At 42.1% G+C, this 285177-nt stretch overlaps 6 protein-coding genes and 1 pseudogene across 13 annotated transcripts; 1 reads left to right on the forward strand and 6 right to left on the reverse strand.

Annotated features, from left to right (window-relative positions):
* Positions 1–5080: 5080 nt before the first annotated feature.
* Positions 5081–12247, reverse strand: MIS18A (MIS18 kinetochore protein A). Its single transcript, XM_066622116.1, has 5 exons — positions 12032–12247; positions 10365–10431; positions 9433–9555; positions 7845–7938; positions 5081–5849 (listed from the first exon to the last, which is right to left on the reverse strand). The coding sequence occupies exons 1-5, from the start codon at positions 12219–12221 to the stop codon at positions 5769–5771; spliced, it is 555 nt and encodes a 184-aa protein (XP_066478213.1). The 5' UTR covers positions 12222–12247; the 3' UTR covers positions 5081–5768.
* Positions 12248–19701: 7454 nt separating this feature from the next.
* Positions 19702–92215, reverse strand: URB1 (URB1 ribosome biogenesis homolog). Its single transcript, XM_066619827.1, has 39 exons — positions 92068–92215; positions 88710–88849; positions 87410–87561; positions 85580–85712; positions 84359–84455; positions 81600–81685; positions 79421–79546; positions 79057–79187; positions 75777–75972; positions 73251–73388; positions 72648–72821; positions 71153–71312; positions 70605–70727; positions 68540–68652; positions 67159–67272; positions 59879–59995; positions 57786–57924; positions 55783–55956; positions 54406–54602; positions 52634–52858; positions 50750–50929; positions 49398–50241; positions 47276–47477; positions 46313–46496; positions 43594–43652; positions 42012–42205; positions 40525–40635; positions 39716–39779; positions 38295–38466; positions 37161–37263; positions 32967–33127; positions 31875–31986; positions 29064–29170; positions 27814–27957; positions 24534–24643; positions 22766–22957; positions 21827–22068; positions 20342–20935; positions 19702–20029 (listed from the first exon to the last, which is right to left on the reverse strand). Exons 1-39 carry the CDS (start codon positions 92213–92215, stop codon positions 19812–19814), a joined length of 6876 nt encoding a protein of 2291 aa, XP_066475924.1. The 3' UTR covers positions 19702–19811.
* Positions 92216–104036: 11821 nt separating this feature from the next.
* EVA1C (eva-1 homolog C) lies at positions 104037–148650 on the forward strand. Of its 2 annotated transcripts, XM_066619082.1 has the most exons (8): positions 104037–104173; positions 128366–128562; positions 133010–133133; positions 137257–137409; positions 141588–141731; positions 145545–145616; positions 146235–146324; positions 148162–148650. In XM_066619082.1, the coding sequence occupies exons 1-8, from the start codon at positions 104047–104049 to the stop codon at positions 148575–148577; spliced, it is 1323 nt and encodes a 440-aa protein (XP_066475179.1). In that variant the 5' UTR covers positions 104037–104046; the 3' UTR covers positions 148578–148650. The 2 variants fall into 2 exon arrangements, with proteins under 2 accessions (XP_066475179.1, XP_066475180.1); XM_066619083.1 differs by lacking the exon at positions 145545–145616.
* On the reverse strand, positions 141282–141401 carry LOC136647223 (5S ribosomal RNA; annotated as a pseudogene).
* Positions 148651–155477: 6827 nt separating the features above from the next.
* CFAP298 (cilia and flagella associated protein 298) lies at positions 155478–168459 on the reverse strand. 2 transcript variants are annotated; one of them, XM_066619085.1, is made up of 8 exons: positions 168254–168459; positions 166196–166336; positions 165156–165323; positions 164225–164292; positions 160895–161053; positions 158764–158895; positions 157235–157330; positions 155478–157144 (listed from the first exon to the last, which is right to left on the reverse strand). In XM_066619085.1, the coding sequence occupies exons 2-8, from the start codon at positions 166332–166334 to the stop codon at positions 157034–157036; spliced, it is 873 nt and encodes a 290-aa protein (XP_066475182.1). In that variant the 5' UTR covers positions 166335–166336; positions 168254–168459; the 3' UTR covers positions 155478–157033. The 2 variants fall into 2 exon arrangements, with proteins under 2 accessions (XP_066475182.1, XP_066475181.1); XM_066619084.1 differs by lacking the exon at positions 168254–168459 and adding an exon at positions 167876–167904.
* A 1826-nt stretch (positions 168460–170285) lies between these two features.
* SYNJ1 (synaptojanin 1) lies at positions 170286–239441 on the reverse strand. Of its 5 annotated transcripts, none has more exons than XM_066619073.1 (30): positions 239386–239441; positions 235876–236021; positions 231487–231573; positions 229765–230032; positions 228720–228945; positions 223276–223359; positions 222522–222583; positions 221353–221449; positions 220040–220209; positions 218295–218376; positions 215648–215800; positions 212267–212432; positions 202983–203174; positions 202810–202894; positions 200621–200761; positions 198336–198528; positions 197206–197364; positions 195932–196088; positions 194747–194864; positions 194420–194635; positions 193792–193870; positions 192349–192508; positions 190823–191035; positions 188230–188367; positions 187817–187855; positions 185475–185519; positions 183589–183659; positions 182425–182533; positions 180133–180350; positions 170286–173162 (listed from the first exon to the last, which is right to left on the reverse strand). In XM_066619073.1, the coding sequence occupies exons 2-30, from the start codon at positions 235997–235999 to the stop codon at positions 172338–172340; spliced, it is 4677 nt and encodes a 1558-aa protein (XP_066475170.1). In that variant the 5' UTR covers positions 236000–236021; positions 239386–239441; the 3' UTR covers positions 170286–172337. The 5 variants fall into 5 exon arrangements, with proteins under 5 accessions (XP_066475170.1, XP_066475171.1, XP_066475172.1 ...); XM_066619074.1 differs by lacking the exon at positions 239386–239441 and adding an exon at positions 239150–239360; XM_066619075.1 differs by lacking the exon at positions 239386–239441 and adding an exon at positions 238781–238810.
* Positions 239442–243214: 3773 nt separating this feature from the next.
* PAXBP1 (PAX3 and PAX7 binding protein 1) lies at positions 243215–276640 on the reverse strand. 2 transcript variants are annotated; one of them, XM_066619080.1, is made up of 18 exons: positions 276052–276640; positions 272044–272172; positions 270139–270315; positions 268883–269104; positions 267327–267430; positions 265855–266075; positions 264611–264800; positions 258841–258964; positions 257398–257497; positions 256602–256717; positions 254751–254950; positions 253047–253191; positions 252822–252943; positions 251539–251615; positions 251311–251377; positions 246877–247023; positions 245274–245428; positions 243215–244391 (listed from the first exon to the last, which is right to left on the reverse strand). In XM_066619080.1, the coding sequence occupies exons 1-18, from the start codon at positions 276545–276547 to the stop codon at positions 244274–244276; spliced, it is 2910 nt and encodes a 969-aa protein (XP_066475177.1). In that variant the 5' UTR covers positions 276548–276640; the 3' UTR covers positions 243215–244273. The 2 variants fall into 2 exon arrangements, with proteins under 2 accessions (XP_066475177.1, XP_066475178.1); XM_066619081.1 differs by lacking the exons at positions 243215–244391; positions 245274–245428; positions 246877–247023 and adding an exon at positions 250330–250497.
* Positions 276641–285177: the final 8537 nt, after the last annotated feature.

Raw genomic sequence — 285177 nt, forward strand, 5'->3', positions numbered from 1 at the left:
TTTAGGTATAAAGAACTGGAATGTCAATGACAAGATTAAGCAGAAACTCTGACCCTTATTTCTCAGTTTCTAGTGTGCAAATTTTGGGGGGAGGTAGGGGAAGTCATGGAGCAGCAATTCCAGAATACGTGGTCTCACTTAGGGAACAAATTCAAGAAACCAGCTCACCTCTACATTTGCTATTTGTGCTAACTAGGCCTTCGTCTCAGAATATTACTGGACTTTGGATTGCATTTGGATTGTAAGAAAACAGTGTATTTAGCCATCCACACATAAGCCAGTATTTCATCATTAAGGAATTTAAAAAAAGGCTATGGAATGGCAACTCCTGCGACGCCGCTGGAACCAACCGTATTGGCTTCTGCCTTTCCATTGGACCATTTCAGTGACATGGAGAGGGGGGATTTGCTGCATGGGTAACAGCCTATCCTCCATACCTACTTTACCCAGGCTTCGCGCACTGGAGAGGACACTCTGTTCCAGAACCACCATTCAGAGCGTGACACCATAGTCTTCCGAGACTAAAGGATGCCAAAGCAATGGAATGAACCCAAGTCATGAAACATTGAACAACCTACAGAGGGAAGACCACTACTAATTGATTTCACTAAACTGAAAGGAAATTTCTCATAAAATATTTCAAGCTGAGATATGAATGGCTGTACTAAAGTCAAACAAACCAAAACCACCACCCTCACTGTTGTCAGTTTTGATATGCCTACAAGTTCTAAGAACTAATCCCCATTATTTATTTTTTAAAAAACCCAGTTAAAGTATATACATAATCTAAAACAAAAATGCAATACAGCATGAAAGCAAAAGAACAGTTAGAAGGCAGAATGCACCATCTTGTGGTCAGCCTGAGAAAAAATATAAAGAATGCTCAAAGATGCCTGTTGTTTTATGGGACACATCAGAGTACTTGTAAAGTAAAAGATTATCTATTTCTAGATCAATCATAATAAGGTCTTCCCTTCCTTCTCCCAAAACACCACCCAAGTGGCAAGTGCTCTTGTGAATTGCCAGGAGGCTCTTTCACTGTGTTCATTGTGAGTCTCAAAATCTGGCTTTCCAGTGTTACACAGCACAAGGTAGGGATGCCCGCAATGTTCTGCCTAAGGTGCAGACTGCACAACCATGCACTTGTAGCTGAGCTCCATGGAACTCAGCTACCTGGAAGTTGGTCATGATGTGGTGACATCATCTCTGAACATCCTGAGGTGCCTGGCGCTGCCATGAAGTCATGAAAAAGCTCTGCATAGTGTGTGTAATTCTTACAGGGAACACTGGATGCCCCCATCCAAGACTGACCTATAAACTTTAGAAAGCAGCATCAATCTCCAGGTGACACCTGAAAGCAATCCTGGAGATTTTAACAGGGCCTCCAGGAAATTCAAACATTACGTCTTGCCGTTAAACAAATATTCAGGAATAGTCTTAAAGTTAGTAAACCTATCACAAGGTGATGGCAAAAAGCCTCTCAAACTGGGATGAAATTAGTCATATGAATTAGCCTGCATTTGGAAAGTAATGCCATGTTCTGAGAAAAACAGTTGCTGGACAGCATCTCTGAAATTCAGCACATTAATTCATTTGCTTAAATTAGGGCTTAGTGTTTATAACATAGTGATGCACTAAAAAGGTTTTAATTGAACCTTAATCAGTTTTCAAAACATAACGACAACTGGTCAAAACTAAACAATTATTAAGCATATTGCAGTCATATTTACACTTATGCAAGAATAAATCTAAACTCAGTAGCGCTGTTTTCAAAGTTAACACCTGTAAGATTGGAGTTCAAACAAGAGGGCTTAGCAGCAAAACACTCAAAGATTTTTAAACTGCTTTCCGAATAAATGTTTTTCTCTTCTTGCCCTTCCTCAAATTAAACACAATGCTAACTGAAGTTAATACTGAAACATCAGGGCTTAGAGCCAAGCTTTTAGGGAGCCAAAGTAATGGATTGAATTGGACAGACACACACTGCCTGGTGGCTTGTAGGATTAGCGCTATAGTTAGCTGGCAAGGCTAACTTTTACATAGCTGTTCGTAATTATTATATAGTCAACAGTTAATAAGGACTTTGTATGGAAACTAATTCACCAGCATCATAGTAGACAACAATGGAGGGGGCACAGGGAAAACAAATACAATGAGGGCTGTGCATTCTGCCCTCTGACTTGAAGAATGATGGAGGATGGAACAAGATGTGCCTTGGTCTCTTAGTGTGTAAGGAGTTTGATTATGCTTTAGAACAGTGTTTCCCAAACTGTAGGTTGGGGCTTATCTTTGAGTTGTCAAGGGTTTTTGAAACATTAAAAAAAACTTTGTAAGGTTTTACCCAGTTTGCAGAAGAAAATTGTTAGCTGGAATGCTAACCTGTGGAATGAGGTACTCTTCATACCCCCCAATTAAAATGTCACATTTTCCTATTTTCTGTAGTAATTGGTGTGCCATAGCTCATGTGTGAAGCCAGCCTTTTTTCTGGGCTGGAAGTCCCTATGCACATCTTGCTCTCCAGTTTAGCTTTCTGGGTACCCTGCAATGACTGTAAAGGTTTGTAGGAACAATCCTTGAACTCCATTTCTGGGGATAGCCTAGCAAATGTTTACACATATATACTATATGTATGATCTCTTGCAACCTTGGGAGTACCTGATTACACAGGCCAACACACATTTTGCTTCCTTAAACACCAATTCCTGGCTACATTTGGGGTGCCGATTCCAAAAATGGCATCCGTTTTGCCCTATCACGTCTAGTTTTGGAGACACAGCATAGCCTTTTTAGTGAATGGTTCAAGCAGTTTCCTCATGATGATGAGAAAGCTGCTTGAACCATTGGCTCTACTATACCTCCAAAACTAGACGTGATAGGACAAAACAGATGCCATTTTTGGAATTGGCACCCCAAATTCATATCAAACCACCATAAAGTTTGGGGAAAACTTTTCTGACCCTTTATTATTAATAAATAAAATATTTTTCTCTATATATTTTTGTCTAGTGGGTCGTGATAGAAATGGGACCAAGTGCTAAAGTTTGAGAAGCACTGCTTTAGAAAGCAGGGATGGGTCCCCACCTGTGTAAGAAAAGATTTCCACTCTAGTATAGGATAGTAACTTGAGTTCTTATGAACCATCATGATTTTGTAATTTAAAGCAGAGTGATTAGGCACAGAAGTGTAAATATAAACCAAGCTCATGTTCTAGTTTCTTCTTGTAAGATGCAGGCCCAGCCAACGCTTTGCACATTACCTTTCTGTCTCCAGCTGGCAAAAGCCTAAATGCGACCATACATGGATAGTTAAAGTGCTATGCCATGGATCCAGCAGGCATACTATCCAATACTATCTTTTTTACGCCCTAGGCATGGACTCAGTGTGCATATGTGTGCGCGCGCACCTGCGCCCGTGTTTTGGTTGAGCCATGATTACATTCCTACAAAATTGAGGGTCAGAAAAGTTTTTCCCAAACTTTATGGTGGTTTGATATGAATTTGGGGTGCTGATTCCAAAAATGGCATCCGTTTTGCCGTATCATGTCTAGTTTTGGAGATATAGTATAGCCTCATTAGTGAATGGTTCAAGCAGCTTCCTCATGAAGAAGCCATGGTGTAGGCTTCCTCATGAGAAAGCTGCTTGAACCATTCACTAAAGAGGCTATACTGTTTCCCAAACTAGACATGATAGGGCAAAATGGATGCCATTTTTGGAATCAGCACCCCAAATATACCCAGGAATTAGTGTAAGGTTTAAGAAAGCAAAATGTGTGTTGGCCTGTGTTATTAGTAAATAGAGAGCAGTAAATTTGCAAGTTTTATACAAGTCCACATACATGAAAACAGAAGTGGACAATCTTAGTTGCCTTTATCCAAAGACAGCAACCTTATACAACTTAAGAGATAATCTGATCTCTATATTTGCTTGTAAATCATTCTCTATTGTTTCTCTCTGTCTTAACAAGCAAATGCAGAAAAATGTTGAAAAACTGCACACATGGTGCGATCTGACATTATAGGGTGTAAAATGGCACCTCATTCCATCTTCTACAAGTATGGTTGCATCCCATACTGGTTTTGCATTGCTTTTGCAAGCTACATTTTTCTCCCTATTTCTTCAAAGAATTATTCAGTTGACCTTTTGAGTATGAGGTGAAAACACTAAATAACACCACCTCTTGTGCGGACCAGTTGAACAGGTGCCTTCTCTCAAGTTGAGAGTGCACTGTCATATGCAATCAAGCCATTTAGTGGGCATGCTACAACCATGGCACATGGACTAAGCAGGTCTGAAGAGAAGGCTGAGGCAAGGATGCAGATAGTCTTAGGCAGAAGCAAGGACAGCAAAAGACAGTAGGAGGAAGTAAAGGGAGCACAAAGCCAGAAAGAAAGGTGAGGTTGGACCTAGCCAGCTATAATTGAAGGCCTGTAGGAGGGTCATTGCATGGATCAGGCGACACCACCACCACAATCTGTACAATCATCTGAAGAATTGATTGTGGTACAACAGTAGCAAACATACCAAAGAACTGAAGTGATAGCATGGTTGGTAGCTGATATTGGAAAACAACTATAGAAGGTTCTAGGAAATCCATTTCCTTCTGGCCATAAAAACAAATTGCAACTTTTCATCAACCAGATAAATAGAACTGTTTTTTGCCAATTTTATTTCACCTACTCAGAAATATATCCTACCAAAATAGCTGTGAAGGAAAAGGTAACATTTGCTTGTACGTCCAGCTGCACTACAGCTAAGAAACACGACTATATATATATGCATCTATTCTGAAAGCCTTTTACTGATGAATGGCGGCTGTTTTTAATTTTTAAAGGAACAGAAAATAAGGATGAAACAGCATGATGTGCCCCAATTAGATGTGAACAGAATGTGCTACAACATAATGAGAAATCTGTGATGACTAATGCCACCTAGGTTATTTGGAACATGAAAGGCATTCAAGTTTGGCAAACTGCATGAGGCTTCAAATTTAGAGGACAGGCGATTAAGAATAAGCACAAAGACCTGCAACAAACACACTTTTGCAGAACGATTTTTAATTCCAGTTCAGCTGCAGATTTCCTGTTTTAGTTTTTATTGAAACACTGAGTATTTTGAGTAACTGAGTATTCAGGCCCCTGTTTCAAAATGACAAGTGTAAGATACCAGAAAATGGTATCCTATTTTATAACCTATTTTGGTTATGGTCCTATTTTATAACCTGCAATCAATGACTTTATCAAATCGAGTTCATGTTCTACAGTTTCTTCTTGTAAGATGCGGCCCAGCCAACACTGTCTCTCCAGATGGCAAAAGCCTAAATAGCTGCTACCATAGATGGATGGTTCAAGGGTAGCCAACCTGCCGCGAGACTATCTTTTTCAGAAGAAAGAGGTTTGTCATAATCCTCACTAAGCTGCCAAAACTATCAGAAAGTATATAAGGAATCTAAAGGAGAATACTGCTGAAGCAAGAAGGCAAGAGATAATACTGATAAGATCATTGTATTTCAGTAATTTAGAGAACACAAGAATTAAACATGAACTATAAGAAAACATTTCTTTTTGTGAACAGTTTCCAAACAATCTCCTCCAACTTCTCAAAAAGCATTTCCCTTCTTCAGAAGTCTGCTTTTTCATTCTTCAAGAGACTGCAAAAGGCATGATGCTCTTAACTGAAAAAGACTTGCCATGATTCCATGAGTCCCCAGAAGTCAACAACAGGAAGCTCATATCTCAGTATTGAAATTAGTAGCATTTCTAATTTTTTTTTCAGCCAACATTGTGGAGAGATGCAAAACTTGATTCAACCACAGATAACCGTTGCTCCAGTGCTTTCAGTATTGTTTCTGCCTGTTAAGTATATTAAAAAGAAATCTCAATTTTTTAGTAATGTTAATTTCCAATAAAGGTCCCAATCCAAAGATCCACGAATACATTGCAAGGCTCTCTCTCTCTCTCTCTCTCTCTGTGTGTGTGTGTACAGATATATATCTGTCCTCCAAGAGTCCTCCTGCCACAACACCCTAGGTCAGGGGTGCTCAATAGGTAGATCGCGATCTACCGGTAGATCAGGAGGCAAAATGAGTACATCGCGGAGCCCTGTCTCTCCAAACTGTTAATATGTCAGTTTCGTCTAGTGACTAGACGAAACTGACATATTTAGCTGACACTAAACTGACACTGAAACTGACACTTTAGCTGCTCTTCAGGCATGCAGCAACAAAACTGATGAAACTGACAAGACTCTAGTCAGTTTCATCAGTTTCATGGCACTGCATGCTGGAAGAGCAGGAGCTAAAGTGGGCGGCGGCGGGAGGGGGAGCTGGGCTGCACTGGACTGAGGCGCTTCCTGGGGCTCTGTAGCGGAAGGGGAGAGGGGCGGGAGTTCGAGATGGAGTTGCTCTGATGGCGGTTGCCACGGGAGGCCCCGAGTGACCCTCCCCTTCCAGTCAGGTCCAGCCCAACCCAGCCCAGCCATGCCCGGTCCAGCCGCCCCTGTAGGAGCCCAGAGGTAAGTGCTGTGGCCACTGCCACTCTCGGTCGGGGCTGACAGGTGAGACGACCCCCCTGGCCCCCCCACCGCTGCAGGAGGAGGGCCGGTGGGAGCAGTGTCTCCCCCGCCTGCCGCCTGCACGCGCAGCCCCTCTCCATGGAAACGGAGCTAAAGTGGGCGGCGGCGGGAGGGGGAGCTGGGCTGCACTGGACTGAGGCGCTTCCTGGGGCTCCATAGCAGAAGGGGGAGGGGCGGGAGTTCGAGATGGAGTTGCTCTGATGGCGGTTGCTGCAGGAGGCCCCGAGTGACCCTCCCCTTCGCTTCCAGTCAGGTCCGGCCCAACCCAGCACAGCCATGCCCAGCCCAGCCGCCCCTGTAGGAGCCCAGGGTGTCGGTCGGGGCTGACAGGTGAGATGACCCCCCTGGCCCCCCCGCCGCTGCAGGAGGAGGGCGGGTGGGAGCAGTGTCTCCCCCGCCTGCCGCCTGCACACGCAGCCCCTCTCCATGGAAACGGGGAAGCCCCCCCACCCCTTCCGAGGAGGACCTGTGACGCCTCCCTCTCCCTGCTGGTCTCGGGGCACAGCCACAAAGAGTTTGGGAGGCAGGAAGTGGGGAGCTCCTCCCCCCCGTAGTGCAGCAAGGCTGGGCATGTGCTTCTTGGGGGGACCTGTGGCTGCCCCCAGTATGTGGGGTGGGGAGAGAGGAGAGGCCTCCCGTGTGCTTCCTGAAGCATCTGGTGGGCCACTGTGGGGCACAGGAAGCTGGACTTGGTGGGCCTCCTCTGACCTGGTCCAGCAGGGGCTCCATACATCAAAGGGGGTGTCTGTCAGATGCTTCCTTCCCCCCTGGTAGATCTCCGGGCCTTGCTGGGTTTCAAAGTAGCTCTCGAGCCAAAAAAGTGTGAGCACCCCTGCCCTAGGTGTTGATTATGCCTTTTGGATAATGTTTCTAATGGTCCTTCTGCTAACTTTTTATCCTCATGGACAGTACTGATGCCTTACAGGAGACTGACACTGTCAAAGGCTGGCAGCCGGAATTGTCTGAACACTACAGTATACTACAGTATATTCACACATTGCTTTCCAGCCAATGCTACCTAGAAAGCTCAGCACCTGTGTGCAAGGACTAAACATATTTGTTGATATACGGTCAGTTTCATAGGGTCCTTATTTTCTCACAAGTATAAATCAAAGAAGACTCTCTTTTCCATTGGTAGTTTTCTTCAGTGCTTTCTACTCACATCACTACCTTACTCCTTGGAAAACAAGACAAATTTAAGAATGAGTTCTACATAATCCTTCTAGTCTAATAGCAACGTATGAATACAAGATAAATAGAGCACCGCATCTTACCCTTCCTAATGACTCTTCTAAACTAGCTCTACTTTCAAGGGTGAGGGGTTCTTCATCAATTTCAGCTTTTTGTTCCGAGGACCCTAGGGTATAACTTAGACATTGTACAGTTATAAATAACATGGAAATCATACTCTACAGGAATGAAAACATAACTCAAATGTTTACTATGTTTACGTAAAATGTTTACGTAAAATGCCATTTACTAACAGCAGTCATAACCATAATGCCTTCTGCAACAAAGTAGTAAATCCAATAATTAAAATATACTGCTAAAATACTCATAGGAGTTGCTCTCCTACCAATCTGTTGCAAGTACTTAGCATCTCAAATAGAGTCTTCCAGCTTGCCAGAGTGGGAACCCTCCACCCAAAGAATGAAAGGCAATCCATAAACGGTGAACTTGGTGGTAGAATCAAAATAAATGTCTAATAAGAACTTTACAAGCACTGTACCTAAAATTAAAACTGAACAATTCATACAAAAATGCCACAACTCTTCAAACAGAAATAGTTAGTGTAGTGCGATACTTATGATTGCACTAACAGTTGCTCTGTTTCATCTTTTCACATTTGTATGAACGTATATAGTCATATAGAAACATCTGTACTCTGAGCAATGCATACTCAGTTACAGCTACACTGAATAAAAAAACCACCATCTGTTTTGCTAGTTGAAATCAAAGGCCTTCAGGCAAGATTAATAAGAGACTGATAATTTCTTGGTACACATTTAAGGAGAAGTTTGCATCACTGGTAAGGAAATATTGTAACTGGAGTACTGCCACTAAAATCTGAACTGTGTTTACATGTTGCTCTCCAGCCACTGCTACCTGGATTGCTTAGCAGCTCTGTGCAAGGAGGTGTGCTGTTTTGCTGGGCTTTTTTTTTTTTGGGGGGGGGGGGAAATTCTATGTGTGCATTTTTACTTCTAGGGAGCCACAGTCTTCTCATTTCCAGAGCGTGAAGGATGCCCCGCCCCCGCTTTCCATTGTTGCTGAGCATCAATTCTGCATTCTAATCAATACTGTGTGAATCCTAGATGGGCTACTGGATCTCCTGAACCAAACCTTATCTCATGGCAAGCATGGTCTGTGTTAGGTGCTCTTCATTTATGCCCTTTTGAATATCAGCAAAAATGAGGGCCAAGGCAGACATGGCATTTGTCCACCATGGAGGTATAACCATTAGAATGCAAAATGCTCTTAGGACAAGCAGCGGCACAAAGTATAGTGTTTATTGCTTACTCCTTTCTTTAAATTTCACAGTCTCCAATCAGTCCTTGTGCAAGAGAAGCAGCCACCCAGTCTGAGGCAGATCCGTTTTAAAAATAAGGCGTAACCTGTATCCACGGGAGTTTCGTTCCAGAACTCCCTGCAGTTACATGAAACCGCAGATAAGGGCAAACACTTCCCCCCCACCCTCCAGAGCTGAAGGGAGCTCTAATCCACTCACCTGTGGAGGGTCCTCTGAGCCCAGCACACAGACATCTGGGCTCCGAGAAGACTCCAGAGGCACGTGTGAAGGGGCTCCCCTGTATTCAAATCACCAAATTATGTTTCTCTGGCAAATCAACGTGTTTCTCTTACCTTTCAAGGGAGTCAACACTTAAACAAAATAAATCTCGTTTATAGTCAAGATGTCTTGGGGTGCATCTGTAGATGCTTCCAAGTGTCATGTTACATCCAGAGCAAAACAAGGTTTCAAGCATGCTGTAAAGCAAAACATAACTTACTTAGGACATGGTAACACATTTATGGTACATGTTTGAGAATAAAGATTTTGGATTAAAGATTTAGGTAGCACATTATATTAGCTCATAGAAAATGATTTAGCCACACTGTTCAAACAATCTTTAAATCTGTTTCCAGTCATTAATCTCTGCAATCCACTTTCTATAGTTTGCTGCTTTTTAAGCAACTGTTGTCCTTCTGCCCCATTTCAGTTTTAATTTCATTCTTTTTTTCTAGCTATAGGCTGAATCCGGTGTCCCAGGATAAATGCCAAAGAAAAGGAACTACTTCAGTGAGCTATTCACATTTGTGAAAACCTTATTACTCTAGCTACATTCAAACAATCCTGCAAACCAGGGGTGGCTAACCTTTCAAGTTTAGGGCTCCTGGGCCTTTCACAATTGTGTAGAAGAGGGAATTTCAGCAGATGCAGCTTGTCATCTCACAGTTAACAAGCTGCACCTGCTGAAATTCCCTCCTCTACACAATTGGTTAAAGGTTCAAGAGCCCTAAACTTGAAAAGTTGGCCACCCTTCTCCAAACCATAGTTTAGGACTGGAAACAAGCCCAATTTAACATCCATCTACCTCCTGTTGCAGGTGCAGCTTAATACAGTATACTGCTTCTTGGTTTAATCACCAAGAACATTAGTACATTGTATGACCAAAATGGCAAGCTGTGCAAGTGGAGTTGGCTCTCCACTGTAAGGCATGCCATGACCAATTCCTACCGTGAAGCACTGCTTTGGGACAGAGCTAACTTTTACTTTTAAAATGGAGATTGCGTACCAGCCATATTCACCTGCCCTGCTCGAAAGCTTTTGTTCTTTGTCAGTAGAGACGTTGATAGTAACACCTAAAATGAGAAAGATACAAATCAAGAACAGTGGAAAAACCATCTGAGCTTCTTGGAAATCTTAACGAAGTGACATTTAGAACTATTATAATAGTTTCAACAAAAAAATGCTATCAAGAGTCAACACAGAATGGGAAGAGGGGCAGACATTGTCTTCTGACCTGATCGGCATCCCCACTGAAATGAGGAGCCTGCATTATTACCTATGCATAACATTAACAGGGTCTTCCCTTCAAAAGGGTTGTCGCAAGAATTAATTTTGATGGGGATTACAAGTCCCTTTGCAAATTCTAAATACAGTTTATGGCATTAGTGCAGCAAACATCAGTCAATGAAAGCCTTAGTCTGCAATAATCTTCATGTAAGAAATCACTAATACATATCAAAGCAGGTGTTAGCACAGTACATGTTAGTTGTGAGGGAAAATACAGCATCATGGTCATCACTGCTGAACGGCCTTTTTGGGTGGTAGCTGTCAAATCCCAGGCTCTCGAATCAGCTACCATGTTCAAAACAACAGAACTGGGAGACTGGCCTTTTAAACACACTGCCAAGAGTTCTCTTTTCAAGATCCAGACAATTGTTATATTTATATGCCACTTTTCAACAAAACACGTTCACAAAGAGGTTTACACAGCAAAAGGAACCCAGTAACAGTTTTACAGAAGGCTCCCTTTTAAACCCATCAGTGTTATAAACTTATTGTTACTGTTGCACTGTTATAATTTCTTTTTACTTGAGACCACCTAAAAATATAAAAAGAGCCCCACTGGAGCAGGTGGAAGGCCTGTCCTGCTTCCTGTAGCTCACAGCTACACAGCTGTGTAGCTCACAGTCCCTGTTGTCTTGTGTGCTTGTCGGGGGCATCCTGATTTCAGAGATGGGCTACATCAGAATGCCAGGTGCAAGGGAGGACACCAGGATGCAGGTCTCTTGTTCTCTTGTGTGCTGCTTGAGGCATCTGGAGGGCCGCTGTGAGATACAGGAAGCTGGACTAGATGGGCCTTTGGCCTGATCCAGCGGGGCTCTTCTTATGTTCTTACAGCGGCCCACCAGATGCTTCAGGGGCACACGAGGCAAGAAGAGACCTGCATCCTGGTGTCCTCCGTTGCACCTGGCACTCTGAGGTAGCACATGTCTGAAATCAGGAGGCTCGTCGCGGCTTGTGATGGAGTTTTCCTCCAGAGATCTGCCCAACCCCCTTCAGAGGCGCCAGGGCAGAGGCCAGCACCATGTCCTATGGCAAGGAGTTCCACAGGTGCTGGAGAAAGGAATGCATCTTGTGCCTGTGCTGACTCCCAACACTGGGATGGCTCCACCGCCATGTGTTGTTGTGTCAGTGGCGTAGCTGGAGGGGGCGGGGGAGCAAAGTGGAGCCGTATGGCTCCAAAGGGAGGGGCCGCTTGCTCCCTGCCAGCCTGGGAGCTCCGCCCCCTCCAACTACGCCACCAGGTTGTGTCACATGCCTGCTGCCACTGCCAGGGACAGGCCCGCCTGCGCCACAGCCCCCCACAAGCGCTGGCTGAGCCAGCCGGGGGTGACAGAGGGGCCTTGAGCCTCGCTGCAGGCCCGGGGCTGCTGCTGGGGGGCGGAGGCTCACTCTTCAGCAGGATGCAGCTGGCGTCCTCGTCGTTGCTCTCCCAGCTGAGCGTGTCCCCCACCGGGCGCTTGCAGCCGGCGCACAGGAACACCATGGGCGGCTCCTGCTCCGGCTCCTGCTCCCCCCGCTGCAGGCTCTCGGGGGACGACGCCAGCGACAGCGCCGTCTCCTCCACCGGCAGCGCTGCCATCCTCCTTCAAGCTTCCCGCGCGGCGCCCGTGCCGGATATGGCGGCCGCCACACCAGGCCGCTCTAGGACGCCGCCTCGCTTTCCCTTGCCAAGCGAAGAGGACGGCGGTCTTTGTGCGCATGCGCCGCTTTGTCGTCAAGGGGTCCCCATCCAAGAGTTTTGAGTCTGCCCTGAATCGTGACTCCTCCTGACAGTCCCATCCTCTCCACAGCTCCCTGGGAGGAGGCCCCACTGACTCTAAGGGGACTTCCTCCTGAGTAGGCATGCATAGGGTGGGGCTGCCAGGCTGCAGTCCTCTCCACACTTCCCTGGGAGTAAGCCCCACTGACTCTAAGGGGACTGACTTCTGAGTAGTAGTACATAGGATTGGGCTTTAAGGATGCTGCTCCATGAAAGCCCTCTAAGTATCTATGAAAGAACAGCTGATAAATGTTGCAAGAAGAGACAGAGCTCAAGCCTATGCATCCCAGGAAAGTGTGGCTAGGACTGTAGCCACACATCTCTCTCTCCCCTTATCTGACCAGGATAAAGTGGAGATGCTGCAAGATGTTATGCGCCTTTCCCATTCATCCTCCTTCTCCTTGCTTAATTTCCCTTGCTTAAGTGTGGGTGGCAACACACTTCTCCCCCACCACTCACCCCTCCCATGCTATGTTACAGTCCTAGCCACACTTCATCATCATCATTGGCAACCTTCAGTCTCGAAAGACTATGGTATCGCGCTCTGAATGGTGGTTCTGGAACAGCGTCTAGTGTGGCTGAAAAGGCCAATCCGGGAGTGACAATCCCTTCCACAACAGGAGCAAGTGCAGTCTGTCCCTGGTCTGTCTCCCTGGCTATGGGCCTTCCTTCTTTGCCGCTTAGCCTCAGACTGTTGGCCAAGTGTCTCTTCAAACTGGGAAAGGCCATGCTGCACAGCCTGTCTCCAAGCGGGCCGCTCAGAGGCCAGGGTTTCCCACTTGTTGAGGTCCACTCCTAAGGCCTTCAGATCCCTCTTGCAGATGTCCTTGTATCACAGCTGTCCTTGTATCGCAGCAAGGAAAGGCGCTTTCCTTGCACGAGTTCTCCATAGAGGAGATCCTTTGGGATCCGGCCATCATCCATTCTCACGACATGACCGAGCCAACGCAGGCGTCTCTGTTTCAGCAGTGCATACATGCTAGGGATTTCAGCACGTTCCAGGACTGTGTTGTTTGGAACTTTGTCCTGCCAGGTGATGCCGAGGATGCATCGGAGGCAGCGCATGTGGAAAGCGTTCAGTTTCCTCTCCTGTTGTGAGCGAAGAGTCCATGACTCGCTGCAGTACAGAAGTGTACTCAGGACACAAGCTCTGTAGATCTGGATCTTAACCACACTTAACCTGGGAGTTAGTGTAGCCACACTTAACCTGGGAGTAAGCCCCATTGACTATAATGGAACTTACCTCAGATTAAACATGGGCTGTTAAAGCAGTGTTTCTCAACCAGTGGTCTGGATACCACCAGTGGTACACATGGGACCCCTGGACTTCCGCTGCCTGGCAGCAAGACCAGGAATGCAGCACAACAAACAGTGGTAGGAAGCTCAGCTCTGCAGGCAGAACTCCAAAGTATGCTTTTTTGTGTTCGATAAAGCCCTCCTGTCCACCCTGAGGCTCTTACTGGTGTGTGTTGCCTTAAATCTGGCCTCCCAACTCAGAAGTAATTGGCAATGATGTCATTGCCAGTTACTTCTGGCAGTACTTCAGATTGGTGGATCATGTAAAGTGATATGGCAAATATTGAGAAAGGTAAGTCCTTACGCTACTGCCCCAGTGTGTGCACTATACTGTCCAGTTTTGTTTCAAAACCTTGCAAAACCAATTTGATAGGAAATTTCAGGAATGCATCAGATGGAATATTCAACTTTTAACTCTCATTGTAAAGAGTATCGACTTTTGATATTTTTGCTGGCTACCTTTCTGCCAAGATTTTTCTGATAGCTTGGCACTATGCTCTCCCATTAAGGGTGGCCCCATCCATGAAACCAACTGAGGTGGTCACCTCAGACAGCAGTTGGTAAGGGGCACCCACATCTTTCCATCCATCCCAGGTCTCCAAACATTTTGGCCAGAGGGCTGCATCAAATACCTGGCACGGTGCTGAGGGCCGGGAAAAAATTTAAATATAAAATTTATATAAATTAGAGCTGGAACTTAGATGAGTGAATAAATGAATGAATGGGATCATTCATTCAAACTCTCTGGCCCTTAGAACACCCTCCAGATGCAACCAGAGCACAGTTCCAGTCATGTTCAGCCAAGTGGGCCAGAGGCTTTCAGGGGACAAGAGCCTGACTGCTGGCCAAACTGAGGCTGGCCGGTGGCCACATCTGGCCCCCAGGCCGGGGTTTGGAGACCCATGCCCTAGATTAGCGGTCTCTAAACTTTTTGGCCAAAGGGCCGCATCAAATATTTGGCACAGTGTCGAGGGCCAGAAAAAAAAATTAAATATAAAATTTAGAATAAATGAATGAATGGGCTAAAAAGGCCGGGATTTCTCCAAGCAGGGCCTAGGAGAGGGCGGTAAAGGGGGTAATTTGTACCCTGGCCCAGGGTCAGAAAGGGGATCCAGGAACCAAAGGAGGGGGCCCAGAAATTTCCTGGAATCTTACATTTTCCAATCTCACCCAGAATCACTGCCCATATGGGATGCTGGGGACATTACTGTGGGCACATGGTAATGACTACTGCCACAAGCCAGACACATGAGGCCCAGGAATGCATACAGTTCTTTACAGTGTCACATTTGGGAGGAAACCGACCTGCTACAGTAGTTCTTTCACTAGTGGATCTGCTTACCATGAAGGAGCTGGGCAACAGCTACTGCAAAAGTCAGTTTTGGTGTACACAGGACAGTTTCCATTCTAGTGTGAGCCTCAATACAATGATACTCATCTCCTGCAATGTTTTTCTATATTTCAAAGATTTTAGTATGTTTGGTTTTCTGTACTACTGTATCTCACTGCCAGCGCTGTGCAGGCAGGTAGACCTGAGTTCTGCATTGGGAAGGCTGGTACACCTACACTCCAAAGATTATGCTGGCTATTGCCACTTTCTCTCTGCCTGTTGCCCCCATTCTGCCCACCCCCATTGCCACCCCCCCACTCTGTTTCACTCCCATCCTCTTTGGCAAGGGGCCCAAAAGAAACTTTGTACCCCCTGATAAAATTCCTCTCAGAGGCCCTGTCTCCAAGCACCAACAAAGCCCAAGAAATAAAGCACACACTGAAATTGACCCCCATTCCATCACCCCACAAGTACAACTCTGGTTGTGTTTGGTCAGCTGGGCCAGAGGCTCTCAGGGAATCAGAGACTGGAAACGGGCCGATGGAGGCTCGCCACGGGCCGCATCTGCCCCCCAGGCCAGAGTTCAGAGACCCCTGCCCTAGACTGGAAGACAGGCAGAACAGGAGAAGAAGCATGTTTCTTATACTCTAGTTCAGGCTCCTCCAAAGCCTGGCCCAGGGGCCGGGTTCAGGAGAAGCCATGCACTCTGTGAGCGGAGCTTACTGTTCCAGCGTGCCGTGGCTCTCCATGTCACCCAGTCAAGACAACGGGATGCTCTGGGCAGTCACATCTGCCGGGAAATCCAGTCCACTTTGGAGACCACTGCTCTAATCCACCACTCTTCTATAAGCATCCACTTCTGCTCCATCCTCCTATTTTCAAACCAAATGTTGAAGAGACTGGCACACCACAAGTTAACAGGGTGGTAGCATTTGGTGCAGTGCTTTAGGTGCCTTGAGTTTTGCTGCTTCCCTTGTTCTGTTTACTTTGCTATATATTATGGCTAGCAAACAGTGACATACAGCTTGTTATGTAAGCAATGGCTGCTGACATTTAGGCTCAGCCCTGCCCAATTTTTAGCACTGATGCAGCCACCAACTAGAGGTAAAGGAACAAACTTTCCTGTACCTTGCGGAAGCCTCCTTGAATGCCTCAACTCCACAGGATAAAGCACATGCCTCGTAAGCATAGCTACATTAGCACTGGAAAGTTAGATAGGATTGGGCCCATTTCCACTTTGGCACCAGGAGGCTTAGTGTAATAATCTGACCCTCATTTCTGCTGAATGGTTCTGGTTTCTGGGCAGTCCTTGAGGATCTCTCATCAAATGAAAAATGATCTACATGGTTGTGTAATCTTTTTATGGAAACACCAAAGTGTACATAACACGATACGCTTATGTTAACAGTTCTGAGCTGCTTGAGAAGTACAATTGAAATGGCTAACATGACAAATTCATCTGATTATTTTTGGTCGTATGAATATTACATGGACTACATAGATCTCATTCCAGTTGATGCAAGAAAGCTAAAAGCAAACAGATGTAAGTATTGTCACTTTTCCATACTTGAAGTAATAAAAATCAACAAAAGAAAAATGCTTAAGTCTTTCAGATGTATTTTTATTACAGAATGTGCTAATCACAGACTATAGTCTCAGTCCAGGAAACTGTAAATGTAGTAGAAAGCCGTGCAATCCAGATCTTGCTTCTCCACCCATCCCCAGCTAAGACAGAACCCAGCATTCCAATTAATGATCTGCACTGAGAAATACTCTGCTTTCAACTTCCAGCAATGGGTACATGTGCCTCCGCCTCTACAGCAACCATGTGTGGTATCCACATGTGAAAACTGATTTATGCTTTCACAATCAGCTTCTTTAGATTGGATTATTGGATATTGTGTCACGATATAGCTAATGCAATAACAAATTCAGTATTTTTTTACTCTAAAAAAAGACTTTAAATCTTGTATTTGTTTTTGTTGTACGACTACTGAAATATCTGAATATATTTCAGATGTATAAATAATTGGCATCTTTTATGAAATGTTCAATTGAAACTAAGAATGTACACCACTTATTTTAAATGCATTTAAATATGATTCATTGGTATCCATCTCAACCCCTCTAGGTTTTTTATTTTTCAAGAGGTGGCATTAAAATCGGAGTAAATAGTTCTTTTTATGCAGAGGCTACAGATTTAGACCAACCACAGATTCAGAACACAATGAGATAATCTGCATTATAAAGTGCTATAAAATGCAGAAATCTTACATTAGAATTTTGGTAAAGTGAATCTCAGCCAAATCTCTATCAATTCAATTATTATAGCTCGATGTCCCATGGCCAAAATGGAAAAAAACAACCTTCCTTCAGTGGCTATAACGAATTTAGTGATAGATAAAAGCTTATACTTTCACATCAGTCACATCATATCAATACTGTTTTTTTCTTTCAACAGATTCAATTGTCATAGCCTTCTGGGTTGGTCTTTTTGCTTTTGTGGCATTTCTCTTCTTTATTTTGTTCAAAGTATCTTGGTCTGGTTCTACACCCATAAACCTACACCCATAAAGTAAGTACTGTAATATGTTTTATGTTCTGTAGATGAAGATTGTGTATCTGTAGAAGGGATTAAGTTTGTATGCAGAGCCTGGATGAATATCCCTAACCCTCTAGCAGTGATTGCTTTGGCCACATTGCTCCTAAAATTGAGAAATATTGTTTGCTGTTACATAAATTAAACTGTGGGTACTCTTAGCTCACCGTGCCTTGCCTTGTAAAGCCATTTCACCCATTTATTTGATTTATTTATAAGGTTTCTATACCGCTTTTCTGAAAACCCAAAGCAGTGTACAACAAACACATAGAGATAAAACATCAGAATATGTTTCAAATATTAAAATAGAAACCTTAAAAACCATGAAAACAATTTAAAAAGCAACAATAAAAGAGCACAATTTATGGAGGAGGTGTTCCCTGTACTCACAGTTTCAGTTAATCACAGGGAGTTCCTAAGTGGAACCCCTGCAGATACGAGGGCACTCCTGTACTTATCATCTTAGGCGATCTCTGAAGTTATCAGAAAATATTATTCAAACTAAATATAGCAACTTTATTTGTTCACAGGATTGGAGAACTCTATGTTTCCGTGGAATTATTCAGAAAAATATTCATCACCCCACATATGCAACTAGTCTTGCTGGACTCAGCCTTATGGATAACCAAGTGGAAGAAATAAAAATATGTTCAAATAGCAGGGTACCATGTAATAATCTCATAAATACAATTTCAGACTTAATTGCAATTGAACTATTAGCCAGGTTTATGATGAAGTCATACAGAGAAAATAAATTACTCTGATGCAGGACAAGAGCATGCCCTTAAGAATAGGGAGCCAATTATAAGAGGGGGGCTACCACAAGTATGATATGACAAAATGGGTAATTATTTTCAGGACTGAATTGAACAACCATTTTAAGAACATAAGTATGCAAGAGAAGACTTTAGTCTTGTGTCTTCTAGAGGAGGAGATTACTCAACAACTGTCAGCCCAATCCTGAGCTGCCTGGGGTGCCCAGGCTCAGTGGAACCAAGAAGGGCTGCCGCCGGATCCGGGCTACTGCAGGAGGTGCCTCGGGAGAAGGCGCCACTCAGGGGGGCTTCAGGGACTGGGGTGCACTCACCAGTCCCTGCAGCAGCATCCTGGGGCTACAAGGAGCCCTGCGTGAGCCTCTGCAGGGCTCCCCAGGTCAGCAGCAGTGAAAGTGAGTGATCATGCTCTGCCTCCGCAAAACTGGAAGTGGAGGGCGATCGCTCCACTTTCACTGCTGCTTTCACTGAGTGCACCCCCAGTCCCTGCATCCCTGTCAGAAGTGAAAGTGGAGTGATCACGCTCTGATTCCGGGACTGCAGGAGGTGCCTCGGGAGAAGGCGCCACTCAGGGGGGCTTCAGGGACTGGGGTGCACTCACCAGTCCCTGCAGCAGCATCCTGGGGCTACAAGGAGCCCTGCGTGAGCCTCTGCAGGGCTCCCCAGGTCAGCAGCAATGAAAGTGAGTGATCGTGCTCTGCCTCCGCAAAACTGGAAGTGGAGGGCGATCGCTCCACTTTCACTGCTGCTTTCACTGAGTGCACCCCCAGTCCCTGCATCCCTGTCAGAAGTGAAAGTGGAGTGATCACGCTCTGATTCCGGTTTAGTGGAGGCAGGGTATGATTGCCCCACTTTCACTTTGGAAGCCTCGGGGAGCCCTGTGGACAGCTGCACAGGGCTCCCTGCACCCCCGGGAGGCTGCAGGAAGCTGTGCTAAGTGCCGCCGAGCCCCTGCAGCCCCCTGAGCCTCCTCACTGTCCCACCCCTTAAGCGGGCAGAGGCCAGGGCCCTCATGCTGGGGTGTTGCGACGCTCCAGTCTGAAAACCTCTGTGTTAAACAGTTAGTTGATATTGTTAAAGAAAAACTGCTTAAGCAGTATTTACATTTTTTATAACATACCTATAAATTTTGTATAAAATTTACATGTATAAAAATACATATAAATGCATATATACATATTACATATCAGTATACAACACATAGACAATGTCCTAAAATCCTGTTTTTCTGAAACATTTATTGAAAAATATTTCTTCAGAATTCAGCATTTTAAAATTTACATAATAATTTTAAAGTTACTCTTGTACAAAATAAGGAACTAAAATTCCTTGGTAAAACTAGGCAAGTGTGTGCAGAATTTTACTTTATTTTAAAAATCAAGATGAGAAACTATGCCACTGGTGCTTGATGTTTAGAATTGTAAGTCAGAGTGGAGAATTAAAAATGAGTAAATGTCTCTGCACAGTGAAATCATAGCTTCTTCAGACTCCCATATTTTTTGGTAGTTACTGTTTTGTTTATCATCTGTTACTCCACACTTTAGTTTAACATGAGTTATAAACATCTCTGGTTGCTCTGCTCCCAGCCAAATGTCTCCAATATAAACAGAAGTGAGGAACATGGCTGCAGCTAGGGAAGGAAAGAAAAGTTTCAATCAATAGGGTTTTGTTATAAAAAGTTGATCAATATCCTTTGTTTACTCTGCACATTTTAAATGACATGGTTTCCAATACCTTTTCTAAAATGGAAAGTTTGATATTCTCAATTACTCACAATTAATATCAATAATATTAACGTCAATTAATATTAATTTTTAAGTCATTTATTATTAATTAATTTCAAAGTGTTAATGCTATATTATGGCAAAGGGCAAATTTCAAAAGTTTTATGGAAATGAATGAAAACCATATAGTTTCTCCTTTCCTGCTGAATATCAATTACCTTTCTTCATCACGTCTTCTTCATCCAGTGCAGAGAGACAAAACCTTTTCAGAATCCCACAAAAATAATTTTTGGTCAGATCCTGAGAATCCAGTAGATGAAGCATGATTGTATTCAGCAGGGAGAGTTCACTCAAGTCCAAGGTCTTCTCTTCACTGGCATGATTGATGCTGCTGTAAAGCTTAAATATATCACTTCTCAGTTTTCCATCTTTAAGAATCTCCTCTACCACAGTGGTGTTTGGCAAAACATTCTTTTTAAACCACTTGAAAGTCAAAAGTACATTTTGTACGCTAAAGGTGCTGTCAACAAGGGACTTCACTAACCACCTGAATACTAAGTAAGCCATCTTACACGTAAGCCCAGGATTGCCATATCCATTTTGCTTCTTTGGAAGCTTTGCTGACCTATCTGAAAAGAGAGGTTCCCAGTGGACAAGTATAGATCTCACAGCAGATCTGCATTCCTCTGAATCAAACAGTTTCAGCTCAAAGACTGTTTCTTCTCCCTCTGTTTTAATTTCATTCTTCTCCTGAATGAGTTGAGATGATGTTCGAAAGGGTACTTGTGGCTTGTTTTTTTCTTTAATATATTCTGCAAAGGTTGAAGGCAAACAAAAAAAATCACAAGAAATATTTTAATATAAAGAAAACAAAAAGGTGTTTTTCTGGGGATTGGGAATCAATTGTTCTCTTATGCTTATTAAAAAGATGGCAGTGAGGAGCAGAAGAATTGCTTGAAAGATGCTGTTACACAAATCTGCCTCCCAGTGGCTTGTTCTCACAACCTACAAAATACCTGGTGACAAATTCAACCAAATCCATATGAGCTAGTTCTAAGTTTTCTCTCCCTCTTGCAATGAAGGAGAATATGCTTTCTCCAGATGAGTTATTTATGAATACAGGTACCAACTTTGCTCTTTGTGTAATTTTTCTCAATATCTGTAAAAACTGAACAGTCAACAAAACAGGAATCACATATTTTCAAGGCTTGCAAGTGCTTTAATGTGCACCACCCAAGGAAGGTAATGGCAATATTAGTTGGAAAATAATTACAGCATGATCCACATAAGAATCTTTAAGTGTCATTTACTTCAACGTGAAAGGAAAGTTTTAAGTATATACGTAACATTTCCACTGAAATAAAGAAGTCCTATTTTTGGATCATGTGTAGTTTTGCTGTTCACAATGTATCAAAGAACAGATATAATGGGTTCATTACAATACTTAAAACATGACTGATTTGTGCTTTCTTTGCAACACGGATTCTTTAGGAATCTGGATCCTAGAAGCTGCCCACCACATATGTGCCTTATTATGTATTGGCAACCTTCAGTCTCGAAAGACTATGGTATCGCGCTCTGAAAGGTGGTTCTGGCACAGCGTCTAGTGTGGCTGAAAAGGCCAATCCGGGAGTGAATATGTGCCTTAATAAAGTTAGAAAGTAACAGATCTACTTTTAGCTAATTGTAAGTATAGAACTTACTAAGCAATTCTTTAGTTTGATACTGTTGAGCAATTGCTTGCAGGTCATCCTGAAGTTCCACGTCCTTGCCAATTATGCTCCACTTGTGCAAGAGTAGCAGGACATCTTTGTTTGAAAGGACATGCTCATTCACAGTGAATCTTCCCATCTCTCTGAAGGCCTCAATAACCAAAGCACGGTATTCAAATACAGAACTTAACGTGCTGAAAAACTGAATGAGCTTAGCAAAATCCAAGTTCGCTCTGTTTGGCAAGAATGAAGAGGAAAAAAAACACACACACACACACACACATTTTTAGTGCATAAAAACAAAGAAACTTTTGTTAGGAAGCAAATAATGGTAAATTTCATTCCTACCTAAGACAAAACAAAAAACCAATTGCAGCAAAAGACTACAGTAAAATAGTCTAACATGATAGACTATAAAATGTTTATTTATTGTATTTTCTAGGCCACCTTTTCCCCAGAGGGACCCAAAATATAGTCAAATTCTACATTGTAGAAGTAATGTTTCCTAAGAGAATGGTTTGTATGCTTGTAGGGCAGAAATAGCCACCTCTCAGGCTACAATCCTATGCCGTAAACCCCACTAAACATGTATGATACAGCCCAATCCTATGGGTGCATAACACTGTTGTAAAGAGTATTCCGGCGGTATTGGGCACTTTCTGGCTGTCGCAAAAGGCAATACACTGAGGCAAGAGGTTGACTCTTCACACCACCAGACAATGGATACCCACTAGCAAGAGACTCTCCAGATCTATCCAAGCCAAGCTAAGTTTTAAAGAGGGTTGTTTGCTGCCATGCACTATAAAAGGACAACTGGTTAATTTATCAAGGATTACAAGAATTCAAATGTTAAAACGTTTAATTGACTCTAATGCCAAATAGCAATACAACAACATAATGCTCTAAACAAACAGAATAGGAGCTACTAACCGAATGTGTTTAAGTAGTGCTATCAAAACATGGAGAAATTCATTTACAAGCTGAAGAGGAAGGAATTTCTGATTCTCTCGTAGCTCCTTCCTATGAAGAGTTCTGGGTGACTTTTGCTTATCCCCTAAATTCGTGATCCAGAGAGTGTGAAGTAAGGAGACTACATGATTTAGCACCTTGTTTTCTAGAAAGCTAGAAAATATAAACATTTTTCAGTGTAGAAAGTTACAACAGTACACCATTATATCATTTTAGATCCAATTCCTACTCATCTATCCCTTCCAGGAGAAGAAACTGCACTGCTAATCACTAACAAGAACATAGGTGATCCAGGGCCCAATCCTATCCAACTTTCCAGAGCGGATACCGCTATGCCAACACGGCATGCTGCAGTGGAAGAGCAGTCACGGGTCATTGCAGCTTCATTAGTGCTGGCAAGTTGAGTAGGATTGGACCTTGAATCTGTTAGGAATTGGTAAAGTTCTGCTGATGAACCTGTACAGATGCAGGAGTCCCAAAGTGTAACACTTGCTGTGTGTGACATCTTTGCATAGCATTCTTGAGTGATTTGGGAAACTGCAAGCCAGCAATAGTGCATGATTTAATTTAATCCATGCCAGTATATTGGCCTTTGTGCTTTAGGTTAAAAATTTCTGAGGTTACAAAAGGCATAGCACAGTGGCATCAATGCTGGACAATAGCCGTTACCGTGGTTACTTAATTTATTTTACAGCATTTTCTCAAAGAGGATAACATTCCTTGGAATCTCTTAATTAATTCTTAGACAATTTATGTCCAATGTGACCTTTATATAAGAAACCACTGACCCTTAAGGAAGTTCTTAAAAAGAAGAGGAGGAGGTTGGACTTTTATTTGTTCCCAGATACTACTTCTAACGAAACAGTGTCCAAGTCACTTCTCTGATAACTGTACACTGATATTCTATTTCATGAACAATTTTGAACACAACCTCACATCAATATGGGGCAGGGAACACAGAAAATGGCTATTTTGAGAGGGGACTGACTGGATGGCAGAAAGTGGCCCAGAAGTTAATTCTGGAAATAGGAAAAAATATCTGACCACCTGCCAGACAATAGTCCTAGCAGCATTTTCTGAGAGAGAAGGGAGAAGAGTACTGTGTGTGATAGAAAACTGATGAATTCCAAGATAAATGTAAGCTGAATGAGAAAATGTTAAAGAAATTCCATTAGCTGGTCAACCTTATATACTGGTCAATCTTATATACTGTTTAGTTTTCTGTCCTCTGAAATCAAAGTCCTCATATTTGGCTTTGATTCATAACCTGAGAGACTTTAACTTCATAAACTAGTTTCACAATATGTCTCTCTGTTTTAAGATTAACTTAACACACCTTGAGTTAAAACAAAAGATGGGGTGTAAGTGATTAAATAAAATATGTATGAATTTCTGCAGCTGCTTTATAAAGTCACACCACAGTTCTATTTAGCTCCGTATCATCTAACAGACTGATGGTGGCTCCCCAGGCTTTCTAAGCCCTACCCAGAGATGCCAGAGGCTGAACCTGCAAATTTTTGCATGAAAGGCATATGTTCTACCACTGAGCTACAGCCACTCCTGAAAGAAAATCATTTAGGGATTTAGACTATTTTAATTGCTTCCTATGATCTCTATAATTCAATGGAACATGCTATGCTAATTACTTTCGATTTCACATACACACTCACTTTAATTGTGCAAGAACACATTTTATTTAGCACAAAGTCATGAAGAGTCTTTTATGTACCTTTTTTCTAAAATAAATAGCACCCATGTTAAAAGGCTATGATCTCTTATTAGCTCATAGGCAGCTTTCGTGATGCAAGCAGCATTTTGTAGGGTTTCCAGAATCTGAAACTGAAACAGAACAAAACATACCATTACATAAGTCCCAAATTCTTATTATGTAGCTGTTTTCAGCCGTTTTCAGTCTTTAAAAGTAAAGGAACAGAAACATAATTATATGTAATTATCTGCAAACATAATTAGTCTGGTGGCACCTTAAAGACTAACAGATAGATGTCATAAGATGCTTTGTTCTTTCTGCTTCAACGGACTAACATGGCCACCATTCTGGAATTGGTAATCTAATTATCTGGTAAGTGTGGGAATAATTCAGCCACATGCATGCATCCTGGGAAATGCAGGATGGCAGATATGCCTACCCCCTGTACCATCACAACTCATAGATCATGGCAGTTTCAGCCATAACCAAGGATCTTAAATTTACTAGGCTGAGCATCAGGTAAGCGCAGTGGCTCCCTTGACCACCCATGGCTGTTGGCCATGACTCCCCTTCATGTTCCTGAGGGTTGAATTAAATGCAGATCTTAAAAATATATTATTAATACACAGCAATATACATGCTTTATAAATGATCAGCTGCTGATCACTGTTGGAGACAGCATGCTGGAGTAGGTAGATTTTGTTTGGTCCAGGAAGACTCATTTTTTTAAATTTGTAAGCATACCAATAGAATTGTTTTATCAAATGAACTTTGTGAACAACCAGTCTGACTAACATTACACACACCCACCCCTGTGGACCCCAATCCAACTAGTCATTTCTCCCATTCTCCTTGGATAGGATTGAACCCTTTATTAATTTAATGAAATTAAATTTTTCCAGCAGCTGGTGGGGAAAACAAAAATAGACCATGAAAATATATCAGAGCTGATAAGGGTTTGGTTAGGAAGCTGATTTGTCTCCTATACTAGGAGATGCACAGCCCAATCCTACGCATGCCTACTCAGAAGTAAGTCCCATTAGAGTCAATGGGGCTTACTCCCAGGAAAGTGTGGATAGGATTGGGCTGGCAATCACTTCATCAATGGCTGATAAGTATTCCCTTCAAATAGCAAGATTCATCACTTTAAAAATACAGCCTCTCCTCTTCAGTCAAACAACAAGATTAATAAACCACTTTAAAAACAGTACCCTTTTCCTGCTGGCCAAGTGTGTACTTCTCTCTCTCTCTCTCTCTCTCTCTCCCTCCCCCCCCCCCCCGCTTGCCAACTGCATGGAAACAACTTTAAGACCCCTGGTGACTGGTAAAATAGGAAGCGTTTTATTTGGAGAGGCAGAGGAAAGCAGGAACGTTTGCAGATTGAAAGGGGGGAATGGAAGAGGGAGGGGGTTGAAAAGAGAGATTTCACTTTGATGAGAAGTGATCCCAGGCTGGGAACTAGGAACCAACCAGACAAGGATCAAGGAGGGTTTCTTTCTGACAGTCAGCAAGGACAAGGACTGCAAAATGAGCATGCTTGGTACTTGCCAGATGGGGGTTGGAGTCGAAGAGCTTCGGAAACAACATGCAGCAAACACAGAAGGTGGCAGCATGGAGTGGAGGGAGAAGAGGGCAGTGACTCTCAGAAGGAGCAGCTGAGCAACTCCTGTTTCTTCTGCTTTAAAAAAAAAGCGCAGAAGACGGGCTCGTATTCTGCCCAGGGGTGTGACTGTATCGCTGTGAGAGGACATCCCGCGGCCTCCCCTTTGAGTTCCTGGCACCTCCCTAAGGAGCCGCGCCTCACAGTTTGAATAACACTGGGTAAGTGGATCAGGCAGAGGGTAGGAGACTGTAAGAGTGAAGTGACCCACTCTGGGTAGGACAACTAGCAGGTTCACATCTAGCTGCAGTCTGGAGGCAGGGATGTCGCACATCAGGCATGTGCTGTGCCCTAAGACTTTATTTTGGCAGTATTGCCTGTTCCTACTAGTACGCATGGATCCTTTCCATGCACATTCTGCAGGAGCTAAACCTTGTTTCCAAGAGAAGACAAGGCAAGGCAGAAACCAGAGTACATTTTATATGTGTTCATGTAAGCTACTGAATGGATTATTTAAAAAAAAATCATGACTAAGGTCCCATTTAAATTACAGGGCTTAAGATAGTCATGATTAACTCATTGATTTGATTCTGGGGGAAAAAACCAGAACACATGAAAATTGACTATATACCCATTTCTTAATGTTATATAATGGAAGTTTTTTTTGTTTGGGCCATAATTAAAATGGCCCAGATGTATAACTATTTTTCCACCAATATAGATCTTGGATTTCAAATGGTACATTACTGTCATTAAATTCAACATAAAATCTATGTCTGGGTTTAGAATTCTTCCTTGGATTATCTCTAAGAGAACTAAAATCTTACAGAATCCCAATATCCTACAATTATAATCTTGAGATCACAGCCACAGAGGGCTAGGCCCATACCTTTCAATTTACATGCTCTCCAACATAGCTCTGATCCTGCTCCTTGCACTGTTTAATTGTTCTCAGGTAAGATACCATCTAAGCAATGTGAAAACATTTTCCTTCAAAGATACCCAAGTAGTTCAGACCTCTGAGCCATAAAGCACTCAGAGTTTCCATGGGTGACTGGTGATCTAGAGCTTGTTTTAAGAACATCCTAGTCTCTTTGGAGCTAATGCTCCAACATCCTAGTCTCTTTGGAGCTAATGCTTGGAACAATTTAACAAAGCCCTTCGAGGTTTCACTCTTCCATTAGTACACAACCATTCTCTTAGAGAAAATCTAACTTGTAAATAATGGAAATAAAATTGTAGATGAATTCCACATAATTGATTAACTACATATCCATAAATGAGATTGCCACATCCAGCTATCCTCCCAATTTATCATACCATCAGATTTCACAAATAAATGATAAGGCAAGATTAACACCAGGTTCCATTCTGCAAACTTTCATGGAGGTTACAGAATACTTGGCAAGAGATTTAATTGGACTGTACCTTTCTCTACATATGACTGAATTAGAGAACGTATAAAGAAAAAGACAAGTTACCAAATATATCATCTGATGTAAATGAAAAGATTTTGGATGTCTGTATATGTTTCAGACTGCAATCCTATCCACACCTCCCTGGGTCCCTTTGGGGAGAAGGGCGGGATATAAATAAAGTTTATTTATTTATTATTATTACCTGGGAGTAAACACCATTGACTACAACAAAATTTACTTCTGAGTAGATATGGATAGAATTGGGCTCTTAATTATTTTTTACCTGGGTGGCTTCACAACACAGTGGATTGTGGAAGAAGGACAGAAGGACATGGAAAATCCTGTGATAATCATATAGCTCATAGCAATGTTTATCTCTGAGTCCTTCCCTGATAATTGCTAGAACCCATTCACGTTCCATTTTGTGCTGGAAAACAAAAGATGATGCACAATTTGCTATTAGTGCAAACAAAAGTGAAAAACAGTACATTATCACTCTTTTCCATCTTATTCTCCTCCAATACTTGTGGGGATGAAATGTCTCTGTTCAACAGATGTTTCAGAAGAACTAAACACAGATTGCAAACTGGAGCACAAAAAACCAGAATTCAATTATATTAGATATTGTATGACTTGTAAGAACATATTGATGATACCCACACTTTTAAATAAATGGATCTGACCTCATCCTGCTCTCCCAAATCAGGATTTTGAGCCACTGTGTCTATGGGATCCATATAGTCTACTCATAAGGATTCCATGGGTCTCCAGTGATTCTGCACAGCATATGATGGGGCTGCTCATATTCTGCATCAGGAAATTCATATTTGATTGCATAATGATATAAATCAATACCATGTCCACTGTCTTAATTATACATGTTCAATTTGCGTAATTTTTCTTTAGATAAGTGTGATTTGTAGAAGCTGAAATATATTTTGAAAACAACAGTGTAGCAGCAGAAGGAGAAGTTTAGTTAAGTAACAATGCCTGAGCAGAAGCTATGCTGGAAAAGCAGGCAGCTATGCTGGCCTCAGAATCTCTTGGTCCTCACCATGAGCTTGGAGTCTTTGCAGTGACATTTCTGAATTTTGCATTCAAGCCTGAAGACAATTAATTTGGGGCTTTAAATAACAGATGAAAAGCTGAGATTCTCAGAATCCAGTGACAGGTGCACAGAGAATGTGTACAGAACACCAGTCAAAGTTACAGTGGGCTCTCAGTATCCACAGAGGATCAATTCCTGGAACCCTCATGGATACAGATATTGGTAGATAATTGAATCCGCGAGGAGGGCCTCCAAGACCTTCTGGATGTGGCTGGAAGTGCCTTCTGGACACCCCTGGGAGGCCTTCTGAAGCACCTCCTTCATGTGACCAGAAGACACCTGGTCACGTCCAGAAGGTTCTTGAGGTCCTCCAGACACAGGGGTTGGTATCCATATTGAGTCAAATCTGCCAGCACCGAACTCACAGATAAGATGGGTCCATGATACTGGGGAATATCAGCTTATATAGTTTATGTTTCCCTTACCTCTAAATCAAAACTATAGAAAAGCTGGAAAAAACCAGGCACTTTCTTCAAATCCAAATACTGATGAGACAAAAGGAACTTGTTCAGCTTGCTGTACATGTGCTCCTCTGCAAAAAATGCAGAATGGTTATTGTAGCTTGGGAAAAATGAACTGTGTGAATTCATTACTCCCCAAATGAAGCACATTGAAGAAAAGAATTGATTTATTTTTTAAAAGACCCTACTTTACAAATGGCAATCTGAAACACTTATAATACAAACCACATGAATCATCTCCTGCTTTCATTCTTTTTGCTCAGATCTAATTTTCATTAACACAAAACCACTCATATGCAGTGCTCAAATTATATGGAGGCAGGTGGCCCCCCCTTACCTCTTATTATGGCCCTCTTAGATACTGTTTTTAGAAGGTCACTGCGGGGGAGGGGAAATTAGGCTAAAGTGGAGGGAGTCAGGAAACAGGGTCTGAGAATTTCATTAAGAGGTCCTGCATGTAGTCACCTATAATTTGACGCCTGACAGAGACGCCTGCATTGGCTCGGTCATGTCGTGAGAATGGATGATGGCCGGATCCCAAAGGATCTCCTCTATGGAGAACTCGTGCAAGGAAAGCGCCCTACAGGTAGACCACAGCTGCGATACAAGGACATGTATCACCAAAAGTGATTGTGAGGAGCTCCAGAAGGATCTCTCCAGACTGGCAGATTGGGCAGCAAAATGGCAGATGCACTTCAATGTCAGTAAGTGTAAAGTCATGCACATTGGGGCAAAAAATCAAAACTTTAGATATAGGCTGATGGGTTCTGAGCTGTCTGTGACAGATCAGGAGAGAGATCTTGGGGTGGTGGTGGACAGGTCGATGAAAGTGTCGACCCAATGTGCGGCGGCAGTGAAGAAGGCCAATTCTATGCTTGGGATCATTAGGAAGGGTATTGAGAACAAAACAGCTAATATTATAATGCCGTTGTACAAATCTATGGTAAGGCCACAACTGGAGTATTGTGTCCAGTTCTGGTCGCCGCATCTCAAAAAAGACATAGTGGAAATGGAAAAGGTGCAAAAGAGAGCGACTAAGATGATTACGGGGCTGGGGCACCTTCCTTATGAGGAAAGGCTACGGCGTTTGGGCCTCTTCAGCCTAGAAAAGAGACGCCTGAGGGGGGACATGACTGAGACATACAAAATTATGCAGGGGATGGACAGAGTGCATAGAGAGATGCTCTTTACACTCTCACATAACACCAGAACCAGGGGACATCCACTAAAATTGAGTGTTGGGAGAGTTAGAACAGACAAAAGAAAATATTTCTTTATTCAGCGTGTGGTTGGTCTGTGGAACTCCTTGCCACAGGATGTGGTGATGGCGTCTAGCCTGGACGCCTTTAAAAGGGGATTGGACAAGTTTCTGGAGGAAAAATCCATTACGGGGTACAAGCCATGATGTGTGTGCGCAACCTCCTGATTTTAGAAATGGGTTATGTCAGAATGCCAGATGCAAGGGAGGGCACCAGGATGAGGTCTCTTGTTATCTGGTGTGCTCCCTGGGGCATTTGGTGGGCCGCTGTGAGATACAGAAAGCTGGACTAGATGGGCCTATGGCCTGATCCAGTGGGGCTGTTTTTATGTTCTTATGTTCTATGTTCTTATCTGCAAGAGGGATCTGAAGGCCTTAGGAGTGGACCTCAACAGGTGGGAAACCCTAGCCTCTGAGCGGCCCGCTTGGAGGCAGGCTGTGCAGCATGGCCTTTCCCAGTTTGAAGAGACACTTGGCCAACAGACTGAGGCAAAGAGGCAAAGAAGGAAGTCCCATAGCCAGGGAGACAGACCAGGGACAGATTGCACTTGCTCCCGGTGTGGAAGGGATTGTCACTCCCGAATTGGCCTTTTCAGCCACACTAGACGCTGTTCCAGAACCACCATTCAGAGCGCGATACCATAGTCTTTCGAGACTGAAGGCTGCCAACATAATTTGAACTCCCTCTCCCCCTCCCTCCCACACAAAGAGGAGATGATCACATGAATTTATTTAAAAACATTTTCACTGAGTCAGTTGCACCACAGGGCAACTCCAGGTAGTTCACCAAACAGAGACTAAAACAGTACAATTAAACTGAGAAACAGAAGTATGAAGATGGCATTACAACAAAAAGCAAATAAACTGAAGGCCATGAATATTTCACACTAGAAAATATAATTTGTGTGTCTTAAAGCAATCCTTGCTCATTTCAAATCAGCCAGCCCAATCCTACCTAACTCCCCTATGCCAATGCAGCTGCACCAACAGGGCATGCGCTGCATCCCAAAGGGGAGTTCCAAGCTCTGGTGGTCTCCTCCGGTTAAGGGAACATTTATTCCCCTGCACAAGGGCAAGCCCTCACTCACTTACTGGTGAAGATCTGCTACATTGCTGGTGCAAGTCCAAGCAGATCTGGGAAGGTGGATTGAGCCCAGGAAAGGGATAGGATATTGGTGGCCACACTGCCGCCGATACCCCCTCATCCCAACCTCAATCTGCCCCTCCCCACCCCATCTCGTCCCTCCCTCCCCCTCCCCCAATCTGACCTTTCTGAGTCTGGGGGCGGTGCTCCTGAACTGCCACCACTTGCAGTACTAGTCCTAAAATGGCTGCCAGTGGCATGCTGTGTGCGCTACCAGAAGCTATTTTACAACAGTAGAACTGGGTTCCAGAGTTATGAATGCCTTTGAACACCAGCCTGATTCTGAATAAGAATGGGTGAATATCTCCCAGAAAGTTTAGAGGAAGACTAATTGTTGCCTTATGAAAGGAAGGAAGTCTAGGTTCTATAGTACCTGGCCTCAGCATTTGCTGAGCTACTCTTCCAATATAAAGCGTCAAAGGGAAAGTAAGCCTTAGATTTGGCTGTTTGATTCCATTTTGCACAACATCCATAAGGTAAAGTAACTGTAACAGAAGAGCAAAGAAAAGAAAAAAAATAGGAAACAGGTTATTGAATCTCATTAATAACTACTGGATTGTACTCTAAGATGCATCTTTACATAACACAACAGGACTTTCCTTATGGGAATGGGGGAGATATTTTAATTATAGTCTAGAAATAACTCAAATCCAACTGTAACCAAAGGCACATTCCAATATTACAAAATGGGAAAGGTTATTTGACAGAAGAAATTATTATTAATATTCAAGACTACATGAAAAATCTCAAGTTCTGTACTTGTATTAACACATTAGTGTTTAAAAATAAATACACACACTACAAGTTCAGAGAGACAAGGTAATCACATAGTGCCCTTCTATGGAACAAAAATTAGCAAGACAGTACCTGTATTCAGATGCAACAAACTTCAAATCCTAAAGAGCATACACAGAAGTCAGACAGTATTTTATGCTGTTCTGCACCAGTTGCACCAGTACATGCTAAAAATATTGTGCAAATAATGAACGTAAAATATTACGCCTGTCAGTGACATGTTGTGCAACATAGTGTGGAGTGCACTGTGCACATATGCAAAGGCTAGTCACAATTTTATTCTGATTTCTGTGCACAACCACCTTGTTCTATCATTTCCATGACAGAAGCCTCCTTATGCAACAGGGTAACTTAGCATACAATCCAGTATTGCTGGTTCAGGATCTAGTCTAAGTTTGTATACTTATCCAGTACAATCCTAACTTGTAATCTTGCTTTGGAACCATGCTGATGTGGACAAAACAGCAAAAATGGTTTGATCAAACCATAATGTTTTGACTGCAAGAGGAAGGGCCAGGAAGGACTGGATGAACATGAGGCTCAGTCCCAAACCTCCAAATCACATTTGAGTTCAGTAACCTGAGAAATGCTTTCACAATACATTTAGTTTTTGTAATGCAGTTATTTAAGCCAATGCAAACATTCAGCATTAAAGTCAACGAATTCTTACCTGCCTCTGTTCTCGGAATCGAGCACCTTCCAGGTGAGAGCGAAATAAGCCCAGGACGTAATATGCTGCTGATCGCATGTTACTATCGTAACTGCTAAGGGCAGCCACTGCCAGGCTGAAAGCATTCACTTCAACAAATTTATGACATGCTACCACACATTCTACAGAAAGAAAAAGTTAACATGCTATTAAAAAGAATGTCTCTTAAAATCTTTTAATAGGGAATTCTAATGATAATAACAGATAATAACAACAACAGATCTGCACAATAACATATAGTAACATCTAACTAAACAAATGCCCTATAGAAAACTATCCTCCTTATTGCATTCCTGCATGACAAAGCAGATTTCAAACTGAATCTTACTAGAGTGTCTCAGCATAAGTGAATGTCTTCCCTGACTTAAAATGACATGAGCCCTCATGCACCCATTTCCTAATGTGTGTTGCACTATTCCTTTGTACCCCTATATCCCTTCCCTTCATTTTCTTCAAATATCCCAGGGTGTATATTCAAAGTCATGTAACAAATTAATTACCCAGAACACACCTTCCCATGCAATATGTAGGGTAATACAGCTTGGTGAAAAAGGATTTGTCCTTCTTTTCAATCAATGCACATGTATTTCAACAGCAGCAGTTCTAATCCAAGTTAGCAATTGAGAGTATGGAATAGGCAGAGCTGTTCCACAATGATCTCTTCCTCTCCATATCATTCCTTCTTCCATACTAAAGGGAACATTCTGTTTGTAAACAAATAATATTTCTCTTTGTTTTATGGGCAAGGCCTGCACTTACTGAAGATTGATCTGGACATCTGAATACGGGTCATTGAAGGAAACATTTATAAGAGGACCTGACCTTGTAAAACAAAAATCACCAGCTGACGTGCAAAGTTATGTCTAATTTATGCTGGCCATACAGTTTGTGTACAGAACCTTGGAAAGATCAAGGGGAAATGGCTGCTGAGATAATGATTGGCTCTAGAAATTGCCAGAAGGGACTCTGCCCCCTTTTGTGCAATTTGGGGCTTTTACACCCAGTGAGAAGTAATTATAGAAAATTTGCTCACAGGTTACTGTTATAACACACGCAGGAAGTGAACACTGCACTTTAGGTGAACAAAGGCACTTTAGGTGAACAAAGTTTAGGTGAACAAAGTTCACTTTAGGTAAACACTTTAAGTGAACAAAGGCACTTTAGGCCACATGCTGAAATAGCTCAGCATGCTCAGGATGTTCCACAGAGCATGTTCAGAGTCACAGTAGTTGGACGGAAGTCAATATTCCATGTAGGCAGCAGGTTTTTGTTTTAAAAAAATCTTTGCAGGACAAAAAGAAATATTGAGGCATACAGTGAGTAAAAGCAAGCCTTAGCAATTTGACAAAATAGGGAGGCAGCAACATAGGCAAACTGAATGGATTTATAAGAGGAACTGAGGCAAGATCTGTACTTTAGATAGTGTTACTGAAAAAGGCAAAATCCCAAATAAGATAAACTTTCCATTCTGACTGGTGGACAGGCTTCAGTTGAAGGCTCTTGCATTCTAAGAAAGAAGTGCTTTTAAACTCACAGCTACTAGTGACCAGAGATTCTTTTTTCCTTTGCCACACAAACTGAGATATGACAGAGCAAAAAGGGGGGGCAGGAGAGGGGAAGAGATAGCAAGTTCAGGGATAAAGACAAAACAACTCTTGAAAACTCTATAGTAAAGCCAACATGATATACAGAGGTTAGTGTCAGATCAGAATCAGAAGACCTATGGTCAAATCTGCATTTGCTTTAGAGCTCAGTGAGTCACCACAGGCCAGTGACTCTCTCAGCCTAACCTACCTTACAGGGTTGTTAGAGAAGGAGACACATGTATGCTGCCCTGAACCCTTTGGAGGAAGAGTGGGATAAAAAAGCAATAATAAAATAAATGAAGGGGAGCAGCTCATGTTTCCCAGGAGTTGGACTTACACCTGGAAGATCCAGGTCCAAAACCCCATTCAGCCATTAAGCTTCCTGCGTGACTTTGGGCAAGTCACTATCACTATCTCTCAGCCTCACCTACCTCACAGGGCTGCTGTGAGGACAAAAGGAGAGGAGGGATTATGTACACCACCCTGAGCTCCTTGGAGGAAAGGTGGTATAAAAATGTGAAAGATAAATATTTCTCAGCAAAAGTCCACTAACATGTACCTACAATATACTGTACTAACAGGCAACATAATTTCCCCAGTTTTTCTGGTTTGATTGCCCAGCCTGCTGTGCAGTGTTCTTTAGTGCTGCTCATTGGACACATCCACAAGTACCTTCACAACCAATTCCACTAACTTCTGAGCCTCCATCTCTTCTGCATCCACGCAGCCATTCCAGAGGCAAACTATATGTTTCATAATTTTATTTCCCTCAAACATCCTGACTATCCCAAACTCCTGCAACCCAAAGACAGGAATATAACAAGGCAAGGGTAGAGAATACTAAGACACCCTGCTACAAAAAATAAAGGTTTTTTTTTTTGCCTACTTGTGAATTAGAAGTATGGGCTAGAAAAATGGAAAAGGAATCAAGGAGATGGGATCCAGCTATAGTTACTGCCAAACACACTACCGTGGCCAAGCCCTAGTACAGAATCACAACGCCAGGTTGCAGAATTTGGTGAATGCCTTGTGCCTAAATAGAGCTCATTAGATAAATTTTGTCACCTTCCTCAGAAATTATTATAACTACATTTTTATCCTGCCTACTTCTAGGAAGCCAAGACAGCAAACAAGATCCTTTTTCTCATGTTATCCTCACAGCACTGGTTACGTTGAGAGATAGTTACTGGCACAAGTTCACCTAGTGAGCATCAGTGAGAACTGAACTTTGTTCTTCCTGGTTCTAGTCTAACTACTTACACCCATACCAATTTGTCTGCTACCTTCAAACTCCCTATTTATAATCAGCGTATTCTCTTGGGTGCATAGTGAGGAAGCAATTGATTTCCTCCATGCAGTTCTGTAATTTTTCAAACAATTACCACTGAAAATACAAAAGGGCAACTATGAACTGCTAAAACCATTGTTACGTTATGCACCATTGTTATGATCTTTGCTCCATGAGGGCTACTTAATTCTGCTTTTCAAAGCAATTACATTATAAACTAGTCATCTGCTCTAAAAGATGTCATTCCTAGTCAGCAAACACAAACCAGATGCCACACTACAGCAGTTACCCAAAGAACAACATGAGGAGGCAGCTGAAAAACTAGCACATAATAAACAGATCACTAATCTCGAAGCATTTTATCAACTTGGCATTTTATAAATATACATATATTTTGTGTAGCGCAGCATATGCACATTAAAATCACAACTAGTTACAAACATGCACCTAATTATGTACTCACAAACTACAGGGGCAGCAGATACTGTATCCATGGATTCACTTATCTGCAGATCAGATCTGGGCCACCCCCACACACACACCCCTTTCACGCTCACCTCCGGAAAATACTCCGAGCCCGACAGTGAAAAAAAGTCATTTCCGGTTTCTCCATGAAAACAGATTTTTTTTAAAATGCCTTATAATGCTTCCCCAGGTCTCCCAATGCCTTATAAGGCATTAAAAACATCACTTCTGGTTTCACAGAGAAACCAGAAGTTACTTTTTTCACTGCTAAGCTCAGAGGACCCTTCGGAGGCAAAGGAAGCAGAGCTTCCCTCGGTTCCGGAGGATAAGGGGGGAGTTCTGCAGTTTCATTTAACCATGGGGGGTTCCAGAACGGAATCCGCATGGATACAGAGGCATGCCTGTATAAGAAAAATAATTTATTTTTTAGAGATAAAAAATTGCTCATATGTAACTGTGAAAAGTTGAAAACTTTTGTATACTCTCCTCTGACAAGTTATTCGGTGGTATGTTGGTGCTCCAAAGTAGCTGGTTTCTTAGCATTTTAGCTGCAATGCTTAAAGTCCAAGGATTCCACAATTCTGACTGTGAAAACAGGCTAGAAAGAGCAGCATTTGACTTCTCTCGGTTACCTGTTCCATGGAACAAGACACTATACTTTGACACAGGTTTAAGTAACTAGCTGCCCTAGGGATGTAAGAGGGCCCTAGCCAACATCCGCCTGAAATGATTGTGCCTGTGTAGATCTTCATCTACAGATTAACACTGAATGCTTTTCATTTTATTTCAACTATTTCAGACAACTATTTCCTATACCTGGTCTCAACAATTCACTGAAGAGCTGAAGGAGAAAACGTGGGTCATAGAGACTGTTAAGATCCATTTCCCTTTTGCCTTTGTTTAGCAGGATCTGTTCTTCCTAAAACAAAAATAACATAAAAACAAAAATAACATAAAAATGCACAATTAAATTTTAAACAGTATGTTCATTTTTGGTTGCTGTGACAATCTCCTCATACAAACATGCAGGCACTGCAAGCACTGTAAAACCGGATTATGACAGTGGTGGTTGCATTGATGCTTATGGCTTTTTGTGTCTTGAAACAGATAAATATGATTTCTAGAAACCCCTTTCCCTCCAAGGAACAGCTTAGAAATGTTTTCGAGATAGCCAGTGCAATGAGATACGGATCTTAGCACTAATCCTTAAATGTCAAATTACAACAAATTACGAATTCCAATTTTAAAGACTCACTGAATTCAGAGGGTTGGACTGTTGTAATTTTAAATTTAAAAAAAGCAATTGCGACCCACTTCTAGTTTCAAAATTGCAATGCAGAAGTAGGCTGTGATTGCTTCTTAGAAGTTCTGTGTGGTAGGAGCTCTGCAGAGGGGTTTGCAGGCTCCCCACACCCTCCGGAGGGCCGGTGGTACTCAGGGTAAGTTTAAAAATGTTTTGAGAGCCTGGGTGGTGTAGTGGTTTGGGAGGTGGACTTAGACCTGGGAGATCCAGGTTCAAATCTCCCCTCAGTCATGAAGCTTCCTGGTGACCTTGGGCCAGTCACTTTCTCTCAGCCTCACCTACCTCACAGGGTTGTTGTGAGGACAAAAGGAGGGGAGCAGCTGTGTACACCACTCTGAGCTCTTTGGAGGAAGGGTGGTATAAAAATGTGAAATATATATATAAATAAATATAAAAAGACCTTTTTTGGGGGGGGTTGATGGCACAATCATGAAAATTGTGATACTGCTGCCACCCCTCCCCACACTACAAGAGAGTTTGGGAACTGTTGGACTACTACAGGAAGAAAATTCTGAGAGATAATCAACGATAGGATATTAGCTGTCATGTCAAGTCTTAGAGACGCCACCTGTAAGAATGCAACTGAATGACAAGAAAAAAAAGGTTCTGTGCATAGCAAAATAACATCTGCATTTAGGTCAAGGCACCTGTGGGGGCAAAAGATGCTGGTGTTGGGGGAACTGGAGAATGGTTCTCATCATTAATTCTTGGTCTAGCAGACAGAGAATTTCTTCCATGCTTGGCTGCTGCCACAATGACTTTCCCAAGCTCTTGCATGTCTTGTGATGCTCCACAGCAGCTGGACCCCAAAGCAATATTCTGGAATTACATTAGGAGGAAGTGAATTGTCTTCCAATATTATAGATGAAGAGAAGATAGCAATTACAATAAACAATTTTATTTATAAATGGGATAATGATGTCAATTTTCTTTTCTTTCTTATTATCAAGAACCCAATACAAGAACTCCTGATAAGCTAGAAAGTGCTGTGGAAGAGAAACTAACAAAATTTAAAATGGAAGCTTAGATAATTTGCACTGACCACTGCAGCAGAATATCCTCTTTGCCTTCAGCTGGTAACCATGACTTGTGGAGACAACAGCAGGAAGATTTAGGCACAGATTAAGGATTAATCCCTTATACTACCTTCCATATCCCAGTTTATTCCTATGACACAAAGTACCACACTGAGGCTGCAATCCTAACCATACTTTCCTGAGAGTAAGCCCCATTGAACAAAATAGGACTTACTTCTGAGTAGACCTGGTTAGGATTGTGCCCTAAAGTGTTTTAATACTGTGCTAATGCAGAAGAAAAAGCTGCTATGCCTTGAGAGTAACTGCAATGCAGAATTCTTGTTAAGGATGTGAGAACAAATCCAAATTTGCTTTTATGTAACCTATACACAGCCTTCAAAAATCAAGACAGGGAATTATGAGAAGAATCAAGATACTGTTCTTTACTCTGCAGGTCACCAATAGCCAAAGGAATGCCTGTTCCTAGGCATAAGTTTACAGGTGGACCCACGTTATCTGCAAGGGTTCTGGTTCCTGGACCCCTCGTGGATACTGAATTCCACATTATACCAAATCATGCAGATTTTGGGGTCCACTGAGCTCTGAACTGGCGTTCACTTTTTGGCGTCCACTGAGATCTGCGTGCAGCCTCCTTGGGCCTCAGAATGGCCTCTGGAGGTCCTAGAAGGGCAATTACGGTTTTTACTTCTGTAAACCAGAACTGCCCTTCTAGGATCTCCGGAGGCCATTCTGGGGCCCATGGAGGCTGCATGCAGCCTCTATGGGCCTCAGAAGAGCCTCCAGAGGCTTCGGGTTGGGCTGAATGTGGCTCATCGATGGTCCAGGGGACCTGCATTGAGCCACATCCATGGATCAAAAATCCATGGATAAGAAGGCACAACCTGTAACTGAAAATCAAAACACAAAATGCCCTTTGCATAAAGGTTTACTGGATATAGAAAGTGATACCTACAGACCAAGAAGTCAGTGACACAGCTCAATACACACTGGTACAGAGTACACACTGTCAATATAAGCGGTGATCAGCTCACCTGAAATTTACAAGGCTTAGACCATTCTTTTCATACAGTCTAAGTAGCAGCAGTATCTTCTGGTCTAAAAAAGAAAAGGATAAGCAAGATGTACAGTGGAGATAACAATTCACAAATGGGACAAATCCACATAAGCTTGTGCATTTCTTTTGTAAATTTTAGTAACCACCAACACTACCTGAAAACAAAGTTACATACACAGAAAATCATATCACTTAATACAAAATTACAGTAGTTCAGAGCAATGTTCATTTCCAACTTTATTTCCATCCTACATTTTCACATCTTTAATTCCAGTGCTGAATGAATAAATCCCATTTCCTAGTTAGTTCTCTTTTTCTTTTCTGCACAAGACCCATGAATTTATTCATTTCTATTATATTTAAAATCTTTATCAGCCATTGTCTTATTGAAGGGCAGGGATCTTCCCACTTTTGAGCCCAGATTATATTTGCCACTATTAACAAGTTTATGACCAGTATTTTACTGACAGAAGTATAATTATATTCAGTGCCATTAAAGAGGATCAACATAATATCCCTAAGAAAACAACAATTTTTGGTGACCATTCCTGCTATATATTGATCCCCCCACTTCTTTTCTCCTTTCATTTTGCTTGGTCCCAGAACACTTCTGAGAACAAGAACAAAAAAGGGGTAGGAAGGATAGGTTTCATTTACACCCCTTAATACAAGGGATTCTTCTTTTAGTTCCATTTCTGGTCGTTTTTGGCCACTCCTGTTATTCATTCGAAATCTAGGCATGCTTTCAATGGAACAAAGATCTCTTTCAAGAGGGTATATGCTTACCTAAAGTGCTCAGTGTTGCACCATAGGCTCCAAGTAATATAGAAAAATGGGTACTTTCACAAACTGCAGGACAATATTTCACTAGCGTCAACAATACATCCACCAATGCCTCTGAAGCAAAACAAAACAAAACACTTTTTTACTTGCAAGTAACTGAGTTACTCTTGCAAAGCAATTTGCAAATATGAAAGTTGCACCACCTCTTTCATGCACCAGTGACATAAAACACAACCCACTAAAAAAGTTCTGTGTGACACCTACTGAGATGAACAGAGCAACACAACGAAATACACACTTTCCATTCGTCTACATAAAGGTATGCTTTATGAACTTCCCAGTGGATGGTGACCAATGAAAACAAAAAGTATATTGTGATGAACATTTTATAACAGTCCTTTTCTAGAGGGCTCCTTCCTGCCCTGGGGATATTTTCAAATCACAAAAACTTTGTTGTTCTAGTATGGCAAAAGCTTTGAGGAGAAAGCAAAAGGGCATTTTCTTCTTACATAAATCTACCTCAGTTCAATTGACTGGGCAAACTTCCCTTTCACCCTTCCTCCCCATCCAGAGCAACATGCAAAGTGACAGGCCCCACACTTGTGCCAACTGATGTTTCTGGGGGCTAATTAAGCAATTCTTTAGCAGGCATTTTTTTTCTGGCTTTCACAGAACTCCTTCTGGGAGAAGGAAGGTCTTAAAATATGTCACATAGCCCAGTACCACCCATTTTGCATTGCTTTGCCTATCTCCCCATCATTGATAAACATTCTGCCACAATCATGCTTGTTTAAAAGAAGGAAGAAAGCAGTTTCTCAGCATTTCATTAAACACTGTATTTAATACAATAACAGACTCCAGTAAGACTTCAGCTCAGCCAAATGTGTGGCTTATTTCCAGGCCTGCTTTAAATTCCAAGCAGAAATGGCTATATAAAATAGTGCAATACTTCATAAATATCCAGTCAAATAACCTCTCTTCCTTTCTTACCAACCTCATCAGGCATAAACTTTCAGCAATACAGGGGCCCGCCATATCCATGGATCCTATATCTGCGGATTCAGTTATCTGTGGATCGGGTCTGGCACCCACTGTGACCCCTCTGGAGGCGTCATCCTTGGCTTCTGCTGAGCTCAGAAGCCCCTCCAGAGGCGAGTGGTGGCCCCTTGGACCATGGGGGTGGGCATTCACCCATATCCATGGTTTCAGTTACCCATGGGGGGTTCTGTTCTAGAACCCCTGCAGATAAGGGGGCATGCCTGTACAAAACTGTTACAAATGTTTGAACTGAAAAAGTCATCCAGATGGGGGAAAAACTAATGCTAATAGAGGAGAATGAGTAATATTTTTTAAAAAATCACAAAACAACAGTGTTTCAGATATAACAGCTCTGAAAGTATGCAGGTGGGTTGACAAGTAAGAGGATAAAAACAACACTTGAAAGACACCTGGTTTATATATAGATATGAAAGGAAATAAAAGAGAGACACCTCTTGCATGAACATTCATGTTGTCGTCTTCTCTTGACCTCAGCATTGTTGACAAAAATAAAGAGTGCTGCGTGATCATCATATAAAGCACTGATAGCTTGACTAATCTCTGACTAACAGAGACTTCCTCCTGGTACAGCAAATTTATAGCTACATTCAGAGTTTTCAGGAAATCCAGGTCTTTATAACGATACCTTCAAAACATGAATTTAAAAAATGTTAAGGCAGAACCATGCACTTTCCAAAGTTAATTCTTTTCCATTACCTCTCAGATACTGTTTGGTTTATGAACTCTCTTGCTGTACTAGCTAATAAATTATTCTGATAATAATGCTCAGCATAGCAAATACTAACCAGACTAAATGAAGAGAGATATAAACTAAGGCAGCTTGATATGAAACGGGCAGCCCAAACGAAGGCGTGCTGGTACAGTGAAGCTGCATGGAAAATCACAGGTATTGAAACCCATGGTTTTTGGGACACCCCCCCCCCCGAACCCAACCAGAGCTGGGCTCCAGTTGGGCCTGGAGGGTTTCTGGATACAGAAATACCTGAAATGCCTCAGAATGCCTGAAAAAGCAAAAAAAAAATAAAATCCACTACTTGGGTTTTAACAGAGTGATGTTCTTCTTGTCTTACAAGCCATTCTGAGGCCCTCTGGGACTTCTCCAGCCTCAGAATGCCTTATAAGGCAATAAAATGTCCCTTCCGGTTTTAAGCTAAAACCGCAAGTGGCTTTTTAAATTTTTTTTTTGCTTTTTCAACATTCTGAGGCCTGCAGCAGCCTCCGTGAGCCTCAGAAAACCCTGTGCTCTGGACAGACTTGGAGGGGGCTGTTTGGCACCCACAGATAACTGCAATCCATGGATGCCAAGTCTGCGGATAACACAGGACCCCTGTATATGCAGAGCGCTTCATATGACCCCAAATGACACAAGCTTCTCAAACCATGTCTTTTTTAAAAAGAGGACATTATGCAGCCACCTTGTTGAAGCTAAGCACATTTAGGTTTGGTCAATGCCTGCATGGGAGACTATTTAGGAATCCCATCTTAAGCCCCATGTGGTGGAAGAAAGATGGGATATAACTGTAATAGAGAAACAAATGAATAAAAGTAACTCATACAAACATCCTAGTACCACAATCTAGAAATACCACAGCCTAAAACTAGAGTAGAAACCTGAAAATCATCATTCTAAAGGCCCAACCCTATCCAACTTTCCCATGCTGATGCAGCTGCAATGCAGCCGCAAGGTAAAGGAAGCAGAGTTTCCTTACCTTGAGAGGCCTCCATGACTGCCCACCACCACCACAGGATGCAGCATGTGCCTCATTGGCACAGCTACATTGGTGCTTTAAAGTTGGATAGAATTTGACCCTCAGTCATCCTCATCTTTGCACTTGCAATCTGTGTAACAATGACTGTAAATATATACTATATTCATCAGAGATGTTAACACTGTCACAAATATTACTGTTTCAGTATAAGAAGGGATTATTTAGATTAGAACACTGCAGAGTGGTGTCCTAATGAAACAGAATTTAAATCTTTTGCATCGTAACTGTAAGCATGTGTGCTTACCTGAGTCCCATTGTCACAAAACTGCGCCAGTCTTCTGGAACCACTTCAATTACAGAGTGCTAGATAGGTAGGAAACAGAAACACAATGATGTTATAGATATATGAGGTGGGGTGGGGAGAGAAACTATCGAGAACTTCAGTTAACCCCCAGTTTCATTCCCCATTTGGAATTTTTTTGGCACTGTCCTGTTCAAAGGCAAGGGACACAGAGCACACAAACTTTAGTAGAGTGAAATTTATGACAACTGATTTAGCAACCTAACTCCCAGAAAGGCAGGATATGCTATTCACAGTACTGCATTCATCCACTGATTTACATTTCAACTATAATCTGAAGCATATTTTATATTGAAACTAACAGGGCCCACTTACATGTAAAAGCATTTGGGGTTACAGTGCTCTTCTAAACAGAATACAATCAGCCTGATTCAGCAGGGAACATCTGTGTGCACAAGTTAGCTTCTGTGTATGTATTCCTTGCTGGATCAAGCTCTCATGCACAAGCTGTTGCAAGTACAGATCCCCTCACTGAATGTGCATCAGTCAATCCAACACAGCAGCACTGTGCAGTGAGAAAGAGAATGCAATCTCCCATCTGCCTGGCATTCCTATGGGCGAGCTACCTCAGTATAGAAGAAAACCTACTGACTAAGCCTGAAATATTCTTCTTCTCTTTTAAGAAAGAAAATCTTCTGTAACTTAGGATCCCTTTTGTTGCAACTAATTCTTATGTGGAAAGCAGTTCTGTAATGTGAGAAGTTGTAATGTGTGAATGGCATTCTAATAAACTATGAAGACAACAATGATAATTGATCACTGCTGGAAAGACAATGAAGTACTGGGAAATCTCTCTTCCCCAAAGCAGAAATGCCCAGATGGGGGAAAAGGGCAATTTATTTAGATAAGTGACTTTAAGGAACTACTGAGTGCATTCATATTCTCTGTCAGTCTCCACACTGAACCAAGGATACCATGGAACTGAAGAAAGGTACAAGATGGTGATTTTTTTTAGGAGGGAAAACTTCACTCATTCATGTACTAGCTGGGTTTAAGCACCCCCTAGTGAGCAAATTAGTGAAATCCACCGTAGTGCTTAATTCTTCACCATACGATTCAGCTATCCAAAGTAGGATAATTTCTTTATTGGGACCAGCCAAAAAGTGACAAATGATCAAATCACAAGCTTTTGAATTTTGTAGATCCTCCATTAAACTAGATCAGCCATTTTCAACCTTTTTCAGTTCACGGAACACTGATAAGGCACTAAAGTTGTCAAGGCACACTACTAGTTTTTAATTACATTATTATGTTACAATTAATTTAATTAATATAACTAAGGGCACAATCCTAACCAGGTCTACTCAGAAGTAAGTCCTATTTTGTTCAATGGGGCTTACTCTCAGGAAGGTGTGGTTAGGATTGCAGCCTTAGATCACTGACAATGATCACAACCTTGACCATGAAAGAAACATGACAATGAAAGAAATTCCCAAGAAGCTTGGAGAGCAAGGTGTATGCCATTTCTGGAAAGGTTTTGAAGCAGGTCTGTTCAAACTGTTATCAATTGATATGCTCTGATATGCCAGGATGTGTTGGCAAAGAGAGATGAGACTGAGCATACTGGATGGACAGTGAGGAGATGTGGCTGAAACAAGTGCAGGATTCACTGGGGTGGGAAGGAGGAAGAGAGAAAGAAAATGAATGGGAAGCAACTAGTTTTGAACTTTGGAAGGTGGGGATGAGGGAGGTGTTGGGAGTGGCAGTCAGAGGGGTTAACTGCAATTATGATGGGGGGATGTGTGTGCAGGAGGGGAGGACGTGAGTGTGTGGGGGGGAGAAAAACATCACTTGCCTGCTCATTTATTCAAGAAAGAGTGTGACCAACCAAGCCTCTGCACGTCTACTCAGAAGTAAACCCCATTATAGTCAATGGGGCTTACTCCTAAGTAAGTGTGGATAGGATTGTGGCCCAGCACCCTTCCTGCCAAAGCCTTGCCAGGGGAGGCAACACAGGGAGGGTCACTTTGGGGCATTGCAGACAAGGAAAAGGATCTCTCCAGGATCCTTGTCAGCCAGATGCTTCTGGCACCTACCTGCTTCCACCTTCAGGCTCGCTTTCACTCCCTCCTCACTCTCACCGCTCACCCTCACTCCCTCCACGTTCCCGCCCACCAGGAGCTCTTCCAGGTTTCTCTAGCTGCCTGGCTGGCTGCCCAATCAGTGCATGGGGCAGGCACCAGCAACAGCAGGAGAGTCCAAGCCCCTTTCAAACTGCCCCTTTTTCTCCTGCTGCCGCGCGAGGCTCTGAGCAGTTGCTTCTCCCACAAGAGCAGCAGTTGCTGCTGCTGCCTGACTCCTTGGTCCCACAGCACACCTGAGGCAGCCTCACAGCACACTAGTGTGCCACGGCACAGCGGTTGAAAACCGCTGAACTAGATGGAGGGCAAAAGGGGGGGAGCATTAACAGTAGTGGTATTATCAATTTCACAACTATCTGAAGTTTGTAAATCAAAAGATGGAGTTGAGAAGGTTTTTTTACAACTGCAATCAGACCCTGAAGGGTATCAGACTGTCCCAACACACACACACAGACACACACACACGCCTACACACACATGCCTACACACACACACGCCTACTTAGACAAACTGAACAAAAAAACCATATCTGTAGATTGTTGTACAATGGGGGAAGGTGAAGAAAGACAATCACTTCTCACCAGTAATTTCTGTAGCCTGGACAGCATTGCACTCTCAATTTCCGAATGGGTTTTTTGCTCTTTGCTATTGCTGTAAGTGACAATCAACCATTTTATACAAACAGCTAGAAGACGTCTCCTCCACAAGGGCAATTTCTCTTCAGAGCTCTCCAGGACTCTTGATACTGCATCGGCAATTGCCCACCTGCAAATTTGAAAACAGCAATAATGCTGCAAATGTGTGTTAATTTCAACCATCTCCCCTAAGCCTTTAACTATAAGCTGCTGGGAAAGAAAATGCTTAATAACATTTCCTTGAGCCAAAATGTCAGCCGTGCCAGAGATTATATAAAGCAGTGTCTTGATTATATAAAGCAGAAAGCACTAAGAATATTCCACCTACAGAACTTATATCCACTGTTAAGTCTAGTCAATGATTATGATTAATCATGCCAGTGAAGGCTGCAGAAGCTTTTTGGATCTATAATCAGGTAATTGGCACTAGAATCAAGAATACCCTAGACTAGAGCAGCAGTTCTCAAACTGTAGGTCCGTGGCCCACCATTTTTTACTATGTTTGGGGTAATAAATGTCCACAAGGTTTCCGATATTTCTCACATGCCAGAATGATTCCCTTTCCCAAGGAAACACAAAAAGCCTTTTTGACATGCAGCCTCGTCTTGGACAGTCTCTTTCCCTGCTTCATAACTAGCTGGAGCACCTAGAAGAAATCACATGGGAGCAAAATCTATTTGATATTTTCTAACTTTTTTTCCCCTTTCCTTTCCTTAAAAGGATGGAATATTTTATTCAGTGTCTGAGGAACTATTCTTTGAGAGTCAATATACTATAAATGTCTTAACAGAACACAAGTTTTGAAAAAAAAAATACTTTCATTTTCTTAATAGTGTATTGTAATTATGATAATGTTTAGAGGGCTGTCCCACTGGACAAACTGCAGACTTAGAAATTAGGTCGTCTTACTGTTCTTGACTTCCTTCTGCCTCAAGAGTTATTGGTAACTTTTCTGCAAGATTCATGAATGCCTCCGTTTCTGAAGGTGGCAGTAATTTAGAAAGAACTTGACACTCCTTGGTGAATGGCTGGGATGCACCTGTATCCAGAACTACTTTCAGCAGATCTGACCATAAAGCGTCTCTCAAGACAGAAACCACAGCTGAAGAGACTGCAGGAAAGAACAATACAGAACAATTAACAGAAGTGGTCTGACATGAGGAAATGGGCACTGGGAGCCATATTTACAGTTTTATGTAGACCAAAATCTTTCAAATAACTTATCACACACCCTCTTTATGCAAAAGTAAAATGAGGAGCCAAGACAGACAACACAGAACCTGATCAAATTCACATTCTGGGAAACAATAACACACAACATTCACACCAGTTTACTCCAAACACATCCTGGTTAAGAATTCCTTGTGTAATCTGCATCTCCACTGCCTTATTTCTAAATAAATATAGGCCAGCAGTTTTCAGACTCTCACAGAGAGTTTGCACTGCTGTAAGTTCTTGTGGGGACGGGGGGCAGTGACACGATCCCCAGGATTACGACGCTAATAGGGCTGCAGGGACTGGGATGTACTCACCAGTCCCTGCAGCAGCCTTCCTGGGGTGCGGAGAGCCCTGCGCAAGCGTCTGCAGGGCTCCTCAGCCTGCAGAAAGTGAAAGTGGAGCGATCACGCTCTGTCTCCACAAAACTGGAAGTGGCGTGCAATTGCTCCACTTTCACTTTCTAAAGGCTGGGGAGCCCTGCAGATACTTGTGCAGGGCTCCCTACAACCCCAGGATGCTGCTGCAGGGACTGGTGAGTGCATCGCAGTCCCTGTAGCCCTGTTAGCAAGGCAATCCTGAAGACTATGTTGCTGCCTCCTCCCTGCCCCCGCCCCTTAAGGGGGCAGAGCCCAGGGCCTTCAGGCTGGGGTATCGCAACGCCCCAGTTTGAAAACTACTGATACAGGCCAACCATAAACATAAAAGCATAGTTGGTACTATACACATTAATTCATTCTGCTCAGAAGTAAGCCTGAATGCGTTTAATGGAGCTTACTCCTAGTGGATCACAGTCATAACTTTTTGAGTGGGGGAGGAGATTACCCTGCAACCACTAGGAAATACTACCAAATTTGGCATCTGTTGGCTCTTTACCTGGTGCCTCACCTAAAATTAATCCAGTTTTGCTACTATAAAGATTCCCATGCTACTCTTTACTTCTGCCATCTGCCTAACCATGTGTTCTGTTTAGTTCTGGAGACAGATAAGACTAGCTACTATATTTTAAATTTTTAAAAGAATAGGTGACCAGCCATTTTCATTTCTTGGTACCTAGTCCCCAATGCAAACTGAAATTTTGCAGGTCTCACACCTTACAGAGGCTAATCTAATTAAGTCTCCTGCACTTTCATCTTAAAACTGTAATAAGCTGCAGACTTTGGACCTTTTCCATCATGCCCACATTTCCTTTCATCCTTCTTTTGTTTTGTTTGACAACCAGCCTGAAGCCAACCAACCACTTTGGTTTTTGGATTTTATACCACTATCTGTGATTTAATGCCTTATTCCACCAAGATGATAATTGTAGGTGTCACTAGGTATCTTGAATTATTACCATGAGTCATGTCAAGCAATTATCTAACAATGGAAAACAAGTGGGTAGATGATAAGCCTACTATGCACTTGTTAACTTTTAGGGCTGATTAATGCCAAAAATGTTTGTTGCACAATAATTTGCAATTATCATAAAACAGATTATACGACATGGCTTGCATGGCAGAGGTACTTTCCAGAATCTCAACAGGAGATAAAGGTTTTTCATTTGGTACTACCACTTCAAGTAGCTACAGGAAAACAACTAGAGAACAAATAGTGGTGCTACAGAGGAAACAGAGACAGGCAGGTCTCAGGAAGCAAGGAATCAACTAAAATTGGATAAACATTGGATAAAAATTGGATAAACATTGTATCCACCACAGTCACAACATCACTGTTTCAAATTAATTGCTCATACTCTTATGTATTGGCATAAAGTAGCTATAATGCGTACAGAACTGATCAAATGGAAATCGTTCAGTAAGTTGGCCATTTTTACCTTTTGATGGGTGTGTGAAGCCATGGTGGTCTCCACACTTCAAATAAGTATTGACAAGTGGCAGGAAAAGGTTCATGTTCTTCTTCAGGAGCTTGCCAGTACCCTGCTTCAGACACCAGAGTTCAAACTGCAGCAGGTGAGTTCGACAATATTGAATCAACAAAGCTACAATGGAAAGGGATGCTTCTGTTGCATGATGAAGGCAGAAAAGCTGCACATCAATTCCAACTGCTTGGGCAAAGACAGACTCTTTTTGTATGGCATGAATGAAGACCTTTTCAAGCTCCTCTGTGGCTGCTGTAGTTAAAAGCAGTCCCATCCCTCGAATGTGTTCTCTTGAAAGAAAAAGATCTCCATTCAGGGACCCTCTTTGGTTGCTCTCTGTGAGAAGCTGCACCAGCATCTTTCCATAAATGCTCAGGTATGCTTCTTTTCCAGATTTCTTAGTAGCCAGGCTTGCCTTAGGTAGCTGCAGCATAGCCAGTGTGACTTCTCTGAGCTGTTGCACATCCATGTACATGTACAGTTCTTGCAGAGCTTTGAGCTGAAGGGACCTCAGGGAATGTATCTTGCAGCCTTCTTTTCTCCTGGAGTATAGTTCTTCCAAGACGCTCTTGGTGACAGCTTCAAAATATCTGGAGAGTACATCTAGTTGGCTCCGGTCTTGCACCAGTGGGCAACACATCTTCAGAAGTTCAAGAATGCCAAGGCTAAGATGAGCAGAGAGCCGTTTCACTGTAACAGGACTTAAATTGTGATGAGGAAGAGAACACTGTTCCACAGCCAGGAACCAATTCTCCAACGTAGGGTGTTTGAAGATCAATGGAAACAAATTTTCCATTATCTGCCACAGAGATGGTAAAAATAAGACATCACCCAATGAAGAATGGTTTTTGAACCTATCATTATTTACTTTCAGCCACCATACATATTCACTACATCCCTTGAAGCTACAGATTATTTTAACACTGAATTCGTTTATCTGTGAAAACAAAAGACTGAGGATACAGAAGCATAGGTAATGACTACACTACGACTGACCTCTTTCCAATCTAGCTGTGATACAGAACAGATTGAACAGCTCACTGTTGAAAGCAACTTTGGATGAAAGAGACATCCATCTTTAATTGTGACCATCTTAAAAATCCAATCCAAAATAAATATGAGGGGGAAAATCACATTCTTATTGCAGTTCCTGTAAGGCATTTCATTTTACTTAGGATATATAATTTAAACAGAAAATTATCAAATATTGTTTGAGCCTGCAACAATTTATAAAATTCCACCCACCCAGGACCAGAACAACAACTAGGATAACATTTAAACACAGTACCAAAGATAAATGTTAATACCATGTTGTTTGCAGTCTCTGCTGCCACCAATGACTCCTCATCCATAAAAGGATCAGATTCAGTTTGGTCATTTTTCAGTTCTTGCTGACTGCGTAATTCTATGTCATCACCTTTGTGCAATAGGCTTTTCAGCAGGTCCATGAAGAGGGTGAGAAGAGAGGGACCAGAATTTTTGCTCAACTGTTGGAAAAATATACATATATTGAGATTAACAAAAGCCTGGAGAAAGAAATTGAGTAAAGACACTATAGCCCAACTCAAACAATCCAACAACATTTTGGACTGTGAACAAGCCAACGTGTCTACACACACTATCTTCCTCCATTTACCTACTTCCTTCAGACGCCCAATTGAATACAAAGTTTTCAACAGCCCAAGCCTATGCCTGTGTACTCAGAAATAATTTTTATTAAGTTCAATTAGACTTACTCCCAGGGAAGTGTATATAGAATTGTTTCTAAAAGTACAATCCTATGCATTTTTACTTGAAACTAAGCCCCATTTTGTTCAAGACTGCTTATCCCCAGGAAAGTGCATATAGGATTGCAGCATCAGTCACAGTTTCATGTGATATCTAAACAAGGAAATTGTGGTTTAAGTTATCCAAACAAACCAGAATATCAAACCCTAGTCTGTGGGATCATTAACTATAATGGATATATACAGCAAAGGTGTATGGCTCCATGTGTCATGTGTCTGGCTCCATGAATCATCCAGGAACATTGGTACAGGAGCAGCCAAACCTCTTAGCTGCACATCACAGTGGCAAACACATGTTAATAAATGATGCATTGACTGCCATTTTAGTTGTTTTGTTTCTGTCATTGTTTCATGCTTTTCTTGTCAGGAGCGAAGGTTAAAAATTGTTTCATTTTCTCTTAGTGTGATGCTGGTAAGGATTCAAACTACGAGGTTCCCTCCAAAACCATTCAAGTTGAAAAAGTGTGGGAAGGGAAATGTGGTTTGAAATTCCCTCCCAAATGGACAAACTAAAAGAGGGAGGTGCTAAGCAGAGCCTCTCAGATTGTACAAAGGCAAGCTCCCAGTCATTCAGCGTAGGGAGTTGGAGCTAAGAAAGCTAGCTAAAATCTCCGAGCTGTATCACTGCAGAACCACACTCTTGAACACTGAGAGAAAGACGGCTACTGAAACACCTTTTGTTAACGCACACAGTTTCATTTGACGAACTATGCTGTCTCTACTTCTATCCTGCCCTAAGTCTGAGCAGAGCACTGGTTAACAGACAGCAAACCAGACTCAAGTTGAGAACCCAGAAGGGAGCGCTCCTAATCTCTCAAGGCCTGGTAGAGAGTGAGGATCTGGCAAGCTAGACTGATGGTAATGGAAAACTACCAGACGGGTTGGCATCTAGAGATCCTGTGACAGGAATCCAGGAGAACACCATACCAATGATTCTACTTTACTCCAACTGTTTAACCCCAACAGTTTTAACTGGATTTAACTGTAAGATTGCATTGCTCGACACAGGGGTCTGAGGGGGGGCGTGGGGAGGGTGAGGAAGAGGCACAAGGGAGACACTTCGAGGGCAGCCAGGTGAGTGGAGAGCGGGAGGCGGGACCAGGATCCAGTACTTATGCCGGATCCTAACCCCATTCCTGGGCAGCCTTGGCTGCTCTGATTTGTGCTACCCCTTGAGGTGGTGCAGATTTGAGCAGCCCAGCTGGGGCTGCTGCCACTTTACCTGGAGTAAGAGGAAGCGATTTCCCTTGCCCCAGGTTCAGCTACTTTCAGCCCCAATCCTGCCTTGGATGCAAGGCATCACTGGCTTGCCTGCTCCAGAGCAGGTTAGAATTGGGCTGAAAGAATTATATCCAAGGACTTCAAAGTTGTTCAGAAAAGGATAAAGAAAACAACATTTCTTACACTGCTGAAATTCTCCACTGTGGTTTTTAGGTAAAGAAGGACTTGTTTTGAAGCTAACAAGAGCTGCTGAGACTGCAGCTGGGAAACAGCTTCACTCAGCTTCTCTTTAGCAGCTTCTTCCAACAGAAAGGAAACACCTTTCTCATACATATTCTTCAACAAGGAGGAAAATGAGGAATTCGGTGACCAGAATTCAACAGTACACTCATTTCGGTCATGCTGGAGCTGTTTGAAACACATTTCATGTAATGAGAAACAGAAAGAAAACATTATTAGAGATGCATACGGATAAACATCTTTTGATCTATGACTAAGTTATGGAACTAAGGGTGCAATCCTAACCCCTTATATCAGTGCCTTCCAGATGTCAGTGCTGGAAAGCACTGACATAAGTGGTTAGGATTGCGCCCTAATTCGGACTGAAAAGATAACACAGCATAAAATCAAATGGTTGCATTCCAACCTCAGAACCCACTGACTTCTCCTTCAATCTTTTAATTTGACCTGCTTTCATCAGTTTAAAAAAGGGATGCCTACACCTATGATTAAGTACTCCAAATAATTTCATTAAAACATTTTTACCACAAGCATGTGGCAGGATTCCAACAGTGCAGTAACAGTTTTTGTCATTTTATCATCCACCAACCCTTGCCAACAGATCAGATAAGATGCAAATGTCTGACAGTGGCCATAAGCTATTACGGAGTCTGTATGACAAGACTGTTGTAGCTGCTGTCATGAGGCAGAACAGATGCAATAATATTACACTTACTGCAGTGAACACTTCCTTGTAGGGTGGATTCCTTGTGGGGTGAATTGTGGGGTGCTCACAAATACATATTAATAAGCCATTTCTGCCCAATGTTGCATACACACAACAGGGACCAAATGTACACCTGTGAGCCAGGTTAAAAGCATATGTACCTCTCATTATTAGAGACTTTTAAACAGCTGTTGAAAATTATGCTGTTGAGAGTTTAAAAAATAAATACATACGTGATTAGCTGTATGGTACTGCACTGGAAAAAAGCATTGATAAAAATATCTTGTTGAACAATTTTACAGTATTGAAGAGTTTGGTTTAGAAAAGTTAACTAAGTTGCAAAAGGTGGCTTCCGCCTATCTGCTTTTTCCTACCACAAGTATAAAGTTCATGGACCTATCTTAGAACTGAGTCATTCTGAGCAGTCCCATCTGGCACTAAGGCTCTTCATATGACACAGTTCCAAGGAGCTGCCACTGCTTGGTGATCAAAACAACATGGGAGTTGTCCAATGTCACCAGAAGATGCAGGCAAGACAGAAAACCCAAAAACTATAACCAAACCAGTGTTTCTCAAACTGTGGGTTGGGACCCACTAGGTGGGTCACAAGCCAATTTCAGGTGGGTCTCCATTCATTTCAATATTTTATTTTTAATATATTAGACTTTCCCCAAAAGCAGTCACATACCATGCAGACATGGTATGTGACTGCATTTGGGGAAATGTTACTGACTTGCACTTTTAACAAGCTACTATGTATATTCTTTTAACAATGATAGTAAATGGGACTTACTCCTGGGTAAGTGCGGATAGGATTGTTAACAATTATCCTACTTCCGGTCCTGACTTCCGGTCATGACATCACTTCCAATGGGTCCTGACAGATTCTCATTCTAAAAAGTGGGTCCCAGTGCTAAATGTGTGAGAACCACTGCAGTACACAATACACTTCGGATATGTGTGACACCAGATTATAAAATTCAGCATCCAGTACTTTCTGCTCGCTTACCAACATTTCCTTAGCTTGCTGTGGTATCCAAAGACTGTAGTAATGATTGAACTGGCAGAATTGTGGATAGCTAGACATAGCTGAAGATTGCAATTCTTTATCATGGAGCTGAAACATCAGACAAAGAGCTAGCGGGTCTCTTTGGGAGTGCAGGAGGTCAGTGAAAACAGCAACTAGATACTCTACTATGCTTTCTCCTGTAATGTAACGTGAAAGTTATGACTTAACATGAAATAGTCAAAACTGAGTACAGTAAGCAACTCACTTAAAGTTGTTGACAGATTCTTGGAAAATGCAACTTTAAGCGAAATGACTTATAATGAAACCAATTATTCCCGTAGGCTGTTATATGTAAACAACAGTTAAGTTCCTACAGCATATTTTTGGTCACAAAAACATCACTGAACTTCTAAAGACCCCAAATATTTCTAATATTAAACATTGAAATAAATGTGAGTTTTCCAGGCCTGAGAAAACACATGCAGACACGGGAAGAACCTGCACACTCTGTACAAACAGTGTCCTCAGCTAGGAATAATTTTTTTCCCCTCAACAAGTTTAAAATGAAATGACTTATAATGGAACTACTTTAAGTAAAGACTTACTGTCCATAGAATATGTACATCACATTTCCTCACTAGGATGAGAATGGTTTTCTATCTGAATAAATTCCACTGCACTTCTGACAGGAACAGCAAGTCAGAAGTATGTAACTAAATTGAGTGAACAATTCCTGTTAGACCACATATTATGACTCTTGAAACACCCACAGTCCTGAGCAATTCCAGAACTAGTGAATGTTTTTTGCTTTATAACTATGAAGAGAAAGGAAGCTAACCCATAGCCTTATTGCACAGATCTACACTCTAGATATTTTCACACAGTTGCTGCACTGCTCCTAACTACACTGAATTATTACTCAAGCTTTCCGTGGAGGGAGGGTGGGTAGCAAAGGATCTGAGTAGGTTTATGAACATCATGATGCTAGGACATGCAAGTCCCCTGGGAACTTGATTACTCATCCTGTGTAGAAACCAAGTGATGGGCTGAAAAAAGTCCTGTGAGAAACTTACTTCTAGCTTCCTTTTTCCCCACAATTGGCCTTGTCAGACCTCTACATGACATTAATTTCAACATGCCAAATAGTGGCTAAAGCATAAGTACAAACTTCCTTGATGCTTAAAAAAAACCCCAAAGCTACTGATTAAAAACACGCATAGTTATTAAGAAGTTTGTAAACAAACCAAAGTCAATAGGAGTTCTGCACTAAAGCTGCTACAATAACAACAACAATCCATAAATAAAGTTCAAACAGGAACTCAGAAGGAAACTTTGCAGATACAATGAAGAATTCAAATAAATATAGGAAGACAGTACCTCTTGCATTTTCATCAGCCTCAAGTAGCAATTTATTTCTGACTTCTAAAGCAGCTGGGACTACAGCACTAAATGGAAAAGTGCTCACAATCATGTCTTCATTTAGAGCAGATCCAATTTCTTCATCTAAGCCTTCACTTCCTTCCATGAGGACATCAATCATATCCAGAGCATCTAGTATTAAAAGGGGGGGGGGGAAGCTTAGTTAATGATATGGCATTTCTAGATCTCAAATAAGAAGGGAACCCAAAGTAAAGATAGCGGAACAATTTCAAATATTAACACTGTAAAAAAACATCAAGGAAACATCAAGGAAAGAAACAGAAAGCGGTAGTTATACAGATGCATCCTTAACCATACATCTGAAGTGTGCAGAAGAATCCTGCAAAGTACTTAATATACAATGATAAGCTTTGTTTGCAGTGTTTTATACTAACAGGGCATGCAGTGTTTTATACTAACAAGCTGTGGGGAACACATCATTGGGTGCCCTTTGGCACACTGCCACATTACACTGCCATTGTTAACTGCCATTACACTGCCAGTGGTTTGGTGCAACGTCCAAAATGATAAAACCATAGTTAGAGCCCTTCCCTCTGCTTCCAGAGTTTGTTGCACCATAGATGGCTGTGAACTTTTGGACTCAGGACACAGAGTGTGAAGAGGACAGAAACAAATTCTCTAGAGATGCAGTTCTAAACCACAGTTTGCCCACAGTATGTTTGGAAGCTCAAACCATGAACTCAGTTTAATCTATGGCTGATAAGAACTTTCACTCTTTGTATAAAAGTTGCTTATTAAAGGGATTCACTGCCACCCACGCATTAATGAGACACTGAGAATGGAGGCCTAAGGGCTAAACAAGCTGCACCAGCACTGTTCACTGAAACAAGAATAGACAAGCATATAGTACATACCACTAAAATTACAGAGGTCAAATTATGTTAGAAACAAAGTATACATGGTAAAAATGCTAGAAGAACATCTCACAACCTGAAGACCAACTTGTGAAAAGCAAACAGCTGTGCCTCTGCACCCATAGAGGTTCTGTTCCCAGATAATCAAACCCATGGATAATCAAATCAGTGGGTCAGGGCATGCTAACCCTCTGCTGTGCTCCAGTCACGTTCACAGGGCCTTCTGAAGGCCTTCTGTGCATGGCCTTCCTGGCCATCAAAAGTTCAAAAATTGGCACTTCTGGAAGTCTTCCTGATCTCAGAAGGCCTCCTGAGGGTTGGGAAGGCCATGCACGGTCTCCCTGACCCTCAGGAGGGCCTCCAAACACGACTGGAACACAGCTTCAGTCACGTTGGGAGGATTACAGCTCAGGCAAATCTGCAGTTTTAGGACTCGAGGTGAGGTAAAACCACGGGTCCCAAATCTGCAGATATGCAGGCACGACCTGTATAAGACTTGACTAATTTCAGCAGGACCAGCAACTGTCCTGAAGGTAAACGGGGCAGCACTCTGGTTGTACACGAACAACAACAGAAGGAATGGCCCTCTGTGCTTCTTATTTTACAATGGAATGGAAACTTGACCCTGACCTTGCAGTTTGAAAGTACAAATCCAGTGAATGCTCTCAACAGTGAGACATTCACTTTCAGTGAATGCACACAGGAAAGCAGGATCGTCCTACTGGCCATGTACTTAACAGGGGTGCATCGTCCTACTGGCCATACTCTCCACTACTACTGCTAGTGTAAACAGGCTCTTCATGTGTACAGTTGTACACTCACAGGTTCTTCATGGGACTGGGAACTATGACTGATTCAGTAATAAAGTGCCAAAAATAAGCTAAAACTTGCTATTCCTCTCTATTCAGGGATGTTGTAAATTTTTGTCAGCCATCTGAGACAGGAACTTAATGGCTTTAACGTAACTTGTAAAATTTATAATTAGTGGCCTATTTTAAGAATTCCAACTCCAAAAAACTCCCAAGGACACCCTGTGCAGAACAGTTGCAGAAAGACTTCACAGGACACCAAAATTTAAAGGCATACCGTCAATATGTGAGATAGGAATGCTGACATTATCAGCGTCTTGCTTGAATAGGTTGACCTGGAGAATACTGGCTTCCTGGACAAGGTCTGCTGCCTTATCAGTGTACGGATAGGGGTTGGTCACCAATTTTACCAAAATCTGCAAAGGAAAATGGACATTCATCAAAAGGTTTTAAACAGCTGGCAGAAAATAACGTAATTGTAAGAATAAAGGCAGCATTAATATTCCCAGGAGAACTAAGCATTCACCCAGCATTTTGTTTGACTATGTATGCCATAGAAGTTTTCAGTGCTGAAAAGAAAAAGCAATTTTAAAAATGGAACATGCCTCTTCAGAATCACAGAATGTTCAGGTTGATCTAGTCTAACCTCCTGCTCCATGCAGACAACTGCTGCAGCAAACCTGACAGATACCCAACAAGAGAGAGTCCACCACTGCACAAGGCAGCACAAAATATCAAATGCTCTGGCTGTGCATGAGCATTCCCCCGAAATCACTTCCTTGGATTGTGACCAAAGGATGCAGACTTGTGCAGAGTTACATGCGCATGTTCCCCACTGATTCAAGCATGTGTAACTGTACAGAGCAGCAAACACAATACAAAAGCTACATGTGGAATTTCATAAGAGGAGTATAAGGATTTTAAAAAGAATTTTATCCAGACTGATACATTCTTCCCAGGATTGTTCTGACAACTGTCATCCAAGAGGCTGTGACCAATTTACCTATCTTATAATGCATGTATTTTTAAACCATAACCATATTTTAATACATGTAATTTGAAAAATATGCATCTTATGAAACAACCTGTAGAGCATCCCAAAACTTATACCATACCTCAGCTGTTTTCAAACTCTCAGGGAGTTTGAAAACTGTTGTAAGTCCTTGTGGGGGTGGGGAGGCAGCAGGGGCAGGGGGAAGGGGGCTTGGGAGCACTCACCAGAGCCTCCTGCAGCCTCCTGGAGGTGCAGGCAGCCCTGCACAACCTTCTGCAGGGCTCCCCAAAGCTGCTAAAGTGAAAGTGGAGCAATCACGCTCTCTTTCCTGTTTAGCGGAAGTGGAGCATGATTGCTCCACTTTCACTTCTAAAGCATCAGGGAACCCTACAGATGGTTGCGCAGGGCTCCCCACACCTGTGAGAGGCTGCAGGAGGCTCTGGTAAGTGCATCCAAGTCCCTGCAGCCCCCTGAGCAGTGCAATCTTGGGGATTGCGCAGCTGCCTCCTGCCTGTCTCCTGGCTGCCCCCGCCCTTTAAGAGGCAGAGGCCAGGGCCCACAGGTTAGGGCATCATGATGCACCAGTTTGAAAAGACCTGGCCTACCTAATAATATCTATGACTGAAAGCTGCACTATTTCATGTGCTGGCCCCAAAAGTATATAATATACAACACAACAGTTACTCTTCCATACCTCCTGCTTAAGTCATGAAGCACATGACTAAAATCAATGCTCATCTGCATGAAAATGTGTACAAATTTGAAATCTAATATTATTTGGGGAGAAGGAGCTTATTCCAATCAGACACCCTTTACACAAAAATGCTTTTGTTTACCTCACAAGGTTCATGATGAAGTCAACACCATTTTATATGAAAACATTTCCTCAGTCAGATTCTGCTAACATTTTTCCTACAACCAAGTTCCCGCCATCCCTTGGACCTCTTGGGAAGTCATCTTTCAGGAAAAGGCCATGATTTTCCTGCATGCTAAGCTTACTGCTTCCACCAGAAAAACTATATGTGCTGATAGTGCCATCAGAAGAATGAATGCAACCTTCACTGCATAAACGGCCTTTCTTTTCTATGCTTCTTGTTCATTCTGCTACATCAGACCAATATTTATAATAGTTTTAAATGATGGTAGAAAACAACATCCCTCTTTTGTTGTTGTTCCCATTATAATGAAAATCACTAAGAAAAGCCTTTTCCTATGTCTCATTTCCTTTGTGCCAGCTTCCCTGTATAACAGAAACAAATTCTCAGAATTCATTCATGATTCTTTGAAGCAGTTTTCTCTATAAACAACAAAAACAATAAGTTTCCACTAATGCTATCCTTGGCACCATTTGACTGACTAATCTGCAAATAGGCTACCTTTTCTAAAAACTGAATCACCACTTCCTTTTTGCCTTCAGCTGTGTTATCCAAATGTTCAATCCACAGATCAAGTTCCTTCCAGGTATATTCAAATATTCCACTGTCATGCAAAACCTGTCCAAAAAAAGGAGCAATCATCATCATGCAAAGTACAGCTATTTTTGTACAGCAGCCTTCATTTTGCTGCTTCATATGAAGAATGAACAGCAGCAGCAGATGACATGATAGTTCTTACCTTGAACTTTTAACTAAAAGCTTCCCTATTTAAGAACACACATTATTTTTAAATTTTAGAAGTTATGTAAAAGATTGATAAAAGGTACTTAAGAAATTTTCTTTTTTTCCCCTCATTATTTTTCTTTACTTGCACCAATTGAAAATGCTAATCATGCAGAAGAATTCTACCATGCACTAAAATAGTAAAGAACAAACTGAATCAAGAACACTGATATGAAAGCAATGTAATTCACCCCAATCCAGCCATTGGCCATGTGCAAGTTAAAACAAGAGCTGCAGTTTGATGGGGCCTCATAACTGCAGCTCCAACTGTTGCATGTGCAATCCTTTAGCATGTGAATGTGTGAGCAACCAATAGCCATAATCAACTAAATGATTAGGGCTATTCATTTTAGAATCATCATTGCAAAGTGGTGTTAAATTGATGACATTAGAGTTACTAATCCCTAGACTTTACTTTGATTTGTTCTTTCTACAGAATTGGCAGCCATCACTATTTAGATATATGCATTTAGAAGACAAATCAAAATAATAGGGTAGATTCCAAGCAACCCGAACATTTGCTACATTTGCTACATTTGTAACATTTGATACATAAATGACATGACCAGCTTTTGATAAGAAGGCACAGGCACAGCTCATTCATCACACCAAACTATAATTTGTGTAACTCAAAGTATATACTCAAATCATGCTTTGAACTCCCAATTGTACAGTGTGCAAGCCATGGTTCAGAGATATGTGATAAATTTCATTTTCTGTCCTCTTAGCTTCAAGGTTCATCCCCTCCCGCATATCCATAGCAGAAGGGAAGAATTTAACAAAATCTTCTATAGTGAAGCAGTGTATCCATTTAAACATTTGAACTTAAAAGTAAAATATTGCATTTTAAAGAAAAAAGTTCCCATTTTGAAGAAAAAGAGGAATGATCACCGCTAAAAAGGAAAATGCAAGACAAGCACTTTAGGAGCAATAAAAATAGAAAAATCACACCACACAGAAATTCATTTTAAAAAAAAATGCCCTGGTGCCCCGAATCACCACATGCAGAGTTACGGTGGCGTTACGGTGCCAGAGTTACGGTGGTGGTAGTCTGTATCTGTAATGTATCAAAGTACATGTTTCCTTGGTGATCATTTGAAAAACCTGGATCACGATTTTTAATTGGATAACTTTTCATTCAGGATAATTGTCCTTGAGTATGTGAGTAATTGTATTCTGTGCTGGTTGTTATGGCCCTTGGCTGAAAAGAAACTGGATGAGTCTTACTTCAAATATACATACAGTAGCAGCCTTCACTGAAAAAGGGCACAGAAAGGCAAATGTTTTTAAAGCTCCCTGTAATACCTCTATTGTGTTATGCAGAAGATAGAAGCTTTACAGCACCAGGGCAGCCTCAGCTGCATCCTACAGGGGACTTTCAGCCTCTACAGGCCTCCTGGAGTAAGGAAACATTTGCTTCCTTACCTTGGGGTAAGTCCCTCAGGGTCTGGTGAGCCAACTCTGACATGCGCTAGCTCAATAGATGACACAATTCCAGGTTGATCCATAAAGGAGGATCAGGCCCAGAAAGGGGATGATTCGGCAAGCACCACTGCTGCCGAACCCTCCACCCACCTTCCCGCCTGTCACTACCCTGTTCCAACACCTGTGTGGCCTTACCTGCTCTGGCGGGTCTTTGGCCATCTGCTGGCACATGGGAGGCTGCTGTAGCCTCCTCAGCAGTGGCCTGGCAACTCATGCCAGCGGAGTTTATGGTGACTGCTATAAATCAAATGCTGCTGGCACAACTCATGTTCAAATGTTGCTGACACAGCCTGGTTAGGATTGAGCTGCTAATCTATTTAATTAAAAGATTAGAGACATGGTTGATTAACAAACGAGGAGAAACTCTTACAAGGGTCCTGTTCATTCTTTGTCAGGACTGAGGTGTCTGAAACACTGTGTTGCAACCAGGAATCTCGAGTCCAAACCGAAAAAGAAAGTCTTTTCGAGACTTCCTGTTAAGGAGAGTCAATCGCCAATGTGAGTGAGTGAAGTTTGTCTATTATCGGAAACCTCCTACTCCACAGGGAGATGCTTTAGGGCAAAGGGTTTTAATTAAAATGGTTTTAATCCTCTCAGCTCTTGACATTCTCACCCCTTGCTTATAAAAACAATCATATCAATTATGGTTCAGCAATCTAACAGTGAAAAAAAACCAGTATTAAATATGGCCTTATTAGAAACAAACAATGAGTGGCAGCTTCTCTTAACAGCTTTGCTCACATTTCCAGAGCTAACCTCAAAAAGAAGTATGTTGATATTTAGTAATCTATAAATATTAAAATTCATTAAGAGTCAGTTGATTAAGCAATGAACCCTGCCTAACATTAAAACTACTGAACTTTTATGTTTACAAAAAGTCACATTGAGCTGATGAATCAGGTTTGATTTTGTAGTTTTTGTCTTCTTTCAGAGAAAACAATCTCAGAATTTTACAGAAAAGCAAAATTAGAATAGATATGAGAGCAGCTGAAGGTCTTCCTCAAAAGAGAAAATCTAGACTCCCTACAATCTAGAAATCCTACACAATTACCTACACAAGTACCTTCCATATGAATAATCTAATTCAGCGTTTCTCAAACTTTGAGGGAGCTTTACTGCCTCAGTGATTGCGGGGAATGGACTAGGACAGTGATGCAATCCCCAGGATCACATCGCTGGGGGGGGGGGGGACAAGTGCTTTCCACTTACTTGTACCTAGGTAGGGTGCTGGAAGCTGCAGGAGGTGCAGGGAATCCTGTGTAGCCCCCAAGGGCTCCCTAAGGCTTGGAATGTTCTGTAAAAGCGAGTGCAAAATACTTCTGTTTTGCTTTGTGCCTGCTTTTACAGAACATTCAAAGACTCATGGAGCCCTGCGGTGGGCTATGCAGGGCTCCCCACACCTCCTGTAGCCTCCAGCAGCCCTACCCAGTTACACGTAAGTAATGGAAAGTAAGTCACCTCCCCTTAGCAACGCGATCCTGGGAATCGCAATCACTGTCTCTTCCCTTCACCCACCACTTAAAGGGACGGGGGAAGCATTACATGAACTGGTGGGTCACAACCCACCAGTTTGAGAACCATTGATCTAATTAACTACAATGACCTGAAAGTTTCCAAATTGAACCTAGCTTTCACAGTTGTCAAAATATAGAATTTGCTGCTTACAAAATGTCTTACATATGCTGATCATCTGCCAACTGTGGGCAGGGCTGCATCATTTTGTTTTTTGCTCAAAACAAAACCAGTATAGTACAAACAAATAATGACAGTCACAAGGAGTAGGGCAATACTATAGTTATGACTCATTCCTAGTTTTCTACCTTCAACTCATTCCCATTTTAGACTTTAAAGAAACCCTACTGCATTACACTGTTACCCTATTGCGTTACACTGCTGAAACAGAGACACCTGCATTGACTCGGTCATGTCGTGAGAACAGATGATGGCCGGATCTCAAAGGATCTCCTCTATGGAGAACTTGTGCAGGGAAAGCGCCCTACAGGTAGACCACAGCTGCGATACAAGGACATCTGCAAGAGGGATCTGAAGGCCTTAGGAATGGACCTCAACAGGTGGGAAACCCTGGCCTCTGAGCGGCCCGCTTGGAGGCAGGCTGTAAGAAATGTAAGAAGGTGATAGGGGAGGCCAAGCGAGACTATGAGGAACGCATGGCCAGCAACATCAAGGGGAATAATAAAAGCTTCTTCAAATATGTTAGAAGCAGGAAACCCGCCAGAGAAGCGGTTGGCCCTTTGGATGGTGAGGGAGGGAAAGGGGAGATAAAAGGAGACTTAGAGATGGCAGAGAAATTAAATGAGTTCTTTGCATCTGTCTTCACGGCAGAAGACCTCGGGCAGATACCGCTGCCCGAACGGCCCCTCCTAACCGAGGAGTTAAGTCAGATAGAGGTTAAAAGAGAAGATGTTTCAGACCTCATTGATAAATTAAAGATCAATAAGTCACCGGGCCCTGATGGCATACACCCAAGGGTTATTAAGAAATTGAAGAATGAAGTTGCAGATCTCTTGACTAAGGTATGCAACCTGTCCCTCAAAACGGCCACGGTACCAGAAGATTGGAGGATAGCAAATGTCACGTCTATTTTTAAAAAGGGAAAGAGGGGGGACCCGGGAAACTATAGGCCGATCAGCCTAACATCCATACCGGGTAAGATGGTGGAATGCCTCATCAAAGATAGGATCTCAAAACACATAGACGAACAGGCCTTGCTGAGGGAGAGTCAGCATGGCTTCTGTAAGGGTAAGTCTTGCCTCACAAACCTTATAGAATTCTTTGAAAAGGTCAACAGGCATGTGGATGCGGGAGAACCCGTGGACATTATATATCTGGACTTTCAGAAGGCGTTTGACACGGTCCCTCACCAAAGGCTACTGAAAAAACTCCACAGTCAGGGAATTAGAGGACAGGTCCTCTCGTGGATTGAGAACTGGTTGGAGGCCAGGAAGCAGAGAGTGGGTGTCAATGGGCAATTTTCACAATGGAGAGAGGTGAAAAGCGGTGTGCCCCAAGGATCTGTCCTGGGACCGGTGCTTTTCAACCTCTTCATAAATGACCTGGAGACAGGGTTGAGCAGTGAAGTGGCTAAGTTTGCAGACGACACCAAACTTTTCCGAGTGGTAAAGACCAGAAGTGATTGTGAGGAGCTCCAGAAGGATCTCTCCAGACTGGCAGAATGGGCAGCAAAATGGCAGATGCGCTTCAATGTCAGTAAGTGTAAAGTCATGCACATTGGGGCAAAAAATCAAAACTTTAGATATAGGCTGATGGGTTCTGAGCTGTCTGTGTCAGATCAGGAGAGAGATCTTGGGGTGGTGGTGGACAGGTCGATGAAAGTGTAGACCCAATGTGCGGCGGCAGTGAAGAAGGCCAATTCTATGCTTGGGATCATTAGGAAGGGTATTGAGAACAAAACGGCTAATATTATAATGCCGTTGTACAAATCTATGGTAAGGCCACACCTGGAGTATTGTGTCCAGTTCTGGTCGCCGCATCTCAAAAAAGACATAGTGGAAATGGAAAAGGTGCAAAAGAGAGCGACTAAGATGATTACGGGGCTGGGGCACCTTCCTTATGAGGAAAGGCTACGGCGTTTGGGCCTCTTCAGCCTAGAAAAGAGACGCTTGAGGGGGGGCATGATTGAGACATACAAAATTATGCAGGGGATGGACAGAGTGGATAGGGAGATGCTCTTTACACTCTCACATAATACCAGAACCAGGGGACATCCACTAAAATTGAGTGTTGGGCGGGTTAGGACAGACAAAATAAAATATTTCTTTACTCAGCGCGTGGTCAGTCTGTGGAACTCCTTGCCACAGGATGTGGTGCTGGCGTCTAGCCTAGACGCCTTTAAAAGGGGATTGGACGAGTTTCTGGAGGAAAAATCCATTATGGGGTACAAGCCATGATTTGTATGCGCAACCTCCTGATTTTAAGAATGGGTTAAGTCAGAATGCCAGATGTAGGGGAGAGCACCAGGACGAGGTCTCTTGTTATCTGGTGTGCTCCCTGGGGCATTTGGTGGGCCGCTGTGAGATACAGGAAGCTGGACTAGATGGGCCTATGGCCTGATCCAGTGGGGCTGTTCTTATGTTCTTATGCTGTGCAGCATGGCCTCTTCCAGTTTGAAGAGACATATGGCCAACAGACTGAGGCAAAGAGGCAAAGAAGGAAGGTCCACAGCCAGGGAGACAGACCAGGGACAGACTGCACTTGCTCCCAGTGTGGAAGGGATTGTCACTCCCAAATCGGTCTTTTCAGTCACACTAGACGCTGTTCCAGAACCACCATTCAGAGCGCGATACCATAATCTTTCAAGACTGAAGGTTGCCAACTGATTGCATTACATTTGATGAAAAGCAGAACTTGGAAAGCCACATGTGGAACTGCAGGTCATTTACTTTTCACTATTTCAGAAATGGTAAAACAAGTACACTGGAGGTCAGTGCTGACACTAGGCTGTTGGGAACTCTGGGCTCTCCATGGCACCTCACTCATCCTTAACAGTGCACTGAATGCCCCCACTGCCCTCTAGTAATGAGCATCTAGAGGAGAACCTGGCTAATGAGAATCTCTGTGTGCAGGGGTGGTTCAGCCAGAACCCAACCTGCCCCACCTCCCTTTTACTCAAAGTTGCCCAGCAAGCCCTTAAATAGACTTTGTTGTCTATATACAGTCAAGATCCAGGTAACTGACCAACTTACCAACAAATGGTCCTAATCCTGTCACAAGGGCCATAGTTCCAGTTAGGCATCATCAGTCCAAACATCAAATATGTTTGGTAAAAACATTGACAAGATCACCTCCGATTTACACAAGCAAGAACAGCATGTCAGTATCCACTATGTCAGGGTTTTTCAGACTGGGGCGTCGCAATGCCCCAGCCTGTGGGCCCTGACCTTTTTCCCCTTAAGGGGCGGGAGCAGCCAGGAGGCAGGGAAGAGGCAGCGGCATGATCCCCAGGATTGGGCCGCTTAGGGGGATTGGGTACACTTATCAGAGCCTCCTGCAGCCTCCCGGGGTGCGAGGAGTCCTGTGTGGCTGTCCGCAGGGCTCCCCGAAGCTTCAAAAGTGAAAGTGGAGCAATCACTTTAGCGGAAGCAGAAGCTACTCTGATAAGTGTACCCAAGCCCCTGCAGCCCCCCTGAGCAGTGCAATCCTGGGGATTGCGCCGCTGCCTTCCCCCTGTCACTGCTGCCTCCCCCCCTGCCCCCGCAAGAACTTACTTTGGCTTTCAAACTCCCTGGGAGTTTGAAAACCACAGCACTATGTACAATCAAATGCATGATAATGCAGCAACCAAAGAAAGAATCAAACTGGCTGGACTCATTTCTTAGAAATGGAACAAGCAGGCTGTGAATGAAATATCCTTCATAACACAAGGAGGTGTGAAAACAGCCTTCATTCATATTGCTAACACTTAAGGCCAATCTGCCAACAGCTTTTCTGCAGGCACAGAAAATATTTTAAACTAAAATAACAAAAAAGCTCACCTTAACAATCAGTTTCTTTGTTGATGCTTTGAGTTGTGGATGGTTACTTGTTACAAACATTTTCATCAGTAAATAAAATACTGACCTTTCACCACAGACCTTCTCAGCTTCATCCTAAAAGAAAACATCTTATCCGTTACACTTGATAAAATCATTTGGGGCTGCTCTACAAACACTTTCAAAATCTTGTAACTGCCAATCCAATAGGCACAGAAGCCTGTGTTCAAAGGAGAAAAACAGCTTTCTAAATTATATCATTTTAGTACAATTCAAAGATATGTTGCTTTACAAAAGAATGACAGGACAGATCTCTGCCCCAAGGCAGAGATGAAAAATGAATCCAGAATTATAAATATGTAAATCTTTTCATGACCCTTATTGACTTTGAACAGACACCCAGTACTACTCTCAATTATTATTTTGATTTATATCCCACTCTATCCAATGGGCTTAAAGCAGCTTTCAGTATTTTTGCAATACCCTTGCTTTTATTTAAAACTTCCACAGTAGGAAAGCAGTCATCTTTTGTCTTAGAAAACTTTTAACTTCCAAATAATAAAGAGTGCTGTTTTCACAAACCCACTCAGGGGCAAATAATAATTATCCTACCTCCCAAGAAACAATGAATTTCAGTCTATATTCTTTTGTTGATTACACATTTCCCTAATATATATGCAAAAGAGAATCTTTGTGAAAAAGGAATAGCAGTGGACACAACAGGAATTTGTCCTAAGTTTGGCAGATGGCCAAAGTCAATTTTTCATCTCAGTGCCAACTTTCAGAAGACAAGATCACCCCTGACTGAAGCTAATCAGCAAGAGGCTCACTCTATTCTTTCCTTCCAAGAATTTTTCCTATAAGCAAAACTTAGGAGTAATGAGCAACCTCCTCATTACTTTAGTTACATTACATAAAATTACATTACATAATTTTAGAAGTGGGCTACCTCAGAATGCCAGATGCAAGGGAGGGCACCAGGATGCAGGTCTTTTTGTTTTGTGTGCCTATTGAGGCATTTTGTGGGCCACTGTGAGATACAGGAAGCTGGACTAGACAAGCATATGGCCTGACCCAGTGGGACTCTTCTTACTGTTCTTAAAACTGCTGGTTTACAGTTTTCTCCAGAGCTGCTTTATCCCATTTTAATGGCCAGAGACATCACATGTACTTATTATCCTTGACTTACAGCTACAGACTTAGATGTAGCATCACCTAGAGCATACTCAACGTTTTCGCTCCTAGAGGTAGGAATTACATTCTCTGTCTATGGAAAGTGAACCTGTTTGAAACTCAGAGGTGCGTGACTGTCTTAAAAATGAAGCAGATGATACCCACAGCTAGATGGCTAGTCTTAAAATATGGGTTAGACATAGGCTCGTACCTGTACTTTGAACCAGGAAAACTTATTTGCAGGCAACTCTAGAGCCACCTTGAGAATGTGATGTTGGAGCACAGGAGGAATCTCCTGTCGTAGTCCTTCCTCAGTAACAATACCTATGGTTTGAAAATAATTTTACTTCAGATTTCTTTTTAACGGTAATAGACATTTGATAAGTAGCATTGCCCAGAAATGGAAACAGAATACTGCCAACAGTTGACAAAGCAGAGAGTTTCAGAAAAGTTCACAAACATCAGCTAAGATTGGACTAGAACAGCAGTTCCCAAACTGGTGGGTCACGACTCAAGAGGGGAACCAAAAGCAGGGTATCCTCTCTTAAGGGGAGTGGCCCTGCAACAGCAGCAGCACCGCCTCCACAGCAATTGCACCACTGCAGTGAGACATTCCGGGGGGGGGGAACCAGTGCCGGCCTCCTGGGGGATGTGGGGAGCCCACAGATGCCTTTGAAGGGCTCCCCAAGCCACAGAATGCTTAAAAATAGCAATCACGACCCACTTCTGGGTCAATCACAAACCGGAAGTAGGTCATGATCACTATTTTTAGCCATTCTTCATGTTGGGAAGCCCTGCAGAAGTGTTCTTGGGCTCCCTGTATCCCCATCCCAGAGGCCAGTGCTGCCAGGGTTAAGCATAAAAATCACCTTTCATTCCCTGGTATGTGAACTTGTCAGGCTGGAGTTTGTTTTGCACTGGCAATGTTAAGACCCACTGAACTCCATAAGTCTATAATAGCACAAAGTTCAAGACTGCTGCAATAAGAGATCTTCAGCAAACTTCAACAAACCTTGCCCACAGCAATCTGAGGCCCAAATCACACATGTAGACATCCACATGGTAATGGCCATTTTTCATTGAATAAGTGCACATTTGGATGCAAAATTCACGTGGATTTTCTTACCCATGGGTTCTATGCCATGGAATATCTATAAATCTCTTTGCCATCTGTCACCCTTCTAATGTGGGAGTTCAGATTTTTGCAAGCAGGTTTTTGAACCTGTGGTTGTAAAACCCATATGGTTCTGGGTATCTGTGAATTTGGTAGGTGAGAGAGCATCCTAGACTGGCCACTGGTGGAGCCCTTCTTCACCACGGCTCTTCCACACCTTGTTCTCAGCTTTAAAGGGCAGGCATCTTTCCCCCTTGCTTGTGCAAGTAGGAGAGACCAGTAGTGAGCATGGGTTTTGCTTGATCTTTTGCTCTACCTGCTTAGGATCTGGGGTAGAAGAGAGAAGAAAGAGGAAGCCAACAGTGCTTTAATCCTCCTGATGGAAGGAGGCGCAATCTGTTTATATTACCCTTTTTACAGTATATTATGTATGCCTACTCAGAAGTCCCATTGTGTTCAATGGGACTTACTCCCAGGAAAGCATGTGTAGGATAGCAGTTCAGCCAGAGACAGCAAGGATGTGGCAACAGCACCATTCCTGCCCACCTTCTCTATTTGCTCTTAGTTGTCTCTCCCTCCCCCCAGTTCCAACCAGGAGAGAATGGCTCTCATCAGTGAGAAAGGGAAGGATGAAATTATTTCAATAATTTGTTTGTCTGAATGTGAACATGAACAGGTGTGGGGGGAGGATTAGAGGGTGCCTGTTTTGGGGCACAATCTATCCCTGCTTTCTTGGAAGCTCTTGGTGGTCGGCAGCTAGCTTGCTTCCATGTAAGCAGACCAGTCTTGTGTACACTGGCACAGAAAACAAACAGCATATGAATCCTGTTGTCACTTGGCAAGAGCTGGTTGCTTACAGCCTAAGGGACCAATTCTATCCAACTTTCCAGCACCAATGCAGCTGTGCCATCAAGGTGTGCACTGCATCCTGCAATGGAGGAGCAGCCAAGGAGGCCTCGTCAAGGTAAGAGAACATTTGTTTCCTTACCTTGGGGCTGCATTGCTGCTACATCAGTGCTGGAAAGTTGGATAGGATTGGGCTCTAAGATGCTACAATAAGAAAACACTGCTTATTACATTAGACAAGTGAACCATTTTTTAAAATACATATGATTTTCAATGTGCACCTTAACCATCTCACCAAAAGTACACTTTAAATTACCTTTGATTAGTTTGCTAAAATCAAAGTTGCTCTGTGCCACCAAGTGAGGAACAATTTGCTGATAAAGACATATAACATGCAGCAAGACAGCTTTCAAAAGAGTAGTCTCTGCATCATCTGAGCCTAAAGAAAAATAGCAAAGTTAGTAATAGGCTTTTAAAAAGCAAAGTAAAAAAATGCAACTTTACAAAATTATTATACTTTGTTTACTGCTTGCAGAAAAAGCAAGGTCCTGTGAAATAGTGGCCAGGACCAATGAAAACATGATTCTTCCTCTGAGAAAATGGAATCAATGCAAATGGTAAAAACCTTCCATTATGGTATGCAATCAGGACACGGCTTCCCAAAGTACGAAACCACAGGAGTCAGGGCCAAGATGAAGATGTCCCAATTGGGGATTAGGAGCATAACAGATTACATTTATATTTAGATGGATTCAAAATTATATCGATTAGAGACTATGAATATTCTGTCCTTAAACTAACAAAATAAAAATTATAATAAATATTTCTTTATTATTTTGAATAAAATGACCAACATCTTCTTACCATGATCTCCATTCATTTCTTTGACCTCAGTCATTCCTTCCACAAGGGAAGTGGCATCTTCCTTTTTTCCTTTTTGTCCATCTTGCTCCTTCTCTTGTTCCTTGTCACGTTTCAGCAGAGACTGCCAGACTGCTACTATGTTAGTCATATCTGGTAAAAACTAAATTTTTAAGACAAAGCTTCATCAGCTCATTAATGGTACTGCAATACCAAACAAAGTGCATATGTCCATCTATGCAATTGTCTATATGTCTATTTATGAAGTAGAAATACAAGTGAAAAGATGAAACATCAAGGCAGAAACCAAACCCATTTTCTGTTCACTGCTCAGACCTCTAGGTAACACTGCTCTTATTCTGTTCTTAAATTACTTCTTAAATTACAGTGGACACAAATTAATATGCAAAGTTATTAGTCATTAACTAGTACAAATATATGGACTACAAAGGAATATTTTTTTAAAAAGTCTCTGCTGCAGAAGTGCTACTTTAATGCCATATTCCTGTAACACACTTAGGGCACAATCCTAACCCCTTATGTCAGTGCTTTCCAGCACTAATCAGCTTCTGGCTGAGCCTCAAACTAATCAAAGGTAATTGCTACAAAATGCAGCTCTGAGGTAAGGGAACAAACACTCCCTTACTTTGAGGAGGCCTTCGTGAGTGACACCCAACTGCAGGATGCAGCACACATCCCATTGGCATCGCTATGCCAGTGCTGGAAAGTACTGACATAAGTGGTTAGGATTGCGCCCTTAGTGAGAGTCGGTCCCACTAAATTCAATGAAACTTACTTCTAAGCAGACATGCTTAGGACTAGGCTGTTAATTAATACTCTAAGCCAAACTGGGCATTGTGACACATTTCAAGGGAAATCGCAGGACCTGCATCGGCTGAGCCGCCTGGCAGTGTGAGTGTGACGCAACATGCTGGAGCACCATGCAAAGGTCTGGAGTGGCAGGCTGGGCTCTCTGTGAAGCTGCAGAAGGGCCCATCCACCCTCCCTGCTATTTTTGAGTTTTTTTGGGGGGAGTGACCCGGAAGTAAGTGTTGCTAACATTATCGCGTCAGCACATCATTGGCACTTCTGGGTCCAGAGCTTGACAAGGTCATTGTGGGCCAGGTGAGTTTGGGAACCACTGCTCTAAGCACCGTGACTTAAAAAAACCAACATCAGTCTTTTAAAAATTTCTCCACTTTTTAAAAACATTGGTATCCACCATCTTTCCACTTCAAATTTTTCAAGTAATCTCACAAAATAAAGAACTAGTTCCCCAACACTGCCTCACACAATACTATAAAAACCATGGGCAGTATCTAAAGTTGCTTGCTCTGAAGGAAGAGTGACTCCAGATGCTATGCTAATACAGCCAATAATATTAATCCAGTAAAGTTCTGAAGTTTACGTTCTTAATTTCTGGATACAGAACTGTTCTCAACATATTGTCTACTACAAAAATTTAAGTTCTACATAATTGAATTAAACTATTGTGTACCTTGCTAAGCACTTCCCTGTATTGCTGTACAAATTCCTGCATCATAAATGGAGTGTAGATTTCTGACTTCTCCCATTCCTTCTCATTCAGACAATACTCAATGTTTTTCAGTGCTCTTTTCAGTATAGCGGACATAAGTGATAAGATTGTATGCTTCACTGTTTTACTGGGTATCTAGAACGAGAGGAAAAAAACTTTTACTGTGGTTCCCCCCTCACATTCCAAGTTCAGACAATACACTTAAGTTTACTTATAAGAGCCTAAGCAAAAAAGATGACATATGAAGATAGGCATAAGAGCAGCAGAGTGGTCCAGCAGAACCAACGGATAGTGACAGGACACCCAGAAATTCCTTCAAATACCACAGAGGGAGAGGCAGAAACCAAACCCATTTTCCATTCACTGCTCAGACCTGTAGGTAACACTGCTCTTATTCTGTTCTTAAATTCCTTCAGCATGCACTAGTGTCTTTTTTGTTTATGCTATGAATTACTTTAACTATCAGTTGCTCCATAGGAAAAAAGTTTTAAAAACCACAATACAAGTAAGCTTACTTAGGGGAAAAAGGAGGAAAAGTTCATTAAGTTAATAAAAGGCTCTTACATTTAAACCTTGGGTGAACATTGCTTTATTGCACACAGCTGGGATGGTTGTCACCATTACCATTGAAAGCAATCTAGGTAGTGGAATGAACTCAGTTGTTTTGAAAGCATGGGAAACATCCGGCTGACTGTCATAGATCTGAAATGTAAAAACAAACAAATGTTTAAACAGTACTAACAAAGTCATGGAATTGGGAGCCAACTCATCCAGATCTACACAAAGAAGTTATTCTCTAACAGATTGTAATATATTAGAGCACTTAAATGTCCAATTTCACAGAAAACATGGGGTATTTGGGAGTTTACAGGCGAACAATAGATGTCATCCAGATTCATTAAAATAGAAATTAAAATTGGAGTAAAAATTGGAAGACCCAAAAAGTCATATTTAGTCTTAAAAGTGAACCAGAAGGACCACCCTACTCTTAAAAATGATTTAGAGATTACACCAGCTCAAGAGAGAACCAAGCTCCCATATTCTGCAGGCGGAGGTGATTTCCACCAGGAATAGGGCTCTCCTGGATAATCTAAGAACGGTGGTATGGTGAAAGACATGAAAACTTTATTCAGCTCCTCAGTAGGTAACCCTCAGACTGGTGGTAGCTTCAGGTTAGAGGTCCCAGAAGAGGGAATGTAAGGTACAGGTGATGGAGCAGTAAGGTCCTACCAAGAAAAACATTGCTAGAGTTGCTACTTGTCTTTTCAGGGTGTTTTGGTCATAGTTCTCTGTCTAGACCACTGGTTCTCAACCTGTAGTCTGTGAACCACAGATGGTCTGTGAGACCCTGAGCATTGGTCCACAAAGTCTCAGAAAAAAAAACAACCTTCAGTCACTTGCAGCATCTTGCCAAGCAAGCACACCCCTATGGACCACCAAAAAAGATGGAGAATGGATGGCCCGCAGCCGCAGGTAGCAACAAAAGCAGCAACTGGCAAATCTTCTCTATAAATAATAAATCTCTAATAAATTTTCCTCTAATTATTACAAATTGTATTTCATGTGTGCAGGGGGTGGGGGGGTTGCATATGGTCTACAATAGTTCCAATTCTTGCCTCAATGGTCCACGGGCTCCTAAAGGTTGGGAACCACTGGTCTAGACTCTGGACAACTAGTTCCCAAACTGTGAGCTATGGTTCCCCAGGGAGCCACAGAAACCAACCAGGGAGCAGCAGAGTCCTCCCAAAAAAATCCTCCACTTTATACAATGTACAAGATTGTAGTCAATGTACAAGCTGTGGTCAATGGCCCTGTAGGTCAAGAGAGCCACCAGTTGAAAAAGTTTGGGAACCACTGCTCTAGATCATCTTTTGAAGGCAGGATGGTTTTGATTGCAGTTTTACATTAACAATATGCTTTCTTCTGCACCAGCAAGAATGTGTCCACCAGGCAGGTTCCACAGACCATTGCACTAGCTTGGAATACCATGCTCCGCTGAACCAACTCGTTGCAATTAGTATGATCTCAGCCTGCTCTAACCTACTCTTCTGAAGTACTTTGGCCATAAGTGCTGTAGATGGAAAAGTAAATAGGAGACCTATCAACCATGGCACGGTGAGAGTTCAGTTTGCCTGACAGGGAGAGGAAGAAGAAGCTTGCAATTTGCTGGTGACACAAGTGACTGATCAAACTTGATGGAGGTGGTTTCAAAAACTTCTGGATGGAAACTCTACTTGGTTGACTTGAGAACCTGGCACAATGGAATGACTCACACTGTGGAGACAAGTAAACTCCAAAGCTGTCCTGCTGTTAAGGAAAGCAGATGGGATTTTGCCCCATTAAAGAAAAAGGGTGGCCCTGTTTCTAAGATATCAGTAGGGGACAATGGTGCATTCCATTCTGAACTCATTACCTTCTGAAAAGCCTGGGGTTAGGGAACTATGATCTGGCAAGACAAGAATTGGAAATACTTCTTATGCACCTGTGAGTTCAGCAAGAATAGAAGGTTTGTCAGGAGTACTGTGACTGGACAGCATGGTGACTCATACCTTAGAGCAGGGGTGGGCAAACTTTCAACTTTAGGGATCCTGGACCTTAAACAATTGTGTAAGCTGCACCTGCTGAAATTTCCTCTTCTATACAATTGTTAAAGGTCCAGGATCCCTAAAGTTGAAAGTTTGCCCATACCCTGCCTTAGAGGGAACACTGATCGGAAGCCCCTCTCTTATCTATCTGGAGTATCTTGAATGCTTTTTGAAACAGGTTTTCAAAATCTTGAGATTGAAAAAAAACACTTCACCACCATGCTGCGGATCCAATGATTGCATCTCCAAAGATATGCGAATCCATAACCCATAAACTATGTTAACCCATTGTTAACTTTTGTCCTGGGGCCAATAGCATTGTTGGGAGCAGTTTTTCTCAGGACCACAGCATGATGGGAAAAGGTTACACATCCTATCCTCACACATTGCAGTACTAATCCTGACCGGTGATCCGGTGATGGTTGCTAGGTAATTAAAGATAAAAGCCCAGAAATGTTGAAAAGGGTCATTTTCCCATACAGAAGTATGTTTCCCATAACCTTACCTTCCTCAGCAATTTGATATTGTCCAGCCAAGTTGATTTTAGCCTCGGAACAAAAGAATACTGGGACTCTTTGAAGTATCTGTTCAGTAAATCTGGACATACTTTGAAGATGTTGACCACAAGATCAGCAACCATCTCATCTTCTGCAGCAGTCTTTAAACTCAAGATAAAGCGCAAAAGCACCAAATTCCCTCCTCTAATAAAGAGAAATTTTGAAAGAATCATTGTTAATAATAATAATAATAATAATAATAATAATAATAATAATAATAATAATAATAATAATAAAAAAGGTATTTATATACCACCTTTCTTGGTCTTTACTCAAGACTTTATTCAGGGCGGTTTACATAGGCAGGCTATTTAAATCCCCGTAGGGATTTTTACAATTGAAAGAAGGTTCTATCTTTCAAGAACCACAACATTCAGATGTTTCTTTCTGACCTGGTTTCACATTCTGGCCTCCATCCTCCCACGCTCAGAGCAGATGGAATAACTCGGCTCAGCTTGTCAGCTGCTTCAAGGTTGCATGGTGCCGGTGGCCTCATTTGGTAATGTTATGGTAATGCCTGTTGGCTTACAATTATTAAAAAATAGCTAATGGTGACCAGTAGCCAAAAAGCTACCTCAATGGCTTGGGCAAGCCCACTGGGACTGGCTTTTTCCCCACTGAGACAAAGACACTCCCCTCCAAAACTGTATCACAAGATACTTTTCAAGTTTTTGTAAGCTTCAAGAAGAGCCTTGCCATACAACATGAGAGACTACTATTCAAGAAACATGAACAAACATAGCTCCCTTGAATAAACATAACATGGCTATAAGGTAAGCCCTGTGGGATCAGACTAAGGGTGCAATCCTAACCCCTTATGTCAGTGCTTTCCAGTGCTTTCCAGCACTGACATAGGGCAATGCAGCTCTGAGGTAAGGGAACAAACATTCCCTTACTTTGAGGAGATCTCCGTGAGTGACACCCAACTGCAGGATGCAGCACAAGTCCCATTGGCACCGCTATGCCAGTGCTGGAAAGCACCGACATAAGAGGTTAGGATTGTGCCCTAAAGGTCCATCTGCTCCAACATCCTGCTTCCTACAACAGCCAACCAGAGATCTCTGCAAAGTCCATAAGCAGGAGACAAAGGCAAAAGCCCTCACCTCCTATGACTCCTCAACAACTGGTATTCACAGTCATAACACCACGGAATTAAGCCGTACAGTTCTTTGAATCCAGACCAGTATTATAAATACTGTTCAGTTTGCTGTTGACAGAGAGAACCCAAAATGACTATTCTGATTGTGATTCAAGTTGTTGTATAGAAACAGCAGGACATCCCACCAATCAATTATGTCACAAAGTGGGTTTCTACACAAGTTATCATTCCTGAAATTTGCTGTCAAGTTCATAAACTGGCAATGTAATGGAATTTTAATCTGGGTTTAGATCGGGGGTGCCCAAACCCCGGCCCAGGGGCCACTTGCGGCCCTCGGGGGCTCCCAATCAGGCCCTCTGGGAGCCCCCAGCCTCCAATGAGCCTCTGGCCCTCCAGAAACTTGCTGAGGCCCATGCTGGCCCGATACAACTGTTCTCAGCATGAGGACGACCTCTCACCTAAGCTGTGGGACAAAGACTCCCTCCGCTACTTGCTGTTTCACATCTGCGATGCAGCAGTGGCAGAGAAGGAAAGGCTGGCCTTGCTTTGTGCAAGGCCTTTTATAGGCCTTGAGTTACTGCAAGACCTTCATTCATTCATATAAGTGCCATCTCTAATAAATTCAATTATTTAAATTTATTCAAATTTTAAATGTAAATTAATTATTTTTTTCCCTGGCCCCCAACACAGTGTCAGAGAGATGATGTGGCCTCCTGCCAAAATGTTTGGACACTCCTGGTTTAACTGAACAAAAGTTGACATAATGTGTATTTCTATTTCACTGCTGTTGCAAGAGACAGTTCTTGATGTTTATGAATTCTGCTGAGAATCTGACCCAGCAGAGGTAACAGACCACTCAGGTACTGCTAAAACTAGCCATGCTTAGAAAGACAGTCCCTCAACACCAAAGACTTTCAATAAAGTTTCCAATTGTACAACCACTACATTTAGGGTTAATCGTGCATTTTCACCTCTCTGGAACCCTCTTTTGCAGCTTTTCTCTGCAACCACAGACGACATACGGCTGAGAAGATTTGACTGCTAAACTGACTTCCCCATAGCATATGCAGGCCCACTGCCTGCATACATTAAAAAAAATCTATCAAAGAACAAAACATCACAGAAGCTTCACAAAACAGACTATCATATGATACCTACAGGTAGCATAGAGGAAAATTTGTAAATTCAGTCTATGGTTACAACAAAGTAGAGATTACTGGAGACTTGCAAAGCACACAAAAATAGCTTTGGCTTAATATGAAGACCACAGGTGTTTATTATGTTAAAAATGCATACCACACACCCCATACAATTCAGGACAGCTTGTCATACACTTTCAAAAACAAAAAGTGACACTGAACAAGCAAGGAGTCAAGAAAAACCACTAACACACTGCTCTAGACCAGGGGTACCCAAACCCCGGCCCTGGGACCACATGAAGCCCTCGAGGCCTCTCAATGCGACCGTCAGGGAGCCCCCAGTCTCCAATGAGATTCTGGCCTTCCAGAGATTTGTTGCAGCCCGCACTGGCCCGACACAACTGCTCTCAGTGTGAAGGCAACTGTTTGACCTCTTTGCGTGAGCTGTGGGATGAGGGCTTCCTCCACTGCTTGCTGTTTCATGTCTGTGATGCAGTAGTGGCAGCAAAGGAAAGGCCAGCCTTGCTTTGTGCAAGGCCTTTTATAGGCCTTGAGCTATTGCAAGACCTTCATTCATTCATATAAGTTCATGTTTAATATATTCATTTATGTAAACTTAAGTAAATTTATTCAAATTTTAAATGTAAATTAATTCTTTCTTTCCTCGGCCCCCTAAGCAGTGTCAGAGAGATGTTATGGCCCTCCTGCCAAAAACTTTGGACACCCCTGCTCTAGACTGAAATCCAAGGGAATGAAGGCAGGAAAGTGAAGATGGGAAGACAGTCAAACTGTCCACTGACAAACTCAGTGCAGAAAGGATTGGAATGGCGAGAGAGATGGACTATGGACAATCACAGATGGTGCCCCAACAGTCCAGCATTCACAGAAGACAAGACTGATAAAAATGCTTCAAATCAGCATCAAATGATTTAGTGATAAACCAAGTCAGAAAAAGAAAAATCAGATTTCAAGCAAAGGAAACACTTTTACCTGCCAGATGTGCCAAGACTTGGATCATAAAAGTTAATGCCATGTTTCAGAGAACAACAAAGGTCCATTAAAAAATTATGAACCAGTTCCCTTACTATGACTTTTCCTGCCTCTTCAGGATCCACAGCATCCTGTACAGAACAGAAAAAGCATAAAATTAAGGTTTATGTATTCCATACACTAGTAATATGGATCAGCATGTGAGATCCTGCACATTCCATCTACTAGGGAGGTAAAATAAGAACTTAAAAAGAGCCTTGCTATTTCAGGCCAATACAGACAGCTTTTTTTGAGTAATAACAGAGGAAAACACAGTTTTAGTCTGTTTGGAATCACAGAAAAAGAGTAGAGAGAACTGCTATACCTTGACATCTTCAGTGCTGACATCAGTGATCCCATTCCAACGGTAGAGTGAAGCAATATGGTTCAATACTTCTACAGTAAAAAACCGTACTTTCTGGGTCTTGGTGATATTTTTGTTGTGAACCACCTAGAATCAGTACAAAACAAAACTCCAATTTCAAGTGTAAAACATTTTTTAAAAATGGTGTGCATCTAACACAAGAGGGATCAGAAATTACTTTAGGGCTTCCTAAAGCAGTCAAGGCAAACCAACGCATCTCTAGGGATGTGATGGACCAGGTAACACATGGTCAAGGGACATAGAGACCACAGAGTCTGAATGTACTCAGCCAGCTAAATGTGGTTATTCAATTACAAGTTAAACTGGCTCCAGTAAAAAGTAACCAGATGTCTTTTAAAACAGGGCATCCAGAAATCAGGTACAGGCCTACCCCCGTATTCGTGGAGCCAGAATCCTCAGTTTCAACAGTTCCACGGATACCAAGGGACCACTTTCAAAACATTAGGAAAGTAAAGAAAAAAGACAAAAATAGCTTTGCCTACCACTGCGCAGCAAAACCACTGCATTTTGAGGTCTCCAGGCAGTCTTCTGAGCTGCCTGCAGCTTCTTCCTCGTTGCACGGAGGCTCCTGGTCATGCAGAGGCATCATGATACATCCTGAGGTGACCTTGGGCAAAGGGAGGAGCCTCCATGCAACCAAGAAGAAACTGCAGGCAGCAGAGAAGACTCCCTGGAGCTCTCAAAATGCAGTGGTTTCACTGTGCAGCAGTAGGCAAAGCTATTTTTGGCTTTTTTCTTTACTTTCTCAATGTTTTTAAAGTGTGACCCTGGTATCTGCGGATTTGTGGTATCTGTAGGGAGCGGGGGGGAGGTCCAGATTGGAACTCCCACTGATATGAAGGCACACCTGTATTTATGAAAAGAACATCACATGTATATTAACATTTCATTTAAACTGATTTAAGTTTCACATATAAACACTTGTAAATTACTACAGTTGCTTAAAAAAATGAATTAAATAAAAGTTCTAGCCCTAGCTATCCCAATGCTTATGTGTGTACTGAAAATGTCAACAAAAGTAAAAAACAAATCCATTATTTAATTTGTTTAAGGCTACTTATAAAGGATCTGAAGAAAAGATTTTCATAAAGTAAGGTCATACTTTTCATAAAGTAAGGTCATAAATATAGTGACACAACTGTAAGAGACTAGCATAGTCACTAGAATTTGACTTCCAATAACAGGGCATCATTATGCCATTAGTGCATCTCCCATACAATATTTCACAAAAAGTAAAACAGTTACGTCTTCACATCCCTCACAAAAACCAAATCATTCAGTTCAATAAAGTACAATGCTCAGATCAGAAACCCGTAGCTTTACTTGAAGGTAGTTTAGGCACTTCAAGACAAAACTTAGTACAGAACAGCAGAATAAACACAATCAGAGAACAAACCGTAACACAGAAAGCAAAATACAAAAATATGTCTGTCTGCAATCCAACATAACCCTTGTAATCATGGAAAATAAGGCATTCATTAACAAAATTCTTCCAAAATTAAAAATAGCTCATAGCTTTCATAAGAATCAACATCTGCTTTTATTGTGCTACACTGATTCTGATGTCTATTGTGCTGTTGTGCTACACTGATGTTAGCATACTAATAATACATATGTGCATTGGTAGGTCTGCTAATATCAATGGCAACACATCCATGCAATGCTTACATGATGCTATAAATTGAGATTCCAGTGGCATAGCAATAAATTGCCCCATTTTTTAAAAAAAGTCAAAAGCTTCAGAAAGTCTTAAGTTAAGCCACAAGCATTCACTTATTTCTACACTCAGAGACATCATAATCTACTGATCCTGATATCATTTCTATATCACCCACATTATGCAAAGGATATTTGTAAGCATATTTAAAGCTTCATAACTTGCTTTGAAACTTTGTTTTTGATTTGTTTGTTTTGTTGTCTAAAACTACATGAAGCATAATTCCAGCTCTTTGACAATTTAATAATCAAACAAAAAGCCCGTAACAGAAATGCTGACATGCCCTAAACTGCAGGGAAACTTTACAGCAACCTGTAACTAAAAAGTCTTTCAAAAACCACAGCAAAACTATTTTTAGCATTTAAAGACGATATTAAGGGCAAAACTGTTTTAAGAATATACCTTAGTTGACAATGTGGAAAGCAGGAGGCTAATAGTTGAAATTCTATCTTCCTTTAACCCAGTCCTAAAAATATCTGGAATGAAATCTACAAAAAAAAAAAAAAGTAAAGGCTTGCAACCACCATTTGAAGACAACAAGCATTTTAAAAATGAAATGAGTTTCCTAAAGTATTGTCACTGGTATGTAAGAGCTGTATTACTGAGTGAACCTAAAATGACTAGTTTCACAACAAGCAGTGAACACATACCACAGCATAGTAAAATTAAGCTTAAGAACTTATTTTATTATGAAATATAGTACCTACAATTGGGGTAAATAACTGGTAGCTCAGGGTCTCAACCTGGCAAAGAGCTCCACTTACGCACTCAACTATTTTCTTGAGCCAGCAAACAGGCAAAAGGCTCTTTAACCTTGTCTTCCCAAAATGAATAGCTCTTCCTCATTATATAACTCAAGTTGTCACTGAGAAAGAAGAAAAGGGTTCTTCAATCCCCATCTCCCTCCCCTTCTACTATGTAAACAGCCACAGGGGCTTTGGCAATGTTCCCTCCATTATGGATGTCAATTGTAGACTCCCCTGCATGAGACAAAACACAGACAGTGAGAGCAAACGCAACTCCATGCCACAGCCTCTGTTACTGTTCACAGTGAAGAGTTAAAGAATAGCCCTTTACCTTCTGCAAAAGTGAATCACAGAGAGGAAGCAATGCTGCCAGCTCTTCAGACCTTGCTCAACTAAAATATGATGCCCATTAAAACTTAGTTGTTGACCAGGGAGCCATAGCTAGAATTAACTGGTAGGCAGACACTGAAATCAATAGAACTTAAATGTGTATAACTTTGCACATCAATACAGTTTAACAGCACAACCATACACTTATCTACTCAGAAATTCATTGAGATTTACTGATGCTCCTTGGAACGTGTGTGCTTGTGTGTGTACAGCCCTAGAATCTAATCAAAATGCCAGAGACAAAAGGTAACGCTCCATCAACTTTTATAAGTGGAGACTAATGACCGGAACAGTACAGGCATGCCCCGGTATCTGGAACCCCCCTTACTGTTAATTAAAACTGCAGATAATTAGTGATGCCCCACACACACACCCCTGCAAGCCTTTCCTGGAGGCAAGGGGAGCTCTGCTTCCCTCACCTCCGGAGCGTCTTCTGAGCCCACAGCCTATGCCAGGCTCAGAACGACTGCGGTAGCAAAAAAAAGCTACTTCCAGTTTTTCGTGAAAACCAGAAGTGACTTTTTAATGTCAGTTTCCTCGGGCCTCCCTATGCCTCACAAGGCATTAAAAACATCACTTCCTGTTTTCACAAAAAACTGGAAGTAGCTTTTTTTGTTACGTACAGTCATTCTGAGCCCAGAGGCTCCCCTCACCTATGAAGGGGGTGTGCAGGGGGGAGACACGGGGACCGCAATTAACTGAAACCATGGATATGGGATCCACAGATACCAAGGACCCCTGTAGTTAGAAAAGAAAGGGAAAGAACCGTGTTATGATATCAAATAGGGATGCATTTATTTATTAAATACATTATTATCCCACTTTCCCCCACTTATGTGGGCACCCAAGGTAGCCAACAATAAGACATATTCTGAAACTTCTTAAAAGTTTTTTTTAATTTGCTTTTTATTGCTCTCACACTATGACTTTATGTGCACTGATGGTTTTGTTTTATGTATTTATTAATACATAAATAATAATAAAAATTATTTTAAAATATTTATTTTAAATAAAAATCATCCTCAAAACAGAAGTGGACATATAAAAACAGAGCAGTGAAAAAATGATAAAAATTGAGTCTTTAAATCCTAGTAAAGGCAGCAGTAAGACCAACAAACAGTAAAATATTCACACAATAAGCAGAAGCAAGACCAGAGTCTCATGTTTTATCTAAGTTAGAAAGGGGAAAAGAAAGAATTGGGGATAAGACAGAGGGACCCCAGTAGAAAAGCACCTCTTTACCCTTTCAACCTCCTTCCTTATTGCGCTCTCTTTTTCTCCTTTCTCCTCCTCACATGCTTTCTGTCCATTTTCCTTCTCACCACCACCACCTCTATCTCCACCAGGAACTAGGAAGATGACAGTATCTTCCAGAGGATTCTTTTCTTCTGAGCTACAGCAACTAACTTCTTCCTTTATTCCTGAGCTATCTGAAAGTCACTTCCTCCTCACAATCGCAGAAGAGAAGACAGTGGTAAGAAGGCAGCCATGGACCAATCCAATCATGGTGAGCTATAGATTCTTGGACTGGGCAGAGGGCAGAAAGCATTGCCTTGCCTCCAGAACTTTGCCTACCTTCTGGCACCCCACTGTTCTCCTCAGGACAACCAATGGGGAGAGAGAGAACTGGATTCGGCAACAATGCACCAAGTAAATACTGTCTCTGGGACCAGCCATGCCCAAGGTTTACTTTGGAGACAGAGAACAAAGCCTCCCTTCAACTTTGAAGTGATAGTAGCGTGAATACAAAATTGAGTAGATGAGAAATATTGGCCAGATCTGAAAGTTTTGGGGCTGTGCTGTGGAGATCTGCTCCAGTGGGATGACAGAAATGTGTAAAAGCAGCCCATGCCCAGTGCTGGCTGAGAAGCACAAATATCAATTCTGATCACTTACTATTTTTCCACAAAGGTATGTTTTATGAAATATTATACCATCTGTCCTTCTATTCAGGCTCCTGGATGGGCATCCACTTTGCTAATAGAAAAGTATTTAGGATGTCAAGTCACAACATTTGTAAAATACCTTTTAACTCCAGAGTGTGTACAACAATCGTGTTGTCACCAGCAATTAAAAAGGAGAGAGCATATTGGATGTAGGCCATACGGACATCAGGCTTGCCCTAAACAAAACATTACAGCACACTCAGCTTATAAGTTAAACATGAATGCCAATTAATTATAATAGCAAAATGCAGTACTAAATACAAACAATTTAAAGCACCTAACATTAACCCGTGAAACTATTATTATTAAAGGTTAGTTGGATCTCCAGATTCACAACTCGGCAATATCTTAGTAGTCAACACTCAGTTTTGGACACCAGCTTTACACTGAACACCAGCGAAAACCATCACTTTGCACTCACTGGGACTCAGTGGTATAGTGGGGGTGCAGAGGGCAGCAGTTTCACCGGATATCCAGCTTTAGGGGGGCTACAAGCTGAACTTGACTCTAGTGACCAAAATTGTGAAAATCTTGGTATATATTGGTATGACAACCAGATAAGGAGCTACTCCGTCCTCAATAGAATAATACCATCTTGTTATATATCATTGAAGAGGTAATTTAATGCTGAATGCAATGAAACAAACTATATTGGAATATCTGTATTATATCAAAAGTTAAGGCCAATTAACCAGAAAACACAACTGCCTTATGGAACAAAAAGTGGATTTTCTTAACTCAAAACCAACCTATGAGATTGATTATTCTGAGAGCCAATGCATAATAACATGTTATTATGTTATTGCAATGTTATCATGATACAGCATGAAACCAATAAGGTGTTGATATGAGTCAGCTCTCATTTCCATGTATCATGATACAGTAACCCATGCTAACTGGGTAAAGAGGCACTTTTTCAAGTGGTGCTCCTCTTATATTTAGCAAAGGGAGAATAACAATCCTTCTTCATCCCAGCAGTGTCTCAAACCAATCAGGGGCACACTTTTTATTTATTTACTTAATTAAATTTGATTTTGTCTGGGGGGGGCTACAAATCTTCTTTGACCCCAGGTAGTAGATAGATGCCTTAGCTACGCCACTGACTGGGGGTAGGCCGCAGAGAAAGTGGGTGGTGAGCTGCTGGGGGGAGGAGGTGGGTTCCTCCCAATTTTCACTTTTTAAAAAGCCCAGGTGTGATGTCACTTCTGGCTGTGACATCACTTCCGGGGCAACATTTTGAACTTGGCACCAGGTTACATGATCATTAGCTACGCCACTACTGGGACTTATTTCCTCTTACCTTATAATCTCTCTTCTTTACTAAACTAGGCAAGAATTTATTGTTGAAATCAAAGTGACTGTAGATATCCCTTGCAGCATCTGGTCCTTGAGTCACCATTGCCGATAGTAATGTGAGGCACAAACGTGACATTCTGTACAAATAGGAGAGATGAGGGCATTATTAATACATAGGCAAACAAACCGACAGAAAAAATGAAGTGAGGACTGACATCTTTGACACAAAACTTACAGCAGGCACATCCCATAATCAGTCCAAACATAAGCGACTGACCATTCAACACACAATCCATCCCCTTTGTGTAGAGAGGGTTGCATGAGTAAAGAATGATACTAAAAAGCAAACCTAAGTATAGCCGGGGGCAGAGAAGGAGAATGAAAGAAAATTTGGACTCTTTCTTTATAGAATTCTAATGACTACTTATTTGTGTGTGTTGGCATCCTTCAGTCTCGGAAGACTATGGTGTCACGCTCTGAATGGTAGTTCTGGAACAGAGTGTCCTCTCCAGTGCGCGAAGCCTGGGTAAAGTAGGTATGGAGGATAGGCTGTTACCCATGCAGCAAATCCCCCCTCTCCATGTCGCTGAAATGGTCCAATGGAAAGGCAGAGGCCAATACGGTTGTTTCCAGTGGCGTCGCAGGAGTTGCCAGAACATGACTGTGTTCAGCCATGAAATGCCTCAGGGACTCCGGCTCCGGATTTTGCCTCAAGGTTGACTCCTGAAGCCTTTTCCATAACTGGATGTAGACACAAGGCAGTGGAAGTTTGGGATCAGAGTTTTCCTTCTCTCAGATGAGCTGCCTTCCCAGGCTATCGAGTCCCATCTACCCAGTGGCTGTTTAGTCGCCTCTTACGACAAGTACAGCCAAACTGAGGGCCTATTCTTATCCCCAGCCCCCAGGGGGATAAGAAGAACCATGTTTCAGCCATGAGAACAGCTGTACGGGGGCCCGGCGATGGCGGCAAACCCGTAGTAGTTACTGGCCGCCATCTTGGCGTCTTCACAGACTACTTATTTACAAAGTGCATAATCTGCTTAACAATCAAAAAGAATCTTAACAGCAGAGGTATCTTACTTACAAGGAATTTAAGAGCTAGTGAAGAGCAGCCCAAGCCTACCTGCTTTAACTATAAACTTCCCTAATATCAATCTATCTATAATATAGGACAGCCATTTTCAACTACTGTGCTGTGGCACATGGTGTGCCATGGATGGTCGGCAGGTGTGCTGCAGGAGTTTGGGGAGGGTCATTTACTAGTAGGGCTATTGGGGGGGGGGGTTTGAGCCCTCTGCCAGGAGCATGGTGGGTTTGAGCCCTCTGCCAGGAACATGGTGTGCCTTGTCAATGGTCAAAATACTGATGATGTGCCTTGGCAATTCTGGCACCTTGTCAGTGTGCTATGAGGTGAAAAAGGTTGAAAATAGCTGATATAGGATAATGAGAATCTACCTGACAGGGTTATTGTAAAGATTGTTGCTATGGAATTATGTTGAACATTCTAAAAGTACTATATAAATTATTATTAAGCTTTTTCTAAAATTTGCTACCCATACTAAAAAAAAAAGTATTACTATTACTTATTGATAGCCAGTTAAAGCAAATGCCTAAATAAGCACTACTCCCAGGGGCAACAAACTATGCAAGATAAACAGGGTTCTGGTTAACAAGGAATGGGAGTGTTTGGGGGAACACATTGGCAGCAAACAGTGTGTACCATTCCAATGTCTGTTTGCAGGACCAAACAAGTCTGATGGAAACTTTGCTTCATTTGACTCATATTAATTCCAGTCAACACCAAGGTTGTGCTCTTAGTGCTCAGTGAACTTACCTGTGATTTTCAGAATACAGAGCAGCATAAATTAATTTCATATAGCTACTGATCAACTTCTTTACTATGTTCATCCCCACAACACGAAAATGGGACAGATCACTTGCTGTTCGCAGTAAAATATTTTCTAGAGCTTGAAAGATTAGCAATACCTACAAGATTAAAATATTTTATTATACTTTTTTTAAAAACAAATAGAATGAACAGCGAATGTTACTAAAGGAACTTGAGGAGCATTGGTCAAAGTATTACACTGCAACAAGAAAGGAATCTTGTAATTTAAAAATATACCGTAGATCAGGGGTCTCCAAACTTTTTGGCCAGAGGGCCGCATCAAATATCTGGCGTGGTGTGGAAGAACGGAAAAACAATTTAAATATAAAATTTAAATAAATAAATTAGAGATGGAACTTACATGAGTGAATAAATGAATGAATGGGCTCATTCATTCAACCTCTCTGGCCCTCAGAACACCCTCCAGACATAATCAGAGCACAGTTCTGGTCATATTCAGTTGAGTGGGAGCTTTGCTCCACTGGATCCAAAACCTCCATGTTGGGCTCCTTGCCCAACATGGAGGCTTTTATCTCACCGCCAACCTTTTTATTGGCAGTGAACTGAGTAGCCCCACTCCCTTTATCCTGGGGAAGGGGACATAAGTTCCCTTCTCTTGAGGTGCCGTCCGCAGCTGCCTTGGGCATGCACAATGCGGTGGCAACCATTTTCAGTGCTGCCGCAGCCTTGCAACCCAAGCAGCTCAGGACTGGGCTCTCACTCCCCCCCCCCTTTCAAAAATTCACATAAATGGCAGAGGTACAGAAAGGGGGCGCATTGCTCTTCACTAACAACACACAGACAATATGCACAGATCAAGAAAGTGCAGCAACCATATCATAAATGACAGCCATAGGTGAAATTGGTACAATTTATGAATTGCATCTTTCTAGCATATCCATAGCTGGAAAGATGCAACAAACGCATACTCTCGAAAGACAATTGGGCAAAAATGTGGATAAAAACTGTAGGAGGCCTATGGGTAACAAACATCCTATAGGATTAAATTAGCCAACTATTTCACAGTCTCATTGTGAGAAAAAAAAATAAGGCCTTCAAGTGCTTTAGACCAGTAGTGCTATGACAACACTAATCAATACATGCTATTTCAATATTCCCAAGGTTCCAGGTGAATTTTTGTTCTCTACCGCTGCTTTTTTATTGCAAAGTATGTTTATTAACCAAATAAATTGACAAAGTGCAGTTTTTTTTGTAGAATGACAAAAGTAATAACAAAAATATTTACCTCATTTTCAGGTCGTCTTTCACCATCCAGAAGTTTCAAGATTTCTGCACACTCAACTGAAACTTTTATGTAACCCTCTACAACATCATATTGTTCCTCTGACGGCAGCAATTTAGCTATGGATATGAAAGTTTCCAAAGCTGGAATTAAAACAAAAACAAAAACATTTATCCAAAGTATGCCTTTGGATGGTTGGCAAACCAATTTAAGCTATGGTTGGCTAACCAACTAGTTACCTTATTAAACAGGTTTTATTCAGTAACTGATAAATATTTCTATGCCCAAGCACCCTGGGTCTCCTCGGGAGCAGGGGTCTCCTTAAGAGCAAGGGAGTCAAATAAGTATGGCCAGGATCTATCCCCCATGCAAGGGGTCACCTGGGGAGTAGGGCAAGGGGTGACATGGCCAGAAGGGGTGGAGCCAGCTGCTAGGTTCATAAGGAGCTCAGTCACCGTGGGAAGAGGTCACTCCTTCCTGGGCTCTGGCTTTGGGAGGATGGCAAAGGGAAGCAACCCAGGTACTTGCCCTAGACTTTTATCTGACTTTGAAAGGGTTGGAAAGGCCCCTAGACAGGGTGATCCCTGGGGGAGAGCTGGCCCCAAAGAGGAAGACCCCAGAAACTGGGCATGCAAAGGATGTTCTGGGGAGTCTTCTGCCAGGCTCCTGACAACCCGAGGGAGGCCTGGGGAACCCAAGGGAAACGACAACCAGCTTCTTGGACCAGCGAGGCTTGCCATCAGCAGCAAACAGCCACATCACCAGCCAAGGCAACAGACCAGAACCAGGGTACAGAGACCCTGAAGTTCAGCCGCTACTCTGTCTGACACCTCTGCCCGACAACATCTCTCGGGGGGGGGGGCAGTAGTCCTCCAGTTCTGGACCCCTCAGCCGGAAGACGCTGCAAAGGGGAGGGAACCCAGCATATTCTGGCTTACAAAGACTGAGGCACTACTTGTGCTGAGGATTAATACCCGGAGTCTTGTGAAGCAACAAGATTCTGATGAGTGTGAAATCCATAACTAGAATAAACCATGTTCGTAGACCAATTTTACTGGCTCCTTGCCTCCTTACTTGTCGGGGTAAGTCAGCCGCCACCTATACTAGCTCCTCAGAAGTTTCACCCCTTGGCCCCACCCAGGTGATGGATGTGACAGTCCCATTTTATAAGCCACCCACTTTGTCTTAAGCTAAGCTGAGATTTGAGCCTGTATTCAAGTTCAACACTTGGCTACTGAATCCTGCACTGCTCTCATTAACACCATAACTATACAACCTCTGAGAAGTATAGCATGAACAGAACACAAACACAGATGGACAATCAAACGTCACAACACCAACAAAGAAGGAAGCATATGTGGATAGTGTATTAGAAATAACGCAGGCACATGACTTGCGTGTATACATCCTGTATATACAAACATCACCACCACTATTTGAATGAATTGTTCAAATACACCTGGAATAACTCACAGCCCAATCCTATCCACACTTTCTTGGGAGTAAGTCTGATGGGACTTACTTCTGAGTAGACATGCATAGGATTGGGCTATAAGGGCCCAATCCTATCCAACTTGCCAGCACTGATAAAGCCATGCCAATGTGATTGCACTGCATCCTGTGGTGGGAGAGCAGTCATGGATACCTACTTAAGTTAAGGGAATGTTTGTTCCTTTATTGTGAGGCTGCATTGGTGCTGGACAGTTGGTTAGGATTGGGCATCCATCCCAAACATGTCAGTTACCTACCTTGGGTCCTGGCTAATCTTAATAACTGTTTGGTCATCCCCAACCATGTGATTCTATTGCACTGCATAAGCAATAACTCCCCTTCATACTTTGCATTAACTAAACGAACAAGTAAATCAGTGTTTCTCAAACACTGGTATGGGTATCACCAGTGATATTTGAGGTGGTGTCTGGTGGTCCTCGAAGGACCACTGCCACCCAGCAGCAAGACCAAGAACAATGAACAGAATAGAACAGGGGTGTCCAAAGTTTTTGGCTGGAGGGCACATCATCTCTCTGACACTGTGTCGGGGGCTGGGGGAAAAAAAGAATTAATTTACATTTAAAATTTGAATAAATTTGCATAAGTTTACATAAATGAATATATTAAAGATGAACTTATATGAATGAATGAAGGTCTTGCAATAGCTCAAGGCCTATAAAAGGCCTTTCACAAAGCAAGGCTGACCTTTCCTTTGCTGCCTCTGCTGCATCACAGACATGAAACAGCAAGCAGTGGAGGGAGCCCTCATCCCACAGCTCACGCGAGAGGTCAAACAGTCACCTTCCCGCTGAGAGCAGTTGTGTCGGGCCAGTGCGGGCTCCAACGAATCTCTGGAAGGCCACAGGCTCATTGGAGACTGGGGGCTCCCTGAGGGCCGCATTTAGAAGCCTCGAGGGCTGCATGTGGCCCCAGGGCCGGGGTTTGGGCACCCCTGGAATAGAACAATGAATAGAACAATGAATACAATGAATAGAGGTAAGAGGCTCGGCTCAGCAGGCAGAGTTCCAAAGCATGCTCTTCCACACTCTAAAAAGCCTCCTGTCCACCCTGCGCCTCTTACTGGTATTTGCACATCGCATCTGGTGTCCAACCCATGGCAACAATGTCATCACCAATAACTTCTTCCAGGTGGTACTTCCAATAGGTGGACCATGTGAAGTGGTACAGTGGGGGGATAAATGTTGAGAAACACTACTGAAAATTATTATCGAATACATTACAACAGTCCGAATCTAGAATGACCACCCCAATCTGTAAAAGGATTCGTAAACATAGGTGCAGCATAGATCCTCTTTGGAGGTATGCTCTGATGGAGGAATAAGAGCCTCTTCTGGAACTGAGTACAACCAGTGGGTAAAGTTCATTGCAGGGTACCTTAAGTAAGGAGCAATATAAAGTGGGGGGGGGAGAGTAGATGACGCGCCACAAATCAGCAAAGCAGGTACACACACACACAAGCCATGTGCTCGAACTGTTTCAAAGCAGGGTTCCCAGACAATGTGCAACAAAATTGTTGGGCCAAACAGTATAGTGCCCGCAGAGGGGGTAGAAGAGCAGTCAGCCCAATTTTATGCATGTCTACTCAAAGTAAGTCCCATTAGATTCAATGGGGCTTACTCCCAGGTAAGTGTGGATAGGGCTGCAGTCTGACAGCCCACTCCTATGCATGTTCACTCAGAAGGAAGTCCCATTAGAGGCAGTGGGGCCTCCTCACAGGGAAGTGTGGATGAGATGGGCTGCGGCTACGATGCCGGGGTCAGCAAGCGGGAAGGGAAGGGAAGGGAGGCAGGCACGTGGAGGCGGCGCAGCAGCTGCATCCCGAGTGCGGCTGGCTCGCTGGCGCTCTCACCCTTCACGGCGGCGCCGGGGTCGCGGAGCCTGGCCTTGAACTGGGCGCCGGTGAGCTCCGCCGTCGCTTCCTGCGTGCCGCGGGCCCGCTTGGGCTGCGGCTGATCCTGCCGCTTGGCCGCAGCCGGGCCTTTGCGCTTGGCGCCCATGCCGGTCCCAGCAACGTGGGCCGGGCTGCCTCCACGCCCGGAAGCTGTGCGCTCGCCGCTCCCCCTGCGGAAACTGCCGCCGCCGCTCTGGGTTCCGAGGGGAGCCGCGGAGCCCCGCGTGAGCGCCGGGCTGGACTGCGGCGCCGACGCCCGGCCCAGCAGAAGCGCCTGGAGGCCACGGTCCTGTCCACACTTTCCTGGGAGGAAGCCCCATTGACTCTAGTGGAGCTTACTTCTGAGTAGACAGGCATAGAGTTGGGCCGTCAGGCTACGAGCCTATGCACACTTTCAGGCTTAGAGCACAACCCTATACATGTCTACTCAGAAGTTACTCCCATTGTATCCAATGAGGCTTTCTCCCAGGAAAGTGTGGATAGATTGAAGCCTTAGGCCACAGTCCTTTCCACACTTTCCTGGGAGTAAGCCCCATTGACTCTAAGGGGACTTACTTCTGAGTAGACATGCCTAGGATTGGGCTCTTAACTCCCAAGTATGTGTAAGTACAATTGTAGCCTGGCAGCCCAACCCTAGGCATGTCTACTCAGAAGTAAGTCCCATTAGAGTCAATGGGGCTTACTTCCAGGTAAGTGTGGAGAGGATTGTAGTCTGACAGCCCACGCCTAGGCATGTCTACTCAGAAGTAGTAAGTCCCATTAGTGTCATTGGGACTTACTCCTAGGAAAGTGTGGGTAGGATTGGGCTTTAAGATTGTGATCCAATGCACTCTTACCTGGAACCAGGGCCAACAGATTGGGTGTAGTGAAACTGCTGGAAATTACTGGGACCCAGCATTACAGAAGGGGGCACAGGACCTTAGTTCTGAGTAAACATGCATAAGCTTGCATTGTAAGACTACAATCCTATATGCTCACATCTGATAGTAAGTCCCATTGTACTTTCATTGGAACTTACTTCCAAATAAATGTATAGGATTGTATTATTTATAATATTTTTATCCTCACTTTCCCCCACTGGTGTGGGCTCTCAGGGTAACATATAATATAAAAACTGTAATAGAAGCTATCTGTAAAACAACTAATCAAGGAACTGCAGGCAATATTAAAAGCATACATAAATATAAAAGCAGAAAGAACATAACATCAGTAAAAACGGTAGCAATAAAAGCAGCAATAAGAACAAATACTATAAAACAGTACACAGCATTACCAGCAGCAACAGAATATAAGAAAAATTCATAACATGTCAGCAAAAATGTTAAGACACAGTGTTGTTTTTTAAAAAGCATTGTAAGATGTATTGAAATTAATGGGACTTAGGACCAAACTCTATACAACTTTCCAGTACCAATGCAGGAGCATTGCAGCCCAGACGCAAGGAAACAAATGTTCCCTTTCCTTGATGTGGCCCCTGTAATTGCTCCCCCACTGCAAGATGGAGTACATGTCCCATTGGCATGGCTGCATCAATGCTGGAAAGTTACATAGGTTTCGGCCCTTAAGCTCCTCGTGATTATTTTATGCAATCAGTAATACTGAGTCATGAGTGGCTTTCTTTTAGACCTTTGTACTCCATGTTGATTCATGACAACTAGAGGGCTGCTAACATTAGGGCGGGAATCTCATCCTTTGGTATAAACTGTTAATTACGTTAAAATGTTCTCTTAAAATTTATTCAGGATGAAAAGGTTACATTGTCATGCAATCATAATACCAAAAGAACTTCAAAGGGAAGCTTTTGAACTTCTTACCCCTAAAGGAACAGAATGTAAAATGTATCCTTGTAAATGAGAACAACCTAGGTCAGATTTCTCCTACACACAATAGTTGGTTATACCTATTTAAATTTATATTTAGTTCCTTGCAAAACACTTACAAAGCCAGGAATGTTTATATTCCCCCAAGTTGTCCTTATTAGGCATGATTTGGTACCTTGAATTTTGTCTTTGGTACCTTGAATTTTGTCTTTAGGATTAACATAGAAACTTCCTATATAGAAGGACACTTTTGCCCATGAGTCTTAAATTTGTTTGTGCTCCTGCCAAGTGAATATAAATGCTACATCAGCCAAAATTTGCACTCTTGGGTGCTGTCCCTTTACAATGAACAGGATGAACTTTTTTTTTTCTTATTAACAGCCCAATCCTGAGCTCCCTGGCACCTGCTGGAGCAGCAGCAGCAAAGTGGCTACTGCTATATCTAGTGGGCATCAGGAAGCAACTGGTTAAACCTACCTCCAGCAGCAGTGCTCCCTCCTCACTGGGTGCCGTAAAGGTGCTTTGTGGCATGTTTACAGCACCCAGCACTGGCCACGTTCAGGATTAAGCTCTAATTCCATCCTTTGTTATAAGTGACAGAACTTTCCTAGAACATGTCATTTTTTAGATCTGTTACTTTTTTAACTTCCTTTTAAAAACGCTGTTAGTGTATATCCCACAGTGAATTCCCACATTGTGCAAAGTCAGCACACCTATCCTACTCACCCTCCAATAGCAAGATAAAAAGGCTACTCTTCATCCAGTATAAGAAGGTAAGATACAATTTTGGGCTACTGGCACTGGATCAGAATTAGAGGCCACTGGTCATTGGTAGGTTGGGGCTTCCATTGTCACAAAAGATGCTCAGTTAGAGTGCCATCTGGTGTTCCGCTATTGGGAGCACTAACAGGAAGGCCTGCGCCTTCCTGCCCCCATCGCCATCTGTTCTCCCACTTACCAGAGGAGATAAGATGACTGGGGAGGCAGGAGGGGGTGGTGAGAGGGTAGATCAGGGGCAGGGGAGGGGGTATAGTGGGCAGGAGAGGGTGAGGAAGGGTGGGGATGGGAGGATTAGGGCCTGGGAGCAGGATGGTATCAGTGACACCAATGTCCTAATCCCCTTTCTGGGCCCAATCCTGTGACACTGGTCAACATGAACTTGCAACAGCAAAATAGCTGTTGCAGATCTGAGCAGACCACTCTGCACTGTGAAGGTTCACCTCCGGATAAAGAAACCATTGTTCCCTTACTTAGAGGAGAGCTCTACAGCTGTCCTCCCCACAATAGGATGCAGCTATTGCCATTTTGGCGCTATTGCATTAACAGGTGCATATTGCGTTGGGCGTTTTCATTCATATTATGCTAAAGATAAAGTACATAACACACATTGGTTTCATTAATACTTTTTATTAATGTAGTCAGCTCTGCTTGACCAAAACATCACTGTATATTAACCCAGGACAATCCATAAACACTTTTCAGTCCATTTGATTTTGATGGGAGACGTAAGAGCATGCTTAAGGCTGCAATCCTGTGCATGTATACTTGGGAGTAAGGCTCTTGAATTAAATGAGTTTTACATCTAAATAAATAGGCATAGGATTGAACTGCATATTTCTTTCACTGAAATCAATGGAACCTAAAACCTTGACCAGATCATGTCCTTAGAATGTGAGAGAATGGAGAACAATAATAATTTTCTCAAGAGAACTGGTGCAAATCTCCATAATCTCCATAAACTCATCTAAATTTTCAAAAGGCAGAAATATTCTTTGTTCTGATGTCTATAATATAAATAGATTGTCTTCATAAATAAATAAGGAAAGGCTTTTTAGCTGCATAGTGGAAATGGTAAATTAAGACATTCTGAATGGATCACTAAGCATATGCTGTTTTAGGAAACTATATCACATAAAGCCACAAAAACTGACCAGAATGCTAACATACACTGTGTCAGATTCATATTTCAATCAATGAGGAGGGCACTGGGAAACTATAAGAAAAATATTTGTTTTGGTATGACAAAGATTACAGTTAATTTTGAAATCTCAGTTAGTCCTACTGAAACCAAGAAAACATATTTTAGGGTTGATTTAATTCGACTTTAGAGCTAAGATGTTTGATATTTTTTCCAAGATTGCATGGAAACAAGTTCCTTCTTTATTAATTGGAAGTTATAACTGTAGGCAAGTATGTTTTTTTTTTCTTTTCAACCATGCAGAGTCTGCCTTAGTGCAAGCAGAACAGAATCATGTCAGCCCATTAGCTGAATTTTCAGTGAATATAAAAGATAAAAATTGGAGTTAACAAAGCTAGAATATATTTTAAAAATTTGTCTGCAGTTGAACTGCTGTTTTTATTCCCACTTCCATAGAAACTGTGTCAGAGTTTGCAAAAATGGGGTGCCTTGTTTTAAATAACCACCATATAGTGATTATTTTAAACTACTTGCTTTGTTTTGACTGGCCTGACATTCATTTCCATAGAAACAGAAACAGAAATGGCATCAGAGTTGTTAGAACAGTTTTTTTGTTAATTTACCCAGTGTCAAAGTGCAGGAAAATAAAGTGCTTTAAAATGTCCTTACTGGTGAGAAAAAGGTTTCCCCTCTGTGATTGGATTTGGACAAAGAGTGAAAAAAGGCTGAGTGACTTTTCAGAGTTGCAGGCATGTCAGTAATTTAAAAAAGGCAGGAACACCCACAAAACCCTGTGCTTTCTCATGGTGTACCCAGTTACAAATCTGGTAGTATTAATTTCATTTGGGTTTATTTCATTTGGGTTTATACAGAGCAAAATGTGACATGAGTTTTAAAGAATGTGCTTAAGAAACTAAAAAATACAACATAGAAAAAGCCTGATCTATCTTTGTTCTTCCCTTTAGTTTAGAGCAGGGGTGTCCAAAGTTTTTGGCAGGAGGGCCACATTGTCTCTCTGACACTGTGTTGGGGGCAGGGGGGGAATTAATTTACATTTAAAATCTGAATAAATTTCCATAAGTTTACATAAATGAATATATTAAAGATGAACTTATATGAATGAATGAAGGTTTTGCAATAGCTCAAGGCCTATAAAAAGCCTTGCATAAAGCAAGGCTGGCCTTTCCTTTGCTGCCTCTGCTGCATCACAATCATAAAACAGCAGTGGAGGAAGCCCTCATCCCACAGCTCACACAAGAGGTCAAACAGTCGCCCTCACGCTGAGAGCAGTTGTGTCGGGCCAGTGTAGGCTCCAACAAATCTCTGGAGGGCCAGAGGCTCATTGGAGACTGGAGGCTCCCTGAGGGCCGCATTGAGAGGCCTTAAGGGCCGCAAGTGGTCCCAGGGCCGGGGTTTGGGCACCCCTGGTTTAGAGCAAGGGTCTCCAAAGTTTTCAATACGAGGGCCACATAGTATACCAACATGCCTCCTTTTCTGTGGGGGTTCCATTCCAGAACTCCCCCATAGATAGCTGAAACCGCAGATATGGGTGAATGCCCGTCTGCACGGTTGGGGAAGGGTCAGCCCCCCTCTGCAGGTGAGAGAAGCTCCACTATCTAGCCTCCAGATGGGCTTCTGAGCTCAGAAGAGGCCGAGGACATCCATTCCTGGCCTCTATCAAGCTCAAACTGAGCTTTAGAGCTCAAAACATGTGACTTCTGTAGAAACTGGAATGCCTTAGAATGAGAATCTGTCAGGACCCACTGGAAGTGATGTCATGATCAGAAGTGACATCATCAAGCAGGAAAACCTGTAACTATCCTAGGCTGCAATTCTACCCACACTTACCCAGGAAGAAGTCCCATTTCCTGATATTGTTAAAAGAATATACACAGTAGCTTGTTAAAAGTACAGGTCTGTAACTTTTCTCCAAATGCAGTCAGGTACCCTGGTAGCATCAAGTCTAATATATTGAAAATAAAATATTGAAACGAATGGGGACCCACCTGAAATTGGCTCATGACCCACCTAGTGGGTCCCGACCCACAGTTTGAGAAACACTGCTCTAAATACCTCAATGTCTGTGCACAAGGCTCAAAACCTACTTCTCAAAGGCTTTGAAAAAAGCAAAGTGGAATTTCTCCTCACTGAGCAAGGTGGTAAAGCACAGGCTGATTACTGACTCCTCTTTTGGTACTGCTGCTGCTGGGGCTGGGCTTCCTGCTCTGGGGATGGCCAGCCCAATCCTGAGCTTTCCAACATCCACTGGAGCAATGGTGTCCACTGTATCTAGTGGGCACCAGGAAGCAGCCAGAGCTCTCCTCAGTGGAAGGACTTTTGTCCCCTTCCCCTAGAGAAAGCCCCAAGCCCTCCAATGGGGTTTCTCAAGTCTGCACCAGCTATTTTGCCAGCACAGACTTGAGAGACTCAGTGTTGGGTCGGAAGACCCAACACAGAGTTCAGGATACTGCATAGCAGGCACAGAGCCTTCTCTGTTGATCTTCTGTGGAAGCCTCTTCCTGGTGCAAGGCTCTGCAGTTACCCAGCTGTCAGCAGGTTGCTACAGACTGAACTGTTAGGGCTTCCCCACCACCATGTTGCCAGGCTGGGTAAAATTTTCTGACAGGCCAGATGTGGGCCTTTGGCAGTAGTTTGGAGATTCCTACTTTAGAGTTTGAACTGGATATTATATATATTGATAATACAGGGTTGCCCTCGTTATCCTCGGGGTTCTGTTCCAGGACCTCCCATGGATAAGGAAACCTGTGGATAATGAAATCTGTGGGTTTCAGGGGCCCTGTAATCCTCCAGAGGCGAGGTGAGCTGTGCTCTTGGAGGCCTTAGAAGGTCACTTCTGGTTTTTTGTAAACCTGGACCCTTAATAATAATAATAATAATAATAATAATAATAATAATAATAATAATATTTATATACCGTTTTTCAACAAAAAGTTCACAAAGCGGTTTACAGAAAAAAAATCAAATAACTAAATGGCTCCCTGTCCCAAAAGGGCTCACAATCTAAAAAGATTCAACAGCAGCAGTCAGCCACTAGAAAAGACACTGCTGGGGTGAGGTGGGCCAGTTACTCTCCCCCTGCTAAATAAAAGAGTAGCACCCACTTGAAAAAATGCCTCTTAATCAGTTAGCAGAGGTAAATTGAATATTGAAACTGTATATTGAAACTATTTTTATGGTCCTTCTCCTGGCCTGTTTTTTAAAGGGGAAATGGGGTGATGTGAAGAAATAAAACATCATGCCTACGTGCTGGTTTCTTGAGAGTAGCCTGATTTTCCTTAAAGACTGAAAATGAGAGATAATCCTCCTTTCATATCTGTCTGAATCAAGGCATATGTTTAGGAAAAATGAAAGTAAATTTTCAAAGCTGTATTTTAGCCCCTGCCAATAATAATGCCAGAAAGTTCAGAGAGTATATGAAGAGATTATGCTGAAAAACTGACAGTGTTGCACAAAAGTTATTTAGCAGGCAAACATTAGCGGACACTAAGCAAAAACAATTTTTGAAACCCATTCTTATGCAAATGAGTGCGCCAGCTCAGTGAGTTAGTGGTCACCATAACCTAAATTGACACACATTGTTGATAACCAGAATTGTACCAAAAAACACAACTGATCATACAAAATAAAAATGTACAATGGTATCATTATAAAGAGACATAAATTTTTACCAAATGAAATCCGCAAACCATTATAGGGTTTAATGAGAAAAAACTCTGCTATGCCCAAAATATAATCATATAATCTACTATTTAGTAGTCTAAATACTATTGTGACTATCAAGATTAGTTTTGCATTGTTTCAGTGCGGTATTAAGCAATGGCAGTGGTGTCACTAGGGTTTGCATCACCTGGTACTGGAGGCTAGAACATCACCCTCATAGTGGACTTCCTCCCATGCAGTGAGTGGGGCAATGCCCCCAGGCAGTGGGTGTGGTGACACATCATTCGTCCTGTTTCCCGCATCATCGCCCCACCCCCACATCATTAAAATAGCACCATTAAATTATAATATAATATAAACAGCCTAAATGTATGTACTTATGTACAGTATTTATTTCTGTAAAGATGAACATGAACAAATAACAAACAGGAACAAATAAGCGTAGCAGTGTTATACTTCCTGAACATCTTACTTTTCTTTAAAAATGAGGAGGAACAAATAAAAAATACACAAACAGTGCAACACTTGATGGACAGCTCCAGAGATGTCACTAGGGTTTAGTCATCCAGTGCAAGAGCTCATTGCATCACCCTCATAATGGATCTCCTTCCATACCAAACTATACAGAATAAATTACAATATCATACACACAGCTTACAAAGTAGCATCACTACACTTGGTGTAACCCTCATTCGCTTAATTTGTGTATGTATTTTAATATAAGTAGAAATCACCCAACAAATCCGTAACCAACAAAAAAACCAGTGGCTAACACATTGATACTCACACAACTGAATCAGAGTTCTAGTATGGGCTCTGATACATGGAAATGAGAGCTGACTCATACTAACACCTTATTGGTTACCTGCTGTGTCATATTAACCCTTCATTGGCTCTTGGAACAATCAGTCTCAATGGTCTGTTTTGGGTTTAAAAAATCCATTTTTTGTTACATAAGGCTGTTGTGTTTTCTGTTTCTGGTTTTTTGGCCATAATTTTTGATAGAATAGAGATATTTGAACACAGTTTGTTTCATTTAATTCTGTATGAAATTATGCATAATAATAATAATAATAATAATAAAACTATATTTTTATCCCACCCTTCTCCCTAACAGGACCCAGGGCGGCTAACAACATATTAAAAAACAGATTTTAAAAACATTAATACATAGCAGATAAAAAACATTTAAAAACACATTACAGAGGCCATAAAAACAGTAGTCAGATTAAAAGACAGAATAAAAGAGCAAGTCACCGAGGAATCAAGCCTGTAAAACTAAAAGATGTATAAAAATGTTAAGAAGGCCAGAAATCAGAAGGCTTGTTTAAACAACAGTGTTTTCAGGCCTCGCCGAAAACTCTCAAGAGAGGGAGCCATTCTCAAATCAAGGGGAAGGGAGTTCCATAATGTTGGTGCCACTACCGAGAAGGCCCTATTTCTTGCAGCCGCCCCCCAGACCTCCTTGGGTGGCGGCACTTGCAAAAAGGCCTTCTCTGATGACCTGAAAGGGCGAGCCGGATTGTACGGGAGTAGGCGGTCTCTAAGATATCCTGGCCCAGAGCAGTTTAGGGCTTTAAAGGTCAAAACCAGCACCTTGAGTTGGGCCCGGAAACAAATGGGCAGCCAATGTAGCCCCCGGAGAAGCAGACTGACAGAGTCAAACCGCCTGGCTCTGGTGACCACACGGGCGGCCGCATTCTGTACTAATTGTAGTTTCCGAACTGTCTTCAGGGGCAGCCCCACATAGAGCGCGTTACAGTAATCTAACCTTGATGTCACCGTGGCATGGATCACCGTGGCCAGGTCTGCACGATCCAAGTACGGTCGCAGCTGGCGCACCAGCCGAAGCTGAGCAAAGGCCCCCCTGGCCACAGCCGCCACCTGGGAATCCAGGAGCAGCTGCGAGTCCAGGAGGACCCCCAAGCTGCGAACCTGCTCCTTCAGAGGGAGTGCAACCCCATTCAGATAACCCCATTATCGACTAGGAAGTCGATAATCCAGCACCTGCATCGAGGATTTCCGAACCAGGAGAGCATCCATTATGCATCCATTGATATATGACGGTTTTATTAACAAATACCAATATTTTAACAATTTTGGCCAGTAGCGCTATCAGTTCCGCCCTGGAGTGCAACACCCGGTGCAACCCGCATCACCAGTACTACCCTAGTGATGCCACTGGCAATGGTATATTGTTCAATTATATCTCCAACAGCTTCGCCCCTCTACTCCACATGCTGTTCCACCATCATAATACATGATTGACAACCCATGGATTTATGGCCACTTCATATGATACAACACTGATCCATGGACAGCAGGAATTAACACCTTGTACAAACAATTTACATTACAGGTCATTACATATTACAGTCTATATACCTGTAACACATCAATTTCTATTCAGATGCCTTACCACTAGATATGCGCTAACATATGATGTAGCTTTTAGTTGGGGCTTGTTTGTTATAACACATCTTCATTTTAACCTATTTCCACCCAGCCCACAGGTGTACACATTTGATCCCTGTTGCGTATATGCAACATTGGGCATATAATGTGTATCATTTGCTTGTCTTAAATAGCTATAAAGTAAACTGCATGAATAGAATTTTCACTTCACAGTACTTATTAATGGGAAGTAGAGTTATCCAATGTAAACTTATGACACTGCAACTGACATTGTGAATTGGTTTTCATGGGACATCTAGGAAGTTCTAGTTTGTACAATTGGCTGCAGAGTTTCTGTGCTTCTGGTCCACATATGAGGGACTTTTCTCCAAGGTTCTAGGCCTGTGAGGACAAGAAGTCACCTACTGTTGGGCATTCCCATTGCTACCCTGGGCTTCCTGGTGCTTTAGGGAGAGGAGAACTCATCCATTTTGCCATTGAAAGGAGAAAGAAAATAGGAATACGTGTTTGGCAGGTACCAGATTAGGACTCCCACTGGATGGCAGCAAGAGCTAAGGATGAAGGGTGGGTGTCTTCTGTGAAGACTGCACTCTTTTCATCAAAATCAGGCTCTAGACGCCACCATCCTCCTGTGTAGGAGTTTGATGTGGTTCCATTCCTTCTTGGTTTACAGGTCCTAGATGGTGATGCTGGGGGAACCTGCTCAGCACCTGGGCTTTTACAGTGTGTGATGCTGCAGGCTTCTATTCTGTTCCCCATGCTTTTTAACATCTACATAAAACCGATAGGGGAGATCATCCAAGGATTTGGAGTGGGGTGTCATCAATATGCCAATGATACCCAGCTCTATCTCTCCCTGCCATCTCATTCCAGGGAGGCTGTGGAAGCCTTAGAACATTTCCCAGAGGTGGTTGGGGCCTGGATGAGGGGCAATAGGTTGAGATTGAATCCAGAAAAGACAGAGGTCCTCTGGGTCAGGAAATCCTCCATGCAGGTACTGAGTCATCTGCCCACTCTGATTGGAGTTGAATTCCCATGGCAGGAATGGGTGCGCAGTTTGGAAGTATTCCTGGACTCACAGCTCTCCCTGGAGAACCAGGTGGCAGCAGTGGCTAGGAGTGCGTTTGCTGAGCCTCAGCAAAGGAAGAGAATGATGCAGGATTTGTATGCCAGCAGGTGCCCCAATTTTTTTTTTTTTCCTGGAAAGGGCAGCTACAGTGTTGGGATAATGCCCAACCTAAACATCCACACGTTACTTCTCTCTCTCTCTCTCTCTCTCTCTCTCTCTCTGCATAATAGTAATCTCTAGATTGGAAAAACAAACAGAAAAGGTGTCCATCAACGTCACTGGTGAAGAGTTCTGCCAATATTTATTTTGCCACGCATGCTCTCTTGCCATCTGCGTAGAACAGGGGTGGGCAAACTTCCACCTTTAGGGATCCTGGCTGGACCTTTAACTGTGTAGGAGGGAGAAGTTCAGCAGGTGCAGCTTTTCCGTGCGAGATGACAAGCTGCCCCTGCTGAAGTTCCCTCTTCTGTGGAAAGTGTGCCTGCCCTCCCTGGCGTGGAAGAGAAGGGGTCCAGTGAAGGACCAGCAGCTCTTTCTCCACTCGCCCAGGGACGCGCTGCTCAAAGCAAGCCAGGTCAACGGCCAGTGTCAAAAGCACCCGCGTTCACACGTGCGCACCACTGGAGTCTGGGGGCAGACAAGTGGGAGCGGCACTCTAGTCGTCCCCGCAGCAGCGCTCTCGTCCTCAGGGTGGCCCTCGGGAAAAGGCGGCTGGAAGCGGCCGAGAGGCTGGCGAGGAGGTGCCCGGCCGGGGCAAGGCGCTTCTCCCTGCCCACCCCCTGCGCGCACACACGCTTCGCGGCCGGGCCAGCCACTGCCGGGACTTCCTCCGGGGGAAGCTGCGTGCAGGAGCCTTGGCGAGGCTGCCCCTTCCCAGCCCGGTCCCTCCCCTGCGCCGGCCGCAGCCCTCGCCTCCCCAGCCCTGCCAGTCCGCTCCGGGCCCGGCAAGGACGGGGACTCCCTCTCCCGCTGGGGGCTGGAGCCGTCATGTGACCGCGTTGGGCAGCCGGGACCCCCGCCTCCTCCTGCGCACCATGAGTGAACTGGAGGCTGGGCAGCATCCAAGCCGGCGCCAGGTAGAGCTCGGGCTGCTGCTCAACCTCCTCTTCTGCCTGATCCTGGTCTGGACCAAAGACATCGCTGCCCTGGCTGACTTCTCAGGTAAGGGACCCTCGGCCGTGCCCTCCCATCTCAGCAACCCAGGTAGGGTCCAAGCACCGGCAGGGGCAGCCCAGGGTAGGGCATTGCATGGGGGGGGGAGTAGCACTCTGGGCAGGGTCTGCCCTCAATACCTGGAGTGACATATGAACACAGTATAGACTGACACCTTTTCCTTAACTCCCTGATAAGGCAGGTAATTCAACAGGTGAAGCATGAAGTACAGTGATAGGAAATAAAAGGTTTTACCTCTTGATTTCCTACCCACTGTCAGCCCAATCCTATGCATGTCTACTCAGAACTAAGTCCCATTAGATTCAATGGGGCTTACTCCCAGGAAAGTGTGACTAGGATTGGGCTGTGTGTGTGTCTGTTAAGAACCCTCTAGAGCCCTGGCAGAAAATAAGTTAAGGGCCCAATCCTATCCAACTTTCCAACCAGTTTGCATTTTTAACATGTTCACTCACTCAAACCCCCCCCCCCGCGCGCATAAAACAGGACCTTACTTAGTGAACTGAGATCTTTGCTAGTGATCTTGTATCCAAAGCCAGATGAAAAGAACTGATTACACTGTGTAATATGAACTAGAAATCTATCTGAAATCTATTCCAGAAGCTGTTCAGTGCTACTGCTAAAATCTCAAGCATTAGTTTGGATTTTATACTGCTTAACTGGAAAAGAAAGCTTCTCTTAGCATATGCAGAATACTTTCCTATCACCACTAACAGAACAGAACTTTCTTTCCTGTAAGAAGTAAGTCCTGCTGTGTTCAGTGGGATTTACTCTAAGGGCACAGTGTATAAGAGTACAGTTTGAATAATCCCAACCAAGGTAACTGCAACTGGGATTAGAAGTAAACCTGAACTCAAGCCTCCTCTCACTGTGTCAAAGTAAATGCTGGTTGTACTGTACTCCATCAGTAAAGTGCACACCCTGAGCTCCGGGCCAATTTACTTTGTTGCTAAACTGGCGTGGTGTTGAAAAACCCCACATTGACATTGCTTCCTGATCATTTCGACAACTGAGTCTCTGTTAGCCCTTTTATTATCCTCATCTGCCATGCAGATACAGCCAAGGCACCAGCTTGGGCTCAGTTCAGGGTATGTGTGTCTCATGGGGTTTGGACACACTGAATGAATTCATTCTATCCTGAAAAAAGCCTTAGAATCCAGTGCTCCAACACATGGCTTGCAACACTTGTTTGTGTAGGGGTGTATGCTTGGAAAGCTTAAGCCCTCTCAAATGGGTGCAAGGAAATCTATACCTCACAGCAGTGCTACTGCTAGTAGGCATGGTTCCGAGTAATACTAGAATGAATGGCTTATAAAGATTAGCAGGACTGGTGTGTAATATTTATCGTGCATGCTTAAGAAAGGTTACATTCATTATTAAATGTAAAGCAGGACACAAAATTAGTAACATGCTCTAAATGTCTCAGGGCACTAGTCTAAAGTGTGGGATAGTTGGGATCTTTAAATGTGAATTATGTACCTTCCAGTATAGTTTAGCCACTCTGAGGTTGCAATTCTATACACTCTTACTGGGGAGTAAGCCCTATTGACTATTGTGGGACTTACTTCTGAGTAGACATGCATAGGATTGGGCTATTACAAGGTAGTCAAAACGCTTTTTAGAAAAAATCAATTTCAATAATACTTATATGTGGAGAATGAGGATTCTAACTTTTACAGTTTCATATATGAAACAAATGGAAAGTAGTTATTCTAAATTAACGAGAAAAAACTGATACCAGACTGATCAACTTTTACATGTGCTCCATGGCTAATGGGTTCTGAGCTGTCTGTGACAGATCAGGAGAGAGATCTTGGGGTGGTGGTGGACAAGTCGATGAAAGTGTCGACCCAATGTGCAGTGGCAGTGAAGAAGGCCAATTCTATGCTTGGGATCATTAGGAAAGGTATTGAGAACAAAACAGCTAATATTATAATGCCATTGTACAAATCTATGGTAAGGCCACATCTGCAGTATTGGTGTCCAGTTCTGGTCACCACATCTCAAAAAGGATATAGTGGAAATGGAAAAGGTGCAAAAGAGGGCAACTATGATGATTGCTGGGCTGGGGCACCTGCCTTATGAGGAAAGGCTGTGGCATTTGGGCCTCTTCAGCCTAGAAAAGAGACGCTTGAGGGGGACATGATTGAGACATACAAAATTATGCATGGGAAGGATAAAGTGGATAGAGAGATGCTCTTTACGATCTCACATAACACCAGAACCAGGGGACATTCACTAAAATTGAGTGTTGGGAGAGTTAGAACAGACAAAAGAAAATATTTCTTTACTCAGCGTGTGGTTGGTCTGTGGAACTTCCTACCACAGGATGTGGTGACGGCATCTGGCCTGGATGCCTTTAAAAGGGGATTGGACAAGTTTCTGGAGGAAAAATCCATTACGGGTTACAAGCCATGATGCGTATGTGCAACCTCCTGATTTTAGAAATGGGCTATGTCAGATGCAAGGGAGGGCACCAGGATGCAGGTCTCTTGTTATCAGGTGTGCTCCCTGGGGCATTTGGTAGGGCCGCTGTGAGATACAGGAAGCTGGACTAGATGGGCCTATGGCCTGATCCAGTGGGGCTGTTCTTATGGTAACAGCCCAGTCCTATGTGTGCCTACTTAGGAGAACCTACATTGGATTCTCCAATTTTACTTCCAGGAAAGAGTGCACAGGATTGCAGCCTTAATTTTTGGAATTTTTGGTAGCGTTGTTCTTAGCATATGATAAAGTTATTCTACTGAGTTGGTCCTTAAAAATCAGAGAATGCAGCACTTTACATTGTATTACCTGTGTTGGCAGGAAGGTGCTGGATCACACTACACACTAGATCAATCTTAATATTTCATCTGTTTAAACTTGTTTTAAGTTTGAGCAGTTTAAGTACTAAATCTTAACAGACAAATCAGGCATCTGGTGCTGTTTTTTAGAAATCACTGACAGAGATAAAAAGTTGCCTTCTGGAGAAACTCTTGGCATGGATTAAATGTTCCAGACTCTAACCTATGAGATGAAGACTGAGGGCAAACATGAGTCAATGGGAATTCACAGATTATTCTCACCCACACACAAGCAGGACACATAAAAGCAATGCATATTCACCCTGTAGCCTTGACAGGGAACACCACTGGCTTGACCTGAGATTGATAGACCTGACAAAATAGGTAACAAGAGCATGATTCTTCTTGTCACCCAGTAACATAAAACTATTTTTAAAAGAGAAAGATGGAAAGGAAGGGTTAAATGTTTTTGCTGCTATGAGACAAACTTCAAAGTACATCCTCTTTAAGTGTTCTCAGCTGCAAAGATGGGAAGATTATGTCACTCATGTGCCAATGAACATTACAGACAAGTCACTGGAAATTCTGGTGGACAAATGAGGTCACTTTTGAGATCTGAGGCCAGGCCACTCCCTTGCATCAGTGACAAACGTCTAGTAATGTTGGGGAAAGGATATGTAATAATCCAAAATTAAAACTATTTTTAAAACATTGCTTGTTGTGGATTACTTCTAGCAGAAAGAAGGGCGGCATTTATTTTGAAAATTTCCACCCTTCTTATAATTGGGCTTTATCATATGTTTAATTGTGGTTTAGAAAGAACCCAGAAGATTAATCGCTTGCCAAAGTATATTTAATAATATGCTTAGTATTCTGCTGCAAGATACAAGCTTGTGTTTGCCTGTCGGCATTCAAGCCTTGCAGTCCAAACTCAGAACATAACTTTAAAGGCTAATCAAAATGTACCTGACAGAAATTAATACATGATAAACAGTGCCAGCACATAAATATTAATGTGGTTACCATGAATACCTCATGACCTTTTAAATACTTAGCAGGTATGTGTAAATCAGATAGACACCGGGGTGATTTAGAAATATATTTGTGTGTGAGACTTTACTACCTCTGTGCGGAGGAAGTGAATAAAGCTCAGAGGTTCACCGTTCTTGGCTGGGTTTCATACAGCCCAATCCTATCCTTCCCCCCCTACTGGTGCAGCCACCCCAAAAATGGGCATGCTATATCCAGCAGGGTCTGTGTGTGGATTGGGAGGCTTCAGAGGGGAAAGGAGCCTCCTGCCTCACAATGGGTCTCCTTACAATTGCGCTAACAATTTTGCTAGCGCAAGTCCAAGAAGAGTTAGGGGGCAGAGGGACTACTGCTAGAGGAAATAGGATCAGGTGTGCACTGTCACCACTGGATCCACCACCTCCTGCAGCCTCCCCATCCCCTCTTCACCTCCCTGCCCTGCCCCGCCCCGCCCCACCCCACCCCACTTTCGCTCCCACCTCATTCCATCCCCATTCTGCTTTTCCTGCTTACTCCCTCCTTTCCCGCCATCTTCCTCAGCAGGTTATTGGTGCTCCACTGATGTATGCAGGAGTGCTCCAGCCTTCCCATCACCCCCCCCCACAGTATGCTACTTAGTATGCTGCTGGACGTTTTGTAGCCACTGCTGGCTGAACATGTGTTCCACTAGGGCTCAAAGCCTGTAGGATTGGGCTGTGAATCAATCATTAGTTTTAGTAGCCTTTCTTCCTTCCTACTTGATAGATACGGGGGGGGGGGAATTAATCCCTTTTGGACCCCTGCCCACAAGAGTCCATATATGACATGACTAATGTGGCTTTTGTTGAGCAGGGAGTGAGCTGGGAGGAGTGGATCTCTGTGGAAAAGGCACATGCCAATTCTATCCCAGTTTTTCAACCCACTGGCTCCCCTCCTCTCCTTGGACTCACACCTGGCTGTCTGGCACTCCCCCCCCCCCCCACAGCATGCACTCTGTCAGTGCAGTTTCATGGTGGAAGATGGTGGAGGATTGTGTTGTATGTCCCAGGTAAATGTTTATAAGATTGTAGCCTTAATATAACATGAACTATGTACTGTCTCTCAATCAGCTCTTGTGAAAAGTGGTGGCCTAGACATTATGCCCAAAGCAAATTTCTCAATTCTCCTGCTGAGCCACATGCATCTTTTGGGCTAAGGTTCTTTTCAGGTCCCAGGGCAGCACTTGATAACAATACCTGTTATGCAAGCATTCAGGGCAGATGTTGGAGACAGTGGAATTACGAGCTTCTAGATATAAGATAAGCTTCTAGATAATAAATCAGCTTCTAGATATAAGCTTTTCAGACTCTTCATGAATTTTCAGTCTCAAATGTTGACTCTAGTAATCAAGTCCAAAGGCTAGATCTGTATATCTGAACCATGGATCTTATATTTGTATATCTGAACCATTTCTTGACTCTTAATTCTAGGCGTGCCTAAAGATACCAGTAGCAGTGCCACATTTTGGAAGCATGATCGAACCAATTAAATGCTTTGAAGTCTTTTTGATTTCAGAGAGGTTAAGCATCTAGTTAATTGTCCCACTGAAATCCATGGGACTTAGAAGTACTGAACTGTGGGTATATGGTGTCATGAGGGGTTTCCACACCTGAGTATATCTAAGTAGCACCCTCTCACCTGTGCAGCAGAACAGTATAATTCACAACATTTCAGTGGAACCACAATCTTTAAAAGGATTCCCTCTGTTTCCCCCCCCCCCCTTCCTTCTGCATTGCGTTTAAGGCTGGACTTTAGATAAGTTCTACTTTATTCGTATATGATTGCAGGATGATGGAAATTTTTGACCACAGTACTGGCATATGCTCACAAACCTTGATACTTATGCTGGCAGACATTACAGGGTCATTCCTTTGGCATTGCAAGTAGATGCACTACAGTAAATATTCAGAAATGAATGCCAGTTTTTCCTATTTTCATTATTGTTCAAGATTTGAAGTGTCTAAAGTTGCAGTCCTAAGTACCCTTGCCTGAAAACAATTTCCACTTAGTTGGATTTAATTGAATTTCCCAATAAAGCAGTCCAGTGTTCCTGCTATGCTAAGTGGTCCCTACCCCAGGGTTACTAGTGATATGTAGCCCTTGATTTGCACTAGATTTCTGTTTTTCTTGAAGTTGATTAGTGTTTTGTGTCCACTGATGTAGGTGCAGTGTACTTCATTGAATTGATATGTTTTGCTGTTACTCATTTTGGAATTGAGATAAAGTAGGATATAATGTTTGTAAAATAACATACAGCACAATCCTATTCATATCTACTCAGAAGGAAGCTCCATTGAGTTCAATGGGACTTACTTCCAGGTAAGTGTGTATAGGATTGCAGCCATCGTCATGATCCTATGCTCAACAAGAAAGAGTCAATGCTACCGCAACAACGGTAGAAACAAACAATAACATAACAACCCTGGCAACTCCAACCACAACTGAAGATGTCTTCATATTGGTTATGCACAAGAGGCACTAATCAGCACACAGAGATAATAAGCATGCCATGTCATCACCCTGCACAGTACATATACATACCTTCCAGATGAAACACACAAGCACATTTCAAGGAACAAGAAACAGTGCCTGCTCCATTGGAGGCTACCTGTGGCTCCATAGTCACGTGTATCTCAGGGGGTTCAAAGCTTGCTGGGATGTTAGGATGCAAAGTCCCATTCTGGGGAAATGTGAATGTAGGGCCTTACACTCTGCCAGTTATAGGGAATTTAGGAGTGATCCTATAACATCCAGTGAGTGTAAGTCAGGGATAGGATCATTCTACATTCCAAGAAATGTATTTACATTTGGAGTGTTTGACGGTGATCTCAGGCTACTTATTTATAAGAACATAAGAAGAAGCCTGCTGGATCAGGCCAAGAACCCATCTAGTCCAGCTTCCTGTGTCTCACAGTGGCCCACCAGATGCCTCAGGAAACACTCAAGACAACAAGACACCTGTATTCTGTGGCCACACTCTTGCAACTTGCATCTTGTGGGGGCTGTGAGCCTCCAGGATCCTGCAGGAGGCCAGTGCTGTCCCCCCAGGTAAGTAAAAAATGCCCCCTGGAAGCAGCAGCACCACGATCCTTGTGGTACTGTTGCTGTCATGGAAGCAGGGTCACTCTCCTTAAGGGGGAATGTCCTGCTTCCAGTTCCCATGATGACCCACCAGTTATGACCCACCAGTTTGTGGAGCGCTGCCCTAAAGTACGTACACGTGGAACCTCGGTATCCAGTGATTTGGTATCCACTGATGTGACTTACCACTGATACTGAGGTCCACTTTAAATGCCTTGTAACAAGGAAAAAGAGTAGCTAAATTCAATTTCCTACTCCGCACTGTTAAATAATTATAATTTTATTCCATTAGATTCCATTATTCACCCCATCTAGTGGCTGAATGCGGCATAGTGTCTAAACCAATGCATTCTGGGATGACAATAGAGGAGCAAGAAACCTGGAAGTGGGTCTTCAAAGCTATTTTTCCACTGATTTGGAACCCACTGATTTTTTTAATCCATTGGAGGTTCCAGAACAGAAGCCCAGTGGATACCGAAGCATGACCTGTAGTCCTGCTGCGAGCCTTTCAACAAGAACAAAATTCACAATAAAAACTTTTCAGCCTACAACAACTTTTGACTTATATTCAAGAGATATTTGATTAGAACACCATTCAGATTTAAAATGAAATTCTTTAAGGAAATCCTAATAGAAATTTCAAAACCATATAATTATCAATTATGATCAACTATTATTTTATCAAAGAACCACAGATAGATTGTGATATCAAAGACAAAACTTCATGGATTTTGACATGAGAAATTTGTAATAAACTATGTTGTGACTGGATTGCTTGGGAAGATTGTCAGTTTCAAATTTCTGCCTGGCTCTGGTAAAAGTTGTAGGCCTTACTGCAAAACTCCACATATGTGGTCCTTAAGGAAGGTTGCAATCTGCCAATCCATAGTAAGGTAATAAAACTGATGCAGATTCCTTTGTAGGAAAATGATGCTCAAAACAACTGAAATTCAGAGAGGATGAATTTTCCTTGCAACAATTTCTGCAGGTCCTAAACAGGCATATAATCCTTAGAATGCAAGATTAAAAAATTAAATGCCATCCTTTGGCTTTTTACATGGAAAAAATGAATGCCCTATTCCTCATAAAGAATGACAAGCAATATTACAGCATAAATATCAGCATCTAAAGTTGCTGACCTGCATCAAACTTTCCCTTCCTTTTTCAGCAGCACAGGGTGGATTTTAATAAGATTGGCTGAGTTTGTGAAAGCAAATCATTTTAAAGAGGCAGGTCACACTTTTGGGCACATATAAACAAACAAGGGATTCAGCTTACAGCAGCGCATTACAGATGAGGATGTGACTCTCTTCTTGTTGTATATCAGCTCAAGAAAGGAAAGCTGAAGCTGAAGTGATACAATGAATAATAATAATATAATAATATATACAGTATTTATATACCGCCTTTCTTGGTCTTTATTCAAGACTTTATTCAAGGCGGTTTACATAGGCAGGCTTATTAAATCCACGCAGGGATTTTTACAAATTGAAAGAAGGTTCTCTCTTTCAAGAACCACCACATTCGAGCTGTTACACTCCGATCTGGTTTAACATTCTGGCCTCCATCCTCCCACGCTCCGAGCAGATGGAACAGCTCAGCTGCAGCTTGTCAGCTGCTTCAAGGTCGCACGGTGCCGGTGGCCTCGAACTGGCGACCTTGTGGATGTTAATCTTCAGGCAAATGGAGGCTCTACCCTCTAGACCAGACCTCCTGCCTCCTGCCTCTAGACCTACACCTCCTGTGTAATGAACCATTACACACAAAAAATATGGGGCAATGTGAGAAACCTAGAGAGCCAAGAAGTTATGAAACTGTTATGTGTAACAGAATCCCATAATGAGAGATTAATGGTGCACATGGAATTGGAAAGCAACTTGCTTAAGCCCTTCTCTGCACAGATCTTGAGCTTCATACGAGTATTAAGATTATCTAGTGGCATACTTTCCTGGGTCATTGATTTTTCCGCTCTGTGTGATTTTAGCATCAGTTCTGTATCTCAGCAGATGTTGTGCTGGACTCTCTCTCTCTCTCTCTCACCCACACAACCACACCACCATTCTGAAGCCTTCCTGTAATGGTTCTGTGCCTGCTGTGCCAGTCTGGATGAAACAATAGCACATTTACTCTTGATTTGTTTCCTTTGAAATATGAAGTTGGACTCCTTAGTCCTGAACTAAGAAGGTTCATCTGACAATGAAAATGGTTCATTTATTAAAGGCAGGACATCTTATTTTCAAAGATCTAGGAATAGGTGCCTTTTGTGCCATGCTTAGGAAAGATACATTTAACAAGAGAGTTTGATCTAGATTGTTGTTAGCATGATGATTCCAGTGGTTTTTTTTAACACCCTAAAGAGTGATGTGACACTTCTTACTGCCTCATTTTTAGCAGCAGAAAGCAGAACAATAAAGGATACCAATGCCTTTTTGTCTCTGAGGGTGTAATCCTTATCCTTAAACTCATCGTACATAAAAGTAAATCACATTGAAATCAATGTTGCCCGCTTAGAAATAAATTCATTTAGGATATAGCCTTAGTTATAGCCTTAGTGGCATGTGACTGTGGGGTCGTGGATATACCACAGCAGTTCCTGTGCTTCAAAATTTACTGCTACACCACTGGCTGCTATAGGTAGAGGTGTGATTTTTGGTGATAACAATATGGGCCATGAATTCCAAAATGCACTATACATCTCCCTTGAAAATTCCCTTCACATCTATTGCAATATCAGTTTGATAGCCTATTAACTATATTATATAGTTTTATTAAAAAAAATACAGCTAGAATGAAATGGCAGAAGTTTAAACATATGCATCATATTTAGTTATCTGTAGTGGTTCCCAAACATTTTTGCACCAGGGCCCACTTTTTAAAACAATATTCTGCAGGACCCACCCAGCTTAACAAGACTAAAAAAAAGTTTCACTTTACCAGTAGATCAAGCTTCTGTTTTTGTCTTTTTCCTGGGGGTGGGGGTGGCTGATGTGTTTGTTGAATTCCACATTCATTGGATGAGGACCATTCTGGTGGCCTTGCCTTCAGTAAGAGCCAAGGTCTGCTCATCTACTCTGCTTTTGCACATGTGGCTCAGTTTCACTTTCCATAGTGCTCAATACATTTTTCCTTGTCAGCTTGGAGAGGGAGGCTTCCTGCATTCATCAAATCAGGACCATTTTGGTGGTGTTGTGTTCTTCTCGGCCTACCCTTCGAAGTGGACTAAGGCACGACTTCCTGCTCATGAATAAACACACCCATGCAGCTCCGTTTCACTTTCTATGGGGTTCAATACATTTTCCTTGGGAGCTATCAGCTAGTCAGTTTCAAAACCCCACCAAAAATCAGGTCACGACCCAGTGGTGGGTTACAAGCCTCTTGTTAGAGAACCACTGTGCTTAATGAAATTCATTTACTCAACTGGCTAGACAAGTGTTTGCCAAACTGTGAGTCAGGACCCCAGTAGTGGGTCACAAGCTGATTTTTGGTGGGTTGTGAAAATTCTTTTTTCTTTTAAATCTTTGCAAATACCCTTGCCCAGTTTGTAGAAGAAAATCATTACCTGGAATGCTAACCTGTGGTATGAGGTAATCTTCATACCCCCAATTTAAAAAGTTATATTTTCCTATTTTCTCTAGTAATTGGCATGCTATAGATCACATGTGAACCCACTTTCAGCCTTTTATCTGGCCTGGAAATCCCTAATTGTACATCTTGCACTTCAGTTCTGTCTTCTGGGTTTCCTGGATGACTATAAAGAGTTGGGAACAGTCCTTGAACTCCATTTCTAAGGAGAATCTAGCAAATGTCTACACACACATACTATATGTAAGGTCACTAGCAGCCTTACATATATTAAGTAATAATTTATTATTTATTGATGATGATGAATAAATAAAATATTATTTCTTTCTAATTTTTTTTGTCTAGTGGGTCATGATAATCATTTTAAAAAGTAGTTCCCAATACTAAAAAGTTTGGGAAGCACTGGGCTCAATATAGGCATTATTTCTTTTCTGGTCATGTACACTTGAGCCCCATCAGGTACAATAAACCCCTCAACCCTGTTGCTTGGCCGATCTCATTAATTTCAGTGGTTCTTTGGGTGTACATTCATGTTGGAGCTGGAGTACATGTTACTCTGGTAACAGGACTGGATCCACAGATGAAATGCCTGTGACCAGTCTCTACTTCCCTGAGGATGCAGCGATCACATTATGAATCTCCAGGCGCCTGTCTGCAGTCATGAGGTGCTGTGTATTGCTTCTTTAAGAGAATGTCTAGAATTCCTCAGGATGGCCCTGAGCCACTATCCTTTCTCAGCATTTCTTTTTCCTTTGCCTACTTCTCTCTTGCAAAACCTCCCCATCCTTGCTCAGGCACTTCTTTTCTAGCATGTTTGCTTGCAACACTTTGTTCACTTCAGGAGTTGTGGGTTACTTAAAATTTTCCTCTGCCTCTTTCTATGACTTTTCCCTTTGCCTTGTCACCATCTTCAACTTTTCTCTGTGTGCAAACCTGGCCAAAACTGAGCCAGCACCTGAAGCAGCACTCAAAAGTTTCTACCACTTTTTAAAAAGAGTATTCTAACACCCTCTGTTTTCCAAACTCCCCCATATCACCAGGTCTGGTGACAGCGGCTTTGGGTCTTGTTGAAGAACCCCCCTCCCCAGCCCAGCAAGGGTCAACCAGCTAAAAATATGCAACACAGTTGGGTCCTGATCATTTGTACCAGCTTCTCTCCCCCATTGGCCCTACTTATCACTGCACCCTCTGCCTGCCTCTGTTCCCCCCAGTGCCTGCTTCTTCTCCAAAACATGGGAGAGTCCTCTTCTGTTCCCAGGATTTTTCCACATGGATTGTTTAGGTGTCTGGGTGGCAGAAGAGGCAGTAGCAGTAAGTTTTCATATAGAACCAGAAAATTTCACTCACCACTACCAGTGGCATAGAACACAACAGAGTGTTTAAACAGAAGTGCAGACATAAAGACTTTAAAATCAGAGGTCAAATGGGTAAACACAGGTTTATTATTAGGGAATCAGATCCCCTGATATTCAAAATGTAAAGGGAAAGAACAGGTTTCTAATGTTACCTAATCATTTTATCAAGACAGGAGTGCTATCATGCACCCAACCTGAGTGATTGCATTTGGTCTCATGAAGAGCTGATTAGCATTTAAATAAATGGATTCCAGGAGAGCAGGTTAGTGATTGCCTAGGCGAGGGACAGAATACACAGATCGGCTCCCAACAGGATTTAAACAAAGGAACGGTATCTATACAAGTACACCAGTCAAGACTGCCTTTTTAAACTTTGGCTCCTAAAGTGGGAAACACTTTTGCAATGGATTCAGGTAAGGTGAAGCTATCCAAACTTTTGCCAGTCTCACTAAATATAAATAAACTCACAGCCTAATCTCATGTGGTGATGCAGCAGCACCATTACAACCTTGGCTGCATCCCATGGGGGAGTTTTTGCTGCTAGAGAGCTCCTCAGGGTGAGGGGATATTTGTCCCCTTGTCCTAGGGTCAGCACCAGCAGTCACTATGAGACAACTTGGACCTATTGCTGTGCATGTCTGCATTGCTCAGTGCAGGTAGATCAGGCCCAGGAATTTGGTGTGTGCCTTAGCTGCCTGTCCTACGTCCCTCCCAGTCTCAATCCACCCACCCCATCTCCTCCCTGTTCCACCCCCAGCACAGATCTTATTTTGTGCCCTGGGTACCAGATGCCTTATCTATGTCATTGAGTAAAGTATCAGTGGTCAAGCTGTCATATTAAACGTGAAATAAAAAGAATGTACACATTAAAAAATAGACTGTAGTTTCAATCCAACAAGAGGGACGCTTAGGCAGCCTGCTCTGTTTTTCACTGCCAGTTCTTGCTGCAAAAAGTCACCATAATGCAGAAATCAAACGATGGCTTGTCTCTTTTGCAAAGGAAGAGGCTGTGGCTAATTCATCTACCAACGAAACACCACCAAATAACATTCTGGTACATATGCATTGATTCTTGGATCATGCCTACGTCTGGATAATTCTATGCTGGCCTAAGGCCCTTGACTCTGAACTAAGAGCTAAAACTTTTATTGGCTCTTCTGTCCAGGAAGAGATATTTGAGACCAGAGAATTCTGCTGATAGCAGCTGAAAGCTAGACTTTCAAAGCAAACATCTATCTTCTCATCACAAAGGGTTAAGATAATGCCAACTATTGGCCAAATGCCTGTATTTGAAAAGAAGCCTATTGTATAAGAGTGCTTTTTCCCCTGTGTGGCAATGCTGCCCCTCCTCTCACCATTGTGAGATGTGAAGTGCCAACCCACACGGCAAGAATTTGAGTAATGTTTACAATCCACAGTGAAAACAGAAAAAAAGATAAGAGTTAGCTTTGTGTTCTTGTTCTTGGCTGACTGGCTGGCTAAAGTTGTGGGACGGAGAGAATGGGGAATATCAGAAAATCGACCCAGTGCCAAAAAAAGTAATAAGACTAATCAAATAATATGAAAAGTGGTGCTGTGGTCAGAGATAGCTGTGTGTACTGTTGTTATGCAGAGTATGAGTTGGGAACCTTCAGTCTCGAAAGACTATGGTATCGTGCTCTGAAAGGTGGTTCTGGAACAGCATCTAGTGTGGCTGAAAAGGCCGATTCGGGAGTGACAGTCCCTTCCACATTGGGAGCAAGTGCAGTCTGTCCCTGGTCTGTCTCCCTGGCTATGGGACTTCCTTCTTTGCCTCTTTGCCTCAGTCCGTTGGCCAAGTGTCTCTTCAAACTGGGAAAGGCCATGCTGCACAGCCTGCCTCCAAGCGGGCCGCTCAGAAGCCAGGGTTTCCCACCTGTTGAGGAACTGTGCCAGATATGGAGGGTCTTCAAGCCAATTACCTTTGTACACTGTTCATTTATTTCAGGCATCTACTAAGTTGCCGCTTCCTAACATCAGGAGCTCTTTGTGAAGCAGAGAGGACCCGTTTTATTTAATTCATTCACAATTAGAAATATGATGTAATTGTGAGGGATGAAGAAAAACTCATCTTTAAAAGATGACTAGTTAGTTGTCTGGCTGGCTGCAAGTTCTCTGTAGAGTAGTGTGTTTACAAATTTTTACTTGAATTAGAGGGGTCAGCCCCCTCTCACCCATTACATTACGTGGCAGTCCCCTGTGCTGCAGCCTTTTAGAAGGCTATAGAGCAGGCATGTCCAACTTCAAACAGGTCGTGATCTACTTTTTCCGGCCAAAAGTGCCGGTGATCTACCACCATGAAAATTAAGTTTCAAATTAGTTCCAAATTAAATTTTAACCCAATAAAGTTGGAGGATTCCCCCCCCCCATTTTTAATTAACCTTCTGTCATTTACTTGGATGTGATCAGCTGTTAAGCAAATTAAGCAAAAACAAAACAGAGAGACGAAGATCCAGTAAGAACTGCGAGGGGAGATGGAAGTACATTTTTTTAAAGTTTTATTGAGTAATAACTTTCTTTAACTGTCTTAATAACTTTCTTTAACTTTTATTGAGTAATTTGTGTTAAATTTAGGTCAATTATTGATCCAGGCTGATCTTGCACAATCTTTAATATTTCGCTCTTGCTCATTAGTGAGACGTCTGAGCTTGCATTTCATCCACCAGCTTTTTGAAGTTGGGTGAATATTGCGTGAGGGCCAGTCTCAGGAAATTCTGGAGATGTTCATCTGTCATGTTGGAATGTTGTGTACTCTTTGTCATTTTCAGATGGGAAAACGCAGATTCACACAAATAAGTTGAACCAAAACAGGAGTGTACAGCTTCACTGCATCTTCTCAAGTTGGGAAATTTGTCTCTAGGCGCTAGCTTCCAAAACGATTCTTGCTCAGCACAGGTCTTGAGAAAAATGTCATTTTTAAGGGTTAATATTTCCTTTTCAAGAGATGGCTTGCTCAATGAGTAATTTTTACTGATAGCAGCTGCAGTTTCTTTAATGTCCACATCTACTTTGAATGGGTATGACAAGTACTCCACAACTGTTCACAGAATCTATTTTCGAATTCCTGGATAACAGAACAGATTTCTGTCACATACTTCTCGTTCTGAAAAACAAAATTTGGATATTGTCCCAGATGGTCCTGCATATTAGGAAAATGATCAAAAGTGTTGTTTGCAAGGTCAGTCATCATTAGCTCAAATTTGCTCTTGTAGGATGAAACTGTACTCATCATCTCGCCAACGCATTTGTTTTTACCTTGTAGTTCAAGGTTCATATCACTTAGTTCACCTGTAAAGTCAGCAAGAAATGCCAGATCACATAATCACTCCTCATCTTCCAACTCTGCTTGGTCATCTCCCCTCTCCTTCAAAAAACTTCTTATTTCATTCAGCAAATTACGAAATCTTTGCAGAAATTTGTGCCTACTTAGCCACCTTACATCTGTGTGCAAAATGATTTCTGCTGCCCCTTCATCAAGAGTAAGATTGAAAAGCCATATTTGAAGTGATCTTCCACTAACTGAATTTACAATTTTGAAAGTGATGTCCATGAAGTTGTTGCATTGAGTCTCTTGCTTGCCAAAACTTGCTGGTGAATGATGCAGTGGTAAGAAAGGAAATCTGGGAAGTCCCTTTTTGGGTAAGGATACTGGGGCGTTACAAATTAGACAACAACACTTGTCTTTCACCATGATGAAGTAGTCCATTTCCCATTCATCATGAAAGTGGTAGGTTTTGCTCTTCTTTGGAACACTCATCTTCGTTATACTGGGGTGGCTGGATGTAAGAAGGCCAAATCTGCTAAGTTAGTATAAACACTGGCTGAATCTGGTCCAAAACTGTCACTGTCCCAAAGTATTAAAGATCAACAGGAACTGAAGACCTCTGGATGATGTGCAATACAAGGACTGGATGCCAAAACCACACATGCAGTTCTAAAAGTAAAAATAAGAATTCATCATACTGGCACCAATTAAATACCACCAAACAATCATAAAAAAACTCAAACACCTGTCCAGCAAACCAGATGAAATCAAATACCGCCAAACAAGTTCAAATACCACCACACGCGATTTAATAAATTCTGCACACAGTGTAGAATCAACACAAAGGCAAAATAAAATTGCAGTGTAGAATCAATGCAGTGTAGAATCAATGCAAAGAATCAGTGTAGGCAAAATAAAACTGCAGAGGCAAGCAGAAGACACAGTGGTTTGAACCAATTCGAAGGCAAGGCATAGGCAAGTTAGAACAAAATTGGAAAAGCCTACCAGAATCACCAAATTCTTGACACTTTGTTGTGTCTGCCTGAAAACATTTAATGAAAGCAAACTAAAAAGTGACCACCGACCAGCACACAACACAACTAATACGGTAAGTGTATTCAGTTAAAGCCCAGGCAAATGGATATCGCCTGGTATATAACACACTTCTAAGAGGTGTTGGGGCGGGGGCAGGAATGGGTGATTCTGAGAGGCAGGAGACCAGGTATGACACCCGGGCCTGTGGCGTCTCGTCGCAGGGCGTGGGCAGCAGCCCCTGGGGTACCCACAAACTATTGGCACGAAAACAACAAGCGCCCCCAATACACCCTCAGGCAAGATTCCCGCAGGCAGGGAAAAAAGACAGGCAAAGGATCAGCAGCGGCAGCAAGCCTTCGGCAGACGACCTACAGGCACAAGCTCTCTCCTAGCGATGGGGCGAGCTGCTGGAGAGATGGAGCCAAGTGGGGCTGGCGATCTACCTTTGACCCCTCCGCGATCTACAGGTAGATCGCGATCTACCTGTTGGACATGCCTGCTATATAGGAACATGTCTGGATTCAAGTGATCAAGCTGGGGATTTCTTCAAGGGCTCTCCTACTTTTTCTTTCTTAATGGGAGCACTACTGCTGCTGCTGAATAGCAGATCACCTTGGGCTGGTTCAGATTACAGAGGCCACCCGCGACTGGCCCTGTCATGACCCTTGCCTTGAGTGACCAGGATTCAGGTATTAAGGGGGAGGAGATGGTACTGAACACTGAGAAGCAGTTTCTGAGAGTAAGGGTGGCCAGACAATGAGGAACTCCAGGGAACCTGGCTCACCTGAGATGAGCTAACCTCCTCAAGGGTCAGTCTGTGACATATGAGGACCCTCACAAACTTCAAGGCTTGCTGACACAGGTAAGAAGTCAAGCAAGAAATGGCTGGGAGATGGGATGGGGCTTGGCACTAAGCCTGGAGACTCCCCTTTTAAGGATCCTCATTTAGCAACAGTGGGGGTGGAGCCTGGTGGGGTGGTCCAGACCAGCAGGTATAAAAGAGTTCAGTTGCAGCTGAGACTACATCAGATGTTCCCTTGAAACTTTCTGCAGTCTTGTAACACCACCTTCCTGAGACAGGACAGGCCCAGCCATCAAACAGATCAGGAAGATCACCTTAGGCAGGTCACCACCCACATCTGGCCACTGCCTCCAGCACTCTTCCTTCTCCCACTACCTTGTTTTATGGAGGCAGAAGGGAACAAAATGGAAAAGGAAGTGTGGAGACAGTGGTATACAAAGAGGGTGGCTTGGGGAGGTGGCCCCAGATGCCAGGATACAGGGGGTGTCCAAGAAGCTGCCCCAATGTGGCAGTGGGGATGACCCTGGCAAAAGCCTTGATTTGGCCAGTGCTGGCTGCAGCAACCTGCAAGAAAAGCATGTTTATTGGTATGTTTCCTGCATAGAATATAGTATTGTGATTGTCCTTTGCTGAGAGGTAAAAATTTTCTGTGTAAGGAGTGGTTGCATCCTATGTGTTCCTCTAAACCTAAAGTCTAGAACCTAAAGTCTTTAATTAGCCCCATGTATTGCGTTTTTTTCCCTTCCTGTCCATGTCTAGGGTCACCTAAAAGACTCCAATAATAGCTTGATTATAAAACTAACACTCCTTCCCTATACCTCTATATTTAGCAGAAAGTTCCATTCATTTCAAGGGACTTTATTTTCCAAATAAGTATGCCTAGGATTGCAGCCCAAGGAAATACTGGCACTTTGTTCACACACATTTTTCTTTCTCTTCATTGTGAGGGCTCCCTCACAATGCAGATGGTCTGTCTGTCTAGATATATCCTGGTTCTATAGGTGTAGGGCAGGGGTGCTCACACTTTTTTGGCTCGAGAGCTACTTTGAAACCCAGCAAGGCCTGGAGATCTACCAGAGTTTTTTTTACAATGTTCGCGCCATCATAACATATAACATTTATGTATATAATGTATGTTGGTGTACCTTGAGCCCCACTGAGTATAACAGGACTTACTCCTGAGTAGACATGCCTAGGATTAGGCTGTGAGGCTGCAATCCTAGCCACACTTACCTGGCAGTAAGCCCCATTGAGTACAATGGGCCTTACTCCCAGCGTTTCCTCCCAGAGGTACCTGAAGGGGGGGGTCGGCACTCCGCGATCTACTCATTTTGCCTCGCGATCTACCGGTAGATCGCGATCCACCTATTGAGCATCCCTGGTGTAGGGGGACAGGAACATAAGATCTAAGATCAGTATACCACCTTGCTTATTCCTCTGTGGAACTCATGGGATTTTTTGCAATTGGCAAAAAGTAAGACTTTCACTGGTGCTGTTTTGTGGCCACACAAGAGTGAGGCTGCCCAAGGGAAATTGAATGAGTTGCCTGTACCTCTGTTTTGATCTGGCCAATAGAGAAAGAGGAAAGCGGCAGCTCATGTCCCAGTTGTCAATTCACAGGATCTGTGAAAAAAGGGCAGACCCTGAGCTTGCCAAACAACAGTTCAAAGAGCTGCACTGGCATAATGGATGATGCAAGGAGAGCCTGAAAAGGACTAAAGGGTTGAACCAATTAGAATTGTAATGGGTTTTTGTTTTTTTTGGATGCTCTCCTTTGTCAGATGATGGAGCTTGTGGAGGGTGTGTATGTGACTAAGAAATCTTGGCAATATTCACAGAAAGCTGTTCAACAGTCCTTGCAGATATGGATCCAAGAGACAGGATCTGATTGGTCCGACCGGGATTGAAAGTTACAAAGAACCACTATCCCTGAGGTCAATGTAAAGCTGAGGTTTTATTTTAAATGAGCTCATGCTGTGACTTGTTTATCTTCTACATTTTCCCTGAAAAAATGCAGTTACAGGCTCCAATGAAAAGAACAGAATCTAGAGCAGGGGTCTCCAAACCCTGGACCAGGGGCCAGATGTGGCCCATGGTGAGCCTCTATTTGGCCCGCGGCCAGCCTCTGGTCCACTGAGAGCCTCCGGCCCACTCAGCTGAACATGACCAGAGCTGTACTCTGGTCATGTTCACAGTGTGTTCGGAAGGCCAGGGTGGTGGGGGAATGGGGGTCCATTTGAGTGTGTGCTTTATCTTTATGGTGTGTGTTGTTGCTTGGAGAAATCCTGGTGTATTTATTTTAATTTTATATTTAAATATTTTTTCCTGGCCCTTGACATGGTGTCCGATATTTGATGCGGCCCTCTGGCCAAAATGTTTGGAGACCCCTGATCTAGAGTATAATCTTCTATCTCCATAACTTGAAATGAGTAGCAATAGCTTCTGTTGACTTTAGTTTAAGAATTTAGGGTGGCAGTGGAGTTCTCAGATTTGCCCATGCAAAGTGTTCCAGTCTGTATCTTTCACCCCAGTTACCCCCACTAACTAGGTAAGAGGCACTTTTTCAAGTGGGTGCTCCTCTTTTTAGTAGGGGGAGAGTAACTGGCCCTCCTCACCCCAGCAGTGTCTTTTCTAGTGGCTGTCTGCTGGTGTTCTTTGGCATCTTTTTAGAATGTGAGCCCTGTTGAGATAGGCAGCCATTCATTATTTGATTTTTCTCTGTAAACCGCTTTGTGAACTTTTTGCTGAAAAGCGGTATATAAATACAGTTAATAATAAATAAATAAATAAATAAATGGAATCTGACATTTGACTTTCTGATAATGTGTGTGCACATTTCAGAGTTTCTTGGCTTCATGATTGTTGTGGAGATAACAAATGCTTGAAGGATCAGACCCACGGAGGCATTTGGGGTGCAGACTTTAGCAATCAGGAGGTAGGACTTCTACATCTTGCAGAGTTCTGATCCTCTCCCAGAATACATAGTCTCTGATCACTACATTTCCTTCCATGTTTTCTTGTCTTCTCTCATATTTGTCCAAATGTTCTCATATTCTGTCCAAAGAAAAAAACCCTACAAGAACCCACCAACCCAAATATTGCAGTCAGAAGAGATTATGCAAATTAAATTGCTTTGAGTTCTTTCTGCAGAGAATAAATAAAGACATGGCTAAGAGGGAGGTTTTGGCTCTTTCTACGTGTCTCAGAAACTCAAACTGGGCATGCAATTCAGAGGCAAGGCTTAGCAGGGTGCGACCTGAAGCATAGTTTTCAGCAAGCTATTAATGGCTCCGCGGCCTGCAGTGCCCAAGTGAAGCAATCCACATACCAGAACATCACTAGTTTTCCTTATCAAAGGGTAGCAGCCAATTCCATGACTATTTTTATCTTTCATTATGCTCAAGTATGGAAGCACTGTAGAAACATCACTGGCGTTTTAAATGCCACCTGGGGAGATGTAATTTTTCTCCTCGATCAATCCCAGTCCATTATTGTTCAACAAATAAAATGTACCTGCACGCATGAAGCAAGGGAAGAGGGTTTTAAAAGCAATTGTTAGAACCAAATAGTACGATTGTCGGTGGAAAGTACTTGGATACTGGAATAGGAATTTGCAGGATCAAAGTAGCAGTTAAGATGCCCGGGAACTCATTCAAAAGACTGCATAGTTGATATTCTCTGAGGAATACTGGGCTGCTTTGTACATGGGAACTTTTGGTTTCAAGCAGTTTGAAACCTCATCTGTCACAGACTTGGGACCAAATTCTTCAAAGTCCTGAGGGGATGTGGCTTGCGGATAGTCTTCTGAGCAAGGCTGCATTCTGGCAGTATGCAGGCGTATAGTTGACACAGTGCTTTTTAGTCAGGCGTTATTCCAAAATATGCATTTTGTAAGTGCGTGGTACTGACTAGATCTTGGTCCGAATTTCAGTATGTATGGGAAGGTAAGAAAAATGAAAAGTTAGAGCAGAACTTCTGTATATTTTTTTCAACTGCTGCTTCCTTTTCTGAAGGAGGCTCCTGTGTCAGAAGAAACTGTACTTTCCAAGCCATTCCCGACAAGAAGCTATTAACATGAATAGCGCAGGAGTGCCCTTTAGGCTGGACCTGACAACTGTACTGCACACATTTATTTTACTAGAACAGAGTAAACTACTTTGTACAATAACCAGGAGACTTCAGGGTGACCTCAGGTTGCCAGTTTGCCAAAAATGACCTGTGTCTCCAGCTTTTGGGGCCACAACTGAGCTCTCTCCCTTTACTGCTAGGCTCTGTTCCTTTACCTACTAGGCTTTGCCCCAGTCCCAAATCTCCCCTCCCCTGCTTTTTTAAAAGGTTTGTTAATCTTGTGACACTGTCAGGTCCTGCCTCAGGGTTCCAAAATCTCAGGGTTTTGGATACATCTAATTTGGATGTATCCAGATTGTGTTCGCTTGACAAGTAGACGGATACAGCTATGCAGTAAAATAGTCACTTGTAACTACCCTAAATCCTAGGACAAGTTTTGCTTTCCATGGAAACATATTTTGGGGAGATGATAGGTAGATGAAAGTATATTATTGTGCACTAGGTCTTACTTCATTAGTATTATGTCTCATGTGCCAACAGATTCAACAAAGAAATTTTAGGCTGGAATAAGTTGACCAGTTCCTACCCATTTTCTACTTCCTACCAATTTAAAGTTTATGAAAAAAAAACCCTCCCTGCACCCCTGAGGCACAGGAGGGAAAGGTAGCAGAATTTCTTGGTTGAAGAGAGCAGCCTATGAAGGACTACACCTGGATCCTGTACGTGTATCTTATGGAACACCATATTATTATTATTCTAAACTACATGAAATACAGTTGGTGACTGGTTTTGAGTAATTGATAGAAGCCTTAGCCTGAAATCTAAGTATCAACTAGATATCAGCACAGTAGGTACGATGTTCCTAAAAGCACTGTTTTTTGCAGATCTGGTGGTGTTATTTCAGTAAGCTGCAGTTGTTTAAAATAATTCACAAAGCTTTTTGAAATTGTTTCAAGTGCTTAGCTGACAATGGGGACCACTTTGGTTGTGTTTTGTCCATAGTAGTGTGATTTCAATGACCAAGCCTCAGTATTCTGTCACTTTATCGAGTTCTTTTTATAGTCTCTGGCTGGCATCTCCAGGAATTGCAATATCAATTATCCAATATAAATAATTATCAATTATTGATTTTTTCTATTATTGTTATAGCAGGTGTATTATGTTCAAGGCATTGGTCCGTTTGAATTTTGAAATTCAACATCTTCTCAACGTGATGTTCCCAAATGTTTATTATTATTATTATGCTGACCTTCTCTAAGGAGCTCAGGGTAGCATACAGTTTTATGAGGCTAACAACAGCCTCATAAAATAGATTTTACTGAGTGATGGTAACAGGCAAAGTCATCCAGTGAGCTTCATGGCATTTGAACTGGGGTCTCCCCAGTCTTAGTCCAATACCCCATACCACATTGGCTCTTGTGTGAGGGGGGGAATAAATTACACACACACTGATTAGCTTGGTTCTGGCCATGACTCTCCATGAAAGAGGGATTATGGTGAATTGCTCAAAAATATCAATCCAGTTTGCAATGGCAGCAGAACAGGCACATTCCTTGTTGGGGGTTATTAGAAAAAAAGGGGTAAACTAAAACAAGCCAGTACTACAATTCTCCTACCAAATATGTGATGCAGCTGCATTTGGAATACAGTTTCCGGTCTCCCAATCTTAAAAGGGACATATTAGAGTTGTAAAATGGCAACTGAAGCAATCAAGGATTTAAACCATCTTCATTATGAAGTCAGTTTGCTCAGTGTTGGAAAGAGATCTGAGTAACTGCTGGCGTTTATATTTTCAAAATAGCCATTGTCGTTTCTTTGTCCCAGAGGTGGCTGGTGCATTCTGAAATCTAGCATGGCCTCACCTAATATGCAGCCCAATCCTAACTAAACCACCCCCTCAACACTGATCCAGCAGTGCCAATGGAGTGCAAGCTGCATCTTTCTGGGGAGAAGTCATAGAGTCCTTCTTGGGGTAAGCGTCCGCTTTCCCAACAGGTCTACGCAGACCTGCACCAGCTCTTTAGCTGAGTGGACCAGGGAAGGTGGATCAGGAAGGGGGATAGGATTTGAACTGCTGGCACCAAAAGCTGCCCTTTCCCACCATCGACGCATTCCCTCTGCACCCTGATCCCTGCCCACAGATCATCGTTGTCACATGATTGTTGCTGCTTGCCATGTGTTGTTGGAAAGGATGTTGTCGTGTCTCCAGAATGTGAGTTCTGGCAGTGCAGTGGCCTGTTAGCTTTGGACCCAAAGGCTGCATAATACTGTCTTAAGATTGCTACAGATTGTAAACTTTGTAACTTTTCTGGTGAACTTGAAAGTTCTCCCTATTCTGTGTCTTTTCAGTGAGTCCTAAGAAGTGTATCACACTACTGCAGCTTGTGAATTTTGGAAATAGACCAACACAACTACCTATGATGTCTGTGTGTTATGGGAAATTTATAGCAGAGCAAATTCAGAACTTAGCACCTTAGAAAAGATATTAAGAGAAACCGACCTTATCAGGGGTGGCCAAACATTTTGGCAGGAGGGCCACATCATCTCTCTGACACTGTGTCGGGGGCCAGGAAAAAAAAAGAATTAATTTACATTTAAAATTTGAATAAATTTATATAAGTGAATATATTTGAGATGGAATTTATATGAATGAATGAAGGTCTTGCAGTAGCTCAAGACCTATAAAAGGCCTTGCACAAAGCAAGGCTGGCCTTTTCTTTGGTGCCACTGCTGCATCACAGACGTGAAACAGCAAGTAGTGGAGGGAGCCTTCATCCCACAGCTCAGATGAGAGGTCAAACAGTCATCCTCACACTGAGAGCAGTTGCATCTGGCCAGCACGGGCTCCAGCAAGTCTCTAGGGAGCCAGAGGTTCATTGGAGACTGGGTGCTCGCCACGAGCCGGATTGGGAACCCCTGAGGGCTGCAAGTGGCCCCCAGGCCAGAGTTTGGGCATCCCTGCTTTACGTAATTGATCAGAGTCAGCATTTAATAATCACTCACAGTACCTGCAAAGCACTATGAACAGAATCTTGGAATATGGGGAAAGCAATTTATAATCAACTAATAGATTAATGCAATTTTCATTTTAATTTGAAGGGGAAAGCTATTTCCTCATTAAATGTAACACAGTTACATATTTTCTAGGTTACCTAACCAAACTTCTGCAAAATCACACTGTGTATGCCTGCGATGGTGAGCGTTTGAGTCTGCAGTGTCCTCGACATTCAACAATAAGTGTCCAGTCTGCATATTACGGGCAAGCTTACCAATTGTGTACTGAACAGCAGCCTGAAGCCATGATGAAAGAGCCCCTAAACTGTGTGGCATCCACCACCTTGCAGGTATTATATTAGTAAATTTTTAAGAATTTAACATGCTTCTAGATCAGTGATTTTCAACCTTTTTCATCTCACGGCACACTGACAAGGCCACTAAAATTGTCAAGGCACACATCAGATTTTTTACAATTGACAAGGCACACTCTGCTGCCAGTGGGGGGCTCCCATCCGCATTGGCCCTACTAATAAATAACCTTCCCCCAAATTCCCGTGGCACACCTGTGGACCACTCGCGGCACACCAGTGTGCCACGGCACAGTGGTTGAAAATGGCTGTTCTAGATATTGGTTCAGTTCCACAGTCCATATTTATTAAAATGAAAAATAAAGGCAAGATTAATTAACTAGCTAATCACTACCGTGTAACATCCAACCTGTGCAACGAATGAACAATACTTTAAGCCCATTGAACTGCACAGGTAGGTAGTACCACAAGCTGCCCTTTCATTTGTATGCAGTCTCTCACATACAGGTCCTTCAGCCGTGACTGTAACCATTTATCTGACTTATTTCTTATTTAAATATTCCTGATAAACCATTTCCATTTTTCATTATAACCTTCCAATATCTAAGTGATTATCAAGGGCAAATTATTGGTTATTAATTAAACATAGTCTGATAAAATGTCATATTTTTCACATTTTTATACCACCCTTTCTCCAAGGAACTCTGGGTGGTGTACATGGTTTCTTCTCTCCTTTTTATCCTCACAACAATCCTGTCAGGTAGATTAGGCTGATAGGGACTGACCCAAGGTCACCCAGGAAACTCTGTAGGGATTTGAACCTGGATTTCCAAGTCTATGTCCAACACCAGAACCACTACACTATCCTGGCTCTCACAGTTATAGTGTGATCAGCTGTGGCCTAAGTTGGCACCATGCCTGAGGTACAATGTCTCTTTGCTACCCCCCTTTTGGAGCATATACTCACACCCACCACCTTCAACACTTGAGCATATGCACACCCTCCCTCCCTCCAGCCACCTCAGAAGCTTCTATCATTATCATCTTCATCCCACTGGATTTGCTCCTCTTTCAAGTAGGCTATGACAGGCAGAAATTAGAAGAGTAACTCTTCTTTCACTTTCTACCTGTTCCACATGTTTGAAAGAAGAGCCAGCCCAATGAGATGAATATTGCAGTCTGGACTGGTCCAAGACCTCCTGGAGCTTGAGATGGCATGCTAAATGCTACCCCTCCCTTACTTGGCGATGTGCCAGGGCCTCCTCTTCCCACTTCCTGGATTAGGAAAAGATGGAGTGGAAGAGGATTATGGGGGACTGAGGGTAGTGGGCTCTACTGCTCTAGCCCTCTTCTCCTCCACATTTCCCATTTTGCTCCACCCCTTGTTCCTTTTCCAGGCCAGGGAGTGAGAGAAGGAGGACAAGCAGTGGAGGCAAGTTGTCAGGTGGTGGCTTCATGGATGGGCCAGTCTTGATCACTGTGACAATTGTTGAGAAGGGGAACAGGGAGGGGTCACTGCAATTGCAGCAATTGTTGCAGCAATTGTATTCTCCCATGTCCCCTTTTGGAAAGGAAAGAAAATCGCCACTTTGCTGCAGGGCTGCCCATCCATCTCTTGCTCCTCCAGCCTAGCCATCACCAGGATCTACCTGCATGTTTTCCCTTCAAGAAGGCAAGAGGGCAGAAGATCTGTGCCATATCTGTTGGAGTTGGGCCAGAGGGTGGATGGGTGGCGACAGGAAAGAGTGGGGTACCCCTCTACCACTTTGCCACTCCCCAGCATATATCTGGAAGTGGCCATTTCACCCATGAGCTGGTCGGCCCTGGTTATAATAATGCAAAACTAATGTTAGAAGTAATCAGAAAATATAAGCAAATGCCATGCATCTGCTCAAGTGGGTGAATAGTGGTCCACAAAACTTTATATTGAAATACTGTTCATATTTAAGGTGCTACATGACCTTTGCTGTTTTTATAAGCAAACTGTTGTTGCAAGAGTAGTTGGTTGTGTTCCTCATCTTGAAAGTATTAATGTACATAATTTAGGATCAGGGGTTTAATCAGCATATGTGCCTAGTGAGTATGAATTAGCAATATTCATTATGATGATAATTTGCAAGCATTCATAAACGTGGTGATTTGTAAAGCAATCAGCAAACATTACTAGTAAGCACTGATGTCTTCTGGTCACATAGGATACTGCACTTTCTCTGAACATCATTTTTCCTTTCTCAGTTTGCAATCCTGTGCCTATTTTCATGAGACTAAACCCCAGTTAGGGTAGTGGGATTTAATTCTGAATAATCATGCTTAGGAATCAGCTAAAGGTAGAGTTGCCACCCTCTGAAATAAAGGGCAGTCTTTAACAGCTGCATAACTGGTACCAGATAAACATTTCCCATCAACATGCTGTGAAAAGTGTTCCTACCTGATTGCTGTCTGTTATGCAGGGATTTGGCGTTCATAGAGACAAGTTTTAAAAACCTGAATTGTTATCAGTATAATTTTTAGTGCTGTATGGCCATTTAGCATAACATAATGTTATATACAGCAGAGTTGGTTGGGATAGAGCCCTGGGGTTTGTAAGGATGGTTTGCATGTGCTGGGTTACTGCTAACAGCTGAAAAATGACCTTAGGGCCATGTGAAAGTACAGCTGTTCTCATAAAAATGTGAGGTCACATCTCCATGTTGTTTCCATCAGGACTGCATTTGGTCAATTGAATCTTTTGGGATTTAGCAAGGCTTTGCACAGAAAAATTATCTGAAGCTATGAAACATCCCAGTTGACAACTGCACATAAAAACAATATAATCTTTTACAGATACAATCACATATCACTCAGCTGAATGATACTTGTCTGGCTCTGTCTTTAAAAAAAAACAGCTCTAATTCTCTCATATCTCAGAAACCTGTACAGTAAAGCAAATTGTTGGAAGGAAACCCTGATGATCTAATTCTGCCCACTTTCTGGAAAAGAGACTGAAATCTTTATAACCTAACTACAGTATTATTTTACAGAGAGAACAAAGAATGTTACAGAGAAGTCTTTCAGTGCAAAAGAAAAATTAAATTCCTTCTCATCTGTGAATGTTCCTACTATCTCTAGTTGTATTAGTGGCCAGATATTTTGGCAAGTCAATTCAACACTCACACTAACACCTCTCATAAATTGCAGTGCAAAATATGAACAGATTGTAATAGATAATAATGCCCCCCTGGTGCAATCAACAGCTAAGCCACCTGAACACAGGTGAGTGATAAGCCAGTGATAAATACCTTACAGTGATAAATATCTTACATTTTTTGCTCCTTGGAATCTGTTAAAAGACTTCTTGTTTGTTTGTGTTCCAAATATAAAAGAAGATGCTTACATGGTAGCCCTTTTCTCCAGCCATTTTCTATATACAGTAATTCATTGGATATTAGTTCACCAGCTTACCTTATTTCTGGTGAGGAGACACTGCTTACAGGAATAGGATAGCCTCTACAAACAAATGTCCGCTTAGAGCTGATAATAGCAAAAGACCTATAAATGATGAATACTTGAAGCCTAATAGGTCCCTCATATAATTTCATTTATATCAGGGATGAATTGTATTTCATGTCAATTTCAGTGGTGAACTTCAAACAGTGGCATCACCTGGTACAGGAGGCCAGCACATCACCCCTATGATGGACAGCCTCCCATGCAGTAGGAGGGACAATGTCCCAGGTGGTGGGTGTGGTAATGTACCATTGCCCCACCCTCGCTGGTTTTTTGGTTATAACATTTGCTAGAATAAAGATAGTTCAATGCAGCTTGTTTCATTGCATTCTGCATGAAATTATGCTTCAATTATTATAACATGATGGTATTATTCAAAAATACCAAGGTTTTAAAAAACTTGATGCATAGTGGTGTCACACACCCCCATTTGAGTACAGCCGCACTCTCCTAGTGACATCACTGCTTTTGAAGTACCAATTATATCCAAGCTGATTTTTTCCACCCTTCACTGGCAATATTGGTCAGGATTAAAATTAGCCCAAACAAGAGTCCATGTCAAAGGTTTTAATTTCAAAGTGAAGATTTTACCTTCTTTTCTCAAATGCCGTGCATTCCTACACTTAGGGTGCTCTGCACATTACCAATTCTAGAATATTTTTCTGTTGTAGCAAAATCTAGTGTCCTGTTTTCCAGTATGTTAGCCACTGTGTAATGCATGAAGCAATCTTATTGAGGTTTGAAACTAGGTTTTTCACATAAAAGCATGCACTGTGAATTTACATAGATCACTTTTAGAAGCGGTTCACACTGTACTTTCACACAAAACTCAGCCTTGGAAACCACTGTAATAGTGCTGTAATAGGTCATTTTACCAGTTTATCAGATGGCTGGTAGATATCTGGTCTCATGCATAGACTTTAAAATAGCAACATTTGAATTGCTGGATAGCTTCACAAGCTGTTTTTTCAAGACTATGCTTTTTTGCTCATTGTTTTAGAAAGTACTGGATGAATGCCAGGACCTGAGAGCCTGCCAACTTCCTGTCAATAGCTGGGTTTTTGGACCGGATCTATGTCCAGGAATCACTAAATACCTCATAGTCTCCTTTAAATGCAAACCTAGTAAGTGAACTTTCAAACAAGCAAGTGTCATTGTTGTGTGTTCGACTTATTCTTTCGATTGCAGTGCCACAGCATAGGAACCTGCATGAATCTGTGTGAAACCCTGAAGTAGACTCACTCAATGACTGTACCATAGTCTGTGGGTTTACCTAGACATATTATTCTCCGCATTTTGTACTGCTTCACTTGGAACATATGTGTAGAGATCCAATTTCCCCAAAAGCAACCCTGCAGTTGCTTTTCATATACCTTGTTGGCATCCTTCAGTCTCGGAAGACTATGGTATCGCGCTCTGAATGGTGGTTCTGGAACAGAGTGTCCTCTCCAGTGCGCGAAGCCTGGGTCAAGTAGATATGGAGGATAGACTGTTTCCCATGCAGCAAATCCCCCCTCTCCACATCACTGAAATGGTCCAATGGAAAGGCAAAGGCCAATACGGTTGGTTCCAGCAGCGTCGCAGGAGTTGCCAGAACATGACTGTGTTCAGCCATGAACTGCCTCAGGGACTCCGGCTCTGGATTTTGCCTCGAGGTTGACTCCTGAAGCCTTTTCCATAACTGGATGTAGCCACAAGGCAGTGAAGGTTTGGGATCAGAGTGTTCCTTCTCTCAGATGAGCTGCCTTCCCAGGCTAACTGAGTCCCATCTACTCGTTAAATAGGTGGCTATTTAGTCACCTCTTACAACAAGTACAGCCAAAATGAGGGCCTATTCTTATCCCCAGCCCCCAGGGGAAGTTCTTTTCATATAGAACCCCTGCTAAGAGGGCAAAGAGGCCCTTTTTTAAAGGGATGGCTCTTTTTTATTTTGCAGCATGGGAACAACTGTTCCTATTCAATCCAGTAGTTGCTTTGGTAATGTGGGTACCTACCTGATGGAAGCTTCAGAGACTCATGCGCCTACGCACATTGCATTCTGCTTTCTTGTCAGTGGAAAGTCTTGATTCCTGTGTTATTTGAACTGCACATCCTTCTTGACCAGCTTTGACGATTTCCATTTTATCTGTAATATTAATAGCTGGGTGTGCCCTTGAGTGTCAAAATCTGTTTCATTGATTAATTTAGAGGTATGATAGATTTTTTTTTTTCTAGGATAAGGTTAAAAATAGATTTCCTTTCTTGTTTTCTTTAGTAATTCAATTGTTTTTCTAATAGGGATTAGCTATATTTAGAGGAAAGGCTCACAGAGAACTTCTGTGCTTCTCTGCTCAGAAGTAAGTCTCATTGTGTTCAACAGGGCTTCCTCTCATGAAGATTATAGGCTTGATTGCAGCCTTAGGACCCTATCCAGTAAAAGTGAATTTGACATTAATTGGGATTTCAGTGCTTTAATGCAGCCTGAGCCTATGTGTATGTTCTCAGATGTAATTCCATTGAGTTCAGTGGGATTTGCTCACATGTAAATGTGCATTGGGTGGCAGGCTTAATCTTACTCTTTTCAAGGTCAGCCCAATCCTAACTCCCAATGCGGCAATACAGCAGCACCAATGTGGCTTCTGCTGTATCCTATGGGGGAGTTTCAGCATGTTAAGGTCTCCTCAGGGTAGGGGAACAAATGTTCCCTCGTCCCAGAATAAACCCCACTAGCCACCATGGCTCATCTCAGACCTGCACTAGCTCTATAGCTGGCATAAGTCTGCATTGACCTGTGAAGGCAGTTCAGACCTGGGAAGGGGGTTAGGATTCAGTAGCTGTCACTGCCACCAAATTCGCCCTCTCCCAAACTACCTTGCTCCATCCCCTCTCTATTCTTTCTGCCCCATGCCCTATTCCACCACCTCCCCACCTCCCCCACCCCCTGTGTGGTCTCACCTGGTCTGGTCTGCAAGCAGACCTGGCTGCTTGCAGTGGTGGGTAGGCCCCACGTGCCAGCAGTGTTGCATTTGCAATAGCCACAACGTATGTTATGCTGGTGAAACGTGCATTCTGCCAGCTGACTTGCCCAGAGGATTGGGCCATTAGGCTGCGATCGTATTCATATTTTCCTGGGAGTAAGTTTCACTGAATACAGTAGGACTTACTTCAGAGTAAATATGTATAGGATTGCCCTGTAAAGGCCCAGTCCTGTCCAGCATTCCAGCACCAGTGCAGCCATAATGCAGCCCTGAGGTAAGGGAACAAACATTCCCATATCTGAAGGAGGCCTCCCTGACTGCACCCCCACCACCACTGTAGGATGCATTGCGCTCCCCATTGGCACAGTTGCATCAGCACTGGAAAGTTGGATAGAATTGGGTCTTAAGTCTCATTAGAAGTCAGGGCTGTAATTCAGTGGCAGTTGTGTGTGCATGACTTACAGCCGGGAACTGTAGGTAGAGATGCCTACCACGAGTTGTGTGCTTATCCACAACATGAAGATGGAGATTGCATTGGATGCTTCATTTCTACATGTTCATCATTTAATCCACATCTAATCTAAGCCAGTAAGGGAATCCGTACATGAAAATTTGTTTCTGCCTGTAGGTCACTTTTGCTGGGACAATGTTCAGATACTAGTTCTCCAACAAAAGTTAATTTGATTGACGCTGCACTTCTGTGCATACTTAACCAAGAGTAAGACCAAATGCACACCTGTGGGGCTTACTTCCCCACAGGTGTGCAGGGCTGTAAACATGTAATCATGTGTAGGGCTGCACTATTAGCCCTCCTAAAGGCAGTGAAACATGTTTTGCAATCACTAGCATAAGTTCCAGTGCTTTCAGTGGGGCTAAGAACACAATCTTTTGCATGTCTACTCAGAAATAAGCCCCACTGATTTCAATGGAACTCCCAGATAAGTGAGGGTATAGGATGGCAGCCTTAAGTCACTTTGGGCTTAAGTTGGGCTGGCAAAGATTCATTCAAGTCCAAGTAGTTATGTTCTTAGAAAATTTGGCTCGCAATATCTTATTTTCCTCATTTTTTTATGTTACTATTTGTGAGCAAAAATATGTATTTTTCCTACTGGATTGCTTGCATAGACTTTGACACAAATAATAGGCAACTGTGGGAAAAATGCCAAGGACTATTGAATGACTGTTTCCTAGAGCTGATAAAAATGTATGTTGGGTTATTCTCAAGGCAAATGGAGTCATAGGTTTTTACTGTATATTTCTAATGAGAAAGTTTATATTTCTGGAACCCCATCCTTATACACCTTGGAGCTTTTATTTCAGTGGGATTTGCCTTCAACTAAATTTGTGGTTGAGAACAAGCAACATCCGTGAGTGAGAACAACAAGCACATACAGACCTGAAACAAGATCATTGCAGAGAAACATGAACAGAAGCAGGAAATGATTTTTTTTTCACTGCTCACTCCTAATGGCTGGAAAAAAAATGCTCCTATAAAAAAACGTTTTGCCTCTGGATTCCATTAGTTCTATTTGTTTTACAGTATAGTTCACACTGATATCACTGGTCTTACACTATCCTGTACCTGAGGATGTTTGGTAGAAATTGCATGGAGGAAAAAGAAAGAAAGAAAAAAGCAAGCACCTAAATTCCTTCCTAAAGGGAAGTAAATTCCTTCCCTCATAGAATACCCCTCTCCTTGTCTGTTGGTTACAATAGCTGCTTTATACCATTCAGTCCATATAGAAAGTGGTGTAGCTAGAGGGGGGTGCAAAGCACTAAATTTTGCAGGGAGTCTTACCGCAGCAGCATGCAAACAGCTCCCCTCCCCTTTGGGCCATTCCAGGTGGCATTTGCCTCCGTTTTGCTGTCACGTACGGAATAGCTCCAAGGGGGAGGGGCTGCTTGCACACTGCGATGAGGCTCCCTGCAAAACTTAGTGCTTTGCACCCCCTCTAGCTATGCCACTGCATATAGATTAGTATTGTGGTGGTGGTGGCTCTCCATAGTTTCAGACAGAGGGAGGTTTTGCCCAGTGCCTCCTGGAAATACCAAGAATTGAACATGGAACTTTTGTATATGGCGTATGTGCTCTGTCATTGAGCCTGTGCTTTACCATCTACCAAGGGGGAGGTCTCTTTCCAAGTTGGGACCTTCCATAGGAGTGTGACTACTCCATCCAATCACACACATCCTTGTAACAACAGAGCATGCACAAAACCTTTGTCTGTTCTCAGCTCCTGAAATTCCATGTGTCCTCATAAACTCAGTTGTCTCATTCTTCCTTTTTCAGCTGAATATAAAACCAGATCAGTGTGTGAAAATGAAGAACTGAAACTCCACTGCAAAGAATCCAAATTCCTCAACATCTATTCAGCTTCATATGGCAGGTTTGCACAAGAAAGGAACATCTGCTCCACAGAGATGGGCCGCCTCCCGCAGTTTGGTAGGTTGAAATCACAAGAATAGCGAACAGTGCCTTTCCATATTCCATGCAGGAAAGTTGATTTGAGAATGGGCACCCAGATGGGGTTGTGTTGAAGGAGCGTGTGTGCAGCTTAGGGATGATCCATTAGGAACTTCTGGCAGAAGAGACCATTATTGGTCTCCTTGGGCATATATAGAAGTGCTTTGTACATGTGTGCACTCACATGCTTCTCTGGGTTCTAGCTGCTGAGTGTATTTAAAACCAAGAAAAACATCAGGTATGCTTTTGAACAAACTATACATTTTATTCGGAAACAGACATAGAAAACAAAGGAATGGGAAGGTAAGCTTACTGTACAATCCTAGGTGTGTCTACTCAGAAGTAAGTCTCATTGAGTTCCATGGGGCTTACTCCCAATTAAATGTGTATAACTGAGGTTCTCAAACTGGGACATTGCAATGCCGGAGGACTTCAGCCTCTGCCCCCTTAAGGGGTGGGGTAAGGCAGGTTGTGATTGTGAACCAGAAGTGGGTTGCAATCGCTATTTTCACTTTCTACAAGCCGTGGGGAGTCCTCCAGAGGGATCTGTGGGGCTCCCTGCACCCCCAGACACTGGTAACAGTTAAGTTTTTAAAAGCCCCCCCCCCCCCACAGCAGTGCAATCCTGGGGATCGTTTCACTGCCTTTTCCCCAGCCCCGCACAAGCTTACCTTGGGAGTTTTACTCCTGAGACCCCCTGGTTTATAGGATTGTAACCTAAATGAACTATTAACACCTTTGCTTAGGAGTGCAGAACTCTCACTGGAATGCTCAGTTAAATATTTAATTCCATTTTTAGAAAGGATTTGGGAAATCAGCCAGAGCAAAGCTTATATTTTAGTTCTAAGAATACAATACGAATACATTTATGGTCCAGTCCTATAGGGCCTTACACTGACAGGTCTCACAATCCGTAAAGTAGGTGTCTTGCTACCAATGGCACCGGAGGTGGGAAGCCCTGCGCCAGGCAGCGAACCACCACTGGAGCAGGTAAGTCAGCGAAGGCAGCTCAGGGGATGATCATGGATGGTTCATGGTAGGGAATGGACCAGGCCAAGGGTGGTTCAGAGGTGAGAGGGAGAGGATCTTGGTGGCAGCAGCACACACCAAGATCCTGTCTTCCCTTCCTGGCCAGACCTGCCCCCCAGAAGTCTCTTTGGATGTATGCCAGCTGCCATAGGTCTAAGGAGACCCATTGGAGGCCAGGTAGCCTATGGAGAGGTAAGTAAAAAAGATATTTACTTACCTTTCAGTCAGTGACATTTCAGTTCAGTTAAAGACCTAAACACAGACAGCACTTGCTGAAACCCATCTGTTTTTTAGTGACAACAGTGTGCGAATTACTTGTAACAGAGGCCGAGTTCTCAGAGCAACTTAGAAGAGGTATCTCCTGTTTCTTTGAATGTTGGTTAAAAGGTCAGCATAAAGGTTATGTCTGCATAGAAAAATGTATGAAGCATTTTGGGACCATATACCTGCCCGCTAATTTATTACACCTCCCATTGTTTATGTCTGTCATTCCATCTTTCAACTTCTCTCTTAAACGTGAGTGAAGCTGTGTCAGGCTGCAATACTTCTCACTTATCTTTACCGCACTTACTTGCCTTGGGGTTTGCAGCAAGTGCACCAGGCAAAAAAACACAGGCAGATCTGTCTGTCAAAGCACCCAGCCCAGCCCTAAGCAATTGTAAAGCTGTACTTACTTGATCCAGATGTTCAAGGCATTTTTTCCCTTTCTGGAGACTTTGAGAATCCCACTTACTATCAAGGACTTTCAAGTATTAGGAGGTTCAGTACTTGGAGAATCAGACAAGTTAGTTCAAGTGCACATTGGTGGTGTTTTACTCTAAAGCGATGAAAACATTATAAAGATATTCCATGTTGACACAAAGCAAAGTATTAAAATCATCCCTTGGTTCCTTTGGCTTAATGGCCACACAAATTACCTCCCATCTTCTCCAAATGACTCAGGGCTCAACCCTATCCAACTTTCCAGCACTGGTAAAGCCACAATGCAACCCCAATGTAAGGGACCAAATGTTCCCATACATTTGGAGGAGGCCTCCATGACTGCCTTCCCATTACAGGATACAGCGCATGCCCCGTTAGCACACCTGCACCAGCACTGAAAAATTGGATAGGACTAGGCCCACTACTTAGCCTATTAAGTTTTTGGGAACTTGCTTCAGGTAAGCCAGAAAGCCACAGCCCTTTTCTGCTGTGCTCATTGTGTAGTCTTTTTAAGCTGGGTTCTTTTCAAATTCCTAATAGTGTTGTGTGACTAGCCTCAAGATTCAAAAGAGAATTTATTGGGCAACGGAAACTGCAGTCTTGTGCCAAAAACCGTTGGGAAAGCTTTAGGTTAAAGAACATGCCTAAAATTGTAAGTTACACTGATTGACGTAGAGCATGCATGAAAAAAGGCTGCACAAAACAGACACTAACTTGGTCAAAGGTTCACACTCAGAATTAATGTATAAATATTATTGGTTTCATTTGTATCTCACCTGTCTTCCAGGGAGCTCAGGGTAGCATACAGAACCCTCTCCAGGCCTCATTTTATGTCTATTTTATCCTCACAACAATCCTATGAGGTAGGAAAGGTAGAGAGATTGTGACTGGCCAAAGGTCACCTGGTGAGCTTCATGGCGCAGGTGAGAACTGAAAGCTTGATTTAGAGTGCAATCCTAACCAACTTTCCAGCACTGGCATAGCTCTGTCAGTGGGGCATGTGCTGTATCCTGCAGTTGGGGGGCAGTCCCAGAGGCCTCCTCAAGATAAGGCAATGTTTGTTCCCTTACCTCAGAGTTGTATTGCCCTTATGTCTGTGCTGGAAAGTGGGTTAGGATTGTGCCCTTAGATTGATTTTGTCTTTGATTTTTGGGATTATTATGATCTGTCTTGCTTGGTAAATGAGGCTTGACAAATATATCATTCAAATGTTGCATGATATGCAACAAACACACTAAAAATACAAATACTAAACATGTGCTGGCTATGTAAAGTGTTACTGCCCTAGCTCTGTACTTCCATAGCTCGCTAGTCCATGGAATTGAAAGCTTTTGTGCGCCACAGAGGAGACACCAAAGTCTACCAGCATTTGCAATGGGAGAGGCTTTAAGAATAATTGCCACTCTCATTAAGTGCGGCACAATTTATGGCGGCAGTGACTCTGAGTGATTTGCATGTCAAAACATGTCTAAAATAAAGCTAATTAGTACCTAAAAGGATCTGTACTTCAGGAACAACAGCGCCTGATCTGTTAAAGAACAGCTTAAGTCAGAGTGGACGTTTTACAGCTAAGTTGTGGAAAGGCTTTATGACCCTCTCCTTTCAGTTCCAGCTGGATGCGTGTCCATTATATGAAACCACTAGCAGGACTTGGCACCCCAACAGTTAGGAACCACCACTAATCACAGAGGATTAAAAGAGCTTAGAGAACGGAGTGCATTCTCACTCCTGAGGAGAGCACCAAAGTCGGGCTGTTTGTGTCTTTATCCTGCCTTGTACTATCTGCAGTTCTGGCCGTTTTGCAAGCTGACCTGAAAATAATTGCCTCCTAGAACTTGTCATGTGAGTTTCTGTGTCTGATTCCACCCAAATATGCTACATAGGCACAAGAGGGCAGTGAAATTCATCAAAATGACAATTCCTAGTACATTGGTGTAGCAGCAGGAGGAGTATTCCTCGCATGCACCAAGACAATTTTGAGGTTGCTTTGGTAGACCCAGATCACTAGGAGCTGCCCATCTTCACTTTCCTCAATCTAAGGTCTCACTACCTCGGCCATATACCGTGATTTGATAATACAACTTGGTTGGCAACCTTCAGTCTCGAAAGACTATGGTATAAGCCTACAGCACCCGGTATTCCCAAGCGGTCTCCCATCCAAGTACTAACCAGGCCTGACCCTGCTTAGCTTCCAAGATCAGACAAGATCGGGAATGTGCAGGGTAACAGTTGCTGTATATCAGAAGACCTCAAAATGAGAAGCCACATGATTGAGCTGGAATAAACAGTTTCAGTTGTGCAGCAGAAGCTTGTGTGTGAAACGACACTGAGGCCTGTTTCTGTGTGCACTCATGTCTACAATAGATTTTTTGTTTGAACAGGTCTATGTATATTAACACCTTTTCATTTCCCCCCCCCCCTTTCAGACTGCTTCTCTTATACAGCTTTAGACATAATCTCAAAGAAGTGTTACGGGAAACAGAGGTGTAAAATTATTGCCAACAATCATAATTTTGGAAAGCCCTGCCTGCCTGGGGTGAAAAAATATCTCAATGTCAGCTATGCCTGTGGTAAGGAAAAAACATGTGATGGAAGTTGAAGATCACACACTGTGTCTGGGTTTGATCATGCCAAATTGTGAAATAAAGATACATGCAAATAGATATTCATTTTGAAAACCTGGGCTTCTTATATCTGTGATGTGCATCATTCCCATGGCTAAATATCGGACAGTGCAACCCTATGCATGTCTACTCAGAAGCAAGCCCATTGTGTTCAATAGGACTTACCCCCAAGAAAATATATATAGGATTGCAGCTTGAGTTAGGTACAATTACAGCCCAATCCTACTCTTGTTGGGGCCACTGGGTACAGCAATGCCAAAATGTTGACCGCTGTATCTAGTGGCCCCGTGGAGGCTGCCAGAGATCTTCTTAGACCTAATTTCAAAAGTCCCCTTCCCCAAGGGTGCAGACCCTGCAACAGAGCTACTCGAGTCTGTGCCTGTGTTTTGCCATGTTTGAAGCCCAACACGGAGGATAAGATTTCAGTCGGTCCCACCCCCCTCCTGAGTCGGTCACCCCCTGTCCCACCTTCCCCTGACCTTCCCCACCCTGGAATGCCTCCCCCCACCCCCCACCCCCAAAACACGTACTGCTGCCTGGCAGTGCCACTTACCGTTACAGCTCCCATAATATCCTCCATCCAGCCCTGATTCCAGTGCTAGCACTGCCTACTCAGGGGATGCCATAAACATGCCTTACAGCACTGGTGCTAGGGCCAGATAGGACTGGGCCCTTATATAGTTACAGATTTACAAGAGCCCAGTTACCATCAATAAAATCTGAGATCAAACAAACTGGTTTGGATCCCAAGATCATACTACGGCCATCATGTGTAGATCTGGCATTATGTGGTTTGGGGATTCTTGATGTGTGATTATTGATCTTGATCTCAGCATGAAATGGGTCCATGCAATTGGCCCTGCCTTTTTGAAATTAGGTCTTTGACAGCAGCAGCATAAGATGAAGCCATGAATAAACACCTCCCATGCATGGAGAGTTATTCTACCTTGGTCTACAGTAGGGATTCTATGGAAAGATATATGAGCATGATGAAGGAAGACTTAGAACAGAATTTACAATCTGTTTGATGAATTATTTTAATCTAGGATTCATCCTCCCAATAATAATTTATGCCACACTGTTCTTCCTTCCAGTTTGCTTAGAGAGAGAGAGAGAGAGTTTAACATTAACAGTATGTTGATGTTACAGTTTTATGCAGAAGATCCACTGTCAATCACCCTTTATTACTTGATTAATTTCAAAGATATTTTCTGCCATACTTTTCTTTTTGAAACAGCTGAATCATTTACAGGTGATTTGCTACATCACTTGTTTTCTGCATAGCTCAGAGGCTGTGAGAAATGTGTGAAATGCAGGAGAAAAGGGGGCATATTCATTTTGACGGTGTTCCAAGGAATTAGGACAATGGTTGTGTTAAAAACATAAGAAAAGTCTTGCTGGATCAGGCCAAGGGCCCTTCTAGTTCAGCATCCTGTTTTCCGCAGTGGCCCACCAGCTGCCTTTGGCAAACCCACAAGTGGGAGAGAGCATACTATATCTTGCTGCTGTTCTCTGTAGTTGGTATTCAGAGACTTCTGCTAAACCTGGAGGTAGCACATAGCCATCATGGCTAGTAGCTATTGAGAGACCTGTTCTCCATGCATTTGTCCAATGCTCTTTTAAAGCTGTAACAGCTAGCAGCCATCACTGCATCTTGTGGCAGTGAATTCCACAGTCTATTTACAGTATAGTATGTGAAGAAGTACCTCCTTTTGTGTGTCCTAAATCTTCCACATATCAGTTTCATTGCATGACTCCTGGTTCTGGTATTGCAAAAGTGAGAAAGAAAATCTCTCCACACCCTCCATAATTTTATAAGCCTTAATCATATCTGCAGCCAACTTCCAAGTTAAAACAGCCCAAAAGTTGTCACCTTTTCCCATAAGGAAGATGCTCCAGCCACCTGATATTTTTGTTTGCCCTCTTTTGCACCTTTACCAGCTCCTTCTTGAGGTGTGACAACCAGAGCTGTATGCAGTATTTCAAATGTGGCTGCACCTTTGACCCGTACAGGGCAATATGTTAGTCTTCTTACAGCCCAATCCTAAAGGCACATTCCAATGTGCCTGCATGGATCCACACCACAGATTTCATTGCGGCTGCATCAGTTCTGGAAATTTGGTTAGGACTGGGCTATAAGAAAAGCTTCCAAACATCTAAAAATATTCACTGTTGTTGTCTGAGCCATTCATTCAAATGTTGATAAAGTTAAAAGGTTCTGACTAAATCCTTTGAGTAGTACCATGTGGGCACTTCCAGTGTTACAAAACAAGTAACTTTTCACTCCAAGCTGTTTCTGTAGTTCATTGCTTGCTGTTTCTAGTGCTCACTATGCTGCCCGTTTGTTTTATTGTGTTTTGATGTTGTTGGTTTTAAATTTTGTTTGGATTTCTTTCTTTGAAAGCTGATCCAATTGCTTGTGTGCAGAAGAACAGGATATCAAGGTCTTGGGAAAAAATTTATTTATTTTTAAATCCGTTTTTAAAATGGAAAGTAGGCATTTTCCAGATCTAAGGGTGAAATCAGATGTAACATTTTTAGAACAGTGGGACAGCTCTGCAAGTTTCCTCGCTGCTCTCACTTTGAATCCAGCTGCTGCTCTAGAGTCAAGTTTTGAAATGTTGGCTTTGCAAGTTTGAAGCAGAGTCCAGCTGTGTGCTGGGTTGCTTGGCTACGCTCCATGATGTCACCAAGAATCTCCCTCTGAATCCCCAGAGCAGTTCTGCACTAAAAGAAAGTTGACAGATGAATGGATAGGTGCATGAATGTTCATATCATCCTTCTAAAAATTAAAAAAAAAAAAAAGATGGAGTGTAAAGCATGGGGGTTGAGGGGAGGGAAAGATTAGTGGCTATATCAGCATTTGATTTGCTGGTATATATGGCTGCCATTTCATATTTTATTTTATTGCGATTTCATTTTTTGTTTGCAGCCACAGTAGCATAGACAGGAGAAGCTAGACCACCCTGTGACTGAGGGATGCATACACTTGTTTATATTACACATATCTTCCTAACAGGAGCTCATGGATTACTCATAGCAGTAGATGCTGAAGATAACGGACCTAAAGAGTGGCTTTGTTGTTGTTGCCATCCATATACATGGCACTTTACATAGTGTGAGAAGACAGTATAACTTCCATATTAGGGAGTAAGCCAAACATGTGGGCCTTGATCAAAGGTCAACTCTTGTGGTGGCACCTTTATAATAACTGTTTTGAACCTTTATCATCAAAGACTTCTGCTCTGTACCAGCAAGGGTGTTCTGTGCACAGAACCAAGTTTCTTTACACAGATATATTTGCTGGTGTGAGTCCTGAAGTGTTGGACAAAAATCGGGTGTCAAACATCAAGGACTGCATGCATAAGAACCATTTGATCAGGTCCCAAACTCACCACTTGGTCAACTTTGTCAGCACCAAACCCCCACTTCTGGAGTGGAAGGATAGTGAGTTCAGTATTTCCCTCCCCAAACAGTTGAGTGGTGCTGATAGTGCCAGCCAGCACTTTGGCAAATGGATACATGTTATGAATAGCCCACTGTGCAAGTTGGGACTGTGAATCTGCAGAGTGAAGACTTTGCAGGATTTCCATCCCTCCCCAAATGCAAGTAAGCAAACTTTGCTCATTTGCACAGCTTGACATGACTGGTACTGTTCCATTGCCTATTCTGGAAAGTAGCATAAATGGGGGGAGGGTCATGAATAATTATGTAAAAAGTTTAAAAATCAGTACATAACATTTTAATTTTTATTTGCAGTTCCCAAATTCATTTTTGCAGAAGTGAATCCAATGGTTACTAATCTAAATCCTTCTTGGACAACAAAAGAAGGTGAATATGGTCATCTTTATGGATCACTAAGATTTGTCTGTAAGAACCTACAAGAATTTGATTGCATAGAATAAGGCTGAAACCTAGAATACAGCTGCCCAGTACACATTTAGGACATGTTTAAAGAATGGAACAAGTGTGCTCAACCCACACATGAAGATTGGGAAGATCGCAAAGCAGCATTTGCAATTTAATGTCTTCCTTTAACATTAATGGGGTGTCTCTAAGACAGAATTCCAGTCTCAATGGCAGGAGGGCCCATTGCTCAGTGGTGGTTCATGTGCTTTGTCTGTGGAAGATCCCAGGCTCAGTCCCTGTGACACCTGCTAACATTATCTCATCAGACTGGACATTCTTTGTGATTCACCAGCAATGTCTTTAGGCTGAGGTAACCTTTTCAACTGTGTTTTATTTTTATGCCATGTGAACCGTGTCTCCTTAGAGCTGAAACAATAGTGAAGCAAAGGCATTTTAAAGTCAGCATTCTCTCCTAGGTAGGATATGAGAAGCTTTCATTTGGTCAGCAAATATCTATTTAAATGGTACAGAAATGGGATTTGGCAGACCTCTCAACGGCAGCATAATCTAGCAAATGTATTTTTTGTGTTCTTTTCACAGGCATAAATTTTGATCCAAAAGAATCAAGATTTCCAAAGAAAAATGGAATTATAGTTAGCAACAGTTTGGCTACATTTGCTTACATTAAAGGTAAAACCATTGGGTATTATTTTCTTACATTATGATCAGTAATCCAGTTACATTAAATATGCTGAAAATTAAAGCCACGTATTGAACCCAAACTGTAAAGTTATGCCAAGTGTCTTTGTGCATGAGGAGTTTTATAGAAGAAAAGTCCATCACAGGTTACAAGCTGTATGTGTTTTAGGCTACCTCAGAATGCCAGGTACAAGGGAGTAGCAACAGGGTGCAGGTCTCTTGTTGTCTTCTGTGCTCCCTGAGGCATCTGGTGGGCCACTGTGAGATCCCGGAAGTTGGATTAGATGGACCTTTGGCCTGGTTCAGCAGGGCTCTTCTTATGTTCTTATGTCCCTTTCTGGCAGCAGTCATTTTGTGGCAGGGGGGGGAGTGTTAGAAACATAGGGTGTAATCCTCACCCCTTATGTCAGTACTTTAAAGCACTGGTATAGCGGTGCCGATGGGACATGTGCTGCATCCTGCAGTTGGGTGGCATTCATGGAGGCCTCCTCATAGTAAGGGAATGTTTGTTCCCTTACCTCAGAGCTGCATTGCCCTTATGTCAGTGCTGGAAAGCACTGACATAAGGGGTTAGGATTCTGCCCATAGTTTTCTGATGTAGTGTGGGGAGTTGCTGTCCTGTCAGGGAGAAGGGAGCGGAAAAACCCAGGTAAGCGCACATAAGTATCACAGGGACTCTTTGGAGTGCAATCATAACAATGTGCATTTCTGTAACCTCTTCAGTCCCATACTGTGGCAGATTACAGCCACATTGTTTGAGAGAGAGGTCATTTCTGCTGCTGAACATTTAGAACTCCTAGGAATTAAGTCACTTCTTTCAGAATCCATATCTTGCATTATTCAGCCACAAGCAAAAATAGAGGCATTTCCAGGGAGAAACTTGGCATCAGCTCTCCTCTAGTAACACGAAACAATTAAAACAAAGAGGAATAGCTGAAACCACAGAAGACTTTTTAGGCAGACAGGAAGTAACAGTTTTGCATTTAGGCTTAGTTCTTATGCAAACATGATGTAAAGGGACCTAAAAATATGTCCTAACTACAGAACATTATACAGGCATACTTTACTTTCAGAAAGCATCCATTGATTCTTCTAATCTCAGGCTAAGGTGACCATATTAAACCTTCAGCCCCACCTCTTGTTGAATCAAGGCTAACTCAATGTAGAACTGGATGCAGTTCAGTCCTGCCACATCTTTGCCCCGCCTTAGATGTTACATAGGCAATCGCTTCTTTGAAACTATTCCAACACGCTCAAATCTCACCCCACTTCAAAAGCCGGCATCTGAGAGAGAAGGCACCTGTGAAATTTGAGGTGGTACTGTCACCCAAGAACACTGTACTTTGTTAGCTTTTGTACAGTCCTCAGTTACCTCACAATAGGACTTCAAAGAGTCTCTGCAGGTACAGTATTCAGTATGAAGTTCCAGAACTGAAAACAGCTGTACCTGTTCATAAGCCTTCTTGTTCTTCTCTGTAGCAACTTTTGGGGTAGCTGTAGTAAGCTTTTCAGTGGGATGCTGACAGAAGGCCAAAGAGCTAAGCTACCCCACTCCATGTGCCATAATCCCAATTAGGATTGCCACCCAGCTGTTTTTTGTGAAAAGAGACACTTGTCAGTGCATTCTCCCACAAACAGGGAGATCCTTTCAGTGAATCCTTTCAGGTAAGGTTAGTGGGCTTGATGTGAGTGTGGTCTTGAAAAGACTGGTCCAACAGTTCAGGGCCAGTTTTCAGAAGAGACATTTCAGAAGAACATTTTCAGAAGAGACAGCGAACAGTGCCTCTCTTTATAAGACTCTAGTCTGGGATTTTGTTTCTAATTTCAGATCACCCTGAAAGAGCTGCTCTCTTGTTTGTATCTAGTGTTTGTGTTGGCCTAGTGCTCACACTCTGTGCTCTGGTGATACACGTGTCATGCACAAAGGACTATGAAAAACTGCAGAGGAAGAGAGAATGCTTGGTGCCAGAGGACAACAAAGCTGATGAAACTAGCGAAGAGGAGGAGGAGGAGGAAGAGAGGGAGGAGTCTTCTGATTCTGACTTTCCTGATGAACTGGCTGAGTTCTGCAGGACTTCTTATTCAGCTTATTGTTCAATGGATCCAGCTGAACTTGCTGAAAGGATAGAGCGGCGTGAACAGATCATTCAAGAAATCTGGATGAGCAGCGGCTTGGATGCTTCTCCTACTAGAAGTCTCAGCCCATTTTATGTCAATGAACAGCAATGCATTTGTTTTGGATAACATGCAATGTGTTTGTAAAGGATGTACCTTCTGTGAAGGAGCATTTGCCAACTCTATGTAATTATTTGCAAAGTAAAACTATATTATTAATTATAATAAAAATAATACTTTTAAATGTGCAGTTGTGTGATGTATTCCAGATCCCAGGCTTTGAGTAGGTATTGACAAAACAGTGCCAGACATTTTGCACTAAGGAAATTACATTTTCCATTGTTATTGAAGATAAATAGCAAGGCTGCTACAGAACTAAGTGGCTCATGCGGCAGACCTCTGTTCAGATAAACCTGTAGACAAATTCTCCTTGGTTCAGGCCAACCATATCAAAGTTCAATCAGAAATGTATTCCTGCCTTTAAGTAGAAAGTCTCCAGTGTTTAACTGCAATCTGCAGGGAACTGAAAAGAACAAAAAGAGGAAGAATGTCACTTCCGACTCGCAGTATTTAGGAGCTGTCTGTACTTTCCTTATATGGAGCCTGCACGTTCAGGTAGTAGTATGAAATATACTGAGGCATGGGGTGGATTTTGGCTTTTTATTTCCTATTGTTTAAAGTTTAAAAAAAACTGGGACCATGGGAAAAAATGAGGAAAAGGGCGCATTTTTCCAATGACTAATTAGTGAGCTCATACTGAACTGGAAAATCTTCAGTCTGATTCATTTCCTATTAAGGGAGGAAGCTAATAGACTTGTTAAGAAGTCTCCCATTTCTTTGCTTTTTAAAAATGAATATGGGAATCGCACGCACGTATAACCCCTCCCCCCCAATGGCTTGAGCTAGCTGGCCAGAAGCAGAAAGCATTGAGTACATGGCAGGAGAAGAACCGTGAGAAACAACATGGGGATCTGATTTATACCAGGTCAGATTATTGGTCAGTCTAGCTCAGTACTGTCTGCTCTAAATGGCAGTAGCAGAAATGGCACAAATCTCGGAAATCAATTGTTCAGTTGCACCTCTTATTAACTTCTTATTTGCTGTCATTAAACACAAGTTGCCAGATCCTGAGATGTGCAAATAAGCTCTGTGCTGCAAAGACTCAGGACGCTAGCATTGCAAGGATTGTATGCTTCCATTGTTAAAATAGTTTTTATAGCTTAGCATGAACATTAGATAATTTAATGTGGTCAGGCCAAGCTAGCCATGTGACATTTTTAACCTAGTCGCACCAAACCATCTCCTGACAGCTCACAATATTAGTGTTTAACAGCAAAACATCAACAATAATTTATACAACTTGATGACTCACAAAAGCTAAGATATTGTGCCCAAGAATCATCTGTTTGTCATGTTCACATGTTCTGCTATCAAGTGCTTTGAGTGTTGGTTTTCAAGGACAACGTATGAAGCAACCCCTAGAAGCGAACAATTAAAAGAGTGAAAAAGAACCTGGGGAGGGAGGGGGAAGAGATATAGTTTTTAGAAGTGCCCTGAAAAAAAAAATAACTAGGCTGGGAGAAAACAACCAAGCTGTGTGGCAAAGCCGGCTTTGAATTCTGCTGGCGACTATTTTAACCTAGCAGGAGCAATTGGCTGTTGCTGAATAACGGTGGGACACGAATGCTGAAACAGCAAGAAAGCTTACCACCCTGGCCAGTATTTTTTTTCTTTCTGTTCTGAACCAAAGGCCAAAGATGCAATTAAACCATGCAGCATAGGTCACCAGCAGCATTCAAGAAGAGGGTTTCCAAAGCTATCAGTGAAAGGAAAGCGGAGAAGTAGGTTTTTTGTGTTAAAATACAATGGCATTGCTTCATTAACCAATATTGCAAAGGATAACTTGCAAGCTCTTTGACTGACTGTGTGTGCCCTAAAGGCACTGCCTACTTCTTGGGTCATGTTCCTCTTCTACCTTCCATGAATTACATATGCATAGGAAAACACCACATTCTGTTACAACAAATAACGTAAGTAATGAAGGCTCAACGTGCATGTGTTTTTCCTACTGTGTATTCCTTTGAAGACCAGGCCCACCTAGGAATCTAATGCTTATCATCAGGATTGCCCATTCTGCAGCTAAAAAGAAGTTGAATATTAATCCTTTTTTGAACCCCAGCCTTTTATCCAAACCTATTCAACTGTTGCATGTACAACATTTGTCTGAGGCCCAGAGCTTGCAGCTGCACCTCAGTGGTTTTTCCAAGAAGCTGTTGTAATCAGCCAGCCAGGGCACTGCTTTCGGAAAGGTATAGTGAAGATATCGGATAGGTTCGGCATCACATTTGTGTAAAGTTGAGGTTTCCTTCCTCTCAAGCGAGAACCTGAAGCAATTGGTACGGAGGAAGTTTGAAAATGCAAACATTTTGGAAGTCATTCAACTGGGCTTGACTTAAGCACTGTGAAGTGCTTTGATGCCTTGTAACTCAATCTCATGCATCGTAATATAGCTGCTGAGCAACACAGACAAACTTGGAAATGTTCACTCCAAGTTGCACAATGAAAGCTGTCTGGAAGCTGAAAGTACTTGCTGTGTGTGTGTGTGTGTGTGTGTGTGTGTGTGTGTGTGTTTAAACATTAGATTGCTTTTATGATTCAGGACACTGTTTTCAATGCAAAATAAAAAAATAAAAAATCAAAGTTTGTTAATAGATCAGCTGCCACAGTGCAGAATTCTATCTCAGGCTGTGAGATCCAGAGTTAAACCATTTGTCTTTCTGTCCAAAATGTACAGTTTTAAGAAGCACTGAATTAAACTACCTGACCTAATCAGCTAGGGATGGTGTATACATTGTCCCTTGGTTGCCAAACATGGCCATAGTTCCACCCATAATAGTGAGATGGGACTGTAAATTGGCTCTATGTAGGAGGAATCCTGTCAAATATAATAACCCTTAGGGAGCCATGGAATTTTTATTTGAACCTATGCAAAATACATAAGAATCACTGTTCTCAAAATACCACCCCAAGAGATTTTCTGGGAAGAGCAGTGCAAGTTCAGTGTATTTTGTTATCCTGTGTTTTTCATAGGGCTATGAGAAGGGCCATGTTGAGGAATCAGCATCTAAATATTTTTGGTGGGATTCTCAGTATTGAAACACATTGTCCGACACCTTGCAGATAGAAGAAACAAGTAGAAGACATGAGGAAGTAGAGCAGGCTTCCTTGCACTTGTCTGCCAAACCTAGTACAGCCTTCAGGAAGATTTGAGATACCTGACATATTGAATAAAGATGGTGATGGTACATGAATGTGCTGGGAATGCCACAAAAGCTAGTCTTTGTTTGGACATGAACAACTTGACAAAAGAGGATATACAGATGCATGCCAAGTCCTTGAAACTGCCTCTTTGAACTTTTCTGTGTTATTGGGACTCCACCTGTGAAGAATAAATGAGGTGGCCCAGACATGTCCTAGCAGATAGGGGAACACTGTCTCAGTTGCCTCTTTATTGGGCAATGGCCGGAATGACAACACAACAAAGTTGTAGTAATGGCTCCATGATTTTCAAAACACCACAAAACATTAAAAGCTCCAGAAACATCCATTAGTTCAGGAGAAGAGTGCTTCTCACAGTGACCAGAAGGCCATCCCATACATAAATGCTGTGGTCAGGAATATGAGTTGGAAGAAAATTGATTCCTGGGCCAGGAGCAACTACCTATCAGTGCAGTTTATTTACTACAGTATGTACATGCCACCCACTAGTGTAGCTGATGCGGAGTTACATGGGTCACAGGACCCTGGGCAGCACTCTTCTGGGGCCAGCCACTAGGGTCCTGCCTCCCTTGCTTGTCCCCCGCCTCCTCTGAACGCAACTGGAACTGTGCTCTGGTCGCATCTGGAGGGTGCTCTGAGGCCTGGGAAGGCTGCACCTGGCCTCCCTGGGGGTCAGAAAACCTTTAAGGCCTCTAGGATGCCGTGGAAGGTTACTTCTGGTTTTTCTGGAAAATGGGACATGATGTTATAAAGCCCAGGGAAGTTCTCCCGGGGCCTCAGAAGTCCTTAAAACATCACTGGTCTGGTTATGTTTGAAGGGGGCGCAGACGGCCCTGGAAGGTGTGCCCTGGTGGCACACCTTCCAGTTACGCTGCTGATGACTCAAGGCTGTTATGCAGGTTGAACATAAACACAATTTTCAATGGGGTTTTTACATGTATTATTCCATGAGAAAATCTCACAGAACCTCCATTTCTCCAGGTGTTTTCCCTTCATAGGGCAGTCACGTAGTGGAAATGTGCAAGATCCCTCAAGGAGATAGGGTGTGGTGTCAACAGTGGCCCCTTGCTCTGACAGGTCTGGGAAGCATGGGCTTAACCCCAGGGCCTTAGATTGCAGTGAGTGTGCTGCACAGCTGCAGCAACTTGGAGGCAACCAGATCCTCAGGAAGAAAAGCAGCGCCTGAAGGATGGAAAGGGTGTGGGTAACAGGAGGAGGAAAGGTTGGAGGAAGGAAAGAGGACTAACTAACTAACTGACTGACAGATAGACTGACTAACAGACTGGATAATAGACTGACTGACAAACTGACTGGAGACTGGAGTCTGGCTGCCCAGCCCAGGGACTATCAAAAGCTTAGGTGCTGCTGTGGTTGGAGCAGAAAGGAAGGAGGATCTCAGCAGCCCCACAGGCAAGCTAACAACTTGTTGCTTTCCTACTGGTGCTGGGGTTCAGTCGTAGTTCTGTACGTCACAAGAGCTAGCCTTGTTTGAATCAGGGGGACTAATTAGCTTAAAGTGGGCACAAGTTCTCTAGACCAAGTTTGGAAATGGAGTTTGGCAAAACAAGTCTTCATCCTGGCCGCTGACTTCTTATCTTTCCAAGCTCTTGCAGGCAGCAGCATCAAGCTTCAGACTGCTTTCTCAAAGTTGCTATCCATTTCTTTTTTCCAGCTGAGTCCTCCACACTCCACTCCTCAGCAAAGAGACATCAGCGGTCTATCACTCTTTCTTGATCTCTCAGCCTTGGCCCCCCATCCAAGCAACTGATTCTGCTTAGCTACTCAGGCTAGGTGACAGCTCAACCTCCAGACCAGACCTCCTGCCCAGTTCTTTAAGTGCCAGGCTGTTGACCACTAGACCTGAGCTTGTTGAAACTGCAAAGAGCATTTAGGGCCACACAGGTTTCTCATGGCTTTTAATGCCACAGGAGGACTAATTTTTCTTAGGACTGATGTCATGGCCTGATATCATGCCCATCTGTAGGTGAATGATATCTCCGTTAGCCCCACAAATGTCTCTTTATCTTTCCTTCCTGTAGCACAAATTAGGCACATAGGTTGAGAACAGAGTCAAAGAAGAGCATGCAGTGACACCCTCTCCTCCCCAATGGCCGAGAGAAGTATGGCATCAGGAGGAGAAGGATGGGGGAAGAGGAAAACAAGGTCCCTCTCACCTATCTACACACACCCCACAGAGGAATGCATTACGAATGTCACCATTGTTTTTTCAAAGAAGAAATGCTGTGCAAAGAAATGGAAGCCATTAACACCAATAAATACCCACATGAATTTCCTCCACAAAATCCCGACTTACTCCAATGTTATGAATGGGAAATACTTGTTTTAAGTTCTTAATTATACCTGGGTGTATTATTTATGTTTCTTTGCAAAGTTGTGGTTTTTTTTCTTGTGCAAACTTAATCTTGGACTAAGAAAGTAATTGTAAGGGTTTTTTTCCCCCTTCTGGAGGAAGTGCCAACTTTCCTAGTTTTTCTATCAACTTCCTCATTCCAAGTTCCAAAAACGTTACCATGGTACAGCATGTACTTGCTGGTGTGCAATGAAAGGCAAGTCATGTCCTTGAAGCTGACAGTCAGGAGTCTTATCGTAAAGAAACACAATAACTCTTGTCAGTTTTAGTTTAGTTTTAGTTTGGGTGGTCTGTTGTGGCTTTTTTTTTTAGCCATGAGTTGCTTAATAGTGTGCATTTGTCACAGAATTTTCAGCTAGTGCACAGAGCAGAGTATTTCAAAGAACAGGGCTAGCCCATGACCAACCAGTGCCTGAGGCAGAATATTAAATGCTAGGCTCCCCCCCCTCCAATCTCGTGATATCTCTGTTTCTCCCACTTGCTAGATTGGAAGAGACAGAGGAAGTGCTAGAAGTTGGCTACTCCAATACTCCAGCAGTGTTTTCAATGTTTGTCTTCTGCCATACCACTTCACATGGTCCACCTATTCGAAGTACCACCAGAAGTAGCTTGCGATAACATAATTGCCAGTTACTTCTGGGTTGGGAGGCCAAATGTGACACAACAAACACCAGTAAGAGGCTCATGGTGGATGGGAGGGTTTTTCGAGCACAGAAAAGCATGCTTTGGAGCATCCCACCACTGTTTGGTTTGTCATGTTTGTGGTCTGACAGGTGGCTGGTGTCCAGGGATCTAGCATTTCCTCTTCTGCTCCATCCTTCCCTTCCTTTGTCAATTCAAGGGAGAAGGAAGAAGAGAAAGTGAAGATGAGTGGGTAGTGACCTCCCACCAATCTGCTTCCTGAGGCAACAATCTCAGTTGGCCTCATGGACGGGCCAGCCCTGTTATCCCAGCACAGGATCTTTTTTAGTGGTTGCTTGCTGATTTTTCTTCTGCAGCTTTTTAGATTAAGTTCTTTTCCGACAGGGTACCATTTGGTTGTTTTTCTCTGTAAATAGCTTTGTGAACTTTTTTGGTTGAAAAGTGGTATATATTTTTAACAACAATATATAAGTTGTCAACTGTGCTCAAAATGGCACTGTTACATGGAAGGTGGAAATGTTGGTAATACCACAACTACCAATCACACAGCAAAACGCAGTGGACAAGTGCACTTGGAATAAGACTGGCAGCTCCTCACAAACTGCATTATGCTCTCCAAGTGCTGGAAACAGCAGAGCTTTGTGGGTATAATTAATGGCTCAATTCTTTGTACGTTGTTGAGAATTCTCTTTGCAGGACACTTTGGAACTATTATGAAGAGTCAAGAACAAAATAGCTCCAAAGCAGCGTTTAATATTTGCTATTTCTTCCAAGCCAACATAGCTATGCAAAATAATAATTTAAAATGAAAGCATTATTTGTAATTGTTTGTATTTTTTCAGGCAGCCATTAAGACTGATCAAAACCATCTGGGAAGAATCTTACCACAGATACCAATCTTCAAATTTTTCTCTTCTTCCATTTATGACAAAAGTAAACAAAGGCCTTTATTGCCATGAAACTCCACAATCTCTTGAGTCCAAATATACATTTCTTTGGGTTTCTTTGGGTATACATTTCTTTCTTTAGGGTTCATCCTTCTAAATATAGGAAGAATTTGTTCCAAATAATATTCTAAGTTTATGGAACACAAAGTATTTTTTAAAAAATTGGTTGACATTCTGTGTCTCCTGAAGCATACAGTAAAAAGGGCTGTTGACTGCAAGGTTCAACTCCTGACAGAAAGAACAAGGAAAGACTCCTGTTTGAAAGCCTGGAAAACTGCTGCCAGCCAGTGTAGACAATACTGAGTGAGATGGACCAATGGCTTGAATCACTATAAGGCAGCTTTCCATGTTCTCATCACTTTGAGAACACAGGTAGGCTGGCCAATGTGTCTTAGAAACTAGCACTATACAATGTAATCACTGGCTGCTCAGATTATTGGGATATCTATGAGGAAGTGGGAGAACAAGGCCTCACTAGCACCCACTTAGTTGCCAAATGACGACAGGACACTGGCTGTACATCTTCCCTGCACAGACCACAGTATGTCAGTTCAGATTGCTAGGCTGTGGTCATGCAGATTCTTCATGTACACTGGGCAGAAGAAGTCTCAGCGCAAAAACTTGGGCTCCTACATGTTCAGGAAGGGGGCAGATGGTTGCTGGCAAGCTAGGCACAATGCAATTCAGTCATAGCATGATGATACTCTTATTTAGCTCTTGGTGTGCTGGGCCGTTCAAAGGGTTGCATTTTAAAGCCATATTTTTATTAATATCCTATTATGAAGGCAATGTATCACTGAACTCTAAAAATGAACTCTGAACATGCTAAAGCTATTGCAGGTTCAATGGCTGTTCAGCTCTCTAATGTGGTAAAGTTGGCCTAGATAGCTGATCATGAAGTTTGTTAGCTGTTATTCAGTACAAATTTTAAATTGACCGAATGCAAACATGGTCCATACAATGTGATGCTGAAAAAATGAGATGCTAACTTACATTAAATAATATCTAAAGTTTATTATACAATATTAAATAACTATGCTAACAGTGGAAATATGGGAAGAATGAAGAATGAGAACCAACCTATTTAACTGATGTAAAGATATAAACATTCAGTCTGTAAGCCTATTAAACTATGTATATTGGCAAATGCAATACAATCTCTTCTGCTCCTCTTCTACTGCTAAGGCACAGTCTGGGCACAAGAGTTTGAACCAAACTTAAATGAATGAATCTCTTCAACAGAATTAGAACTGAATATTTCACACAAATTATAAGGCACAGGTTTGCATTTAAGTTCTTGATGGGCCAATTTAACTTTAAAAAGAGAAACATCTGAATAAATAGCTTCATCTTGGTCTCCATTTAATGTCCTTTACACCATGAAATTGTCTTTTCAGGGCATGACTGTCAGCCCATTCAGAATCTAAAAATGAATCATCATCATTTTCTTCTAATTTCTGAAAGAGAAAGAAGCTGTGTTAGAGATTGCAAAAACACTTAGCTGCACAGGCTTCACCATCATAAGCTACTTCAATAACACTTGATACCTTGAGTTCCTCTTGCCTTCTATGATAAAAAAGCATCAACTGTTTCTGATCTTCATTACTTATGACAGGTTCACGAGCTGGGGCTCCCTGTCCTTTCTGGAGAATGAAAGAAGAAATTGATAAAATATTATTCTGCTACAGCCTTGATAACTGAACAATGCTGCAAGAAGCTTGATACATAGTAAATGTTCTTGGCATTCTGTCATGCTCTAGTGCGACAAAAAAAAAAAAAAGAACTTGAGATGGAACTATGCAGATAGGTGCAGGCTTAATTCCCAGGGCAGAGAGTTGCTTAGCCACCACTACAGTTATCTCCCTGTGTACACTACCCCATTTTCTACTTATGTGAAGGATTGCCTCCTATGGGGAAGAGAAAACATCATGTATTGCACTGGGGACATGCAACATCTAGCTAGATGCCAGGCTCTAAATGACAGGAATCTCATAGGAGAGTGCAACATGTCTCATGGACCCCAAGTCCAAGTACTATGCATGCTCTCCACATATACCTCATCTGTTCTAAAGATGGGCATTTTGCTAATACAGGTCCAGCCTATTTATACACGGATTTTTTATACACGGATTTGACTCAACACAAATGGCCCCTGCAAATGAGAAGGAATGTGCTGATCCCTGGAGAAGGGGAAAAATGCATCCCTTTAAAATCAGTTTAAAAAACTGAACAGCCCTTTAACAATAGCCTCCTTAATGAGAGAGAGAGGCAGCTGGCTGACAATCCATCAATCCTTCTCTCTCCAGGGAACCCTCCCTTCCCCCTGAGCAGGTGAAAGAAAGGTGATCACTTTGCATTGGTGAAGGGAGGGGCTGAGTGAAGCTTTCTAAGCTCTTGGAAGAGGACTGGTTGATGGATTGTCTTCTTAATGACTCTTATCTTAGAGTTAAAAGGTCAGCAAGGCTGCTTTTAAATCACTGGAGCAAAGAAACTTGTTTTTTAAATTGATTTGCTATAGTGCGTTTTTTGCCATCCACTTGAGTGCTTGGAACGGAACCCACTTGAATAATTAGTCTCAACCTGTATGAGATGAAGATCAAGATCCAGAAGGGAAAAAAACCATACATATGCACTTCTGTGGGTGGGTGCATAAGCCCTTTCATAAGCAATGTGTACCAGTAATTATCAGAAAAATAGTCTTCACTTGCAGAAGAAATTATCTAACTACAGCTCTACACCTTCATACAGAGTGTTTTCTTGCAGTTACCTTGTAATCTACTCAAAAAGCCACAGGCAAATTTCAACATCAATTTCAGACGCAGTATGCAGAAAACTACAGATATATATGCAAAAGTGAGCAGTTCTAGTAAAAACTGTTGCATGTGCCTTACTGTATATATGCAATTCTTGCATTGTGCCTCCAAATGAGAGAAATGCAACAACCAAACAACAGTCTTACGCACAAAACTACACATTTACTTAGAAGTAAGTTCTATTTTATCCAATGGAGCTTACTCCCAGGTAACTGTTCAGAACTGCAGCCAGTGCAAATTCAAGTTAAAAGCTTAGTACTTACTTTTTGTATCTTCACAATAATTTTGGTTTTCTCATTTTTGCCCACATAGTCAGAAAGTTGGCTAGTCTTTTTCAGTTCCTTTGCTGCCCACCACAATTGCGCCTCTGGTTCCTCAATGACTTCAAGGGAAGCCTGTGACAGATAAAGGCATAAAGTGTATGGAACTAACAGCAGCAAAGATACAAAGGGCTTGTGCAGAGACAGTAATGACTATCTGGGAGAGTAATGGGGACAGTTTTCACACGGTGCTTCCCCCAGCACTGTGCCTTCCTGATCAGTGAATGTTTCAACTGGAAAAAATGGAAGGAGAAGAGGAACCCTACAGGAAAGTCAGTTTTTCTCATTTTATTTTAAAGGGCAGAATCACAGGGCTGGCAAACCCTTCAAAGAAGAGAGGGCATGCACAATCAAGTATTGATGGGGAATACTTCCATGGACAGAAAGGGGTGGCATCACCTGTTTCCCCTTTTAAATGAGATCAAAATGGAGCAGGTTACATTCTTTCATTGGTTGGCAGCCTCAATAACGATTGTGTTAAGAACCTTGTGGATATATGAAGAGAAAGACAATTCTGAATAATTGCTCACATCTTTGAACAGAAAGGTATTTTGATTTTATTCAGTAAAGTGAGGAATGATTTTAATCACTTCCGTTGTTCTCACACTTTCCCACCCAGTGACCCACCTTCAACATGGTGCTTGGCAACCTAGAAGTTCTGACTTGATGACATTATCACCAAAACTTCTGGGTGGCTGAGCTTCTGCATTTTTTTAAAACATGAAAAGTCCATCACTAAAGCCTCTGTGCAGCAGTCTTCAGCCCATTCCAGGCCTCCTCTCTTTATGTTCTTGCTGATAAGTGAGTTTCTCGTGACAAGACCAGAAGCAGGCTGAAGACCACTGCGCATGTTTAAAAAAAGAAGCAAAAGCTCTGCAACCTGGACATTTCGGTGGGGCAGTGGGTGGCATTATGTGACCCACCAAAAATTGGAGTGTGACTCACACAACCCATAGTTTGAAAAATGCTGTCCTTCATTATTTCCAAAAATCCACATGAGCCTCATAACTAGCTTTTATAGGGCTGAAATAGGATTAACTTTATTGAAATAGATGGCTTAAAGTACATTTGCATTCAAATTCTTAAATCAAGAACATAAGAAGAGCCCCACTGGATCACACCAAAGGCCCATCTAGTCCATCTTCCTTATCTCACAGTTGCTCACCAGATACCTTAGGGAGCACACAAGACACCTGCATCCTGGTGTCACTCCCTTGCCTCTGGTATTCTGAGGTAGTCTACTTCTAAAATCAAGAGGTTGCACATGTTCATCATGGCTTATAATCCATGATGGACTTTGCCTCCAGAAATCTGTCCAATCCCTTTTGTAAAGGCATCTAGGCCAGATGGCATCACCACAACCTTTGGCAAGGAGTTCCACAGACTAATTAAGTGCTGGGTAAAGAAATATTTTTTTTTGTCTGTCCTAAATATCCCAGCACCCAATGTCTCTTGGAGAGACCGCCGAACTGCAGAAGCTGGGTGACTGCCCTGTGCTAGCCCAGCACTGGCTGGTGCTGGGTTAGCACCGGCGGGAGCCCAGCGGTAAGCCTTGCAAATGTGCCTTACGGCACGTTTGCAACTGTGCTCAGCAGCAAGGAGCCGTGCCACCGAGCAAAGGATTGGGCTCTGACTTATCCTAAAAATAAGTCAAATGATTCATGCTCAACTAAACTATTTACATTAGCTTGCAGACTTTTTCCAAACTTGAAATCATTAGTATGGAATGATTCCTTTCCAAAATGAACTCTGCATCAGTTGTCAGTTACCCTGTGGCTAGAGAGAAAAAGTGAAGAACACTTTGGCTCCAGTCACTGATCAGAAGAGAGCTGGAGGCAGCTTCTTTCTCCCTCCCAGTAGAGACACTTGCCAGGGATAGATCATTTTTCTTTTTAAAATGTAAGTTGTATATAGTTGCATAAGCCATTCAGAACCTTTGGTGTGGAGCAGGTGGTAAATCAAATAAATATATGAACAATAAAATAAATCCATATTCCACAAAGCCCCAACCCTTCGTTCCAGAAAGAGAAACATTTTTAAAGCTACAGGCCATGTAACCCAAGTAAAATATTACATGAGTTCCTGACAGGTCTTCTTTATCTTCAAACTCCATTCTAATTGGGTCATATGGAGGTAGTCCCATTGGATAAACAATCATTACAGCTCCTCGGAGCTGGTCTAGAGCATCTTTCACCATATCCATATTAACACACACATTGGCTTGAAGTTGTTTCTGCAATACAGACAGAAGCCATTGTTTAGTTTGATATACTAACAAAGCACAAGGGAAAGAATGCTTTCCATTCAATCAACAACAAAAATCAACATGACATTTAAGTAAAGCCAAGTGACAGGGAATGCCTCATTTAGCTTTCTTCCTGATGCATGGAGCACCGCATGCAGATATTTCCCTCAGTGTATATATACTATAACTATTTATGTTGGCTAGGTAGAAATGAGATCTCTCATCAACTCTTTAATTCAGAAGATTTGTGACAGATATTTATGTACTCACTCAATTTTTAGATTGCTTTTCTAAGAGTTCAAAATGGTTTACAGAACACCAACAATCTTAACTGACAATCATAAACACAAATTAAAACAATATTTATACAAGCTAAAACAACAGCATTACAATCAAAATATTTTTTTAAAAACCAGTTACAGATATGTGAAGGCCTTGTCAAGTACAAATGTTTTTAATGTATTCCTAAAAACCACAATTTTGGGAGCTACATGAGTCTTTCTGAGAAGAGAGTTCCACAAGAGCGAGACCACCACGAAGAAGACCTTCTCTTGTTCTGACCATATAGATTTCTCAGTGGTGGGCAAGACTGCAGGGCCCCTGATGCAGATTTTGGGGGCCAGGCAGGCAGATACGTACAGGTTTGTGACAAGTGGATGTAAACTCTCTTATTTTGAATTATGTGGTGATTAGAGACCCTTCAGCTGTCTACAAATACCTTTGTGTTAAAATGATGCTGGCTTGGTTAAGCAGCATACACAGTTTCCCTGTTCTGACCACTGTAATCCTCATATCTTCTGGAAGTGTTAGCCAGGATATGTATTCCCAGTGCTAGTGTGGCTGATATCTGTGGAGCAACAGGCCAGGAAGGATCTCCTGGTGTTCCACTGTGGTTAGCCAGCATCTAACCTTTTGGTCAAGACTGCCTAGCTTAGGGTAGGCATGGAGAACTGGGCTTGGTTTTATCACCTTTGGATTAGCAATAGAAAATTTTCACAAAACCCCAGAAAAAGAAGTGGTTGACTTGCAGACGCAAGTGTTTAGTTTTAGTGACATCATAGTTAACTGCTCATTTGCTGACACACCACTCTGAACAAGGAAGTGAATAATGGAACTGCAATAGGTATAAGGGCATTCTGAACAGGTTCATTTCAGAGGATTGAGGATGCATGAGGATTTTATTGCATTTTGACTCTAATCTCAGATACTTGATGTTGCCTATTTCTCTTTAGTGAGCGTCTGCATGTATGCAAGCAGAGCAGTAAGCAAGCATGGGCCAGGGAAGCCAGCTCAATTTTCCCACAGGCAGCTTCAATTCTGTGGAACTGTATATGAAAGGTTTGAGAGAAAACTTTAAAAAAAAAAGTATCACTGGTGGCAGTGACTGATCCCCTCCTGGTCCCACCAAAGGCTAGGATGGGACAAAGCAATGACAACTAGGAAAGCTTGTCATGGCTTGCCTTTGTCTTCCAATCTATTTGAGTGCACAGGGTGTGTGGCTGATTACTGCCCCACCACCTCCTGTAGCATTTACAGTTCTTTCCAAAAAACTAAAATTTGAAAGTTACGCTCTGTATTGGTGAAGCCAAAAGCATGATCCACTCAGAGTTCAGTTTGTTAAAAGTCCCACTGATTTCTATGAAGGAGGTGTTCAGGCACATTTCTATTTTACATTTTAGTAGTCTTCTTTCCCAAGGAAATTTTCAAAATGGTATATGAAGAGGATTCTAGGACAAGAGAGACGCCTTGTGGACAATACTTGTATTTTCTTTTCCTTCTATTGGACAAATAGCAGTTTGGAGGAGAAATGAGAAAATGGCACCTAGGAGGGAAGAGTTCTGACTCTACTTTGCTGATGCTCAAAACAAACTGACAGCTCGCTATAGCTAGTTATCAGTAAAAATTCACTTACACACATACTCACCTGACATGCAACTGGGTATGCTACTTTGACAACAAAATACACCCCCGTATCTGTGGATCCTGCCTCTGGGGTTTCAATTATCCACAGGTGCCCCCACCCTGTAAGTCCATTCGCTTGTTTAAAGATTTGCCCCAGTGAAAAAGTCTTCCTCAAACCAGGTTGCTATAACCTTACAAACTCATAGCGACCTTCAGGTTGCCTCCTGGCAGCCTGGATGTTAAAAAAAAAACTAGACGGTTAACAAGAGACGGTTAAGTTCTACTTCCTATTAACCTTGCTTTAGTTTTTTCAAGTGACCAGGCCGCTGGAAAGCAGCTTGAAGGTTACTATGAGTTTGTAAGCTTATAGCAACTTGGTTTAAGGAAGACTTTTTTGTGGGGTTAGTTTCTCAAACAAGTTAATGGAATGCATGATTGGGCATCCCCTATATCAGGAGTTCCCATTATCCATCCATAGCTATCCCCCGCAGATACCGGGACGTGTCTATAACACCAATAGTGGAAACTGTTTTTGTCCCAACAGGCGATTTGATATTCCAAAGAAACAGTGTCTGCAGTCCTATACACACAAACTGAGAGCAAGCCTCACTTAACACTTTGGAACTGACTTCAAAGTAAGCATGCAGAAAATTGTACTGTGAAAATATGCATTGCTCGATACGGTGGGCCAAATATTCTGTGAAAGGTTTGCGCATTAAAGACATTTCAGGACAACAATCGTACTGTCAAGCCATGAGACGATATTCTGGGATGGCTTACAATGCCAAACTGTTATGAATGTTCATAGAGCAAAATCACACCCTCTCCTGAAGATTTCTTTCTTTCTTGGTCCAGACGCCTTATTATTCCTGGAGGGACTCTTTTTAATATGTAAATCACACTACTACTTAATTAGCTGTTTTTGATAAAACAGATGTGCTGTGCAACATTCATAATTATTTTCAAAGAAAAAAAATCAATTAAATGTTTCATATGAACATAAGAAGAACCCTGCTGGATCAGACCAAGGGCCCATCTAGTCCAGCTTCCTGTATCTCATGGTGGCCCACCAGATGCCTAACGGAGCACATACGACAACATGGTAACCCGTATCCTCTCTTGCATATACCATTCAGAGATAGTCTACCTCTAAAACCAGGGGGTTGAATATAGTCATCATGGCTTGTAACCCATGAAGGACTTTTCTTTTTCCTCCACCTCATAATTCATACTAATATTCTTATTAGAATATCTTACCTTCGATACAAGTGCCTTCGCTTCTTCTACTGTTGCTTTTAAAACGTGCTTCATTTTTTCATTTGGAGCTTAAAATAAGCAATGCACATTTAATACCATATTACAGAAACATGCTAGTTTTATAAAATAAACAATATAACCACTATTTCACACAAAGCAGGCTGAGGGCCCAACCAATCCAATCTTCCGGCACTGATGCAGTCACAGTTCAAGCCCCAAGGTAAGATAATGTTTGTAAGGAATGGCTTCCTTGAGCCTCTGTGACTACCCCTCCACCACAAGGTGCAGCACACACTCCGTTGGCACAGCTGCATCAGCACTGGAAAGTTGAATAGGTTTGGTTCCTTTATCAATACTGATATTATTCTAAATTCCCTGCAAAATAAAGCCAATGCTTTCCAACAGTCAAATAAATTTTATTTCCTTGATAAAAGTTTTACTTTGTATTGTTACGCAAAGTAACTTTATTTTCTATAAATCTGTGACTTTTAGAGAAAAGATCTATGGTCCATCAGCCTAGTATTGGCAACTTAAGCAGTTTTAAACAAAGTTTTTTCCCCAGCTCTGTAACTAGAGATGCCAAGGACTGAACTTAGGACCTTATATAAAGCAATGTACATGCTGTGCTGCAGAGCTATAGCCCATCCCTGAAACATTTATGGTCAGAACCTTCACATTAATGGGATTGCATTAAATGCTAATTTGTACATTTAATAAGTTACGTTCAGTTGGTTGCATCTCATCTTTCAGCAGAGTACTGTATAGTTCCACTGTCACAACCTCCCCCCATCACCAGAAGGAGCACTCTGCTCATGTGAGGATGCTTAACAGTACAATCCTATGCATGGCTAAGCAGAAGTAAGTCCATCATGTTCAATGGGGCTTACTCTCAGCAAGGTGTGCATAGGATTGTAGCCTAAATTATATTTACCATGACCATTTCTTCGTCCCACTTCATCTTTTTTAAAAACACTTCCACCACTTGGAATACATTTTTCTGCCCATGCATCCTTTAGCTTCAGTTCTTCAATTTGCTCATCAGTTAGCCCTTGCATGTTAGGCGGTAAGAAAATGCCATGTTCAGCCAGAGTTTCCATTTCTGTATAAAGATCAGAGGATGACATGAAAGGCTAATTTTTGTTAGGCACCTTTGCAGTATTAGTCCAGAGATTTCCAAACACCAGAACTAGCAGATATTAAATGCTATTATGGCAGTGGTTCCCAAAGTCCTACTCAGAGTGCAGTAAGTCTTTGTAGGGGCAGGGGACGGCAGCAACACAATCTCCTGGATCACACTGTTGTAGGAGCCAGAGGGGGTTATTAATACTTACACAGTAGCAAGTGCTGACCTCCAGGATGTGTGGGGAGCCCTGCGGACACCTCCGCAGATCACCCCAAGACTGTAAACAGCTAAAAAGTGAGAATTTTCACCAGCAGCCAGAAGAATCCTTATCCAAGATAGTCTGACCCACTACCTTGGCATACTGGTCTTCTTACAATCATGCCATATGAAAAGTGAAACACAACATAAGGAGTAATGTGTGCAGTGGCAGACCTCCCCAGCCCTGGAGCAAAGGTTTGCAGCGGCTTCCCCGTGGGATACTGCCGCTGCCCCCTGTATACAAATCCGCCCCTCCACTCACCTGGAGTGAAACAAAGCATCACGCAACTCTAGGACACACCAAGGAAGCCTCCTGAGGCTTCCCTGCACTCTTAAAACTGTGCTTCCGGGAAACCGACCGTGTCGGGAGTCTCAGTGAAGTTTCCACACAGTCCTAGAGGCACGTGAGGCTCTGCGCCTGGAGCAGTTGCCCTTTTCACTTAATGGCAGGTCCACCACTGAATATGCAATATTTTGACATCCAGTATGCTACTTGGGGGACTGAGAAGGAAAATACTTATTTCTTCAGAAAAGTTGGGGGGAGGGGAGTAAAGCAACTTAATTCATAGTAAATGTGACAGATTTAGCACCTGCACAGACACGATGAACTTTGAGTCTTCCATTGTATATTCTGGTAATTTCCCTTGTTAAATCTTCAATGGAAATGTTGCCCGTTGTGTCCAGCAGAAACTGGCTTTCATCATCGTGCTTCACATGGAGCAGTACCATTTCTGCAAAGATACAAGCAGAAGGGGGGATGTCACCATGGATTGGAAAGGAAAAAAAGGCAAAGCAACCAAATACGACCAAGATTCAAGGATGTGCAGTGGGTGGGGAGGTAGGTGAGGCCAGAGCCCATGAAAAGGATAAAGGGGTAATCTGCAGCCAGGCCCAGGAGCCAAAGGAGGGGATCCAGAAATTTCCTGGGATCTTACATTTTCCAATTTCAGCTGGACTCACTTCCCACATAGGATGCTGTGAGCTGCTGCAAACCATAAGCATCCGGCCGAGGAACGCATACATGACACCATTGTGTCAAATCTGGGAGTAAACTGGTCTGCTCTTTGGTTTGTGGGTCCACTTACCATGAAGGAGTGTCTAGGGATACAGCTACAGGGTTACAGCTGCAGAAATACATTTTGGTGCACAGAGGACACTTTCCTTTCTAGCGTGAGCCTAAATTTGATGACATTAATTTTTCACAATTATTTTCTATAGTTAAAGGATTTTAGAGAGACCAAACAGTGTGTTTGGTTTTCCATATTACTGTATCCAGCTGCTGATGCTATACAGGTAGGCAACCTGGATTCTGTATTGGGAACCTCAGTAGATCTAGGCTCCAAAGACTTTTCTAGCAGCCACCACCATCCTCTGCCCTGTTTTGCTTCTCCCTGCCCCTGTTCTGCCAATCTCTGTCACCACTCTCCCCCACGCTGTTTTACCCCTGGGACGGGGCCCACAAGAAACTTTGTACCCCCTGATAAAATTCCTTTCAGAGGCCCTGGGTGAGACAGAGCCTCCCCACTGGAGTCCTTGGGAAGGATGGCTGGGGTGGGGGGAGGCGGGTGAGGCAGAGAATCCCCCACTGGAGTGTTCTGTAAAGTGCCACCACCGTGTGATATGTACAAGCACCCACAACCCACGCACAGAGCATGTGGGGAGTACAGAGCGCGAGGGTTGGGGGTGCTTGAGCACCTCATACTGCAGTGGTGCTTAACAAAGGACTCCAGTGGGGAGGCTCTGCCTCACCTGCCTCCCCCCCAGCCATCCTTTCCCAGGACTCCAGTGGGGAGGCTCTGCTTCACCTGCCTCCCCCCCCACCAGCCATCCTTTCCCAGGACTCCAGTGGGGAGGCTCTGCCTCACCTGCCTCCCCCCCAGCCATTCTTTCCCAGGACTCCAGTGAGGAGGCTCTGCCTCACCTGCCTCCCCCCCCCACCAGCCATCCTTTCCCAGGACTCCAGTGGGGAGGCTCTGCCTCACCTGCCTCCCCCCCAGCCATCCTTTCCCAGGACTCCAGTGGGGAGGCTCTGCTTCACCTGCCTCCCCCCCCACCAGCCATCCTTTCCCAGGACTCCAGTGGGGAGGCTCTGCCTCACCTGCCTCCCCCCCAGCCATTCTTTCCCAGGACTCCAGTGAGGAGGCTCTGCCTCACCTGCCTCCCCCCCCACCAGCCATCCTTTCCCAGGACTCCAGTGGGGAGGCTCTGCCTCACCTGCCTCCCCCCCAGCCATCCTTTCCCAGGACTCCAGTGGGGAGGCTCTGCTTCACCTGCCTCCCCCCCACCAGCCATCCTTTCCCAGGACTCCAGTGGGGAGGCTCTGCCTCACCTGCCTCCCCCCCAGCCATTCTTTCCCAGGACTCCAGTGAGGAGGCTCTGCCTCACCTGCCTCCCCCCCCCACCAGCCATCCTTTCCCAGGACTCCAGTGGGGAGGCTCTGCCTCACCTGCCTCCCCCCCCCAGCCATCCTTTCCCAGGACTCCAGTGGGGAGGCTCTGCCTCACCTGCCTCCTCCCCAGCCATCCTTTCCCAGGACTCCAGTGGCGAGTGGGGATATATCCATCTCGTATCCATGGAAACCAACGGCCACCGAGAGGCCGTCCCCCATAAACCTTCAGCAGCGGGTGGGCCTCAGGAGAGCCCCTCACCTGAACGCCCAGCGCCGTCGGGACCTCTTCCGCGACCCAGGAAGTGCTTCCTTCGGTGTCCCCGGCAACGCAGCCACAAACACACGCCGGTGGGGGCGGCGAAGCGATGCTGCCTTCTTAAAGGGCCAGCTTCCTCTGCGAGGAGAGTGACGCGAACGCTGCGAGGCGCTGCAGCCGCCCCCGTAGCCCCTTCTCCGTCCTCTGAGGAACGGGGGCTCTGCGGCCTCTGGTGACGCGGCCGACGCGAAGGCGCCTGTGCCGCGCTGCGCAGTACTCCCGCCCTCGCTTAGCTGGGAGTGAGCCCCGTTGACTCGAATGGGGCTGACTTCTGAGCAGACGTGCAGAAGACTGGGCTTCAGGGCAGCCCAAGGAACGCCAGGACCGGGGGACAGCCACCGCAGTCGAGTTGGGACAGGCAGAAGAACATAGGTCTTGCCTCAGCGTGTGGTTGGTCTGTGGAGCTCCTTGCCACAGGATGTGGTGACTGCCTCTGGCCTGGATGCCTTTAAGAGGGGAACGGCAAATTGCTGGAGGTAGAGTCCATCACAAGTTACAAGCCATGTGGGGCCTGTGTAACCACCTAGGCCAGGGGTGCTCACACTTTTTTGGCTCAAGAGCTACTTTGAAACCCAGCAAGGCCCGGAGATCTACCAGAGTTTTTTTTACAATGTTCGCGCCATCATAACATATAACATTTATGTGTACAATGTATGTTGGTGTACCTTGAGCCCCACTGAGTATAACAGGACTTACTCCTGGGTAGACATGCCTAGGATTAGGCTGTGAGGCTGCAATCCTAGCCACACTTACCTGGGAGTAAGCCCCATTGAGTACAATGGGCCTTACTCCCAGCGTTTCCTCCCAGAGGCACCTGAAGGGGGGGGTCGGCCCTCCGCGATCTACCGGTAGATCGCGATCCACCTATTGAGCACCCCGACCTAGGCCATCTCAGAATGCCTGGTGCAAGGGAGGGCATCGGGATGCAGGTGTCTTGTGTGCCCCCTGAGGCATCTGGTGGGCCACTGTGAGCTACAGGAAGCTGGACAAGATGGGTCTTTGGCTTGAGCCAGTGGGGCCCTTATGTTCTTAAGAAATTCCTCTCCCTTCCCCACTGGAGCAAGGGCCGCTGCTCCCTCCTTGAAAAGGAAAGGGGAAGTGGACAAGAAAGTGCAGAGGAGGGGGCGAGTTTGAACAAAGTGATAGACTTCAGCAAGGCTCGAGCTCTGACCTACCCCCAGCCATGCAGCAGAACACTGAAGGCAGCAAAGGCATTAATTAGGGAAGGAGAACATAGCTAAAGTAGTTCACATCTTCCACAGGTATAACACCATTACATTTAGAGCACGAAAATGCAGCTCTAGACACTCAAAACATTTCACATATACCCTCTGTAATTCTTACCATCGTTATTCCATACAGTATTATTCCAATTTTACAGAATGATAGGGGATAGCAGAGGGGGACCAGATGTGAGAAAAACCACTTAGGGCCCAATCCTATCCAGTGCCAGTGCAGCTGTGCCAATGGGGCATGCACTGCATCTTGTGGTAGGGCAGCAGTCACAGAGGCCTCCTTAAGCTATGGGAACATTTGTTCCTTTACCTTGGGGCTGCATTGCAACTGCACTGGTGTTGGAAAATTGGATAGGATTGGACCCTTAGTGAGTTCATGGTAAAAAGAAGAGGCACCACTAGGGTGCCTACAGCCAGAACTGATCACTCTAAGCCTACTACATGTGAGAAAGTGCTACTGCTTCATGTTTCTTCATTTTGGGTAAGGTCTATCTTTGCACAAGATCTGCAGTGGTAATAATTGCCTGTATTTCTCTGTCCTGGCACCTAACCTGAGATGGGGGCTGAGAAAGACAGGTGTTGAAGTGACAATAGCTCCATGGCTTAACATGTCTGAGTAAGGACAACTGAATTTTATCTTTATACCTGAAGTATACCTTTAAGTGGATAATTTCAAGAGGCCGTGGCCTCAAGAATAAGCCAATGCCCCCCTCCCCAGCATCAATAAATGGAGGCTGAACTTCTGAAAGGTAGGTATGTTTATTAATGCAATGCTGCATTTTCACAGGATATGTACGGAAGATTGTTGACCACTGGATTAATACTGTAGTTTTGAAATGGATACAGTCAAATATTGTGTACCACAAGCAATAAGCTGTTACACATTAACCAAGCAATTTGCCACAGGGCACACACTCCATGAAAACACATAGCATTTTTACATAGTAATGCTGATTCTGCTTATATTTACTTTTAGCAATACACATGATGATAGTTAACTATTCATCCTATTCTCATAGATACTTTGTTGCAAATTTAGTGGTACTTTGCTGCCAAGTTCTGTAATCCAGTAAGGTGCTGGGGGCCTGTATTTTAAATATATTATAGAAAAAATTGTTGTAATAATTGAAATGAAATATTTAAACAAGGACCACTGAACCATAATTTGCACTAACTTTCCAGAACACAGTTGCTTTGCTAACATAAGATTATTCCAAAGCACGATCATATAGGTGTTAATAATCAGAATTTTAACTAGTTAAGTCACATACAGAAGCACAAAGTTTATAGTACCACTGTTTTAAAATGAACTTACCTGTAAAAGCACAATATAGAAGTCACTGTATTTACTGCTCTACTCAACTGTAATTAATGGTTCTATACTGTTGGATGGGATGGATTCATATAAATACAATAGGATAATATTACATAATTTAGAAACATAATTTTATTTTGACATACATTGGAATGCTAGTATGCTATGCTTCACCCACAGATGCTACAAAAGGCATAGACTATGCAAATAGAGTCAAAAAGAGCAAACATATTTGGCGAGGCTGTCTTTGAAAAAGATCTTTCATCTGTTTGAAAAAGTGAACAAGCAACATAATAGCTGTGATAGTGATTAAAGAAATTTGCAAGTTGCCTAACAAAATGGTTGAAAAAACATGTGGCTTTCCTTCATGACACCAAAATACTACATTTAAGTTAAATGCCATTTGTAGCAAAAATCAAAACACAACCATTTTCAGGTTTACAAAACATTGTGCAAATTGTGACAAAATTAGCCTCCATAAACATTACATATGTCAATGACAGGTTTGGTCTGTGGAAAAGACAGTGCTACAGCTAAAAAGCTTGACTGAACAGTACAGGAACTGTTGAAAACAGTTTTTGTTTTGTTGAAGCCAAACTGAGATATAGTGCTATATGCAAGGGAGAAATTAAAATTAAAATACGTGGACCAGATATCAGATTACTACCCAGATCTTTATATCAAAAAGTTATATTTTCAGTTATAAGATCCTGCTCTTTATAATTTTAAAGGAAAGATTCATAGAAGCTAGTACAGGAAAGTTCTTTAATATGAGTAAAATTCAAAACAAATTTAACAAAACTAGATTAAATTTGCTTTTGTGGTGTTAAAACCAGCCACAAAAACTTCCATATGTGCAAAATAACAATACATATGCGCTGGCATATGCTGTAACAGAGTCAAAAGAATTAAGCAATGTGAAACACACTTTTTATAAATTTTCATAAATCTCTGGCATAACTTATTTTCCTGACATTTCCCTCACAGTCAGTATTCTAATTAAATTCTGGCAGTTCTTTGGTAAATACTTATAAATATACCAGTTTTCACATAATGGAAGTGACTGTAGGTTCTACCAGTCAGGAGGGCACTTAAAACAGTATTTAAGTTTTCTGTAAGAAACAGAAAAGTTAATATGCACTACCCAGAGAAAGCACATGGTTTATGTGTTCCACTGAAAATCAATGTGAGGGAACACTTACTTTTGTACTTCAATTCTATGGATGTCAGTGGGCTTTAGGTATGCATAACTTTCCTGGCCTGTTAGGCAGGTGTTCTATTAGAAGTGGCACAACAAAATCACATGTGGGATCAGCTTTGTGCATTACCATATATACACACTTTAAAAGTTTGTACATAGTAACTTGATACAAGGTTCAGTGCATTTGACAAAATAATTATTGCACGTAGAATTACATCAATGCCCAATTCTCCTGGATAAATTTAGTAAATAACTCAATATCCAGTTTTAAAGGAATTATCTTTCAGTAAAATCTTGTGTTGATAAAACTTTAGGTGCCAGGGGAGTGAAAGGGTCTGCAGCTGATTTGGTGCTGGCTGACCTAGATGGTACAGGAGGTGCAGGTGGTGGTCTTGCTGGCAGTAGGTGGAAAGAATCAGAGCTTTTGTTCCAATCATTGTGAATGGCAGAGTCAGAGCTAAATATATTTTGTTCAGTATTCAGTGAAACTGCTTGCATGGAACTAGCTCTTTTTAATTCTGTGAGATTATCCAGTGACTTCGACATGAAATCATCTTCTTCAAAAGTTACCCATCCTTTTGGTTTTCCATTATTAGCTATAGAAGATGTACTTTGCAAACGAAAATCATCTTCAAATGTATCAACATAAAATGCAGGTTTGCCTTTGTGATGACTGGGAGGCTTTAGAGGTGGGAAAGGATAAGCAGCAGGTCCTTTTGTTGAACAATATGAAGTCATTTCAGATTCTTGGGTTTCTGTTCTAAATGGATTTCCAGCATTAATAGTTTTTTCAGTGAAGGGATTTGTGCTATTCTGACTAGTAGCAAATGGGTTTGGAGAACTGCGCATATGTTCTCCAGATTTACTACATACTGGAATAAGTGGCATTGCTGGCATGCAATTTACGTTGCTCAAAGTATTAAAATTGTCTGTTGCAGAAGGCAACTTTGTCAGCTTCTTTTGGTTTAAAGGTGCAACCAGTGACATTTGAACTGAAGACTGAATTTTGGATGAAGAAAGCAGCTGAAGGGAGAGATCTTCAAAAGAATCATTGTTTAGCTGTGTTTCAGGCTGAATGGCATGAACTCCATTTGCTTTAATCTGAAAAGAAAATGCAATGTTCAAACATGTCACTTGGTTGAAGGATTCAATTTCTCAATTGGCAGAATAAGCAGCTTTGGACTTCTTATTGTAATTTATCCCTGTCTGATTTCTTTTCTATATAGAACTATTTCCACAGCCTCCATTGCCTTTTTGCTGGCAAAATACAGAAGTGGACCTAATAGACCACAGTATTTAAGAATCTCCTTATTAACCAATACAGCTACAATGTTTCATGTAAACATTCTGAATACAATGGTAAATCACTAATGGGAAAAGCACATTGTGCTTTACCATCCAAAGAACTGAAATATTATTAAAGAAATAATGAAGATTCAACTGTAGCTGCACTTTGTCATGCACAAACTGATGAAGTTACTATGGAGTATTTATCACAATGAAAGAAAGAAAAAAGTGTTAGTAACATTCTGAGTTTAACTTCAGATGGCTTCTCCTATATTTCTAAAACATCAATTTAGAATAGTGTGTCTGATGTGACTAATCTATTGTTCATAATCAGGCCAAAATATAACATTTTTTCTATTCAATTTCCAAACCAATTCTAAGCATACTTTGAAGTAATCCTCACCAAATTCAACTGACTGAAGTAGGACTAAGGATGCCCCTTCCCCAGGCCAGTGCCACTGCATACCACTGATGCAAGGAGGAAAGTAAGCTCACTGCCTGCCCTCAGTTAGCCCAGGTGGACCTCTGGGAAATCATAGTTTCCCTTATGCTTAGGATCAGGATGCCCCTCATATTTAAGATATATCATTTTCATTTCTTCAAGTAATTAAGGCTGCAATTACCTGAAGTACTCTTATCTGGGAGTAAGTCACATTGGACTCAATGGAACTTGCTTCTCAGGAGACAGTCCTAAACATTACTTGAGCATAAGCTCCAATGAACTTAGTGGCCCTTAGTTCTGAATAAATATGCTTTTATGTAAAAGCATGGATGTTTATTACATAAAGCTGTTTTAGACATGGATCCAATACCACATTTTATGCACAACCAATATATCACCAAGTTTTAAATCTGTGTCTTGTAAGTTATAAGCTGAATCTTCAAACAGCCTAAAAAAAATGGTGGCTAATTTTGTCACTGCTGAAATATTAACAATGATTAGAGAATAAGTTTCAAATACAGTTTGGCCCAGCATGGTTGACATACTGTGTTTGACATCATTTAAAGTTACTGAGTCCAAGAACAGCAGCCTCACTACTTCCAAGTTTAACTGAAAATCGCCTCAGAAGTATAGCAACCTTTTGTTGTTCATTGATTTAAGACTAGTTTCATAATAAAACTGGGCAGAGTATACTTTCACTCAAACAGAAGGAAGATGGCGTCTGAGAAAGTGGGAGCTCCTGTGCTGTCCACTGGACTTTTGTAAATCTTTTGGCAATATAGCTACTGATTGGTTGGAAATTCCATCCTCCTTATCTGCACTAAAACAGCAACTTTTATTTCTTCTTTGCAAGACAGAAAAGCTGATTCACACAAAAAGAGAATATGAAATAATGTTATATTTTTCCCCAATATCTATTTTGTTTCAGTATTAAGCAGTTTGAGGAAAAAAAGATGATTAAATAAGATGTTCTCTATAGCAACAGTTCTCAAAATGTGAGGCAGATCACCCTAGAGAAATGTAAGCGAGGCTCTGGAATCTTCACCATGTTAACTACTAAGCTATTGAACAGTAATTCCTCTTGCCCTCCCCCTTTTTCTCTTATCTACCAGTACAGCTATGAGAAGCTGTTAAGTTTATCTTTTGAGCTGACTGTTAATGCTAGGGTGGAAGAATAGGGCAATGTTTTGCCTGTTTCTAGTGGTCTGTTTTATTGTCTTGCATGACCCTGCCCTTGATGCCTGAAGAGTGGCTATGTCAACCAAACTATTGTTTTCTTGACATGGTAAAGGGCTTGCATGATACAGTTTGAGAACTCTTGCTCTACTATGCCATAGCATATAAAGCTGAATAAGTTGCACTATGTCAATAATATACTGCAAAAAAAACACTATGGTATGCCTGCCTATTTGTGTAGACAGATGATTTTAATGCAAGTGCTGATGTATGAAAGTTATTCATACATCTTATCTACTTGAATTTATGGAGAACAGAGGAAGAATGGAGATCACATATAAGACTAGTAAATAGTCAGGTACCTTTTACCCTGATGGTTGATCCTGCTTGTGAAAGAGACAGACATCAAAAGGAAAGTATTAGGAAGAAATTCAAGGTAAAATGTTTCAAAAGTAGTACATATTAACATTTGAAATATATGTTTATAGGGAGGAAAAATACAACACATTTTACGTGCCATGAATTTCTCAATAAGGTGTTTGTATGGAATTATTACTGAAGATTTTAACTACAGGTAGCCCTTGGTTTATGATGAGGTTCCATTCCTGAAGGAACTGTCACCAAAAAAAGAAAAAAAAACTGGTGCAAAATGAAATTATTATATAATGCAAGTCAATTAGTTAAGTTCCAGGCATCACCCACCCCTATTGTATTGTTTTCTGCGCCTTTAACGTCTGTGTGCACTAAGCCCAGCTGGGAGGGCAGAGACAATACCAGGCACAAGAGGTTCCCCTACTGACACCTGCGGAATATCGTGTGCAGGGTGAGAAGGGTATGTATGAATCCCCGTCTGTTTAGTCTAGCAAAACTGGTGTGAGGGAACAAGAAAAAGAATGTATTTTGAGCTCAACACACTAGTGCAGTGGTTCTCAAACTTTTTGGAAGATTTACTCCCAAAGTAAGTCTTTGTAGGGGCAGGGCAAGGGCAGCAACACAATCCCCATAATCACTAAGCTGAGGGGAGCAAGGGGGAAAGCTTTTAGTTACTGTGGCCTTGGGCATGCAGCAGAAGGTGCAGGAAGCCCCATGCAGCCCTCTGCAGGGCTCCCCAAGGCTTGGAATATTTAAAAATACTGAGGGCAAACCACTTCTGGTTTGCAAAAGAAGCCAGGAAGTGGCTTGTGCTTGCTATTTTTGAACATTCCAAGCCTTGGAGAGCCCTACAGAGGGTTGTGTGGGGCTCCCCGCATCTCCTGCTGCTTGCCCAAGCCCACAGTAAGTAAAAGCATCACCCCTCAACCCCCTTAGCAGTGATCCTGGGGATCGCTTTGCTGCCTCCCCCCTTTCCCCACTCCTTAAAAGGATAGGGGAAGCTTTACACAAAGTTTGAAAACCACTGTACTAGTTATTTGTTTAGGAGCCAGTGGCGTAGCTAATGATCATGTAGCCGGGTGCCAAGCTCAAAATGATGCCCCGGAAGTGATGTCACCACAGGAAGTGACATCATGCCCGGGCTTTTTAAAAAGTGAAATTTGGGAGAAACCCAGCTCCCCCCAGCAGCTTGCTACCCACTTGTTCTGCTGCCTTCCTTGGTCAGTGGCATAGCTAAGGCATCTATCTGCTACCTGGAATCAAAGAAGATTTGTAGCCCCCCATGAAAAAAATCAAATTTAATCAAGTAAATCAATAAAAAGTGTGCCCCTTATTGGTTAGACACACTATGCTGGGGTAAAGAGAGATGTTTATTCTCCCCCTGCTAAATATAAGAGGAGCACCACTTGAAAAAGTGCCTTTTTACCCAGTTAGCAGGGGTAACTATTATGATACATGGACATGATTGACTCATATTAACACCTTATTGGTTTCACACTGTATCATGATAACATGTCATTGCAACATGTCAATAACATGTCATTGCCCCTCAGAACAATCAGATTCATAGGTCATTTTTAAGTTCACAAAATCTACTTTTGGTTCCATAAGGCAGTTGTATTTTCATTTTATGGTTAATTGGCCATAACTTTTGATAGAATAAAGATATTCCAATGCAGTTTATTTCATTGCATTCAGCATTAAATTACCTTTCCAGTGATATATAACATGATGGTATTATTCATACATACCAAGATTTTCACAATTTTGGCCACTAGTATCAAGCTCAGCTTGTTGCCCCCCTAAAGCTTGATGCTTGGTGCAACTGCTACCTCCTGCACCCCCTTAGTTATGCCACTGTTAGGAGCCTCTCCTTGCAAGCAAAGCATACTTGAGAGTAAGTTTTATTGAATTCAGTAGGACTCGATGCTGAAAACATTTACATGGGCTCATGTTGTACATCTCTTGCTCACTCTCTTCCTCCCCTATTCCTAAAGTAAAGAAGAGCTGTTATGTTGGAGTCACATTTTCCTAATGCAAGCAGCTCCTTTTGATATTTTTGGGCTTCGGGTTTCAAAACAATTGTTGTGAATTATCACAATACCAACTTGTCAAACTAAGGGCTACTTGTGTAAGATAGTAATTCAGCAGTATGTTGGTCCAATTACTTGTCAGTTGTTACTTTGATAAGGCACACTCTACAGCAGTGGTTCCCAAACTTTTTAGCCTGAGACCCAGTTTTTAAAATGAGATCCACCTTGATTTACCAGACAAAAAGGAGAACTAGAAAGAAATATTTTATTTATAAGTAATAACCAGAAAAGAAAGACTGTCAAACATTTACCTCCCTATATTTACTCATGCTTGCAAAATGCAGGAGCTGAGCTCTTTGCAGGGTACTTAGCGGCTACCATATCTGATTTTTGAATAGCCTTAGGATTTGAGGCAATTAGTTATCTGATCTTTCCCATCACCCTTTGGCAACCCACCAAAAATCAAGGTTGCGACCCACCAGTGGGTTCTGACCCACATTTTGGTAATCACTACTCTACAATCTTTGGCATTAACCGAGCCCCAGAAGTACTACTTATTGCACTGTGCAATAAGTAGTACTTCTGTGACTCAGTTAATGCCAAAAACAAAAAACTTGTCTTAATTATGCATGTGTTCTTCAAATTTTAAGATCTTACACTAAACCCAGGAACAGTTCCTCTTTAAATGCAAATTTTTAAAACATGGGGTGCCTCCATATCTGCAGATTCACTTATCCCGGCAACTGCCCTGCCTGAGCACACCCCCAGGGGTGCCACCCCCTATGCCTACTGTGTCCCCCACCCCAGGCATTCTGAAGGCCAGGGAGGCTGTGTGCAGTCTCCCAGGCACTCAGAGGGCCAAAAATGGTCACTTCTGGTTTTCAGTTAAAAACCGAAAGGGTTGATTTTTGGCCTCCAGAAGGCCTTAAAAAGCCTTCTTGAGGGCCAGGAAGGCTGCGCATGGCTTCCCCAGCCATAAGAACACCTCTGGGGGATAGCCCGCAGATTTGTGTGCTGATACAGCGTACCAACTGAGTGCTATGGGGCGCACTGCCAGGGGTGGATGGCGGAGTGGCACCGCTTTCCCAAGCCTGGAGCCCAGGGCATTCCCACCCCTTGCTCCCCCAGGTACACCACTACCTTAGACCACCTCCTGGATGCAGATGGCCCACACCCACAGATTCAATTATCCACAGGTTTTGGTATTTATTATTATTTATGATTTATTTATTAGATTATATTCCACCTTTCTCCCTGAATGGCACCCATGGAGTCCAGGAATGGATCCCCTATGGATATCAACAGCCACCCTGTAATCTTATTCTGGATTTTTTATACAATAGTTTATCATGAATTGTCTTGAAAATTTAATAGCCTTGAAAAATAAGATATAATCTGGGCTGATCAAGTTAACCCTTGATACAGCAGCTTTGGTCTAAGGCAGCTACATTTTATAGTTTTCAAGTCAGATTGAACTAACATTTTCCAATGCTACTATGGCGGCAAGGTGGTAATATAACTGGTGATTAATGCATAAAGCAGTTTGAATTGATTGAGTTTTGTATCTATTGTAACCACAGATTTGAGGCAAGTCCAGCTTGATCTAGCTGAATGAAACTACAGCTCTTTTGAACAGGACGGAAACAAACCCATGACAAAAGAGACTACATTTTGCTACGTTCCATGTCTGTTTGCCAGTGGATTTACTGTTACTCCAAATACCCCTTTCTGTATTTATACTTGGCAAATTAGAGAATAGTGTATGAGGGACAACTGTCTTCAAAGAGATTAATGTTCAGTGGACTAGAAGGTATTCAACACCATTTCTAATCTCATAAATCAATGAGCAATTTATAAAATGTAGCAGCAAAATTCACCTGTTTCCATATTTATAAAAGGGTAGATGAGAATACTGATACTTAAAAGCGTAGCCTGATTATCTATTGTGATCACAATCTGATTTAATGATACCTTTAAAGAACATAATATGACTGTTTAAAGCAGATATTTATACGTGACCTTTCAGAATAAACATTCAGCTATATACCTGAACACTGTTGCAATACCACTAGGAGCTGTAAAAACACCTCTACCACTCCTCTCACATCACACTGACAAGTATAGGTAATCCCTTGTATCCGCAGCAGATGCATTTCCTGCAGCCTTGGCTGATACAGAAACTACAGATAAAAAGTGGCTTGAAAATCCCTCCAATGCGCAAATAACTTATCCAGCCTTCCTGTCACTGTTCTGGGTTTCGCTGGCTCTTTGCCAATTCCAAAAATGGAAACAGGAAGCACCCAGTGTTTACAGGAAGCAAGGCAGAAGGCTTTGAACTCTGTGATGGAAGTCATGTTCTTTTCAGCCTGCACGGTGCTCTTCCGTTCAGCAAGAATGTCGCTTTAAGGAAGAAACAAGTGCTTCCAGTGCTACTAAATAAAAAATGAGATACTGGAATGGGTGCGGAAGTGTGTGCGTGTGGCCCCAATCCGCGGATCCTGAATCTATGGATATGGCAGGGGCCATCTTCATTCATCAATGGACACAAAATGGAATGGCTTTAATATGATTGGTTTAATATGCTTTGCTTTTCTCCATACTGTTACTCACAGCTCTACATTATAGATTTAGAGAAAAAAATAGAATTAAGCATATACAAATGCTGCTGTCAAGTAAGCCTTAAGTAAGTAAACCTGTGCAGGAGTAACAATAGATGAAATGTTCCAAGATATACAGTATTAAAAATACACTGCATACTTACTGGTTTCTGTGGAGGAACAGTTTCAGAAGGCAAGCTTTGGGATGATCTGCTACGGGGAGGAGGCTGTGGTGGTGCTTCCAGGTTTTGTGGAGAAGCTGTCTGAGATGTTGCTGTTATAGGTGTAAGAGGTTCCTGCATTTTTAGGACAGGGGGCTGAGTGGTGGGTTGTATCAGAACTGCAGCTTGCGGCTTAAGAGGCTCAGGAAGAATAGGTGATCCTACAAATACATGTAAATTAGATTCTCAGTTAACACACATGAATTTTCTTACAAACACCCCATGCCTAGACCACCAACAAGGAAGGAGAATAAAAATGTTTAGAATATAGAAATTCGTTAAGAGTCAATTCAGGAGAGGTCAGAAGAAGCCCTTAGGCTTTGATTCAAAGAGCTACACTGCACAAACGGCTTGCACTAACCCAGTGGAAAATTTTTACTTGTTTTTCTTTAAACAGCCAATCCCCATGACATGATCAAACTGGTTTTAAAACTTCCTGTACTTTAGACAAAGACTTAGAGAGAGCTGCTCTTCAAAACAACCAAGGGTACAATATTCTTGGGCTCATAGAACTAGTTACATTGTTTCTTGAATCATGGCCAGGAATTATTCACATACTATGGAACTAGTAGGTGCACATTTGAATACCGCATAGACCTCTGGCACTCCTTATAGCAGTTCAAGAGCAGTTCAAGCATGTTCAAGAGCCATTCCTACCTTTCTGGCCCTACACTGAGTGTACAATGCCAAGAGAGGGATTGGTGCGATTGCAGTATGGACAGGTATCAATTTCTACAACATATGAATCTGTAACCAAAGTATAACTCTAATTTTGTCCTTGCACATAAGGACAGGGGTTAGTGGAGAAACACTATTACTTTCAGGTGCAATATATTTTCACTACAGGTATAGCTTATTTATACACGGATTTGACTCAACATGAATGGCCCCCGAAAATGAGAAGGAATGTGCTGATCCCTGGAGAAGGGGGAAAATGCACCCCTTTAAAATCAGTTTAAAAAACTGAACAGTCCTTTAACAATAGCCTCCTTAATGAGAGAGAGAGAGAGAGAGAGAGGGCAGCTGGCTGTCAATCCATCAATCCTTCTCTCTCCAGCAGACCCCTCCCTTCCCAGTGAGCCTGTGAAAGAAAAGTGATCACTTTGCATTGGTGAAGGGAGGGGCTGAGTGAAGGGCTAAGCCAGGGCTTTTCAAACTGGGGCATTGCGACGCCCCAGCCTGTGATCCCTGGCCTCTGCCCCCTTAAGGGACATGGGCAGCCTGGAGGCAGGGAGGCAGCAGTGGCACGATCCCCAGGAAGTGGAGCGCATTCACTCTGTATTTACTTTCACTGCTGCAGGGAGCCCTGCTGCAGGTTGCGCACAGCTCCCCGCAGCTTGTGGAGGCTGCAGGAGGCTTGGGTAAGTGCACCCAAACCCCCACAGCCCCCCTGGGCAGCGTGATCCTTGCCCCCCGCCTTCCCTTGCCCCTGCTGCCTCCCCCCCTGCCCATTCAAGTACTTAGTTGCTCTCAAACTCTCCCAGAGAACCACTGGGCTAAGCCTTTGGAGGACTGACTGATGGATTGTCTTCTTAATGACTCTTATCTTACATCACAAAGGTCAGCAAGGCTGTTTTTAAATCACGGAGCAAAGAAACTTTGTTTTTTAAATGGATTCGCTATAGTGTTTTTTTTTTTTGCCATCCACATGAGTGCTTGGAATGGAACCCACACGAACAATGAGTCTCAACCTGTATAGTCAAAAAGCAAATTTCTCACTAGTTTTAATGGTTCTGAATTCCTTTCACGAGGAAACCTACAGGATTAATCAAGGCATTAAGAAGAATTCTTCTAGAAAGCTACTATAGAATGGCTTTCAGGATGAGGTTGCACAGTAACACAGTTCATTACGGTTTTTTCTTGCTATACTTTTGAAAGACTTGTATACCTTGTCTAAAAGAGATGGCATTATAATGAAAATGAGATTGAATAGTCTCTTTCCAAAAATATACATATTATAACAACCACCTCAGAAGTGGTGAAAGAATTTCAAAAACATTTTCATAGTAAATCTGAAATTGTTTTGTGAGTGTGCAACTACAACTTTATGCTCCTATCTTTTAATGTGAGGAACAGTTTCTTAGTGGAACAAAATATTATAGGTCGCCCACTATTGCAAACGGAAGAAATAAAACTACCACATAGCTAGCAATACTAAAAGTAGAACGGAATTGCCCAACACGTAGGTAGCTATTACAGTGCACAAGGGCTACCTTAAATAAAAACCCAGTATACCTCTTGGGGGTTCTACTGGCTTGGGTTGGAGTTCAGGTGTCTGTCTTCCCACAGGGGGGCGTAAATGGCTTAGTGGTGCACTGATGACTCCAGCTCGGGGAGGAATAGTCTGAAATGCATCAAGAACAAAAATTCAATTATGGTTACATTTTGAAGCTTATACAAAAGTGAGATAGACTTATACATTAAATGTACATCTTCAGAACTGAATACCTTGTATATTCATTGTTTTTTAATGCACACAGTAGAAAGGCCACAGTGAAAAGTGTTTTTCACCACATCACGTTTCCTCAAGATCCATCTCTGCTAGCCTGATCCAGCAATTTGAAGGCTCTGTGGTGTGTTGAAACTTACCTCCTGTTTGGTATCATTTCATACCTTAACCTGCAAATAATGTAAATTTTCTACAAGCAGTGCAAGTCATTATCTAAGATACATATATTTTATTTACTAAACTTCGGGTATGCAACTTTTTCAGAATTGAAAACTGCATGAGAAATGTTTACCATTGTGTATTCAAATTTATCTCTGAAATTGTTTGAGACTCAGGGCAAAATGTTGCAGGGGAAGGCAGCGGCACAATCCCCAGCATCACACTGCTGCCAATGATGGGGGGGGGGGAATTTACTCACTCAGTTTTTCTATCCCAGTTTCCCCATTTTGCTTTTTTCTTGTCCTTGTGGATTTTTAATAAACTACTACTAACCTTTTGCCTGCCAACTCCATGTTCATGGGTAATGTGTGGGTTGTATGTCTGATTGCTTGCAGGTGCTAAATGCTTTTAAAACCCTGGTGTTTTGTGCTCTCTTGGGAGGGGGGCTTTTCACTTCCTCATTACAGATGACAGGCTGCACATGCTGAAATTCCCTCCTCTATAATTGTTAAAGGTCCAGGAGTCCTTAAGTTGAAAGGTTGGCCACCCCTGATCTAGCAGAAGAAAGTGATCATTCCATCCTCCAGATTTGTGGTTAGCAATGTGATTTAAAACAGATATTAGAAATCTTATATGAGAAGTGTAGATGATGTAAGCTTGATTTATTGGCAGAAATTTCTTGCCTTATAGGCGAGTATCTACAGTAATCAGGTTGTGTCACACTGGTCCAAAGAGATAAAAAAATGAACAGAAACTGTCAAGGACAAATATTACAAAATCTAAATGCCTACCGGTCTACATGTATTGTGACCAGAAGTTCCTATGCTTGTTGTTCCAATTGGAGGGGGTGTCTGACTATGAACTGCAAAGAAAAAAAAGAGGCATTAAGTTACTCAATTTGAAATATATTTAAAAGTTCAGATTCTCTGGAATTCAGGATTTAAACATTTATACTTAGTACCTATGTCTCTTCTTTGTGGTCCAAGGCTTTTTTGAGCTTTGACACAAAGATTTAAAAAATCAGATTGTACTATCATTCATGAGTGGTGTTTAAAATAAGGTGCTGCAAACGTTATAACTCTGAAGATTTAACATTGCTGTAACTTCTTATGCTACTATCATGTTGTTGTAAATTACTGCAATACTGTTTTAGTACAGTTACACTAAGTGGGCGTCAAACCCCGGCCCACAGCCCAGATCTGACACTTGTGCAAATCCCTCCTTGCCTGAATGGAGCATACTATTCTGCTGAGGAGCATGCTATCATTGCCGCCCATCTTCCCCAAAGTTTGTGCTGCCTAGCTGCTCCATGTTCTGCGACCCCAGCAGACTCTGCCCCCGGATTTCCAGGCAGCTGCGGTTGGGTAGCACAAACTTTGGGGGAGATTGGAGACAACTATAGCACACACCCCAATGGAATGGTAACCAGTTGTGCTGGGGAGTGTTTTCCCAGTGTGTAGCGGTTCTGACTTTGGAGACCACTGCACTAAGATAACATCTGATCTGCTCAAAATCTAAGCACTTTCAGGCCCACATGGCATGAGCCAACAGCAGGCTTATGCATGTGTGCGACAAACTCCTAATTTAGGCATATAAAATGTTCTATAAATGGCCACAGAAGTTTTCATCTTCACAATCTAGAGGGGAGGTGTCAAACTTGTTTCATACCGAGGGCCGAATAACATTCATGATACCTGCTGAGGGCTGAAAGTGTTATCATTAGGCAGGAAGTGATGTTGTTAAACAGGTCATAACCAAAAATAAGCACCTTTTCTCACTTAGAAACTCATTAGCTGCAAATCACAGAAGAGACAACAAACATATCTTCAGCATATTTCAAGGCATGGGAGAACCCAATTTTCATGTGGGCTGCCCTTTCAGCAGTGCCACCTCAGCATTGCTCAGCAGCTGAGAGCCCAAGGGCCTGATAAAAAGCTTCTGTGGACCGCATCCGGCCCCCAGGCCTTATGTTTGACACCCCTGATCTAGAGGGCTTGTCAACAGCTTTCCAAACTTCAAAACAGACTAAATTTCTTTGAGCTGTTAAAACTACTTCATATGAAGCTTACAAGACCAATGTGAAACTTCAATGTTGATTTGGTATAATAGCAGCTTGGTAACATAATCCTGAAGAATTGCTATTTCCCAACTAAACTACCACCCAGTTTAATCATAAACATGTCAACAGCATAGTGTCAAGTTTCCTCTAAATGCATTTTCCAGATTATAGCCTCAAAAGAAACATTTTGTTCTCATATGACTCAGCTCTTCAGAATAATGTCCATTTCAGAAGATAGTTACAAATGCAAGATAAAAAGGTATGTAGTACGTGCTTGCATGGCAAACCCATGCTTGTATGGCATTTATTATTTTCAGATATTTCAAAAAATGCTATCAAAAAATGATTTCAAAATTTTTTTTTGTTCATGACAAATGAAAAATTTGACTCTACTTGTCATATCTGAACAGAGCATTGATGCAGTGAAATTCTATGCATGTTCACTCAGAAGCAAGTTCCACTGAATTCAGTGAGACTTTTGTGGTAAATGTACATAGGGTTGCAGTCTCAAGTACAAAGAGTTAGAAGCTTGAAAACATACAATACTACATGGATGCAAGTTAGGATATTTGCACATAAAATTTCAATATCCAGATTGACATTAGGAAAAAAAGTTACCTTCTTCTCTCCTAGCTACAACAGGACTGGGAGGAGCACCAAGACCTTATCAGAGAAAAGCAAAGAAGCAGTCTATTGTAGGGAATGCAACAGGTTTCAGTAGGAAACAGAACATCAGCAAGACTTTTGGACAAACTGCACCTTTATTGTTACAGTGTGGAAAATAAGCAAGGAAGAAAAGTTTGCATTGGGAAAGATTAGAAAGTCTTTTTTACACGTCATTGAAAGTTCATAAGAACATAAGAACATCCCCACTGGATCAGGCCATAGGCCCATCTAGTCCAGCTTCCTGTATCTCACAGCGGCCCACCAAATGCCCCAGGGAGCACACCAGATAACAAGAGACCTCGTCCTGGTGCTCTCCCCTACATCTGGCATTCTGACTTAACCCATTCCTAAAATCAGGAGGTTGCGCATACACATCATATTTTACAGTCCACCTCTGACAATCATGGGGGTTCCATTCCTGGAACCTCTGCAGACACTGAAAACCACAGTCTCTATTTAAGCAGATAGTCAAATCTGCTTAAATTTTTTTTAAAGAGCCCCATTAAATAGCAGTTTAAAAACCATTCCCCCCCCTCCCCAGTGCAGAGGCAGTCTCTGGGATTAGACCAGCTATTTTCAGGTCATACCAAGGCAAGAGATCCCCCCCCCCACCCTGGCTTACTGAAAAAAGCAACATGGAAGTGATTAAATGCTTCCATATTGCATTCTGGGTTACCAAGGGAGGGGATTGTGACCTTGGTGTGACCCAGAAATAGCTGTTCTAATCTGTAGAGACTGCCTGTCTGCCACTCTACAATGGAAAGAAAAGCAGTTTTTAAATTGCTACTTAAAGGGATGCTTTTTAAAAAAGTATTTCGGAGTGCAGGAATGGCAGGGAGTGAGTGGTTCATGCTGGGAGGGAGGCAGGGATGGCAGAGGAGGCCTCTGCTATGTCCTAACCCCCATCCTGGGCCCTAAAGCCCTATACTGGCTTCTCGGACACCAGCGATTTAGCTGGCACAGATATGAGTAGCTCTATTGAGTGAGCTGGGGCTTGACACAGGGTAAGGGAACAAATATTCCCTTATCCTGAGGAGACCTCCAGCCTGCTCGGTTTCAGTGCTGAATATGGCATGGACCATGTAGCCCTGCTGCACCTAAGCTGAATAGGACTGTGCTGCCCATTTCAATTTAAAACTCAAGTAACTGCTACCTACTTTTGTTGTGCAATACTATCAGGGGTGACCCTTCAGCTAAACAGACAACCAGAGCCATAGCCAACAGATGAAAAAGTGCAACTGAGAGATTTCATCCCCCTGCATCTAGCAAGGACAATACTATCATGGCACACTAGCCATGACTGGGAGGAGGGATAGTGTGTCAGTACCATTTGCTGAGTAAGCAAAATGCAATTTCTTTAGATATATTCCTTTTTCCTAAAACACACACATTTATATAAGCTGCTCAGTCTGTGGATATAAAAACAAGTCATCATCTGAAACTGAATGATTTACCCATATTCTTTGTAAAGATAAGCCTATGGGCATTTTTAGAGGCACTAGGTGATTATACAAGTTAATGGTGCAATTCAAAAGTTTCATTCCTCCAGAGGAAGACACTTTTACAATTAAGTGGATTGTATTAAATTTCTCTTTCCTTTGGCTGAACAAATAATGTGTTATACAAAAGTATTATTATTATTATTATTATCCGGCCTTTCTCCCCGAAGGGACTCAAGGCGGCTTACAAACAAGGTTAAAACAAGTTAAAAACAAAATTTAAAAGCAGATAAAAACATAACATATCATAAAAACAGTAGTCAGATAAAAACTAATCAGGTAAGAGCATAGGGCAGCAAATTAGAAAAGGATCAGGCCTGTGAGCAGATGTTAAAGAATGTTAAGAGATGTTAAAAAGATGTTAAAAAGGCCAGGAACTCAGAAGGCTTGTCTAAACAGAAGGGTCTTCAGGCCTCGCCGAAAAGTTACAAGAGAGGGAGCCGATCTTAAGACAAGGGGAAGGGAATTCCATAGCATTGGTGCCACTACTAAGAAGGCCCTATTTCTTGCTGCCACCCCCCGTACCTCCCTAGTCGGCGGCACTTGTAAAAAGGCCTTCTCTGATGACCTAAGAGGATGAGCCGGATTGTACGGGAGTAGGCGATCTCCAAGATACCCTGGCCCAGAGCAGTACAGGGCTTTAAAGGTCAAAACCAGCACCTTGAATTGGGCCCGGAAACGAATGGGCAGCTATTCGTTTTTAAACAGTGTTTTAAACATGTTGTTTTTAAACAAAGATTAATATACCTTTAATTGCTACAAATATTTAGCTCATTATCTGAAAACAAACATTACCTCCAAATTCTTTTCTAGCAGGTGCAGGACTCTTACCCCCTTAAAAGTAAGAAATGAATGCAGCAGTAAAGAAAGAATATAAATGGAAAGAAGTATTAGAATGATATATCATTAGCTATTGTACAGAGTCCATCAGGGCTCACCCTTAAAATCCAACTTTCAAGTATCATAACTATGACAGTTACCACAGCTATAATGCTAAAGTAGCAGCAGCAACATGGAAAACTAAGAAATCTAACAATTCAGCTGTGTGTTAAACAGATCAAAGGATACAACCGACACATTAAATAAATTAGAAAAGCTACTTCAGCCATTGAGCTGAAACAGCCTCAATAGGCAGGCAATTATTCAACTGATTTACATTAAACAGATGAGAACTTTCCAGGTATACTTTTAATATTTTACTGTCTTACCCGATGGCGGAGGTGGTCTCTGTGGTGGAGCAGGACGAGCAGGAGGTGCTACTGGGCGAGGGGGAGGTGGGCGTTTGGGTTCCAAACCTTGAGTAGACTCTTTTTGTTGAGTAATTGGTTGAAAGTCAACTGGAGAACCTGACAATGATGATATAAAACAGAAGATAAATACCAAGCAAAAACATTATTGCGCTTAAAGATGGACCAGTTTACCAAGTGACATCCTTCAAGGAAGCTCACAAAACACACAGCACATTCCAAACTCAAGATCAGTTTAACGATAAAGATAAAAGCCATTCTAAAAGACCTTGCCAATTAACAGTTTGTGGGCCCTTTCAGACCAAACAGGGACACTTCTGGGCATTTCCTCCCTCCTCCCCTCTTTGATGCGGTGAATAGCCTGGTTCACTTTGCAAAAGGCTTATTGGTCTTTTAAGCCATTTCTGCCCAACACTGCATATACACAACAGGGATCAAATGTGTACACCTGTGGGTTGGGCAGAAAAGGGTTAATACAAGAATCTTCTTTACTGCTTTCGTTCTTCCAACACAAGCATTTGGGTATTTTTTGTACAAGTTTTCCAATAATTCCTTTTCTATCAATCCAGGTTACTCTTCACCATTCTGTACTTTGGTGTGCTCTGTGGCAACTGAAGTTGGTGCTGAATTCAGATATCTTTTTGCATTCATTGTTTCATGTTCACCAAGAATAACCAATACATCATCAAAAAATCTCCATAGTTTTCATTCTACATTGCATTTCAATACTAACTGTAAGGATTAAACCTAAGAGCCTTCCAGATAGGTATGCTGAGAGTTTGGAAGACTATCCATGGGGAGGAAGAGACACATGAACACAGAGGAGCCTTTTCCCCTTCCCTTGAACCATTGTGTTTTTGATGGGTTCACAACTTCTCACCTGTGGAGAAGATGGATGGAGGCTGGGAAGAAAAATCCATACTTGAAGAATATGCTGTAGCATAGGCTGTGGTATCAGGAATGAATGCATACTCAAATCACTGTACAAACTATTCTATGGAAACTGTTCTTTCACAGCAGCCAGGAAGGCTTAAGAAATCAGAGGAACACAGAAATTCCACACTTGTCAAACCATACAACGGTTTTGATGCATATATAAAACACGCTCTTTTATATTGTAATCCTGAAAAGTATCGCTAACTTAAAATACTATAGAAAGGTTAAATTGAATGCCATTTCCTTGCTGAATTTTACCTACTTTTAGAATAGTAATAGGGATGTTAAATTTCCACATTGTGATTTAACAAGGTTTTTAATTCATTTTATAAATTCAGTCATGAAAGCGCTTTGTTTCAGCCATATAAGATACTACTGGAAAAAACACAGTTTAGAGTACCTGCAACTTTTTGATCTTCTATTGGTATTTCCTTGTTCTAGGAAAACCTGGGGCATATGTATAATATAGCTGTTTGCCATTTACACTGATGAACTACATTATACTTTCTCATACCCAGTTTTACTAAACAGTTCTACAGTTGTCACACCTGAATCTTCAAATCTGAACCTCGTTTTGATGAAATTAACAATGGCAGAAAACTGCAATGCATAATTGGCCTTATTAAATATTATTGGAAATATTCACAACACTGTGCACAAAAACCTTGTTGTTTTTCTCTTCATGGCAGCAAAATAAGTTAACGCACACTAGCAGAAGACAGGGTTTCCCCATATTAGTTTATGGTGTTCTTGGCAACAATTAGTTAATGATGTCCTTGGCAATAATGAAAACATTGGCAAAACAAATTTGTGTCTCTAATAAGAGATGATTTGGAATTTCATGAAAAATTGGTAAACATTATAATAACAGGGCAGGAGGTCTGGTCTAGAGGGTAGAGCCTCCGTCTGCCTGAAGATAACATCCACAAGGTCGTCGGTTCGAGGTCACCGGCACCGTGCAATCTTGGAGCAGCTGACAAGCTGAAGCTGAGCAATTCCATCTGCTCGGAGTGTGGGAGGATGGAGGCCAGAATGTGAAGCCAGATCGGAATGAAACACCTTGAATGTAGTCGTTCTTGAAAGAAAGAACCTTCTTTGAAATTGTAAAAATCCCTATTTAATAAGGGATTTAATAAAGCCTGCCTATGTAAACCGCCTTGAATAAAGTCTTGAATAAAGACCAAGAAAGGCGGTATATAAATACCTGTTATTATTATTATTATTATTATTATTATTAAACATTCTTCTCACATGTAAATAATGAACTGCAAGTTGATTATCTTCCTGAAAGACATGTCTCATTCTGAACAAATAACCTTTGTTAGTATCACATGATTGAGTTTTAATGAAGTTCCATTATACTAATATACTTTCTATATCTTTCTTATCACATTTATATTTTTGCTTGTTCCTTTTTTCTTCTAATTTTTTTTTTTGGCAAACTATACAAACTCATCCAAACCTCATTTTTTAAAAAGCCCAAAATGTGTGCCTATACATATAATAGTGTGGGCTGGCATGGATGGAATGTGCAAATAAGTATACACACATCACACATTAGCCTTTCAAGACCAAATATCAGGATCATCAGATAAGCAAAATTTGATAAGAAAACCACCTTGAGAAGATACAGGTGGTCCAGGAGTCTTGCTAGGTGTTCTGCTTGGTCGTGATGGAAGAGTTGGAGGCAGTCCATCTGACAGTGTAGGTGACTGGCAGGGGCTTGAACGAGGTGAAGAGCCAGGTGAGGCTCCAAGACCAGAACCTGCTGCAAGCTGTAGATGCTGAGGCAGAATTTCTTCTACTTCAGCACTGTAGTCATCAATATCCCCTGGAAAGAAAATATTTTTGCTTCATTTATTCTTATCGTATTAAAAGTACAATATACCCAACAATAATTCTTGTAAAAAAATCATACAAGTTCTCATAAAAAGTATTACAACTGTCAAATTCACACACAATTTCATCTTTTAACAGAGAGGAAAGAGAAGGGAGACACCTGGGGCTACATCTGAGTGTGGGAGAAGAGAGATACTGATTGGTTACCCTTCCTCTTACAGATACAAAGCCCTGGGGAGGGACAGAGGCATAAGCCAAAGGGCCTCACTGTTGTGTTTACTCTCAAGTAAGCAAATGTGCCTTGGCTAGTGTGGAAGATCAGGTGAAGGAGAGTGCAAGGCTACCAGAATGGTCCTGATCCTATGCACCTGCAGCTAAACAAGTGCTCCAGAAGGCAGCCCCCCCACCCCCACTAAAAAGGACCAAAACAGAGACTTCAGCAGATAACTTTTGTGAGACTTGCAAACCCAGGTGGATCCTGACAGTGATCTGGTTTAAGTTCATAAATTGAACTGGGCACTGGGTAGGGCTGAAAACCTTACTGATTTTGGAGGGGGGTGTTATTGCAGGCAGGCTACAGAGGAAATTCACTTGGTGAAACAGGGCTGGCTTCTGCTTATTTAATTATTTGTTTTACTTTATACTTATTTTAATTTGCCTGTTATGTCACTTCCACCATGACATCACTTTGGGTGGGTCTTGGACAGACTGTCATTCTAAAAAGTGGGTCCCAGTGCTAAAAGTTTGAGAACTGCTGCAATAAGGTGTTAGTAAGTTGACAACCTGGGGGTGTGTGACACCACTAGTAACCAAAATCACTAAAATGATAATTTGGAAGAATACCATCATGTTATATATCAATCAATACATAATTTCATGCAGAATGTGTTCTATCAAAAGGCATGGCCAAAAAACCAGTGGGGGCAGAGTGATAGTACATCACCACGCCCACCACCAGCCCCAAACATTAGAAGCATCCTGGTGGGCACTGAAGACACTTATTTCAGTTCACTTTTTAGTGCGAAGAGAGTGTGTGTGACCTTAAGGTGTGTGTGACCTTCTCTTATTTTTTTTTCACTCTTGGGTTTTGTGATTGATTTAATACTTTTTTTTTATCCTACTGTTTTAATTTTAGGGTGCAGTTTTAATAGTGCTGTTTTAATGGGATCGGCTCTACCAGAGGATTAGTGGGACTGGCACTTTAAGGTATAGAAAATAGATGCAGGTTGAGATGTGTTTACATTCAGCGGCTTGTGACTAAGCAATACATGACAGTATTCATAGAATGGATTCAATTCTGCAAACCTTCCATGTCGTAGTCTGCAGAAACAGCATCTTCACCAAGTAAAGTTGAACTTGTTGATGAAGGCAATCCAAAATTAACTCTTTCAAGACTCATCTCTTCTTCTAAACTCTTAATCCAATCTGGGCTTTTCAAGTTAATGTTGATTGTTTTTCCAAGGAGCTGATTATCAGAGAATCGCATGAGTTTTAAACCACTCATAAAAATGTAATATTAAAGCAATAAAATGAAACAGTGAAGATGGCTGAGTTGTGCCCCTCGACATGTAATAAGAGATCCTGAGATGCCTCTCAGGTCATCATAGAAGATGTGGTATTCCAAAATGACTTTGCCTTTGAATGGATTTCCAACATGCACAAGGATAGTCTACGACTACCCAACACCACACTTGAATTTATGGGAAGTGATCGAGATACAAAACACCGTAACATGAATAGGAAAGAGGAGACTGTATCAACAATGCTTGGCTATCACCCCTTGGAAAGGCTAGGGTCCAGGTATTCGGAACAAGAAAAGAACTGGGTTTCGAAAAGAAAGTGCATAGTCCATTAAGGACCATGGTGAACAATTAGAAAATCCGTTGACAGTTACTGACAATTGCTTCTGGGCAAGACAAATGGTCTGTGGTTCTCACCTTAGTTCTTTGAAAATGTCCACCAAAGTCAAGGGCAAAACATTAGGAAAAGAAATTTTTCATAGAACATGGTCATTAAGCCCAAAAAGTTCTTATTGCAACACAATAAGTACTGGCCATGAAACCCTTAGATCAGTGTTTCTCAAACTTTTAGGGAGATTACATTCTAATTAAGTTTTTGCATGGAGGGCAAGGGCAGCCACATGATCCCCAGGATTGTGTAGCTAAGGGGGGATGAGGGGGGTGCTTTTAATCACACAGGGCCGCAGGACTTTGCAAGAGGTGTGGGGAGCCCTGTGCAGGGTTCCCTGAGGCTTGGAACATTCAGAAAAGTGAGTGCAAAGCACTTCTGATGCTTTTTTTGAACATTCCAAGCCTCAGGGAGCCCTGCAGAGGGCTGTGCAGGACTCCCTGCACCTCCTGCAATGTCCTGTGGCCATGTGAGTAAAAGCACCCCCTCAGTGATGTAATCCTGGGGACTGCATTGCTGCCTTTCCTCTTCTCCCGCCCTTTAAAGGGACAGGGGGCACCTTTACACAAACTCGCAACCCAACAGTTTGATAACCACTGCGTTAGATTATAGTTTCTCTTGCTGCTTTTTGTCCTTGCGATTTGTTATTTTCAGTAATTGAATTTGTTTTGTTAACTTCACTGCTGTGTTTTTTTGTTGTATGTTAGTTGCTCCTAATTTGTGTTGTTTAAGGTGTGGAGGGCAGGTTAGAAATATCTAAATATAAAAATACTGGTCAAAGACTACACTATGCCTAAGGCTAAAGCCTTAATGCTACAAAATGTTCAAAATATTTCCTACCTCAATACCATTCAGGTTGAGAACATTCAAAGCAGAACTCCCTTCTAAAAATGTCACCCACATTTTGTCTTCTACAAATCTGTAAGATAAGTAAACAAAAACAATTATGCTATATGATGTTTCAACATCATAGTAGAAATGTATTTTAAATACATTGCAGGCACCGATACATTGGTGGCATGGACAAGTTGTGAGTGGGGAGAAGTAATGGGGCCTCTTGGGGAGGGTGCAGATCTGGTGTCAGCTGGACATGCCAGATCTTAATCCCCATTTTTCTGCCTGCCCCACCCCGTGGCTCTCCTCAGACTTGCACCAGTAAAATGACTGGCATAGGTCCAAGGAGACCTACAGGCAATCAAATAGCCTACTGTGAGGATAAGTAAAAATATTTTTACTTACCTCCTGAGGGAGGTTGTAGGAAGTATTGCCCTCCTCCCTGCACCATTGTCACCTCCCCCCCCAACATAGCATGCCATTTGTCCTCTCTTGGTGCAGCTGAATGCTAAAATGTGAGGTATAGGGTTGGACAGTTAAACCTATAAAGGATACTTTCATGTAAGGGGCAAGAAGAAATCAATTCAGAAAACTGTATGGTCAAAAAGAATCTTTCAAATAAAGTTGCACTAACCTTATTAGTATAACTTCGCCATACGTTGCAAACTTCTGAAGAAGTTCATCAATCAAGTGGTCATCAAAATAGTTCTCTTCTGAAGATGATCCTTTGATAGAGACCATTATTGTACCATCAGGTGGTCCCTGCACAGCAATTACTTCCTTGTAAATCTTCTGTCGCTCTTCTGCATCAACTTCAAAGATATCTATATCAATCAGCGCAACAACAGGCCTGAAAAATATCAAAGGTTAGAAAAGATAGGAATCTGTAGCTGAAAACAGTGAGTGCCATAAAATCATTTTGCAAAAGGTTAGAAGGCATTATAAATCATCAAATTCAAACCTATGATCAGATGTTTTCAGCTCTGCCCTTCCATAATATAACAAAGTTCCAGGATTCCATGTATAAAGGAGTTTACTTTCATCATAGAAACTGGAATTCAGAAGATCCATATCTTCAGCTAAAAATTGGTAATAAATATATGAAGATGCTTAAAGAGTCAGATTAAAATCCTAGAATGTGAAAGAGCAGCATGCTTTAAGAAAAACTAAGTATACATGTATAACTAGCCAGGTGTATGTGGGGGCTAGGAAAAGACTGGGCCTTCACTTCTGAGTTTTAGAGACTTGCATGGAACTCTACAGGTGTGCCCAACAAGTATGAAGAATGCTTATGTACAATCCACTTAATATCATTTTTCATTATATTAAAGTGCTTCACAGACAATGACCCACACTTCTTCACAGCTCTACTCAGAACACTCTGCTGCTGGTTGCTACTGCTTGCACAGATTTGAATGCCCGGCTTCCAGAACACTGCATGAGGTCTTTTGGGCAACATGGAAGCGGCGCAACATGACTATGCAAGCAGGAACCCCAAGCTGTGTCTGGGGTGACTCAAGTCATCCAAATCCATAGGGCTTTCTGAGTCAGTAGCCCCAGACTTGAGTGCCTTGAGTCCACACAAATTAGCAAAAAATGTGTTTTTGCGACTGACTTAAGTCACTTAACTTGAGTTCCCATCACTGATTAATTGTGTTGAACAGTAATCATTTGTAAATCCCTAGCAATAGCTACGCATACTACAGGAGTTATGAAACCTGAATATTCTAATAAAACAAAGCTGAACAGCTTTTTTCATCTATTGTTTCATATTTCATTTTTAAATTTCTTTTGCCACATAAAGAAATTTCACTTTGTGAAGTTTTTGGTTGAAAAGCAATACATAAAATAAATGGCTTTGTATTCTAGCTCCTAGGAGTAGAGCTGCACTCACAAAATGTATCATTCCCAACTCCCCCTTCACCTTTTAATACTCTGCTCCTAATTATTGAGAAACCCTCCAAAAGGGATGCCATGGGGTGCATGGGATGGGAAGAGAGAAAAATTGGACTCCTCATTATGCAAAAACTAGTGTTTTCTATTCATGGAGGAGTACCTTGAGATCGAAGCGCTTATGCATTATTTCTATCCTATTGGAAGTATTTGTAACACTTTACAATGAAAATGAAACCAAGCATTATCTGACCTGATCGGTCAAAAGGCCATTTTCTTCTCTTCCACAGTACACGATCTGTCCAGGCTGGTGTACGACATTTTTCACTGGTATCATAATCATCCGAAAATAAGTCATATTTATATGTAGGGGCAAAGGCTACTTTCCCTTCTAAAAAGCCTCTAAATATCTGTAGGAAAAAATCATAGCATCAGGAAAGCTAAAAACTATTTTCTGTAAAGTAGAAAATGTAGTCTTTATACTAAGCTGTCACTGACAGGGCAAAACAATTTGTTTGAAACTTCAGCAAATTACTAGCATAGACATACTATGCTAGTAAATGGCTGAACCTATATACAGGTAGTCACTTCTAGCAATTATACATATTCTTAGAATTTTTATTTTAACTTGTATTTTCTCATCTAATGTTTATTTTACAAGTCATAAGAACATAAGAACAGCCCCACTGGATCAGGCCATAGGCCCATCTAGTCCAGCTTCCTGTATCTCACAGCGGCCCACCAAATGCCCCAGGGAGCACACCAGATAACAAGAGACCTCATCCTGGTGCTCTCCCCTACATCTGGCATTCTGACTTAACCCATTCCTAAAATCAGGAGGTTGCGCATACACATCATGGCTTGTACCCCATAATGGTCAAGACATAATGGTCAAGACATAAAGTCAAGACTCTTGTAAATTTAAAAACTCTTATTAATGTTTACAAATGTTTTGAGTAGGAGTTTTCTTTACTAGAAACTAAATATAAATGTTTTATACTATATAATGCACAAAATCTAATATTTTAGTTCAAGAAATGAGAAACTCAGAACACATGAAGCAGAGATCCAGTTCTGCAAGACAGTAAACATACAATGTAGAAAAGGTGAATTGTTATGGTCATATCATATGAACCTACTCTCAAATACCTCCTCCTTTTGTATTGCAAAACTACTACTGAATCAATGGGTGATCAGCTACTAGTTTTTGTCATTTCCTAGGAAAAAGACTCATTTGTTCCAATTCACCACAGAATTTGGAGAAAATTCTCTACCTTGCATCACACAGGCTCTGCCTTGCATCAAACAGGATGCTACTGCAATAGTTGTGGTGTAAACACCTGCATTACAGTACATTCAGCCAGGAATAGAACTAAAAGGAAGGACAGTTGATATTTCTGAACATGCAGAATTATGGATAAGCCACTCCTGATGAGACTACCTAATATAGTTGCTGACATAAGTAGGCAGCAGAAACAGAACACCCGTATATAAAAGCAACCACAAACATAAAACTGTAGAGGTTACCTGCCCAGAATTTTTCTGATTAACAAGTTGATCTCCAGCAATAAGAGCATCCCAATTCTGCTGACGAATAAGTTCCTTTACTTCTTCATTAGGAAGATCTATACGATAATTAAAGTCACCACACCAGAACACATAATCGTGTGAAAAAAGCATTCTTCCCTAAAAAAAAAAACCACATAAAATTACATTTGAATCCACATTGTACACCTACCTATGTTGATTAGTAGTTAAAAAACCCCAAACCTTGGAATTTAACATTTTTGTAAAAATTATTAAAAACCATATTTGTAGATCTGTCCATCTGAAAGGCCAGATATGTAGTTTTACATATTATTGAAAACAAATTCATTTCTTTAAGCTCACACTGAGTGTGATCAAACCTACATCTTATATCAAAGTTGTGCAATGAGAGCAATATGAATAGAAATATCCTGTACTCTGTTTCACAATGTGTACACAATGATTCAATGTGAATATGAAGTGTACACTATTTTGTTATTTGAAATGAAGAGTCATATTTATTATAAAACCATTTTACATGACCTAAAAGAATGTATTAACATAACAAGAAAGGGATCGATTTTAACTGTAATGAAAGACATGAGTATTTGTAATGAGGCAACTCTACATATCTTGAGGGTATAGCCCTAATAAAAGAGACTCCAATAATCAGCATTACCTGACGGCACTCCTATCTTGGAGCATTCCCTAAGTCCACTCCACCCTCTGAATGGATGAAATACTGAAATAAATGGACTGTGATACATAGAACTAAACTGATGTCCTGTTTACCATGTAACAAGAGGAAGCCCACAGAACACACACAAAATTAAAAACTTAATTTTTTGAAATTCACTTGTCAAATTGGGCCCTTTCTAGGCACCAGCACCTGTAATCTTCAAGGTCAACCTGAAGAGGCCATACTCCTATAAATGTCAACTAAAAATAGGGGCAGAGGTTAAATATGAGTTTGGAAACAAAGCAGATAGAAATACCGGCTTGAGAATAAATTTTCACAGGATTTTGCTTCTGATGAGTATATTAATTATTTTCAGGTATCCTAAGATGTATCCTGTTCCTTTTGGGTTGGGTGTTTTTACAAATGATCCCAGATGGTATTTACTCCTTACCATTGGAAAACTCAGTTTGCGGCATATTTCCACAAAATCTTCATTTCTCTCTTTGACTTGTGATTGTCCTGCAGCAAAATGACTGCATACAAAGCAAAGACTGGAGGTATGAAACAGCATTCGAATTGCTACTGCACCCTTATTACCAGTAGCTCCTCCCATGCCAGTCTTTACAGTATCAACTGCAACATCCCTAAAGCGATAGTTAAGATAAAAATCAGTTAGATTTTTAGAACAGACAAAAGAAAATCTCTTTACCCTGCATGTAATTAATCGGTGGAACTCCTTGCCAAAGGATGTGGTGATGGTGTTTGGCCTAGATGCCTTTAAAGGGAGATTGGACAGATTAGGGGGAAAAGTCCATCACAGATTACAAACCATGATGAGAATACTCCTCCTACTGATTTTAGAAGTAGGCATCTCCAAATGCCAAATGCAAGGGAATGGCAACAGAACTGTATTGTTTTCTTGTGTTCCCTGAGGTTTCTGGTGTGCCACTGTGAGATATAGGAAATTGGACTAGATGGGTCTTTGGCCTGATCCAGCAGGGTTCTTCTTTTGTTCTTAATTAAAGAGGTTCTAGCAGCTTCAGTTATATTAAAATAATTTGTTACTAAAGGTAATTTTTCCTCCTGCATACCTGACGTTAACAGCCTAAAGAAAGAGAATAAAAGTTGTGCCTAGTTATCCGCTGGGGTTCTACTCTGCAACCCTCAGTGGATTTTAAAAAAATCAGTGGAAAAATAGCTTTAAAGATCCATTTCCAGGTTTCTTGTTTCTCTATTGTTGCCACAGACTGCATTGGTATAAATGCTATACCACATCCAGACACTACATGCGGTCAATGATAGTATCTAATGGAATGGAAATTATAATTATTTAACAAAGCAAAGGTAGGAAATTGGATTTGGTGCTTTTTTTTCCTTGTTACAAGGCATTTAAAAGTGAACCTTAGTATCAGTGGTGAGTAAAACCAGTGGATACCAAATCAATGGACACTGAGGTTCCACCTGTAATTATTCCTCCAATTTATAGAAGTTCTCTTGCTAGCTACCAGTAACCCTGCTGGACACAGGCAATCGGGTAGTTGGTTATTTATAAATATATTAGTGATGTAATATACAACCAAAATGATGGCATAATAGCCCACTGCAATTTGTGCCATTTTACCATGATAATCTGGTACAATATATATATTTATACAACTACAAAGATAAATTGAAGCAATGGGGGCTCTCATGTCAGCTGTAAACCCACGTTTCAGTTGCTTAAAGAGATGCTGGCTTTTCTGAAAGCTGGTACAGTGTAGCATGGACACATGCCTGGCCCAAGGGAAAATGGTGCCTGAAATACCACTACAATTCTACTGCCACCTTCCCATCTCAGTTTATAGGAAGTAGTGGCAATACTCCTCCTGGTTAGGGAACAAGATCATCACTGGTGCATCTTCTCTCCTTGCCGATGTGTGTGATCTTGTCCAGCTTATCTATTTTCTTCCTTCTCACTATGCCTACCTATACTTAAAAATAGAGCTGCAAATCAGGACTTGACCTAATAAGTCAGGAAAAGTGCCAGTGAGGTGGTGCTTCTCCTGGCTTTCTTGTTCTGATTTCACTCAGCCACTAGAGTGACAGAGTGAAAAGATAAAGGGGCAAACAGGGGGTAAGTGAGGCAGTGGTTCTCAAACTGGTGGGTCACGACCCACCAGTTCGTGTAAAGGTTCCCTCGTTCCTTTAAGGGACGGGGAAGGGGAGAGGCAGGGAAGCCATCCCCAGGATCGCGCCATATTGGGGTGACTTTATGAAGACAGGGCTGCAGCAGGCTGCAGGAGGTGCGTGGAGCCCTGCGCAGCCCTCTGCAGCGCTCCCCGAGGCTTGGATCATTTGAAGAAAGCAGGCACAAAGCACTTCTGTTTTGCAGAAGCACTGCAGCAGCCCTGCAAACCCTGCAGCCCACCTCCTGCAGCAGCCCTGTCTTCATAAAGTCACAAGCACGCCTCTCCCCCCTTTAGTGGCATGATCCTGGGGATCGCGTTGCTGCCCTAGCCCCTCCGTAGCAAGAACTTACTGAAGAAGTAAAGCTCCCTCAAAGTTTGAGAACCACTGGCCTAGATCATAGTTGCTGATGCTCACCTTCTATGATTCACTACCTTATGGCTTAGTGAATGTTTCATCCTTGCACTCTTACTAAAAATGCCATTAGGAGAAGGAAAAAAAATGCTTGCCCACGTAAGTTTAATTTTAAAAAATCTGGAGTGATCTACTTTGGCATGTCAGCTCACTGACCTGATAAATGGTGCATGTTGAGGTCGGATGAATACAAAGAGGCAGACACCCACCAACTGTTCTGAAGCCAGCAGAACGTATTTGTAGTCTCTTGAGATAGTCTTCTGCAGTTCTGCAGCCCATAACTTTTGATTGGTTGTACTGCCAGTGTAGAGAAGAAACACAGTTTTTATGGATACAAGTGTTTGCCAATGAGGTTTTAAAAACTGAATTTGTTCTTGACATGAGCCAAAATGAATACTACATTAGAATGTAGGGAAACCATGGGGCAAAACCGCAACTTTTCAGTGAAACGCAAGTGATCTGTGAGCCAAAGGAAACTGCTTGCAGGAATCAACAGGAAATAATTGTTTAAATCTTTATCACAATGTAAACTTTAAAAGGTATTTTTCTACACTTCTGCAGGCTTTAGTAGAATAAAGGCAACATTATAGACCTCTTGCTAAGACTGGCCCAAAGACTTATTTATAGACACTTTTGGAGCATAGTCCAAACAGCTGTATGTTCTTTGTAATTTGTTTTTTGTTGAGTCACAGAATTAATTTATCAGTACTTCTTCATTTGAAACCAGGTCCGATGGGTACTCTGGTGGTTTTTTACCATCCCATACAATATGGTACATATGAATATGCTATAAATTGCAAGGGTCCAAGGCAATGGTACACTATGGCTCTTGGCCTATTGTACCAGAGGAATTAATCTCACTAACAAGTTTAGATATTGCAGCTAGGTGGTAATGAGAGACCACATGCAACATGCAGATACACTCACTATTTTAGTGCCAACATAAACCTAGGGCTGAAATAGAGTGACATGAGTGCATTTACAGTGATTAATGAATTTCACATTTTCCCTTTAAGAATATTCATCATCACCCCTTGCCAGCTACATCACAAGCTGCTTTTGATGCTTCTCAATTAAAATTTATAATGAGTTATAAACAGGCTGCTATTATGGGGGGAAGAAAAAAAAAACTATGCTGGGCAGAATTAATTGGGGGGGCTGCCCTTGAAGACAGTTCAGAAGTTGCAGTTATTGTAGAATGTGGTGGCTTAGGTGGTTGCTGGAGGTATGCCGTCCATCTCTGTAAAGAGTTCATGCTTCTGAATCACAGCTGCAGCTCTAAAACAGGACACTGCACTACTGCAGCTTTGTCCTCCGGTCTGCTTTGAGCCTTAAGTCTATCACTGAGAAAGCTCCGACTGAGAAACAAGCTCCCAAAATCACGACTGCAGCTTTCTTAAAGGGACACTGCGCTTAAATTCCCAGAACTGTCCCTGTAAATCTGTCACAGCAAACTGCAACTGTGCCTTTTAAGATGGCAAAACACACCCCCTTCCTCTGAATAGCGAAGAAATGGTGACTGGAATTGTCTGCCAAAAGGGGGGATTGGAAGAGAAAAAGAAATAGCCCTTCCAGCCAACATCCTTTCCCTTCATGAGGTAGGGCCAAACTGGAGAAACGGTCAGTCCTGCATGGAGGAGAGCCACAGGCCCTATTTCTAACTGCCACAAGGGGCTTCCCAAAATGTTCAGAATGCCCTTGCTCTGCCAGGGAATAGGTTCTTCTTTAAAAGGCTTCTAAGTCTAAAAAAGCTTTCTAGAATTCTAAAATAATTTTTTTCAGCAAGCCTTCTGCCTTTAGTGCCTGGCACCTGTTGGTTTTATTGGTGATTTTATTTTATTCCAATTATGGTATTTTATGTGCTCTGGTCTTTTGATGGTTGTTTTAAATGCTTTTAATATTTCCATGCTTTTTATATTCATTTTGTATTTTATAATTTGATTTTTAGTTGTTCCTATTTTTATTAATTTGTTGTAAGCCTCTGGTTTCCCTTTGGGAGAAAAGCAGGATAAAATATAAATTAAAAAGTTGCCCAGTTTTCTAGGAAACATGCAAATTCGATGGCAGGTATCAGCACTTCAGAGATCTGTATAGTGGTAGTATCATTTAACACAGCAGTCTCCAAACTGGAAACCACTGTGTCCCAAAAAAGCCCTCCTGATCCTGAGCAGTGCTTAGTTTTCTGCTGTGGTGTCATGATTCTTTCAAGCTGATCTAGGCACAGGGATGAAGAAGGGTAAGTGCCGCTCAGGGGTAGAGGGAGAGCTTTTTTTCAAACCCTAGACCCAGCCCTTGTTAAATTTTAACAAGATCTGCCTATGTTGCTTGTGTGTTATATGACTTACCTTGCACTCACAATGTTGCCTGCGTTTAGCTCCACCATTTCTTCAAATCCAATAGCAAAGATGTCAACAGGCTTGTTCTGTCGCTCTGACGTTAAATACAAGGTTTTGTTAATTATTCTGAACAAAACAATTAAAAATCCAAGCAAAAGTGATAACATGATAATCTCTCTTACCTTGGAATTCACTGATGCCAGCTATCTTTGGTGCATCTAAAAGCCAGTCAGTGAGTGTCTGGTTTCTAAAAGCAATGCTTCGAAACTGTTTCCCACCATTGACGTTCCATGTTCCAACACAAATCCTAATTTTTTTGGGCTTTGAATACTTGTAAAAGTTCTCACACATATTCTTCAGTATTTTTGCTGATGCTAAAAAAATATTAGAATTTGCTTACATAGGAAGATATTTTCAAACATTCTAGAATAGTCAGCCAAGTCACAGCCATTCTCAAAAGCTAAGCATTTCAATAATAAAACATTTGCAAGAGCAAACACGGCATAGATATTATCTGAAAACCAAAATAAACTAAGACCACATCCTTAAAAAATAAAAACCCATCCAGTCTAGAATCCTTGGTGCCTTCTATTCAGCTTGAATAGAACATAAATGTAAACCTATATTTCAAATTTTTGTTGTTCCCTAGGATGTTTTCTCCATTGTTGGAATTATTTCTATGATTGATATTAAGCTATTGTTCAGCAGGTTCAAGCAACATGGAACATGAAACAAGTTTATTTGCCCAAAATAATTTTCAATTCTCAAAGCTATTATCCAGGAATGTATGTTTCTGAAGTACAACTTGTGTGTTAATTTTATTTCAGACTCCAAGGATCTAACTATATTTAGTATGAATACAAGTTTTTTAGCAACCTGTTTGGCAGCAATGAGAAAATATATCTATTTTTTCAGGACTCCTTTGGTCACAATAAGTAATGAAAACCACTGTCAGCTAAACGATGCTTATAAGTGACACTAGTGGAAAATACAAAACTTCCCTGCCCTTCTCAGAGTCATAAACCAGAATATTCTCCAAACTTGCAAAGCCAATTTGAATTTTTAAAAAGAGGAAGAATGTTTAACTCAGGCAATTTTTAAACATTTTAAACTCAGAGCCTTACTTACAAGTTCTTTTATACTCATAGGTCATATGGTTAGCTCTAGTGAGAATTGTAACTGAAGTAACTAGGAGGTCAAACAAAAATAAGGGTGTATGTAATTACCCTATACTTAGCTCTGCCTCTAAAAGCCTGTAGTATCCTTTTTAAGTATACAGTTTTGTTTCACAGGTAGCAAAATCAGTTTGAAGTATCTAAAAAATTGATTGGTAGTGATAACTACGCAAAACTTCTTCTCTGTGACAAAGAAATTGTTTTCAAATCTTATTTGAAAACCTGTTACCTGTCCCAAGAACAGAGAGTTTGGAAATCTTATGCATTGAGCAGATGCCATGACAGCTAATATTCTGAATTAATCAAAGGTTAATTTGTCATGCCTATTCTGCAAACATGATACTCTAGAGCTGCGGTTCTCAAACTCTCTCAGAGTTTGAAACCTGCAGTAAATCCTTGCAGGGACAGGTGGGAGGCAGTGGGGGCAGGGGAGAAGGCAGCGACACGATCCCCAGGATCGCACCGCAGGGACTGGGGTTCACTCACCAATCCCTGCAGCAGCGTCCTGGGGGTGCAGGGAGCCCTGCACGAGCCTCTGAAGGGCTCCCCAGGTCAGCAGCAGTGAAAGTGAGCGACTGCGCTCTGCCTTAGCAAAACCGGAAGTGGAGCGCGATCTCTCCACTTTCACTTTTGACAACCTGGGGAGCCCTGGTTTTGACGACCAGATGCTCACGCAGGGCTCCCTGCAGCCACAGGACACTGCTGCAGGGACTGGTGAGTTCCGGGGTTTGTGGTAAGGGCAGCCAAACCCCTGCAGCCCCCTGAGCAGCGCAATCCTGGGGATCGAGTCACTGCTTCCTCCCTTCCTCCTGGCTGTGCTCGCCCCTTGAGGGCAAAGAGGCTAGAGCCCTCAGGCTGGGGCACTGCGATGCCCCAGTCTGAAAACCTCTGCTCTAAACTCTTCATTTCAGTCGTTTCTATGTCACCTTTCCATATACAATACAGCCATGTTGGTTCACAAATAAAATGGAACTATTAGAATGATCAAATCACAGGCAGAATATTAATAGTCAACAAGAAAAGCAAAAGCATGAGAATGCTCCCTGAAATAACACAACTTTTCCTGGTACAAGACAAAGTTATGCCTGGTTCCATCATTGTTTGTTAAGGAGGTAGATTCTAGGTTTCCAAACTGAAGAGAATCTCTCTTTTTCATGCCTACTTGTTGACAGCTGGTGGGAAATGTAGAAGGGACTGAGAAATGAAATAAAGTTCTTGGGCAGGCTCATTATGGAAGGAGGCTACACAAGACTCATGCAATATGTAAACTTAACCATTATTACCTATGTCTTACCTTTGAGTAATCAAAGTTTATTTTAAAAAATGAAATCTTAATTGTGCTGCACTTTATTTTCAGTCCATTCTTAATTTATTTTTCCTATGCAATGTAAGCTATTCTATTGATGTATATGAAAATATATGTATTGTGGTCAGTTAACTGGAAGCTTCTCTTTCCTACTCCAAATCTCTTTGTATAACAGAAATTCCGCCCTAGCAAGTGTTTTTCAAAATGGTGTATATATGTGTTTTGAGTGAGGGCATTTAACAATATCAAGTACACTGTATTAAGGAGACACATTTTTAGATTAACATTTTATGCATTCTTATACTCTGCAAAGAGTTTAGAAATACCATAGTTTGGAAATCAGCCCTGTCAGGTTTCTATTCTACAATTCTTATTTGCATACCTGATGGACAATATTTCTAAGAATCTTTTGCACATTGTGAACTCCAGTTATTAACAGACATTACTTTTATAAAATTCACTCTCAATGAAAAGAATGTAAGATAAAACATATTTCTGAGGTAATTGTGTAACAGTGAGGTTGCACTATATGCTGTTCAACCAATAATCCAATTAGACCATGATGGTTCCAAAATAATGTGAAGAACAAAACTTCTATGAATTCATCCAAGCTACCCCTAGCTCTGCTATTTTTGTAGGGAAAAAAGTGTCCTGTATGGGAACTCTATGGACTATGTGTTTCCTTTGTTCTTAGTCACACTGACAAGAAAGTAAAGCATAAAACACATTCTGCCAGGCCATGAAAAAAAGTACAGGCATGTGACGCTTAATGACCTTCCACTTAATGATGGACCACATATAGAATGGTGGTCAAAGCACAACAAAGAGGCTCTTAATAAGGAGGTTCAGTCTCCCATAGCCTGTAGTAGAGTGTCTGTTTACATAACAAACAGGCTCTTAATGAAAAGAGGCAATCTTTCCATTAACTTGTGTAGCAAGATAGTGTCTGGCAGGGAGTGTTTACACAACAAAAGCACTAGATTGGGCTGAATGTTTGCTTAACAAGGTAACTGCATAACAGTGATAGGAGAACATATACCTGTTAAGTGGCACACAACTGTATACCTGCCAGACAAAGAAATGTGCATCTGGCCTTTGTCCTGCACTTTTTATTCCCTATAGTATAGGTGGGCTGTGCAATCTGCAGGCATTTCATCTTCCATGCCAAGTATTACATTTGCTATTGATGGTACTGATGCTTATATTAGCATGTGGCATGGAACTAACATTCTTTTGTCTTATTAATCTAGAACAGGACAGTCCAACTTTGAGCAGCCAGGGAGCTGCATGACCTTTGCATGACCCCCAGCTGGGCTGACCAGGAAGTAATCACGTTGATGTCACTGCCAATTACTTCTGTAATCTGAGCCGCCAAAGTCATCCTAACAGGCTCAAAACGAGGTGGTGGAAGCGGGGTTTTTCAATCTTGCTGCACCATTTGGCTTCTCTTTCTCCAAAGGAGAAACTGGAACAGCACAATAAGGAGCCGGAAAAGCTGTCAGCATGCCCCACCCCTTCCAGTCGACAAGCGTGAAGGTGCTCCGCAGCATCTTCACGCTTGTCTGCTTAAGCCAGGCAGGGTATGCCAGCAAGGACTAGGGGGGACTGGGGGACTAACTGCGACCTGAGGGCCAATATGCCTTGCAACCCACACACAGCTCAAGTGCCAATCTAGAACAATGTGACCATGCCGTGACCAATACTTGTATATTTTCATTTGCTATTAAGCTCCTTAAGAGTTACTAGAGATCTCTTTAAATTGTTATGCCATTCTATTAAAAATAAAATGATTTATATAATTTTCTTTATAAATTAACATCTAATTGCACTGCAACTAATGGTCATATTTTTAAGTTTTCAATTGTAAGGTAGAACTTTACTATTTTCTTCAAGCATGCATTTTAAACCACATTATTTATATTGTGGGCAGAAGCACTACCTCCTAAGTTAAAGTTATTTAGGAACAATCTGACATGGCATACAACTGTAATGATTCTGTCTGCTCTATTACTTCAGCTACAAAACTAACTACCAATACTAGACTATAATTCCTGCATTCCAATCAACAGAGAACATCCCTTATACAGTCATGCCTTGGCATCCACGGGGGTTCTGTTCTTGGAACCCCTGCAGATGCCAAAATTTGCAGGTCAGGCCTTTGTAATATGCCAAATGCAACTGGAGCTGCGATCTAACTGCATTCGGAGAGCGGGGGAATCCTCCTTGACCCTCAAAAGGCCTTCTAAGAAGGCTGATTTTCAGGCCTCTAGAAGGCTGAAAATCACAACTTCCTGTCTTTGGTTGAAAACCGGAAGTTGCTATTTTCAGCCTTCCTGTGGTCTCAAAAGGCTTTCTGAGGGTTGGGGAGACTGTGTGGCTTCCCTGGCCCTCAGAAAGCCCTTTGGACACAACCAGAGCACAGCACTAGTCATGTTTGGAAGACCAGGCCCAGCTGAACCTGTGAGTTGGAACCTGTGGTTAGATAAAACTGTGGGTCCCAAATCCGTGAATAATCAGTGTGGACCTGTACTTTTAATACTTGCACTAACCAACCAATTCAAGGTTAGAAGCATGTCCATGTATCACTTGATACCTATGGTAGTAACTATGAGCAGCTGCTTACAAAAGCCACTGAACTCCAGTACAGATGTGGAAAACTTGTCAGTATAATCCAGTGATTTTCAACCTTTTTGTCTCATGGCACACTAACAAGGTACTAAAATTGTTAAGGCACACCTCAGTCTTTTGACAACTGACAAGACACACCATGCTACTGGTAGGGTGCTCACATCCCCCAATGCCACTATTAATAAATGACCCTCCCACAAACTCACCTGCAGACCATTCGCAGCACACCAGTGTGCCACGGCACAGTGGCTGAAAAGGGCTGGTATAATCTCTTGAAAATCAAAGCTGCAACAAAGTAGTCATATTTTTCCACCTCAAATCCCAATTATTCCAAAATGCCAATTATTATAACTTCTGCCAGGTTCACACTACAAACTGCTGTGAGTACTAGGCAAGTGCACCCTACCATGGACATTCCTGCTGATTGTGAGGAGTCTGTTTCTCATAAATCATTTGTACATATAACTATAGCAATTGTTTCATTGATTAACATGCTAATTTAAAGGAAAATCATGGACTCTATGCTGGATAATTTGTTAGCACTCATATCATCTTAAATTGGCAATGAAATACATTACAAGCTGCACTGATGTGTATCATGACTGCATGCTGAGTCACTTTCCATCAGATGGCCTCCAGGCCTCCAGATTGGCACAGGATTGTCATATACAGTGCAAATTGCCTACAAGTACCTATATCCGTTATCAATATTATGAACAACTCTGAAAGTCCACAAAGGGTTCCATGCTTACTTATGTGAAAGACACTCCTGCTTGTACCAGTAAGCTAGCAAGTGAGTATTAACAGACCAAGTGCTGTGCCTATTCTACATGCAATGCAGGCCCCCAATTCACAGAAGCCTTGACATAAGTAAATTCAACTTTAAGTCAGCTTTGCAAAGGAGCCAACTAACCGCTCTTGCTGCAGCTCAGATTATGCTGCACGCTGCCCTCCAGTGAGGCAGCCACAAAACAAAGGAAGCCACTTCTGACACCCTGAGTGGCCTTCCAGCTGTAGGGGAGCCTTAATTCAGGTTCAAAGAGTTTGCATAAATTGTAGTCTGGGTTTTAAAACCCCTCTATAGCAGATAACAATGCTGTGAATGCTGTGAAAACAGAGCTGAAAGCTCTGGCCAGCTCTCCCTCAAGATAAAGGGAAACTGGTAAGCCCAGGGAAGAGGCTCACCTGGAAGGAAGACTATGGGTGATTTAACCCCCTTCCCTCCCATTGCTAAACTTTGAAGCTTCCCAACAAGGGAGTCCTCCCAAGGGAGTCCTTGTGTTCCTTCCCGTTTCCCTCCCTCCATCACAGATCCAATCTGAACTGATCATGGGCCCCAGGACAGAGCCTCATGGTGGAACTATGGAGAAAACATAAGTACTAAAGTGTTTCCTGCTCTGTTTCAAGGGCCTGTGTGGAGGAAGGGTCTGGTAAGGTGGACCAATACATACTTCCATAAAAATCAACTTCCATAAAGTTGTCAAGAATGGAACCCTTATATAAGCTGGGGACCTCATGCGCAGAGTTAAACGTGATCCCAGTTCCAAGTAGAAATGCTTGCTTATGACTGCCTTTCCCATAGAAGGCAAGTCTAAACGAATTCAGAAAATGCGTGTTGGAGTTTCAGAAACCAAAAGGAAAGATTAGACAGGGAAGGGACTTTGAAGATCTGAATATTTTTGATACTCTACTACAGGGCTAGTGTGGTGACTCACTGTTACCCTGCACAAGCCTGATCTTGTCTGATCTCGGAAGCTAAGCAGGGTCAGGCCTGGTTAGTACTTGGATGGGAGACCGCTTGGGAATACCGGGTGCTGTAGGTTTATACCATAGTCTTTCGAGACTGAAGGTTGCCAACCATTACAGGGCTGCTTGAACCCCAGCACAGGGGCTGGATATGGGGTTTGGATGAATCTATCCACACAGTGAGAAGACCTTCTCATTTTGCCTCCATGCAGCTCCTCTTTTGGGTAGATCTGGGCACCATGACGCTCCAGGCAGTTGCATTTTCCCAGACGTCCTGTTGCACAGCCTTCCAGGACACCGGGCAACAGTCACAACCGCCCAGAGTATCCTGGTGCCCAGATCTACCCAGAAAGAGGAGCTGCACGGAGGCAGAACAACAAGCTGTGGTCCAAACTGGGACCACATTTTCGTCAGACAGCTGTTGCAACTTTGGGTGCCACTGCTCTACTATTTCCACACTCAGTTTCTGCCTCCCAATCACACTTTAAAATATACATACACACTTTTGCAACAGCCCAAATACTGCAGTCAAAATGAACAAGACAAAGTTTCTCTAAGTAATATGAAATACAGGTGGGCAGAATTAGATAAGGAAATAAAAAGGAAGTCGTATTATATAATAACATTGGCTTGATTGTTATACATTTAACTTATCGAAAGTAGGAACTAGCAATCAGGCTGAATCCAGCCTCCTATCAGACACTGTAAAGTGCAGCAATTTTCAACCACTAAGCCACTGCACATTGGTGTGCTACAAATGGTCCGCAGATGTGCTGCAGGAGTTGGGAGAGAGGCAATTTATTAGTAGGGCCATTGGGAATGTGAGCCCCCCACTGGTAGTGCGGTGTGCCTTGTCAATTGTCAAAAAACTGATGAAGGACCTTGACAATTTTAATGCATTATCTGTGTGCCGCGAGATGAAAAAGGTTAAAAATCACAGGTCTAGTTTGTCTTTCCCTCTATTGCCAACAAGGTCTTGTTCTTTCTACGAATCTTGGATCTGTGTTGTGATAGGAGTGTGAAAGAGGAGATTATCTTCACTTGCAAAATAGCCTCTGATTTGGAAAGACAAAAGGAGAAGAGATAAACATGTTAAAGAGAAAGGATTTCTTCTCATAACTTTTTCATCCACCCTTCTTAATCTTAGAAAGCAGAATGGTCTCACTTGCTATGCATGCAAATACAGGTGTCTCATCTACAACTACTTATTTGAAGTGGCTTGTGATGTACCTCTTTAGTTAACTAAAAGGTATATCATTCTCTAGCATAGTTTCAAAATCAGAAAAATATCAGAGTGTTAGATAACAAAGTATCATCCAACGTGTTCATGGTTATGCATTCTATACTATACCTGATTGCAATGCCTGTTCTGAAACTATGGGTGCAATAAGGGAGCGGAAAAGAAAAAATAATTAGTGGAACAGTTATGCCACCAAGCTAGGAGGTAAATTTCCAAGACATTGAGCACATACGCATGCACGTACAAACGAATACACACACAGAGCACAGCTGTAAAATACCAAGTCTTATTCTTACATGTTTGAGAAGTGTAGAGGAACTGCACACTTTAGTCCATCACAATTATTTCACAAAATATTGTGCAGTTGGCAGTGTAGATAATACAATAGCAAACATCCATGAAAGAATTCCAAAATTTCAGCTTTGTACTAACCTGTCTGAACCAGACTATGCTCTAGATGCTGAAGCCTTAAGAAACAGGCAAGTTTTTTTTTTTTTGGGGGGGGGGTTTGATGGTGGTGGTGGTGGTGGTTATCAACTGCAAGTCTGTGCTAACAGGCACTTAAATGTACAAAATATATTGAATTTCATCTTGTAGAAATTGATTCAGTTGTTAAGATACTAAAGAATAGATACATAAAGTCACATGTCTAGGTTTGAAACCTGAATGTCTTCTACAAATACATTATGAAAATAACAGTGTAACTGAACAACTATGTGTTTATCTAAATATTTTGATGTTTATTAATTTTGGTGCATGGATTTAAAAAATGTTTCCATTTTTTGCATAGTATCAACAATTTAAGCTATGCTGTTGTATAATACAACACATGTATTACAATGCATTAGGCAATAGGATGGATAAAACAAAATTTAAAATAACTTAAAGTTTTGATACAAACTGATCATTGGAATCAGTTCTTCTGTCTAAGAAACATTAAAAATTCAACATAAACAATTTGTGTTACACAGTGTAATCATTCCTTTGTCCTCATGGATTCCTCAAAAGGTCACCCAACACTGCTAGTAAAGCAGATTGCTGTTAAGATGACATTAATACTTCAACGTTCTGCATGAACATACAGAATATATAAGGTTTGGATCCAAAAACTATGAGAGGAAAGCAAGTAGACAATTGGGGTGATCTGTAACCAGTAGTGGAAGAGTTTGTGCAGCACTGTAGGTAGACTTTAAAGCACTTCCATAAGATCATCATATTTCAATTTAGTTTCACTTTTCGTACACAGTGGTCTAACACAAAATATAAAACAGCACTTCTATAAGCAATGCACTTACTGTGAAGCATGTGAAAAACCAGAGGTTTATTAGTACTAGCTGTTGCCATATAGATTAAGAACCTAGAAGAACATACCACGTAAACTGCCGGTGGTTAAGAGAGCCCGTGCTTTGTCTGCTAAATCACTATTTAGGGTATTCCCCAACAACAAAACGTCAATAGCTTCCTGCTTTGAGCTATCAAAAAAGTTATTTTGAATTGTTCTGGTCACAGAACGTGCACCATCCTTCAGCTTCCCAGCCTGTTAGGGAGGAATACGTATAAATATTTTATAGAGTTACTGAAAGAACACTGACAACATCATACATGCTATTCTGAATCAATGTTTACACTGTAATTTGCTAATAGCAAGCTTGTGATGTGTTAAATTCATTTGAATTTTAAAAATGTGTGTTGAAATGCCATATTTTGCTTTTTGACAGGATAAGCAGACATATTCCATGGTATCCTTAAACACACAACTGCTGAGAATGTGAGATGGTTGAAGCTGCACAGCGCTATCATGGAGCAGACTTAGCCTCACCTAAAGCTTACTTAGCCCCCTTTTTTAAGAAGCACATGCTTTTACACAATAGTCTGAATTTTAAATGCAACATCTTTAAAAAGGAATACTAATTTCTTATATATACAAATCCATGTTTTGACACACAAAGTATCTGTCTAGGTATGGAATGAGATAATAGGGCTGACTTAGATTACAGAAAGTTGTACTATTGCTGAAATCAAAAGCAGATTGTTGATTTATATGTCCCCTGCTAATTAGATTGTAGTACCACATTGGCAACACACAGTGCAGTGCTGGTACATTCAAATGTATGGAAATATCACACACATGCATTCACTGGTGTATATATATGAATATAAACATTTAAAATGGGCAAGCTGATGAAAGTGAAATAATGGTTTCCAGATCTGCAAGCACTGTTATAGCAGGCAGCCTGCTCCAATATTTTGTCTGTCTACAAGATCTGGTGAGAATCTCCAATACTTCAACTCTCACAAGTCTTCAGTCCTCACAGCTGAAAGCCTATCATGATGAATGCAAAACATCTATTGGGTGTTTGGCATATATCAGGTTCATGAAGACAAATCAAATCAAGCAAAAGTTATGAATATGTACATTAAATTGTGAACTTCTAGCCAGTCAGGGCTAAAAGAAAGTTATCTGTCCCTGCACTAAGCTCCAACATAAGCCTTATCCCTATGGATATCCACCTATATCATCATAAGCTCAGACATCTGTACTACTTACTCCAAGTTTTAATTATAATTAATCTGCTTTTAACTGCTAGTTTTTCTACTAGTTTGTGTCTATTAGATTGTTGATTTCTATAGTTTAAAAAAATTCTCAATTGCGTTTGTAAGCTGCCTTAAGGACCAAACGTTGTGGAAAGATCCCTTCAAAGTATGGAAAACTGATCTACTGTGCATTTATTCAATGCTTTTCCTAAGGTCTTAACATCAATATATTTGCTGCAATTCTTAGCACCTCTCTCCCCCATACATGTGGCACAGCACTTTAGATACCAAAAGAAGTTTCAAATGCCATTCGTAATATGATATGGGGATTTATTTAAAGGAAAAATGTTTTTTAAAATCCCCGTAAGTCTGTCCAAGCTCATGAGCAAGCTTAAAAGAAGATCTTTGAATCTCAGGCTGTAAATTCAGAAGAAACTGCAAGAAAAACCTGTTAGGCCTTTCAATTATACTTCTGTTGGGTTCGGTAAAGGAGAAGTTAGCCTTTGCAGAGATTAAGCAAATCATTCAAGTCTAATATTTATTATGTTCTTTCATCCACCGTTTGGACAGGGATAAATATTTTAAAACTTAAGAATATAGAACATTTGACAGTATTCAAGAGTTACACTCACCAATTACATATCAGGCAAATAATTGAAAAGAACCAAAAAGAAAGCAAAAGATAGATTAGTCAAGATGTTAAATAGTAATATAGTTGTTTTGAGAAACTTGAAATAGTCACTGTTATTTAAAACACACACACTTCAGATTAGTTAAAATTTGAAAAACACTTTGATTTTAATTGCGTATTGAAGAAGATAACCACCAGTGAACTATTATATGAAAACATGCAAAGAAAATATTTATGAAACCTCCTATTGTACAGGGCTATAAGCCTGCAACATTTGATTATGAACTTTATCAGAAAAGAAAGTATCTTAATACAGTAAGAGTCATTATCTGGCACACACACGGAATGTCAGTTAACCAAATGCGCCAGTCAAAGCTTTCATTACCTCAGGATTCCCTCTGCCCTTTCCTTACTTCAGAGTTCCCTCTGCAATGCCTCTCAACCCTTCCTCCTTTCTTCTTCTCAAGAGCTCTGGAAGAACAATGTTCCATTCCTTCCTTACAGGGCTCTTGCATGAAAGAAATGTCTTCATTCCTAAAGGCCCTCAGGGAAGAAGGAAGGGCACTGCAGAGGGAGCCCTGTTGGATAAGTGAGGGAGGGGTTCAGAGGCAGATGGGCAGATTGTTTAATCAACTCTTTGTTAACTAGCATCTTTGCTCTCTTATGGGGATGCTGGTTAACAGAGTTTGACACTGAACTAAGCATTGGATAACACAACTTTACTATACCAGCAAAGGTGAGGAGGAATTGTCCAAAAACATTTATATTAACGTAGATATTTGGCTAACACCAGTCACAGTACATGCAGAAACCAGAAAAATGCAATATTTAAACAGAAGGTGGATCAGGGGAGTCTGTGGTAACACTTCTTCAGAAAGCAGACAGCTTTAATGAAACTTTCTTCCCTCCCCCTTCCATTCAACACCTAAGTCCTAGAAAGGTAGGCATCTACAAGACCATAACAAGGTATACAAAAAACTGTACTTAATACTATACCAAGTTCCGGTATAAAACACACATGCAACCTAAATCAGGGCAACTTGCAAGGAAGTCTTAGCTTGTTTTAATACAGTATTTGTAACTGAGTGGCATCATTTACTGCTGCCTTGACAGCTGTGTGACAGCAGAAAAATTTCTATCATTTGGATTTAAATAAGAAACAGCTCTGAACATTAAATCAAGATTAATAGGTGGCAGTGAATTACAAGATTCTGATTCGTCTATATCTGCAAAATCAAGAAGGTTTTGAATAAGACATAGGGGAAACAAGACAAATGGATAATTTTTGGCTGAGCCATTTCATGACAAACCTTGGATAAACTGGTTAAGTAAATCAAAGCATTTTGGGGAAAGGACTAAGCTGAAGTGGATGCAACTACTAATTCAAGACTTGTGGATACAGTCTGACGTTACTCACTATGCAACAATACAGGCAGAAATATAGGGAATATAAATATAGGCTGAAACAGTTAAGAGATGTGTTAGATACCAAGAAAAGGCAGGTGTGCAGTTTCACTTCTAATTTGCACAATAACTCACTTAAGGCAATTAGAATATTCATTTTTCGTAACTAAAAAGCCATTTACCTTTGCTTTTCCTTCAAGAGCTCCAGTTCCAGCATATATTTTACTGACCGAGTCACCATTAACAGACCACATGGACCGAAAGACTTCCTGGAATCGTGTAACCAATTGAGGTTTTTCAGCTAAACCTAAAACCTCCAGTTGTTTTATTAGCATCTGCAACAGTTCAAGGAAACAGCAGATTTGAAACAGTGTGAAGTCATTTTAATTTAGGAAAGCTTTAGGCAATATTATCAGATTTGGTTTCCCCTTTTGCCTCATTAATTGAAAATGGAAAATTATCTTTTTTAAATGTATGGATGCTTTACAGAATATAAGAAAGATGACTGGTCCCTGACTCAAAGAGTCTACAAGTCTGAACTGAGTTGCTGTTGAAATTGTAATTCTTCAAACAATAACTTGGAGACCCTGGAAGCAAGACATATGAGTCTTGAGTCTCATAGTCTTGTGGATTTCTGCTTCTCATGCATGCTGCTTCATTTTCAGTTTAGTGTCAATCATACTTTCTTGAAACAAACAGATCAGCAAACTCAATGCTTCTCTTTCAAACCAGAATCAGAAAACACTGATGTATCTCTCCAAGGCAAGCAATAACCTTCGCCAGCTTATTAATGAATTTCAGGAAACCATGGATATAATTAAACTGTGAAGTTTCACGCAGGAAAGGAAAAATGCATGAATCCACAGGTCATCTCCAAACCCCCAAACTATACCCTGGAGAATCCCCCAAACTATACCCAAACTATACTTCCCTGGAGAGGGAAGAGTGATAAGATGAATAAACTGCAAAATAAAGTTTAGACATACATAAACGTTAAAATATACTGAGTAAAGCATGGATACTGTAGTACCTAGTCATCTGCTATACAGAACCCAATCCTATGTTGCTAAAATATAGTGGAGTTGAATATGGCAGCTCCCACCCGCACACTGCAACAGGCATCAGTATTGCAGTGCCAGCACTGGGGAGAAATCCTTGTGGAGAGCTGTACAACAGCTGTTTCAAAAGGAAAAATATAAAACATTTATAAAGGCCATGGAAGCAACCCCATCTCCTCAGTCATGGTAAAAAGTTATTGTTAAAGCATAAGAATAATGGTTTATGAAGTGCAACAGTTTCAGCCATGGATAGGATCAGGTTATAGAATATAAAGTTGTTTTCCCTATGGGAACACGTTTGAAAAATGGTATTTCTTCTATATCTGGCAGTTCAGAGTCAAGGCCCAGTCTGGCACAGAATAATGACCAGGATGAGCTTCAAGATTACAACCTGTTATTAGTAACAAAGTAAAATGGAACAAAATGCTTCCAAAAGATAGATACTAATTTTAAAATATTTACTTAAGAGAACAAAATCATTTACAAAAACTTAAGAGTATTTGAAATCAGGTTAAGTGCAGCGTTTCCCAAACTGAGATGTCATGATGCACTAGCTAGTGGGAAAAGGAATGTGGCGAGATCACTTTAGGGATCATGCCGCTGTGGTGAAGAAAAGCATTTTTTGAACATATCTGGGGGTCACTAAGGCTCTCTGGAGGAAGCGAGGAGCCCATGGCCCCTCTGCAGGCCTCCCTGTGCCTTGGAACTGATCCCTGAAGCAATCATGATCCACCTCAGTTTCTTGATGAAAAGCAGGCATGGGTCATGATCGGGAGCAATTTTCAGGTGTGGGGAGACACAGAATGGGCCGAGGGCTGCCTGAACCGACCAGAGGGCCATAGTAACCCCCAAGTATGTTTAAAAAAATATTCTTTACCACTGCCACACAATCCTGGAAGTGCCATTGCTGCCTCCCCCTTGGCAAGTACTTAGGGAGGTTCCTATTCTCTTGTAGAGTTTGGGAACCTTTGGATTAAGCGTAATAACTGACAAATTCTAATAAAGAATGGTTGCTCCTTTTTCTAGGGACAGTTCCTGAATCCATTGGAAGCACTATCCAAAATAGTTATTTTGTCAGCAGGTGTCTATGAAACAAGACAAGTTAGAGGGAAATGTGAAAAATACATTCAAAAAAGTCTATGTGCCACACAGTACTTATTTGTGAAGGCCTACAGACTCTCAAACAATACATGTCTTTAGACTTTGCTCTCTTGTTTAAACTCAGCAACCTCTCTCCTTTCTGAAGAGCACAAACAAATAGCCTAATCTGGTTTCCTGGAAAATGTGCTGTAGTACCTCCTGTACATAATGTTGAGATAGACTGTCATGTAAACTTTGAAAAAAAGTTTTCCTTCCTGTAAGTGCTGGATATTAAAACCTTTAATAAAAGTTCTATAGTATCACTCATTCTTCAAAAACAGATATTCAAACCTAGAAGAAAAATGCAGTGCATACAGAAAATTAAAGGACACTGCTTAGCACATTTCAGGAGGAGAGTTTTTTGTCATGACTTCATTGTGAAAAAGGTCATAACTGAATAATCAGAAGTCTAGGAAAATTAGCACTAAAAGCTGTCCTTAAGGTATGGGGATTCTGTCAAGAGAATATGGGTTTGCACAATTTGTTATGTCACCATATGCACCATGACAAATTCTAATTTCTCCATTTATGTTGTCATAGCGGAGGAAATATCTCATACATCATTTAGTAATTTGGTAACAATATCCATAGATTCCCAAAATATACAAAGGACAATGCATTATATTCCTACCTCTAAGCCAATGAAAGCCTGTACACTGTTTGTTCTATCCAGACAGTCCAAGCAGTTTGTTCTTATAGTACCACTTTGATATCTGTGCCAAGTACAACAAAAGGCGGAATGTTAAAGATACTATTGAAGCAATACAGTTACTGAAAGCAGTTTTCAAGCAAGGCACTAATCAGAAGTATTTTTGGCATAATTACCTGGTAATGAATCTATGCAACACTGACAAATATGGGTAAATTGTCTCATCTCAGACTTACTGTTCATTTTCCAGAACTTAAAAAAGTAACTGTCATACCTCACTCAAATATACTTAAGGAAACATGCACATACGGAGTACATTTTTAAGAGCAAAATTTCTAGCAGAGATTATATTTGGTTGATAGCCAACATAGACGTTTGGCAACAGTGATCAGTATTCAAATAATTGAAACTTATTTTCATGTGTACATCTTAAATTGCATTGACTGATATTATGCACTGTTTCACCTTTATATCAACTGCAAAAACAGGGCTTTTCAAACAGGGCCCCTGGCCTCTGCCCCCTTAGAGATGCACTCCTGGGGGATTGCATCACTGCCTTCCCCCCACCGTCTCCCCACTCTGTGCAAGGACTTACTGCAATCCTCAAACTCCTTGTGATTATTGCTACTGTTAGTAATATAGTGGTCAGGTGGAAAAAATAAAATTTAACATGCAAGACGAGATTTATAGTTTCTAGAACATGGTGGTTCAACAAGCGGCCCGTGGGCTGCATGCAGCCTACAAGGCCCTTTTTGGGGGCCCCTGAAAGGTCCTCTACAGACCCCCACCTCCTCCAACTTTAGCCTCTTTTTTAGCTCCGTACTGTACCTTTACAGCTTCTTCTTCGGAGAAGCCAGATTGGTGCAACCAGGAGATGAAAAAGTCACCTGCACCTATCATCGCCTCTGCTGCTTGCAGCCTGAGCCTGCTGAATGACTTCAGCAGCTAAGAACATGGAAGTAATTGGCAGTGACATCATATCACCACCATTTACTTCTAGGTCAGCACAGTCAGGTGGCCATGCCAGGGTCATGAAGTTCCCCAGCTGCTAGGTGGAGCAACCTGATCTAGAACATGATCACTACCAACATGAGTCTCCCACCTTATTTTTTACCAGGTAATAATGCCAAATGGATACTTGTATTGGCATGGATATTCCACTGAAATGGCAAAAGTCCAAATTACACCCCCAAAAAATTAGAACTTGATGTCACATTTGAAGTAGAAACAGTTTAAATCACCTTATAGAAGCTCTAGCTGTATATTTAAAAACATAAATAGTATGAAATTAACTAGTTCATTTCTGCTAAAGCTTTATAAAAATGTATGATATCATCACAAACATGGTTCAAAAACGTGGAGAGGAAATGTACTTTCTCCTCCCCACTCTGGCATGAATTCCTTCCTTCCTTTTTGGCTTAACATCACATCAAAGTTACTCATGGTTTATACTAACCAGATTACCTCTTAACTAGGGTTTGGCTAACCTGCTTCAAACCCTGGCTATCTTTATCACAGATGTAACACTAAACCATGGTTTAAGGCAACAAGGATCATACCTAATTAACCAAAAACAAAATATTGTCTTTTTATTTTCTTTAAAACTGCCTTTTTTGATATTCAATTTTTGCATTAAGAATTGCAAATGCATTTTAGATTTGATTCTGGTGAGGAGAAAGTCTAAATAAGACACATCCTGCAAGATGACAGAAGCTAAATATACAAACCGTTGAACTTCCTTTCCATCAAAGTAAAAAAATCCACACTCTAAGAATTTCTGTATCTGTGGTTTAAGAACGCTCTGCAGCTTTTCTGCTTTTCCACCTTTGACCATTTGATGATAATCAAAGTTCACCATTTTTATGTCATCAACGTGTTCAGATGCTTTCAAATGGCTCTGGATAAGATTGGTGGAAGAAAGGGAAAATAGTGTACAAAACATTACTTTGGTAGTATCCAAAACTGCAATACTATCAATGATTTTTAATTAAATTATTTACAGTCTTCGCCAATACTTTAATACTTGTAAAAGGCTACTTTTTAACAGCACATTTGTCTAGGATTGAACATGACATCTGCATCAAGGCAGTTTATCACTTTTGAAGGAGCCTTTAGTGAGCTAATGATTTACAAAAGCACATTCCCTTTATTAAACATTTGGTGCAGTACCTTGCTTGCTAAATTTGAAAATCAAAAGGCACAATGTTTCTGGGATTCCTGTATTTACCAATTCTGACACTAAGATTTGCCATTTTGGGTACATGATACTTTTCTACAAAGTTTCATTGATTCACTAACCAGGGCCAGCTTTAAGCCAATTGCTGCCAACTGCACCCTGCAGGAGGATAATCTACTCTAATCAAATACACTCAACACCACACACACCACCACACTGCAGGTTTTATAAAGAATCACAATGATTTTAAATTTCTTCTGAATTCTTAAAAACCCAGTAGTGTTTATACAGTTTATATTTTGAATTTTTTAACTGTACTTGAATTTACACAATGTTAATTATAGAACAGCACAAAAATTTCTCTGAAAATGTTAAAAAGACAAATATGTAGATATACGTAACATGTACTTGTTTAGGATTTGCTGTGAACTTGGGTCCTTGCAAAAAATGTTTTCAATTGGGTCCTGCCACACCTAAAGCTGGTCCTATCACTAACTTTCTTCTGATATTAACTTATGGTTTCTACTAATTTTACACTGAACTTAAAGCATTATAGTAATCAGAAGAAAGTGCACCTATAATGCCTTTTCATTTGTTGATACGAAGGATTGAGTTTAGGGAAAAGCTTTGTATACCAGAATCAGAGCGGAAGTTTTACAGCTCTCTAGAGAATGTTGCATGGTCTCAAGGGACTTACAAACCATTTGGTCTGAATCCACTTCTAGAAACACAGACATCTGACAACAGTGGTCAGTGCTCAAACCGCTGACTTATAGCTAAGTGTATTTTTTTTATGTTTGATGCAGAGTGCTAGGGTTGTAACAGATGGAGATATATCTAAAAAAATATACTGAAGGTTCTTACCTGAAAGGCTTTGCTAAGCATATGCTCCCCTTCCTTTGACCCGAGAAGGTTTACAATTATCTGCTTGCCATATAAATTTTTAAGAGTACAGAAATGTCTGCAAGGTAAAAAATAAATCTGTAATATTCTTGAGGCTAGTAAATGACTACAATTTCTCAACATCTGAATGGAATATATGCATCATTTTTAGCCACTAAACATGAGCAGCACTGCTGGATCAGACCAAAAATCCATCTAGTCCAGTATCCTGCTTCATACAGTAGTCCACCAGATGCTTTGGTATGACTGGCCCAACCATGAGGTGACCCAATGTGGATGATGTCAGAATCAGGTAGCAACAGATTTGGGGTGCTCTCTACCCCAAGCCTGCTGCTGCTGCTTCTCTCCAGTCTGTCACAGATGTAAGCTACATTCATACACTTTCTGCTCACTCAAGTAGAAAGTGGATCATCCTCCTCCTTACCCTGTTCTGTTGTGCAATTTTCACAAACCTGGAAGTGGGAAACTCCTGATTCTATTTAAAGAGACCAAGCAAATAAAGGAACTCTTTGATTTGTGTGGTCCCTGTAAATAAAACCAAAGTCCTACACTCCCAGGTTGGCGAAAGCCACACAATGGAGCATGATAAAGGGCCTTTTTATCCTGAAGTATATCACAACAGAGATAGTGGTGGTGTTGGGTAGCATCCTTGGTCGAAATGCCTCTACTTCTGGGACACCGAGAAACAGGGCCTGAGGGTATTGGATTGAATCCTGAGTTTAGTTAGTCATGACTAAAGTGAACTTACAGTAAATTACAACCCAATATCTTTGTGATAAAGCTTGAAAGCAGAAAAAGGGATGGATGAAGTCTCAAATATCTGCCAGGTAAAAAAAACATGAAAGCAATATAAAAAAAAATCGATATTTAACCTGGAGGCAACTTACATGTGACATGAGATTCAGCAGGCAACCAAGATGAAGTCATTGATTCTTTAAGAATTTCATTTAAAAACTCTAAGTTGTCCATATTACAATACAATGACAGCTCAGCAATAAGGTGTTAGCATTTAGGTATTCCGCTTCCACAGAACTGTTTATGTGCTTAATAATTTTGCAAAAATAGGAAAAGGTAATGCCTACAAGTTCACCAATAAATGTTTTCTGAAAGAAGGAAGAAAAGATTTTTACCTATCAAAGGCTGGCGCATTTGCTTCAAATCCCCTTGACATTCTGACACGATGAGATCCCACCTTAATCAGAAGCATATGGTTGAATTAATTTTGGTTGAATTTTTTCTTTTTAGTAATTACTGCTTCCTCCAAATACTTTTTAAAAATCATAATATAAAATACATGCATGTTAACATTACTATGTTAATAGAGTTATTTTAAACACATAATTCCTGACACAGGATCACAATTTAAAACTGACAACTCTATTTTGTAACATTAAAAAGGTACAATTTTTAGAGTAAATGCACATCTTCCCTACAGATATGTGCTTTTTAGAGTATCTCTTATCTCTAAAGATTCCTACAGGTATTACAATACTTGACTATGACTTCAGTTAGTATTGTAGGACTTGTCTATCCTGACAGTCTTAATTTTATGCATATTCACTTGGAAACAAGTCACATTAAGTTCAATGGTACTGACTTCCAAGCAAGCAGGCTTGCAATCTTAGCAACCCAAGCATTCTGATGCACAGCTGAAGGTTACCCAAGACAAAAGAAACCTTTTTTCAAGGCAACAGGTAAATTTATCTCTTGTCAAACCTATAATTCAAACAATAAATGCTTCCCTAAACTCTTCAACATGAGCTCAATTCCTTCAGAACTATGTCCCACAGTAAGTTCTCTTGAAATCTCTGGGTCTTTCTTGAACAAGCAAATAGAAGACTTCAACAAATGTGGGGAAAATTGCAACAAAGAGAACTACCATACCTGTAAACCAGGTTGTTCCCAAAATAATGGAACTGATCCACGGATTTGTATGAAGGAAGACACACATTCATCTAGGAATACAACCTAATAGAAAAACAATATTTGTTATCTTAATGGTGTTTGTTATGGCATGCAAACACCCACTTATATAAGGAACAATGCAACAAATATAAACATGATCCTTTACATATTTAGTCAGAGTTGTCACATTGTATTTAATAGGACTTAATCTTAGGTACATACAAATAGGACTGAAGTTTTATTTTACAAATTATTTCATTCCTACATCAACTGAGAGTCATTACTTCCATGAAGGATAGGTTATGCATTATATATCCGGACTTTCAGAAGGCGTTTGACACGGTCCCTCACCAAAGGCTACTGAAAAAACTCCACAGTCAGGGAATTAGAGGACAGGTCCTCTCGTGGATTGAGAACTGGTTGGAGGCCAGGAAGCAGAGAGTGGGTGTCAATGGGCAATTTTCACAATGGAGAGAGGTGAAAAGCGGTGTGCCCCAAGGATCTGTCCTGGGACCGGTGCTTTTCAACCTCTTCATAAATGACCTGGAGACAGGGTTGAGCAGTGAAGTGGCTAAGTTTGCAGACGACACCAAACTTTTTCGAGTGGTAAAGACCAGAAGTAATTGTGAGGAGCTCCAGAAGGATCTCTCCAGACTGGCAGAATGGGCAGCAAAATGGCAGATGCACTTCAATGTCAGTAAGTGTAAAGTCATGCACATTGGGGCAAAAAATCAAAACTTTAGATATAGGCTGATGGGTTCTGAGCTGTCTATGACAGATCAGGAGAGAGATCTTGGGGGGGGGGTGGACAGGTCGATGAAAGTGTCGACCCAATGTGCTGCGGCAGTGAAGAAGGCCAATTCTATGCTTGGGATCATTAGGAAGGGTATTGAGAACAAAACGGCTAGTATTATAATGCCGTTGTACAAATCGATGGGAAGGCCACACCTGGAGTATTGTGTCCAGTTCTGGTCGCCGCATCTCAAAAAAGACATAGTGGAAATGGAAAAGGTGCAAAAGAGAGCGACTAAGATGATTACGGGGCTGGGGCACCTTCCTTATGAGGAAAGGCTACGGCGTTTGGGCCTCTTCAGCCTAGAAAAGAGACGCCTGAGGGGGGACATGATTGAGACATACAAAGTTATGCAGGGGATAGACAGAGTGGATAGGGAGATGCTCTTTACACTCTCACATAACACCAGAACCAGGGGACATCCACTAAAATTGAGTGTTGTGCAGGTTAGAACAGACAAAAGAAAATATTTCTTTACTCAGCGTGTGGTCGGTCTGTGGAACTCCTTGCCACAGGATGTGGTGCTGGCGTCTAGCCTAGACGCCTTTAAAAGGGGATTGGACAAGTTTCTGGAGGAAAAATCCATTATGGGGTACAAGCCATGATGTGTATGCACAACCTCCTGATTTTAGAAATGGGTTATGTCAGAATGCCAGATGCAAGGGAGGGCACCAGGATGAGGTCTCTTGTTATCTGGTGTGCTCCCTGGGGCATTTGGTGGGCCGCTGTGAGATACAGGAAGCTGGACTAGATGGGCCTATGGCCTGATCCAGTGGGGCTGTTCTTAATTAATTAAAAGGTGAAGTTCTAGAGAAGTTCTACAGATAGATGCACTGTGCAATCCAAACTCTCACCAAGATTTCGAGCGGACAGAATCTAGACCAGCGGTTTTCAACTGCTGTGCGGTGGCGCACGAGTGTGCCGCAAGGCTGCCTCAGGTGTGCTGTGGGACCAGAGCAGACAGGCAGCAGCCCTGCACACAGGGGAAGTGGTGCTTTGAGCCTCACGACAGCAGAACAAAAAGGAGCAGGCAGCCAGCGAAGGGGCTGGTTGTGGCTGCTTTGCACCTCCTGCTGTTGCTTGAACCTGCTCCTGAGCAAGATGAAGGCTGCAACCCAATCCTGATTTACCTGGAGTAAGCCCCATTGACTATTATGGGGCTTACTTCTGAGCAGACACACCTAGGATTGGGTATTATTTCCGTGTTGCCTCCTCTCTGTGCTGATTGAGGACCAGAGAAGCTTGGAGGAGGTCCTGGCAGGCGGCGTGAGTGAGAATGAGGGAGTCAGGAGCAGGCAAGCAGGTATGAAGCCAGTGAGTCTGCTGAGGCCACCAGCCTAAGAACTGGCTGGCTAAAAGGGTCCTAGAAAGTCCCTTTTCCTTGCCAGTTTGCCTGCAACTCCCAAAAGCGACCCTCTCTGTGTTGCCTTTTAGGGCAAGGGCACTGGGCCACAATAATAATAAATAATAATAATAACTAGGTATTTATGTACTGCCTTTCTGGTCATCAGATTACTCCTCTGACTTTATTCAAGGCAGTTTACATAGGCAGGCGTTTCTGAATCCCTCAAGGGGATTTTTACAATCATAAAGGTTCCCTCTTTTAAGAACCAACAACATTTCAGAATGGATCTTCCTGGTTTGGTCTCACTTCTGGTCTCCAGTTCTCCATGCAGACAGACAAGCAGCTCCATCTCACATGGAGGGCAGCTAAGACGCTTCTTGCTCACACCAAGAGCAGGTGGAATCACTCAGATCGGTTTGCCAGCTGCTTCAAGGTCTTGCCATTCTCAGCCATTCAGGGAGCTGCTAGTGTCCTCAAACTGGCGACCTTTTGATGTTATCTTCGGGTTAACAGAGGCTCTACCCTCTAGACCAGACCTCCTCCCTAGATCAGACAATCCTCTCCATACTTACCTGGGAGTAGTATGGTACTTACTTACTTCTGAGTAGACAAGCCTAGGATTGGGTTTTTGGTCGCATTTTTTTTCTTAAATACAGGAGCAGGCAATTGGCACGTCTCCCCACCCCACTCCCTCCCACAGGAAAACTGCCCCCCAAATAAATAAAAAAAGACATAGTGGAAATGGAAAAGGTGCAAAAGAGCGACTAAGATGATTACTGGGCTGGGGCACCTTCCTTATGAGGAAAGGCTAAGGCGTTTGAGCCTCTTCAGCCTGGAAAAGAGACGCCTGAGGGGGGACATGATTGAGACATACAAAATTATGCAGGGGATGGACAGAGTGGATAGGGAGATGCTCTTTACACTCTCACATAACACCAGAACCAGGGGACATCCACTAAAATTGAGTGTTGTGCGGGTTAGAACAGACAAAAGAAAATATTTCTTTACTCAGCGTGTGGTTGGTCTGTGGAACTCCTTGCCATAGGATAGGGTGACGGCATCTGGCCTGGATGCCTTTAAAAGGGGATTGGACAAGTTTCTGGAGGAAAAATCCATTACGGGTTACAAGCCATGATGTGTATGTGCAACCTCCTGATTTTAGAAATGGGCTATGTCAGAATGCCAGATGCAAGGGAGGGCACCAGGATGCAGGTCTCTTGTTATCTGGTGTGCTCCCTGGGGCATTTGGTGGGCCACTGTGAGATACAGGAAGCTGGACTAACTGGGCCTATGGCCTGATCCAGTGGGGCTGTTCTTATGTTCTTAAATCTCAGAATTGCAGTCAGCACCTCTCTTACTGTCCCTCCCTTCACTCGTCCCCCACCTTCCAAAGGTTCAGAATCACTTGCTTCAAGTTCTCTCCCCCCCAGCTGAATCCTGTAGTTGTTTCACTCATGTCTCTTCACTGCCCCTCAGCCCAAAGCTCTCCACTAGGTGCTCAATCTGACCTCTCTTTGCCAATACTTTCTCGCATAACACTTTAATAACATTTTTCATCCTTTCCAGAATCACATATACTTTCATCTCCAAATGTAATATAATTGTATTAATTATATTAACAATTAATTGTAATGTAATGATTTAATGTAAGTAAATAAACTGGTAGTGTGCCCTGACAATTTTAGTGCCTTGTCAGTGAGCTGAAAAAGATTGAAAATGGCTGATCTAGACACAAGTCCCTGCTACTGAGATCCACCCCTTCCCTCCCCCCCAAACTCCTCCTTTGCCCACAACATCCTCTACTGCCAACTTATCAGGAGTGGTAGACCCTCTGGGAGCCACTGCTGTGCACACCGTATCACTGCTCATTCGTGGCAGGAGCCCAGACGCATGCAACAGCAGCCCAGCTCTTACACTGCCATAAAGAGTTTGGTGCTGCCAGAATGTCAAGTTACGGCAGCACAAGGCCCAGATTGGATTGGGCCCTTAAAGAACTAGTGGATAAAATGCTCAAGTGAAATTCAGAACTCCAATTCAATTTTGTTTCCAAAAATAACAGTTCTAAGTCCATACATAACTCAAGCCATAGCACATGAACGGATTATACTTGTCTACTAGTGAGACAGTGTGATAAGCTATAGGGCTCTGTAGCTCCATGTGAGCCTCTTGCTGAAGCTGACTTCTGTTGGCCCAGAGACTGACATCACCACCAAATTTCCCCAGCCTGCTACCAACTGATAGTTCCCCAGCTGCTAATCAGATGGCTGTTAACTGGCAAGATTTAAAGAATGCCATGGAGGGATAATGGGTGGGGGATGGGAAGGGCAAAAGCAGAGGAGAGAAAGCCAAGACAAGAAAGGGGGAAAATGGAGAGAAGAAAGGTGAGAAGATAAGAGAAGGAAGAAAGGCAGGCACAAGGAAGTGGTAAGGAAGGACTGCTTCAGGGGGAAAAAAATGGCACCTCGGATAAGCTACAAAGGAGATTGGGATTAGCCAGCTGGCTTCTTGCACTTGGAGCAAGGAAAGAGGGCTTCATGCAATCTCCCCTTGCCAGACCCAAGGGCTGCAAATCACTTGGATGAGCTGATTCAGATGGCTAACAGAGCACTTTGATTCCCCCAAGCTGCCTGGGGCATTTGGGACAAGCTTCCACTTGAAGACCCAGTCCGAGACAGGGGTTCCTGGGAGAGTGCCTTGTGGATCAAACAGTCAGAGTGAGGAAGTATCCCATACTTTTGTATGGAACACTTATTATAGTAATGAAAACAACAGCCTCAGCTCAGTGTGCTATCTCCAGTCCAAATATAATTATGCTTCCATGCATCAAGGGGAAAGATGAAGCTGCCCTGAAAGATGGGTACAGATAGTATGAATACTAAAAAAGAATATTCATGTCTTGTCTTATGACCTGATGTTTTAATTTCAACTACAAGAAAGAAACTTGTGGGTAAGAGCCAGTGAGCTTTAATCCTTACGTGAGAGACAACCTTTTTCATATTTAAGGACAACAAGTCAAGAATGTGGTTATGACAGAACAGGTGCAATATGTCCACCACAGTCCAGAAAAACTATACAGAAGTTATACAGCTCTTACTCTCCAGCTGCAATTCTATACATACTTTCTTGGAAGCAAATCCCATTGAAGACACTAGGATTTACTTCTGAGAAGACATGCATAAAATTGTGCCCTAAATCAAATGTAGCCCTTAATGCTAAAGACATCTCCTAACCCAAATTCATACACTCTAGCCATATTACTAGAAATAGTTTGTATACTTATCATACCTGTTCAGTTTCAACAAAATTGGCCACATGACCATCATCATTTGTTCCTCGAACATTAAATCTGGTCCCAGCTCTTTCACAGCTCAAACGTGAAATAATGCAAGCCTTTGCTTGTTTGTGAGCAGCATAAATTGTCCTAATTTCCACTCCTCCACACATGAGACGCAATAGCCAGTCATCACAGTTCACTCCATAATGCTTAAGATGCAAGTGCAGGGACTGGTTCCTATGAAAGAAGCAACTTAGATTAGTATTAACAGAAATAATTTAAGAATGTTACTATAAAATATAGGATGAATAATAGCTGGAAAGTGTTTTTGTTTATTTTGTAACATTATGAGGAAGAGGTCATTTACTGCAAACAGAATCAATTCTTTACAAATGGGGAAAAACAAAATTCAAACATTTTCTAACTTGAAGACATCTTCATTCTGCAGTAAATAATCTTCCAGCATCAGTTTTCCATAGAACAGTGATCCGAAAGACTTTCTTCTAAAGTTGCAGGTTAATGAACAATTGTGGTCTAAACATTTATGAGCATTGCAAGGCTGATATCACCAAATCAGTTTTCGGATAAACAGGAAATAATTCATTGCTGCCTTTTAATTACCAATATTGCTTTGCATTAACACTTATAAAATTGCATTTAAACTTTTTAAATGAACCAAACTACAATGATAAAAAATAGAACTATATTGAAACCAGGGCCACTCCATCCATGAGGCTACTGATGTGGCCACCTCAGGCAGCAGGTTGGTGGGTGGAGGCACAAATCATAGTCTGCCAACATGCCTCCACTGCTTCTCGTCCTCCTTCCACACCATGGACTGGAAAAGGAAGACACAGAAGAAATGGGGAAGGGAGTGCTGAGCTAGAACACTGGAGAGTGGAAGGAGCAGAAGCCGGCACACTGCTGGCTAAGAGGGAAGCAGCATTTAGTAAACTGCCTCAAGCATCCAGAAGTCTTGGGTTGATCCTGATGGGAACAGTCTGGTGAGTAACTTGACAAAACACACACACCGTTTGATAAAATTTACCAACTTACCAGAAGAACCTGTTATCAGTGCTTTGTTCCTGCATGTTACGGTGGGCATTAAGACTAAGATCTAAACTGACTCCTGTAGAAGACCATGCAAAATAAAAATTCCCTGAATTCAAAACTTTGCGGACTTCTGAGATGCGTTCTTCATCGGATGGGTCATTTCGCAATGATATTAAATCAGTGGAAGTAACACGAAAAACTTCAGATTCTTGAATCTTTCCTACAGACATACATCCCGTGACAAGGACTAGATAATGCAGCAATGTGTCTCCTATAAGAAACAAATGTAGTTAGAATGATCATTAGTTTCACAAGACACATTCCTCCCCCACCCCCAATTTTCCAGTAGTGATTTACTACGTATGGTTTGGATCCAGAGTAGCATGAACATAAGTCTACTTGCACCAGGTACCCCTGTCCAATTTCTCTCAACTCCTTCCCCCTGAACACCCCTCCCCCTTATCCTACGCTATTCTGGACAATCTCTCATGTCCTTACCCTCAAGAATGGTTTTCTGAATGATTAGTGCAGGTAGGCAAGTCCCATAGCATAAGCAGACTTCCATTCGATCTGGATCTAAGCCTTAGTTCTTATATTTACAAAGAGACAGTGGTTTATATTTGAAATATTTACTTCAGATACGAGATTGTTCCAATATTCAGGAACATAAAATAGAAGTATTTTTAATAAGTTCTAAGATGCAAATATGCCTAGCTTTAGGGTGAGCATTTTTGTTCATTTTATAATTACTGATAGTGAACATATAGATTACCTGTGAACCTTATTTTTTTTAAAAAGGCTGTTAGTCATGAACATCAATGGCTCTTTTTAAAACACTTCTACCTGAGAAAGCATACTTTCATGCCTCATGTGATTAAGAAGAGTACAGGTCATGTCTCGTTATCTGCTAGGGTTCCGTTCCAGAACCCCTAGTGGATTAAAAAAAAGTGGAAAAATAGATTTAAAGACCCACTTCCAGGTTTCTTGTCCCTCCACTGCTCCAAATGAAGTCATGTCTCAACACTCACAGGGGTTTGATTCTGGGACTCCCTGCTGAAACCATAAAATGTGTTAAATAAAAGCAATTTAAAAAAAATTAAAAGGTGCGTCCCTTTAAAATTGCGGTTTAAAAACAGCTTTTCTTACTGTTGTTGAGAGGCAGTCAGCAACTAGAAATGCAAATGACCCCTTGCCTTTGCCTGGCTCAGTTGAAGAATGGAATAATCACTTGTGTGACTATCTCTCTACAACAGTAAGAAAAGCGGTTTTTAAAAACTGATTTTAAAGAGATGCATTTTCTGCTTCTCCAGGGATCAGCACATTCGTTCTCATTTGCAGTGGCCATTTGCGTTGAGTCAAATTCGTGTATAAAAAATCAATGTATAACAGGGTTGGACTTGTAGTCTAGAAAAGATCATTTAGATTGCTGCAAGAAACTGCACAGACCACAAGTCAATGTAAGTTAAGTAATTGCCTGTTTAAAGGTTTGGCTATATCATGCGTTCTCACAAAGGGGAAACAGAAGGACACTTCTAAACACCAATGAACATCACCAAGAAAGAAGCCAACATGTTCTGATGAGCACAAAAAAGTAGTATTTCATCTTGGTTTGGGTGCTCACATACCAACAAAGAAACTCACTCCCCCAAAAAATCACACACACACGGCATGAACCTGCAAAATAATCTTATAGTTGTCCTTTCATACAAGGAATGAGTCACTCACCAAGATTTAATCTTAATACACCTAGAAGTCCATATGCATCCAATACCCTGGTGTATGTATTCTTGATTGCCTCTTTCTCTGCAGATGCTGTTTAAACAAATGTTAAGACACAATTAAGAATTTCAAGGAAAGGTTTTCCTTACAAATACATTTTAGAAAGCTCCCATTTCCTGGTTCTAAACATTTAAGCAACAGAATAGCCAATTCACATAAATGACAGCATGAATCTTAAGTGCAAAATGCAAATTATTTTGCTATAAAAAGCACCTAGCTTTATTTATTAATATCTGTGGGCAGTTTTCAGCACTGAGATCATGGCAGTTGTGTTTTTCATGGCTAAGCTGCTTTAAAGACGTGACAACATGTCAAGGCCTAAATCTGCCACAAAGTTTTTTGTTTACATCAGTGTTCTTCAATCTTGGAGTTGGGACTCTAATGGGGTTGCAATCCTCAGTTGTGGGGTCAAGGCAACTTACAGGAATGAAAAAGATTCAAGATTACCACCAGGTAAAGAGGAAGGTATCTGGTGTACCCCTTCAGGTACACCAGATATTGTGTCCCAGTTCTGCTCAAGTTCTTAGCAAACATGCTAAAATAGCTTTCACTAGTGCTTCATAATAACTTTTCTCTACTCTCTCATTTGGTTACAGTGAACAGTGCTGGGAGGACACTACAGTGGCAGGGAGTGGGGGGTGGGTGGGTGAATAGGGTCCTGGAAGAGGGCGGTATTGACAGTGGCATCCTTAGTCTCTTATATATTGGGTTATAGCACAAAAAAGGTTCCAGATCACTGGTTTAGGTAACATGAAGAGCTACTTTAGATATGTCTAGCACGGTTTTGAGAAGTCCTCACTGTCTCAAAGGGAGTTAGCTGTGTGGCAAGAGGAGTGCCATTCCAACAACTTAAGCCCCAAACCCCCTCCAGCACGTGAAACTAGCATACATTTTGTTTGATCCTGTTCCAATTGCTTAAACAATATGGCTATATGAGGAATAGCAGCATTAAACCAAAAACTGTGTTTTTAGGTCCTCAGAAGGCCTAAAACTGATGATAAGGGGAGGGGTCCAAGTGCTACCCCCACTAGTGGCACACCGGGGCATTTGCCCCCAACTCCCCCCCCAGCTACACCAGTGCTAAAAGTTCCATTTAACTCAGTGGAACTTACTTCTGAGTAGACACATCCAGCTGTGCTGTCTCCCAATACAAAGAACAATAGTTGTCTAGAATTTAGAAACTGCTTCCACAAAAACAAAAGGTTTATTTTAAAAGCACTCTAAAGAATGAAGATACTAGCACATTTCCTGATGTGCAACGACATGGCCTATAATGCCTTGCTAAGTCATACAAATACTTCCATTCAGCTCAAAACAGTTCTACTTAACTTCAGGAGAAGACATATTACCTCTAAAGATGCTATTCTTTCCACTTAGCTATATTCATAATTCAAACCTCTCAATTGCCAATATTAAGTGTGTATTAATAGAAGTGCTAGATATAAATTTTAAATCTAAAGTCAGCTTAAGGGCTGCCAACTCTTAAGACAATGGCCTCAAAGAACAAGCTTAATTAAACAAGTTCCTTTATTGCAGAAGTTTATGTACATGAAATAATCACATATTCTTCCCTATTTACTCTGATAGTATATACCTCACCCACTTCCCAATTGCCTCCCTTATACCTAGCTCTACCTTGCATTTCCATCTGATAATTCAGTGGAGGTGGCGAAGACCCCAGACAATTCCATTATTGCTGTTCTGACATGGATGAGACCTAACACACTGCAATTTAATCTAGATGAGATAAGGTGCTATTGGATAGACATTTACCAGTCTGGATGAAGGCCTGCAGTCTGAGCTTAATAGGGGTGCACTGTTCCCTACTGATTTTTATGATAGTCTTTACACTTTTATGAAGTATTAACTGGTTACTTTTTACTAGACCCACATGATTACATGTAAATTTTTCAGCTTTGAATAATACTGAATTTAGAAAACTGGAGCCAGCAGGAATCCTAAAACTGGAGGTCTTTGCTTACAGGGAAATCAACATGCCACACAATGTCTAGGAAACACAACCCAAATTAGCTTCTATGACTTTATACTTTGTACTACACCTTCAGCTTTGCTGCTTTATAAATTGTCACCTTTTTCTTGACTTCTCCTTATAGAATGTATGTATTCCAAGCACCAGTAGAGGGAAATTTTTGAACTGCTGGCTTTTATCCCCCCCCCACCAAGAAAAAGACTGCTGCATGCTTCTCTGCCTTTGCAACAACCTGAGAACTTTCAAAATGAAGTGTGGTTTAAGCCAACTAAGGCAGCAATCCTAACAACTTTTCAGCACTGACATAAGGACAACGCAACTCCGAGATAAGGGAACAAACATTTCCTTATCTTGAGGAGGCCTCTGTGACTGCCCCCCCCAACTGCAGGATGCAGCACAAGCCCCACTGGCACTGCTATGTGAGTGCTAGAAAGTTGGTTAGGATTGCACGCCAAGTCTGTGCACAATCAAGTCTCATTCCATCTTAGAATTATTACAAACTGAAGCTTTCTTCCTCCACTATGTCCAAACATCTTTCCCTCAATTTTGGTGAGGAACCAAAAAAATATTAACATCCAGAATAATGAACTTAAAAACTTGCTCACTTCTTCATGACCTTTAAGTAGGCCACATTTAAGACATATTGCTACTTTTGCATCATATATAACATGGTGGACCAACATGTGGCCCTGAGGCCCTTTTTGGCCCCCCCCCACCCCTAAAAGCCTGGCTGCAGTCTCCCATCACTTCCTCATCATGCATGGGTCATGCTGCCCCTTGGCTGCCATAAGCTGGACAAACCTGATATACAATTGGTAAGAAATGTCTTTTCAGTTACCACACAAGCATATTAATCCATTATTTAAATTGTTTGACAGTCTGCGTTCTGAATGCAGGATAACAGCACAGCTGAATATTATGAACTTAAATTCATTAAACATTAACTTAATACAAGTATCTCCACAGAGTTCTGATCGCAAGAATTTGAGGGGAATGCACTTGATTATTTGGGGTTTTTTGTTTTGTCAGCCACTATCCTTGAAGGTTTGCCATCAGAGGGTGCTCCTGAACCCTGCGTTGCTCCAAGAGGCACAGATACAGGCTATAGCCAGGAATCCTTTCACCAGCTTGTACAATGCTTCATGTTCAGGTTTTTCTAATTATCAAGATGACTTGGACTAAATGTATCTGAAAATAATCTTAACAATTGATACTCTATAATTCAGTCCCAGTACACAAAATGTTTCACAATATAACAAAAAAAGGCTAGGATTTTCTTTAAAATACTGAGTTTAGATAATCCTGTACGTAATATGAAAGATAACAAGTTAAATAAAGCTTTCATAGTCTTGAATACAATTATCTTAAATTTTATTATACTGTAGACAAATACAGAATCCTATATTTCAAAAATCCAAGATGCACAAACCACGACTATAACCAAGGCTTGTGGCAGAAAAATACTATCTGTTTAGATGCTGTTAATAGCACAGATATAAAAATACAGAATCAGACTATAATTAAAATGTTAACTAATTTGATTAAAGGGAACAGAGGAGAGTAGCTTAAGAACATACTAGTTTCATAAAAGGTTTGTGTCACTTAAAGCAAACATTTAGGTAAGGCTAATATTAAGAGAATAGTACAACTACTGTAATTCTTGTTTTACTTCCTCAAGTATGAGAATATTATTGTGAAACAAGAGAATTTGTGAAAACACCCATGTTTTTTCTGAAGTATCCCAGACGGGTTTATGCACTTATCCAGGAAAAAAAAAATAGGCACCACTGAAAGGAAGGAGATTCTGGTCTTAATCTCTATAGCATTAATACCATGAACAATGAAACCAGTTGCTGTCATATAACCCCCTCGATTAACTAGCATTTCTGGTTAGTGAACAAGTGCATACATTATTGCTTTAAAACATGAATTTGGTGCTCTATATTGCTTGACACATTCTATAATCTGTATGTCCAATATCATGCCAACAGGCCTTTCTACTTTGTATAAGCTTTCTGTAAGGCCTGCTAAAGCAAGTTGCGAGAAGGAATTTCTTAACTCTTTGGTTTCTTTGAGACAATCAGTTTCTTCGAGCGACATATTTTGAAGGGATAATATTCAATGGGTATGGTAAGAACTCCTGATTCTAGAGGCTAGTTTACCTAGAAACTGAAGTGCTGAACAGATGAAAAATGAAAATAGGTTTAAACGACAGCTTTCCTGTAATTCTTTTTTAACATACTGCCAGAACAGATATGGTGACTCAACAGTTCATCTGTTTTCACTGGTAATAATTTTATCAAGTTAACCGTCTGGTTATATTTGAAGGGTTTTTTTAAACTTACACAGCACAGCCACAGCTCCCGATTCAAACATGAGACAGTCTTCCTTATTTCTGGCTTCCACTATCACACTGAATGGTGGTGGGTCCAATTTATGATAAATACGATAACCTTTACTGAATGCCATTTTTCCTTTGTCAGATGCAGAACTGTGTGACAAAGTACAAAAAAATTAATAAGTTTCCTCAAGTTTCTAACAGCCATTGTAAAACAGTCAGAACGAATTTACAGGATAAGCTGTAACTTATTATTCAGTTACGTTCACCAATATGAATTCAAGAACTGTACTGGAATGAACCTGTACTCCAGTAGTCACCCCAATGAATACAATACATCATGACTAGCTGGGAGAAATCAAATCAAAACAATAACTGATAAATCTTACTAGTAGTACACAATTAGAAATATCAAAAGATATTCAATTAATATTGTTCTGATGAAATAAGTATTCTGTTAAATAAGTTAACAGTTAAAACATTCAGAATAAAATAATAATCAAAAGATTGATTGCTTTGGTGAGGCCAAAATATGCATATTTGCATCAGCTACTTTGCCCATTATATATTTCAAGACATTAAAGAAATAGAAATGTACGGTAGTCTACCTTCTTGGATAGCATTCCTAATGAGAACTGTACAAGCAAAAGATGGAGGAAATCAGTATCTTGCTGAAGACCTACTAATTTCCGTGCATTGTTACAATATCAGAATATACTCTTGCTACAAGAAAATTTAAGGTGCTAACTCATGAATAGATCTAGTATGAATCCAAATCCAATTTGCCACACACAAGTAAATGACAAAGCTTGCTGCTTTATGCAGCAAGCGGCCATGCATGCCCACCCTCAAAAAGGCAATCAGCAAGAGAGCACTTCGAACTGCTTCTCAAATAGACTAGCACATCTACCAACAAGAATTCCTGTGCTACTACATTGTGCATATAAATTACAAATGCACAAACAGCAGCACCACAAGATCACAAAAAGCTGTCTTACAAAGTCAGACTACTGGTCTATTTAGGTTAGTATTATTAACAGTCTGGCAATGGTTCCCTAGGATTTCAGAGAAGTGTCTCTGCCCTATCTGGAGATGCCAAGGATTGGACTTGAGAGTCTCTTGATACACAACATGTATTCTACTACTGAACAACATGACACTCCCCAGAGGGTACAAAAAAAACTGTATAGAAATGAAACCAAACACTAGATTGTAAGGGAGAACATTACAATCCAGAGAACATTAATCCAAAATAACAATTTGAAACAGAACATTTATAATGAGAACATAAGAGGGGCTGTTGGAGATATAAAGTATATATGGATGGAAATGTAGATTTTAGAAATAAGACAAAAAGCTGTAAGTAATTAGAATATTCGACTTTGCCTGTGCTACACTATTAGAGGTTTTTTCTGTATTTTAATGTTATTGTTCTTTTCTCCTTTCATTTTATTGTGTGCGTTTTTTCTTTTGTTATAATAAATAGACTTTTAAAGAAAAAACCAAACACTAGGAGATGCACCCAGCCTAATGATAACCAAGGTGACAAGGTCAGTCATGTTTCATTTCCAATATAGCAAACACACAAGAGGAATGGGCAAGAACTGGTTCCTTGTTTTACCTACACCGTTTCTATTTTTTATGAGATTTTTATCACATTATTTGCTTGTATTTTATGCTGCTGTTTGTTTTTGTTGCTTCTCATTTTTGTATTGAATTGTTTTAGTATATTTTGTGTATTATGATTTTGATGCATTACAAATTGACTTGGGTGCTTTATTATGGGGGGGGGGAAAGGGGTAGAAACTGATAAATAAAATTGCATCCTGACATATTCCAAGGACTTAAATCTTTTTTTTAAAGTTAGTATAGCAAGTTTTTATTCTTAAAAGAGTTTCATATTTCATTACTACAATACATTCCAAGTATTGTATACTCAACCTACTCAGAGCTTAGCTTAAGCCAAGGATCAACACTGCTCAGCTCCAAAACATGATACTGCATTTGCTTCACTATCGCCTGCTACCTACGGGAGGACAGTCATCCAATCTCTCGCAGCAAATTTTCCAGACATTCCTACTGCTGTCCTACACTGATATACAAAAATACAGACTAAAGAGCAACACCATCTAGTCTAGCCTAAAGATCAACACCATCAATATTGGGAAATATTAGCATGTCATTTGGAACTGTCTCCAATTCCCTATTTCAGCTGGGAAACCAGAATCAACAAATTGAACACCTCATCACATTTCCTTTTACCAACTAAGCACTGGGCACACAATGTATTTAACTGTACACAAGAAGAAGAGAATGTTCATCTAATAGCCTCAGACACTCAACAATTACATTTTTAATGAGGTGCACAAGCATCTGCTTTGTTAAACAAGCAGGAAATGTGATATAATAGCATGAAATGAATGCTTCCCCCCCCCTTAAAGTAACATTTTGGTATTTGCTTCTTGTCTGAATCACCGACAACCTGAGTGTGGAAAAAGGCTGCTCAGGAAACTAATGATAATGATTCTGTTCAGAAATGAACAGAAACAGAACATGATCACTGACAGTAGCAGTCAGGGAAGCACAGCAGAGAACATGTCCTAATCTCTGAGCATCCCTGCCTGCAATGGATGGAGCCCACTGGGTACCAGTCCAGCCACCTAAAGCAGTGGTTCCCATCTGTTCAGAGACTCTAGGGGCTGCTGCCTGATTTACAAATGCCAAGGAGTGTATCTATAATGGTGATATCACTATAACGGTGATATCATGCTAGCAGTGCTTCCCCCTCCCAGCAGCAGCTTTGTTTAACCCTTGATGTACAGTCTAACCTGCCCTGTCAGTTCTGCGACCCAACAAAAATTGGGTCACGACCCACTGGTGGGTCCTGGAGCCACAACTGGGGAACCACCGACCTAAAGAGATGCTTCCCATGGGCATCCTGCGCGGGGAACTTCCCTGCCCCCTTTCCAGGGAAAGTCTGCGGCTTTCCCGAGGCGGGGCGGGGACATCCAAGTGGGGGCTCAGCTCTCCCACCCACACAAGCCCCTCAGACAGAGCGGCGGCAGCCACCGGCATCCACGCAGCCAAGGAACGAGAGAGCGCCCAGGGCCAAAGCCTGCCCACGCTGCGAGGAGGCAAGAGCGGCAGAGGCTGGCGGCTTTCCCCGAGGAGCAGGGGGGTGGGTGTGAGAGCCGCCCCGCGAACAAGACCTCCAGCACGGCGAGAGCGAGGCGAGGCCAGCCCCGGAGCCCCGGAGCCCCTTCGTCCTCCCTGGAACAGACCGGGGCGGGCGTCGCGCCGGGGCCGCCGCCGCTCAAGAAGCCTCCATCTTGCGCCCAGAGCAGCGTCTCCCTCTCTCTGCCTCGCCCTCCTCGACGGCTCTGGCAGCTCAGGTAAGGCGGCCCGGCTCGCTAGCCAGGCGGGCTCAAGGGTTGCTCTGAGGGGGGCAACCAGGCGGGGGGAGGCTGGCGCCTGACGTCTCGCCTAGTCCCGCTCGGCTCGGCTCAGCTTCCCTTACCGGCTCCTTCGCCACCTCCAGGGGCGCTTCTTACTGCCACTGTCTGAGGCGGCTGCCTCACTTCCTCTCTGGCAGGACCAGCGCTTCCGCATTGCACCGCCCCCACACCGGAAGTGGGGGAGAGAAAAGACCGGTGGGGGGAGGGGTTCGTTTCCTTCAACGGTCGCTTATGAGGGGAGGGGGCCGTGCTTTTATCTTCCCCCAGGAGCCAGTGTCCTCCCTTCTCCCGCCACTGAGCACCGCGACTACAGTCCTAGGCACACTTTCCCGAGAATAAGCCCCATGAAGGCAATGGGACTTACTTCTGAGTAAACAGGCATAGGATGGCGCTGTGAGGCTGAGTGCTGAACGCCTTACTTGGGAACAAAACCCAGTGACAGCCCCAGGCATATCTACTCAGAAGTAAGTTCCATTGAGTCCAATGGGACTTACTCCCAGGAAAGTGTGCATAGGACTGCAGGCTGAACTCGGTGCTAGTAGCCCAATCTCAGGCATGTCTACTCAGAAGTAAGTCCCATTAGAGTCAGTGGAGCTTACTCCCAGGAAAGTGAGGGGGGGAAAACAGATGAAAAAGGTGTTTTTTTCAGCGCTTTTCACCAGGAAAATTGAAAGGTGTGCAATCCCATCCACATTTACCTGGGAGTAAGCCCCATTGACTATAATGGGGCTTACTTTTGAGGAGACATGTGTAGGACTGGGCTCTAGGTATGCCAAGAGTCAGGCAGATAGTCAGGGGACACAAAATGTCCCTTATGTAGGCAGATATGAAAGCAAAGGGGTTTTCCTCCTCATCCTCCGTGACCTGAGTGTAAAGCTATGATCCTATATGCCAGTGGTCTTCAACGGTTTTTTGTGTCACGACCCCAATACAAACATACATACAGTATGAGAATAGAGACTCCACTATCCAACCCACCCCATTCCCAGGACACTATCTGCCCACCCTCACCCCTTCATCGCCCACTCCCTGCCCCCATAATGCCCTCCCACCACTGTTTAAATATTCTTATGAGAGAGCAGAAAGTTATCATGAAGCCTGGCACTAGTGAAAGCTCGTGAAAAGCTATTGAAAGTGCTATATATTGAAAAGCTAGTGCTATACTAGCACTAGTAAAAGCTATTTTAGTGCTGTGGCCAAGAACCTGAGCAGGACTGGGACACAATCTCCTGGTACCTGAAGGGGTACACCAGATGCCTTCCCCTTACCTAATGGTTCTCAAGGCCAGCAGTCTTCAATTTTTTTTGTGCCAGTGTGAAAGCCTTTTTGAATGCCATCCCTAAGACATTCATGTAACACCTACCCTTACACATTTCAATCACAAGATCAAAATAGTTTTATTTGCCCATATTTTTCAGAATTCTAATAGTAGTAGAACACTACTAGTTTTTATTGCTGGTTTATGAGCTGTACTTTTTCAGTTGGTTTGTGTAATATTTTCATGAGCTTCCTTGAAAATTTTGAGAAATGGAATAAAATTGTTTCAAATCATAATTATTCTATGCATTTATATGCTGCACATTTTTTCCCCCAAACACACCTATTGATTTATTTGGCTACAGTGTATTCTACATGATTCTTGCAAAGAGATTTAGGACTGCAGCCACTGTCTTGTTCTATTTTTGGATGACACACGTTACTTAACATTGCAAAGGTTAGATATGGTGCCAGAATTAGATTTACCCAGTTCTATGCAGCTTCAAGTTACGCCAGGAGATTGTTTTAGCATTTCAAATATGAAAAGCTTTACAAAGATACAATTTTGTGTGTGCTGAGATAGAGAAAAATCTTTCTAGCACGTTTCTGCCAGCATGTTTGCCTTTGAGCTGAGGTAGATTAGATGAAGTAGCTTTATCCCCATCTCCTTCAAGTGGGTTAAGGTAGATTAAAACATTGCCAGTAGGAAAAACTTCAGCACCTTTCTTTCCCACACCACTGCAATTTCATCCTACCTTATCCTTTAACTTAGACTGTGGAATAAGCCTTCCAGGCAATTCCAGAAGTGGCCAACCTTTCAACTTTAGTGCTCCTGGACCTTTAATAATTGTGTAGAAGAGGAAATTTCACAGATGACAAACTGCACCTGCTGAAATTCCCCTTTCTACACAATTGTTAAAGGTCCAGGAGTCCTATGGTATGGTCTCTTATATGTATATTTGATAATCTGTGCATATAGTAAGCAATTCTGAGATAGCAGAAGTGTTATTTTACTAAGCAGATTATGTAGTTTCAGTTTATTACACAATTTCCTTTCAGCAGTCTAAATTGTGCTGAGCACTATAAAATGTTTCCTTCCTGACTCCACACACATAACATGTTATAGCTTTATTGTAAATGTTTCATGACTTAGAAAATATTTATAAGAACTATATTTTTGTAATTGTATTGTTGTACTATTTTTTAATAACTTGCGAAAAAGCTCACTAGGTTTCTGGCTGGATTTTATATTCTGATACTTACAAATCTTTTAAGTTTGATAGAAAACTGCAGGCAGCAGCAGGTACAAGCTTGTAATGACTCATTTCAAAATATGACTGCTATCTTTAGCCTCCATCTTCACAAAAGAAATTGTACTTGGCTGTAATCCTATGCATTTACATGCAAGATCTATTGAATACAGTAAGTTTTACTTCCAAGTAAACCTGCAAAGGATTAAGGGCCCAATCCTATCAAGCCAGAGCACTGGCACTGAACTCCAGGTGTCAAATCTGCCATAAAGCACATTTACAGCACCGCGGAAGGAAAATGAGCAAGTTTGTGTAAAGATGCATTTGTACCATTAGTCTCCCAGACTGGGTACTGATACTTAAACCAATCTAATTTTTCTTCAGATTATCTATTAGCTATAACTGTTAACACTCTAAAAACCTTAGCATGTTGTTGGTATAAAGATATTTACACTATGAACATGGTTATATAACTGTTTCATATGTTGTAGTGTGGAATTTATTTTAGGGAGCAACTTAAAAAAAATTGCCTCTAAGCATACCTTGCAATTAAATAATAGGTCCCAGTGCAGGTATCCTATAAACTCCCCCACTGCACTGCATGCCAGAAGTTCTTCCCTCTTAGGTCATCTCAATTTTATAGAAAGGATAGCAGCATAGCCTTTCCCAGTTTGAAGAGACATTTGGCCAACAGACTGAGGCAAAGAAGGAAGGCCCATAGCCAAGGAGACAGACCAGGGACAGACTGCACTTGCTCCCAGTGTGGAAGGGATTGTCACTCCCGAATCGGCCTTTTCAGACACACTAGACGCTGTTCCAGAACCACCATTCAGAGTGCGATACCACAGTCTTTCGAGACTGAAGGTTGCCAACACTGCATTATCTCTAGTGGAATTTAAATGATATTTTGTACAGATCAAGTTTATCTCTTTTGTGGTCTGACAGTCAGCTAAAAAATAACAGATAATGTTCGGTCCTGGTTGAATGCTAAACTGGCCTCTGCTTTCTTAAAATATCCTCAACACATGGTAATCAAAACTGAACATGAATGCTTCAACTAACTGCTAAGCTAAGAAGTACCTTGCTTCTGTTTGTGTATATGTTTCAGATTTACTTCTGTTGTAACTTCACTTTAAAGATTTTTCCAAGAACTGATTTATTTTGTAAAAATAGATGCGCACCTCTCTCTCTCTAACCCAAGGGGGGGGGGGAGAGGAGAGTTCATCTTACCCCCTATTGAAATAAGTTCATACTGCATAATTAGAGAATTAGATAATTATACGGAATTCTTTAGAAGCAGATAGGCTGATAAAGTACATTATTATTAACCTTAGGTTGTTGGGCCTATAATTTAACATAACCAGTATAAGAAATCAGAAAGTGATTGTGTCCAAAAGGTATACTGTACATTTAATTTTCTTTACATCACATGACAGGAGCATCATAAAATACAATGATCCAATGTTACTCAATATTCCAAGTTCTACTTCAAGTATAAAGGAATACACTTGAAGATAACCAGGTTATCTACAACAGTGGCGATGACAGTATTCATTCAAACTAATCTCAGTAGTGGAAAGCTATGGCCTTAAATAAAAGGGTATATTCTGTATTTAATTAAGTAACATATCTAGGTTTTTGAAATATTCAAAACCTGACCAAAACATGTATTTCAAAAAGCTTGAAGGATTTTGTGGACTGTAATACTTCAAATTACCACATTGTGAGAGAATATTCCTGATAAGCATTTTTAAAAAGGCATAAATGAAACTAATCCTGTAGTCTTCTTCCAAACTGAGAATACAGATGATAGGGTTGAAATACTCTCATTTGAAATTCTTTTTTGGGGGGAAGGGGGAAGATATGTAGAGACAGACATTACCATTAGCTGCAAGAAATTATAGCTCTGAATTTTTAAACACATTGATAACATTTCCCAAATGCCATGGTTAACATTCAGCTATTTCTGCCACCAGTACATATACGTCCAACACCAGGTACTATTTTGGAAACAGCTTGACTCTTACTAGGATTATACCATGTTAATGTTTTTAAAAATCAATTTTATTACCCATTTTCAACAACTGAAATTTTTTTTAAAAAGATGACACCATTATCTCAAATGCATAACTATGGGGCTTAAATATTTCCACATCTGTTAAGGAGTTTTATGGTACAGAATTATCTGTTAACTTACTAGACAGTTAACTAAACAAATGGCCACTATGGGGTATAAAAATCTTTGTAAACAAGATGCAGATGAAACTTTTTCTGGCATCTTTTTCACTTTCTTAAAGACACCAATACTTGTTATAGATGCTGTATATAAGAATGCACTTTGTATTAAAAACAATACATTGTTTACAGTTTAAGAAAACTTTACATATATACAAAATTACATTTCAGGAATGATTTTTAAAGCCCAGATTTAAATGTCAATATTTTATTTCCCTTCAATTAAAATTTTTAACTCTTTCACATTATGATCATTTGCTACTGTTACAGCATGGTCCAGTGCTCGAATACTTGCTAGAAGCTTTATTATCTGTTTTATATGCTCCCTATAAAGAAGAGAGAAAACAATCAGTGATTTTAAAAACCTGCAGTTAAAGTTAACTCACAAAGGATCTCCCAGTTCATCCAGAATTTTCTTCCTCCAGCTAGAGGGAATGTGTGAATTAAAAGCTTAAACCTGATCTCTCCATGTATCCTGCCCTCTGGTAGAAGAATCTCAGGGGCAACATATTCTGTGATTAAACTGTTCACTAAGTTATACATGCGCAACTTGCACAGAAATAAGAAATGCAGATGACTTAATAATGGGCCAGGTCCCCTTGGCTTGATTTAGAATCAGGCTGGCAATTATTGGAGAATCCTTTAAAAATGCAACATTTTAACAGTTATAAATGGATAGTAATTTTTTTTTTTTTTGCCTTTGTATACATAAGCATTCTTGCAATGCCACTTGGAAATCATAATGCAGGACAGGCATGTTGCCTGCTGGACAAGGAGGTAGCTGTTAGGCAAGTGAAGACATTGCTGCAGCAACAGACACCTCCTGTTTTCTCCCTACTCATGTGCAAGGAAAGCCAGATGCCAGTAAGTTTTTTTCCAAATACACTGAAGACTTCAATAAGTTCTATACTAAGTGCTCACAGTAAAAGCAGAAGTAGTTCAAGAAGTTCTGCTGATGCAAAGGGAGGGGAATTTCTTCAGTCTCCCCTATTCATCCCCTGAAAACTAGAGCAGTGATCTTCAGCATCAGGATCCCAAATAAATATGAGACTGTGATGGAAAGGAGAAGGCTGCAAAGCTTCACTGTGCATTTGCCTTTGAATTCTGGCCATTACTATTTTATCAAGCCAACTTGGGAATTCACATGAAAAGAAAAATAGGAATTTACACTGAGTTGTAATCTATTCCAAAACGTAATGATAAATTACCTTGCATTTCTTTTTTCTACATCAGAACATCCAATGCTGTTTCTATATACCGTATCAGCAAGATGAACTAGATATCTACAGAGGTTCTCTAGATGAGATATTGTTTTATTTCCTTTAAGGTTGGTGAACCACTGTTTAGGAAAGCAGCTGATTACCTAGATAATGGAGGAGAACAGATTGGTTTATGATACAAGGTTAAAAATCCAGAACAATGGTTATTTGTATAGTATACAAGCTTTTGAAAAATAAGGTTAAGTGCATAAACACTTGATGTTATTCAGCAGCATCAATCCAGAGTGTGTAAAGAGATTGTCACGGCACTCTAAAATGGAATGCTCCTAATATGCTACTAAATGCTTCAGAAGTTTCCAGGGGTGTCAAACAACTTCTAGTATACTCTCCACCAGGCCTCCAGAATTGATCACAAATAATCTTGACATCTTGGTGCAAGATTTTTTTCTCCCTCAGAACAGGAACAAAAATGTAATTTAATTATGAATGGATCTCTTAGTATAGGGGTGCCCAAACCCCAGCCCTGGATCCACTTGCGGCCCTCAAGGATTTCCAATGCGGCCCTCAGGGAGCCCCCAGTCTCCAATGAGCCTCTGGCCCTCCGGAGAAGTGCTGGAGCCCACACTGGCCCGACGCAACTGCTCTCAGCGTGAGGGCGACTGTTTGACCTCTTGCATGAGCTGTGGGTTGAGGGCTCCCTCCACTCCTTGCTGTTTCACATTTGTGATGCAGTAGCAGCAGCGAAGGAAAGGCCAGTCTTGCTTTGTGCAAGGCCTTTTATAGGCCTCGAGCTATTGCAAGACCTTCATTCATTCATATAAGTTCAACTTTAATATACACATTTATGTAAATGCATGTAAATTTATTCAAATTTTAAATATAAATTAATTCTTTTTTTCCCCTGACCCCCGGCCCAGTGTCAGAGAGATGATGTGGCCCTCCTGCCAAAAACTTTGGACACCTCTGTCTTAGTAGACAGTAATGTATGAAAGAATGCACTTAAATTTTTACTGTATGTAAAATTTTACTGTATGACAGTAATGTATGAAAGAATGCATGAAGCTGCATTCACTTAGTCATACTATTTGTCCATCTAGTTATGTAGTGTCTAAACTGACTGGCAAAAGCTCTCTAAGGTATCAGACAGGGGTCTTCCCCAGCTCTACCTGGAAATTTCAAGGATTGATCCAGGGACCTTCTGCATACAAACCAACTGCTCTACCACAGTCCTAATGCATTTTTAATACAGTAATTCTTTCCATGTCAGAAGAATTGCAATGAAAGCAACATGTTAATTTCATATTTTGCATTATTTCAAAGTAGCATGCAGTGTTAGAAATGCACATGAGCAAATCTCATGTGCATTGCTACCTCAATTTTCAAAATTGGTAACATTTTATCCCATTGGTCTTCCAAGGATGGAAAGTGGCATACATGGGGATCTCAAATTTTTATTGCAACTGTGTAATACTGTGTTTTTACAGAAAACAGGTGTGTTTACACAACTTATTGAGCAAGATCACACAATGAACTTCATGGTTGAATGGGCATTTGGATTTTCTGCCTGATTATTAAATCAATGTTTACTTACACTTTGAGCTTTCTTAATACTGTCATCACCATAGTCAGAATTCTGGAAAGCCATAAGAATGTATCTATTCAGCAGGCCATCTATAGACAGCTCTTGTAAGGTTTTGTTGGAAAGGATTCCATGCCACTGGAGGAAGTTTCCCAATAACTAAAAACCACACACACACACATAAGATAAACATTAAAAGCAGTGCAAGAGAACTATGTACTTAGTTTGGCATCTCAATTTGCAGATTAATTCTAAAGGGACAAAACAAAAAGGGAACATTTCTATTTTAGATCCCACCTTTTCCCCAAGTAAGTGGACTGCTCATGGAAGCATACAACATATAGAGGAAAAGAAACCAGTAAAATGCCAAAACAGGAATATAAAAGTGCAACAATTATAAATACAATTAAGAAAAGCAACCACAAAACCTCAAAGCAACTAATTAAGAAGGGTAGAAAATGAAAGTTTTCAGCCCTTGCCAGCAGTTAGCATGCAGGGGGCACTTAGGCTGGATCCTAACCCCCTCCTGGGTAGCCTGGCCTAGTGCTGAGTTTCTTGGATCTGCACCACCTCTTTACTTTGTGCAGATCCAAGTAGCCCCATTCAGGCCGCTGCTGCGTTACCCAGGGGGAAGGGGAGTCGATTCCCCTTGCCTTGGGTTGTGTTTCAGGCAGATCCAACTCTGTGCTAGATACAGCGCAGGCCAGTTGGTCAGTGCAGGATAGGATTGGGCTGCCTAGGATATAAATCCAGTCAAAATTAAGCATCTTGGGGTTCCACTGGTTTCAACGAAAAAAATTCAATATATGTGCTTAAGCTTTCTCACAGAAATAACTAGAATAGTGCTTATCTTTATCTGGATGATGCCCATAGAATGTATCCTAATTAATGTAAGTGCAACAGTGATAACACAAGTTACCTTTCGCATTACTTCCTCCCTACTATAGCTTCCTCAACTCCCTAAAAAACCACTCCGGAGAGTTGGAGACCATTGGGAATAAGCATAGGATGTGTCCATGGGTGTTTGGGGAAAATTCCCAGAAACCAGGCACTGTTCTTGAGCTACACTCCACCTCAATTCCAAGGATTCCTTTGTTGCCTGACAAACCTTTTCACATCTATTATTTAATGCATGAAGCATGACAAGCACACGTACATATGGAGCTGGGTGCCTGCCAGGAGAGCACAAACCAGGCCAGTACTGTGACTTTGAAGCAAGAGGCCTCCGATCCCACAGGCTTATAGAAAAGTCAAACTTAATTGTCAGAACAATCACCCTCACCCCACTCTATCAGGCTGGTTTAGTGGAAGTCTTGCCCAATTCTTGTTCTTTGGAAAATTCCATGGGCAGTTGCACTTTGCCTGCATGCCCCATTTGACCCACTGAACAAAAGCCACATCCTGGGAGCTTCCTGATTCTGAACAAACAGAAACATTAGCAACACAAAAGAACCCTCCATAACTCCATGACCAAATTCAATCAAGACATCCATGCTAAGGAAGCAACTGGGCTCCAGAACTAGCTTCAGAACCCTTGATGGGGAGTAAAACAATAGTGGTACCTATTCAGGACCAAGAAGGAGCAATCAATGGCCATCAAGCCACAAAAAGAGGGTACCTTGATGAGCTCACCCCATAAAAAATTCCATAGGAGACTATGGGAAAAACATATAAAAAACTGGATCATAGAACCCCGAAGTGTCTTCTGCCCCTCGCTCATCTGTCTGCTTTATTGCTGCTGCATCTGTTCTCATGACCTGCCGGTGCTGCGTCAAGGCACCCCTATCGCAACCAGTACTGTGCCAAGCTGGCACCCAGACTGATAAACAACAACAACTAGGTATTTATATACCGACTTTCTGGTCATCAGATTACTCCTCTGACTTTATTCAAGGCGGTTTACATAGGCAGGCGTTTCTAAATCCCTCAAGGGGATTTTTACAATCATAGAGGTTCTCTCTTTCAAGAACCAACAACATTTCAGAATGGATCTTCCTGGTTTGGTCTCACTTCTGGCCTCCAGTTCTCCCACGCAGGCTGACAAGCAGCTCCATCTCTCACATGGAGGGCAGCCAAGACACTTCTTGCTCACACCAAGAGCAGGTGGAATCACTCAGCTCGGCTTGTCAGCTGCTTCAAGGTCTCGCCATTCTCAGGCATTGAGGGAGCTGCCGGTGTCCTCAAACTGGCAACCTTCTGATGTTATCTTCAGGCTAACGGAGGATCTACCCTCTAGACCAGACCTCCTGCCCTAAACATCCACTCCCTTCTCCTTTCCAACCTTCCGTCCCGTTTCCTCCTCTATCACAACCTAAAGCCACTGTACCAGTGTAGACTGGATAGCCATCCTGTGTGGACTGCCTTCCAACACACCACCTTTCCCCCAGAAAAGTAGCTTCTCTTGCCCTGCTTGTGACCTCAAGTCAGCTACAGGTACTGCTTAGCCCCTGGGTTTGCTTCAAAGTTGTCTCAGGTTTTTATACCCTGCCCCTGTACAGGAGGATCACTTGGTCTTGCCATTTTAGCCACACAACTCCTGCAAAGCAGTGGCCAAAAAAGACTACACAAACTTGTAACTATGGCACAGCGTCACCGCCAACTCAAGCATTCATCTGCATCTTTCCTAGTCTTATATATAGGTAAACTGACAACATACTTAGTGCCTCCATTTTTTTCCATGTTGTGAGAGTGTTCCATCTGTGGGTATGTGATTTTAGAGTTTTTCCTTGAGATTTAAACTTCAATGTTTTAAGGGAAGCCTGAGATCAGCCTCAAGCCTCCAAAAACACACCCTTAACCTAGTGTTTCCCAAACTGTGCATCGTGGTGCACAGGGGTACAGCGGTGAACTCACAGGGCACCACAGGCTGTCCCTGGCTGCCTGTTCTTACCAGCTCTGCCAGGTTGCCGCCATCTTGAATTGTACAAGATCTTGCTCAGTTCAAGATGGCGCTGTCACAACAGGATTCAGTGGCCATTGTAAGTTTAGGAATTGCTGCCTTCACTGATCCATGAAGAATTCCAAAGTATGAAGTGAATGGCTGTGCATCTCATGTATGCTTCCTCATCCTTTTTGAAGGCTTGAGATATTGGTTAAAATGGATTATTCAGTGGAAGAGACTAGCAATCCCACCACAAGGAAGTGAAGTGATGTCATGGCCTGCTGAGGGGCTCACTCCTTGCCTGTAGCTCTTGGTTAAAGCTTCAGAGAATCTTACTTCAGCCATGGTCTTTTGCTCTGACTAGAACCTCAGGAACCCCCCCCTTTTTTTACCTCCCCCAGTTTCTTTCCTCCCCCTCATGCTTAACTCCTGGTTCTCCAGCCCCATCTCCCCCCGGAAGCATTTCTAATTTCACTACATCTTTCTCGCCTCCCCCCACCCCCATGCATGTGCCATCATACGCCCCTTGTCACTTCTAAGGATATCCTTATGCTTTCTCTCTACCTAGAGCAGTGGTCTTCAAACTGGAGACTGCTGCACAGTGGGAAAGGTATCCCTGGTGCAAACAGCACTTACCATTCCTCCAGGGAGCCTCCTTCCCCTGCCGCTGATCTCCCCCAGCTGTGCCCCGGCCAGCCATGTCTGCCTGGAAATCTGGGTACAGGGGCTGCTGCGGTGGCAGAACTTGGAAGCTGCAGGCCAGAGTGCAGTTAAAGGGAGATCAGCAGTGGGGAAAAGGAGGCTTCTCCACAAAACGGTAAGAGCCATTCGTGTGGGGCAGGGATTACGCAGGGTGCTGGATCCAGCACATGGGCTGTAATCTGGAGAGTCCTGCTCTAGAGCATACGGTAACCATTAACATTTCTCTTATATGTGCATATAAACAAGTACCTGACAAGTACCCTGATCTTGAGAAGTGGCTTTTTAGGAGACTCAGGTAGCTAAAATGGGGGTGGGGGCCAACCTGGGGAATTGTTTATGAAAGCAGCATTGCACTCATAATACATAGAATACAACTCTATGGTTTTCCTTCTTCCAATAGGATGGACTTTTTATGAGCACCTGTCACCAGAAAGACACCAAGTACTGATACTAGCAAGGAAGCAGATGGTGCTAGAATTCTTCTCTTCTGTGTGGTCAAGATAGTGATATTTAAGTACATACTGGAAGCTGTCTTGTCTCAACTAACAGAATATGCAATAGTAATCATTAAAATAATATTCTGTATATAGTTCTGTCATTTTTTTTTCTTTTTGGGCTTTTAAACATATGAATTGAATATCACATAGTTTAGGTTTTGGATACAGAACATTCCAAAGTCCACACTCTTTAACTAGATTCCCAATTTAAACTATGTAATCTCTACAGTTAGGTTTGGAATCTGGGTGCTTTCTCCCATGCAAATCATGTACTCAAATCCCCCTTCCCATATGCAAATAAACTAACCATCAAAAGAATTTGGTGGGTACTACCTTGTCTGAAGTTTTGCTTCTTTGTTAGCTTACCTTAACTGAAGACCAAAACTGCCGTTGGAAAAATAAATAAGGACTAGAGTTCTTGTTTTCTAAGACACTGAAAAATAAGAGATTAGGATGAACTTGAATAGTATAGTAAATATACATTATTTATATGATCCTTTATCACAATACTTAAAAAAAAAAGAAGTTCTGCAATCCAGTCCCCCAACAGGCACAAACATGAGAATGAAGCAGAAATAAGAAAAGCAGTCTTACCTTTTGGGATAAAGTGGCATGAATACATCATCATCTAGAGTTCGCCTCATTCTTAGCAAAAGAGCTTTCAGTAATGTCTGAAAGAATTCAAATTTAACATAAGAATCTGAAAGATCATTTAAAAAAATCAAAGTGCATTTTAGCATAAATCCAGCAAAGTATTCCACTGAATAACAGTCTTACGAAGTCAATCAGGATGCCTGGTAATTTTAAAAAAGTATTTGCTTTGTTATGTAAATTCAAATTATTGGATAAAGGAGAACATTAACAATTAATGCTTTAGGGCCCAATCTTATCCAATTTTCCAGGACCAATGTAGCTGTGCCAATGGGGCGTGCACTGCATCCTGTGGTGGGGAGGCAGTCACAGAGGCCTCCTTAAGGTATGGGAACATTTGTTCCCTTACCTCAGGGCTGCATTTTGGTTGCACAGTTGCTGAAAAGTTGGATAGGATTGGGCCCTTACTCACTTAAGCGTATGTGAAACGGAGTGAAACAACAGCGGTCTTTCACAAAGGATCAAGAGTATCTCCAGTATCATTGGTCACAGATTCCATACAAGTCATAAGCAGTGTGTTAAATTTGTTAGTGAAGAAAATGGCCCTATCCTTTCATTTGTGATTAGGGGCCGTTTAAGCATTCATCACTACTTATGGCATGCCATAGAAAAACCCTCCCTTCTGCAGGCAAGTCATACAGCTTCTTCCTTGGGGAGAAAGATGGGGTAAAAATACATAAATAAAATATAAATAAATAACAAGGAGTAATGCTGATGCGCCTTTTCCTAGTCCAATGGCTTAAACAATGTGACACTGGCACAAACATCTCCCACTTATTTAAACAGACATATGAAAAGCATTTAAGTGTAGATTGCATGTAAAAGGCACAGCTTTTGGGCCATAGCCATGAGTGGCAAACATCTGATCATTCAACAAGATGAAACAATTGAGACAAAATGCTGAATAGGCTGCCTAAGAGGGAATGCTCAAGGACATTTTACATATTCTTTACCCCTTAACACACTTTATCCAATCTGATCATAACAAAATGATGAACAAACATTTTAAAACTTTTGTTTTATAAATTGCAATAAGAAAACAGGGTGCTAGTGTTAAGTGCTGCAATTTTAAGTACACTCAAATAACTAGAATTACTACTATAGGTCACTACTATTTCAAAAGCAAACAATATCTGTCAAATTTGCAGTTATGGAGGAAGAACATGCAAGCTAGAAATATCTGCAGCAATTATATCCTCTACACAAGATAAAGCATAGATTTTTACCTGTGTGTTTTTGTTTTCTGCATGTACTGCAGAAGGATAGCCATTTACTAATTTCTGGGTAATGGCTACCATCCTAGATGTTTGTGTTGTAGAAAAAGGATCCCACACATTTTCAGCAAGCACTAGCAAGAAATAAACACATTATTAGACCTAGACATTAAGATTTGGTTGTTGCTAAAAATAAAAATAAAATTCTTGAAAAAAAACCTGCATGTTTACAAGTACCTGTTAACTTGGGTAGAACCACTCTTTCCACAATAGTAGGCAATAGTGAAACATCCGCATCATCTTTCTCCTGATCATATTCTTCACATCCATAAAATAGCAAGGATTCAAACCATAGCATACTTTCAAAGTCTTGGCACTTATCCTATTGATAAAATGACACATCAATTTCGTATTACATTTAAAACAAAGCATCAGCTGTGTGAGAACCTGCCACTCCTATGCCAGCAAAAATGTTTAGACGGTGAGCTTCATAGTCAAAATGTCAGCATCATATACTACTTTGAAAGAGTACATGGGCACTGCAATCAGGATGCTTTATTTTGTCATCTATCTGCCAATGCACAAAGTTTCTGGGTCAGGAAGTAGAAGCCATCATTATCTCCTGGGCAGCCCAATCCTGAGCTGCCCGAGGCGCCCAGGCTTGGCAGCACCGAGAACGGCTGTCGCCGGATCCTGCGCGTCCCGGGCTACCTCAGGAGGCACCTCAGGAGAAGGGGATTTTCATCCTCTTCCCCCGGGTAAGGTAAGCAGTCCCACAATGGGGTTACTCACTTTACCGCACGTTAAAGGCACTCGTGTAGAGCACAGAGCCCTCCACGAGTGTCTTGGATCCTGTGGAGCAGAGCTCCACGAATCCACCTCCCTCCTCCCGCTGGCACGCCTCCAGCCCGCCCCCATCCCCGCGTCACGCCTCTGTGTCACGCCTCTCCCCGACCTCTCTCCGCACCTCACCGGCCTCCCCCCTCCGCAGAATGTCTCCTCCCCACCCGTCCCTGCTTACTGTGCCACGGCTTGGCAGTCTGGGAGACCGCCGAGCCGCGGAGGCTGGGCAACCACCCCACACTAGCCTGGTGGTGAGGCTCGCAAGCGTACCTTATGGCACGTTTGCGACAGTGCTCAGTGACACAGAGCCATGCCGCCAAGCACAGGATTGGGCTCTGAGTCTACTACATTCCAATGCCACACCACAATCTCTAAGGCTAGCAGACTAAAATGCAGCAAAGTTTTTATGGTCCAGGCTTACCATTTGGAAATTTCTGGCCAAGGCATCAAGAAATTAGATGGCAAGATGCTTAGTTAGTAAATTAAGGACAAATGTTGCAAACTAGAGGCTACTTAATGCTCTAAGTGACTGAAATACTAATTAATTCCAGCCACTTCATAGTGCTAAACCATTATTTATTAAGAATATTAATATACAGTCATGCCGTGGCAATTGCAGGAGTTCTGTTCCCAGAACCCCTGCAGATGCTGAAACCCACAAAGAATCAAATCATGGGGCAGGGAAACCTCCAAATGTGACGTGATGATGCTCCGTTTGCATCCAGAGGGCTGGGGAGGCTTCACCAGTTTTTTTTTTTACCAAAAACCAGAAGTTACAATTTTCCGCTTCTGGAGGCCTTAGAAGGCCCTCTGACGGTCAGGGAGGCTTCCCTGGCCCTCAGAACGTGACCGCAGCATAGCTCCGGTTGTGTTTGAAGGGTATGGGTTTGGCCTCCACGAGTTTGGAACCTGCAGTTAAAACCGTGGGTCCTGAATCTGCAGGTAAGGAAACAGGAGTTGTACCTCTTTACAACAAACAATAGTTCACAAAGCAGTTACATAGCACAACAGCTAGTAAATTATACTTAACCACATTTATTTAATAAATCAGAACACAGTGCTAAGTAAAACAGTGGTTGCATTTCAGCATCTTCTCACCTCCAAAGGGTTCCAAGTAAGCAACTGAAGTCTTATTAAAGGATTGAACAACTTGGGTAAACAAAGTCCAATGTAAGCATCCTTATAGGAAGATAAATATTTGGAACGCCAGGCTTCAAACTGTGACTTTATGCAGTCTATGGAGTGAAAGTTTTCCAATACATCTTCAAAAACTTTGCTGGACTCCTTCAAAATACGATCTAGAATACAAATATTTTGTTATCCTCGAATGCCAATTTAATTTTATTGCTGTTCCATGCTAATTTGGTAGTTCTGCAACACAATATATTAACCAAACATTTAAGATAAACTGCAAAATGCTGAAACCTATATAACTTCTAGTGTCTTTTATATTCTGGCTTCTTCACATTAAGACATAACAAAGTTTGTTATTTTCATTTCAGAAGCTGATTTTTTATCTACAGTATTGAAACACATTTCTGCAAGTGTTTGAATGCACTCTGTAGTATGGCAACCACATGAACACACAACCACATGGAAATACTATTACGTATGGCAAAAAGTTTGGGAAGCACTTCTCTCCCTACAAGCACTTCCCTCCCTACAAGTATAATAATTTATACCCTGCCTTTTGGCCTGCAGCACACTCTCAAGGCTTACACATCTTTTCTAACTACTTCAGAGAAAAGCAACTCTCAGCAGATTAAGAAAGCACCCTTGCCTTTGCTAACGGACTTGCTTTTGTAACTTGCAATAGTTGCTCTCCCTGGCTGGGAAACACAAGGTAAGATTAAGGCTAGAAAGATGCTGGAAGGGGCATCCTAGCAGTCTGCAATAAAAGGCTGATTACAGGGAGCAGCCTTGGTGGCAAGCCTTTTGCTGCAGTTCAAAGCCTGCTGCAACCTGTGTCCAGGATGATGAGTTAAAAGTAATAATCCTACATTCAGTATACTGAAGATTAAGGTTTGAAATATTATACTGTACACATGTGAATTTTTTTCCATGAAAAACTGAGATTTAAACTATGCATTCTAGCTAGAGCAGCAACATTATCAACTATCAACATGACAGATTAAAACTGTCTCTCTCAAGCCAAATTAAAATTTCAATTAAGCAGCCACCCTGTATGTTAAGATTCCATGGGTCAGCAGAGTTGATTCATACTCTCCCTCCTTCCACTAGCCCGGTTGCTGCCAGATATGAGGGACAGAGTCTCTTGTCCACCTGAAGGCCATCAGAGCAGAGGGGTAAATGGATCAGAGAGTGGAGATTAAGCTGGTGGCAGCTTTGAATAGCCAAGTAATTGGCCCCTTGATACATGCACTCCAGTAAGCCAAGAGGACAGTAACATACATGAATGAGTGCTGTATCTGGCTGGCTATTGCTGGGTACAAGGTGCTAACTTTCCTTGAGTAACTGTTTTGGTCAAGAAAGGCTGTTCTTATATTAATGGTGTGGGGGGGGGGAGGGAGAGAGAGAGAGAGAAAGGAGTTGGATCTAGCTATTCATTGTTGGGAACTAGACAACCACAAAAAAAACCCACGATGTATGTCTTTCCAGGGACATATGCCTGGAAGAAACAAAAGGAATGTTTTCATTTTGGAATATGACTATTTCAGTGAACTATTAAATTTACAGGTGCATACTTAATCAATGTATACATTGATAAAACCATATATTTACTTGGTTATTTTACTTGGATACTTTACAATGTTGAAAAAATATCCATGTTTGAGTTGCTATTTCAACTGGTTCCATGGCTAATAAGAAAGCTAAAGGTGAACTACTTTTAATTTTAACTTTTTAAAAAAATTGTACAAATATGTGAATTTAATTGATTGATCAACTAAAATCTGAAGACTGATCAGATAAACATTAAAATAATCTAACCTCGCTCCATACTGAAGTTTGTCATATCCGTGGAGGTTTCTTCATCATCACTAGAAAGGCCTTCAAGATGATCGGTCATCTTCCCAGACTGCTCTCTTGCAAGTCTACGACGAGCTCTGTTAACAGAAATAGAACATGATCATGGTGATCTGAAATTAGAGGACCAAGTGTCCTCATATTCCCTAGCAAAGGATCCCCAATACTGTAAGGGAAGATGCATTTTTCTTCTCTTCATGACTGCAAGGAAATCGATATGCTGACATGTTACAGAACATACGATATGCAACAGGTCTAGCACTGCAGGCCTGAATATTTTGCTATTCTTCCTCTCCGTTTGGAATGAATTTATACAATATTTATTAAACCCCACAGTTGGTCTCCACCTACACCAACTAGTCCATTATGTCATATTGTGTCTACAGATACCCAAGAGGCATTCCAAACACAAGGCTGCCCTATTGTTTCAGGTGCACATTTATCTGCAAACACACAAAATTCACATTAAAAAAAAACAGAAAAAAAGAGCTGCTAAGCACTATCCCAATTCATATAGAGCAGCTATTTTCAACCATTGTGCCATGGCACACTTGTGTGCCACAAATGGTATGCAAGTGTGCCATGGGAATTTGGGGGAGAATCATGTTAGGGTCACTGGGGGATGTGAGCCCCTGCTGTCAGTGTGGTGTGCCTTGTCAATGGTCAAAAAACCAATTGTGTGCCTTGACAATTTTAGTGTGCCATGAAATGAAAAAGGTTGAAAATCACTGATATAGAGAAAACCTCAATACAGTTGTACCTTCTAGCTTCCCTTTCAGCTGTTCGCCTTTTTACATGTTCTTGGTACAGTGCTCTGTCTCGTCCAAAAGAATCAAGGTTTGGTGCCATCAAAGCTTTACCTGTAAGAGTACAGACAATGAAATTAGGAATCCTTTATGTGCTGTTACTGGAACCATAATAATGACAATTGCTTTTCAGATAAGTTTCAATATCCCCCGACAGATACAAAGACAGTAACTAATTGCCTTCTGAAATATTCTAAGTTTGGCCAAAATCTGGAATACCTTCACCACTATTTGCAAACGAAATAAAAGTAAAGACACAAGCATCATCACTCACAGTAAATCATCATCACTCACATCATTCTTCAATAAACAGTAAATTTTTTATACAGCATGGAAAAAAATATGGGTGGCATATTGACTAGTGCTTCCACCACTGAGAGATCTCTCTGCAAAAGGAAGCTTCCTTCACATGGACCCCTTCTGCAGTGTCCCCTTCCCAGAGGATCTTTTTGTTAGTGGAGGGAGCTACTAAAAAGCATAAGCACTAGTCGAGTTGCCACCCAATGTTTATATTAAGAAAAAACATTTGTGTTAAAACCGTTATAACGAGAAAGATCAAAGGAAGAACAGAGCCCTTTAACACATCTATAGTAAATCAGATTTCTATTTCTAGTGAATTACACTAATGAGTAACAGGAATTAAGAGATGGTTCTGTTGCATTAGTATCAAAGTAGGGTATTAGTAGTTCTAAAATACTGAACCGCTGAAAGCAACAAGAACTTTTGGAACGGGGGGGGGGGGAGAGAAAGAATGAAGATTGTTGGATGAACGTGATTTACCTAACATCTATCATCCTGTACCAAAGAGGGTATAAACTTTTACATGATATGTTATATACTCACTTTTAATTGTATCTTTTGCCCAATTTATTTTAAGTTAGTCCTAGCAAAATTGTGTAATTTACATCAAACAAAATGTTAGCACAAGAATTGCTTGTACTCCTCATATCCACAGTTTAGAATAAGGCAGGCACAGCAATCTGAACTTTTAACATACATTTGGTTTCTTTAAGCAACACAAGACATTACCAAACTATTGGCAGTACAGCATACTTTATTGCCAATACAGCACAAATCATTTTCTGATGTAGAGAACGTTCTGCAATACACTTTCAGGAAATGAACAGATGACAGTATGGAGTCTCTCTCTCTCTCTCTCTCTCTCACACACACACACACACACACACAACCCTTTAACTTGCAAAAAGGCCTAATCAAGATGTTACTGCTACCAATAATTGAGACACATTCAACAAAAAGGGCACCACAGTATTTTTATCTAGAATTCTTATACTAAATTTGTTTCAGACATGCTTTGTAGTTTCACTTTAAGTTAAAACTGCACTAAGTAAACAAGGTTGTTTAATGAATAATAAAAACCTTCAAGATGGACTGACTTGAATGGCTTGAAAACTCCGAAGATTCATCTTTAATATCATCTTGTCGTCTTTGGACAAGGCGGGAAGCTCGCTGTTTGTACAGCTGGTGCATTGCTGATTCGAGTTCATTAATCAGGAGCACCTGTAAAAATATAATACTCCGTAATAAAAAAAGTCTTCATGTGCTTAATTGTCTGGGATGCCACTCTACTCCATGGTGTATTGCAGCACTTTTAGATGCATTTCTTCCTTTTTCACCTGTATTTTTAATTACTAAATACTATGATACTGAAGAAAAGTGTGTAGGAAAGAAAGACAAACAAGCTACCTGACTCAAAGTGTTAAAAGCAGGTCTGCAAAGGAGCCCACAAAAGTCACTAACCTACAGGAACATTTGCTAGCTTGGTTGTTGACTTGTTTGTTATTATTCCATATGAAATTGCATGAAACCAAGTAGAATTTCATTCAATCTACAAAAAGTTTTACTACCTAGTCACTTGGAGGCAATTGTTACAGGTATCTATTTAGAAGCCCAAGAAATAGTGTCTTTTAGAGGCAATTTACTGAGATAATTGAAAAATAAGAGTCACATTTGTAATAGGCCATGATTAGAGGTGCTTGAAAACAGTGTTATTTATTTTACTCAGACATAAGCTTACTGTGTTCAGTAAGGCTTAGGCTGTAATCCTATCTTACTCACCAGAAACAAACACCTCTAGCCATGACAGACAAGTACTGAACACTTGCAGTTAGTAAATCCACTATGAATGAGCGAGCTGAAAAAAAAATACTAAAATGAGTAAGTCAATAGCCACTATTTTGGTAATGTTCTGTATGAAATTAACTTTCAAACATTTAGATAGCCTCAGGAATTATTTTGGGCTGCTTTTTCTTAAGCAGATAAACATTATGCACATATACTCATGTCAAGATTGGACTAACACCTTGGTCCTAAACACAATTTTTTTTGAAAGAATCATTTCTTTCAATGAAACATCTTTGGAAGTGTTAAGGACTGCAGTCAAATTGCACACAGATCATATCACTAGCTAAAAATGAAAATGACTGCAGAACGCAAGGATTTTAATGTCAAATTTGATGACACAATTCTGATAGTGCATTCATTCCAGGGGTGGGTAGGTTACATTTGAAGTTGCAGGTATAAGTCTAAAAACAAACAGGAATCTGGGAGGGGTTTATGTGCTAAGTCACTACACAAGCAGGTCCCCATCTAAAGTGGTTTCCACGTAGCTGGATTTAAAGCTGCCATACCCCCATTTCATTGGTCATTTGAATCCATCCTCAATTCCTTTTCCTCTATCAAAGTACTGGCCAAGTTATTCCATATTTGTTTTAGATGCAATGCGAACAATAAAGTTCTTTATTGCAGCAGGGACTTCCTGATAAAATAGCTTCGTGAAATTCCAAGGTTAATTAATAATTTAACCACACAGAATAAAACACACAGAATTCATTTTTCTCGAAATGAAATAAAGAACATTTCAAAGAAAAAGTGATCACTTAAACAGAGATTTAACAAGCAGTTTATACTGAAGATGAAAAATATACATATTTTTTTAAACCACAGAGTCTCTGTATACCAGTGGTTTCCCAAGTCCTATTCAGACTTTGGGAATCCAGTAAGTATTTGCTGGGGCAGGGAGGAGCAAGGGGCAGCAACATGATTGGGATGATCATGCAGCTGCCGGGGAGGGTTTTTCCAACTTACCTGGGGGTCGCTATGGTTCTCCAGAGGGTCTAGGGAGCCTGTAAACCCCTCTGCAGCCTTTGGAGCCTTACAGAACTTCAAAGTTCTGTAAAAAAGAAAAAAACCACTTCCTGTTTTCATCACAAAATCGGAAGTGTTTTTGTTTTTTTTAAAGAGAACTTTAAAGCCTTGGGGAGGGCTGCAGAAGGGGTCACAGGCTCCCCAGACCTACGGGAGAGCCATAGCAACCCTCAGGTAAGTTGGAAAAACCTGCCCTCCCCAGCAGCAGCCCTGATCATGTTGCAGTCAATTTCTGGGCCATTTCCCTTAAAGGAAAATGGCCCTTTTCTGGTTCCCCTGGTGGGTCACAACCCACCAGTTTGGGAGCCACTGTGGCGTACCATTTTATTAACATATTTTACTGGGGGAGGGGAGAAAAAAAGTTAAACAAGTGACAATTTTTTTTAAAGCCCCAAGAATTAATGATTGTTGAAAATATTTTCAAACTCCTTAAACAGTTGAGATGTAGATAAGAACTTACATTCCCAGAAGCAGCCACAAGTGTGAACATACACACTAGTGACTAGTTTTTGCCTAATTTTGTAATGCTACTCTTCTAACCAGCAGCTGGAAAATCACAAGCCAAGATGCAGCTCAGCACTTAAAAAAAAGAGTATCTTCAAAACGATTTATTTTTTTAATATGCAAGTCCAATGCCTTGCATGTCAGGGACTTTTTTCCTGGAGCATAGCTTAAACAAAACAGTCTTTTCTAAAGTTATTCTGACACATTACAAAAGATGGCTTTGTTTAATCAGGGCCCCTGAAGAAAAGTCACCTGGAAATACATGTGACATAATAATAATCTCTAGTGCACCTTTGAGCTTCCTTCTCTCATTTCTGCACCAGTGCCTCCCTAGCTTTCCTTCCAAACTGAGCACACACAAGCACACTTCATCCTCTTAATGACAGCATACACACTGCTGAAGCAGAATGGAAATAATCCTCCTCAAAACTTTAAAATTTAATCAAGCATTTACTTTTTGTCAACTCGCACTCTGCCAACGCAAAGGAAATAAATGTAAGAAAAGGTCATTGCAAAGAAGGCAGGCACTGCAACTGTACACACTGCTGTAACTGTCACAGAACAACCAGGGCCAGATCAAGATCAACAATCTTGATCTGCGCCATATGCTCTTCACAATCCTTCCAAACACAGTTGTGGTGATGCAAAATAAATAGGATGCTCCTGAAGCAATCAGGGTGCGTCACAGAAGCAACACAAAACAGACACACTTCAAAGTGATTGTAAATCCTAAAAGCAGCTCCAAAGGGTTTATTCTGCCCTTTTCAACCTTGTTTTCTCCTCTATGAGAATGTCTATACAGGTCAGTCCTCCTTATCTGCAGGTTTACGACCTGTGGATTTGACCTAATGTGGGTTCTAACCCACATCAGAAGGGCCAACATGTACCTGCTGGTTGTGACTGAAGGAGTTTTACAGTCACATCCAGGAGGCGGTCTGAAGTGCGGATTTTCACAAAAACCAGAAGTGCGTTTCCAAAACCTCCAGGGGGCCTATTGCCTCCCCAGGCCTCAAACCACCTTCTAGATGTGGATGAAGACCCCCACCTGTGGATTCAATTATTTGCAGGTTTCAGGATCCATGGAGGGGGGTTCTGGATGGATCCCCTGTTGACACTGAGGGCCAACTGTATATATTTTTCTATTACACTGTTATCCGCTCTCTAATTTGTTTTAATCAAAAGAGTAGTTTCCAGTGTGTGGTTTCTGTAAGCTGCAGCTCTGTCCACTGACCTGAGCCTCCTGCTGCTGTTTGGAGGCACAGGCCAATGTCTCAGTGCCGGGTACTGGGAGTCCCACAACTCCCTGCTGAGTGCCTGGCGATAACCCTGGACGGATGTCACAACGCACACTTTGGGAACCACTGTTTTAAACAATTAATCTAAGGCAGTTAATCTTTATAGGTTAATGTGCTTTAATTTGTGAGACTTTTAATTTGTGCAAGCAAGGGTACTTAATTTTGAGTGGCTATTTTTGCCATTTCAACCATTGTGCCGTGGCACACAGGTGTGCCATGAATGGTACTTGGGAGAGGGTCATTTACTGGTAGGGTCAATGGAGGATGTGAGCCCCCCCCATTGGCAGTACAGTGTGCTTGTCAATTGTCAAAGAACCAATGGTGTGCCTTGCGAGTGTACTGAGAAATGAAAAAGGTTGAAAATCACTGGGCTATTTTGTTTCTGAGACAGAAACAAATGAAAACTAAAACCTAGCAACAGAGAATGAAAACTAAAACCTAGCTTACACTGCCATCAGTATCCCCAAAATCCATTTATCTTGAAGCTTTGGTGATGTGGAAATACATTTAAATTGATCCATCCAATAATTATTAGAAGGCAGATGATTAATTCAGTAAAAATTCTTCAACAGCTCTACCCAAAACTCATTTACTTAGCACCGTCATATATACTCCTGTTGTTCATGTAAACCCTAACACAGGGAGCATCACTGTGATTCAATGCAAACATAACCATGCTCAATTCTGTAACCAGGAAGTCCTATCCTGACTCATCCTTTCTAACCAGGTGCACTCTTCCTCTCTTTTCAGCTTCACAACTAGATATTTTTAGCAACATAGGAGCAACAGCACTTTTTCCTAACACTGAGCATTCAAAATCAGAACTTGTAACCATGGTCAGAAGCAGACTAGTGCATATTTGCGGGGCTTTGGTGTCTATTGTGGTTAGTGAACATTCACAAGTAACGTTAACTTCATAATAGCTCCATAATAGAAAAGGTGTGCGTGTGTGGGGTGTTGGAATGTTTGTGTGCTAAGGAAGGAAGGAGGAACAGTGTCCAAACCTGCTGGATTCTCCCTGCACAGCATAGGACCTGCAAGTCTCATTAATCCCATTTTTGCTTAGATGTCAGGAATTTTTTTATGAAGGTTAAGGGTCCAATCCTATCCAACTTTTCTGTGCCAATAGAGCTGCAATGCTGCCCCAAGATAAGGGAACAAAAGTTCGCTTACCTAGAGGAGGCGTCCGAGACTGCCTCTCCACTGTAGAATGCAGCACACATTCGTTGGCACAGTTGCATCAGCACTGGAACGTTGGACACGATTGGGTCCTCGCTCAGTTAAATTCAAGCGCACAGTGCACAAGATTTTCTAGGTCTAACTTTGATTTGTTTTGTGCTTCACCACATTGCTGAGTTCCTTCTCTGTATACAGAAAAGGTTATTATATTAACATGGATATGAAGCACTTAAAGAGCATTCCTATACTCAATGTTAAAAATTACTATTAATTCAGCAACACTCTGTTTTACTTTAAAAGATTAACTAAAAATGGGGAAATTGTTAATCCTGTATTTGTAGCACAATGCAATGTATGCTAATTCAGAATCAAGACCCATTCTATTCAAGGGTTTTTGTGGTCAGAGCGAGTGTGCACATGAATCATAATTTTAGTATGCTTCCCTACGCAACCCTCCACATCAGTAAAGGCAAAAAGACAACCCAGGCAAGTACAGCACTGCCTGAAATCTGGCTCTGAGAGAAGGAATGAACAAAAGACTTTTCTGGGAACCAAAGCCTATTAACAGATAGGCTACTGAATTTTTAAACACATGTAAGCTACATACAGAAACCATCTTGGATCCAAACATATTATTGTAGAACCAGGAGTTTAACTAATTTCAACTACCAAGAAATTCAATTTTAAGAAACTCAAGAACAGCTGTGCGGATTATTTATGTGGATGCTGTTGTACATTTTATCTTCTAAACTCAATGTCTTGAAAACTGGGAATTGCAAGTTAACTGCATTGTTTTGCACCACAGTGGTTTTTTGGGCTAGAAAAGCTCCCAACAATTAAAATGCTAGCATCACAACTTTAACACTGCTGCTGTTCTACTATGACTTACATTGCTTTCACCATTTTTAAAATCAAACCTTCAGACAGGTGCTGAGTGTTTCACTGGCATGTACAAGCGAACATGTTTGAACACAGACTAAACTTCGTTACTGAAAAAGATGAATATATTTTGCATTCTTACCTTTTCACTGAAACACTCAAGCAAGTCTTGGACATACCCTCGCATTTCTTGCAGAAATTTATACCGTTCACCAATGCCCCCAGAAGACCCTTCCAATCTTTCAATTGTCTTGGTCGAGTCATCACGGCTTTGCTGATGCTTCTCATGTTGTTGCTGATTTGCTTTGTGAAATTCTTTCATTGAGTTCAACCTGAGGGTCAACGAACACATACATTTACATCCAAAAGCCTATTATAAGCTCTGTGCATTATTTAAGATTCTTATAGCAAAACAATCTAAATATCAGATCTAATGCTAACATTTGTATACACTACAAGGAAAAAGGAAGCTACCCCACTCTGGAAAGCTATGCTTAACTAACTAATACCCAGAATATCTAAGAATGCACCACCTCGTTTCACCTCTCTTTACTGTCAAGTGTCCTATATGCAACTGCACATGCACACACACGTGACTATTGCTTCTTCCTCTTATTTTGTGTCGTTTCTTAAATTACATGCGAGTCACAATACTGCACAAAGATTTGTTGGGTAACCCTGCTAGGTATTGTCTATCATAAATTTTCTTCCCATTTTATGTGTTACTTACAAGGGCACCAAGTACCCTAATATCTGTTAATTCAAACAGAAGAAGCACTCAGCATTTTGAAAGTGTAATCTTCAGTGTTGGAGCTCAACATTAAGAATCTGTTAGGAGTTGAAACCCTTAAAATTTAAGGGTGTCATTCTACTTGTTCACTCACCTTCTTTTACAGAAACATTTCTAAAAAAAGACTTGTAAAGGGGCATTTGAACCATTAAAATATTTGTTTATATTAAGATGCCCATACAAGTGTTCAGTTAACACTTGAGGGATACTTTGGATATCCAATATGGTACGGCATCTGGAAAAACACAATCTTAGTCTCATGTCTAAAACGTTTACCTATTCAAAAATATTTCTAGTTTTCATAAAATATGTGGTAAACTACGATCGCTGTCCTTTCAATTCCTTGGCTACAAGTTTTTTTTTTCAGCGTCCAGAAGATGAGCCAATCTTCAACACGAGTGCATGGTCATATTTCACTCCCAAAGAAGTAATCCAAGTAGACTTTTTGCACATAGTTTCTCTTCTTCCTTTTTATAATGATCCAGTCAGGAGGCTTCCACTGATGAAATTCTGCATCTGCCCCCCAGACTAAAGATGCCTGATGAACAGAAATCTAGAGGACAGGTCTTAAGTTTTAAAAAGTTGGTCTGTCCTACCTGTCTTTAAGCTGTTTCTTTACCAAATCAATAGTAACAGGAGTCATCTCATTACTGGGAGTTTTGAAAGGTACTGTGTTATCTGTTTTTTGAGACTTGGTTTCCGTTGATCCATAAGCAGCATATGAGTAAGGAATGCCATAAGATGATCCATAAGGCATTGTCTGGTAAGTATTCTGGTAATACAGGCTATTCACTTCAGCAGGCTGACTTGCTTGAACCTACAGGAACAAAATACATGTAATACATACATGCAAACAAACCTGAGATCGTATAAACCCTATAATAGACTGAAATAACTGAAGCAGTTCAAAGCATTTCTCATTACCCCACAATGAAACTAAGCAAAAAAAAGATTTGCTTACAGAATGTTGCTTTTCAAGTATATACATCCCTGATATAGTTTTATTAAAGCACTGCACTTGCAGAATAGGTAGAATGTGATGGAAGGTTTAAAACTTAAAGCCGACAACTACCACATCCCATGATCACATATATCACTCTTGCCTCTGAGTTGATGGCAGGGAGGGAGAGATGGTATCAACCAAGTGAATGATCTGCCCAAAGGTTATCAGTTGCTGGTTCCCTAATAAGCATTCAAACAATTTGTACAATATACTAAGAAAAACACAGAAAAGCCCATAAAATCTAATCACTAGATAACAATCAGTATGCTACTTAGCTTATTATGACTTTTTGTATCACAGGCTTTTGTATTTTCAATGCCAAAGAACCACACTCAAACACAACTGGACAAAAACATTTTAATATCGTACCAAACTTCCCACTGCTGGTTTTTCCACACTGTATGGCAGTAGTGAATCTTGAGTATGTAGAATTTCAGAGAAAAATACAAGTTAACCAGATTACCACTGCTCCTCTTTGGATCCAGGTTCAAATCCCCACTTATCCAGGAAACTTCCTGGGTAGCCTTAGATCAGTCACTATCTCTCAGTCTCACCTACCTCACAGGGTTGTTGTGAGGATAAAAGGAGGAAAGAAACTATGATAAAAGGAAGAAAGAAACTATGTACACCACCCTGAGCTCCTTGAAAGAAGGGTAGTATAAAAAAAAACTAACAACCACAATCACTACATAAACCTCAATTGTCACGTCAATACTCTGTCATCTGACTTTTAAAAAGCAGGCTTCTGTTAAGCTAAGCAAGCTAATATATTAGTTCTGATTTTTCAGGTCTTAACATACAACTGGGTTGCATTCTAAGTTTAGTTATTATTTATAAGCCCTGACAAGAGCAAAAGGGTCATATGGATAAGGGAACCTGTGCAAAAAAAAAATGAAATGTCAAGTTGAGGAGTCATGCCCCATATATTCAGCTTCCAAGTCCAATTTCCACAGAACTTGGTCACCAACAGCTGGCAATTGGGGGCCAGACAACAATTAACAGGTTAGATTTGGATGAGGGCCTGCCACTTGCTGACCCCAATTTTCGATTTATCTGAATACATGCCTGAGGTATATTAATGCCTTTACGTATCTGTTCTTGCTCCCACCGACTAAGTTCTTCATCCTGTTCACCAGTGACCAGAGCTTCATCATCACTTCCTTCAATACCTGAACACAAAGACAAAACAGTAGGAATAAAATATTTAAACTAAATAAGAGTATGAAAACTGGAATACAACATTTGAAGTTGATTAACTTTAGTGAAAAAGGCAAAATTATTTAGTGCCATTAATGTACATAACAGTCTAACCAATGTTTCACAAACTGTGGGTTGGGACCCACTAGGTGGGTCGCAAGCCCATTTCAGGTGGGTCCCCATTCATTTCAATGTTTTATTTTTTATATATTAGACATGATGCTCTCATGGGATGCAAGTGCATTTGGGGGAATGTGACAGATCTGTACTTTCAATAGGCTACTATGTATATGCTTTTAACAATGATAGTCAATGGGGATTACTCTTGGGAAGATGTGGGTAAGATTGCAGCCTAAGATTGTAAAAAATTTCCTTGCTTGATGACGTCACTTCCAGCCATGACATCACTTCCGGTGGATCCCAACAGATTCTCATTCTAAAAAGTGGGTCCCGGTGATAAAAGTATGAAACCACTGGTCTACACAGTATGATCAAGATAGGTGCCTGTCCCAAAGGACTTACAATCTAGAAACTGACACAGAGGAAGAGAATGAGATGGAGACAGGGATAAGCAGATATGCAATTATTTCTGCTTCATGTATTTAAACTGAGTCACAGTAATCGGGTATAAGGAGTGGTGTCAAAGGCTAAACAGAAAAGATGAATTTCAGGCAGAATTTGAATATTCTGACTGAAGGAACATCCTGCAGGCATTCAGGAAGGTGGTTCCAGTATAAAGGGCAGCAAGGATGAAAGGGCAAGGTTACCTTGAGGGAGCAGGAGACCTTTGGATAGTTGAGGTTAGTGGAGCTAAGAAAGATCATGGGCAGGACTGTAGCAAGATATGAGAGCTGAGAAGCAGGGCCATGGAGAACTTGGAATGTAAAGGCAAGAAAGTGGGTTGGATCCGATAACAGAGCACTGAATTTAAAGAAGGATGAAATGTGATCTATGCAACAAATAGGATGAATAGCTTTAGCAGCAGTGTTGAACTGAGGCATTTGGGGGACAAAGGGGGTAGGGGGTGTGGTCTGGAGGTTTGAGCTACTGTTGAATGTGATTAGCTGTGCGTGGATGGGAGCCTGGAAATCACTGACAAGTTGTGATAACTGAGAGAGAAGGGTGAGAAGCCACGGTGAGAAGGCAGAAGGAATGTGAAAAGAAGTCAGGCAATAAATGAACATTTGATCCTGCCTGGCTTGATTTGCAGCTATCTGCAGAGAGCTCAGAAGACATGAGCTGTGTAAAATTTCAAAGCTGCTGCAACAGCAGATGGCAGTGGGGGGCTTTGGGATTTCACTGCTGCACCATTCTGGCTTCTTTGATGGAGGCTGGCCTCCAAAAGGAGAAGCTGGAATGGCTCAGCAGTGAAATACACGTGAAATATAAATTTAACAACTTTACTGATAACCATGATATTTTACCTATTTCCTCTGCAATTTTTTGCCTTTGGGACTTCTCTTTCACTGAAAAAACTATTCTTCGCTTCTCATCATCATCTTCATCATCACTAGCATCATTTTCATCCTCTCTAACAAGACGCCCTTTTCCAGGATCATTATCAAGGGGTGTGAAGTCTCCAAGCTCACGAGCCATTTGGCGCTTTTTTCTAGCGGCATGAATAAATGCAGCATCCGGGATTTCTCCTGGAAAAAAATGTACTTTTCTTTAAACAGAAAACTGCCAAGTCCATCTAATCATAGACATCCACATTTTACAGTAATGACCATAACACATTTGTCATTAACAGCCCAAATCTGAGCTGCCTGGGGCACGCAGCTGCAGCGGCACCGAGAACGGCTCCCGCAGCATCGTGCACACCTCAGCCTGCCACGGGCGGTGCCTCGGGAGAAGGGGACATTTGTCCCTGTCTCCCAGGTAAGGTAAGCAGCCCCACAATGGGGCTACTCACTTTACTAGCAGTAAGGTAAAGGTGTTTGTGGAGGGAACCAAGCCCCACACGAACACCCTGGATCCGATGGAGTGGAGCTCCATGGGGCCGACTCCCCCCTCCCGCTGGCACGCCTCCAGCACACCTCCCGCCCTTCCTCCGCCTCCCCATCACACCTCCTCCACACCCTCTGCCTGCCTTCCCCCTCCCCAGAACGCCCCCTCTCCCGCTTACTATGCCATGGCTCAGCGGTCCATGAGACTGCCGATCAGTGGAGGATGGGTGCTAGCCGGGCGGTAAGCCTTGCAAACATGCCTTACAGCACATTTGCGACAGTGTGCTCCAGCAGTAAGCTGGAGCACTGAGCTCAGGATTGGGCTCTCAGTCAACTACCAGAAATATATGTTATGAAACCTTTTAATGTAGCTTCCGCACACTGTTTAGTGGTGATTATACATTAGGAACTGTATCTAAAACAAAGTTTTGAAACACAAGAGAGTGGTGTAGCCACGTTCACTAGCTCATCTCTAAGATGAGATAATCAGTCTTATTGTGATATTACTTGCAACTCTGTTCCCATAAATATGGGTAAAGATTCTTGCATGTTATGAAAGGAGCAGCTACATCACCAGGGTTAATGCTTCACCAGATTATAAAAAACAGAAACAGAATCACATCTCCAAAAAAAGAAAAGAAAAAAAGATCACAACCAGCAGATTAGTTTTGTCTGGAATACAAAATAAAATAAGATTTAGTAAAATCAGATAAGCATAATTAAAATGTCCTAACCTGGACGTAGAACATTCAAAGATGACAAAGAACTTGAAAATGTTCCTGTAGTTTTTGGTTTTTCTTCTTCTTTCTCACTTTCAACTTCCATCTCCTCTTCTCCTTGTTCACTATTTGCAGTGCCATCTTCTTGAACAGCATCTTTAATTTGCCCAATTTTGTCTGCAGACTGTTCAGCTGTAAAATAAATCTATACTTTAATACTGCGGGTTTTCAAACTCTCCAAGGAGTAAGTCCTTGCGGGAGCAGAGGGAGGCAGTAGGGGCGGGGTGAGGCAGTGGGGGCGGGGGGAGGCAGTGACACGACCCCCAGGTTCACACCGCTCAGGAGGGCTGCAGGGACTGGAATGCACTCACCAATCCCTGCAGCATCGTCCTGGGGGTGCAGGGAGCCCTGCACAAGCGCCTGCAGGGCTCCCCAGCTGGTTTGAAGTAAAAGTAAGAGTGATTGCATTCTACTTCCGCAAAACTGGAAGTGGGGCACAATTGCTCTACATTCACTTCGAACTAGCTGGGGAGTCCTGCAGGCGCTCGCACAGGGCTCCCCGCAGCCCCAGGACAATGCTGCAGGGACTGGGATGCACTCCCAGTGCATCCCAGTCCCTGCAGCCCCATTAGTGGCACGATCCTGGGATCTCGTCACTACCTTCCCCCCTGCCCCTTAAGGGGGCAGAGGCCAGGGCCCTCACGCTGGGGTGTTGTGACACCTCAGTCTGAATACCACTGCTTTAACATGTTTTTTGGAAAAATTTACTTCAAAATATATAAAATATATAATTTAATGCAACAGTTTTCTAAAATAATACATAATACACAAATATGCAAACAAATGAATGTAAGACCTTTCTTAACAAAGTGTAGTGAAATAACTGACAAACTGCCAAGTCATTCAATAATTTTCAGCTGTAGCCTTCTTGATACTTAGCAAAATACACTACCAGTTGTAATCAGTAATATTTTTGTATTCTAAGCTAAGAACATGCACAAGGGAGTTTCTGAACTAATACAAACTTGAAAACAGAAGGAAGTCCTCTTTACCAGTCCCTCGCTAGGAACACTTTCTAAGGTTAGAATAGTTTTTGACTAAACTTACTCAGGCAACAAGTTTTCATCCAAGAATTTATGAACTTAGTGATAAGATGAAAAAATGCATAAGAAATAGACATATTTTCCCCTTCTATCAACCTGAATAGTACAACCAGGGCCTATGGGAGGGGGGTAAAGGGAGTAATTTGTACCCAGGCCCAGGGTCTAAAGGGGGGCCCTGGAACCAAAGGAGGGGCCCCAGAAATTTCCTGGGATCTTATGTTTTTCTATCTACTCAGACATGTTGCCTACACGAGATTTTGGAGACACCACTGATGCCACATGGGTTGGTAGACCTAGGCTCCAAAGACTTTTCCAGCTGTCTCTACCCTCCCCCTACCCCGATTTGCCCCTCCCTACCCCTATTCTGCTTGCCCGTCACCACCCCCTGCTCTGTTTCACCCCTCCCTCTTTGCAGAGGAGCCCAAAAGAAACTTTGTACCCCCTGATAAAATTCCTCTCAGAGGCCCTGAGTGCAACCCTATTTCATAGAGGTTTATGAAGGCTGCACAAAGGACTCTTTTGCTCCCATTCAGCCTTAGTGTCCATTCCAATGCTAGAAAAGTCTCAAGCTCACTATCCATACACATGGATGAGCTCTGTCAGTTCTTACAGAGTTCCTGGGACTTCAAAGAGAAATAAAACTGGTTTTGCAGCAGGGGAAGAATGGAAGAACAGGCAGAAAATAGAGCAATGCCACTTAATTATTTGTAAAAATATACAGAATGTCGTTATAATTCTGCACAAAATCACATTTGCAGTTATAATTTCAAGCTAAATTATAATTTCAAGCTAAATTTCAAGCTGAATTTAAGATTACCATCCACTGAAGCATTAACATCTGTTTTTATTTTGGATTTTTCAAGATCTTCTTTGTATTCTTTCTTAAGCAGTTTTACTATCTTTTTGCTGTAACTTGATTTCTTCACTTTAAAAACTTCTTCTGTTTCTTTAAGAAAAAAATTAAGATGAATGAGCAAAATTACTAACAAAATATTGACTGAAATTTCATCAACTATACGAAAGGCATGGCACAGCAGAATATATCAAACTAATCATTTTAAACTGTACAATTACCAAGAACTCTGTAGATCTGCCTTGCTTTCCACAACAGCAGATCCCTACCAGTCAGTAAAATCTCTCTTTAGCCTCGATTAATTATAGTGCATTTTCTCCTGGTTGAGATTGACAGATATTGTAGCCAATGGGAGCAGTGCATCCTGACTGGCACGAGGCCAATCAGTACCTGTTTCCTGCATGTTAGGAAACAATGTCTCCTATAGTAGTGTACTGTGCAGTGCTCAACTTTCAGGGAACGTATCCCTCACATCACTGAAGATAAAAATGCACTTTTGGGATTCCCAAATCACAACAAGCTCCAGTTAGAACTCATTTACTGCCAGAAAAGATTCTAAGAACAAACAGCGCTAACCCCTGCTAACTGGACGAAGAGGCATCCTCTAAATAAGTGTCCACTTATATTTAGTTGGTGGAAAGCAACTCTTCCCTTTCACGCCAGTGTGGCGTCTTTTCCAGTGGCTGTTGCTGGTGTCTCTTCAGCACTTCTTTTTCCAGATTATGAGCCCTTCATTGGACAGGGAACCATTTATTTTGCTGTGTAAACTGCTTTGTGAATTTTTTTGTTGAAAAGTAGTACGGGGTGCCCCTGTAGCTGTGAATCCCGTATCCGCAGTTTCAATTAACCAAGGATTGCATCCACAGGCCACCCTACGCACCCCCTCCAGCACCAATCATTTAAATGTGCTTGCTTACTTTAAAAATGCAAGTGTAACAGCAAGATCCTGTGCTTTGTTAGTGTTTGCACACCAGCAGCTGTGCCATCACTAGCCATAAAGCACGTTTGCAATGACTCGTGTGTAAGCAGGAAGGTCCTGCCAATGATGTATCCCAACCTGCGGTTGCAGGTGGAAGTAAGTGCTGTGCTGAGTGGTGCAGGGTGAGGGGCATTTCTGGGTGGGTGAGAGTGGAAAGGGGGGAAAGTTTGAGGAGGAAGCTGATTGGTAGAGGAGTCCTTTGCCATATCTTATCCTCCTTCCCAGGCCTGCAAGTCCTACATGGGGCTTTTCAGACTTGCACCAGTTAAACAGCTGGCAAGGATCAGAGTAGCCTCATTGAGGCAGATCTCCTTTCTGGTCCAATCTTGCAATACATGTATGATCAGCATGTAGATTACAGAGCTGGTAGTGGTTCAACCATGATTTTTGTAGAATGATTGCCAGCAACATACTCCAGTCCTACTCCCATAACATTTTTTAGAAAACAAAGTCAGAAGAGTGATGTGGTTACTTCGAAAGGGTCTAAGGGGCCAATGCAATGCAGCTCCAAGGCAAGGAAACAAATGCACCCTTACCTTGGAGACTTCTGTGACTGCCGCCGCCGCCGCCACCACCACCACCACAGGGTGCAGTACATGCTCCACTGGCATGGTTGCACCAGCACTATAAAGCTGGATAGGACTGAGCCCTAAAAGTGCTGTTGTGAAAACATCTCATGGGCCATGAACGTAAGAGTGCAAGTGACCAAGAAGCCCCAGTAAGAGTCTCATTCAATGGTGTGACAAAAACACAGAGTTTTGTTCACTTTCTCATAACAATACACTCAAGATTGCCCAATGAAACTGACTAGCAGGAGATTTAGGACACACAAAATAAAATACTACTTTACACACTGCATAATATGGAATTCAATTCTCAAATAAGTCACCATGGTTACTAACCTAGATGGTTTGAAAATGGGATTAGCCAAACTCATGGACAACAGATCTATTAATGGTTATTAGTCATGACAACAGCTATACTAGAACCTCTAGGTTCTCAGTCAATATACCACTGAATACCAGTTGCTGGGGTGAAAAAGCAGAAGAGGGCTATTGCTTTAATAGCTTGCCTGTGGTTTTCCCTGTGGCAACAGGTTGGCTACTATAGAGGAAAAGATGCTGAACTTGATGGATCTTGGGTTTTTCACAAGGGCTCCTTGTACTTCTTAGTATACCTTTGCATTTAGACATATCCTTTACAACACACCATCAGAAACAATTTGGCCCTATTTAGTATACATTTTAAAGGGAAGAACATCAATAGAAAAAAGTATGATTTTCCTAATAGGCATGGCCTCTGCAACTTCACATATCTGTATCTGAATATAAAACATTTCAAACACACAGAACTCTTGTGATCTCTTTCGTACGCTTCTAGGATACTAGAGTAGAAAATATGCATGCTTTGTGTTGAGAATGAAATTATACATTTAGATCTCTGCATTTTCCCAGAAAAGACAGATGTGGAAGACTTTCCTGATCTAACCATTTTGGGATTCTGTTCCGGAACCCTCAATGGTTAAAAAAAAAAATCAGTGGATACCAAAATGAGTGGAAAAATAGCTTTAAAGACCCACTTCTAGGTTTCTTGCTCTGTACCAGTGGTTCCCAACCTAGGGTATGGGTCCCCCCAGGGTACTTGCCAGGACCTTTAGGGGAACTTGGGGGGAAAAATTGAATAATGGCAGTAAAAGTGTGTAGTAGAATGTCTTGTGGAGCTGGCTTTAGAATGCCTTGCACAGCTAATACGAGGGGTAATACAATTTATGGAAATGGGCTGCCAAGGGTTACACAAGTTGAAACCATTGCTCTATACTGATGCATTCTAGGAAGACAATGGAGGAGCAAGAAACCCAGCAGTACAATGTTTCTCAAACTGTGGGTTGGGACCCACTAAGTGGGTCGCAAGCCAATTTCAGGTGGATCCTCATTCATTTCAATATTCTGTTTTTAATAAATTAGACTTGATGCTACCTGGCATGTGACTGCATTTGGGAAAATGTTACAGAACTACACTTTTAACAGACTATGCTTTAAACAATGATAGTAAATGGGACTTACTCCTGGGTAAGTGTGGGTAGGATTACAGCTCAGGATTGTTAAAAATTTTCCTGCCTGATGACACCACTTTTGGTTGTGTCATCACTTCCAGTGGGTCTTGACAGATTCTTATTCTAAAAAGTGGGTGCTGGTGCTAAAGGTTTGAGAACCACTGCAGCAGTGGGTCTTCAAAGCTATCCTTAACACCCCCCCCCCCAGAGGCTTGCAATCAGAGCGGTTTAACAGGACAAAGGAAAGAAATAGGATTTGGTGCTTTTATTCCCTTATTACAAGGCATTTAAAAAATTTAAACCCCTGCTAACTGGGTAAAAGGCACTTCTTCAAATGGGTGCTCCTCTTTTAATCAGCGGAAGGGGGGGAGTAACTGGCCCTCCTCACCCCAGCAGTGTCTTTTCAGATTGTGAGCCCTCTTGGGACAGGGAGCCCTTAGCTGTTTGATTTTCTCTGTAAACCGCTTTAGGAACTTTTGTTGAAAAGCGGTATATAAATACTGTTAATAAATAATAATAAAGGTGGACCCCGTATGGGTGTCAAGTCCAGAGCAGACACCAAATCAGAGGATAATGAGGCAAGAGCTGTACTGAAACAAGCATTTGTTGAACACAGTTCTGCCCCCTTTCCCCTCCCTAAAGGATGTGCCCTGGTCATGCAGGGCACTTGCACGTGAAACAAAAGACCTCAAGAGCCCAACGGGACCCTTCTGGTTCGAAGACAAGCGTGACTAATCCCTTATGCGTGTGCTGTCCCCAAAATACACGCAGGGCGAGACACACGTGTACTTAGACACGCGTCCTTTCCGACGCGGAAGAGTCTCGTGTCGCGTGAAGCGACCAACAGTTTCAAAAGCCTTCAGAACCACAGGGAGGGCGAGCCCCAGAGGCTGGGGAGGCACGCGCGGCGCGGTGCCGCTCCCAGGGAAGCTGGACTCACCCTCCTCCTCGTCCTGGAAGCTGAGGAGGCTGAGGCTCCCGCGCGGCGGAGGGGTGAGCGCGGCGGCGCCCGCCTCCCTGCTCTTGTTCCTCCGCTCCTTGGGCTTGGCGGCCGCCGGCAGCAACCCGTTATTCCCCGGCTGCGGCTGCTGCGCAGGCGGCGGCGGAGGCGCTGCCGGAGGGGGAATAAGTGGCGGCGGCGGCTGCAGCAGAGGCGGCATCGTCAGGCCGGTTCCTCCGCGGCCTGCCACCTCGGCGCCGCCGAAAGCGAAGCCCCCCGCGGCGCCGCCGCCGCCGCCCCCGGGAGGCACGAGGGGGACGCAGCCCGTTGGCAGCGGCAGGAGCGGGAGCTTCGCGGCGGGCGCGGCGGCCTCGCCCGCAGGCCCATCCCTTCCCGGCGGGGGCGGCCGCGGCGCCGGCTCCTCTTCCCGCTCCTCGTCCTCCTCCTCCGACTCGTTCCGCTTCCGAACGTTCACGCGCCGCGCCTTGCGGAACATTCCGCCCGGACGCGGGAGGCCGCAGCGGGGGCAGCAACGACTGCGGCACCGGCAGCCCAAGAGCGCGGTGCAGCTCCCTCGCCCCTCAGCCGCACCGCGCCACCCGCGCGCCGCCACAGCGCCACCTGCCGCGCGCCGCCGGCCTCGCCTGCTCGCGTCATCAGGCAGGCCCAGTGGAAAACGGCCGATGAGCTCTACCATCGATGTGCGCAGAAGGAGCGTCTGCGCAGCACCATAGACGACGACGACAGCCTCGTCATCTCCAGAGAGACACGAAGCCGCCATCTTGACACCGAAGGACGGCGGGGAGGGGAGTGGTCACGTGGTTCTTCCTGCGAGGAGCGGGCTTGGAAGCGCGGGAAAAAGAAGATGCTCCAGTGGTGGGGGGAGACGGCGCCTCCCGCCGTAGTCCTTCGAAGACCAGCGCCGCCGCCGTGTGAGGTGTCTGTGGAACTCCCTGCCACAGGATGTGGTGATAGATTGGATAGAGGGATGCCCCTTCCCCCCTCACACAGCACCAGAACCAGGGGTCGTCCACTCAGGCTGAGCGTCTGTGGAACTCCCTGCCACAGGATGTGGTGATAGATTGGATAGAGGGATGCCCTTTTCCCTCTCACACAGCACAGAACCAGGCTGAGCGTCTGTGGAACTCCCTGCCACAGGATGTGGTGATAGAGCAGACAGAGGGATGCCCTTTTCCCTCTCACACAGCATTAGAATCAGGGGTTGTCCACTCAGGCTGAGCGTCTGTGGAACTCCTTGCCACATGATGTGGTGATAGATTCGATAGTGGGATTCCCTTTTCCCCCTCACACAGCACCAGAACCAGAGGTCGTCCACTCAGGCTGAGCGTCTGTGGAACTCCCTGCGACAGGATGTGGTGATAGAGCAGGCAGAGGGATGCCCTTTTCCCTCTCACACAGCACCAGAACCAAGGGGTTGTCCACTCAGGCCAAGCAGCTGTGGAACTCCTTGCCGCAGGATGTGGTGATGGTTCCTGTCCCGGATGCCTTAAAAAGGGGATTGGACAGACTTCTGGAGGAAAAAAGTCCATCACAGGCTACAAGCAGTCATGTGTACGTGCAGCCTCCTGATTTTAGAAATGGGCTACCTCCAAAGGCCAGGTGCAAGGGAGGGAACCAGGATGCAGGTCTCTTGTTGCCTTGTATGCATCTGAGACAAAGCCAGGCCTGAAAGCAGAGCTTGTGAGCTTGATTGTGAAGTTTAGGCCGCCTCATGTGGTAAAAATGGGTGCTTTTATCTGTGTCCAAAATGGAGCTGCCCTCGTTCAGCTGTTCTATGCCTTTTGATTGTTAAAATGAGGTCTCTCTACCTTTTTACATGGCTGGGGAAGGTCTGGGTTTAAACAATTGCATCTGCTGCTATCATGTTTAGTTTGGCCCTCAAAGGCAACTTGAAAAACTAACAATCTGCTCAAATCTTAGGCACCAATGGAGCTGTCTCATCACATTACATTTTCTTCTGAGTCTGTTCATGTAGCATTCAGTTACAGCTGGTGATTGCATGTAAAGAATAATCAAGGGTAAAATGACCCAGGAAGTCCTACAAAAATACAAAGTAAAAATAGAGTGAAGCTGAACATGTGCAAGGTGCCTGTCTCTTGCTTGCTAAATAAACATATTACTTTTTGAAGCTTTGGTTGTTACTTTTTCTGTACCTTCTGTATCTTTACTTTTTCTGTATCTTCTGTATATGGCAGGTAGAAATTAAATATTCACCCTTCCCACCCAATTGTAGATTTGGAATAACTTGTTGAATTTTTACACCTGCTGTATGTGTCATATAGCTATTAAGGAGACAGAAGACCTCCCAGGAATTAAAGTCACAGTCCTATAAGTGTTTTGAACTGAGAACAGAAGTTGCAAAGGGAGTGGCTTTCAGGCAGGTTAGAGCCCTCATCTTTTTTTTTTTTTTCTTCTAATTAACCATAGTATCATTTACAGGTTTGCTGTTAGTATTGTCTACCTTGTAAACATCTGAGGGTCCAATCCTATCCAATTTTCCAGTGCTGGTGCAATTGTGCCAGTAGGGTGTGCACTGCATCCTGTGGAGGAGGGGCAGTCACTGGGGCCTTCTCAAGGTTTGGGAATGTGTGTTTTCTTACTATGGGGCTGCATTGTGAATACACCGGAACTGGAAAGTTGGATAGGATTTTTGGACCCTCAGTTCTCTGCTTTTGCTTGCTTTTTACAGGTTATATATTCTAGCACATCCTGCTTTCTAAGTTTCTCCATATTTGGCTTCATATATTACTGCAATTTCTATAGTTTTGTGAGAATAATGATTAAAAATTCCACTGTTGGCAACATTGTTCTCGAGCCTTATGGTAAATAAGCTTGGAAATAGAGATCAATATTTAATACGTATATAGTACAGCAAGCATAATTTTATTGAAGCTACAGTTTCTTACAGATATATAGTCAAACCCTATTAAAAATCTTATCAGTGCTACTAACTTGCTTATTTACCATTACAGTTAAATATATTTCTTATTGCTAGGTGGCAGTAGAATCTAAACATTCATTTTTCTCAGCTTCTGATAATTCCAGGCTACATGGTACTTACTAAAGCAGTGTTTCTCAAACTTCCTGGGAGATTTACTCCCGGGGTAAATCTTTGCGGGGGCAGAGGCAGCAAAGTGATCCCCAGGATTGCACCCCTTAGGGAGGGGGGCTATTTTTCAACTAACCTTATGTGCTCCCAGGGTCAAGGGGTGTGGGGAGCCCTGCAGAGCGCTTTTAGGATGGCTTCTAAACAGTGAAAGTTCCAAGCGCGTTGAAACCGGAAGTTTGACTTCCAGTTTAATCGCGCTTGGAACTTTCACTGTTTAGAAGCCGCGGGGAACCCTGAAAGCACTCCACAGGGCTCCCCACACCCCCTGGACCTTCTTCAAGTTGTCCTTCAAGTTCACTGATTCTTGCCAACTTCTTTGTCTCATTCACAGCATAGCCCTACCTTGCCGATCCACCTGCACCAGCAGAGGATGTTGCAAAATATAATGCATGTTGCGATACCCGCAGAGTAAGCAGTACTGGTGCAGCGGCCTGCGCTGCCCCACCAGCACTGCATTCAGACCAAAGGCTGCCTGCAGAGATATCACAGCAAGCAACACAGGCTGGTAGAGAGTGGTAGGAAGGTGCTCTGGAGGCAGGGAGTGGGATTTTCTAGGTGTTGTTGTTGTTGTTGTAGTGAAGGGCAGAACAGGGAGTGGCTAGAGCCTGGGAAGGGCGGGATTGGCGAAAGCTTCCTTTACCATACTCTAACACTGCCCAGCCAGTGTTACGCCAGGCTGCTTGGACTTCCACCAGCTATACAACTGGTGGAGATCTGGGTAGCCCCATAGGACAGGCTGAGGTATTATTCAGGGGAGAAATATCCCCTTACCCCGAGGAGATTTCCAGCCGCCTCCTAACCTATGCTAGATACAGCAAAGTCAATTCTGTGCTTGGGATCATTAGAAAAGGTATTGAGAACAAAACAGCTAATATTATAATGCCGTTGTACAAATCAATGGTAAGGCCGCACCTGGAGTATTGTGTCCAGTTCTGGTTAACACATCTCAAAAAGGACATAGTGGAAATGGAAAAGGTGCAAAAGAGAGCGACTAAGATGATTGCTGGGCTGGGGCACCTTCCTTATGAGGAAAGGCTACGGTGTTTGGGCCTCTTCAGCCTAGAAAAGAGACGCTTGAGGGGGGACATGATTGAGACATACAAAATTATGCATGGGAAGGATAAAGTGGATAGAGAGATTCTCTTTACACTCTCACATAACACCAGAACCAGGGGACATCCACTAAAATTGAGTGTTGGGAGGGTTAGGACAGACAAAAAAAAATATTTCTTTACTCAGCTTGTGGTTGGTCTGTGGAACTCCTTGCCGCAGGATGTGGTGACGGCATCTGGCCTGGATGCCTTTAAAAGGGGATTGGACAAGTTTCTGGAGGAAAAATCCATTATGGGTTACAAGCCATGATGTGTATGTGCAACCTCCTGATTTTAGAAATGGGCTATGTCAGAATGCCAATGCAAGGGAGGGCACCAGAATGCAGCTCTCTTGTTAACTGGTGTGCTCCCTGGGGCATTTGTTGGGGCTGCTGTGAGATACAGGAAGGTGGACTAGATGGGCCTATGGCCTGATCCAGTGGGGCTGTTCTTATGTAACCTGGCTGTGGCAGTGCAGGTTATGATTGGGCTATGAGAAACTTGGGCCACATTTCCAGATTTGTAAGCTTCTTCAATTATATTCAATGGTATACAATTTTAAAAAACTTAGCACAAGGTATATCAGGTTAACATTTCTGTGAACACCTCTGTATATTGATATGAAATTTTGGGAAAGTGAAGTAACAAGACACAGAGAGACAGTATAGTTGTCACTAGCAGCACATTTCCTGGAAAAAGGCTACTTTTGCTGGGCTTGGCATGTAATAACCCTAGGAACCAATTCTATCAAACTTTCCTGAATGGATGCAGCCATGCTAACAGGGCATGCGCTGCAACCTGCAGTGGGAGGGCAGTCACAGAGGCCTCCTCAAGGTAAGGGGATGTTTGTTCCCTTACCTTGGGGTTGCGTCACCAAGTTGGATAGGTTTGGGCTGTTGGTAGCAGAAGTGGCAGAAAGAATACCAGAGCTGGGAAGAGTCCCAGCATTTCCTTTAGCTGTTCCACCAGTAAAGATAAGCGAGGAGCAGCATTTTAACAAAGTTGATTGCTCTACATTTAATTACATAATCTGTTATAAGTTGCCTTCAGGATCATTTTAACTGAAAGGGTGTAGAAATGTAAAATAAAGTGTTCAAGGAATAGAATATTGACCACAGACTTGGGAATTTGGGTTCAAATACTGTCTTTGAGTTGATTTGGCTGCTTTTTACGAGAATTTCAGCATGTGATTCATGCTCCTGATTCTCTATTTCAGATGTCTGGTATGTGGAGGCTTGTCAGCTCAGTCTGAAGGAAGACTTGCATTGAGGTCCTATACAATTTTCTAGGAGTAATATTGAGTTCAGTGGGGCTTGCTTTTGAGTAGATTTGCTTGAAATTCAACCCACTTTATGTCTTGAATCTGAACCTGGGAAAGTACATCTGATGTTGGGAAAGTATGATGCTGGGAAAGTATGCTTTAATATTTGTTGTCTGTAGCCTATATATACCTCTACCCACTGCTACGTGCTTTCACTGCTGCATTTTAATATACATGCATCCAGTAATGGGTATCATGTGAGGTTGAATATGGTGCATTGGCCCATAAATTAGAGGAGAAGTGCGCTAAGAGTCTAATCCTATCCAATTTTCCAGTGCGGGTGCAGTTGTGCCAACGGGGTTTGCACTGCATTCTGTGGTGGTAGGGACAGTCACAGGGGCCTCCTCAAGGTATGGGGACATGGACATCTGTTCTCTTACCTCTGCATTGAGGCTGCACTGGTGCTGGAAAGTTGGATAGGATTGGGCCTTTAGTCTGGGCTGGGAATAAATCCTTTTTGGAACAAATGTTGGAGATAGTTATGTACCTTGAATATGGGGAGAAACGCTGAATAAGGAGGAAAGAATGCACTTAAGACAAATGAAGTGATTGACAGCCCAATCCTATGCATGTCTACTCAGAAGTAAGTCCCATTAGAGTCAATGGGGCTTACTCCCAGGAAAGTGTGGATTGGATTGGGCTGTAAGTGATTAGGTCTGCAATCCTACACAAATATATGGGAGTAAGCTCCATTGAATTCAGTGAGGCTTACTTCTGAGTAGACATGCTTAGGATTGTTGTATAAGTTGAGCATTCATTACACTGTAAGCTCTCCAGGGACTGGGATCCATATAGTAATATTTCATTGCACAATCATTTGTAAGCCACTTTGAGTCTTTGAGATAAGATGGCTGCACTTGGAAATAAAAAATGCAAAACACTTCAAAAGTGTCTACACGCTCTTCATATATGAGCCATGTGATTAGCTGTATTAAAAAATTTCCCAAGAGTTATGCTTCATGACAGCTTTATATACAAAATAAAACAAAATATCTCATAAATTAGAATGAGAAATGCGGCGGCCCTTGTGGTCACTGGAGCTAGGCAGTTTGACTCTGTCAGTCTGCTTCTCCGGGGGCTACATTGGCTGCCCATTCGTTTCTGGGCCCAATTCAAGGTGCTGGTCTTGATCTTTAAAGCCCTATACTGCTCTGGGCCAGGCTATCTTAGAGATCGCCTACTCCCGTACAATCCGGCTCATCCTCTCAGGTCATCAGAGAAGGCCTTTTTACATGTGCCCCCGCCTAAAGAGTTACGTGGGGCGGCGGCAAGAAATAGGGCCTTCTCAGTAGTGGCACCAACATTATGGAACTCCCTTCCCCTTGACTTGAGAATGGCTCCCTCCCTCGAGACCTTTCGCCGAGGCCTGAAGACCTTGTTGTTTACACAAGCCTTCTGACTCTATGGCCTTTTTAACATCTTTTATGCATCTTTTAGTTTTTTACAGGCGTGACTCCTCCTTGAACTGCTGTTTTATGCTCTTTTTATTCTGACTTTTATCTGATTACTGTTTTTATGGTTTCTCTTAATGTGTTTTTAATATGTTTTTATCTGTTAAATTATGTTTTAATCTGTTTTTTTTAATATGTTGTAAGCCGCCCTGGGTCCCTTTGGGGAGAAGGGCTGGATAAAAATAAAGTTGTTTATTATTATTATTATTATTATTATTATTATTATTATTATTATTATTATTATAAATTAAACTGGATATATTCATTGTCCACATTGCTTACTGAGTTGAGTTACCCAGATATTAATTGTGTCACAAAGAACATGACCATGTGAGTTACTGTATCTATTGTTGAGAGAGATGGTATTACAAAGCGAACATATGATAGTTAAATAATGCAATAATGCATTCTAAACATAGACTTTCTTACAGAATATTCATTTATGTAAAGTTGATTGGCAGAGTTGCATAGTTTCTCTGTCAAGCTTTCAGTCTCTTCCTTCTGTGTGTCTAAGTGGGATCCACCTCAAACCCTAGGACATACCTTCAAAAGTACATGCACCTATTGGTAACGTCCAGTGGCAAAGGGGTGAAGTCCCCCAAGAAAGCTAGTTTAAGGTCTACAGCTATTCTGTGGGCGTACAAGGCACTTATTGCCAAGTAAGATCTCTTCCTCCTTCATTTCCTCCTTTTTTCCTGGTGGATGACAGTCAATATGTGATAGTGGGTTTTCCTGCCAAACCATATATCACATTGTGTCTGACTGCAAACTGAGGGCGTATACTGGCTCATGGTCTGACTTTTTCAATGAAGTCCTTGAATGGCTGGACAAACTGGACATTGATATTTGATCTAGTTTAATTGTCATATAAGTCCATGTAGTCTATGCTATACGCTAAATAAATAAATGTAGTACAACAGTATTGTTCTACCTCTTCATTCTTTCTTGGTGAACTGGAAGGAGAGGAGAGGCAGAGAGTGGCATAGTGACAGAGTACATTCAGTTTTGAAAGATGGATAGAGGAGGCCCACTGAAGTTTGGAGGATTTGGCCAAGATAACCCTACTAAAGTCTCCAATAGGATTTATCTCATTTAGAACTGTAGTCTTGGCTACTGCTAAAACCAGTAGTAAGCCTATATTATTGGCAACCTTCAGTCTCGAAAGACTATGGTATCGTGCTCTGAAAGGTGGTTCTGGCACAGCGTCTAGTGTGGCTGAAAAGGCCAATCCGGGAGTGACAATCCCTTCCACACCAGGAGCAAGTGCAGTCTGTCCCTGGTCTGTCTCCCTGGCTATGGGCCTTCCTTCTTTGCCTCTTTGCCTCAGACTGTTGGCTAAGTGTCTCTTCAAACTGGGAAAGGCCATGCTGCACAGCCTGCCTCCAAGCGGGCCGCTCAGAGGCCAGGGTTTCCCACTTGTTGAGGTCCATTCCTAAGGCCTTCAGATCCCTCTTGCAGATGTCCTTGTATCGCAGCTGTGGTCTACCTGTAGGGCGCTTTCCTTGCATGAGTTCTCCATAGAGGAGATCCTTTGGGATCCGGCCATCATCCATTCTCACGACATGACCGAGCCAACGCAGGCGTCTCTGTTTCAGCAGTGCATACATGCTAGGGATTCCAGCACGTTCCAGGACTGTGTTGTTAGGAACTTTGTCCTGCCAGGTGATGCCAAGAATGCGTCGGAGGCAGCGCATGTGGAAAGCATTCAGTTTCCTCTCCTGTTGTGAGCGGAGAGTCCATGACTCGCTGCAGTACAGAAGTGTACTCAGGACGCAAGCTCTGTAGACCTGGATCTTGGTATGTTTTGTCAGCTTCTTGTTGGACCAGACTCTCTTTGTGAGTCTGGAAAACGTGGTAGCTGCTTTACCGATGCGTTTGTTTAGCTCGGTATCGAGAGAAAGAGTGTCGGAGATCATTGAGCCAAGGTACACAAAGTCATGGACAACCTCCAGTTCATGCGCAGAGATTGTAATGCTGGGAGGTGAGTCCACATCCTGAACCATGACCTGTGTTTTCTTTAAGCTGATCGTCAGTCCAAAATCTTGGCAGACCTTGCTAAAACGATCCATGAGCTGCTGGAGATCTTTGGCAGAGTGGGCAGTGACAGCTGCATCGTCGGCAAAGAGGAAGTCA

This window comes from Tiliqua scincoides, chromosome 3, assembly GCF_035046505.1.
Source record: "Tiliqua scincoides isolate rTilSci1 chromosome 3, rTilSci1.hap2, whole genome shotgun sequence".
NCBI lineage: Eukaryota > Metazoa > Chordata > Lepidosauria > Squamata > Scincidae > Tiliqua > Tiliqua scincoides.

Coding starts and splice junctions, on each gene's coding strand:
- MIS18A (XM_066622116.1), bottom strand. CDS start 12,221: ATGGCAGCGCTGCCGGTGGAGGAGACGGCGCTGTCGCTGGCGTCGTCC. Junction 10,432..12,031: donor CAGCTGCATCCTGCTGAAGA/GTGAGCCTCCGC, acceptor TTCTCATTTTAG/GTGTTACTATCAACGTCTCT. Junction 9,556..10,364: donor AGGGCAGGTGAATATGGCTG/GTACGCAATCTC, acceptor TTTGCTTTACAG/CATGCTTGAAACCTTGTTTT.
- EVA1C (XM_066619082.1), top strand. CDS start 104,047: ATGAGTGAACTGGAGGCTGGGCAGCATCCAAGCCGGCGCCAGGTAGAG. Junction 137,410..141,587: donor GGGCCGCCTCCCGCAGTTTG/GTAGGTTGAAAT, acceptor CCCCCCTTTCAG/ACTGCTTCTCTTATACAGCT. Junction 146,325..148,161: donor TACATTTGCTTACATTAAAG/GTAAAACCATTG, acceptor TTCTAATTTCAG/ATCACCCTGAAAGAGCTGCT.
- URB1 (XM_066619827.1), bottom strand. CDS start 92,215: ATGGGCGCCAAGCGCAAAGGCCCGGCTGCGGCCAAGCGGCAGGATCAG. Junction 47,478..49,397: donor CTTCACACACCCATCAAAAG/GTAAAAATGGCC, acceptor TCTTTCCTGCAG/TCTCTTCAGCTGTGGTTTCT. Junction 31,987..32,966: donor GATTCCGAGAACAGAGGCAG/GTAAGAATTCGT, acceptor CTTCTGTTACAG/TTACTTTACCTTATGGATGT.
- PAXBP1 (XM_066619080.1), bottom strand. CDS start 276,547: ATGTTCCGCAAGGCGCGGCGCGTGAACGTTCGGAAGCGGAACGAGTCG. Junction 270,316..272,043: donor TGTTAATGCTTCAGTGGATG/GTAATCTTAAAT, acceptor TTTATTTTACAG/CTGAACAGTCTGCAGACAAA. Junction 244,392..245,273: donor GTAGAAAAAAGAAATGCAAG/GTAATTTATCAT, acceptor TCTTCTTTATAG/GGAGCATATAAAACAGATAA.
- CFAP298 (XM_066619084.1), bottom strand. CDS start 167,897: ATGGCTGGTGGGGGGGAGGCAG. Junction 161,054..164,224: donor CGAAGGCACTTGTATCGAAG/GTAAGATATTCT, acceptor TCTGTATTGCAG/AAACAACTTCAAGCCAATGT. Junction 158,896..160,894: donor AAGACCTGTCAGGAACTCAT/GTAATATTTTAC, acceptor TATCTGTCACAG/GCTTCCCTTGAAGTCATTGA.
- SYNJ1 (XM_066619073.1), bottom strand. CDS start 235,999: ATGGCATTCAGTAAAGGTTATCGTATTTATCATAAATTGGACCCACCA. Junction 215,801..218,294: donor AGGCTTTCATTGGCTTAGAG/GTAGGAATATAA, acceptor GAACTGTTGCAG/ATGCTAATAAAACAACTGGA. Junction 193,871..194,419: donor GGCGAAGTTATACTAATAAG/GTTAGTGCAACT, acceptor CTTATCTTACAG/ATTTGTAGAAGACAAAATGT.